Below are 288,358 nucleotides of genomic sequence, written 5' to 3' on the forward strand. Positions count from 1 at the left end.
GTGGAGGGCTGCACTGGCCGGTCGGGGGGTCGGATATGGAACGAAAAGCCTATGGTGCATGTGCCCCTGGAGTGGCAGTCCAGGGGTATCTGAAGATCACTGTGTGTGAGGGACACATTGATTTAAGATACCACGGTCACTGCACCAGATACACGCTTTTTTTAGCACCTGCCTCCTGGGCCGGGCCTTTTGGCTAGGACTGGAGGAATTTTTTATTCCTGGCCGGAGGGCCTGGTCATTGTTGATCACAATGACCACTTCTTTCACTCTCTTCTTCACTATCCCTTTCCCCCACTTTCTTTTATTTAAGCCTATGTTTGTCAAGTTTTTGTCTTATTTTTGTTTGTGCACGTTTTGTTCACTGTGAGATTATTAGGGTGCCGGTCCTCGGGCCAGCCCTGAACGTCTTGGGAGTGGGTGGACATGGCCTTCTGGCTTAGTTCACTTGCTCTCATGGGGTCTCCCTTTGGGGGAGCCCCACCTAGTACTGGGAGGGTTCTGTTTCGGCAGTCCCTCTGAGGAAGTTGGGTCCGTGTCGGCATTGGTTGCTCGGACCACAGTACCTCAGTCCCTGTCTGGAGCCTAACGCCCCGGGGGATCAGGGTTTGGGTCCCTCTTCACAGGAGGACCACTTGACGTTGCACCCGTCTGCACGTTTTTGTGAACACTCTTTATGTGTGTGCACATTTTTTCTGCACCGGGTGGAGTTCTTAAATGTGTTCACACGCCATAGGCTTTTCAAAAAAAAAAAAATCTTACTCCATGAGGCCAAAACTTGCATGGAGCTCTAGACCAAGGGCAATTGATGATTATTTTGGATTTGCATTTGCAAATAATCGCTCCAACTGTTGTCTCCTTCTCACCAAGCTTCTTGTTCATGGTCTTGTAGCCCATTCCAGCCTTGTGCAGGTCTACAATCTTGTCCCCAATGTCCTTTAACAGCTCTTTGGTCTTGCCCATCATGGTGAGGTTTCAATGGAAGAAGGAGATTCTGTGGACGGGTGTTTTTTATACACATAATGAGTTGTCGTTAGGAGCACCTTCTTACATTGACAGGACTAGTCTGTGTACCACATGAGTACATACTGTAGTCAATCTGTGGGAGACAGAAGTATTGTTGGTTGGTTGGTAGGGCATCAAATACTTATTTTACTCACTAAACTGCAATTCAATTTATGACATTTGTATCGTGTTTTTTTCTAGATTTTTGGTTGATATTCTGCTCTACTGCTAAGTGGTTCAAACCTCACCTTATGATGTAGGTGTTGTCAATAACTTTGCTTTGGGTCTACCTGTTCCCGACCATCAAATTGTATGCTTTAAAGCCATATATGAATTTATCTGGACTTGAGAAGATACTGAAGACTGTGGGCCTTGCCTTGACTTGATGATCAACCTGCAGTCTGAGAAGGATTTAATTCTACTAAACTTTATGCAGAGAGCCAGAAGGTACCAAAGTAATGGAGGCGATCATCGGCTTATAGCGGCATTGCGGCAGAAAAATCGGACAATTTTTGGGGTCCAGTGACACTAATACAATGATCAGTGCCTAAAAAAAGAGAGCTTGTTCTTTTGAAAACCAATAGACTGGCTGGCTGGATCACCAGATGACAATCGAAGAAAGAAAGCCTTAAAAAAAACGAATAAAGCCATCACATCTAAGAATTGCAATATTTAGATGGAGGTATGCAGTGTTCGCTGACAACAGCCACGTAATATCCACTTACTAACCCAGCATTATCGGATGAAGACATACAGAGTTTGCTGACAACAACTACCTAAAGATACTGGCCCATATTCTCAGTGAAGTTACGATGGAGTAACTCAGGATACTCCATCGTAACTCCCTTTTTTGGCCCGTGTATCTATGCTCCTGATTCTTAGAATCATTTTTGCATAGATACACTTAAGATCCGCCATCTGTAAGTCACTTACACTGGCGGATCTTAAATGCAATGACGCCGGCCGCCGCTAGATGGCATTTACGTGAAGGAGTCATTTGCGTATGCAAATGATCCTTCTATGCCGATTCCCGAACGAGTTCGCGTCGCGTAACCGTCGCTAACGTCGTTTGCGTAAGAGGAAACTTACTCCTGCTATATGAGGGGTAAGTTTCCGCAAGTCTCGCGTAGGCCATGTTACGAATGGCGTCGGGTCCCCGTCGTGTTTTTTCGTCGGGTACGTCGTTTACGTAAGTCGTTCTTGAATACGACTTTACGTCAATGACGCACACGTCGGCGTCATTGACGTTTTCCGCCGAGAACTGGAGCATGCGCACTGGGCTTTTTGAAGCCCGGCGCATTCCCAGTTCTTTCGCATCGGGGGCGCGCTTCATTTGAATAGAAGCCGCCCCCTTGGAGATCCGCCAGGCTACGCCGGGACACTTACACTCCGCTGTCCCAACTTAGGGAGCAAGTGTTTGAGGAATATAACACCTGCTCCAGTAAGTTGGGACAGCGGAGTGTAAGTGCCTTAAGCGCAGCAGGCGGATATTTAGAGAGAATATGGGCCACTGTATGCTTTTAACCAAGTAATATTTGGTAAGTGAACTACCTTTGGGGCATTGTTATACAAAAGCAGTGTGGTGAGGGTGATCATCCCGAACAATAAGCTGCAAGGATTTCTTATTGCCTATTCTTTGAGTGGACAATCTTTCATTTCATATTTGGCTACTCTCACTGTTCAAGTGGACTGTGTATCAATCTTAAAAAAAAAGCGCTATTAATGTTTAAATAATTTATTTTTAAACATATTTCTGATACAATGTTTTTTTATTATAGTAGCAGGTTTTGGTATTTTATTTCTCATGAGCGCTGAGGGAGAGATATCTACTTATGTTTGATCATTTCTCAATTATTGTTGGTTGATATTCTGTCTCTATCATTTAAAATAACCTACAATAAAAATTACAGACTCATTTTTTTGTAAGTGGGCAAACTTACAAAATCTGCAGGGGATCAAATAATTATTTTCCCCACTGTTACATAGTACAGATTTATAAATGAAAACCCAATGACTGCTATGGGCTACATTCAGTGCCATTCATACCCTTGTGGGTTTATTGGTGAGTAGAAGCGGATTCTCATACTACTTACACTGTACTACAAGCATTTCAGACTGCTGTTCTTTGGATAAAATTAACATCTTCTATTTTATGGCCCCCTCCAGACAGTAAGGTTCATGTCATCAATGCAGACTTCTGCCAGGACCTTGGCTGACATCAGGGTGAGTTATGCCCGTTATGCTCTCTTTTTTTTGAAAAGCCTATGGCTTGTGAACACACCCAAAAAACTCCACCCGGTGCAGAAAAAATGTGCACACACATAAAGAGTGTTCACAAAAACGTGCAGACGGGTGCAACGTCAAGTGGTCCTCCTGTGAAAAAGGACCCAAACCCTGATCCCCCGGGGCATTAGGCTCCAGACGGGGACTGAGGTATTGTGGTCCGAGCAACCGAAGCCGACACAGACACAACTTCCTTGGAGGGACTGCCGAAACAGAACCCTCCCAGTACTAGGTGGGGCTCCCCCGAAGGGAGACCCCATGAGAGCAGGGGGAAGGCAATGTACACTTACTCCCAAGACGTTCAGGGCTGCCCCGAGGACCAGCACCCTATTAATCACTCAGTGAACAAATAATGTGCACAAACGAAAAAAGACAAAAATGTGACAAACATAGGCAATAGATTAACTGCTTGCCGACCAGCCGCCACAGTTATACGGCGGCAGGTCGGCTCCCCTGTGCGAGAGCCTGTAGCTATACGTCGGCTCTTGCGCAGGCCACATGCTGATCTTCTGTTCATACAATGTATGAACAGAAGATCAGTCATTTCCCCTAGTGAGGCCACCCCCCTACAGTTAGAACACACCCAGGGAACATACTTAATCAGACCCCCCATCAACCCGGCGGATTTGCATGGTCTTACCCCGTCTACTCTCAGGGCAGTACCAGCTCCTCCTACCAGATCTCTGACAGGGACAGCACTTACACCGGCCAGCCAGAAGGCCAGACTAGAACTTGGCAAAAAGACCAGACCAAGCGCAGCCACCCATCCTCACCAGGAGCACCCTTACAGATGGCTCAGACGCAACCATAGGCCGGCCCCCAGTATCTGTCGGGCAGCACGGCGTAGTCCCTGCTGAAACCATCCTTCCAGGTGCAATGACGTCATTGGATTGCATCCACCCTCCCCATGTAGGAGGTGCTTCAGCGCTCCTCTGACAACTGATAAGAACAGATACTACACTTGATCTTAGCCAAAAGGCCGAGAAGCGACAATGCTCATTAAGTCCATGTACTGTATCTTCTCTAACCTCTTTAGTCTCCTATTGTAAGCCCTGTTCTTTTGCTACCCCTTATATGCATCCCTTTAGGATACATATTTGTGGGGGCGGTTGGTGACGGGATTTTCACAGAGTGCAGATTTTCTCCACCCTGTGATATAAAGGGGACTTCACTGGAAAGGGGCACATTAATAATTAGAGTGCCCCTTTACAGTGCAGTCCCCTTTATATCACAGTGGCCCAATACATTACAGTGCCCCTAGCAATCACAGCCCCTCCCATCACAGTGCCCCTTGCAGTCATACCCTCAACCCTTTTCTCTCTAAGCACAGTGCTCCCTTTTACACTCTGTCTCCCTTGCACAGTCCTACCTTCAGCAGGGTAGAGGCAGGATTCAGCCTGTGTGTCCTCTCTGGATTATAATAGCAAGCGGGTGATATGAAAAGACTCCCGCTTTCTGTGCAGATCTTCAGCTTCTCCCCCCCCTGCTATGCTCTGCTGATAGGATGACACCCTTGGTGGGGTGGTAGAGCTGGGAGAGGAGACACAGGCATGCATGGCCGCATAGCTGGAGGTGCGAGGCAAACGTAGTCTGTAACAGCCCTGTCTGGATTGTGGTCACCACACTTACCTCTCACCGTGTGGCCCAGTCATCGACAGGCCCGGGGGTTGGGGACACCTTCATTAGCCACCTCTTGTTAGGACATGCGGCCTGGTGTGCTCAGTCTGGGTCTCAGGGGCATGACTTCCCTCCCTCACTCCAAAGACATGTCGGTAGAGTAATTGGATCCTGTCTAAATTGACCCTAGTATATGTATTTATTCATATGGGATTGGGTCCTTAGATTGTAAGCTCCTTGAGGACAGGGATTGATGTGAATGTACAGTATGTAAAGTGCAAAGTATGTAACTATATATACACAGTGGGCCAGATTCATGAAGCACTTACACCATTTTTTTGGTAGATGCGCGGCGTAAGTGCAGATTTGCACCGGCGGATCCCTGCACCGTACCCAGAGAACCAGATTACGCCTCCAAATAGACTTCATCGCCTCGGTGTAACCTTTCCATGCCGGCGCGGCGTTGGCGCAGATTTACGCTGGTCGGATCTGGCGCGGCCATGGTTTTTGTGTTTTAAATATGCAAATGAGGTTGTTGGGCCGATTCATCAACTTAAGCTTGACCGGCGCAGGCTACTCCCGGTGAGCGGAGCTGAAATTTCCGGCGCCAAGTTACACCTCATAAAAGCAGGGGTAACTTTGCACCAAACTTGCAGAGGTCAGCTGGAGAGCAGCTAAAGCAGCAGCGTTACAGCAACAACACTTGCTGGACAACACATCTGTGTGCCAACATGCCAGGGGCAGCCGTGGTCCTTGCACTATTGCGTCGAAGGGCACGTAGGAGGGCACGGGAGAGGATCTTCCACCCGCGCATTAACGTCTTTGACATGGGGGAAGTGGAGGTGTATCGCACCTACAGGTTCAGCCGTGAAGTCATCCTGGAATTAACCAGCATCCTGCAGGATGACCTCACCAGCCATAACTGCCCCACCACAATGCAAACGACCTAGCTTGGAAAAAAAAAGCTTAAATACATTTGCACCTGCAGGGCGGAAGTCTGGGCTGATTTATGGACTGGGCATTGGTAGTGGACCGGCGTAGCTCAGGGATCACGCCAGGGCGCAGTTCTGAGCATGTGCAGATTGGGGCATTTACCCCTGGATGTCACTGAGCATGTGCGGTCTAAGATGCGCCCCGGTGTGACCCCTGCGCCACGGTCGGCACTTCATTAGCATAGGGTGACTCCCAGTTGGCCTTACCCCGCCTTACGCCGTCTAAAATCCGCCCCGCTGGGGCATCGTAGACAAAAAAAGTTTCTTGAATCACCTAACTGCCTCTCCGCGCTGGACCAGTGTAGTCTAAAAATGATGCACCACGCCGGTGCAAATCTGCACCATTGTTCATGAATCTGGCCCAGTATCTCACAAAAGTGAGTACACCCCTCACATTTTTGTAAATATTTTATTATATCTTTTCATGTGATAACACTGAAGAAATGACACTTTGCTACAATGTAAAGTAGTGAATGTACAGCTTGTATAACAGTGTAAATTTGCTGTCCCCTCAAAATAACTCAACACACAGCCAGTGGCGGCCCGTCCATAGGGGGCGCCCGGGCGCCGCCCCCCTCCCCCAGTCAGTAAAAAAAAAAATTATTTAAACATGTCCCTTTAAGGGAAAAAATAATCCAAAAAAGGTCCTAGGTGCACTGTGTCCGGGACGCCGGGCACAGTGCCGTATGGGTAGTGCCACGTCTGTGCAATCACGGAATTGCAGATGTGGCAGCCAAAAAATGCCTTTGTGGCGCGGCTATCGCGCCACTTGCTTCCGGCGCAATGGACTGTAATGTTATGGCTGGGCGGGTGCACACACTTTCTGTGTAAACCCGCCGTCTCTATGCTAGTTCCGTCGTCACTGGAAGAACAGGAAGTGACGTCGGGACTCTCGTACTCTCGTACTCAATGCGCCTGGAGCAGGTAAGCAGCTGAGTTATGCCGCATGCCTTACATTCCCCTCTCTGCAGTGCATCTTGTACCCCCCCCCCCCCCGGAACATTTCTTTTATATGTAAAAATTTATTACAGCACAAATAGCGGCCGTCAACACTACCCCACCAGACCACCCCCCCTGCCCACCCAGTTATTAAAAAAAAAAAAATTTGATACTCAATGTGCGGGGAAAATATCGGCCATCAACACCAACCCCACTCCCCCCCGCTTATTAAAAAAATTGCAAATTGTCCTGCGACTTGGGACTGGAAAGTTGCAGGATAAGTTGGATCCGATGAGAACCGTTCATATCTGTGCAACTTCAAGTCACAGTGACTTCGAAGTAGTCCCTGCATTACTTTTGTCCCACTTTGATGTGACTTGAGGTTCATAGACCTCCAGAATACACAGGCATTTCTTCAAGTTGCTGCAAAATCGCAGCAAAAAATTGTGGCAGAATCTTGCGACTTTCAGGCTAACGCAGTATGAAAGTTGCACAATTCTGCCGCAATTTTGATGTGACTTAAAGCAATGCCTGTGTATTCTGGGGGTCTATGGACCTCAAGTTGCATCAAAGTGGGACCAAAGTAGTGCAGGGACTACTTTGAAGTCGCACAGATATGAACGGTACTCATTGGAAATCATGGGGTACGACTTGTCATGCAACGTTGAAGTCCCAAGTCGCAGGACAAGTAATGCAGTATGTCTGCAGTCTCTGGTAATCTCGTGCAGTATGTCTGCAGTCTCTGGTAATCTTGTGCAGTATGTCTGCAGTCTCTGGTAATATCGTGCAGTATGTCCGCAGTCTCTGGTAATCTTGTGCAGTATGTCCGCAGTCTCTGGTAATCTCGTTCAGTATGTCCGCAGTCTCTGGTAATCTCGTGCAGTATGTCCGCAGTCTCTGGTCATCTCGTGCAGTATGTCCGCAGTCTCTGGTCATCTCGTGCAGTATGTCTGCAGTCTCTGGTCATCTCGTGCAGTATGTCCGCAGTCTCTGGTCAACTCGTGCAGTATGTCCGCAGTCTCTGGTAATCTTGTTCAGTATGTCCGCAGTCTCTGGTAATCTTGTTCAGTATGTCCGCAGTCTCTGGTAATCTTGTGCAGTATGTCTGCAGTCTCTGGTAGTCTTGTGCAGTATGTCCGCAGTCTCTGGTAATCTTGTGCAGTATGTCCGCAGTCTCTGGTAATCTACGACTTGTCATGCAACGTTGAAGTCCCAAGTCGCAGGACAAGTAATGCAGTATGTCTGCAGTCTCTGGTAATCTCGTGCAGTATGTCTGCAGTCTCTGGTAATATCGTGCAGTATGTCCGCAGTCTCTGGTAATCTTGTGCAGTATGTCCGCAGTCTCTGGTAATCTCGTTCAGTATGTCCGCAGTCTCTGGTAATCTTGTGCAGTATGTCCGCAGTCTCTGGTCATCTCGTGCAGTATGTCCGCAGTCTCTGGTCATCTCGCAGGGCCGCTGATAGGCCAGTACAGCCAGCCCTGATGTACCGGGCCCGACATCCTCCGGGGGCCCGGGCAGCCTCGCAGTCTCAGACAGCGCAGAATAAAAATTAAAAAAAAATGGCTGAATTACACCCCCGCTAAGCCGATTCTACTAGCTTAGGGGGGTGTATAATTGCTATGATTTTCCGGGCCCCTGATGTTGGAGTGGAGGAACTTTTTTCTTAGTTTCGGGCGCATGTGCACTGCAGCCAGCGCCCGCTCCGCTCCTTACATGTTACCTGTCAGCCTGCAGATGCGGTCGCTTGTTTGCTTCCCGCCGATGCGGAGTGATCTGTTCAGCTCCCCTCTCTGTAGTTGGCCCATAAGAGATAGAGAGTGTGAGGTGGGCGGAGTCAGGCAGCTGACAGAGTCCAGAGGCAGAGGAGGAAGCTGGAATTCGTGGCTACTGCTGGGGGTGGGTGAATATAACAATATCTGTACATTCTGTGTATGTAGTCATTCGATAGGTGCATGCTATTTACCCAGCATGCACCTCTCCACCGTACAGGGAAGAAACAGGAACTGGGCAGCTGATGCCCACACATGCAATGGAAACGGACAGAAAATGACATGCAGCATAAAGGCAAGTGATTACTATAATTTGCTGATCGATTGGGGAGCTGTTAGTATGCTTAAGGGAATATGTTATGTATATAATTTTAACTTTAAAAAAAAAAATATGGCTGGAGCTCCTCTTTAATGCCACCATACATATCTATATGTATAACACACAGGCAGCAGACAGCAGGTTCTCTCTCACTGTGTGTTACATGACATGGCTGTTGGGTGCAGATTTTGTAGCTTATTGGTCATAAGTTAACAAGGTCAACACCCAACAGCCATGTCATGTATGTCATGTGTTATAATGCTGATGATTTTAAGCTCCCTGTGTTGCTGTTTGCAATGAAGGCTTTAAGACTGGGTAGAATCTGCTTGTTCAGCGGGGAATCTGTCCAGTGTCCACTGATCCCGGCTGAATGGAGTGGGCTGATGACAGGTCCGTGTCCACTCAGCTTATGCAGAGCAGACACGGACACAGCCCACTCTACTCTAAGGGCGGTTGGTGTAAACAAACCAGCTGTCCGCTTACACCCGACTTGCCCTCCAATCCGATCCGCTAGACGGAGGGGAACAGATCCCTTTCTGTTTTGTTTAGCGCATGGGTCTTCAAACTATGGCCCTCCAGTTGTTCAGGAACTACAATTCCCATGATGCCTAGTCATGTCTGTGAATATCAGTGTGAAACAATGCCTCGTGGGATGTGTAGTTCTACAACAGCTGGAGGGCCGTAGTTTGAGGATCCCTGGTTTAGCGGATCGGATTAGAGGTAGGCAGGTGTAAATGGACACAGGTCCATTTAGATCCATCACTCTATAATTGTGATGGGAGGCTCAGATCAGACCCAACCTCTTCCTTTTAACTGCTTGCTGCCCACCCTCTGTACATTTACTGCAGCAGGGTGGCACGGGCAAGCTGGATCAAATATATGTACTTCATCCAGTCTGTTCCTGCACTTTGTTTCAAGGCGGGTATGGGGGAGGTGCCAGGGGCGGAGTTGAGGGTGGGGCTGCAAAGGGGGCCCCGCCAGGTAGGATGTACGGGGCCCCATGATTTCTATCAGCGGCCCTGTCATCTCGTGCAGTATGTCCGCAGTCTCTGGTCATCTCGTGCAGTATGTCTGCAGTCTCTGGTCATCTCGTGCAGTATGTCCGCAGTCTCTGGTCATCTCGTGCAGTATGTCCGCAGTCTCTGGTCATCTCGTGCAGTATGTCCGCAGTCTCTGGTAATCTTGTTCAGTATGTCCGCAGTCTCTGGTAATCTTGTGCAGTATGTCCGCAGTCTCTGGTAATCTTGTGCAGTATGTCCGCAGTCTCTGGTAATCTTGTGCAGTATGTCCGCAGTCTCTGGTAATCTTGTGCAGTATGTCCGCAGTCTCTGGTAATCTTGTGCAGTATGTCCGCAGTCTCTGGTAATCTTGTGCAGTATGTCCGCAGTCTCTGGTAATCTTGTGCAGTATGTCCGCAGTATCTGGTAATCTCGTGCCTATTTAGAGTCCTTCATTACTAACAGTGTAATTTTTTAGTTTGTTTGCGCCGATCTGTAAGGCTGCGCTATATACCATGATTTGTGATGCTGGGGCTATAAACTCTGTCCTGTGATACTAAGATGTATACTCCTGACACTATGAGTGGAAGCAAGTGGAATACAGGGGATGGAGTGGGTGGAGTCTATAAGGGGTGTGGCTTATGAGAAGTGGGAGGGACCAAATGTGGAGGGGCAGGGTATTGCACCCCCCCATCCTAAAACTTCACCAGCCGCCACTGCACACAGCCATTAATGTCTAAACCGCTAGCAACAAAAGTGAGTACACCCCCTAAGAGAAAATGTCCAAATTAATCCCAAAGTGTCAATATTTTGTGTGGCCACCATTATTTTCCAGCACTGCCTTAAAGGGTTTGTAAAGGATTTTTTTTATCTTAATAGCTTCCTTTACCTTAATGCAGTGCTGTTTTCATGTCCTCATTGTTTGTTTTTGCTCTCAAGTTGCTGTAATTCTTCTCTGATCTCCACACTTCCTGGTTGTCTGTTTCCTGATAACCACAGTACTGGGAGCTTTCTCTCTGTGGTCACTAATCAAGGAGGTGTGATTACTGTGTGTCTAAAACCCCACAGCACCAATCAGTTTAGTTTTACAAACCATCACTGCCCTGTATTGGCTCTGTGGCTCTGTACAGCACAGGCAGGAAACAACATGCAAAAACGAAACTAGAAACTACAGGTACATTATATGATTGATTTTTATCTATCTTTAATCGTTTTTAAAAGGAATCAGTTAACTATTATTAGCCGGATTCAGAAAGACTTACGCCGACTTATCTACAGATACACCGCGTAAGTGTAAATATTCGCTGTCGTATCTCTGCGCCGTACCCACAGAACTAGATACGCCTGAAAATAGGCTTCTTCCGACCGACGTAACTTTCCTAAGCCGGGGTATCGTGGACGCATATTTACGCTGGACGCATCTGGCGCTCCCATTGTTTTGCTATTCAAATATGCAAATGAGGGAGATACAGCAATTCACAAATGTACATGCGCCCGACGCAGGCTACACGTGGTGCGCGTAAGTTGTAAGTCCAGCCTAAAGTTAGTCCATCAAAAAGCAGGTTTATTTCAGCAAAAGACGTGCACACGTCAGCTGGAGAGCAGCTGGAGGGCATGGGAGATTCGGAGGTGTATCGCATCTTCAGATTCAGCCCTGCTGCCATCCTGGAATTAGCCACAGCCCTGCATGATGACATCACCAGCCAGACACAACGCTCACATGCAGTGGAGCCACTGGTCAAGGTACTGGCAACACTGCATTTCCTTGCAAGTGGATCTTTTTAGCGTACAAGTGGGGTCATGGCTGGGATGTCACAATCCACCATGAGCAGATGCGTGCACCAGGTTATCCCCGCAATCCTCACACGCATGTCCCACCACATCATCAAACCCACCCATGAGCATCTGCGGCAGAAGGCAATGCAGGATTTCTACAGGATTGCAGGATTCCCACGCACCGTGGGGGCCATTGATTGCACACATGTGGCACTACAGCCTCCCCGTGCCACAGAGCACATATACCGCAATCGTAAGCAGTCGCATTCCATCAACGTACTGGTGATAGCCGATGCCCAATGCCTCATATGGCACGTCCGTGCCAAACACCCTGGGGCCAGCCACGACAGCTACATATACCGTCAAAGCAACATCCCAACAGAATTCGAACAGAACGTGTACAGGGACAGCTGGCTGGTTGGTGAGTGACATGGGAGTCAGGCATGACTGTCCGACCCCATGATGCAGACATCACGAGGGGCACATGCACGACTAACATCCTCCTGTCTTTTCCCTTCCAGGTGACTCGGCATATGCACTTGGGCCCCATCTCATGACTCCATTCCGGAATCCCCAAACCAGAGGAGAGAGAAAATACAATGCTGCACACATACGCATACCTCCCAACCGTCCCGTATTTTGCGTCAATGTCCCGCGATGCGTGGTAAATCCCGCGAGCGGTGCTAGTGTCCCGCGATTTCGTGGTGCCCCCGCGATTACCGCGGTAAATCCCGCAGTTCCGCGGTAAATCCCGCAGTTCCGCGGTAAATCCCGCAGTTCCGCGGTAAATCCCGCGTTCCTGCGATTGGTGACAAACCCCCCCCCCGCTCAACAACTCCGATCCACGAAACCCCCCCCCCCGCTCAACAACTTTTTTGATCTGCTCAACAACTCTGATCCGTTTGGGGGGTATGCTCATTTGTCCCTCATTCTGAAGTTGAAAAGTTGGGAGGTATGCATACGTACCCGTGCAGTGGTGGAACGCACATTTGGCCTCCTGAAGTCCCGTTTCCGATGCCTGGATAAGTCCGGGGGGACCCTGTTGTATTCCCCAAACTTTGTGTGCCAGATCATCAGTACATGTTGCATGCTGCACAACTACGCCATGAGAAAGAGCCTGGAGATTGACATATGTGATGACCTGACCCCCGAACCAGACAGTCCCCCCCTAACCGAGGCTCCCCGGTCTGCTGAGGGAAGAGCAGTCAGGAGATGCCTCGTGGTAGGCATCTTTGCATGTTAAACACACACATTCATCATGACACACGGACAATGCACGCATGCACACCACTGTGGTCCCTAGCTCACACACACCACATCCACCTCACATTGGATTAGCCCAAGTCCACCATGCAGGACTTGGGAGCAGCAACGCCGCACCAAGGCCCCAATGGTGTCGCTGTCCATTCATACCACATTCACACGGTCGTGGGGATAACTTCTCCCCGACGACCTAGGGTGACACACCTTGCTGGCAGGTATGTCACCCCCACATTCACACACCAGTCACACTGTAGCCTGCACTACTGACCAAGTGCATACACTACAAAATAAAAAAACTCATGACCTGAGCACATAAAAAACATAAAGAAGCTCATATTCTGAGCAAAACAGAAAAAAAAGGCACTCATTTGCCCTGTCGTGGGCTGCGCCTGGTGCCACAGCTCTGGCTCCTCAGCTGCCTGGGGGGATCCTCGGGTGGGGGGGGGGTGGGGCATCTGGAGGTGGCTCATCCCCAGGTCTGCCACTCCTGGCAGGTGATGGCTGCCTGCCCTCCAAGGCCACGGCAATGCGGCTGAGGAACAGATTTGTTTGTGCCTGCATTCTCAGCTGGGGGGTGATGTTGTGCTGGTGGCGCAGCCTCTGCCTCCCCTCCATGGCAGCTGTGTTGGCCTGTACCGCCACAGTCAGGGTCTTAACCTCTGCCACAGGGTTTGCTGTGGTGGCCTGCAGCTCCCCAAGGCAGGTGACCACTGCAGCGCAATTGCCACTGACATCCTGCAGGCCATCTGAAATCTGTGCCGAGGAGGCCAGGCTGTCTGCCACCCGGTGCAGGTCCCCGGCTATTTCCCCCATATGGCGGGTCTGCCGGGCCTGGTCCCTTGCAAGATGTTCCTGCAGGGAATCAGGAACACCCCTGGTCTTCCACGTCGCCTTCCTGGGGGCAGAAGAGGCTTGGGACCGTCTGTATGGGTAGGCCCTTGAGGGGCTTCCCCTGCTGGGGGCTGAGCCTGAGGGGCTTCCCCTGATGGGAGGGAGGTCTGAGAGGGCCCAGCCAAAGTGGAAGAATCCTTAAAGTACAGGCAAACCTGTTCAAGGTTCACCGTCTCCTCCTCAACCACCTCGAGAGGAGAGGTGTGGGCACTCCCCTCCACCGCTGGATCTTGGCTTCCCGGGGGTTAGGCTGAGGATGTTCCGGGGGTGATGGCGTGGGATGGCCACCAGCAGCAGATGGCCCCGCTCCCTCCAGCACATCTGTGGATGACACAAAGCATTCACATGTTGGTGAACCCACACACTTGTCACATGTTCCCCTCCACCCCCTCACATGCTCCACACCGGATAGGGGATAAAAAACACTTACCTGTCCTCGAGGCCTGATCAAGGGAGTCAAAGCCCTCCAGGCCCTCCAACTGCTCCCTCTCCAGACACCGGGTGATCACCTCCTCCTCCGGGGTCAACCGCACATCAGATGGTGGTCCACCACCCGTGCCCCTCTGGTGCTTCCTGATGGCGGCCACCTTATCCCGAACATGCCGCATTAAATCATTCATTTTTTTATCAATGTCCTTGTAGGTCCGGGACTCATTGCCAAGGGCATTAATATCACTGGCGATGGTCTCCAGGATAACTTGCTTCCTGGCCTGGCTGGTATGGCGACTCTGGGCACCATGGAGGAAGACGTCACACCCCTCTATGGCAGAGATGAGGACAGCCTTCTCCTCTGGAGAGAAATTCTTCTTCCTCCTGTCCTTCTCTGAATCCACAGCAGCCATCGCACAACAAAAGTACCTTGGTTCAGGGGGGGAAAAGCAGGATGTACTTTTCCGCCGGACGGGCGCATGTCTGGGCGTACTTATGCGCTCAGCGTAAGCCGGTGGGCCGGCGTATCCCAGGAAGTTGCGCCAGCGTAGTTGTGAGCATAAGCACAGGGGAGCGATCATACGTCCACGTCACTGCGCATGCTCCATTGAGGATACTCCGGGCGTAAGCCACTGCTCCACGCTCAGACCATCATTAGCATAAGGTCACACCCACTTACAGTTACGCTGGCTTACACATTAAAATTTACGTAACGCCGGCGCAACGTTGGGAGCAAGTGCTTTGTGAATACTTTGCCTGCCTCCCTGTTTTACGCCGGCGTAGCGCATTTGAGCTGCGCTACACCGGCATAAATATGCGCCGATCTACGTGAATCTGAGCCTATGTCTCTATACCCTGTAAACAGTAATTTCAGCAAAAAAAAATGTTTTATTTACAACTCCTTTAACCTGCCTAGCGGTATTCCCGAGTCTGACTCGGGGTGAGATTTTTGTGCTGTGATCGGTAACCCCGAGCCAGACTCAGGCTCGCCTCGCAGTGTCCACAGGCACAAGTTACTTACCTTGTCCCTGGATCCTGCGATGCACCCCCGCTGTGTGAGCGAGCGGCGTCCTCGCTTGATTCACACAGTGCCTCTGTGTGCCGCCGATCTCCGTTCCCTGCGACGTTACGACGCACAGGGGCGGAGAAGGGCGCCAAATTCAAAAAAGTAAACAAACACATTACATACAGTATACTGTAATCTTATAGACTACAGTACTTTATGTAAAAAATACACACACCCCTTGTCCCTAGTGGTCTGCCCAGTGCCCTACATGTACTTTTATATAATAAAAACTGTTCTTTCTGCCTGCAAACTGTAGATTGTCCATAGCAACCAAAAGTGTCCCTTTATGTCAAAAGTGATTTTAGAGCAGCTAGAAAACAGCGATAATAAATTATAATCACTTGCAGAATTGAGCGATAGCGATTTGTGGGGAAATTCGTCATAAAAAAATAAAAGTAATGACAGCGACAATTCTGCAACTGAGTAAAATTCAGTGATTTTGAGTTGATTACATTATTGAATAATTTTTATTATAATTACATTATTATATTATAATTTATTTTGTTTTTCAAACTTTATCATACCCGTGATGTCTACTAGACTCTTGTTTGGACAGATTTAAGTGAGTTATTCCTAAGGCCCCGTACACACGAGAGGATCGATCCGCTGGAATTGATCCGCGGACCGGCTCCAGCGGATAGATCCCCTGGTGTGTACGATCCAGCGGATCTGTTTCCGCAGATTTTTGTCCCCGGGGATGGATTTCCAGCGGATCAAAATTTCTTGACATGCTAAGAAATTGATCTGCTGGAATCCAGTCCGACGGATTGATCCGCTGGTCTGTACAGACTCACCGGATCAATCCGTCCAAATCCATCCCCCGCATGCGTCGTAATGATTCGACGCATGCGTGGAATTCCTTATATGACAGCGTCGCGCACGTCGCCGCGTCATCATCGCGGCGACGGCGCGACACGTCACAGCGGACGGAATTCCGCGGGGATTTTGATCTCATGGTTAGTACAACCATGAGATCAAAATCCGCCAGAGGATTTATCCGCGGAAACGGAAACGGTCCTCAGCTGACAACAGAAACAATGGAGCACCCTCGTCCGGGATCCTTTGTGCTGTGGAGCAGTGCCTTGCCAACGCGCCCTTTCTGAGGAGAAATCAGGCGGATCGGCCTGTTGGGTGAGAGAGTACATGCTCAACTTCTGATTCTATGGTTATTATAGACACTCAGTACCATTTCACAAACCTCAGACACGTGTCCGGCCCATAGCCGAAACTAAGAGGCCTAGTTAATCGTGTCAGTGTTCCATAGGAGGGATTGACGATGACATGCAATCAATTCACCAACGTTCTGCTGCTTCAGACATTTTGTTGCACAGTTTATTTAGTTAACTGTTACCCGTGGATTACAATTTTAATGTGCACCAACCGGCCGCAACACTGATATTGACTGATCTGTAGAACTGCCAGTTGGGGGGGGGGGGGGCATTTGCGAGCATAGACTGCCCTTTTAGTTTGCTTATAGACTTCTATATTGAAGAGGCACTGACGCAAGAAATGGTCCACACCACCACACTCCACTCTCAGACAACCACGGTTCTCCGCAGAGCGATGGTTCAGGTTGCCCTTGACATAGAGTCTGCCATGGAACGAGCAGGGACCTTAGATTGTAATCTCCTTGTGGGTATTGACTGATGTATAATGTATATATGTAAAGTGCAGTGTAAATTGATAGCAATATTTAAGTACCTGTAATAAATAAGTAATAATAATAAATGCAGTAATCCAATGTAAGTGGGTAAAGAAATAAGTCAGAAGGATTTTTTTTCCGTGATTGAGAAAGTTGGACCATGTTAAAGTTTTTGCTGCCTTGCTCTGGATCAACTGCAAGGTCAGAATGTTTTTTTTTTTTTTTTTACCTTTTTTTGATGTCTAATTCAACTTGACTAAGTAAGCCATTACTATAAGTACATCTGAGAATTTTTGCTTTGTATTTGTATCTAATCAGTATGAATCTACTTGGTAATAATATTCAGAATAACAATTAAGCAATAAACAACAATAAACATATTTAAATTAAAAAGTAAACTTCAAGAAGCTTTCCTCCATCTATACATTCATCAGAACACACCACAGAGACCAGCTTTCCCCGTATCCTAGGTTTCTTTTTTTTCCCCGTAAACTTTTATTTACACAGCAAAAAATGATGAAGACAAATGTGATAAATTACAGATATGCAAATTTCTTTCAAGTGTGAGTCTAGCTGGAGCTGAATGAGACCACGCAAGTGAATGTGTGCTCACTCTGGACCCCAGGGAGCTGATCAAAGCACCCTTTCTCTTTCATGCCTAGAGTCCAAACTATCTCTATACAATATGTTTCCATCATGCACTTAATGTGCTCAGACATAGAACTGATTGCCATCGTGCTAGTCCCCCCCGACCCTCCTTTTGTTCCTTGGCTTAAAGTGAGAAAGGACCGTGCTTTTCCTTGCTGCTGGCTTTCTCAAATGCTAAAACATGCTTCATTTTTCACCAGCTTCCTTCTTGATATTTTCAAAAGCCACACCATAAAAACCAACCTCACATCTCTTTTTAGCATTAATTACCTTGCTGTCCAGCCGATGTCTTTTTTTTTTTTTAGCCCATTATAGGCAGTTCACAGCAGGGACTTTTATACTTGCAAGCCCATTGCAGCTGGGAATGAGGGCATTTTATAACTGGAAAATTACTTGAAAATGGAACACAAGTGGAGAATTCAGGCACTCAGTCTTATCCTATAGATTGCCATAAGGCACAATAGCTATAGACATCGCATTGTGTCTGTGCATACTAAGTGATGCCGTTGGCTTAAAAAGTTTTTTGACTGGATTCAAACTTTTGCAATTAGGTTGTCAAGATGGACTAAAAAGTATAGGAGAGGGTCATGGTGCACATCATTGCTTCTGTGTACACCTAAGTTAATAAAGGTGATAAGGAAGCCACTATATAGGCCAGTTCCTGTAGGTTTAGGCCATTATTGGCTATGGCTGGAAGCCAGTTCTGGGAAAGATTCCAGAACTGACTCCTATTAACCCTCTCTGGTTTAACTCTGCTGGAATCCGCCTCACCAGCAACTGCCATTAATCTACTTACTAATTAAGCCAATTCATTACTAAAGGGGGAAAATTCCTCTCTTTGGAAAGAAATTTGAAAGAAGAGCCAAACTGTGTAACTGTAATTAAACCAGAGACTACGAGAACAAGGTGTTGATATATAGCAGTTTGTTTAGGGGAATTTAACAGGTTTCTAGGGCAACACTGCTGTGAAGATTGGAAAAGAGTCCGGAGATTAGCAAGGCTCTACTTGCTAGGCATTCAACAATGGCTTGGTGCAAGTTATATAGGGTGGAAGAAAGTTTGCTTACTACAGACAATGCTTTAGAAAGCACTTCAACCAATGTACAGCAATGTCGTAAAAAAATAAATTCATAAGCTTAATTCTCAACAGCTTTTCTATAAATCCAGTGTTTAGAAAAATAAACAAATAGGTAGTCCATAAGAATAAAAAGTAAAAAAAAAAAAAAAAAACAATTATAACTTTCAATCAGCCACTGACCCCTACAGCAGGTTTGCTTCTCCAACAGGGGGCACTTCTCTTTTGAGTTGGATGATAGCCAGTGTCATTCAACCCACTTTCTAAGAACCCAGGCGGTCATGGTCACAACCCCTGAGAGTACATTATCATGCCAGAATGGGCTCAGAGTATTGCTGTACAAAACATAATTATGTGTGCACCACCCAGGCAACAGTAGGGACCACCCAACGCCAAAGTAGAAGAGAAAAAATCCATGACATCACTGGACCAGCCAGAAGGCCCTTGAAAGAAAGGAATGTAGACTATTTTTCTTTAATGTGAGGGAAGGGGCTCCCCCAAAACCAAAGTTCTTCTCATTTTAAAATATATAGGCAAGTATAGGAAATCTGTTGCCATAAGGAGTGTTTGAAGGACATGGAGCAATCCAATCAATAGATAACAAAGTGTTAGCAACAAGTCCATTAGTGTCTGGATTATTGTTACAGTGTAGCATAATATTCACTCAGGGTACACCTTTTCTGCAGGCCTGTTGCTACAAGGCAGGCAAACCAAGCAATTGCTTGGGGCCCCGAGCTGGCCTGGGGCCCCAAAAAGGGCCCCTGCCGCGCTCCCAATATGCTGCAGCCACCTGAGCGCTCTATAGAGAGCCTGCAGCACTGCTGCCTTGAGTTGTCACTTCCCCTTTTCTGTAGCGTGGCCAAACTCCTCTTCCTTCCTCCTGTCAGTCCGGACTCTGGCTGGAATTCAGTTTCCTGTTCCTGGCCGAACTGACAGGAAGTGCACACTGAGTGCTCACTTCCTTTCAGTCCGGCCGGGAACAGGAAACTGAATGTCCTGCCACACGGTATGGGGCATAAAAAGAACATAGGGAGGGAGGGGGGAGTAAAAAGAACAGAAAATTCCTTCAAACGGTCCTGCTTTTCTGAGTTACTAATTCCATTGTCTAGGCAGTGTGATGAACTACTGAGACTAGTAGCATTCTGGTATAGAGCTGGGGATCTAAATATTAATGCAAAAAGGAGCCACACTTTAGATTTCCATTACTGATCACTTTGGTCATGAAGCATGAATTCTAAAAGCATAGTGATATCTACTTTTTTATGCCTTTTCTTCATCACTGTGGTGTTCCTTCTTGTTTGTTGGGATGGGAGTGTCCTGGCCTGCAGATTTCATAATCTTTTTTTTTTTAAAGATATTTTTATTACGTTTAAGACAAACCAACAAACAGAAAGAATAATACAAAAAAAAAAAACAACAATACCACCAGACAACCTGGTCATAAACAATAGGCAATACACTCAAACATAGACAAATAAACTGACATCAGTGCAAAATATAAAGTAGGCACAGTGGTAAAAGGCTCAGGTATAATACCGGGATATAGCAAAAGCGGAGGTCCGGACATTAGAGATCCGTGAGGCACAGCCGATCAATGGTCAAGCAAGAGTAGTACAATCAGTGCTGGGAGAGGGTTAGCGGACTAGCCAACCATCTACCCCAAATTTTGTGGAAGGTTTTGTTCCATTTCCGGAGTTCAAAAGTAAGTTTATACAGTGGAATAGCGTCATTAATAAGTTTTAACCAGAGGGATTTCAGAGAGGTTTGTGCGCCCTTCCAGGACAGTAAAATAGCTTTTTTAACATAGAAGAAGAGTATACGGAGCAGTCTCTTGGCATGTGATTGGGGTGGATTATGTTTAGGAGGCCTAGCGCCGATGAGATGAAAGCACCCACTTCTTCCCAGAAGTCCCAGACTACCGGGCATTACCAGAAGCAGTGTAAGAAATCGGCCTAGATTTCATAATCTTGGTAGCATAGCTGTGTTTTAAGTACAGGGTGATTGAAAAGTAACTCCCTATTTTAAACTATTTATACATTTTTTATGTGAAGTTACTTTTTTCTCAATTCTTTAATGTATGTTTCTTAATCCACGACATGACTTCAGATAGGATTGTGGGTCCTTTTATCTTTCACGATACTTTGAATGCCGAAAGGTATCTCACTATGCTGCAAGATGAAATCTGGCCAGTTGTCAATACCTGGGAGAATATTGAAGATTCACAGAAGAAGTACGCCGGAGTATCTACTGATACTCCGGCGTACTTTCAAATTTGCCGCGTCGTATCTTTAGTTTGAATCCTCAAACCAAGATACGACGGCTTTTGTCTTCGATCCGACAGGCGTACGGCTTCGTACGCCTTCGGATCGTAGGTGTAATACTTCGGCGCCCATTGGGTGGAGTTCGCATCGTTTTCCGCGTCGGGTATGCCAATTAGCTTTTTACGGCCATTCACGAAGGTACGCGTGGCCGTCGCATTCTCTTACGTCGTCGCTAGTCGGCTTTTCCCGGCGTATAGTTAAAGCTGCTATTTCTTGGCCTATCTTTAGACTTGCCATGTTAAAGTATGGCCGTCGTTCCCGCGTCGAATTTTAAATTTTTTTTTTTGCGTAAGTCGTCCGTGAATAGGAAAGGACGTAACTCACGTCGACGTTCAAAAAATTACGTCGGTGCGACGTCATTTCGCGCAAAGCACGGCGGGAAATTTCTAAACGGAGCATGCGCAGTACGTTAGGCGCGAGAAAGCGCCTAATTTAAATGATCCACGCCCCATTTGAATTAGGCGGGCTTGCGCCGGAGGGATTTACGCTACGCCGTCGCAACTTTACAAGCAAGTGCTTTGTGAATCAAGCACTTGCCCGTAAAACTTGCGGCGGTGTAACGTAAATGCGATACGTTACGCCGCCGCTATTCGACCTGAATCTGGCCCTTGATTTTTATGCAAGATGGTGCTCCTCCACATTTTGCTATTATTGTTCGTGAATGGATGAATGAACATTTTCCTGGGAGATGGTTGGGTCGACATGGTCCGCATGAGTGGGCGGCCAGAAGCCCTGATTTAACACCCTGCAACTTTTTTCTTTGGGGTTGGTTGAAGGAACAAGTTTACTCTTTGAAACCAAAGACTTTAGAAGAACTTGAAGGGTGACTACAAGTATTTTCTGCCATCCCACAAGAGTTCCTGCAAAGCGTTTTCAGAAGCTGCAAGCGAATGCTGGTGCACATATCGAATTTTAAATAAAACTCCATGTTATGTGTGTTCTTCTCATATTCATTTTTTTAAATAATTATTAAAAAATAAATTATAAGATTTTTAAAATAAGGAGTTACTTTTCAATCACCCTGTAATTGCTACAAGGAGGACCGCTGTGCTGGCATTTTATTTACTTTAGGTTGATGTCAGCACTTGTGAGAGACTCAAAAAAAATCTAAAACTGAAAGTGCACTCCTTGTAGTACTTTTCCTTACCTTACCTGAATAATTGGCAGGCGCTTGAAGGGATTGGTACGGTTGGTGCTGTGTCAAATGTCACAAGATACAAAGTCACCAGCGCTCAAAATAAATACCTTTCAAATATTTATTGTGAAGACAGCATTACAAAGTCATAAAAAATCAATGTTTCAGGGCCCCACAGGATCCCTTTCTCAAGACCATATAGTGACTTGAGGAAGGGATCCAGTGAGGCCCCAAGATGTTGGTGTCCTGTGACTTTATGATGCTGTCTTCACAAAAATGTTTGAAAAGCATCTATTTGGGATGCTGATGACTTGTTATCTTCTTAGCACTTGTGAGAGAACTAGCTGTGACCAAACATGCCATTCACTTATACAGACTGGACTAAACTTGGTATGACAGGTGCTGTGTTCTTGGATCCTCTGGAGGTTGACCAGCATCACTGAGGGGCAAGTGAGGTAAGCCATTTCTATATAGCTTGGTTTGTGACATGTTCTCCAGTGTGGGGAGTTAGAAAAATGTACAGCTTAACTTGTACCACAGTTCCCAGCCAGAGCTGATCATGAAAATCAACATCGGTGGAGAGACCCTAAGGACAAAATCCAATGAGTTCCATCTTGTGCCTACAATACAACCTACAGAGTTAGCTCGAGGGAGTTATATCTACCTAGAGAGGTTTTATGGACTGTGCTCCTTGGATGGTTGCAATGTTTTCCTACAAGGGAATAAATGGCTTTGCGATTGCTTTTCCTCTAAAGAGTTCCCAGGTTTGCCAGTTGTTTGGACACCAGACTACGTCTGGTGTTGTTGTTTATCATCATCACTTGTATGTTTTAACCGCTTGCCAACCACCGCACGACTATTTACGCAGCCAGAATGGCACGGGCAGGCAGATTGGCGTACAGGTACGTCCCTTTAAATGTGACGCCCAGTGGGCGCGTGTGCGCCGTGTGCTTTGCGAGTGCGGCGGAGGGTCCCAGGAACTCGATGTTACCAGGAGTCCCGCGAATGCGGACGGCAAGGGCAGAACAGGGGAATGCCTTTGTAAACAAATCCCCTATTCTGCCTAGTGACACTGTCACTGATGACCATTCCCTGTGATCGGGAACGGTCATCAGTGACGTTTCACGTGTAGCCACGCCCCCTAACAGTAAGAATCACTTCCTAGGGAACACTTAACCCCTTCAGCGCCACCTAGTGGTAAACCCCTTCACTGCCAGTGTAATTTTTACAGTAATCAGTGCATTTTTATAGCAGTGATCGCTGTAAAAATTACAATGGTCCCAAAATAGTGTCGAAAGTGTCCAATGTGTCTGCCATAATGTCGCAGTCCCGATAAAAATTGCTGATCGACAACATAACTAGTAAAAAAATATATATTAATAAAAATGCCATAAAACAGTCCCCTATTTTGTAGACGCTATAATTTTTGCGCAAACCAATCAATTAACACTTATTGCGATTTTTTTTTACCAAAAACATGTAGAAGAATACGTATCGGCCTAAACTGGAAAAAACTTGTTTTTTTATATATTTTTTGGGGATAGTATAGCTCTTTTTTTGTTTATAGCGCAATAAATAAAAATCTCAGAAGTGATCAAATACCACCAAAAGAAAGCTCTATTTGTGGGGCAAAAAAGTTGCCTGGTCTTTGACCACCAAAATGGAGAGGTTAAAGGGACACTAAAGGGTCAGTTTTTTTTTTCAATAACAAACATGTCATACTTACCTCCACTGTGTAGTTCGTTTTGCACAGAGTGGCCCCGAATGGCCTCTTCTGGGATCCCACGCCAGCTGTCTCGGCTCCTCCCCGCAAGAGCTAACCCCCTCTGGGAAGCCCCTCTCTGGGCGTGTTATATACTCTTCGTGCATAGCCGCCAAGTGTATGACTTGACCCCACCTCCCGGCAGCCGTGTCACTGGATTTGATCGACAGCAGCGGGAGCCAATGGTTGCGCTGCTATCAATCTATCCAATGAGGAGCCGAGCAATTGAGAGAACGACGCGGGATCGCGCCCATGGAGATTTGGGACTCAGGTGAGTAAAATGGGGGCTGGGGGGAAGGGTTCATTGTGTTTTTTTACTTTATTAAAATTTTACAAAGAAGGAAAGTGCAGCCCAACATACAGTGATAAAAATAAGTATTTGAACACCCTGCTATTTTGCAAGTTCTCCCACTTGGAAATCATGGAGGGGTCTGAAATTGTTATCGTAGGTGCATGTCCACTGTGAGAGACATAATCAAAAAAAAAAATCCAGAAATCACAATGTATGATTTTTTTAACTATGTATTTGTATGATACAGCTGCAAATAAGTATTTGAACACCTGAGAAAATCAATGTTAATATTTGGTACAGTAGCCTTTGTTTGCAATTACAGAGGTCAAACGTTTCTTGTAGTTTTTCACCAGGTTTGCACACACTGGAGGAGGGATTTTGGCCCACTCCTCCACACAGATCTTCTCTAGATCAGTCAGGTTTCTGGGCTGTCGCTGAGAAACACGGAGTTTGAGCTCCCTCCAAAGATTCTCTATTGGGTTTAGGTCTGGAGACTGGCTAGGCCACGCCAGAACCTTGATATGCTTCTTACAGAGCCACTCCTTGGTTATCCTGGCTGTGTGCTTCGGGTCATTGTCATGTTGGAAGACCCAGCCTCGACCCATCTTCAAAGCTCTAACTGAGGGAAGGAGGTTGTTGCCCAAAATCTCGCAATACATGGCCCTGGTCATCCTCTCCTTAATACAGTGCAGTCGCCCTGTCCCATGTGCAGAAAAACACCCCCAAAGCATGATGCTACCACCCCCATGCTTCACAGTAGGGATGGTGTTCTTGGGATGGTACTCATCATTCTTCTTCCTCCAAACACGGTTAGTGGAATTATGACCAAAAAGTTCTATTTTGGTCTCATCTGACCACATGACTTTCTCCCATGACTCCTCTGGATCATCCAAATGGTCATTGGCAAACTTAAGACGGGCCTTGACATGTGCTGGTTTAAGCAGGGGAACCTTCCGTGCCATGCATGATTTCAAACCATGACGTCTTAGTGTATTACCAACAGTAACCTTGGAAACGGTGGTCCCAGCTCTTTTCAGGTCATTGACCAGCTCCTCCCGTGTAGTCCTGGGCTGATTTCTCACCTTTCTTAGGATCATTGAGACCCCACGAGGTGAGATTTTGCATGGAGCCCCAGTCCGAGGGAGATTGGCAGTCATGTTTAGCTTCTTCCATTTTCTAATGATTGCTCCAACAGTGGACCTTTTTTCACCAAGCTGCTTGGCAATTTCCCCGTAGCCCTTTCCAGCCTTGTGGAGGTGTACAATTTTGTCTCTAGTGTCTTTGGACAGCTCTTTGGTCTTGGCCATGTTAGTAGTTGGATTCTTACTGATTGTATGGGGTGGACATGTGTCTTTATGCAGCTAATGACCTCAAACAGGTGCATCTAATTTAGGATAATAAATGGAGTGGAGGTGGACATTTTAAAGGCAGACTAACAGGTCTTTGAGGGTCAGAATTCTAGCTGATAGACAGGTGTTCAAATACTTATTTTCAGCTGTATCATACAAATAAGTAGTTAAAAAATCATAAATTGTGATTTCTGGAATTTTTTTTTTTGATTATGTCTCTCACAGTGGACATGCACCTACGATGACAATTTCAGACTCCTCCATGATTTTCAAGTGGGAGAACTTGCAAAATAGCAGGGTGTTCAAATACTTATTTTCCTCACTGTATTAGGTGTGAATGGACCCCATATAAGTAATACTACAATAGATTGTTAATCCATGAAATATCTGATTGCCTTGGGGGGTTAGAAAGGATGTTTTCCCCTAGTGGAGCAAGTCAAATCATGATATAAAGTTTTTTTTGCCTTTTTCTGGATCAACCATGCACAAAGGTTCCATAGACGTGCACACACCCTAATCACCTCTGTGCACAGGGGTTTCTTCTGCTAGAACTCAGTCCAGCATCTCTACTAAATATACACAAGTGGCAGGGGTTGTGCTGTGAGTGGGAGTACGTTTTGTTTGTAAGATCCTATGCGAGACGTGCAAGGACTTCAGCCGCGGAGTAAGTAGGCAGCCCTCCAGTGTCTCTCCACACCTTCATGGGACAGGAGCAGAGTGGAGGATAGCGGCAGGCCAGTCAGCAGCTACATGCAAGCAGGTGAGAAGACTGTAACAAATAAAATAAAAAATGATAATGTAAAAAAGACAAACATTTATGACAAACGGTTGGCCCAAAGAGAGAAATGCTTGACTCAACCCTAACCTCCAACATTCTTAGAGGCCACAAGTGATGCTCTGAGTGAAGATTGCAGCAGCAGGAGTGCATTCAAACTCCCAGAAGTGTTGGGGGTAATTTTGTTTTTAGGGTGGGGGGGCAAACAGTTTGCAAATGTGGGCTATCAAAAAAGTGGACCTTCATATGCTTAGCTGTACTGTAAAAAAAAAAAAAAAAAAAAAAGAAAGTGTATATACATATATATTGTGAGGGTGGGACTCTGTGCTATGTGAAAGATTGCTGGTTTATGCTATATTTTGTAGAGAGAGACACATTAATTGCACAGCTGTGTCTTGGACTTTTTAAGTCTGACCTGACCTGGCTCAGGGCCCCACCCTACAGACAGGAAGTCTGTCCTGGGAATCAGGTGGATTCCCAAATCCCTCTGAGAGGAGTCAGAGGCTGTATGCATGTCTGCAGGAGGCAGATGTCATTAATGATTGAGCAGCAAGACGCCGACAGGAGTAAGCTAGGTGTGTGCTTAACTCTAGGAAACTGTTTGTTCTGAGGAACAGAAACTTAGGCTAAAGGCCTGAAACAAGGAGGCTAAACTGTTGAATTGGCAAGATACAGTAGTGGTGGAACCCCCTGCGAGGGCTGCTAATGTATTTGTGAACTTTTTGTGCTTTTAAATAAAAGTGGGCTACCAGGCCCATAATAACCCCAATCTTACAATATATACTGTATATATACAGTGAGGAAAATTATTATTTGATGGCAACAAAGGAATGGCTCAAGAAGAAGCACATTAAGGCCATAGAGTGCCCTAGTCAGTCTCTAGTCCTTAATCATATAAAAAATGTATGGAGGGAGCTGAAACTTTGAGTTGCCATGCGACAGCCAATAAATCTTTGATTTAGAGAAGATCTATAAAGAAGAGTGAACCAAAATCCCCAAACCCGAGATGTGTGCAAACCTGGTGACCAACTACAAGAAACGTCTTACCTCTGTGCTTGCCAACAAGGGTTTCTCCACCAAGTACTAAGTCATGTTTTGCTTGGGGATCAAATCCTTATTTTACTCACTGAACTGCAACTCCATTTATTTTGTATTGTGTGTTTTCTCTGGATTTTTGGTTGATATTCTGTTTCTATCATATAAAAGACACCTATGATAAACATTATAGACCCTTCATTTCTTTCTAAGTGGGAAAACTTACAAAATCTGCAGGTGATCAAATAATTACCGTATTTATCGCGGTATAACACGCTCCCCTAAAGTGGCCCCCAATCCTGTGGAAAAAAAGTTTTTTTGTTTTTTTTGTACTTACAGTTTTGGTGTCTTGCGCGGCATCCATCGGCGGCCTCGTCGGGTCCGGCGTCCTTCTGCAGCTTCGGGTGTACTCTTCGGCGGGTCCGGCGTCCGTCTTCGGCGGGTCGGGTGTCCTCTTCGGCGGGTCGGGTCTCCTCTTCGGCGGGTCCGGCGTCCTCCCCGCTCATTTCCCGCGCCGAGTTTGAATACTGCGCCGACATATACAGAGCGCAGTACACTCGTGTATTGTCGGCAATGCTTGGCTACCCGCACTGACGTTCTGTACGTCCAGGACGTGAGTGCGGAAGGAGCCGAGACTGCCCGACTATACCCGAGTGTACTGCGCTCGGTATATGTCGGCGCAGTATTCAAAACTCGGCGCGGGAAAGCGGGTATCGGCGTATACCGCGCACCCACGATTTTGCCCTGATTTTCAGGGCAAAAAAGTGCGCGGTATACGCCGATAAATACGGTATTTTCCTCACTGTATATAATATTTTTTTTACAGTACAGCTCATCATAGGAACTCTGCTTTATTTGACAGCTCACTGCTCCCCCCCCCCCCTCTTTTCGCAACAGTACTGGCTTTAAAAAGCCATTTGCAAACAAACAGTTTGCCCCCCCAAAAAACTTACATCAGTCATACATACATGTTAAGTTGTTTTTTACCTGATATTTTTAATTGTTCTCACACATGATAAAAAAACACCTTGATATATGATCAGAACAATTAAAATGACAGATAAAAATCAACTTAACCACTTGACCTCTGGAAGGTTTTACCCCCTTTATGACCAAGGCATTTTTTTCTATTCAGCACTGTGCTACTTTTAACTGGCAAATGCGCATTCATGCAATGCTGTACCCAAATGATTTGTATAATTTTGTTTCACACAAATAGCGCTTTCTTTTGGTGATATTGTGTCCCCACTGGGTTTTTTATTTTTTTGCTAAATAAATGTAGCGCCCCCTTACTTACAGTATGGGCACTACGCTAAAGTTAGTGGGGAATGGGAGAGTTGTTTTTTTGCTCCCATTCACAATTTGTCAAATGTGGGCTGCTGTCATTCCAGAAATGTCCTGTAGGTCAGCCTGCACTCCAGGGGTGTTGTTTCCCCCCCTGGGCGACATGTGGCGCTAGAGGGGTTCTGGCAGAGCAACTTTCCTCAGCAGCCAATTAGAGGAGTTTTCCCTCGCAAAGCATGCTGGGGAGGGGTATATCTGTAGCAGACGCCATCTTTATTGGTTCTTCCCGCGGTTTCCAGGTGCGGCATCCACCTTTAGGGTGCGCGCATCCAACGGCGTTGGCCTTCCAGGCCGGGGTCAAATGCTACGTGGAGCTCTATGTTGCTGAGAGGGACCCCAGTGACTTACTGGGTCCCCAGTTCTATTGAGAGGATCCCAGGCTGGATGCCTATGCTAAAACCTACTGGGAGGATTTGCTCAATTCGTCCATTTAGCTCATTCAAGTAATAGGCCTGTGGCAGAGGCCCTAGAGCCGGGTCTGTGAGAGAGATCTGTTCCTCCCAGCAACCTAAAGTGACACTTCGGCTGCCAGGCTTGTGGCAGGAGTCTGTCCGGGGGCACTTTACCCACTCTGGCTAGAGTGGCGACGAACTGCAATTTGATACTACTGAGAGCAGGATTGCTCGGTTCATATTCAGGCCTGATACTGCACAGTTCTCCCTTTTGATGTTGGCCGTGTTGGCCTGGAAATAAAGCATTGGAAAACCTTTATTCACTGTCTGGACATTCGCTCAATACTCTGTTCTCCAACTGCACCCCTAGACAACACTAAGGTAACTTAATACGCCGATTCCAACAACAAATCAGCGGCTCCTGAGGGGGTAGCGCTACATAAACAAAAAAAAGAACGAACATTTTGAAACAAAAAATATATTTTCAACATTCTTTTATAAAACATATCCAATAAAATCAGATTTCTTCATAAATTTAAGTCAAAATGTATTAGGCTACATGTCTTTGGTATAAAAAAAAAATCCCAACTAGTGTATTTTAATTGGTTTGTGTGACAGTTATAGCGTCTAAACACTATTGTATATATATTTGAAAATTGATCAGTCCTGATGTACTGACGGCCTATCTCATTTCTTGAGCCCCTAAACTGCCAGGACAGTACAAATACCCCCCCCCCACCCCCCAAATAACCCCTTTATGGAAAATAGACAGTCAAAATGTATTTAATAAGAGGCATGGCAAGCTTGAAGTTGTAATTTTTTGGAAAATTAAATGAAATCATTTTTTTGTTCATAATTTTTAAATTACATTTTTATGTACGGTCACCAGGGAAGTACAGCATCATCAAATGACTAGTGTGGCAGTGATCAGGGATGTTGACTGGTGACAGTATAAAAAAATATATATTTTAATACATTTTCTTAAATTTTTCAACATTTTTTTTTCATACTTTCATTAGAGTAGTTCAGTGTCACCTACTTACAGTGCACTTTCTTATTTAATTTAGAGATTTATTTAAAAGGTTTGTTTATGTTAATTGGTTATTTAATTAATAAGTAAAAAAAATGAAAGTGTTTATTTACATTGATGATTGTTTATTATAAAAAATGTTAATACATTTTCAAATGTATGTTTAAGTTAATGAATGTGTCTGTGTGTATATATATATATATATATATATATATATATATATATATATATATATATATATATATATATATATACACACACACTAATAGGGTGAGTCACTCCTCTTGTATCCGTGTAATTTCAAGGAGAGGTGTCACGGTGGGCTCCCAATTAGCCACCAATTGCCAAAAGGAGAAAAAAAAGGAACACGATCTCCAATGCAAAAGGTTTACTGAATATTTGTCTTCATACAATACATGAATTCAGCAGCAACTGTACAGTTTTGAGCATACCATGCTCTTTATCACAGCTTGATGACGAGCATGCTCGAAACTGTACAGTTGCTGCTGAATTCATGTATTGTATGAAGACAAATATTCAGTAAACTTTTTGCATTGGAGATCGTGTCCCTTCTTTTTTATATATATATATATATATATATATATATATATATATATATATATATATATATATATATACACACACACACATACACACATGTATTTGAGCTTTGCTTTGGGGTTCACACACTAATACAATAGGCCTATGAAGGCTTTTGGTTCTGGAAATTGGGAGTTTTCAATTTAATTATATATTCATAAATTTGTCAATTGGTTGAACTAGATTGGTCTTGTGTCTTTATTACATCAAATATATACTGTAATAACAAATGCCAACATGGTTCAAAAAGAAACCCATTATCTATAGACAAATTATAGAAAATAGTTGCTTGATATACACAGTTCATCCAAGTTTAATAAACAATACTCAAACAAAACATTACACTTAAAAAAAAAAATTCAAAGCAAAAAAAAAATACTTTCGTTGATATAACTTCAGTTTTTCTGACCTAATTTCCCCTAATCATGTTAGAAGGTGGAGGCGGCAGAGGCGGAACTCCTTCGATGTCCTCATCAGTGTCTGACACCACCTGCAATTCTGAAATAACAGACAACAGTTACAAGTTGCTGCCACTGAATAATCCAACTGTCAATCTTGCTGCGCTGGGCTCCAGCGTTTTATCTGATTAGTAAAATCCCTTGTTGTTCCGGCTTTAAGTGGACATGCTCTCTCTGCATGCCTTAGTACAGGCTAAAAGGATTAACAATTTCTACACTGGGCAGAAATAAAAACCGAATAAATGATGGTCTCCTAACTGAACGTAATCTGTAATAACACTACTATAATTGCCACTGGGGTCTTGTTAGGACTGAAGTATTTGCATGTGAAACAGTGAAGAGTTCTCAATGACTACATGTGAAGGCACACTTTTATACACACAGCCACATGGGCGATGGCTTTCATTCTTTCAACTGCAACAGAAAATTTTAAATAAAGGTGAATTGTGATTGGCTGTTACCGTGGAACCTTTTACCATCTCAAAGATAAAAGTTCCATGTGATGCAGAACACACATTTTCTTTTATTTTAATACTGGAAAAGTGACCATTAGATAATAATTTCTTCATATTGCTATATTTGGCTGGATCAGGAGATGAACAAGAGGCTCTGGGAGCTCCGGGCAGCCAAGATAAGCTGATGTAAGCTGACATAGTCTATGGGCAGCCTAAAGCTGGCCATACATGGAGTGAATGTCAGTTGGTTCCTGGCTGAAATTCAAGCTAAGAGGTGGCCGTATCAGCACCCTTCCACCCCACATCCTTCAATCTGAAAATCGAAAGAGACAAGCAGAAAATTGTTGGCTGAACAGCGCCTGCATTCTGCATCCCTAGTAGAACAGAAGAAATTAATCAATCCCCCCATGGGTCTAGGAGCTGTTTGGTCAATCTTCAACCTAGCTCCTTCGGATTTTCAGATTGAAGAATGTCGGATGGAAGGGTTCTCACAGACAGGGCTACCCTCAACTCAAATTTCAGTCAGTTCATAAGGAACCACCGTGTATGGCCAACTTAACACTGCAGAGTTTATATTTATTCTGCATTGTAGTGCTCAAATAGCACCAATGCATTTGCAAAAAAGCAAATTTTATGCATTTACTGCATGAGCTTATATGTGTTTTAGATGCATGTTTCTGTGTAGGTGTCAAAACACATAAAACTGAATTATACATTATTGTGCATTTCCCAGTCATTGCATTAAATGCTTTAGGGAGATCTAAATCTGATAAAAAATACGGAAATAAACTTTACAATACTAACCACCCCTTCAGTGATATGACATCTGCAAACTCCCTCGCCGACTGTCAGAGGATGACTACAAGACGTTTGGTTAATAGAAATGTGCATGCACGAAGATTGGTTAATAGAAATGTGCACGCGTGCAGATTTTTTGACAGAATAGTGACTAGGCGTGCACATGCCTACAGGAATGCACACGTGGATGAGTACGAGTGCTCACTCAGTGCATGTTAGCGACAGACAGACTTTTTAAAGGGGCTCTTGCTCCAGTACTGACAGACTTTTCAGCTGTTCAATGTGTCCTGGTATTACTCTGCTTGTTCCCTTGTTGCTGACTAGGCTTGCCTCTGATCTGAACTTGGATCCTGCTTCTGATTTGTCGCCAGTTCCTGATCTCGGCTCTGTTCTTGATTATATCTCTGTCTTATATCTCGGTACCTCACTGCCCACCTGCTGTTGACCTCAGCTATCCCTGTGACCATGCTGCTGTTTCCCAGCTCTGCTCTCACATCTGGTTCAAGTGCCTATACGGCTGTCATCTGTATCAGCTCTGATCATCACAGCGAGTTAAGCCTCGTACACACGACCGAGGAACTCGACGGGCGAAACACATCGTTTTCCTCGCCGAGTTCCTTGTTAGGCTGTCGAGGAACTCGACAAGGCAAGTTTCTCCATTCCCGTCGAGGAAAAAGAAGACATGCTCTCTTTTTGGCTCGACGGGATCCTCGACAGTTTCCTCGTCGAAAAATGTACACACGGCCGGTTTCCTCGGCAAAAAAAAATCCCAGCAAGTTTCTTGCTAGTTTTTGCCGAGAAACTCGGTCATGTGTACGAGGCCTTACTGTCCCAAGCCTGCTGGGAGCTCTGACAAGCCTTGCATTTTTAACCCGCAACCTGTATAGATTCCCTCTTTAAATTCTACTGGTTTAGCTATTGTTCTTGACTTGATGTCTTGCCAGCCTGCCAGGGTCTCCATCTCCTGCTGCAAGCACTCCTATCAACACCTGTCGGCACTCGTTTTCCTCTTGTTCACAGAGGTGAACTGGGCAGAGCTGATAACATAGCTCATTTTTGCACAGGAACCTACTAGCTCACTGGATTTCTAGCAGGATAAACACTTTTTCTCACTCACTGAGTAGATATTACTGTACAAGATACTTTCAAGAGGTAAATTTAACAAACAAAAGAGGATCATATAAGAAATCCCCAATGGGACACAAATGGCAAAAAACCGAACAGGGTTATAACCTTCCCTTACTCTATCCAAAAATTAAGAAAAGCATCTAAGTTGGATCAAGTCGGAAGGAAGTCGCAGACAAAGTCGTACGACTTTGCTGTTGCAGCAGTATGAACTGATCAATTAAAAGTCAAAGCAAATTTTACAAGAGCATTGTATCTTAAGAGCTTCCTCAGGGACCATTAGCTAGGTACTCATCATATACCTTAAAAAGCTACAGTCGATTTGCTTGCTTGATGGCCAGCCCTGGAACACTGTACAAATAGCTTAAATAGCTAAAGATCAATCATAGCTTTACTTTAAAAAATATATATTATTTCGCTATAAAGTCAACGCGGCATAAAAAGTAAAGTATTATTTGCATTTTTTTTTTAATGGCGCTCCAACCTTACACCCTTCTTCCCTGGCAGTAAGCTGGAGATCTGAACTGCTGAGGTCTGTAGGAGAGAAGCAATCTATAAAGCTCCAATTAACCACGCTACTGCTCCCTGCTCTATGAAAACATTTGGGTTGAAAGACATGCTAAATTATCTATAGCAGTGGTCATCAACTCTCTCCTCGGGGGCCCACTAACAGGCCAGGTTTGCAAGATAACTGAAATACATTACAGGTGATATAAGTTGCTGCTTATTGATTGCAGTATTCTGCATCTCCCCAAGGTAATACATAAAACCTGGCCTGTTAGTGGGCCCAGAGGACAGGGTTGATGACCACTGCGCTACAGAATAGAATTACACTACAGTGGGGATTGAAAGTTTGAGGACCCCAGGTTAAAATTTGTATTAATGTGCATAACGAAGCCAAGGAAAGATGGAAAAATCTCCAAAAGGCATCAAATTACAGATTAGACATTCTTATAATATGTCAAAAAAAGTTAGATTTTATTTCCATCATTTACACTTTCATAATTAAAGAAAACAGAAAAATGGCGTCTGCAAAAGTTTGGGCACCCTGCAGAATTTATAGCATGCACTGCCCCCTTTGCAAAGCTGAGATCTGCGATTGTCATGGATTGTTCTCAATCATCGTCTGGGAAGACCGGGTGATGTCAATCTCAAAGGTTTTAAATGCCCAGACTCATCTGACCTTGCCCCAACAATCAGCACCATGGGTTCTTCTAAGCAGTTGTCTAGAAAACTGAAACTGAAAATAGTTGACGCTCACAAAGCTGGAGAAGGCTATAAGAAGATAGCAAAGCGTTTTCAGATGTCAATATCCTCTGTTCGGAATGTAATTAAGAAATGGCAGTCATCAGGAACATTGGAAGTTAAAGCAAGATCTGGAAGACCAAGAAAAATATCAGACAGAACAGCTCGCAGGATTGTGAGAAAAGCAATTCAAAACCCACGTTTGACTGCACGATCCCTCCAGAAAGATCTGTCAGACACTGGAGTTGTGGTACACTATTCCACTATAAAGAGATACTTGTACAAATATGGTCTTCATGGAAGAGTCATCAGAAGAAAACCTCTTCTACATCCTCACCACAAAAATCAGCATTTGAACTTTGCAAATGAACATATAGACAAGCCTGATGTATTTTGGAAACTGTGGACCGATGAGGTTAAAATAGAACTTTTTGGCCGGAATGAGCAAAGGTACGTTTGGAGAAGAAAGGGCACAGCATTTAATAAAAAGAACCTCTGTCCAACTGTTAAGCATGGGGGTGGATCAATCATGCTTTGGGGTTGTATTGCAGCCAGTGGCACAGGGAACATTTCACGAGTAGAAGGAAAAATGGATTCAATAAAATTTCAGCAAATTTTGGATGGTAACTTGATGCCATCTGTGAAAAAGCTGAAGTTAAAGAGAGGATGGCTTCTACAAATGGATAATGATCCTAAACACACCTCAAAATCTACGGGGGATTACATCAAGAGGCGTAAATTGAAGGTTTTGCCATGGCCTTCACAAACTCCTCAACATAATTGAAAATCTATGGATAGACCTTAAAAGAGCAGTGCGTGACAGACAGCCCAGAAATCTCAAAGAACTGGAAGACTTTTGTAAGGAAGAATGGGCAAAGATACCTCAAACAAGAATTGAAAGACTCTTGGCTGGCTACAAAAAGTGTTTACAAGCTGTGATACTTGCCAAAGGGGGCAGTACAAGATATTAACTCTGCAGGGTGCCCAAACTTTTGCAGACGCCATTTTCTTGTTTTCTGCCATTTTGAAAGTGTAAATGATGGAAATAAAATCTAACTTATTTTGACATATTATAAGAATGTCTAATCTGTAATTTGATGCCTTTTGGAGATTTTTCCATCTTTCCTTGGCTTCGTTATGCACATTAATACAAATTTTTACCTGGGGTGCCCAAACTTTCGATCCCCACTGTATATGATCAACAGTTTGTGCACATCGGACTATCACACCTAAACAACGTGGGTACATTCAGCCTGCCAATACATTATTCGAGTCTCGTCAGGTTCAGCAGGGACCAGCCGAGAAATGAACCATATATGGGCAGGCTGAATATACCCAAGTTGATTGATCAATTGTCTGTCGGATTTTACATGCGATTATTGCTAGCGGCTGTTCTAGCCACTAGCAATAATCACTGTGTCCTCCCAGTGGGGATGCTCCCCCACGCTCTTCCTTCTATCCACAGGAGGGAAATCAAGCAATGGTTGCAGGAAAGAAAGTTGCTCCGTCTATGGATAGCTCTCTGTCTTAGGGTTCTTATGTTTACTTTAAAAATTCCCGATCTGTTTTTTTTAAGCAATGAAAACAGAAGCTCATTGTAAGAGAAGAGGTATTATACTAACATATCTGGCAGATGTGTAACTTACCTTCCCTTCATCCCAGTGCTGCAGCCTCAATCAGTGTTTTTTGCATTCAACACTTCCAGAAGCAATGGATACCTGTGTCCTGCTGCAAGCCATGGTTCTTTCCTCTGACCCTATGTCGCTACATGGCTCACCAGTGACTTAGGGGTTAAAGGAAGGAACCACAGAGCGAGGCAGAGGACATGGGCATCTGACACTCCCGGAAATGTTTGAAGGCACTAATAGATGGCTGCAGTGCTAGGACGAAAGGTAGGTAAGCCATACAGCCACCAGAGAGGTGAGTACAACACCTATTCTTCTACAGGGAGCTGCCCTCTCCTTAGATTGCACTGGAATTTAAGATAAACATTTGGAAATACTCTGTCACATAACCGAATATCTGAGCAAGTACAGGTTCTTTGGGCCATCTTAAAAATGACTCTTTTACCAGATCGCTCTTCTTTAGCTTTTTATCTATGGTATATGGGTCATTGGGGTATTTTAGGCCAGGTCAAGGCTTGAAAATTGGCCACTACTTCACACATATGCTAAAGCACTGGTTCAAATGGTCACTAAGCAGGCGTAAAAAACCTTTGATGAATTCTCTCTGAGCTTGCATTGTTGACTTAGCATTGTAGGACAATAAGCCAGCGTCTAGACATGTCTCTTGCTGTGACCAACAGGGACTGTCCATTGGATAGAGAAGAAAAAATAGGAATAAAAACATACATATACAGAGTCAAGATATATATATTTATGCCTAATAAAACCATAAGACACATAACAGTGGTATTACAGTATGTGTGAGTACTTTGCATGTTATTTTTTTTTTTTTTATATTTGCCCATACAGTCCATTTTTCAAGACAAGCTTCAGAGTGATGTGGAGAGCAGTAAAACATCCTGGCAGTGCTTGGGCAGTAGATCCCCCAGTCAATGAGGACCTCATTTGAGCGCAGAGATGCTCGGAACACAGCTCTATAGAAGTCTAATGCCTCGTAAACACGATTGGAAATTCCGACAGCAAAAGTCCGATGTGAGCTTTTGAAGGGAAATTCTGACCGTGTGTATGCTCCATTGCACTTTTGCTGTCGGAATTTCCGCCAACAAAAGATTGAGAGCTGGTTCTCAAATTTTTAGATGGAAAAAATTCCTATGGGAAAATCCAATCGTCTGGTAGAAATTCCAGCGTGCAAAATTCAGACGTATGCTCGGAAACAATTTTGACGCATGCTCGGAAGCATTGAACTTCATTTTCTCGGCTCGTCGTAGTGTTGTACGTCACCGCTTTCTCGACGGACGAAAGTGCAGAGAACTTTTGTGTGACTGTGTGTATGCAAGCCAAGCTTGAGCGGAATTCTGTCGGAAAAACCATCCAAGGTCCGATCGTGTGTATGCGGCATAAGGAGTGCCTTTGTGCAAGTTTAGATCGGGCACTGAAGATTTATTGTGAGGGATCTGAATTCTTACAGTGTAGACCTCAATGTGGGGAGCAATGAGCCCTGATTGGAGGGAAGGGCCATAACCCTCTTCACTCAGTACACAGAGAACATGCAGAGATAAGGAAATGAATCACAGGCTGTGTGCTGGAGCTCTCTTCCCCTGTTGTACATCGCTGGATTGAGATGGGGCTCAGGTAAGTATTAGGGGGGGGCTGAGGTGGGCTGCTGCACACAGGTTTTTTTTGTCTTAATGCACAGAAAACCTTCTGCCCTTAGAACCTGTTCTCCCTTAGTAAACAATTCTTTCTTCATTTTATGCCTAAGAGGGCATCTTGGATACATACTGGCCTCAAGTGGGTGGTCTTCCTTATTGTTACACATTACTCCCAAAATTGGGACTAATGAGGCCAAATAACACCATCCTTGGAAGAACCACTTTAAGACCAACGCAGGGTTCTATAGACCTTACATTGGACGTGGTGACGCCAAGGGACAGTCCACCACTGGAGAGTGGGACAGCATAATCTAGGAAGCAGTGGATCTGGTACGTAAAACTGTTTCTCCTCTCCCCTAGACCAACCAAGCAGTTAACCCTTCGCAGTGCAGGTGTGGCCCAGCTGCAAGGGATACTTTTCTTAGTTTCTCGGAGTTGGTTTGTTTATGACAAACAGTTCATTAGCAAACTAAAAATTATTATTTAGGGTTCATTCTACTTTAATATGAATGATATAAACTGGGGAAGATTTAGGGCCCTTTCACACTAGCGGACCGTAAGTCCGCATTTTCATCCGTCTGTTTGCGGATGAAAACGGGACATACATGGGTCCCTATGTGATTACGGGTGTCAGCGGATGAATATCCGCTGACACCCGTAATTTGTCCGCCTCCGCAAAGATCCACATTTGCAGACGGAAGAAATCCTATTTTTCTTCCGTCTGCCGGATCGGATGAACACCGACATATGGTCTGTGTTCGTCCGATCCCCCATAGGGGAGAGCGGAGGAAACACAGGGCAGTCCCTGCACAGTGTGCGGGGACCGCCCTGTCAGCTGCCAGCTCAGCGGGGATTTTACGGAGGATCCCCGCTGAGCAAAGAGGACACACGGAGCAGATCATTACTGATCCGCTCCGTGTGAAAGGGACCTTTCTAAAGCTGGAGCGTGCAAAATCCGGTGCAGCTGTGCACAGAAACCAATCAGCTTCCAGGTTTTATTGCCAACGCTTAATTGAACAAGCTGAAGTTAGAAGCTGATTGGCTACTATGCACAGATGCACCAGATTATGAGTACTCCAGTTTTAGTAAATCCCCCCTGTGTGTTTGAACCTCCAGCTGCACCCAGTTATGAAAGAAACAAGTAAAATAACTTTTTTTTTAATATATATATATATATATATATATATATATATATATATATATATATATATATATATATATATATATATATATATGTGTGTGTGTGATAATTTAATTGAAAAATACAACAAATTAAAAGGTTGTGTTAAAAACGTTATTAAAATCAACCTAGCGATGCTCGGAAGACTAATGACATTTCACAGGTAATGCAATTTGGGATGAATAACTCCCATGTTTTCTGTGCTAACAATGTGAATTTTTGTAAACTACTATAAATTGCAATTGAAAAGCACTAATCTTCCCGTCCCCAGTCATTTTTTATACGGATGAAATGAATGCAGATACTCCCCTTTGGGAGGGGCGACATGACACTTAGCTGGCCTCTTCTAAACAGGTCAGGGACCGTAGGAGGGATCGCTTTGCTAAAGCGTGTAACCAAATCAAGCCAATGGTTAGCTCTTTTCAATACCACTGGAATGGCCTTGCACAATGCTCATTCACATAGCAGCACACTGGCAATGAAAGGATGGTCAAGCTTATATCTAACTCCCCTTTCAAAGAAAAGGCTTCCCCCTTAGTCATTAAGACTGTAACGTTCAAACAAACTTCAACAAACCCACAAAAAAAAAAGTGAACTTAAAACTTTCTAAAATGCACCGATCACATGAAAACGCCAAAGATTATTAGTTATAGAATCTTAAGAAATTGTGCTCATTATATCGCTGCAAGTGTCTTTGTTTGAATCTCAAGACACAAAGACCCAACAAGCCTGCCCTGGAGATGACCTATTGCTTTCAAGTCGCTTAAGCACATCAGAAATTCCATTGTTGGGGTTGATTAATTGAAACTGATAAGTTACCATGAATAAAGATTGTTTTTTTCTGTTTAATGTGCTGGGGCTGATTTGGTAAATGCTTATTCATGTAGCTATGCAGTGCAGCATATGGACCAAGTGCATTCAGCATTGCAAACATATACAATTTATTATGCTTGTATGGCCACGGCCAAAAGGCCTTTTCTGCCTTTTAATGGTAAAGTGTGAAGGAAAAAAAAACCCATTTAAAGAGTCACTAGTATTATTACATGGACAACAATGTAGGCCTGACTGTGTCTGCGTCCCCTATGAATAAGGGACAGGGAAAGGGGTGGACAAAACCCCTAAAGTACATGTCAACAAAGAGGCCCTTGTGGATTTTAATACAGCAGACAAAGAAATTTTAAGTCAAGGGGTTCGCTGGTTCATTGAGTGAAGATATTTAGGCAAGCTCATGTCAAGTGTCAGATTAGTCTGATTAACTCATCGTTTATATGAAAGGAAATATTTAATTTAGGAGAGGGGTGAGTGTTAGATCACAGATATATTTAATTATACTTTAACTACACTAATGTGTTTGGTCACACTTTCGGTCAGATTATTGCAGGAGCACAGCTGGAAAGCAAGATCAGGCCTCTGGACAATAAATTAGAGATGGGTTTTTTTTTGTTTTTTTCTGGTGCTCTTACAAGATGAGATGCAAGGGATGTAAAATCCTTAAAATGTTAGAGTACAGCGTCAGGACTAAAATATGTATTTGTTCATAAGACAACGGTGTAAAGTAAAATTTGACTGCCACACAGCAGAAAGTAAATGTCTGACAGCACAACTTAATTAAAGTCCAACTGAACTTTCAACTTAAATCACACTAATTACCGTATTTATCGGCATATAACACGCACCTTAATTTTAAGAGGGAAGTTTCAGGGAAAAAATACTTGAATTTTAAAAGAAAAATAAGGGTCAGTGCCCAGCAATGCAGCCTTATCAGTGCACATCAATAGAGCCTTATCAGTGCCCATCTGCAGCCTCTCCATTGCCCATTAATGAAGCCTGATCAGTGCCCGTCTGCAACCTTGCCATTGCCCATTATTGCAGCCTGATCAGTGCCCATCTGCAACCTTGCCATTGCCCATTATTGCAGCCTGATCAGTGCCCATCTGCAGCCTTGCCATTGCCCATTTGCAGCCTCACCATTGCCCATTACTGCAGTCTGATCAGTGCTCATCTGCAGCCTTGCCCTTTTTTGCAGCCTGATCAGTGCCCATCTGCAGCCTTGCCCATCATTGCAGCCTTGCACATCATTACAGCCTAATCCGTGCCTATCTGCAGCCTTATTCGTGCCCATCTGCAGGAGCCAAGTCTCCTGTGTACTCCGCTCAGCTGATTATGTAGAGGTGGAGTTTGCATATGTGTATGTGAGTATATATATAATTTGTCATATCTGTTTCAAATTATCTACGACTAAGGCTATTGCCGAAACACGTCAGAATTATTGTTTTATTGTCACTCTGATGTACCAATAAACAACACTTCAAGGACTACAGTTTTGCCGGCTCTTTTTCTGCTGTTACATTGGAGTGTGTTGGGACACATCGAGCCTCAGCACCTGTGAGTGGACTTGGTGTATGGATTGGGTTGTCCCTGCAGAGACACACACACAAAATTTCCCCTATTTTAAGGGGGAAAAAGTGTGTGTTATATGCCAATAATAAATACGGTGCATGCCAATAATAAATACGGTGCATTCGAGAGAACCATGAATGCCAACATGTACTGTGACATGATCCCTCCCCTTCAGAGACTGGGCCGCAGGGCAGTATTCCAACATGATAACGACCCCAAACACATCTCCAAGATGACCGCTGCTTTGCTAAAGAAGCTGAGGGTAAAAGGAATGGACTGGCCAAGCATGTCTCCAGACCTAAACACTATTGAGCATCTGTGGGGCATCCTCAAATGGAAGGTGAAGGAGCGCAAGGTCTCTAACATCCACCAGCTCCGTGATGTCATTATGGAGGAATGGAAGAGGACTCCAGTGGCAACCTGTGAAGCTCTGGTGAACTCCATGCCCAAGAGGTTTAAGGCAAAGGTGGAAAATAATGGTGACCACACAAAATATTGACACTTTGGGCCCAAATTATGACATTTTCACTTAGGAGTGTACTCACTTTTGTGACAGCAAATTTACACTGTAATGCCGCGTACACACCATCACTTTATGTGATGAAAAAAAACGACATTTTCTGTGAAGTAAAAAATGACGTTTTTGAAACTTCAATTTTCAAAGACGAAGTTGCATACACACCATAGTTTTTCTCACAATGTTCTAGCAAAGCGAGGTTACATTCACCACGTTTTTCCATTGAAGCTCGCTTCATAAGTAGCTTCTGGGCATGCGCGGGTGAAAAAACGTCGTTTTAAACGACGTTTTTGCTACACACGGTCAATTTCTGTGAAGTAAAAGTTGACGTTTTGAAAAACGACACATAAAATTGAAGCATGCTTCAATTTTTTTTGGTCGTTTTTTAGAAGACATAAAACGACGTTTTCCCCCACACACGGTCATTTAAAGTGACGTTTTTAAAAACGTCATTTTTTTTCATCACATAAAGTGATGGTGTGTACGGGGCATTATACAAGCTGTACACTCACTACTTTACATTGCAGCAAAGTGTCATTTATTCAGTGTTGTCACATGAAAATATATAATAAAATAGTTACAAAAATGTGAGGGGTGTACTCACTTTTGCAAGATACTTTACTTATTTCACTTATTAAAATGCAAATTAATTTATTACTTTTTTGAAATGCATTTTCTGGATATTTTTGTTGTAATTCGGTCTCTCACTGTTAAAATAAACCTACCATTAAAATTATAGACTGATAATTTCTTTGTCAGTGGACAAACATACAAAATCAGCAGGGGATCAAATATTTTTTTCCCTCACTGTACATACTTCAACTGCATATTCAGCTGTTACAACAATGTTTTTGCTAGTTATACAATTAATGATGATGATGTTAAGCAGCGGCGGCCCGTCCATAAGGGACACAGGGGCGCCGGCCCCTAATCTCCGTGCAGTGTGGGCTTGGTATTGTTTGCCACCCCCCTCCATAAAATAGAGCACCCTAGCCGCCACTGGTGTTAAGGCCCCTTTCACACGGGCTGTCAGCTAGCCTGTCAGTTGGACCTGATCAGACCACCCAATCTTCTCTATGGAGTGACGGATGTCAGTGGACACATGTTCGCCAACACCTGCCGCCATCCGATTTGATCCGATTTTTTCCCCCCCGGAGAGCTGTGGTTGAATTCTCTGTTAACAAAATAGGGGAACTGCGAAATCACAGCACACAAAAAAGTGTACAGAGGTTACAGGAATGGAAGGGTCTAACCCTGAACCGCCCTGGGAAGCAAAGCTCCTGACAGGGGCAAGGAACTCTATGGTCTACCTAGGCTGAAGCCAGGTGGACTCCACTCCTTAGGGACCAGCCAATGCAAGTTCACCACGTACTTGGTGAGGGGATCTCCCCAAGAGAGAGGTTGGGGAGAGGTAAAAGAGCCGAAGGCCATAGAGACTCCCCCCCCCCCCCGGCATTAGGGCAGGCCCTGATAATTTGTACTCTGTGCTTAAAAAAAAAGTGCAAGTGCCCATGATAAATAAATGCAAAATAAACAAAAAGTACCATGTGCAGATATCCAAAGTAGGTCTTACAGCCGATATAAAAATTACATTGTGTATAGCCAAAAGGTCTGCCCAGGAAGTGTTTGGAAGAAAAGCAATTAGTGACATGTCCTAGTGCCAGTGATAAACACAGTGAGGCCCACCCCTGGGCCACCACTCTTTAGGACCACAACACTCGGAGCAACTTCCAGGCCTTGGCCAGACAAATGCAACTTATTCCTACCAGAAAGGCATTAGAACTTAGGGAGAATCCTGCCTTCTGACCAGGCCAGATTCAATCCATAAGGAAAAGGATCCCTCCCACCATTCCCAAATTACTACATTAGGAAAATACTAACCAGCACCCCCTCTATGCTAGGAGGCACCAGCTTTCTTCCTCCCAAAAACTGATAAGAACAGATACTACACTTGATCTAGGCCAAAATGCCAAGAAACAATGAAGAAGTGTTGAGCAGTTTGATCTCCCTGTGTTTAAAATAGCCATAAACATTTTATGGCTGATAATGAGTCTGCATATATGCTCCTTTAACGTCTATGGCTAGCAACAGAAATGTCTTCTTCAAGACCCATATTGTACTGGAGAAGCATTTATCTAGGTTAACTTGAGTCTATGTATTCAAGAGGACCTTTCTCACAGTCCCGTAATTTGGCACTATTGACACAATGATCATTAAGACTCTTCTTAATGAGCAAGCAAGACACAAATGCTTAAGATAAAGCTCTGAAGTCACAGCAATCCTTTACCTGCATGTCAACAAAAGAAAGCTCAAACACAGGTATCTGATGCACAGAAGTCACACATATTATCCCAACTGATTACATTGTTTTCCCTTTTCTTAGCACATTCCCTCTGATAATACATGTGAGGCTGAGAAGAGCTTAGCAGACTATAGATGACCAAAAAGCAAGCCAAGCTTCCAATTCTATCTCTTCTAATGTAGACTGTTTCTAAATGTAGTAGAGTGTGTTTGTTATATATATATATATATATATATATATATATATATATATATATATATATATATATATATATATATATATATATATATATATATATGTATATATATAGGTTTTTCAGCTTGTTGCCAAATTTCACCATGAGTGGGGCCCATCCTTCACTCTGAAGACTTCAAATTAAGATGCATCAGACAGGGAATTATCTCAATGAATTATCTGCCTGTCTTCAGACATTCCTAGAGTGGCTATACAGGGCCCGATCCTGGACCAAACTAAGCATCTGAGCAGTGTCTGTGAAGTTCAGGCAAAAATCTGGTTAGGTAGGTTTTTCTGAGAGGGCACTAAAGTGTGCCCTTTTTACCCCCTTTTTGTTTGCCCCTACAGGGCATTTTTACCCCCTTTTCGTTTAGGCCAATTTTCAGCTTTCAGTGCTGTTGCACTTTGAATGACAATTTCTTGGTCATGCAACACTGTACCCAAATACAATTTTTATTAAAAACATGACACAAATAGAGCTCTCTTTTTAATCACCACTGGGTTGTTTTATTTTTTGCTAAACAAGACTGAAAAGTTTGAAAAAAAATTACAAAACTTTTTTCTATAACATTTTGCAAACAGGTAATTTTTCTCCTTCACTGATGGGTGCCGATAGGCTGCACTGATGGGCACTGATGAGGTGGCACTGATGAACACTGATGAGGTGGTACTGATGAGGCGTCACTGGTGGGCACTGATGAAGCTGCACTGATTGGTGGCACTGATAGGTGGCACTGATAAAAAGGTACCGATAAGTGACACTGATAAGGCACTGATGGGCATTGATTAGCAGCACTGATATGTGGCACTGGTGGGCACTGATTAGCAGTACTGATGGGCACTGATAGGTGGCACTGGTGGGCACTGATTAGGGGCACTGAGGGAACCGATGTCCTTGTAACAGAAGTCGATTAACGACTTTCTTCCTTTTTCCTCACACTGTTGGGTTCTGTTTACTTCTGTGATCAGGTGTCATTGGCTGACAGCTGACCACATGGTAAAGGGGTGCGGTGATTGGCCCTTTACTCCAATCTGTGATCAGCCAAGTCTCAAGGAGCATGGGTGCCATGTATGCCCTCCTGGCATTTTAAGCTTGCGAAATAGCTGTGTTTTGGCTATAGCGCGGGTGGGAAGGGGTTAATGTACAAATTGGTATTTCAACTAGTCAAAAAATCTCTGTAAGGCTGGCCATACATTATACAGTACAATTGTCTTGTACAGTTTTCGTTTAGATTAACCAAAACCATATGAGGTCAAACCTAAACATTTTCAAATTGTATGCAATCAGGCAGGCTCTTGCACTACATAGTTGAAGGTAAATCTAAAGGAAATTGAAAAAGAAAATAATGTATGGCCAGCATTAAAGTTGTTGCCAATCCCTTATTTTTTATTAATTCAATTAGATAATCATTAAATTTCAATTTAAAGCAGTTGCCAGCAAAGTCACAAGATGACAACCACAATGACAAACATTCCAGTGACTGCAAAGATGGTTAATGTTTGCATTGGCCCAGTACCCCAACAATCTGAGTGCAGATTGCTGACTGTATTGTAGACTGCTGTTCTTTTGTTTTTCAATTTCATACAAAACAAATTCAGGCAGGGCCGGGCTGCCACTACTGGCCCCACAAATGCAAAAATGAAAACAGTCTAAAATTAATATTTACTACCCTTACCTCTTTTTTTTTTTCCCAATCTGACCCACCTTTCTTCTTTATTCTTTTTTACCCATTCAACCAACCGTGACATCATAATGGCAGTGTAATAAATTCTTATATCCGGTAGCCTCAACCCACCTTGTGCCTTATCTCTCATTAGCACCTCCAAACTTATACGGGGCTTTTTGTTCTGCCAAATAAACCTAAGCAATAGCGTGTTTAGTATTTTAAAATATGTATCTGGGATTGGGATCGGTAACATCTGCATCTTATATAATATTTTAGGAGGGATTTCCATTTTGAAACAGTTTATCCTGCCTATCCATGACCTTTGTCTAGAGGCTATTTTGTTTAAAGCGGGGGTTCACCCTAAAAAAAAAAAAAAAATTCTAACATTCCATCTAGCATAGTAGCGTGAGCTACAGTATGCCTTTTCTTTTTTTTTTTGCGCCGTACTCACTGTGTAATCCCGGAGATAAGTTTCAGTCTAGTAGGCGTTCCTAGTCAGAGGGGAACATGATTGACGGCCTGCTATGGCGCGTCACGCCTCACGGAAATAGCCAAAATAGGACGTGGCTCTTCACGGCGCCTGCGCAGTCAGCTCCGATGTCTGTGCGCAGGCGCCGTAAAGCGCCATGAAGAGCCGAGTCCTACTCGGGAGGCGTTACGCACAATAGCTGGCCGTCAATCATTGTCCCCTCTGACTAGGAACGCCCATTCCCCGCGGGGAGCCTGAAATTTATCTCCAGGATTAAACAGTGAGTACGGGGCCAACAAAATAAATAAAGGCATACTGTAGCTCGCACTACTATGCTTGATTTAATGGTAGAATGTTGCTATTGAGGGTGAACCACCGCTTTAAGTCGGTTTTGATGTCATTCAACAGAGGAATAAAGTTCAGCTGATAGGTGGTCTCCAATGATTATGTTATTTTAACTCCTAAGTATTTTAACTTGGTGTCCAGCCATACAAATGGGAAGTCTTGTTTGAATATTCGCTCTGCCTGTGACTTCACACTTATATTAAGGATTTCTGATATAAAAGGATTTATTTTGAAATTTGCTACCTCACTGTAGATTTTTAAGGCTTTCACAATGTTAGGGAGGGTTGTCCTAGGGCTTGTGATATAAAATCTTATAGATTACAGTACTGTATGTAAAAAAAAACACACCCCCCTTGTCCCTAGTGGTCTGCCCAGTGCCCTACATGTTCTTTTATATAATAAAAACTGTTCTTTCTGCCTGCAAACTGTAGATTGTCCATAGCAACCAAAAGTGTCCCTTTATGTCAAAAATGGTTTTAGAGCAGCTAGAAAACAGCGATAATAAATTATAATCACTTGCAGAATTGTGCGATATCGATTTGTTGGGAAATTCGTCATAAAAAAATAAAAAGTAATGACAGCGACAATTCTGCAACTGAGCAAATTTCAGTGATTTTGAGTTGATTACATTATTGAATAATTTTTATTATAATTATATTATTATTTGTTATAATTATTTATTATATTATAATTAATAATTTTGTTTTAAAAAAAAATGTCATATCGGGTTGCCTACTAGACTCTTGTTTGGACAGATTTAAGTGAGTTATTCCTAAGAATTGCAGGCCTACAGTATAAAATGCCAAATTTCCTTGCAAATAATGGTACCGCTTTCAGCAAGTAAAATCGGAAAGAATCATACCGCTAGGGAGGTTAAAATAGTTGCCAATCCCCTATTTTTTATTAATTAAATTAGATAATCAATAAATTTCAATTTAAAGCAGCTGCCAGCAAAGTCACAAGATGACAACCACAATGACAAACATTCCAGTGACTGCAAAGATGGTTAATGTTTGGAGTGACCAGTACCCCAACAATGTGAGTGCAAAAATCAACTACATTAGCTATGGCGTCATTGTTGACTGCTTTTCTCACCTCCCTATTGTTCCTTAGACCGCCCAATGTGGCCAACAGGGGTCTCTAGACATTAGCCAACATGTGGCAGCAAAAGAAAATGTCTATGGTAAGATCCTGCAAATGCTTCAGACCCACAAAAAGCCACAGAGTATCTTAAAACTGCAAAGATGAATATACATTTTAAGGACAGCCAAATACAATAGGACTTTTGCAAGAATCAGAATATTCTAATTCTTGTATGAGCCCCATCGCGACTGGTTCTCGAGATTTTCTTATAGTAGCAAAAACACAGGCAACTTATGCCAATCAACAACGGACTTTAAAAACTAAAGGGCCAAGGAGTGTCATTTGCAGTGTCAGTGGGGGAAACATAACTAAAAAAATATAAAAAAATAATGCAATAGTTACATTGTTGACTGAAGAACCAGTTTTTTACTTTTTTATTTATAGGAAGAAGCACAGATAACAGAGGGTGATAGTTCTATAAAGCCACAATGGCTATACCAGGTGTTTTACAGTAGCTGGGAGGACTCCATGCAGTTAGGTTACCATAGCACAAAAGCACATATTTTCATATACAACCTGATTTGCATAATCTCCAGATCCCTGATGATGCCGCTAACAACAAATCCGAATCATCTGTATTACAGAATGTTATTGTTGGGGCTAATTGCTCAGTGAAGCAAAGAGAATTTATAATTAATTCTGCTCTAGCACATGGTTGTCCATGTACGGGATACAAGAGATGCATTATTAAACTGTTACCATCATTTTATTGACCGACGTATAGTTACATATGGCAGACAAAATATGGTGCATTCCAGGGTTTGTACAAGTATCTTAAACAGCCAGGAAAAATATCAAACTCATTGATTTTAGTAGAGGAAGACTACAATCAAAATCGATATTTCAGGTTTTTGGTAGATGCTTGAGACACTAATATTTTATCATGTTCCCCCCCCCGAAGAGCCTGCTGCTCTTCAGTTCTTAGGCCCTATTACAAGGGGGATTCCTATTCCCTCTATTAAACCAAACAAACCACACATCAACTCATTTGACCCTCATATGAATGTCGTTTTCAACCAGGATAGTTATAGGCTCTGAAAACAGGTATATAGCTGCATTTTTTTAAGGAACAGACACAGGAGCAGATTACATGAATAAAGAGGATACTGTAAATTGTACTTAGTGAGTTAACAACCACTTTAAATAACAAAATAAAAAATTCAATGCTAAAAACATGGTCTCTTTTTCATTTCTCCCTGTCACTCATTTTCCACACCTATTTTTGGTTTTGTGGCCTTTTTAATGATTACATAGATGAATGTGTCAGTATTTTATTCATAAATCAATGTATTTGTTTTTATATATAGAGTGAGATCCCTTTCTTGCTTCTACAATTACTGTTTTTCTGAACCTGCGTCCTGAAGAAGCCCAAAGGCAAAACGCGTGGATGCATTCGGGTTCTCATCATTAATATGTATTCTTATGTATGATTTTTAATCTTTGCATTGTCCTTGTATCTTATTTCATATATGTGGTTCTCTTTTTCTATTAAACATTTATATATTTTTTTTACACACCTCTATTGTTTACTGTGCTGCTAAAAGTCCGATCAGGGCTCATACCCCCAATTTTTTCTTTAATACATTATTTACGGATGTGAGTGCCATTTTTCTATTTCTATGGTCTCGTTATCCTCATATATTGCAGTGGTACTAAGGTTGGTACTCCCAACATGTTTTGCCCTTTGGGCCTCTTCAGGGGAACAGCCACTGGTACTTTAGAATCCAGTATTTACCAATCATCTATTAATTTGGAAAAAAGCCTCAAAATAGTGTAAAACCAAGGACTTCTTTGGTGACCACAGGAGGTATAACTGGACCTGACTTAAGCTAACCATACGCTAAACTATTTTCTTATTAAATTTCCGTTAGATTTACCTTCAACTATGTAGGGCAAGGGCCTGTTTAATTGCATACAAATTAAAAGGGCTTAGGTTTGACTTAATTTTATATGGTTTTGGGATTGGGATTGTCCAAATAACTAGCACCCTGGCATAAATCATGTGGCCAATGATCTTAGGGTAGAGGTTCTAATTATTGTGAACAGCACTGGAGAAAATCTGTTAAAGCATTTTCTCAATTTTCAGTCCTTCTGTTACTTTTAATTCATTCATGTAAGCAAGTAAACATAAATATGCTAAATTAAAATAGTACTTTACCCTGTTGGGTAAATAATGCACTTACATCCACAGAATCAGTGCGCAATAATGCCTAAAATATTTACCTTTTCAGGTCCAGACTTTCATCTGGTCCCCTCCGGTTCCAGTCACAAGCCATGACAGGGGGTGGGATCTGTGCATGTGAGAAGGCACTGATTGGCTGCCTCTGTCTGCACATAAATTCTGCCCAACACTACAAATCTGTCCTAGGAAGACCAGTGCACCAGTAGCTGAAAGAAGATCAAGTTTTCAAAGTGGCACGCTTTCTTGATGCCTTTGTATTAGCTAGGAAGGGGGGCAAATACCAAAAGTTTTGCTCTTCCTTGAAGTTTAAAACGTAAGTGATCTAGTTTCACATTTAATATATATCCTGCCTCCTGTGATTTATCATCATTCACTGAGAAGTCCACTGACCATAAAAAATACATACAGTAAGGCCTGTGGGAATGCCTTGGTGATTCCTTATATCAAAATTTATTAGAGAGGTAAGTTATTCTTAAAATACACTATTACCAATATTTAGATTGACGGAGGCAAAAAGAAAAGGACTTGTTGATGATCACAGACACAGACTCGGATTTCTAGACACATGTGTCCACCTCAGAAAGCTCCACCCACCATTAGGAAACGGACCATAAGCAAGTGGAGTTTTGATTGAGGAATCCGGGGGTTACAGCTTCGATAGTGTAAAGTAATAAAGTAATAGGGGCAGATCCACATACAATTAGATGGGCGCAGCGTATGTGAGATACGCTACGCCGCTGTAACTTACTTTTGGCAGCTTTTTAATCCACAAAGAATTCGCGCCGTAAGTTACGGCGGCGTAGTGTATCTATCGTGGCGTAACAGCGCCTAATTCAAATCGGCGAGTAGGGGGGCGTGTTTCATTTAAATGAAGCGCGTCCCCACGCCGAACGAACTGCGCATGCGCCATCCCTAAATTTCCCGCCGTGCATTGCGCGAAATGACGTCGCAAGGACGTCATTGTTTAGACTTGGACGTAAATTACGTCCATCCCGCGATTCACGGACGACTTACGCAAACGAAAAAAAAAATCAAATTAAACGCGGGAACGACGGCCATACTTAACATAGCAGGTTTAACTATACGCCACCAAACAGCAGCTTTAACTATACGCCGGAAAAAGCCAACTAGAGACGACATAAAAGAATGCGACGGCCGCTTGTACATTCGTGGATCGTCGGAAATAGACAATTTGCATACTCGACGCGGAAAACGGCGTGAAAGCCACCCAGCGGACGCCGAAAAATTGCATCTTAGATCCGAAGGAGTACGAAGCCGTATGCCTGTCGGATCTAACCCAGATGCCGTCGTATCTTAATTTGAGGATTCAAAACAAAGATACGACGCGGGAAATTTGAAAGTACGCCGGTGTATCAGTAGATACGCCGGCGTACCCTCTCTGTGGATCTGCCCCATAGCCTTCAGACTTCAAAAAGAACATACTGCCATATCACATCCTTTATTATGTGCAAACCTTACCATTCTCCACATATATTTCTTGCTCCGAAGCATCTAGTTGGTTATCAGAATTCATATGCATAGCAGAAGGTGACTTAGCTCCTATTTGGGGCTAGAAAAGATAGTTAGCTTAGCTTTTACTCCTTTCAAACATAAGTCAATGAATATGTATAATTTGTACTTACCAGAGGTAAGCTAAGGGGATAGAAGCTATTCCGTACAGGTAGATCAGGAGGAAGGGGTCCCAATGTACCATCTGTCTGTACACAAGATGACAACATAAAGTACTATGGATTACTGAATTGAAATTCACACCCCATTGAAAACCACACTGAGAGAACTTTCTACTTTTATATGTTCATAATATATAGAGAAAAATAATGATTCTTTATCAAAGAAAGATTTAAATTAATTGCTCAGGCCTCCGATAGTTCTATCTTTGGTTGAGTATATGGAGTACGAAACAGAAAAGCTTGGAGCAGAGAGAGAGTTCAATATGCTAGGAAGATTTCAAATCTGGGGTTCCCAGGATATATCAGAAATGAGTGGGTTATTCAGCCCACAAGACTGAAATATTGCTTTCGACTAGACAGATCCTTTATACAGATAAGAATTGGTTTTATACAACTATATATTAAAAGTATGTAAATGCAGTGTACAATCTTTGGTATTCTGGGGTTGCCTACACCTTGATCTGGTCTGCTCGTGGATCCACAAATTCCAGAATACCTGAGAGCGATCAGATCTGGGCTACATTTTAACCTTTGTGAACAACAGGCACAGACACTGAAAAACATCACATGGAATTTTTGTCTGTGGCAAGGCAAGACAGCTTAAAAGGTTTTTTTTTAAAGGTAATTTTTTCCCTAAATAGCTTCCTTTACCTTAGTGCAGTCCTCCTTCACTTATGCTTTTAATGTCCTTATTTCTTCTGAGAAATCCTCACTTCCTGTTCTTCTGTCTGTAACTACACACAGTAATGCGAGGCTTTCTCGCTGTTGTGGAGAAAGCCTCTTGAGGGTGAAGGGGGCGAGCAGGCAAGTCAGGACACTCTCTACTTTGCAGATAGAGAAAAAAGCTGTGTTAGTGGGCGTCCTGACACTCCTGCAAGCCCCCTCCCCCCTCTGGAGGATTTCTCCACACCAGGGAGAAAGCCTTGCATTACTGTGTGGAGTTACAGACAGAAGAACAAGAAGTGAGGATTTCTCAGAAGAAATAAGGACATTTAAAAGCAAAATAAAAGGATGAGGTAAGTGAAGGAGGACTGCACTAAGGTAAAGGAAGCTATTTAGGGAAAACATTTTTTACCTTTACAAGCCCTTTAAGAATTGGTGGGATAAGCCTCGTACACACGACCGAGGAACTCGACGGGCGAAACACATTGTTTTCCTCGTTGAGTTCCTTGTTAGGCTGTCGAGGAACTCGACAAGGCAAGTTTCTCCATTCCCATCGAGGAAATAGAGAACTTGCTCTCTTTTTGGCTCGTCGAGTTTCTCGACAGTATCCTCGACGAAAATGTACACACGACCGGTTTCCTCTGCAAAAATATCTCCCAGCAAGTTTCTTGCTGGTTTTTGCCAAGAAACTCGGTCGTGTGTACGAGGCCTAAGGTGTGAAGTAGTAAAAATCAGAACACTTTCAGTTGTTAAAAATCCAATTTTTATCTCTTTCAGAATTTTATTTTAGATTTTCCTGTGCTCTGATCCTTGGCTAGATGTTTGGAACACAGATTAATGCACATGAAAAAAATTGAAGAATAACAAAAGAACTTCTAAGATCTAGAATCTAAACCCAAAGATATTACCAGATATTTACCAGCAGAGTCTCAAAGCCTTTAAATCCCCAAAATGACGCCACTGCGTAGAAACTCTTGAAATGTCCACATCGGAGCAAGTTTGCTTTTTTCAGATTTTGCACTTTTTACGGTCACTCTGACCCCAAAAGTAGGACCCTTATCAGGCAACTTTATATGAAAATTGGGCTGCTGGGCTCACTGCCCAAATTCTCCTGGGACAGGGACCTTGGGAGGAGAGATCTGGATCTATGGCATAAGTGTTTCTTAACATGATATACTGATATCCAGAATGTTATTTTGAAAGAGGTTAATCTGAAGGTACTCCCCATTGGTATTTGGTCCCGGCCCTCTATATCCCCTCTTTGTTTTCGAAGCTGCCACTTGCGAGGGTGTATGTACCATGTTTAGTGGAAATGCCCCATGATCAATGTCTTCTGGAACAGAATATTCACCTTGGTGCGCAGAGTGTCGGTTCCTCAGACACCCCACATTGCTCTTCTTAATGCTTCGGTGGATAGCATCCCTAACCACCTTCGTCTGATCCTCTTTATCTTACTGAGGACTAAAATTACTATCGCTAAATTCTGGAAGCAACCTACCATGTCTCTGACTCAAACAAAGAAAAAAGTCACATAAGAATATTGTCAGTGTTTTATAAGATATGTTTAAAAAATGTGAAAAGCCCTGGGAACCGTGGGCTAACCATATGCATGTCTGTTTGTAACGTAATGCATTTTCCATTACTGTGAGGTGTGAGTGTCTACTTTAGTCCCTGACCAGACTTGTCCTTCTTTCCTCTCTTTTCTTTGTCTCTTGAATCTCCTTGGCACTTTGGATTTCTGAATGTTCTTTAGACTGGCTTTTGCCAGAAGTGTGGCCTCTCAAGATTGTACATTTGTCTAATACTTGCTTTGGGAAGCTGTTTTTTGGATGTTTTTAGGTAGAGAATTACTCATCATTCCAGAATAATTTTAAACTCTATTCAGTTATTTTTGACTTTGTAGACTGGCAGCGGGTTTCCCCTTTTCATATTCTTTTTCTATATTTGATATTGATGATTAATGTCCTTTTGTACTACTGTTGGCTTTGCATTTATACAAACAAATACTGAAAGAAAACCCCTATATGCATTGTGAATGAATGAATGAATGAAAAACTTATAAAGCGCGGCGCATGCGAACTGAATGTTTCTTTACTATTTTTCAAATAAAATTGGGATTTATAACAACTGAAAGTCTTCTGATGCCCATCACATCAATAGCCAAGCTACATCGGAAAATAAACCCTTTAGTTTTGGGTGGACAGACCTTTAAATATACTGTATACATAGATGTATTACATACCATATAACTGACAGACACTTTATGCAGATTTATTGCCTGGCGATGGAGAGTTTGCCTCAGAAACATCTCATCTTTAATGGCATGAAAGCTTAATGACAAACAAAAACAGACATCAATGTAACAATGCTAAATGCCATGTTAAAGTAACAAACTTCATGAGTAAAGCCCTGTACACGCGGCCCAGAATCTCGTCAGGAAAAAAAATGTTGTTTTTCCTGACGAGATTCTTGGCAAGAATCTCTTGCCGGCCGAGTGTACACACACTCCATTCAAAAGAACCGTCGTTCTTTTGAATGGCGCCAACGCGGTGACGTAATCGACTATGACGAGCATGCGCTCGTCACATTGTATTACGCCATCTTGCTTCACCCTACCTATGCCTTCAAAGCTACCGTGAATGCGTAAAAGTCATTTTGAGCATGCGCGGGTTTCCACGGCGTCAGGTAAGTATACAGACGCTCGGCTTTCTCAGCAGGAAAACACTGCCGAGAATCACAATGAGAAAATAGAGAGCACGTTCTCTATTTTTCTCGTCTAGATTCTGGGCAGTTTCTTGACGAGAAACCTCAAAGCCTCGTACACACGCTCGGTTTACTCGGCAAGAAAGCTGTGCCAGCAGTTTTTTTGCTAGTTCTTGCCGAGAAAATTGTGCGTGTACGAGGCTTAAGTCAAACGATCTCAAATAAAATGTGATCCCTAGAAAACACTTTAAAATAAACCTGGGCAATTCAAATTAAGCATCACATTAAAATGTATTATCAGAGGTTACTTCCCTTAAAACCAAAAGTCAAAATAATCATTATGTCAAGATTCAGGCTGCTAAAGTTATATATAAATCATTACGTGTCTGGAGAAGCATAGTGGGGCCTGCACCTCATTTTACCTCAGCCTCGACAGAGGTCAGCAAGTCTGCTCATACCCTTAAAGCGCATCTAAACTCAAAACAAACAAAAAATAACAACAAATTGCATATGTCTACACACCCAAAGGATATATAGGCATTAGCAGTGCTAAACTCTTGTATCAATCACAGAAAGATATTAATTTTAAACACATAAAAATATATAAAACCAGCACAATGTCCTCATTATAAACAAGAATAGAAAAGTCTCTGTAGAGTAATCAGCTGTAACAAAATAACCAACAGTGCGTGGGGGAGTGTTGAATTTTTTTTAATTATAATTAAAGGAGTTGTAAATAAAAAAACATTTTTTTGCTGAAATGACTGTTTACTTCCTGATTCCGTTACGGAAGATGGTGGCGGCAGCACAGGAGAGCCAAGGGACAGATCAGCTTCGGGTGCCGACATCGCGGGCACCCTGAACAGGTAAGTGTCCATATTTTAAAAGTCAGCAGCTGCAGTATTTGTAGCTGCTGACTTTAAAAAAAAAAATAGGTCGGAACTCTGCTTTAATAGAAGCAGCTGAAGGGTCTGTGACCTGTTTATTTTAACAGATTCATGAGCACTGAGGGAAAGTGGATGTTTGCTGTTGTAGTGATTATTTACTTTTACTGTTTTAGAAATAATATATTGCAGTTTACCAGACCTTAAAAGAGGTGGCTACATTGATTTAACTGTTTTCGAGGTTCTTTGCTTTATTGTCACCTAATGACTGTCCCAATGTAGCTACATCACCCCCTCCACTGTATCTATGGAGTTCCCTATGGTAACTGGAGCGTCGGGCCGCTATGGTTGACCCGCTATGGTAGTCAACCTAGGCTGCTCTTATGATATGGACTACAAACATGTCCAAATCTTTTCATCTACATTACAAGGGGGGCAGAGCAATGGGAAGTTTACAGAATATAACTAGGAAGGAAGAAAACTTTTGCTCAGCTTACAGGAAGTGACAAGAACACTACATTTCTTGCAAGATCCACAGGTATCTGCTGTACTTGCTAAAAAAAAATCTTAGCTTTAAAAATATATAAAGCAAAAATAAAGAAATATATGGAGATCTAAGTCAAACCCAAACATTTTTTTAAAAACAATATGAATTTTATCCCTTATTCATGTGCTGTATATCCTCCCTCCCATGAAACAGAAATAAAACTGACAATTCCTGAGAGACACTATTCAGTTAAATTGCAGAATATTCAATTAGTGATCTTTGAGTGTCCACAAGGTTTCATATACCCATGGTCAGTATTAATATGCCTGGTCCTGGTCTACTTCCTAGAAATATTGCTGTGTATCCATATTAACATAAACACTGGCATGCAAGTCATGGCAGGCAACATATAAAACAATTCGGTGAATGGCAAAGAGGTCCGACACCTTTATCATGGAAAATAATTAATCAATATGTTGAACAAGTACTCTGTCACAATCTCTCATAGACTGAATTGATCAAGGATTGACTAATGTCCCACATGTAGCTTGTCCTCTATATGAATAGCCACATACGGATCTAGTTGAACAACTATTATTTGTATGCAGGAAAAGGATGATTGATGTGTGTTCACTGAATATCCATTCCTGGTAAGTAACAATGTATTTTCACAGTTGGCCACACCAAACATCAATGATTTCTCACCAAACGTTATCTATGGAGCTCTTGGATAGATAGATAGATAGATAGATAGATAGATAGATAGATAGATAGATAGATAGATAGATAGATAGATAGATAGTTACTTACGAGGAACATAGTGGACACACATACAGTATATCAGCCTTCGCTCACATATGAGAAATAGTTGTTCAAGTAGATCTGTATGTGGCTATACATATATCTATATATCTACACACACACACACATACATATATATATATATATATGACAGGTTTCTGGAGAACATTAGTCGAGCCTTGATGAATTCAGTCGGAGAGATCATAAGAAATTGTTGAACATATTGATTGATTTTTTTCCATAATAAGAAGTGTGCACCACTTTGTAATTCACCTAATTGTTTTATACTTTATTTGCTATAACTTGGTTAAAGGGGTTGTAAAGGTTCGTTTTTTATTTTCTAAATGGGTTCCTTTAAGCTAGTGCATTGTTGGTTCACTTACCTTTTCTTTCGATTTCCCTTCTAAATGTTTTTTTTTCTTTGTCTGAAATTTCTCCCTTCCTGTTTCTCCTCAGTAAGCTTGCCCCCATCATCCGAGCTGTTCTGGCTGGGGGTTAGTCAGCGTGCTCGTCACCTCCCTTGGGAACACAGCGTCTCCCTCCTGCAGGGAGACGCTGTGTTCGGGGATTGCCACATATCGGACACTTTAGACACTATTTTGGGACCATTCACATTTATACAGCGATCAGTGCTATAAAAATGCACGGATTACTGTGTAAATGTGACTGGCAGGGAAGGGGTTAACACTAGGGGTTAAATGTGTTAGCTAGGAAGGTGTTTCTAAATGTAGGGGGACTCACAAGGGGAGGAGACCGATCGGTGTTCCTCTGAACTGGGAACACACCATCGGTCTCCTCTCACCTGACAGGAGGTGGATCGGTGTGTTCTGCTGTGTTAACGGGCAATCGCGGGTGCCCAGCGGACATCGCTGTCACCGGGCACGAGCATCGGGTCCGGAGTGATGCGGTGAGCGTACAATGCAAGGAAGCTGAGGACATCATATAACAGGGGCCCGGAGGGTTCCTGCCACGTCATATTACAATGCCTCGGGTGGGAAGTGGTTAGAGTTTTTATGGTTAGTATTGCTGCCCGACAGTACTAGAATCATTGGTTCGAATCCCAACCATGACATGTTCTCCATGTACCTGCGTGTGTTTTCTCTTACGCTCCAAAGACATGATCATAGGTTAACTGGCTCCTGTTTAAATTGGCCCTAGTATGTATTTTTATGAATGCAAGTTAGGGAACTTAAATTGTAAGCTCCTTGAGGGCAGGGACTGATGTGATTATACAATAGGTAAAGTACTGCGGAAATTCTTAGTGCTACATAAGTAATTGTAATAATACATTTAATGCCCTGCCAAAAGATAGGCAACATTTCGGTTTTGGCTTCACTGAAGTCAGGGGAGTAAGGATCTGTTATTTGGTTTGATCAAGGTTCGATTGATTGCCCCTGCCTGTTTCTGGAAGTAGCTTCCAAGAGATAGAGCAGGAGATGTAATCTCTGTTATGAATATTTTTATCATACCTCAGCCAATCCCTGTAGGGAGTATCCAGCATGTGGCTGGGGAGGTGGTAAATATTTGGGAGGCCTTTCCAGAGTTTTCTTCTTCTGCAGGGAGGGCTCCACTTCTCTTGTGTCTGCTGTCCCTGGGAGGCAGCTATTGTGAGACAGGAACAGCAGTTGGGCCTCAGCTGGTGCTGATGGCCTGAAGAAGATTGCTAAAAGGATTATTGCAGGAAGGGCACTGTAGTTCTGGTTTGGAGAAGGTCTCCCTAACTGTAGAATGTCATGGGGAAGCTGGGTGGCAGTCAGCTCTTCTGACGGTGTGTGTGTAAGTCCTACTGTGGGCTTTCATATGTGTCTGCAGCTATAAGGGTTTGTGCTAGAAGATTGTCCTCATGTTGATTACAGATATAATTTTGGAGTATCCTGAACTCCTAAATCCCCTCCTGTTCAAGTTTTCTACAATAAATTCATGAAAAGTCATGCTCTAGACTGAGCCTATTTTGTCGCTGTGCATGGAACTGTGGCAGGCAGCCTCTGTACTAGCAAGGGAGAGGTGGGAATATTTATAGATTATTTCCCTTTTAAGGTCGTTTACAGCACTTTTACACTAACACTACAGATACATTTAAAAAAAAAAACTGTACATTAACCATACAATATAATAGCGCACAGCCTGTCCAACTGACTGCTAGAATGTGATTATCTTCTCTACACTTCACCAGATACTCCATTCCCCACCTAAGCACAGTACAAAAAACACGGTTTAAGTTCCAAGTTTGTCTGGTCTGCACTTTCACAGGACTGATTGCCTTCATCTGACAGGCCTAGCAATTGGCCACTCAAGCATGTACTGCTGGATTGTGTAAGAAAGTGGAGAGAGTCAGAAGTGTTTTATATAATGGATAAGTGGATTCTTACAGTGCCATGGAAAAGCATTCGTACCCCAGGAAATTTTCCACATTTTGTCATGTAACAACCAAAAAACTTAAATGTATTTTATTGGGATTTTATGTGATAGACCAACACAAAGTGGCACATAATTGTGAAGTGGAAGGAAAATGATAAATGTTTTTCAAAATGTAATACTTTGTCAATAGTACAGTATATATTTTGAAGTCAATACTTTGTAGAACCACCTTTCACTGCAATTACAGCTGCAAGTCTTTTTTGGGGATGTCTCTACCAGTTTTGCACATCTAGAGAGTGACATTTTTGCCCATTCTTCTTTGCAAAATTGCTCAAGCTCTATCAGATTGGATGGAGAGCGTCTGTGAACAGCAATTTTCAAGTCTTTCCACGGAGTCTCAATTGGATTTAGGTCTGGACTTTGACTGGGCCATTTTAACACATGGATATGCTTTGATCTAAACCATTCTATTGTAGCTCTGGTTGTATGTTTAAGATTTTTGTCCTGCTGGAAGGTGAACCTCAGCACCAGTCTCAAGTCTTTTGCAGACTCTAACAGGTTTTCTTCTAAGATTGCCCTGTATTTGGCTCCATCCATCTTCCCATCAACTCTGACCAGCTTCCCTGTCTCCGCTAAAGAAAAGCATCCCCACAACATGATGCTGCTACTTCCATGTTTCACGGTGGGGATGGTGTGTTCAGGGTGATGTGCAATGTTAGCTTTCCACCACACATAGCGTTTTGCTTTTAGGTCAAAAAGTAAAATTTTGGTCTCATCTGACCAGAGGACCTTCTTCCACATGTTTGCTGTGTCCCCCACATGGCTTCTCAAAAACTGCAAACAGGACTTCTTATGGTTTTCTTTCATTTCTTTCAACAATGGCTTTCTTCTTGTCACTCTTCCATAAAGGCCAGAGTTGTGGAGTGCACGACTAATAGTTGTCCTGTGGAGAGATTCTCCCACCTGAGCTGTGGATCTCTGCAGCTCCTCCAGAGTTATCATGGGCCTCTTGGCTGCTTCTCTGATTAATGCTCTCCTTGCCCGACCTGTCAGTTTAGGTGGACGGCCATGTGTTGGTAGGTTTGCAGTTGTGTCATACTCTTCCCATTTTCGGATTATGGATTGAATAGTGCTCCGTGAGGTATTCAAAGCTTGAGATATGTTTTTATAACCTAAGCCAGCTTTAAATTTCTCTACAATTTTATCCCTGACCTGTCTGGTGTGTTCCTTGCCCTTCGTGTTCACCAAGGTTCTCTAACAAACCTTTAAGGGCTTCACAGAACAGCTGTATTTATACTGAGATTAAATTATACACAGGTGGACTCTATTTACTAATTAGGTGACTTCTGAAGGCAATTGGTTCCACTAGATTTTAGTTAGGGGTATCAGAGTAAAGGGGGCTGAATACAAATGCACGCCACACTTTTCATATTTTTTTGGTAAAACATTTGGAAAAACAATTATCATTTTCCATCCACTTTGTGTTGGTCTATCACATAAAATCCCAATTAAATTCATTTAAATTTTGTAACATGACAAAATATGGAAAATTTCAAGGGGTATGAATAATTTTTCAAGGCAGTGTAATTGCAGTAATTATATACTTCCCTGCCTGTTCAAAATTTATATTTTCTCCCCACTCCCCATGACTATGGAGAACAGAGGACATCTCAGACTTTAATTGTACAAATCAAACATAACATTGGCTGACCACCCGTAAAGGTATCCTTAAAAAGAATGTCAATATAAAATAAATGGTAAATATCTCAACAGTTTTGAATTAAATTAGAAGCCATTTTTCATAATCTTTAGTTTTTATACCTTTTTTGTGTTACATTTAGGGGCCAGGATATGTAAAGATAGACCATTTATAGCAGTGAAAAAGACAAAGAGAAGTAAAAAAAAAAGGACTTTAAACATGTATTTTAGAAACAGCATCCTTGAGTTGACACAACTGAACAATGTTTAATAAAGTCAAAGATAGTGAAAGGGAAAATATGACTCAAAGCGCAAACAGGCAAATCGCAGTCTATGAAATGAGAGGCAGATAAAGGACAACATACACCCTCTGGCTTATCACACAGCAGCCACAAATCATAAAGCTGTCTCTACTTATCTTTCTTCTCTCTTACTAGCTGGGGCCATACCATAAGGATGCAATTGTAGTTAATGAGCAGTCGCATCAGGCCCAAGTGTAATAATGAGTCAGTCATTTCTAATCTGAAAAACGAGGCCTCACATTCAGCCTATTCATCCTTGAAGCAAACAAGTGGCTGTGGTCTTTACAACCGCCACTTGTGTTGTGGAGATGGCGATACATAGCATCTAAATTCTCTGTGGAGCGCCCTGGAAAAAAAATTGGTTTTCTGATATGCAACCAGTTATTTTTTCTCATCAGTTCTGCCTAAACTTTACCATTCGCTAGTAAGGCTGGCAATGACAGCGCCAAGCCAACAGTGATGTGCCAGATGTTGGGAGAAGGCAGCAGAGCTATTTTTTGCATATTGCTTACAGCTGATGGATCTTGACAGTCGAACTGTACTCTAAATTGTATTACCTTTTTAATTATTATGTTAAGTGAAATTTTTCTGTCTAGCCCTCACATCAGCAACCAGCAGAATTCGGTGTGTTGGCTAGTTACACCATTATCATATCTCCGGGAGAGCCATAAGCTTTGGCTCTAATAAGAGTAATAGCAATGTTGTTTCATTGCTGGGCTAAAATACCAAGGGTTTGTGCTTGTAAAGCTTGTAAAGCCTCATACACACGATCGGACTTCCATCTGACTTTTCCATGGATTTTGGTGCGAAGGGCGTTGTCCGTGAACTTGGTATGCATACACATGGCAGGACTCTTTCAGCCAACTTTCACCAAATCACGTGTTTTTTCTGCTCTTTACCGCCACCCTTTGGGCAACTTCTGCTATTGTTGTCTGATCTTTAGCATTGGTTCTGAGCATGCGTGTTTGTACTTTAGACTTTAGTCCGATGGACTTGTGTAAACACGATCGGACTTGTTACCTGGAAAGTTTGACTATTTTCACAGCGAACATTTGTCCAATGAAAAACACAAAACATTTGTCCGATGGAGCATACACACGGACGGATTGTCCGCTAAAACAGGTCCATCGGACAATTGTTGTCAAAAAGTCAGATCATGTGTCTTTAGGTATCGGTCTGTCTATCCTCTGTCTGTGCAGAGATATACATCTTTTCAAATTAGCTGTATGTTAGCCTTACTGGGTTGGACTGAGTGCTTTGTCACATTAATCTTTTCTTTGTAAATTCCTTTTTACCTATATCTGAGGCACCTAGGGGTTGATTTACTAAAACAGGAAAGTGCAAAATCTGGTGCAGCTCTGCATAGAAGCCAAACCAAGTTAGAAGCTGATTGGTTTCTATGCAGAGCTGCACCAGATTTTGCACTCTCCAGCTTTAGCAAATCGCCCCCATAAAGTGGACCTACCTGGCCTGCATTTTCAGATGGAGGTGCAATTCCTAAATTACCAACAAGATATCAATAAAAGTGTGTCCGTATAGGCCGTTGAGGTTTTAAATACTGTACATCAGGAGATGGTACTTGGCAAACCTTAGCTACGTTTAAGCCTCATAAAAAAAATCAGACTAGTTTCAGAGAGGCACAGATTTTTTTTTTCCCCTGGTTAATAAATATAATAGCAAAAAGTTTAAAATGGCAAGCTGTTTCACTTTAACGAGACCATGCTAGGTCTCCAAACAAAAAAAAATGTAAATTTCCCACAATAAAAAGAGGGAATTATAGTATACTTACCTCTCGAGCGTCCGCTCATACTGCCCCTCCATTCCAGTGCTGCAGTCTCCATCAGTCTCTTCAGTATTCAACATTTCAAGAGAGTGTCAGATGCCGGTGTTCCCCACTGCACACTGTGGTTTCTTCTTCGGTCCACTACATCACCTCTGAGGCCTCGTACACTCGACCGAGGAACTCGTTGTAAATGAAACATCGTTTTCCTCGACGAGTTCCCTGTCAGGCTTGTGGAGAAACTTGACAAGCTTTCTTTGCGTACACACTGTCAAGACCAAATCTCCTCGTTCTCAAACGCGGTGACGTACAACACATACAACGGCAGGGGAAGTTCATTCCACTGGCACAACCCTTGGGGCTGCTTTTGCTAATCTCATGTTACTGCGTGTTAAGTAAAAGTTTGGTAAGAGACGATTTGCACTTTTCAGACTGTTACAGCGTGACGAATGTGCTATCTCCATTACAAACGATACTTTTACCAAAGGTGCGCTCTCGTCTCATACTTTATTCTGAGCATGCACGGGTTTCTTAGCATACACACAAATGTGTTTCTTGTCGAAAACCAGCCCGAACTCGACTCCCGTCAAGGAAAAAGAGAACTTGTTTTTTCTCATTGAGTTCCTCGAAAGTTTTCTTGATGAAAAACATACACATGACCATTTTCCTCTGCAAAAAAACTCTGTTACCAAGTTTCTTGATGGATTCTGTCGAGGAAAACGGTTGTGTGTACGAGGCCTGAGTTCTGGGTGATAGAAAGGAACCACAGCGCACTGAAGGACATAGGTTTGCAACACTCCTGAAAGTGAAGAATGCTGATGAGGCTGCAGTGCTGGAATGATGGGAAGATAGGAGACAGATGTTGCCAGGGAGGTTCTTATAATACTTCTTCTATTGAACAGAACTGACCATAAATAATACAGTGTGTAGGTGGCTTGTCCCATCGAATCCCCAGATGAATCACTCTGTAATTTGTTTTATCTTGGCAATTGTTCATTAAGAGTGCCAACTGCACTGGTTGATATATGTAGGCCTATTCAGGACCAATCCACAAATATGTATATTGAGCATCACAGAGATAAGGAACGACACGGAAATATGAGATAAATAATTGGAACTATACACTGAAAGCTCCCTTTAAAATTAAGTACAAAGAAAATTAAAGCAGGATTTAATCGTATACCTTTGTTTGAGAATTTGAAACTTCTTTTCCCAAGTTTTGTTGAGTCTGTCAAGCTCCCTCTGTAATCTAAAAAAGGTATAGTGACAGATATATCATAAAGGTAAAAGGTACGAAGATACTTTCTCTAAATAGTACACTGACTATACCTGTCTATAGTCTTCAGATCTTCTTCTCTTACAGATAAAAGTATTTTAATCTGGGCTTGAAGCTTGTCCTTATCTGCATTCATATTCTGCAATAAATATTTTACTCAGATAAATACTACATGTAAAACATTATAAGGGGAAAAAAACAATGGAATCTTAAAGAACAAGTTCACCTTTTGTAAAAAAAAAAAAAACAATAATAAATGCATGCCCTTTTGCGGGTCAAAAAAATTTGCATTTATTATTTTTTACACTGCAACCTTTAATGCATTGCACCCACATTCAGAAGGATCCTGCAGACTCTCAGTAAGCTGTCTGCCTGTACCCCCGATATGGGCAGGCAGTTACTGAATGGCAAGAAGATCAATGTTATGTGGCAATGTGGGGTGAACCCCGCACGGCTGTGCTGTTTTTAAATTGAGACAGCGGGCGCCGGGAGAGGATCACAAAGTGAGGAGCGTTGGCAGCAGGAGGTAAATATGTGTGTAAAATGTAACATGCTCCTAAAGGTAAACTTAGCATTTAAACAGGTTCTCAAGAGAATAGTTAAAGGTCCAAGAGTTTCCTGATTCCTACTCCTATGGTTGACATCTTGTGGGGGTTGTGGGTCTTTCTGACTTTTTTACTGTGTGATTTTGGTTTCTCCCTCTGTCCTCTCCCCTGTTTAATGCTAGTTTGTTCATTCCTAGCTAAACCCTCACCATTTTATGTTTGTTCACACCGCCAGTGTTAGTACTTTGCAGAGACAGGGTTTAGGCAATTATTGGGGAGCAGACAGAATCTGGAGCAGCTTTGCATGAAAACCAATCAGCTTGAAAAAAAATAGTCAGAAAGGACATGTAGCGGCATCCCCGCCCTCCAAAGGCCTAATGGTGACCGCCAGAGTCAGGGAGAGCTGACATCCTTCCTTGTAGTGTGGGTTATTAGGCATTGTGGATGTATTGCACGTTGGAAACATGGGCGTGGTCACTTTTTGGAATGCAAGAAAAAATATTTATTGTCTCTCAAACAGAACTAGGGGAGAGAGAGAGGGTTAGGGCCAGGACACCCTTAGGCAGATGCAATAGTAATTGGCAGACTCCAAGACAAAAACAAGGCAGACAGCTATACAAGTAGAGGGCCTTTAAGCTGGATGCAGCAACTGTAATTGTAGAACTGCTGTCTCCTATGGCAACTGAACTTTGAACAGTCAATAGAGATCCATACACGCAACTCACAGTAACCCATTATAGATCTTCTCTCACATCTCACAGTATCCTACTGTGGATCTTTACTCACTGAGCTCCTGGTATTTCACTAGACTTCAAGATCCCAGACGTCACTGGATACTCTGAGCTTCCCACAGCTAACCCGATGTAAACTCTTCAACCTTCACCCACGCTAACCCACTAGGTCCCTGGCTTGGCACTCTGCTGAAGCTTTCCAACTTCTTCACCAACCCCGGCTGGTGAAAAGGCTGCTCTGATACTCCTTTAGACTTCCATATACTGGCCTCTGAATGGTTGTCCCTTGCTGGTGACTATTCCTCCCTTTACCTCTAGCCTTGATCATCACTTGCCCCTGGTCAACAGGAGTGGTCATCCCTTGTGGCAACTGCTTCTCCCTCACCGCTGGCAACAATCCAGTTCACCCTTCCGACAGAACCTCTGCAGCTTGGTTTGGCTTCCAGCCTGAAGCCCCAACCCGCTGCCTCTCTCAAACCTGGATAGGCCTCAGGCGGCCAAGCAGCCAGGTGCTCCCGGGATAGGCTTCTGGCCTAGCAACCCAGAGTCTTGAGACACACGTTCACCCAGACAGTCATCCAGGTGGCACAGAACCCCAATCACCTAACTCCTCCCAAATAAATAGGTGCTCCCAGCAGGCCAAGGGACAAAATAGACCCCTGCCAATTGGCTGACTCAACCTATTCACTCAGTCTGGATTCCCTATGCATTTATCATTCTACTGCCACAAGCAAAAATGCCACCTAGTGACAGAAGAGAGAGGTGAATCAAATTCAGAGTTAGGGAGAAAACCAGTGAATCCTCTATTAATTAGCCAGGCTAATTACCACTTCAGGGTTGCCTTGGCAAAATGTTTAAGAATTGGTCAAAAATTGTATACAAGCCTGCCTGCCTTTTAGTTGCACAAAGCCACAGGTTTTCACTGTTCACATTACAACCTTATGGTTGCTGGCATCGTGATAACTAGGGTTGCACCGATACCACTTTTTAAGACAGAGTACAAGTACTGATACTTTTTTTTAAGTACTCGCCGATACCGATTACCGATACTTTCTTTTTAAGTCATGTGACAGTGGCACTAATATGCAGCACTGATAGGTGGCACTGGTGAGGCCTGGGCTGTGTCAGTAGTTTTTTTTTAATTTATTTTATTTTTACAATATCTCCCCTCTGAGACAGGGAAAGGGACCGAGGACAGCGATTCCCCAGTCCCTTTCTCTGCAGCCTCAGCTGCACTAAAAATAAAGAAGACAGGCTCCTCGCCATTCATATACTGAGACATCGTAAACACAGATTACAATACTCAATTATGAATGAGTGATCAGTGATCACTGACTTTGTGCATTCCAAAAAGGATGGAGCTGGTAAATAACAGATTTACCAGCTCCATCCTCCACTCTCCATCCTGACAGATCTGGGAGGTGGCCGCAGAGCACAAAGGGGGACCCGGAGGAGGACCCTCAGAGCATCTGCAGAGCACAGAGGGGGGCCTGGAGGAGGAGGGGGACTGGAGGAGGACACAGAGAGAGGGAGGAGGACACCAGAGAGAAGGAGGAGGACACCTGAAGCCGGGGGAACACACAGGGGACAGTCAGGTGTAAAATAGCCATGGGAGGGAGAGGAGGAGAAGTGGCTGTCAGCTGCTTTATTGAAGGGCTATATGGAGGGAGCGGTGCTTGTAACTGCCCCTGCATCGATTACCTGTGAAGCTGCCCGGCCCCCCCGCTACACTGAGGATGTCTAGTCCGATACAACAGGTATCGGATCAAGCATTGGAGCATTTGCACAATACTAGTATCGATATGGGTGCAACCCTAGTAGTAACCAATGACGTATCAGGTGATAAGAAGCACGTCAGACACCTGCAAAGCAATCTTGCTTTCCCCTCCCTAGCCCCTCTCTATCAGCACTGGGGATCACATTAGCCAAGTGAGGGAGTGAAACAGAGAGAAGAGAAATACTGGAATACTAGTCAGTACCCGTGTGCATTTGCTTTGAAAAAATCCCCTTATTTTGGGTGTCCTATGTGTGCGGATGTTGCTGTATTCTGTTAAAACTATTAGTGCGTTTTTTTACATTTTAAAATGGGGTGCCTCAAGATTGTGCAGTATGTTCTAGTTAAATAATTGTTATTCATTTAAAACAAAGTAACAAAGGAAAGCACCAAATCTGCTCATGCAGGGGCTAGAACTGACAGCATGGGTATAGTAAAGCTTATGTGGTGCAAATAAAGAGGAAATAATCAACATCAGTATTCAAATATAATTAAAATATGAAAACCAGGAAGGGGAGGTCCAGGAAAGATCCACGTAGCTGGCGTGCACACGATTATTTTTCGGCATGAAAAAAACGTTGTTTTAAAAAAATGTCATTTAAAATGAGTGTGGGCTTTCACATCATTTTTCAGGTTCTGAAAAACGACAATTTTTTTTTTTCAAACATGCTGCATTTTTTAACGACGTTTTAAACAATGTTGTTTTTCGGGTTGTAAAAAATCATCGTGTGTGGGCTAAAACGACGCTAAAAAAACGCGCATGCTTAGAAACAAGTTATGAGATGGGAGCACTTGTTCTGGTAAAACTACCGTTCATAATGGAGTAAGCACATTCATCACGCTGAAAAGCGGGAATCGTCTTTTACTAACACGGAATCAGCTAAAGCAGCCCCAGGGGTGGCGTCATCCGCATTGGAACTTCCCCTTTATAGTGCCGTCGTACGTGTTGTACGTCACCGCGCTTTGCTAGAGAATTTTTAAAAAACGATGGTGTGTGGGCAACGTCGTTTTAATGATGAAGTTGGAAAAACTTTGTTTTTTCTACATGCCGAAAAACTTCGTTTTTTTTTTTTCATGCGGAAAAATGATCGTGTGTACGCGGCAATAAACTTGGACATACAAGGTAGCAGCCAACTGTACAATATGCAACAGATCCATGAAAAAAAACAAGGGGAGAGGAGTCCCATCAAGAAAAAAAGAGGAGCAAAGAGAAAAGGCGGGGCTCGGGATCATTGGGGGTGTCAATCATACACATCCCACACTATTCAGAGGGAGAGTAAAAAAGGCATACGCCAAGCATGGTTCCCAAATCTTTAAAAACTTGGTGTGGGAGTCTTTAGGATACTAGACGTTTGTTAATTGAGCATCAAGGCTGTCAAACGGTCTCTCACTCCCTGAAAAGGCACTGTAGGTTTTTTTCTAGGACTCTGCAAATATTCTTTTAACTGATAAATAAGATGCTAATTTTTGCTGGTGAGCAAACAAGCCCGGGATAGGGCAATGCAACAAAGTAAGTTAAGCATCCTTTCCAATAGTCAGGTGGAATAAAGTGTGCAATAGGCCAAAAACACGAGACCAGAAGCCTACTAGTCACGGATATGTCCACCAAGTGTGCAGAACATCTTCACAATGGCCATAACCTGGAAAACAGTGGTCACTGGAACTTGGCTTGGCATGGAGGATTTGGGCTGAAACCCAATACCACCATAAAAGAACTTTATATGCTCCACTAGGGTGGCAGTGTTGAACGATCAATTAGCAGCAGAAGACCAGGCTTTGCTCCCGTCTGCTGCTCGAAGGAAGGAACCAATACCTGGAAGTCATGAATGCAGAGGCTGCAGAGATGGAACTGAGGAGACTAGGGCCACTGTTGAGTATACTAACTCTTCTATTGCAGGGGAGTGTTAACCTCCCTGGCGGTATGATTCTTTCAGAAAAAACATGCTGAAAGCGGTACCATTATTTGCAAGGAAATTTGGCGTTTTATATTGTAGGTCTGTAATTTTTAGAAATAACTCACTTAAATCTGACCAAACAAGATTCTAATAGGCATCCCGGGTATGACATTTTTTAAAAACAAAATTATAAATTATAATATAATAAATAATTATAAATAATTATAACAAATAATAATATAATTATAATAAAAATTATTCAATAATGTAATCAAATCAAAATCACTGAAATTTGCTCAGTTGCAGAATTGTTGCTGTCATTATTTTTTTTTTTTTATGACGATTTTCCCCACAAATCGCTATCGCACAATTCTGCAAGTGATTATAATTTATTATCGCTGTTTTTTAGCTGATCTAAAACTATTTTTGACATAAAGGGACACTTTTGGTTGCTATGGACAATCTACAGTTTGCACGGAGAAAGAAACGTTTTTATTATATAAAATGACATGCATGACACAGGACAGACCACTAGGGACAAGGGGGGTGTGTTTTTTTTACATACAGTACTGTAATCTATAAGATTACAGTATACTGTATGTAAAGTGTTTGTTTACTTTTTTGAATTTGGCGCCGTTCTCCATCCCCGTGCGTCGTAACGTCGCAGGGAACGGAGATCGGCGTCACACGGAGGCACTATGTGAATCGAGCGAGGTCCCGCTCGCTCACACAGCGCGGTGGCATCGCTGGATCCAGGGACAAGGTAAGTAAACCATGCCTGTGGATCTAGCGAGGCGAGCCCGAGTCTGACTCGGGGTTACCGCTCGCAGCAGGAAAATCTAACCCCGAGTCAGACTCGGGAATACCGCCAGGCGGGTTAAAGGAGTAAATAAAGATCTCAACTCCACTAACCTCTACATCCAGTTTGGTTGTCCTGGCTTTCTCATTTATCCTCTTCAGCTGCTCAGCTTCCTCTTTCAATTTATTTGCCCGCTCTGCTTCCAACATCAGCTGTTCTTTATGTCTCTGGAGCTCATCATGCAGCTTTTCTTTTTGTTCTTGTTGTATTCGGGCTTGCTATAAAAATAACAACACATTCCTCAATTTTCTTTTAATATATGTGGACAATTGAAATAACATTATAACCCCCCAGAGAAACCACAAAATTAGGGGAATGCCATTTCTCCACGAAGATCAGACCCGGGTCTAACATATAGAAATTGGGGTTAATTTACTAAAACTGGAGAGTGCAATTTCTGGTGCAGCTCTGAACAGAAACCAATCACGCTCCTTTCCCACATATACGACTTGTCCCACGATTTGTGATAGAAAAGTAGCAATCTTAGTTTCCTAAGATTTCCAATGATAACCATTCATATTAGTATGACTTCAAGTCGTACCGACTTCATAGTAGTCCCTGCACTACTTTGGTCCAATTTTCATGCCACTTAAACATGTATTCCCTGAAATTGCGGCAAAATCACGGTACAATCGTGCATCTTTGAAGTTGCAGTAGTGTGAAAGGGGCCTTAATTGAACAAGCTGAAGTTAGAAGCCGATTGGCTACCATGCACAGCTGCACCAGATTCTGCACTTTCTAGTTTTAGTAAATCAACCACTTTGTCTCATGATACTTCAGCAAAGGAAAGGACATATATAATGAAGCAATACAACTGCAATATGCATTGTGCAAAGGACAAGACAACAGATTAATGTGTTTATCACTTAAGATGAACAGTAAAAAAAAAAATTGTAAATCAATAAAAAATATATAAGAAATACACTAAATATTTGGTAAAAATCAAAACAACAGCAAATGTTCTCAATAAAAAAAAAAAGGGGGGGATTGGAATGCAGAAGTTAAAATAAGCAATTACAAGGGCAGGAATGAAAAAGGAAAAGGGTAAGGAGCGAGTCCCTTAGTGGAGAAGTGGGGAAGTTTTGTGGTTTGATGAAGACCCATCTCGTAGTATATCTTACAACGACTTCCTCAGGGTATTGTCATGTATAGTTACAAGGAATATAAATGAGAACAGAATACTTATATACTTGAAAAGAACATAAAATCTTAAACAGAAGGTATTCACATCTCATTTCATCACATATCTTTAAAAAAGAGGATTATTCCATACTTCACAATGGCTTAAGAGATGCAAATCCTTCTTAAATGCCCCAAACAGCCAAATACACATACATATTATAAATATATAATATTATAAAGCAATTTATTCCAAGCTGGATACAGCTGTTTCAGGCTTTTAGTGTTTCTCAACTCCAGTCCCCAAGGCACCCCCAACAGGCCATGTTTTCAGGATTTCCTTCAGATGAAACAGTAGTGGTAATTACTAAGGCAGTGAAACTGATCAAATCACCTGTACAAAATAATGTAAAGCCTGAAAACATGACCTTTTGGGGTGCCTTGAGGACTGGAATCGAGAAACACTGTTTTAGGACATCATCAGTCCAGTGTATCGTAAACCATAGCTTCTGTGGTGTAGGGCTTGGCACCTGAGATAGTATAATCATACAGGTTATAGTGAGAAGGGACTAAAGAAATCAAAAAGTCCTCCAACTGAATCAGTGCATACTACAGTAAAGCCTTCATAAAACAGAAGGTATTCTCTTCTTATTCTATCACATATCCCAAAAATAATGATGACCAAAAAGCATACAGCTGTACCCAGTTTGGAATGTCATTGACCAATTTTGACCAAGTGACCATTTTAGGCCAAAGATGTCACCAGCATCCCGCTCCTGTTGTTAAGTGTGGTTGCAGGGCAGGGAACTCTATGGTCACAGCTGACCGGGACAGCGACCTGCTGTCAAGTTACAGTTTCCCGTGGGTATGGATTAAGTGGAGTTTGGGCCAAACCTTAGCTCATTTGCCTTTCACCAACTTATAATGCACTGAGAGGATGGAAGAAGAATGTGATTGGGTGTCCTCAATAGTTTTTTTGGGCACTCTTTATTTTTATTATCATGGAGAATTTGTTGAGTCATAATTAACATAATTGGCTCTCCAATGCCTTGCACACACGGCCGGACTTTCCGAGAAAAAAAGTGTGTAGCCTCCATCTAACTTTTTTTGAAAAGAAAATAGGCAATACAAAAGAGGAATGGGAGTCCTAACAAAATAGTCTGCCGCCTTGCCCTATTGCGGAGACTGGTCATCACAGCCAGCAATCTGTGTGCTGGGTAATCGGTTTCCCCACCGCCCTCTCAATATCTATGCTGGGAAAGCCTAGGTTGCATAGTGTGCCCTTTTAGGGTCATCTTTCTGGCACCACTGGAACTGGGTAATAATGGGCCACCCAGCCTTTAAAAAGATTTGTGAGGGAAGAAGGTTAAATTTTGCTGCCACTGATTGAACTAACCACCAACACTGGGGTGAGGTGGTAATTTACACAGTCGCTACAATTAATAAACACCAGTGTGGGGGAAGGACTTACATTTCCCTGCCACACACTGCACTAAGCACCAATGCCACGGGGGTTTAATACCACTGCGACTGACTGCACCGACTACCAGTGCTGGGGAAAGGTAGAGGGGGGAATTTCACTATCACTGACTACCAATGTGTGTGGGGGGGGGTGATTGGATTACATTTCACCACCCCTGACTGCACCAAGGGAGTTAACATCACTGCTAAAGACATCAATACTGGGGGGGATTGCATTGCGCCCACTAATATGGGGGGGGGGGTAATTACAGTCACTGACACCAATTTTGGGGGTTATTATTGCAGTCACTGACACAAATGCTGGGGTTATTATTGTGGTCACTGACACAAATACTGGGGGTTATTATTGTGGTCACTGACACAAATGCTGGGGGTTATTATTGTGGTCACTGACACAAATGATGGGGGTTATTATTGTGGTCACTGACACAAATTCTAGGCATTATTATTGCATTCAGTGACACCAAAGTTGAAAGGGGGGTTGGGGCCATTGACACCAATGATGAATCCAACTTTCCCTTCTGTGTGCATTGTGGTATGTTGCAAAAAATGCACCTGCAACAAATTTTCCTGTTGTTAAAATACCTTAAAGCCCATTCACTTGAATATGATGGCTCACTTGAACCAATGCACATTAGCAGATTAAAATATGTTGCTATTGTGCGGTGGTCCTCTTAAAGTGTCAGGGGCCGTACTTGAGGCCCTCTGGAATACCAGATCTCCTCTGGAAGTAAGTCATTAAAATTTGAAATCCTTTCTAACATAATTAATCTTTTAAAGTGATTCACATATTATTAAATTCTGCTATGTTAAAAATGTTAAAGACAGTTTCATGGTGACTGCCAGCTAATACATGCAACGACAATACAAAGTGTTGCTAAAAGAAATATGACATGTAAGGAACAGAACAGAGGGGGGTCTAGCTTGGCTTTAAGCACACTGCCCACGCTTGGCTTTCATGCAGCTGATCACATTCAGCCATGTTCTTCCAAACTGTCACTTCTCTCATCAGTTACTGACACGTCCATATTCAGGGTGACACCATCCCCTGTTTACAGAGCCATCACCTTCACACTTTCAAACACTTCACAACATCATTTGGTTTAACTGCATCAGATACAGCTGACTTGTGTTGTGAACTCGGCAGCAGGATACCATGCATATTTATATTGTCCCCTTTCTCAGGCCTTAGGATAACAAGCATTTTCAACTAATTAAAATAACAATAATAATAAATTGACTTTATAGTGGGAGTACTGTCATTAGAGGAGGGCTAGATGAGTACAAAATCCCCACTTAGGCCAACCTTATATGCACTCTTTAAGATCTTTATTTTATACAACATGACTGCAATTTTCAAATCTCAAATCTTTTCTAAAATTAACTGTCATTTTTTAAAAAAAATATAGGGTTCCTTATCCAGGTGTTTCAGCTTTGCGAGTTGAACCCAATGATTTATAAATGTGCATTTTAACGACTTGCCTACAGGGCACCTTTACCCCCTTTCTGCCCATGACATTTTTCAGCTTTAAGCGCTGTTACACTTTAAATGACAATTGCACGATCATGCTACACCATATGAAATTTTTATCATTTTCTTCACACAAATAGAGCTTTCTTTTGGTGGTATTTAATCACCGCTGGGTTATTTTTTACTATAAGAAAAAAAAATACCAACATTTTAAAAAGTTTTTCTTAGTTTTTGTCAGTAAATTTTGTAAATAAGTAATTTTTCTCCTTCACTGATGTGCGCTGATGAGGCAGCACTGATGAGGAGGCACTAATATGCCGCACCTATGGGCACCGATAGGTGGCACTAATGAGAACTGATGGGTGGCATGGAGAGGTTTTCACCGCTCCAGGTGAGCCTTGTAGACAATCAGGGACGGTCGGATTACCAAGGTGCTGGCGATGCACGTAGCAATAGCAATAAGAAGAGGAAGATGGACTGTCGCACTCCGAGAAAACTTTTAAAAGAAAGTTGTCTTTATTTGTCAAAACTGGAACATGTACAGTCACCGCAACCACATAACAGGACATCCGACGCGTTTCGCACTTAACTAGTGCTTAGTCGCCATGACTAAGCACTAGTTTAGTGCGAAACGCGTCGGCTGTCCTGTTTTGTGGTTGCGGTGACTGTACATGTTCCAGTTTTGACAAATAAAGACAACTTTCTTTTAAAAGTTTTCTCGGAGTGCGGCAGTCCATCTTCCTCTTCTTATTGCTATTGATGGGTGGCATGGGTGGCACTGACTGGCATTTATGGGCTGCAATGATGGCAATTGATGGGCAGCACTGACTGGCATAACTAATTGGCACCGATTGATGGCACTGTATTGTAATCAGGGCACTGATGATCTGTTCCCTGATTACATGTCTGGATGTCCCCTGCAAGGAGATGCCACTGATCGCCTCTTCTCACCGGCATTTCCGTGTTAACATGTGACACAGCCGATCACATGGTTAAAGAGCTGTGGCCGCTCGGGTGCGCTGTCACATGATGTCCACCCAGAACAAGAGCCGCACTGTCCCTCCGTCATTTGAGTGGTTAAACTGTTCTACATGTTTCACTTTCAAACCTTTTTGTTTTCTCTTGTCCACCATTTACAATTTGGATTTTAAAGTAGGAATTCTTGCTAAAAGCAGAGCAAGAGATCAGTATGAAGCGTTCATAAGCTTTCTTATGGTTTCATGCTTTGGCTATGGGGAAGAGGGTGTCTCTAGGAAGCATATATTAGGGAGTGAGGCATTACCAAATATAAAATATATTTTAGACTTTTGGATGCAAGGTTGACCTTTCACACTTCAAGCGAGGCTGAACTTTAGGTAAACATCTAAACACACAATTAAAATTCAGAAACTGTATGTGAACTGATTTAGCTGCCACATTATTTATAATTATTTTTAGCCAGTTTTTTGATCAAGACAGCAGGTGGAGCTTTAGATTATTTTTCACATTTGCCACATTACGCTAAACTGCCCAGATAAAAAAAGTGTGATGTTTACAGAGCTCAATAGCTCAAGGCTAAAGCCGATACACACTATCAGGTTGTTGTTTTTTTATTGAACCCAGCAGGTTGAAAGAAAAAAATTGACAGCTCAGAACCACTGTACTAGTGATCTGGCGTTAGTTCAGTGATCTCCCCTGCTGAGCTACTGAGTTCTGACAGGGGAATGCCCCGCCGCCAGAACACTCCGGGTCAGCATTCCAGCCATTGGCTAAGAGTGCTGATCGGGAGCCGGTCGGCTGCTGGTTTTCCAGCATGCTCGTCCAACAAAAGCTGGCTGTTTCGGACCGAGTGCCATATACACGGTCCAAATGTCGGTTGACATTGACCATACATGAGGAGATTACCCCAACTTGGGGGAAACAGAGGTTCTAACCTTTTACTGACCAAAACAAACAAACATAAAGGTCTCAGCTGTAGCTCCTATATGCCTGAATAAAAAGTCCATCTTATCAATTATAATGAAAACATTGTCAGAATGACAAAATCCTTCGCAAACAATACCCACAACAATGTAAGAATGATCTGGATAGAAGGGTCACTCTAATGCTCTATCAAACCACAAAACTGCAGTGTGCACGGGTCTTCTGAAGAAGAGGCTTCTAATCTTTCACCACACCAAAGCAGACATTCTATTATTCAATCTATACATTTCATGTGACAACAAAAACGTGGACAGCAGCAATCCAACTCACATAACTTAACGGACACAAAGGAAAAGTGATCTCTTTGTCATCCTCCTTGTAGCTTCTTTCACACTCACACATTGCTATTGTCAGTGACTTTATTTGTACTCCTTTTGACTTCTTCTCGGCCCATCTGCCAGCAATAAGGTGACAGGAAATTTAAGAGCACTTCCCTCTGTTGTTAGGGATTGGACGTAGTTCCACACTTCTCTATCCCTATAGTACAGGCAAAAGACCAAGCCTCAGATATGCCAATTGCCAATGACTCTTTGACATTGTTTGTTAACAATATCAAAAACATATAAAGGGTATGACCACCTGAAATACATATTTAATTTGTGGTTGGGCATCTGGAGGATAAATCAACAAACTGGCGTCAAGTTTTTGTTAGAAACACCAGTGACAGCTTTTCCCTGCTGGAGTTTTTAGCTCTACCCATTTGGCATGGATTGTCAGTTTTCCTTCTTTATCCACTTGCTGCAAAATCACGCACATGTACGTAATTGACTTCAAGTAGTTATGCTGGGTTTATGGCTGCAGCAAACGGTCATAACCCTGGTATCATTTTCTTTAGCAGACGATGCACTACAAAGTAAAAGCAATCTTAGGCCTCGTACTCACGACCAAACATGTCTGCTGAAACTGGTCCGCGGACCAGTTTCAGCGGACATGTTCGTTCGTGTGTAGGCAGTAACGTACAGAATTCCAGCAAACAATCGTCGGCCAGACCGTTTTCCAACGAACAACTGTTTCCTGGTCTTGCTTTAAAACAGTCTGCTGGAATCGTGTCCGTCAGACATGTTCGGTCGTCTGTACACAAAAGCAGCGTACAAAAACCCCGCGCATGCTCAGTCCAAATGAGGAGACGGGAGCGCTCGTTCAGGTAAAACTCGCGTTTCTTTGGGATATGGCACATTCGTCATTAGAAACCTTTTATTCTAGCAAGAGAACAATGTCTTAAAAAGGCGCACTAAACCACATTTTAAAGCCTCGTTTTATTAATTCTTCTCTTGCTAGAATAACCCCGTTCTCTTGCTGATGCAATTTCAATAGAGTTGTCCCATACTGAAATGTCACATTTCTTGCTTGTGATGTAATCCTTTAATAATGTTTTCTATGCCAGACGTGTGTTTTGGTTGGTGGTCCTCCATAATTTAGAGTAGTCATTTTTGTAAAGGAATGTTCATTTTTTTTTAATTTTTTTTTTTGTTTCTAGTTATGTCACCATTTAAACTATTTTTTTTTTACATGTTTTTTGAAAATTTTTTTTTTTTTTTGGTGTTTCATTAGAGAATATTAAACCATGTTGGCACACCAAATGTCCCCCCCCCCCCCCAAGGAGTGTGTCCTTTGTAAATTACCCATTGTATATTTATTAAAGGTTTGCTGCCTAATAATCCCCACAGTATATCAAACAATAGACATGTTTTCAAATGAAAGCAAAAGGCCTTTTATTCAGGCAAATGTCATCACAAAAAAATCAAAAGAACGGCAGCACTAGAATAGATAGCAAACTATATGCAAACTTGCATTTCCAACATGGTGAAGGATAAACTTCCAAGCCTCAGGAGCCAAACACAAAAATATGAAGCAGCAGCACACAAACAAAGGAACCCAAACTGTGGTAGTACAAACACGATGTCCTTTATGTGGAAGGAAATGGAAGGCAGAAAATCAACGTTTCCTCCTCTTTCCAGCCTTCCCTCCAGGCAGCCTTCCAGCGGATCGAACACGGGGTCTTGCAGGTGGGGTTGATGTGGCAGCAGGAGGATGGTGTTCCGCAAGCCGGGCCGGGTCACATAGCCCAGTGTCTGGGGTCAGCAGGCCCCTCTGCATCCACCAAAGGACCTGGTTCATCAGGGCCTTTGCCAGTCTTCTCTGGTCCTCCTCCCCTTCATTTAAATCATGGGCCAATGAGGCACTGAAGGCCTCTGTGGGGTTGAGGGGGGCCCTCATGATGGCGCTTGCCTCCTGGATCATGCGGAGGCTTGCCTCCTCCACAGGCCTCAACTGCCTCCTTCGGCCTGATGGCCTCACCTGGGGGGGAGAAGACTGGCTGGTGGTGGTTCTCCTGGCCGGGTGGACCTGCTGCAGGCCACTGGGCCCAGCCTCCTCCTGGCTGCCACTGACCCCGGCCTCCTCCTGGCTGCCACTGACCCCGGCCTCCTCCTGGCTGCCACTGACCCCGGCCTCCTCCTGGCTGCCACTGACCCCGGCCTCCTCCTGGCTGACAGACACCTGAGGATCTGCCACCTCCTGGCTGATCTCTTCTTCCTGTGTGGAAAAAAAAAGAATTTTTTTACAATTTCGCTAAATAAAACCACACTCATTTTCATGTTTTTCGTTCAGTATTTTCTGTTCATTATTACTTGAATACACTCTACTTCTGACCCCTGCAGTTGTCATCCCTGACACCTATTTGTCTGTACACCTTTTTGTTTGCTTTTTTCCAGCTTGGTTTTATTTTTACAATATCTAATCATTAATCCACCAAGAATTATTTACGCCATAAATATAGAGGAAACTACTATACCTCCTCATCGAAGGGTGGCAGATCTGCATCTCTGTCAGCCAGGCCCTCTTCCTCCGACTCTGCAGGGCTGTGGTCATCTGGGGAAGGTCCGCTGGAAGGTAGCATGGAGGAAAGGTTGGAAGAAAGACTGGACATCGTTTTCCTGCCTTCCATTTCGTCCCGCAAAAAAGCCATCTGTTTATAATACCACAGTTTGGGTTCCTTTGCTTGTCTTGCTGCTGCTCCCGATTTTTTGATTTTATTAGCTTTGTATGCTCTCCTGTATGTGCTTCTGAGGTTGGCAAGTTTATCCTTCACCATGTTGGCAGTGCATCCTGGCACCCATGTTTGCATATAGTTTGCTAGCTCTTCTAGTGCTGCCGCTCGTACATCTTTATTACAATATAATGCGTGTTTTGAATTCCACAGGATGGGCGTGTCCTGATATTTTTGTAGTAAGGCCTCTATAGCTTCCTTGGTTTGTAGTTGGTCCATTTTACTTTTTGAAATATGATATTTTTTTTTGAGTCTAGATTCAAAAAACATAAAGCAAAGAAAAATAAATATTCAAAAGGATCAGCGTTGACCTTGATATAATATGTGTCTTTAAATTTATTACCTATATCTAATTACAAACACAGTCTCTCTTGTTTAAACAATGATTGGCAGCTCGGCCGCATTGGTTGTACCAAACATTGATTTGCTAGATGCAGAGCCATTGTTAACATTGCAGTAAATATTTTTAATATAGAAAAATAAACAATGCTTACAAATGACAGTATTCATCTAGGCACTCTTTCATGTGTAAATCTCATGCCCCTGACAATGGATGACATAAAAGACACTTCCTAATGACCTCTGTACAACCAACACTTGAACAATACTTTGCCTGATCTGAATACACCATTCAAAAACTTGTCAATGAGGTACAGCATTGTTCACATCTCTATTTTGTGAGGTGTCCAAAAGCATTTGGATACCAAAATAACATTGTGGTACCCCATAGACAGAATAGCTTAAAAAGGGTGCAACCAACAGCCCAAACCCCCATCCCATGTGTCTACATTTTCAAGGCCTCTGCTGATCACATTTTTAATTTCCTTACCTTCCTGTCTCTCGCTCCTCGTTTCTCACGCTCGCCTAATTACCGCGTAAGATGCGTAATCACGGCGTAAACCTTTTAAACACTCCGCGTATTTATGAAACCCCGCCCTCGTCACCTTTGCGAGGCCCCTAATCAATGAGTTTAGGAAATATGGCGTTAACTGTGTATGTTCTGGATGCGCTCGAAGATTCTCCGCGTAACGGACGTAAACACGTTGTTTGCATTCTCTACACTCCGCGTATGTATTAAACGCCGCCCTCTTCTCCGCCCATGGCGTAAGAATTCATCTTTTCCACGCCCATAATCTCTGTGGGAAAGGAAAGATGGCGATGTCACACGAGCGGGCACGATGCTCTCATGCCACAAGTGAAGGGACAGAGGCAGGGACGTCCCGATCAAGGAAAAGAAGATATAAAGCCACTAATATGCGGTTCCAGGAAATGGTGGAGTTAGTTTACATCATGCGAAAGAAGGACTATGATGGGGAATTAGGGCCATACAAGACCCCTAACCGCCGAAAGGCACATATTATGGACAAGGTGGCGAGGAGAATGCAGAGGATGTTTGGGATCACCAGGTCCAAGGAACAGCTGAGGAAACGATGGTCAGACTTAAAATTGAGGGAGCCACATCAGATGAAGAAAATACTTAAAATTCTGCGTAAAAGTAAGTAAATATATATTGGGGTTGGGGGGGGGGGGGGGTGATTGTCTGCAATAATGTGTTGCCATGTATATTTCACCATCTGCCTCCTTGGCCAGCTTGTAATTTTAAAGACATGTTGTTATTTATTTTTTAGAACATAAATAACTACATATTTACAAACAGTGTTCTTAGTAAACAACGTAACATCACATAGTTTATCAGAAAGGCTCGGTTATTCCAGGAACAACACACCTGGACATGGCTCACTGGCCAAAAACTTTGTTTGTAAACATTGTGTAAAAGCTAGTTCTAGAAAAAAAAAGTATGAGAATGGGAAAGGCAAACAGGATTCATTCTAAAAACAGTGGTAATAAAGCAGATGTTTTCACATCTGCAATGCAGAGCACCTGTGTCTCCCCAAATCAAAAATGGGTTTTGGTAGGGTCTCCCAGAAATACAGTTTAGGGGGGACATCCATGTGTGTCACTTTGCTAAAAAGGGGCAGGATCAGAGCTTGCCATATAGAAGTAATTGCAAAATGTAGGTTTGGTGAAAGATAAAAGTAACTAAATGAAAGCATCTTCTAAGCAATGTGTGCGATTTATGCTCTCCAATATCTGTGTGCTGATGAGTCTACATTTTTTTTGGTTTATTTCAGGGGAAAGAAGTCGCCAGCATTTGGAGGAGGCAGAGAGGGCCAGACAAGGCCAAAATCTGCCATCTCAACATGTGGAGGAGGAGGAGGATGTGGAAGGAGAAGAGGATGTGGAAGGAGAGGAGAATGTGGAAGGAGAAGAGGATGTGGAAGGAGAGGAGGATGTGGAAGGAGAAGAGGATGTGGAAGGAGAGGAGGATGTGGAAGGAGAGGAGGATGTGGAAGGAGAGGAGGAAGGAAGAAAGGAGGAAGGAAGAGAGGAGGAAGAAGTAATTTTGGACTTAGAAGTCATAGCAGATGAAGGGCAAGTGGCGGAAGAACAATTTGGCGAATTGAAAGAAGGTGGATTGATGGATGAAGGAGGAGTCCAAGATGATGGGGAAGTGGTGGAAGAAGGAGGAGTGATAGAAGATGATGGGGAGGTGGTGGAAGAAGGAGGAGTGATAGAAGATGTCGAAGAGGTGGAAAGGAGAAGCCCATCAGGTCAGTGTCACCCTAGCTTGATTCCAAAAAACATATGTAGATAGGCCTCATTGAAAAATAATATTGTAAATGCCATTTTTTTTTGTTGTTTTAGGGGAGGAGGATGGTGTGCCAATATTTTCACGTGCAAGTGCTGCTATAATTATTCAGCAGGTAATGGAGTGCAGCACTGAAATGCACAATATGCGTGAAAGGATGTTTCTCATGGAACAGAATGTAACAAATGTCCTTTTGGAATGCAGCACGGAAATGGACAATATGCGGCAAAGAATGATGGTGATCGAATCTAATTTTAAGAACATTATTGACATGATGGGCCGTGTCAAAGACTGAAACACCCCCCGCCCATCCCCCGCCCCCACAAACATTTTTACAGTTTGAATAATGAATACGCCAAAATTTGAATATACACACACAGTGTGCCAACATGTGCTATCTGCCATCACAGAATATCTAATGTCTGTGCTTTGTGGGTCCAACCCCCTCCTCCATCCTCAAGTAGTTGAGAGGAAGGGTTTGCTCCCACAAAACACAGACATTGATCACCCATGATGTCAGATAGCACATGTGGCCATTTGTCTGTTGAACCAATGACATTTGGCGAGTTTGCACTGAATGTGTGTATCTTCCAATTTTGGCGTGTTCCAGTGTGAAAGCACACCATGACTGACTGCTGTTGTGAGTTTTTATATTTTTTGAATTGGATTTTGTTACTTTTTGACCATGTTGAACATTTTGGGATACTATAAAGTTTAGACCATAAAGAATAAACAACGCCAAAAAATTTTTTTAATATATATATAGAATTATAAATCTCTCTAATCACTGAATTTAGTGAAGTAGAGATTTGACTCCAAATTCTCACCTAAAAATTTTCTTTTAGAAAAACACACCAAAAAAAAAATAAATGGTTAAAAAATTATTGTTTTTTGTGCCTAAAAAATATGGCCAAAAAAAAAATTAAGGCGGTAAACACCCCACCAAATATAATCTAGATATATATATATATGTAAACAATAAATCTAACTATATTTGATGAAAAAAAAAGTGAACTTGTTAATAAATGTATAATCTGCATAATATTTTTGGTTGAATTACCTGAAAAAAAAAAGAAAATTTTAAAAAAATTTTGAAGACTCCTAAGTACAAAAGCAGGGAGTAATGAAAAAAATATAAAATTATTTTTGGGGTCATGAACAAGCAAAAATAAAAAAAAATTGACCTCAACATTTACAAATGGAGTTGCTTCTTATTTCTAGACTCAATACCCTGTTTGTAGATGAGTGAATACTGTGCAATATGTGGTTAGTTACTAAAAGTGGAGAAATCAATTATGCATTACAATTGAAGAAGTTAGTTAGAGAACCAGGAAGACAGAAAAAGAGAAAAAGCATTAATGACAAACAACTGTATAAAGTCCAATGGTCTAATTATTTATTATTTTTTAGAATATTCCTTTCTTTGGGGGCCGAATTAGAAAGAAATATGATCTGGCATAGCAATGGCCCCCCGACCCATGAAGTACTCAACATATTTGTCGCGTACCTCACGAGCTGATTGGGGGGCCAAGCCAGCGCGACCAGTGTCCAGCCCGGGAAGGGGATCTGAGGGTAGTCTTGCCTCAGAACCGATGTCGGGTAGGTACGTCTGGGAGTGCCTGCGTAAAAAGTTGTGCAAAATGCAGCAGGCAAATACAACGGTGTCCAATTTATATTCCGCCAGATGTATCGATGTCCTGAACAGGCGGAACCGGTTGGTGAGTATCCCAAAGGCATTCTCGACTACCCTCCGAGCCCTGGCCAACCGAAAATTAAACACACTCCTCTCTGAGGTGAGGGTCCTCTGGGGAAAAGGCCGCATGAGGTGAGGACCAAGCCCAAAAGCCTCGTCCGCTAGGAACACAAACGGAAGTCCTTCCACATTATCTTCATCTGGTGGCAATGCCAGACCACCAGCTTGGAGACGATCATAGAAATCAGTCCGTGCGAACACTCCCCCATCAGACATCCGGCCGTTCTTCCCCACGTCCACATATAGAAACTCATACTGTGCCGACACCACCGCCATCAACACAATACTATGATAACCCTTGTAATTATAATAGTACGACCCCGAGCGGGGTGGGGGCACAATGCGGACGTGTTTCCCATCTATTGCTCCACCGCAGTTTGGAAAATCACACCGCTGGGCAAATTGGGAAGCCACAGACTGCCATTCCTGTGGTGTGGAGGGTAGCTGTGGGGACAAACAAAATTAGAGATTTAGTACTTTGTAACAAATACATCCTACAAGCATCCTTGTGACAGTTCACAGTATTAAAATTGCATTAGAAAAATGTGCATGGAGAATTTGGGAAATGAAATATATAGGGCCACTTCATTAAGAGACTCCACAGCCCTCTGATGGGGACAATAAAAGTTTGAAGGGGGGGGGGGGGGCACAAAAACCAAAAAGTCCTGTTTGAAAAAATGGCAAGGTGGGTTTGTCCCTAGGATAGCATGCTGGACAGGTTAATATTGGGTAAGGGACAAATATGCAGGTAGGCCAAGAATAAAACATGTAAAGCTGATATCAACATGCATAGGGAGAAAAGGTAACGTTAGTTAAACACACAGCATATCTGGGAAAATAAAAAGAAAGTTAGTTGGCCACATTATTAGAGCCAGGAAACTTACCTTAATATACTCCTCATGCATAACTTTGATGATGGCAGCACACGTGTCCGGTATGATGACCCCAAGCGCCTGCGGAGAGATGCCTGTCGAGAACTTGAGGTCCTGCAGGCTCCTCCCAGTCGCCAGGTACCGCAACGTGGCAATAAGCCTCTGCTCGGCCGTGATGGCTTGGCGCATCACAGTGTCCTGCCTCGTGATATAGGGGGACAGAAGATCCAGCAGACGGTTGAATACGGGGTCCGTCATGCGGAGAAAATTCCTAAAGTCATTAGGATTATTCTCCTGGAGTTCCCTAAGCAGAGGCATATGTGAGAACTGGTCACGCTGGCGCAACCAATTCTTGGTCCAGAAACGCCTCCGCCCCCTGTTTCTGGCCAAAGTACTGGACAAATGAACATATCCAGCAGCCATCCCATAAACAGCACCAACTCGCGAAAATTGACGCTGCTGCTCCATCATGGCTTCAAACCGGCCGGCTGGTCAGTCAAGAACACACTGAAACAGAAAGCACTCGCAAATCCAGCACTACCTGCGACAAACGCGTGACAAACAGATACGAGCGCACAGGATGCAACTGCTAAAGCAGAAACAACCTGCTTGCCTATAGCCGAATGACAACTACGTTACCGCAAGCACACGCACTGAACCCGTGAATACACGCTGTCAAAGCCTGGAGACCGAGAAGCGCGAATCAGCTCTAACCAAACCTTCACTAACACGAGCAAACACGTAACTAGCAAAAGAGGAACAGAGGGCGGCGCCATTAACTTTGGTCTTCCCCTTTATAGTGACGTCGTACGTAGTTTACGTGCACGCGTTCCGGTACGACGGGAATTTGGTCCGCTGGTGTGTACACGCCAGCGGAACAAAACACAAATCAGCCTTGTACGCCGGAAACTGTCGGGCAGACAGTTTCCAGCGCACAGATCCGGTCGTGAGTACAAGGCCTTAGAGGCTAATTATCTGCTGGATTGCTTTTATAGGTGGCCGAATTGGGTCCCCCCCCCTTCCTCCAGTGCCTCTCTGAATCCGAAACTGGTGGTTGCACCAGCTTACAATAGAGGTGTTCGGAGACCAAATCATCTCCGATAATCTCTATGGTCCAGGAGACCGTAAGCATTTTTGCCACTTCTGGTTTAGGGCAGATGTAAACAAAGCCATTTTTTTCCTGGAAAGCATGAGACCAATGTCTTATAGATCCCAGATGTTGCCATAAAGAGGACCTGTCATGATTTATTCATATTACAAGAGATGTTAACATTTCTTGTGAAAGAAATAAAAGTAATCAAAAAAACACGTACAGGTATTGCCGCAAACATTATAGTAAGAGCAATAATTCTAGCGCTAGACCTCCTATATAATGCTTGGGTGTTCGAAGTAATTTTGTACCAAAAAATGTAGTAGAAATATATCAGAATAGGCCTGGTCTTCAAGTGGTTATACTCGGCCTCATAATGGGCAACAGATGGGTGTAGTCAAGAGCTGAGATCTCACAGCCCCTGAGGAACAGGCTGATGGTTAATTTAAAATATTGGCCAAAAAACCCCTTATAACAGGTAATCATGTAGTTGGAACACTGGAAATACAAAATAAAAACTGTCACACACACCAATGGAGACTGTGTAATGAAATATTTTTGAAGCAGTCCAGCAACCTAAAGAAACTAATACAGAAATGGCTGACAGAGTCCTGCTGTTCTTCAAGGAGGTTCGCTGAGTTGGAAAATTTAGCACAAACTTCTGTTGTTCTTTGTCAGTTAAGCAGAGATAAGATGTTGCTGAAACTTCCAAAGGGAAGCTTGGTCTGTTAAACAACGTACCTGCATGCTGGATGATAAAGGGATCTTTTGAGGCTTTTATCAGAAACAAGCAATTTCCTTTTTATATGCAAGATTAGATGTCCAGCGAATCCCCTCCCCTTACATTAGATGTCAAGAGCCACCCCACCATGAGAAGTTGAGTCCCCCACTCTCCCTTAAATCACAGTGTACCCCCTTTTCTTATGCTGCTGCTGGGAAGAAGCTGGATGCATTCCTTGAAAGCAGAAAGTAAGGGACTGAAGGAGGACCAGAGGAGGGCTGGAGCTCTCTTGCAGCTGCAGGAGAGGTGTGAGGGCCACATGAAATGGCATGGAGGGCCAGATTCAGCCCGCGGGCCTTGTGTATGACAATTGTGCTATAGGGTATGGCACTTTACAACTCACCACTGTGCTCATCTATTAAATTATATATTTTTGGCATAATTATAGCTGCAATGAGTGCTCCTGATCCCACAAAAAGCGATCACATAATCTCTGTTCTCCGCTGCATTAGGGGCGAGCTGGAGTGGGGAAACAGCAGTATCCAAACCTTACCAGTGATTAGCTGAGCAGGGGGCAAAGGCACAAGCTTGACTACTGCAGGACAGGCAGGCTGTGCTCCCAAGTATAATGCAAAGAAGGAAATTGACAACGTTGGGATGGATGTGGTCAGTTTGCAATAGAAAAGCAGTGTGACTGGCAGGAGAACCAGGTATTTCACACAAAGGAAGAAATACAAAGAGAACAGGATACTTTTTAACACAAGTACATGGTACAACTTTTTTTTCTTTTATATTTTACAACTATACTATGGCATACTATGCTATTATTGACTATGTGACACTATTTGATTTTCCACTTTTTTGTATATCGCACCTCCACAGCTGTGGGGGATCGTCTGTTGGATGACTGAAATGATATTCTGTTTTGCTATTACATCATATACACTGCATTTACTCCTTTTGTCAAAACTGTTTAAAAAAATACAGTATAAAAAAAATTACATGGTACAAAAAACACATATCAGGAATATGAAATGTCGGGGTAACATTCTTTACCATAAAAGGAATTTTGATTGAACTTTCACATTTAATTTTTTACAGTTTTATAATAAGATTTAAATGCCAAAATGTAAAAGGTTGAATACATACTAAAAGTAAAAAGTAAAAGTTAACATGCATATTATATATCCAAACCCTTTATCTAACAAATAATCTGAAAATCTGACCAGCCAGTCTGGTGAATCACACAAGACTTCCACAGGCAGGTAGGTGACAAACCTATTGCCAGGTTTGGCTTTGCAGATTCCTGTTTTACCTTTTTGCCTCCAGCCTGCAATGAATCAGCATAATTACAATACTGATACAGGATCTAATAAACAGGAAGGTGATGGAGTTAGCTGTAACGCTAAAACAGTCAAGTTTCTGATTATGTGTAAATCACCAAGCAGTTGAATGTCAAAAAACCTCTGCGCTGTGTAATTAAATAAATAAGTGATCCAAATATCTTAAAAAGGGAATTGCTGCAATACCTGAGTTCACAACTACACGTGCATGAATAAATATTATAAGTGGTCTTGCGCTATAAACATAACCAATGTTGTGAATAGTAAATAAACAATCCAAAAACAATTGGATTGGATCTATGCGTTATGTCACATCACAATTGGATCTACATATTACGTCACTTGACTTCTTCAGAGGACCCCTGAAGAAGTCATGTGACGAAACGCGTAGGGTGTGGCCAGAGTACACGGCGGACCAGAAGTAACACGAGAAACGGGAAAACGCCAATGTTTTCATGTAATTACGTGCGCATTTTACTGTGCTTTGAGATATATTTAAAAAAAATGGTTTATGGTTACGGTATTACACTATTGGAGGCTGGCTTTCTCCCTGGTGTGGAGTGTCCTGCTCGCCCCCTCCTTTGGACTACAGGAGAGTCAGGACACCCACTAACACACAGCTCCTTTCTCTATCTTCAAAGTAGAGAGCGTCCTGACTCTCCTGTAGTGCAAGGGAGGGGGCGAGCACGACACTCCACACCAGGGAGAAAGCCTTGCATTACTGTATGGAGTTACAGACAGAAGAACAGGAAGTGAGGATTTGTCAGAAGAAATAAGGACATTTAAAAGCAAAATGGAAGGATGAGGTAAGTGAAGGAGGACTGCACTAAGGTAAAGGAAGCTATTTAGGGAAACAAATGTATCCTTTAAAACCCCTTTAAGTGGTTAATATCACTTTAATTCAGATCACATATGTATATTAAAAAAGGGATTTTTAATAACAGCTTACCTGTAAAATCCTTTTCTTGTAGTACATCACGGGACACAGAGCAGCATAGCCATTACATATGGGTTATATAGTGCACCTTCAGGTGATGGACACTGGCACTCTCCGACAGGAAGTTCCCTCCCTATACAACCCCCACCCATAGTGGGAGTACCTCAGTTTTGTAGCAAGCAATATGCATCCCAAAATTCCCCAAAAGAGGGGTGGGAGCTCTGTGTCCCGTGATGTACTACAAGAAAAGGATTTTACAGGTAAGCTGTTATTAAAAATCCCTTTTTCTTTATCGTACATCACGGGACACAGAGCAGCATAGCCATTACATATGGGATGTCCCCAAGCAATGCAAATGAGGGGAGGGAAAACAACCATGCACAGAAAAAAACAGCGGGTGCCATAGGACAAGAGGATCTTATACTGCGGCCTGCAGAACCGCCTGCCCGAAGGCTGAATCAGCGTTCCTCCTAACGTCCATTTGATAAAATTTAGCAAACGTATGAACCGACGACCAGGTTGCTGCCTTGCAGACTTGGGCCATGGAGACCTGGTGATACGCTGCCCAAGAGGCGCTCACGGCTCTTGTGGAATGAGCCTTGATCGACAAGGGCGGGCTCTTACCTTTCAGGCCGTAGGCCTGTACAATCACTTGTCTAATCCACTTGGAAATGGTGGCTTTAGACGCTGCCTGACCTTTTTTAGGTCCTTCCGGCAGAATAAATAAGACTTCAGTCTTGCGAATCTGGGCTGTGGCCTTTAGATAAATCTTAACAGCCCTAACCACATCTAAGGAATGCAGGAGTCTCTCCTTCTTAGAAGAAGGTTTAGGAAAAAAGGACGGAAGAATTAAGTCCTGATTCAAATGAAAGCTAGATACCACCTTCGGTAGGAAGGACGGATGTGGCCGAAGAACGACCCTGTCCTTATGTACAATCAAGTAAGGTGTCTTGCATGACAAGGCTGCCAGTTCTGATACCCTTCTGGCGGAAGCCATAGCAACCAAAAAAACTAGTTTCCTAGTCAACAAGACCAGCGGGATTTCAGACAGCGGTTCAAAGGGCTGGCTTTGCAAAGCCGAGAGAACCAAGTTTAGATCCCAAGGATATAGGGGAGCTTTAATCGGAGGGTTAATCCGAATGACCCCCTGCAAAAAAGACTTCATTAAGGAGTGAGAGGCCAGAGGTCTCTGAAAGAAAATGGATAGGGCCGAGACCTGTCCTTTGACTGTGCTAATAGCCAGCCCCTTTTCTACTCCTAATTGTAGGAATTCCAAGATTCTCCCAATGACATACTTGCGGGGATGCCATCTCTTAGCCTCGCACCATGTAATGTAAGCCTTCCACACCCTATAGTATATAAGCCTAGAGACTGGCTTTCTTGCATTAATCAGGGTGGGAATGACCCGGCCAGAGAGGCCCCTGTTTCTAAGAATTAGGGATTCAGCCGCCAGGCCGTCAAATTTAGGGCCTGTAAGGCAGGATGGAAGAACGGTCCTTGTGAGAGGAGGTCCGGCCTTAACGGGAGGACCCAAGGTTCTTCCACTGCCATCCTTATTATTAAGGAGTACCAAGGCCTCCGGGGCCACGCGGGGGCTACTAGAATCGTTGGTTTGTGCTCCACCTGAATTCTGAGAAGAAGACGGGGTAGCATCCGTAACGGAGGGAAGGCGTAGATCAGTGCAAACTGATGCCAAGGACATACTAGGGCGTCCGTCCTGTAGGCCAATGGATCCCTTGTCCGTGACACGAACTTGGTCAACTTCGTATTGAATCTGGAGGCCATTATGTCCACCTCCGGGACTCCCCATCTTTGGCAGATGGCCTGAAATACCTCGGGATGGAGGGACCATTCTCCCGGAGACATCTGATGGCGGCTGAGGAAATCTGCCTGCCAATTGTCCACCCCGGGGATAAACACTGCTGAAATGCAGGGAACATGGGACTCTGCCCAAGCAAAGATCCGGTCCACCTCCTTCTGGGCTGCTTGACTCCTGGTGCCGCCCTGGTGGTTTATGTAGGCCACAGCCGTGGCGTTGTCGGACTGTATCCTCACAGGGGAGTCCTGTAATACATCTGTCCATGCAACTAGAGCTAACCGGATTGCTCGTATCTCCAGAACATTTATCGACAGGATCGATTCTGCTCTTGACCACTTCCCTTGCTGGGTCAATCCGTCCAGGACTGCGCCCCACCCCAAAAGACTCGCGTCTGTAGTCACAATCCTCCATGAAACTGGACAGAACGACCTTCCCTTCAAAAGGTTTTGTGGGACCAGCCACCAGCACAGACTCTGACGGGCTGCCTGGGACAGGGATATGGGAAGATCCAGGGCCTGGATTCTCTTGTCCCAAGCTGCGAGAATTGCTTTCTGCAATTTTCGGGAGTGGATCTGGGCGTAGGGCACTGCCTCGAAGGTGGCCACTAGCTTGCCCAAGAGGCGCATACACAGGCGAACTGTTGGCCTTGCGCTGCTTAGAACCACCTGGATCAATTCCTTTATAGAATCCACCTTGGACTGGGGAAGAAAGACCTTCTGCTGCATAGTATCTAGAATTAACCCAAGATACTCCAACCTTCTTGTGGGCTGCAAGGCCGACTTGTCCTGATTTAGAACCCAACCCAGGGATTCTAGATAATCTACCACTAAGCAAACTGCCTGTTTTAGGCTGGCTACTGAAAGATCGACGACTAGTAGATCGTCTAGATAAGCCATAACCAGGATCCCCTGGGATCTTAGGTTGGCCAACACCGGGGCCAAAATTTTGGTGAAGACCCGGGGAGCCGTGGCTAGCCCGAAGGGCAAGGCCGTGAACTGAAAATGCCGATGGCCTAAGGCAAACCGGAGGTACCTGAAATGGCCGGGGTAGATTGGCACGTGCAGGTATGCATCCTTGATGTCGATGGATGCGAGAAATTCTTTTCCCTGTAGGGCGGCCATCACTGAACGAATGGACTCCATACGGAAGGAGCGAACCCTTAAATAACGGTTCAGGGTTTTTAGATCCAATATTGGTCTTACATCGCCGTTGGGCTTTGGGACTATAAATAGATTTGAATAAAATCCTTGTCCGCGCTCCTGAGATGGTACTTCCATAATCACTTGTTGATCTAAGAGGCGATCTAGGGCTGCTAGAAGCGAGACCCTTTTCTTTGGATCGCTTGGGAGCCTGGACTCCTGGAAGTGAGGAGGGGGAAACCCCAACAACTCCAGCTTGTACCCCTGAGCCACCGAGGACAGAACCCATTCGTCGGAGATTCTGGCCTCCCAAAGCTCCGAGAAAAAGCGGAGTCTTCCCCCCACCCGAGAGAGTGGGGGCATCCCTTCACAGATTCGCTTTAGGGGCAGCTTTAACTGGTTTGCGAAACCACGGTTTTTTGATACCTGAAGCTTGCCCTTGCGGTCTGTTTGCGGGTGAACGGCCAGCAGGCCGTCGATACTGCCGGGAGGGTGAGGTACCTGGACCTGGAGAGTTTGGGCGCTTAAAGGTTGGCCCTCGAAACCTCTTTTTAACAGGCAAGAGAGTGCTCTTGCCACTGGAAATCTTCTGGATATACTTATCCAGATCATCTCCAAACAACCTCTCCCCCTGGAACGAAAACCCAGTTAAGAGTTTCTTACAGGGAGTCTCTGCCGACCAATTTTTTAGCCATAAAAGTCTTCTCATGTGAACCAGGAATAAGGATAACCGAGAAGCTTGCTGGATGGAATCCTTAATGGCATCTACGGCAAAGCATAATGCCCTAGGCAGATCAGCCAAGTCCTGTGCCTGTTGCGCCGGAAGGTCTCTTAGAACCTGTTTGGCCTGGTCCTTCAATGCCTGGCATACTCCAATGGCGGCTACCGCTGGTTGCACCATTCGTCGGAGAGGCTGAGAACGGTTCCTCTATTGTGGATTCTTCCGAACCCTGTTCCAGGGGGTCATCCCCCTGCTCCGCCAAGAAATCAATTTCTTCTTGGGAAAGGACCTCCTCATCTGGAGAGTCGACCCTAGGGGAAGGGGACCTAGTCCGTTTCTTCCCGGGAAATGATGCGGTTAATAAAGCAGTCATCCTTTGCTCAAATCCACCTAAGGTGGCGGCTAACATCTCCTCCGTAACAAAGGAGGGAGTTGGTTGGGTAGGGCCAGCCGTAGCACCTAGCAACCCCAATGGCTCAACTGGGCTAACGACCTCTGGTCTGTCCGGGGAGGAAGGCACTGCAGAGGCCTGGCCAAGATCCTCCAAACCCGATGGGGAACCCTTCTGCTTTTTTGTAGCTTTAGCATTTTTGGTGCTTCCCGCGCCCTTAGGAGCCATCTATACAAACCCAAGGTACTCCGCTAAACACCACTGACTGTTTTAATCAGCAGAGACAAAAAAACACCTCTTTGAAAAAGTGTCAAAAAAATTAATAGGTTAGGGTGCTGTTAAATTATTAAACTTCCCATAACCTAATAAAGATGGACAATACAATGCCCCAAGGGCTTGTAACTCACACTAAATGAGCTAAGTAAAGCCACCTTTTATGCTGATCTGGGATAGAGCCGTGGGTAGCAAGGCTCAGACTGCTGCAAGTACACCGGCCTTTTAAACAAGAAACGAGCCGCAGGCTCCTTATAGAAAAAGTGTACTTCACCAGATCCACCACCGGGTGTCACTCTCCCTTCGCAAGGTACTGCTCTCACGCAGTTAACATGCCGCTGCTCCGTGTCCCACGGCGACCCAGATCGACTGCCAGCCTAATATAGGCTCTCAGAGCAGGAAGAGGGACCGCCCCGAAAAACTCCGCCTCCTCACGCAGCGTCGCCGCGTCTATTTACACCATGCGCGCGCGCGCGCCCGTTCCAGACGCTGCTGGAGGAGCAGAGACACACGTGGAGCTGCAGGGGAGTGAGACGCCCGAACAGGCTTACGGGGGAGCCATGTAGCTGCGCGGATGGTAAGACCTCCATGCTACACAAGTGACCCCCCCTAGCGCAATAGCAGCTCTTTTTGTAAACCTTATGGTTATGCAGCCGTCTACCAGAACCAGCCAGGGGAAGCATTAATGGGTACATAGAAACCATCCTGTCATTCAGACTTTGTGGAATGAGGCGCCCATGCACAGAGGCATAAAGCGGGCTAAACCCAGAGTCCCCTGTGGGGGCCTGCTGACAAACCAAGTTCCGCAGGCCCCCTCTTACCTTCTCCACGCCGCAGGGTATTGCCAATGCAAGAGGCCCAATCTTCCCCCTAAAACGTGGGTAACGTCATAGACCTTCAGGTACCGGGGTCCAGATTAGGAACACCACACTCCTGGACCTATATAGCACTGCTGGCAACAGGAATTACTTGGTTGCAGGAAACCAGTCCTGGAACCCAGAGTCCAGCTCTCGCAAAGGAGAAGCGTTATAGGCAAAACCCCCTCCAGGACCTGGGGGCCCGGGTACCGTCCACTTTGGCTATGAAGCACCTTGGACGGATCCGGTCAGCTTGCCCTGGTCCAGAGGACAACTATAGGCAGAGCTCTTCAATGTGCACCAACACCTAAGACACTGGCGAAAAAACTGAGGTACTCCCACTATGGGTGGGGGTTATATAGGGAGGGAACTTCCTGTCGGAGAGTGCCAGTGTCCATCACCTGAAGGTGCACTATATAACCCATATGTAATGGCTATGCTGCTCTGTGTCCCGTGATGTACGATAAAGAAATAGCCATTTGTCTGGAGTTCCATTTTTTCCCCCACCATGTTTAAAAGATTACTTACAGTAGGGTGATCTAATTCGATTTTTAATCTAAAAACACTTTACAACACTATAGAGTTCCTTTAAAAAGTACCCATTTGCTGAAAAGAATATATAACAATTATACAAGTGTGTTTGATGTCAACCCGTTCTTTTGTGGCTAAGAGGTCTGATATTTGTATAAACAGGATTGTTTTATTGCTGTCTCTGTCCTTTTTAATGGACCTTAATAATCTACTATGAAGCACTGCTACTTCAATTGCCATTGAGTCAACATGACAGCTCAGCACCGTAACACAAAAATGCTATTATTGCCTACACATCGGGCTTTGGAGCGGTGAGCAAATAGGCTCAGTTAAAAATAAATATCAAACCTTTGCGAAGGCTCTGAATTAGCTGCAGGTGTCCAGGGCTTTGTATGTGTTTATATACGAAATCCAATCGGTGCCACAATGCAAACAATGAACAAAATGTGCGTTAATAGTATGTGAGGACGTTTTAATGGTCAATGTGGTGGCTTCTTTATGATTATATTTATTCAATGTATCAGGCCAGGAACAGGAATATTGTAAAACAAATCCTAGTTCGAGTGCTGTGTTTAAATACACAGCGGAGTAAGATTGGGGGTCAAGATATGAGTATTATGAGCAGTTAAAACGCAGCAGGATATAAAAGAAAAAAGTACACACGTATACAAGTCACAGTTATGAAAGTAAGAAAATACGGGATCGATCAAAGGATACAATTAGGAGAAACCTTGTTGGTTTTGGTACTAAAGTAAAAAATGAATCCGCGCAATGGAACTATATATTGCCTTAAGCGAGTATAGGGTTATTACGCCCTTAATTAATTGGGTTTAGCAGCTGCCCCTACCTAATTTATTTCACCTAGGTGAGATAATAGTTGAAGAGAGGATGGGAGTAGGAATGGCAATGCAGTGCTGATATTTTGGGTATTGTTACAGGCACAATAATAGATATTTAAACAATAGTGTATATTAATAAATAAGGTCTCAATTTTAAAAGAACAATACTAGTGATATATATAAAAATATAATAACAATGTGAAAATAAATTAGCAGCTGCGATGTACGCAGTCCCAAGTGATCCAAATAAATAAAATCTTAGTGCTACTTGTGATATCCACTCCAAAAGTGTGAACAATGACAAAGAAAAATTAAATAAGTGCCGCTATTAAGTTAATTAAAATATATAAATAAAGTTATTAGAGAAAGTGCTCTGTGCTGTTATGAACATCTAGTTATATGCTTCACACGGTGATCCACTCCAATCTGTGCTCTTATATGGACCACACTCACCAGATTTGTACCCCCTCTTGGGGTTTACAGCGTTCACAGTGTATGCCACTGTGCAGCACTCTGGCAAAAACACGTCCTGCTGTGGTCCTGGGGGTGCTGTCAGTAGGTATCTCATATGCAGGAAAGAGAAAGGGGTCCCAACATAGTGTAGTACCGTTTAAAAATCAGTTTTTATTGGTAAAACAAATGGGTATGCGCTTGTCACATTTGATGCCGTCGCCGCCATCCTGCTTCACCCTACCTATGCCATGGAAGCTACTGCACATGCGTCAAAGTCATTTCGAGCATGCGCAGGTTTCCACGGTGACAGGTAAATATACACACTCTTGGGTTTCTTGTCGGGAAACAGGCCGACAAGAATCTCGACGAGAAAATAGAGCGCAAGTTCTCTATTTTTCTCTTCGAGATTCTGGCCAGATTACCCGATGAGAAACCTGAAAGCCTTGTACATACTAACGGTTTTCTCGGTCGTGTGTACGAGGCCTCAGAAGAACCAATAATGAGGCATAGGAGGGAACAGGCCAATGCTCAACTTTTCTGCACAAAACAATACTTGCCTTACAGAACACTTCATGTTTCTGGGCTTCTGGGGTAAGCACCGAAAAATTTACCCAATAAACTTTTCAAACTTATAAAAACAGGGGTCTCTGTTGCAATATTTTTAAGGCCACATATGCAGTCAAAGCAATTCATGGATTGAGGTCAAACATTCCTGGAGCTTATCGTATTCCTCCTATGGTGCAGTAACATGTGAGACCAATAGGGATTTGTTTACTAAAGGTAAATAGACTGCACTTGCAAAGTGAATAGTCTATTTGCCTTTAGGAAATCAACCCCACAGTCTCACAAGGCAGATGAATCAGGAAAGCCTGTTCCCAACACATTTAATGCATTAAATGGGCTAGTGTCTGTACTCCCATGGATTAGAGTGGAATCACAACACAGAGGTACCTTGACGTGGCATGTAAATTTTACATACTGCTTATTTGAAAATGTTTACAACCAAGACCTATATTTATTAGAAATTAAAAGTAGGTTTAATAGATCCGATGGCTTTTATGAATGAATGCTGGGGATTCCTATATATATACTGGGCACTTCCCTAGCAAGTAATAACTTGCCTTACTTTGCCATTTTTGCTTTCTGCACAGCATCAGTGCATATGAAGGGAAATCTCTCCAACTGGACGCAGACAGCAAAAATATAAAACATGATGGGGGTTTTAACCCTTCTCTGCTTTATCCAGGACAAAAAAAAATTAGCTATGCATATACCTTAAGGCTAACGACAAACTGACAATTTAGGAAAAAGACTGTCAAAATTGACATGCATGAGATAGGGACCTTCCATGGAGGTTTAAGCCCGCGATTGTGGCCATCTTACTGCTTGTATTACACTGGCTACGACATTATGCATTTCCAAGCATTGATAACTGCTCTATATTTGTTCAGTCTTATCAGTTACATGGATACAATCAATGCCCACTTACTGTACATTAATACTCATCACTCAAGCATCGACAAATGTTTCTTGTTGACCAAAGTAAACACCCCACACCTGTTTTGTGTGAAAGCCGCAATCTCGGGAAAAGAGAACACAACGATAAAACAATAAAAGGAGAATAAATAATAATGAGAGTTCACAATAGTAGCACTTACGGCCTATGAAAATGAAATATAAGGCACTTGGGTTTTATTGAAGTGTGGCTGCCCACACTTGTCCTAATTCCCAGCCACTGTGAAGTGGTTGGGTCTCAGCACTACTAGCTGGTATTACCATATTCATTAGGCTGGTAGTCTGTGGAAAGCAGGAGGTGTCAATGGCTGTTTAATTCTTTTAAAGGATGTTTGATCCTGTCCGCAATTTAGACACAATAAATTGTATTGACAAGCTGGTTGAACGTAGGCAATGACTGAGGTTTCAAAGCCAGTGTGGCATGCCTGGAGATGAGAATAGAAGAATAATGACATCAAGGGTACACAACCCAAATGATTTACAAACACAACAAACCCAAAACAAGAGGATTAAGAGGAATCAATTAGCAGGAGATTAAGGGGCAACTAGCACCTGTGTGTGTGTGTGTGAACGGCTATTGCTTCTCCAGGCTTTCCATATTAGAATACCACAACCCTTGTTTAAAAGGAAACTCTAAGTTATACCACACCATTTTTATTCAATACATATGGAACTACCAAGTTTCCACTCACCTACTGAGGGCTGCCATGGAACTCTAAAGCACATTACCAGCTCCCACACCATAACTTATTTCTGTTTGGTCAGCCATACTGTCTATTGGGCACCTGCCATAGCCATTTCTGGCTTAAATATAAAACAGGATGACTCACAGACTTGATCGTCAAGTCTGTGATTCATCTCAAGCTTTAGATTGCTTTATGGTGTATGGATTTCAGGCTATACTGTATGTATTTCTATTTAAGGCTCTTTAGTTATTCCCACTGCTAACAAAGGTATGGTCAATCTGTAGTATATTTAAAATGACACTCTGAAGTGTTACAGAAAACTTCCATGGACATTCACACAGTTTGACCTTGCTAACAGTCTACAATATCGAGCTATGTGAACATCCTTAAAAGTAGCTCCTTTCAACACTTCAACCAGAAACTGGCTATCTCCAAGCCGAAAAACCCCACTGAAGCCTCGTACACACGACCGAGGAACTCGATGGGCGAAACACATCGTTTTCCTCGTCGAGTTCCTTGCTAGGCTTGTCAAGGAACTCGACAAGCTTGCTTTGTGTACACACTGTCAAGACAAAATCTCCTCGTTCTCAAACGCGGTGACATACAACACATACAACGGCAGGGGAAGTTCGATTCCACTGGCTAAACTCTTGGGGCTGGTTTTGCTAATCTCATGTGTTTGCGTGTTAAGTAACAGTTTGTTAAGAGACGATTTGCACTTTTCAGTTTGTTACAGCTTGAAAAATGTGTTATCTCCATTACAAATGCTACTTTTACTCCCGTCTCATACTTTATTCTGAGCAAGCGCGGGTTTCTTAGCATACACACGCTCGAGTTTCTCGTCTGAAATCAGCCTGACCAGGAACTCGACGAGCCAATTTGAGACTCCCGTCGAGGAAATAGAGAACTTGCTCTCTTCTTGGCTCGTCGAGTTTCTCGACAGTTTCCTCAACGAAAATGTACACACGACCGGTTTCCTCTGCAAAAAAATATCTCCCAGCAAGTTTCTTGCTGGTTTTTGCCCAGAAACTCGGTCATGTGTACGTGGGCTGACCCTCAGCAAACCTCATTCTTATAAGTTCTCCATTTTAAAAACTTTGATTTTGAATCAATACTTTGTAAATCCTTGTATCCTGATCGGCGTACACACGACTGTTTTCCTCAACAAAATCCATCAAGAAACTTGGTGGAAGAGCTTTTTGCAGAGGAAAACGGTCGCACGTATGTTTTTCGTCGAGAAAACTGTTGTGGATCTCGACGAGAAAAAAAAGAGAACAAGTTCTCTTTTTTCTAGTCGGGAGTCTCAATTTCCTCGTCGTGTTTCTCGTCGGGCTGGTTTACGACGAGAAACACGTTCGTGTGTATGCTTAGAAACCCGCGCATGCTCAGAATAAAGTATGAGACGGGAGCGCACCTTCGGTAAAAGTAGCGTTCGTAATGGAGATAGCACATTCGTTACGCTGTAACAGACTGAAAAGCGCGAATCGTCTCTCACCAAACTTTTACTTAACACACAGTAACATGAGATTAGCGAAAGCAGCCCCAAGGGTGGTGCCAATGGAATAGAACTTCCGCTTTATAGTTCCGTTGTTCATGTTGTACGTCACCGCGTTTGAGAACAACGAGATTTTGTCTTGACAGTGTGTACGCAAAGAAAGCTTGACAAGATTCTCGACAAGCCTGACAAGAAACTCGTCGAGGAAAACGATGTTTCTTTTACGACGAGATTCTCGGTCGTGTGTACGAGGCCATTCAGTTTTGGCAAGCAAAGGCATATCATTTAAAATTAACCACATTTTGGATTCTGAATTCTCTTGAAGCAGACGCCTATAGTAAAAAGTAATAACTACATGCTAATGGCCCATACACAGAATCCGAATATCGTATGAAAAATGTCATCTGAGGAAGAATTGTACGATAATTGAATCGTTAGTACAGAGCTTTCGAGAGCCGATCATAAGTAAGTTGCTATCTTGAAGAACCTTGAGTGCTAGTGATAACAAAATGAAACATAGGACTTATAGTAGATTAAAATAGCCTAAACAATGCCATTTTTCCCCATAAAACACTTCTTCACCAATGTTTTATCCATTGTTGCAAATCTCCTACAGCCTCTTTTGCATTCACGCACTTAACATTGCTCTAGACCAGGGGTCTTCTCTTCAAACTATGGCCCTCAAGTTGTTCAGGAACTACAATTCCCATCATGCCTAATCGTGTCTGTGAATGTCAGAGTCTGACAATGCCTCATGGGACGTGTAGTTCCTCAACAGCTGGAGGGCCGTCGTTTGGAGATCGCTGCTTTAGACCAGTGCTAGTGAACTTTCTTGATATAGGGGGCTTTAAGTGTGGCTCCTAAAATTACAAAAGGGCTGCACATAATATTCAGTAAATTTAGTGCTACAAAAAGTTGTCAAAGTCTGTAGGCGTTCAACAAAAGATGGTCTGAGACTACAAATATGCTTGTTGAAGATGGAAAACGTGCTATAGGAATTGTTGGAGACTATGGTTCAGGAGATATAGACTGGAGACACATCACATAAGACGGCTAGAGATCACTGTTTATACAAGGGAATAGGGAAACACAGATTTATGTCTGCAGGGGCACTAAGAGTTGCACATAAAAGGGCCAAATGTACGCATGTTGACCAGCAGGGCTATGGGTCATCTGTGAGATAGTGACAATGGTTGATCATGCCTGCACAATATGTGTCAGAACGGCGGCTTGTAGACTCCACCAAGGAAGTATGTGACAAGATAGAAATGTAGAAACCCTGCCTGAATGACGTCATGGTTAATGAGAAACTGACGGCGGTCCTTTCTGATATGTATGACAAGTTTCTTAGGGTTTGGCAGCCTTGGATTGCATACCACCACCCTTCTCGGTTTGACACTGCATTACTGTCAATATAGGACTCCTCTTGCGCGCACCCTGTGGACCTCACACTCCCTTTCTCGATCGTTCTCTCTTCGCCTTCTACTCTTCTCGCTCTGCTCCATTCTTCTTCTTTTTTTCCATTCTCCCATAGTCTTTTTTCTCTTGGCAGTTAATCCTTTCTACTCTTTCTAGAGGATGCTAACCTTTAGGTTCTTTTGTTGTGTATTATATATTTGTTCTACAGGTTTACAGACAGCCGGCTATAGTTCTAGACCGTATGGTTCTAAGTACTTTTTTATTTTTCATCTTATATTTGAGTATAGCATAAGAGCTCGGCTCCTGCTTCCTTTATGTTAGTTAGGGCTTGCTTGCTCGGATTTGCTTTGTATGATGTATACTATAATACCCTATCGTAAACCTGTACTGTTGGTTTATATGACAATAAAACTTTTTGTAAAAGAAATGTACTTGACGTGATTGTAGCCGTATTAGTGACAATACTAACTGTGATAGAGAAAATTGAGTACTGTCCGTGATACTTTTTTATTTGCACTAACATACAATTTTTCAGGACAAGCTTTCGGGGTGTTACCCCTTCTTCAAGGTCTAAGCAGTACTGCTTAGACCTTGAAGAAGGGGTAACACCCCGAAAGCTTGTCCTGAAAAATTGTATGTTAGTGCAAATAAAAAAGTATCACGGACAGTACTCAATTTTCTCTAAAAGAAATGTAGAAACACAATTGGAAGACGGTTGTCACCCCATTACAGAAGTGCCTAGACATGGACCTTTGTGGCAGATTCACCAGGTATTATTGTAATGAAAGCTGTATATTTACTGTATTCTTTAATACTGAAAGCAACTTTTGAAATTAAAATACTGTATTTTCCGGCGTATAAGACAACTTTTTGCATCTAAAATCATGCCCCAAAAGTCGGGGGTCGTCTTATACGCCGGGTACCTGTCTGTCAGACGCCGGCCATCCATTATTCAAAAGCCGCGCCTCCTCCTCAGACTGTTCCGTGATAGGAGGAACACTAATTTTCCCAGAAGAGCCTCTGTTCAGTGTTCCGCCTATCACGGATGCCTTCTCATCCTCAGCCTCGGACGAGAGGACATCCGTGATAGGCGGAACACTGAACAGAGGCTCTGCTGGGAAAATTAGTGTTCTGCCTATCACGGAACAGCCTGAGGAGGCACGGATTTTGAATAATGGACGCCCGCAGCCTGAGAAACTCTGCAAACAGGAGAAGGTAGGAAGATCGTCGAGGCAGGCATACTGGCACAGTGAGGCAGGCATACTGGCAAAGTGAGGCAGGCATAATGGCACAGTGAGGCAGGCATAATGGCACAGTGAGGCAGGCATAATGGCACAGTGAGGCAGGCATACTGGCACAGTGAGGCAGGCATACTGGCACGAGGAACTCGTGGTAAATTAAACATCGTTTTTCCTCGACGAGTTCCTTGTTAGGCTTGTCGAGAATCTTGACAAGCTTTCTTTGCGTACAAACTGTCAAGACAAAATCTCGTTCTCAAACGCGGTGACGTACAACACGTACGACGGCACTATAAAGGGGAAGTTTGATTCCACTGGCGCCACCCTTGGGGCTGCTTTTGCTAATCTCATGTTACTGCGTGTTAAGTAAAAGTTTGGTGAGAGACGATTCGCGCTTTTCAGTCTGTTACAGCGTGACGAATGTGCTATCTCCATTACGAACCCTACTTTTACCGAAGGTGCGCTCCCATATCATACTTTATTGTGAGCATGCGCGGGTTACTAAGCATACACACGAACGTGTTTCTCGTCGTAAACCAGCCCGACGAGAAACACAACGAGGAAATTGAAACTCCCGACGAGGAAAAAGAGAACTTGTTCTGTTTTTTTCTCATCGAGTTCCACGACAGTTTTCTCGACGAAAAACATACACACGACCGTTTGCTCTTTCTTGATGGATTCTGTCGAGGAAAACGGTCGTGTGTACGAGGCCGAGGCCAACATTTTGTTTGCTGAAATCTGTTTCACCAAGATTCCCAAATCAACTGTATTAACCCTCCCCTACATACCCATTCCTGAGCCTGTATTTTTGCAACCAAACACCTAAAGCATTATTTTAGTAATGTCGTGAAATTATCCCATGTTCCAATCCTCTTTGCAGCACAGGCAGCACAAGCTCATCAAAATATCGCCACCGATGTGTGAAGTGTGTTAAGGCTTCAGTAGGTGTTACAAAGATGTAAACTGCTACTGACTAAGGATGTCAAAATGCCTAACAGTATTGCCACTGTCATTACAATAAAATAAACATAACAAAAAAGTCTTAACAAAATTAACAAAAAACATACATTAGCACTATCAATTTGGTTATTTATTCAGCCCCAAGGACACCTTGCTTTCTCAGCACCCTATCAGCAAACAGGGAATGCATTGTGAAACTGGGTGTTTGTTGTACCAAGTGAAAAACATGCTTGTTTGACTGGAGGAGGTTTACGTATATTGCAGAGACAGTTGCTTTACACCATGATGTATTAGCTCAGCAAATGATCAACATATGGAAACAATTAAAAATTAAGCAAAAAAAAGTCTTAAAGGGGTTGTAAAGGTACAATTTTTTTTTCATAAATATCTTCCTTTACCTTAGCGCAGTCCTCCTTCACTTACCTCATCCTTCCATTTTGCTTTTAAATGTCCTTATTTATTCTGAGGAATCCTCACTTCCTGTTCTTCTGTCTGTAACTCCACACAGTAATGCAAGGCTTTCTCCCTGGTGTGGAGTGTCGTGCTCGCCCCCTCCCTTGAACTACAGGAGAGTCAGGATGCTCTCTACGTTGCAGATAGAGAAAGGAGCTGTGTGTTAGTGGGCGTCCTGACTCTCCTGTAGTGAGAGGGAGGGGGCAAGCACGACACTCCACACCAGGGAGAAAGCCTTGCATTACTGCGTGTAGTTACAGACAGAAGAACAGGAAGTGAGAATTTCTCAGAAGAAAGAAGGAAATTTAAAAGCAAACTGGAAGGATGAGGTAAGTGAAGGAGGACTGCACTAAGGTAAAGGAAGCTATTTAGAAAAACAATGTGTACCTTTACAACCCCTTTAATATAGAAAAGAACACTCGCTTTAAGAAATGCTTAATTTAGAGAAAAGTGAGTTTCTTTTAGTCCACCTCCCAACCCCATTATACTCACTTTTACCATACTGCCTTGCAAATCCTTGACAAAATATCTAGATTTTATAGCTATAGGGGAGCAGGTAACCAAACCCAATGATTGGATAATGGCCAGGTCTGAAAACTGTCACCTTACCAAAGGGGGGGCCATCATAAACCTTGTGTAAGCTCTGACTATCAATCACAGTGCTTACACAGTGTTTGCTCCTTAATTCCAAAGGAGCAACGGTGCTGTTGGGGAACATGGTAAAGTTAACAATAAGTGGGTTGGTTGCTGGCCTAGCAAAAGTCTTTATTTCATGGATAACGAAAGAAAAAAATATCTGCAAAAGGGTTGAACGACATCAGTATCACTGGGGGGGGGGGGGCATAACAGATAAAAAATATATAGAGGAGGTGGACGTGTCTATGGGAATGTTTGACTATTCTTCCAGAAGCGCATTTGTGAGGTCAGGCACTGACTCACAGTCTACGCTCTGATTCATCCCAAAGGATTTCTGTGGGCTTGAAGTCAGGACTCTATGCAGGCCAGTCAAGTTCCTCCATCCCAAACTTTATCATTCAAGTCTTTATGGACCTTGCTTTGTGCACTGGTGTGAAGTCATGTTGGAAAAGGAAGGGGCCATCCCCAAACTGTTCCCACAAAGTTGAGAGCATGAAATTGTCCAAAATGTCTTGGCACGCCCATGCCTTAAGAGTTCCCTTCACTGGAACTAAGGGGCCAAGCCCAACACCGAAAAACAACCCCACACCATAAACCCCCCTCGATCAAATGATTTGGACAAGTGCACAAAGCAAGGTCCATGAAGACATGGATGATTGAGTTTGGAGTGAAGGAACTTGACTGGCCTGCACAGAGCCCTGACCTAAACCCGATAGACCACCTTTGGGATGAATTAGAGTGGAGACTGCAAGCCAGGTCTTCTTGTCCAACATCAGTGTCCTGACCTCACAAATGTGCTTCTGGAAGAATGGTCAAACATTCCCATAGACACTACTAAACCTTGTGGACAGCCATCCCAGAAGAGTTGAAGCTTTTATAACTGCAAAGGTTGGGCCAACTCCATATTGAACCCTACAGATTAGGACTGGGATGCCATTAAAGTTCATGTGCGTGTAAAGGCAGGTGTCCCAATAATTTTTAAAATATGGTGTATACTAGGGCTGCAACTAACGATTATTTTCATAATCGATTAGTTGGCCGATTATTGTTTCGATTAATCGTATAATAGCCTTAAAAAAAAAAATTGCATTTTTTTTTTGGGCCAATTTGTTGTTGGGCAGATTACAAAACACAAATTGCCGCAAAAACACATTACATGCTTTTCTGCAGCTTCTCCATTGAAGTATATTGAACCAAAAAAAAACAAAATAGCACCGGTTTGCGTTAAAAAGTCCTTGGGCTAGATTCAGATAGATTAGCGGATCTTTAGATCTGCGTAATCTATCTGATTTACGATCCACCGGCGCAAGTTTGAGAGGCTAGTGCAGTATTCAGAAAGCACTTACCTCGAAACTTGTGCCGGCGGATCGTAAATCCCCCGGCGGAATTCAAATTCCACGGCTAGGGTGAGTGTAGTATTTAAATCAGGCGCGTCCCCGCGCCGATTTAACTGCGAATGCGCTGTCCGCAAATTTTCCCAGCGTGCATTGCTCCCAATGACGTCGCTAGGACATCATTGGTTTTGACGGGAACGTAAATTACATCCATCCGTATTCGCGACCGACTTACGCAAACGACGTAAAAAATTCAAAACTCTGCGCGGGAACGACGGCCATACTTAACATAGGATACGCCATATATAGCAGGGGTAACTATCCGCCGGAAAAAGCCGAACGCAAACGACGTAAAAAAAAAACGACGGGCGGGCGTTCGTTTCTGAATCGGCGGATCTCCTCATTTGCATATTCAACGCGTATACAAATGGAAGCCCCACCTACCGGCCGGCGGGAGATTGCAGTCTCAGATCCGACGGTGTAAGTCACTTACACCTGTCGTATCTAAGGGAGATCTATGCGTAACTGATTCTTATGAATCAGTCGCATAGATCCGACCGTGGGATCTCACAGATACGACGGCGTATCAGGAGATACGCCGTCGTATCTCTATCTGAATCTCCCCCACTGTCCTTTCCAAATATGCAGCAGCTGAAAAAAATCATGGATGTGAATGTGTCCCATAGGAAAACTTGTAAATGAAATGTAGTGTGTTTCTGCAAAAAGCACCAAAAAACAGAGGTGTGACCCAGGCCTGATGTTTAGTAACATAATGGGGTTAAAAAAAACAAAAATAAGTACAAAAAGAGCAAATAATCGCTACTGTAAGGGGTTCATTTTTTTACTGTGTGACAATGAAAGTAATATTTACAGTAGCGATTTGCTTTTTTGTACTATAAAAGGCTAATTTTAGTTTTTTTAACCCCATTATGTTACTGGCCGATAAATCGATTATGAAAATTGTAATCGATTAATTTCATAATCGATTAGTTGTCGATTAATCGATTAGTTGTTTCGGCCCTAGTGTATACCTATATATAAATCGTAGAGATGGTACGGTGCATATGTAAAGTTTTACACTTCTTAGGCATGTCTGAAAACGAACCACTTCCAGCGCTGCTCTATTTTTCCATCATGTAACCAAAAGTAGTCACAACACTTGAGAAAGATACGATTTCTGACATTCATTATTTCCGAAGAGCAATAGCTTTTTGTAAAGCTCACTAGCCTTTGAACAGGTTTCCCTTTGGGAGCACAGCATTTCTACACCCACAGCTACTCTACATAAAACGGCATCCCCTCTCTACTAACAAACATGCCATTTTCTTGTACCAACTGCACCTTACAATAAGAAAACCTTTACATGACCTCTTGTCTCTTATAAACGTTCACCTCCTCTCACCACTTCCACTCATCCTGGGCACTGTCAATGGCTTGTTTACAGCCGATTGACCCTCTTCTCTCCTTCAATTGTCCACATGACCTCTTACAATCTGTTTTACGCCCACAGGATTCTCCTGGAACGATGCTCACAAAACTGTCCGGTGACTTTCTCAAAGCTCCACGGCCACATTTTTATCAGGCTGGGTGTCATGGACAGGGCTCAGGGATATTTTCACCACTTCAGCCCCAGAGGATTTGGCTGTCAAATGACCGGGCCACTTAGTGCGATTCGGCATTGCGTCGCTTTAACGGACAATTGCGCAGTCGTACGACGTGGCTCCCAAACAAAATTGACGTCCTTTTTTTCCCACAAATAGAGCTTTCTTTTGGTGGCCTTTGATCACCTCTGCGGTTTTATTATTTTTTGCGCTATAAACAAAACTAGAGCGACAATGAATTTTTTTTTTTTTTTTACTTTTTGCTATAATAAATATCCCCCAAAAATATATATATATATATATATATATATATCAAAAAAAAAAAATCTCAGTTTAGGCCGATACGTATTCTACATATTTTTGGTAAAAAATTGCAATAAGCGTTTATTGATTGGTTTTAGTTATAGTGTCTACAAAATAGGGCATAGTTTTATGGCATTTTTTATTAATATATTTTTTACTAGTAAGTCGATTTTTATCATGACTGCGTCATTATGGTGGACACATTTGACGCTATTTTGGGACCATTCACATTTATACAGCAATCAGTGCTATAAAAATGCACTGATTACTGTGTAAATGACACTGGCAAGGAAGAGGTAAACCAGTAGGGGGCGAGGAAGGGGTTTAGTGTGTCCCAGGGAGTGATTCTGTGGGGGGGCTGGACTACATGTGACACAACAGTGATCACAGGTCCCAATGACAGGGAGGAGAAGATCAGTGTTCTGTCACAAGGCAGAACAGCCTTGTTTACACAGGCATCTCCCCATTCTCTAGCTCCGTGACATGATCACGGGACACAGGCGGACATTGAGCCCACGGGTCCCGCAGGCACGGAGCTCGCGGCAGGGGCACGAGCGCCTGCACGGCGCAAAATTATAATCAACTTATATATACAACAAGCCACAGTAAGCCTGGAGGAGAGATGTGGGGTCTTATTGACCCCACATCTCTCCATAAAGAGGACCTGTCACACTGATTCCTATTACAAGGGATGTTTACATTCCTTGTAATAGGAAATAAAAGCGATCAAAAAAAAATAATATGTTAAATAAAGTGTAAAAATAAAAAAAAGAAGTAAAATAAAATTATTATTTAAAAAAATGTGAGGTATCGTCACGTGCGTTAGAGCGTGTGCAACAATTCTAGCACTAGACTTCCTCTGTAACTCAAAAATAGTAACCTGTAAAAAAAAATTAAGCGTCGCCTATGGAGATTTTTAAGTACCGAAGCTTGGTGCCATTCCATGAGTGTGCGCAATTTTAAAACGTGACATGTTAGGTATCTATTTACCCGGCGTAACATCATCTTTCACATTATACAAAAAATTAGGCTAACTTTACTGTTTTGCTATTTTTTAATCCATGAAACCGTTTTTTTTCCCCAAAAAAGGCGTTTGAAAAATGATTGCGCAAATACCGTGCGAGAAAAAAAGTTGCAATGACCGCCATTTTATTCCCTATGGTGTCTGCTAAAAAAATATATATATATATATATATATATATATATAATGTTTGGGGGTTCTGATTAATTTTCTAGCAAAAAAAATGTGATTTTTACATGAAGGAGAGAAGTGCCAAAATAGGCCCGGTGGACTAGTGGTTAATGCTGGTACAAAATTCAGCTGATTTCCACCAGTAATGATCTTTTTCTTTGTTGTGTTGAAGGATTATTTGGTGAAATTTGTGAGAAATCAATCATATATAGCTGGGCGAATGGCATTATATTGATTCCATCTGGTATCATGACACTGTTAGGCCTCGTACACACGACGGGACATGTCCGATGAGAACGGTCCGCGGACCGTTGTCATCGGACATGTCCGCTGGCGGATTTTGGTCTGATGGCTGTACACACTATCAGACCAAGTTTCCCGCGGACAGCGAACGCGGTGACGTGGCCGCGCCGTCGCCGCGATGATGACGCGGCGACGTGCGCGACCCTGGAAGGTCAATGCTTCCACGCATGCGTCGAATCACTTCGACGCATGCGAGGGCTTTCAGCCGAGCGGACATGTCCGGTGAGTCGTACACAGACGACCGAACATGTCCGACGGACAGGCTTCCAGCGAACATGTTTCTTAGCATGCTAAGAAACATTTGTCCGCTGGAAACCTGTCCGATCCGCCGGAAAATTGTCTGGTCGGCCGTACAGACGACCAAACATCTCCGCAGAAACTGGTCCGCGGACAATTTTCAGCAGACATGTTCGGTCGTGTGTACGAGGCCTTAGAGGGTGTGGACTCTGTCGTGCATTGAGGTACTTGCACTACTGCCGACTATTCATTTTGCAGGAGAATTAAGTTTCCTTCTATTTTAGTGCCCTGTAGCACAGTTGTGTTCTCCAATAACGTTGGTCTTCCATTCAAAATAAACACATTGCTGTGTGCGCAACTCATTCTTGTCCAAAATCATAATGCAGTGGTGTGAATGGCCCCTAACTGCCACAAAGAGCAATGTATACTTTCCGACCGCCGCATGTACATATATGTCGGCACAATGGCACGGCTGAGCAAAGCAACGTGCCCGCCATCGTCTCACGGAGCGGTAGAATGGGGAGATGCCTATATAAACAAGGCATTTCCCTGTTCTGCCTAGTGACATAGCAGGGATCTACTGCTCCCTGTGACTGGGAGCAGTGATCGCTGTCATGTCACTGGTGGCCCATCCCCCCACAGTTAGAATCACTCCCTAGGACACACTTAACCCCTTCATCGCCCCTTGTGTTTAACCCCTTCCCTGCCAGTGTCATTTACACAGTAATCAGTGCATTTTTATAGCAATGATCACTGTATAAATGACAATGGTCCCAAAAGAGTGTCAAAAGTGTCCGACATAATGTAGCAGTCACGATAAAAATCACAGATCGCCGCCATTACTAATGAAAAAAATGCCATGAATCTATCCCCTATTTTGTAGACGCTAACTTTTGGGCAAACCAATCAATATACGCTTATTGCGATTTTTTACCAAAAATATGTAGAAGAATACATATTAGCCTAAACTGAGAAAGATTTGTTTTTATATATATTTTTGGGGGATATTTATTATAGCAAAAAGTAAAAAATATTGCTTTCTTTTAAAATTGTCGCTCATTTTTTGTTTATAGCGCAAAAATTAAACAAACGCAGAGGTGATCAAATACCACCAAAATAAAGCTCCATTTGCGAGAACAAAAGGACGTCAATTTTGTTTGGGTGCAATGTCGCATGACTGCGCAATTGTCAGTTAAAGAAGTGGATAATATGTCAGAAGGTGTGACTGTTTATGTTGTCCAGGAAACCAGATGTTCCCTTTCATCCTCCGATACTTCTCTGCTTTCTCTTGAAGACAGAATCTATTTGGTTCTTACTGGCAACAAGGGGAGTTCAGAATTTTGGCAGCAAACACATCTTCCATATAAATGAATTCCCTGGGCCAGATTCAGAAAGATGCGCGCATCTTTCTGCTGGCGTAACGTATCTCCGATACGTTACGCCGCTCTAACTTTGGGCGCAAGTTCTGTATTCAGAAAGAACTTGCGCCCTTAGTTACGGCGGCGTAACGTATGTGTTGCGGTGTAAGGCCGCCTGATTCAAATTGGGATGTAGGGGGCGTGCTTTATTTAAATTGCAGTTGACCCCGCGTTTTTGACGTATTTTTGGAACGGCGCATGCGCCGTCCGTAAAATATCCCAGTGTGCATTGCTCCAAATTACGCCGCAAGGACGTATTGGATTCGTAAATGACGTAAAGCCCTATTCGCGAACGACTTACGCAAACGACGTAAAAATTAAAAAAATCGGCGCGGGAACGACGGCCATACTTAACATTAGCTACGCCTCATATAGCAGGGGTAACTATACGCCGAAAAAAGCCGAACGTAAACAACGTAAAAAAATGCGCGGGTGGGACGTACGTTTCTGAATCGCCGTATGTACCTAATTAGCATATTCCTTGCGTAAACATACGGAAGCACCACCTAGCGGCCAGCCTGAAATTTCAGCCTAGGATACGACGGTGTAGGACACTTACACCTATCGGATCTTAGGGAAATCTATGCGTAACTGATTCTCTGAATCAGGTGCATAGATACGACGGCCGGACTCAGAGATACGGCGGCGTATCAGGAGATACGCCGTCGTATCTCCTATCTGAATCCGGGCCCCTGTCTGGAAAATGCTTCAAAGCTGAACCATATAAAAACATAGCTGTGTGAACTGGCCCTTAAGTCTGGTACACATGGGCCAAATGTCAGAAGACCTCGGTCGGTTAAAAAAAAAAAATGGCCGACATTCGGCCCGTGTATGTATGTCGTTCTGTCCGACAGAAGCGGGCCATTTGAAGCAGCCGACCGACTCCCAATCAGCACACTCAGCCAATGGCGGAGAGTGCTGATTGGAGTGTTCTGGTGAGGGGGTCGTCCCCCTGTGAAAACACAACAGCTCAGCAGGGGGAGATCGCTGTACTAACTTCTCATACTGAGTACAGCGGCTCTGACCAGAGCTGAATGTTTTTTTCATTCAACGCATAGTGTGAACCAGGCTTAATCCTTCAGCTCTTCTTTGTTAGGTTACAATGATGTATGATTTACCATCTATAGAAGTGTTGGGGTAGATTTACTAAAACTGGAGAAGGCAAAATCTGGTGCAGCTCTGCATAGAAACCAATCAGCTTACAGGTTGTTGTTTTTTGGTCAAATCTTTATTGAACAAGCTGATGTTAGAAGCTGATTGGCTACCATGCACAGCTGCACCAGATTCTGCGTCCTTCAGTTTTAGTAAATCTCCCCCATTGCCTTCCTAAACCTATACAAAGGTGTTTAGTGATAATCATCTGCTCATGATTGAGTATAATATAATTTTATGAGCATCAGGGGAAACTTTCAAGCAGCTGTGCTGGAGTAAAGGGTGGTCTAATAATTCACGTACAGAATCTCACAAAAGTGAGTACACCCCTCACATTTTTGTAAATATTTTATTATATCTTTTCATGTGACAACACAACACTTTTGTTGCCGGTGGTTTAGTCATTAATGGCATTAGTGTGTTGAGTTATTTTGAGGGGACAGCAAATTTACACTGTTATACAAGCTGTACACTCACTACATTACATTGTAGCAAAGTGTCATTTCTTCAGTGTTGTCACATGAAAAGATAGAATAAAATATTTACAAAAATGTGAGGGATGTACTCACTTTTTTGAGATACTGTACTTACATGCTTAACAATATGATTAACTGCTAGAACTGAACCCAGCAGTGTGTTTTGTTGGAATTAGAGCCACGAATGTCTTCTGTGGAAACTGAACCAGTTAGTGTCTTCTTTGGGAACTGGACCCATTAACCCCCTGGCGGTATTCCCGAGTCTGACTCAGGGTGAGATTTTTTTGCTACGATCGGTAACCCCGAGTCAGACTCGGGCTCGCCTCGCTGAATCCACAGGCATGGTTTTCTTACCTTGTTCCTGGATCCAGCGATGCCACCGCGCTATGTGAGCGAGCGGGACCTCGCTCGATTCACACAGTGTCCTCCTGTGCCGCAGATCTCCGTTCCCTGCGACGTTACGACACACGGGAGCAGAGAACGGCGCCAAATTCAAAAAGGTAAACAAACACATTACATACAGTATACTGTAATCTTATAGATTACAGTACTGTATGTAAAAAATATACACACCCCCCTTGTCCCTAGTGGTCTGCCCAGTGTCCTACATGCACTTTTATATAATAAAAACGGTTCTTTCTCCCTGCAAACTGTAGATTGTCCATAGCAACCAAAAGTGTCCCTTTATGTCAAAAATGGTTTTAGAGCAGCTAGAAAACAGCGATAATAAATTATAATCACTTGCAGAATCGTGCGATAGCGATTTCAGTGATTTTGAGTTGATTACATTATTGAATAATTTTTATTATAATTATATTATTATTTGTTATAATTATTTATAATTATTTATTATATTATAATTAATAATTTTGTTTTTAAAAAAAATTAATACCCAGGATGCCTACTAGACTATTGTTTGGTCAGATTTAAATGAGTTATTCCTAAGAATTACAGGCCTACAGTATAAAACGCCAAATTTCCTTGCAAATAATGGTACCGCATTCAGCACCTTTTTTCTGAAATAATCATACGTTTTTTATATATTTAGCCAGGGAGGTTAAAGGGTTTTGCGGAAGCTAGACACACAAGTGTGTTTCTGTGAAACTTGAACCAATCATTTCGGGAAATTTACCAAAACTAGTGCACACAGAATATGGTAACCAATCGGCTTCCAACGTCAGTCTGCAGAGGCGCATTGCGGGTGGTTTCAACCCTTTCACGGCCGCTAGCGGGGGGGGGGGGGGGGGGAAACCGACCCGCTAGTGGCCGAAAAGCGCCGAGAAATTGGCGGTAAAGCAACGCTAAAAATGGCGGCGCTTTACCGCCGACGCTGCTCACACCCCAGTGTGAAAGGGGCCTTATTGAAGGTACAGCATTTAGCAACACATTGCTAAAACTTAGAGGCACCTCTCTTCTCTTTTATACCCTGTAGCTCCTGCTGGATTTTGCTTATAATCCCCTTGTGGAGGCTTCCATTTGTGGATGGACATTTTATGGTTACACAACATTGCTATAATCTTTTTATATGGTCTATAAATTAAAGGACTTATAAATAAATGGTTGCGGAGCAAATTATCTGAGTTTACATTATTTCTTATGGGGAAATTCGCTTTGATATACAAGTGCTTTGGATTACAAGCATGTTTTTCCAGAACAAATTATGCTCGCAATCCAAGGTTTTACTGTGTTTTCCTTGGGATCTGGACCCGCTAGTGTCTTCTGCGGAAATTTGACCAGGCAATGTGCTCTGTTGAAATTGAATTTAGCTGTGCCTTTTGTGGAAACAGTGTTCTGTGGCAACTGAATTCAGTGTTTTCTGTGGGATCTCGATCCACCAACATGTTTTTTTGGAACTAGACCAGCCAGTGTGCTCTGTGGGAACCAAATCCACTGGCATTCTCTGTGGGAACTGAACCCGCCGGTGTGTTTTGTGGGAACCAGGCCCAGGTATGGAAAGACAATAGGGTTACCAGTGTCATTGTGATTCTCTAGTTACATTCACAGTATCCAAGAAACCATTTTAACAATTGAATTTCAAGAGCCAGCTGAATGCTGTTTGTCTATTATGATTTGAATGGCTCATCCTCACATGGACAACATAGATTCACATTGGCTGTACTCCTGCAGAAGGATGAGAAAGGGGGTCAAGGTTCCCATATGTAATAAAAACTGCCCAACACCTGTTTCAAACTGGCCAAATGCTCTCTCAAAAAAAAAAAAAATCCAAGTTAAAGGAAACGTAAAAACATCATCCAAATAATGCATATTTTTTCTATTTCCTTTTTTTTTTTTTTTACATTTCTCGAACAATATAGAGCAAACAATCAACATAAAACTAACCAAAGGGCAACACTGAAAGAATTGATGCTACCAACAGGAAGCCTTCCTGACCCGTCACCTGTCATTCTAATTTCTGGAGACGTGCATGAAGAAAAAATTTGTTCAGTTTCGGATTCATTCGTTAAGTTAATCACTTCATCATATTCGTTATGTTAGAATGATTTGTTTTTTTAATTTGTTTCCTACATTCGGGTTCATTTTGTATATTTGTTGTTCCAAATCGATTTGTATTTTGGAAGTTATTAAGGAAGAATGGCTGTATTTGTTTTAACATGTTAATTGGTTATTGTGAGAGACATTACTTACGTACTCTGTTTGAGTTGGATGGAGGTGGATCCATCAGAATCTCTAAATCATAACATAATGAATGGAATAAAATTAATTTCAGATTAATTTGTTATGTTATGATTCAGACATTCTGATTGATCCGCCTTCATCCAACCCAAATACAATAAGTAGGAATCATCATCTTATTTAACTTTTATACCTTACTGTATTTACTGAAATATGTTTCCATTTCATATGTAGGGCATTTTATAATAATGAAAAATGTTATTTCAACATAAAAACAAAATGGATCTGAATCATTTTGGATCATTTGTTATGTCATTACATTATTTTGAAAGCTTTAAACAATACTAAAAGGTTCAAGCTATCGCATCATATCATTAAATGAATTTGATGTCAATTTCAATTTACTTGGGAGTCGTTGAAATTCTTTACTTTTGTGATACATCCAAATCTCAGGCCTCGTACACACGACCATTTTCCTCAACAGAATCCATCAAGAAACTTGGTGGCAGAGCTTTTTTGCTAAGGAAAACGGTCGTGTGTATGTTTTTCGTCGAGAAAACTGTCGTGGAACTCGACGAGAAAAAAATAGAACAAGTTCACTTTTTCCTCGTCGGGAGTCTCAATTTCCTCATCGTGTTTCTCGTTGGGCTGGTTTACGTCGAGAAACACGATCGTGTGTATGCTTAGAAACCCGCGCATGCTCAGAAAAAAGCATGAGACGGGAGCGCACCTTCGATAAAAAGAGCGTTCGTAATGGAGATAGCACACTCGTGACACTGTAACAGACTGAAAAGAGAGAATCGTCTGTCACCAAACTTTTAATTAACACGCAGTAGCATGAGATTAGCAAAAGCAGCCCCAAGGGTTGTGCCAGTGGAATCAAACTTCCCCTTTATAGTGCCGTCGTACGTGTTGTACGTCACCAAGTTTGAGAACAATGAGATTTTGTCTTGGCAGTGTGTACGCAAAGAAAGCTTGTCAAGACAATGTTACTAGGAAGTGTGTTAAGGATTACAATATGCCTCCCCCTATTTAATGGTGGGTGAAAGAGGAGCAGGGGAGATGTTCTCTGCTCCCAACATGCTGCCTGTTCTAGGATGACAATGCTGCAGCTTCATAGAGAGTAAATGCTGTCACCCCAGGACAGAAGGTTGGTTACTGCCAGGATCACCAGGTGAAAACAAAAATAGAAAAAACAAATGCAGCCACCACATTTAAGGACAAGTAAGCAATATAACACATTTTTATTATTGGGTTTAGATACACTTTAGGTATCTAGTCCATGAACTGCCGCAGAGCCTGCTAAATGTGCTTCTGAGAATTTAGTTGACTCATGCAGCAATTTTTCTGTTAACCGCTACAAATTGTAAATTGTAGTGGCAATAGCATATCTATCATTATATTAATTTCCACATTTCATTTATATTTAGCCTACTTATTTTGCTACAATATCTTGAAGTTTGTAAAATTATCTTGTGAAAATCCCCACACATTAATTTCTCTGAATTCTGTGACACGTATTCACGATGCCCTGTGAGTAGACATTGCTGTGTCACACATTTCACAGAGCAGGCCTACTAAACTACAGAGGAGGAATTTCAAGAGGCAAAGTAGGCACAGGAATCGCTGCATGCAGACAGCAAGGTACCATGGGATACATAGTCCTTACAAATGAGGACGCTGCAAAGCATGCAGGCAATCCAGGAACTCGTGCAAAGAGACGGCCAGCAGACATGCAGCAATCACAACATGAAAGATTATTTTTTTAAGTAAGCTTATATTGGATTATTAAACAGAAGTATTAATTGTATTGTTATTACAATGCTGATGTTGTAAAATTAAAGCGTATGCTGTAACCACAGATTTATTTTAAGTATATATGCTGTTTATTATATTAGATTTTGCAGTGTCAGAAAATAAAGCTCACATTTAATATCCTAGCTCCGATCTTACTGGGTTGTTATCAACAGTAATTTTGAAGCTAGCAAATCTGAAACCTCAAGTCTAACATTTGATGAACAAATGTTATCATTACTGTTCAGATTAGTAAATAAGACTACCAGGTGCAAACATATAATTCCACTGTCCTTCTGATAACAGGCATTTGAAGGGATACAATTTCGTCCTCCTACTTCCACCCACTAGCCCCTTCCTTCCCTGCAGAGCACACGGAGTGAAGAGCTGTCAATGTATTGTAAATTGATAGTGATGTGCCCATTATTAGTGTTTTGACAAAGGTAAGCCTGATCCATTTTACTTCTGTGTTTATCATAGTACATGTGCCAGTCCTTGAACTACACTGAAAAACGGTGGGAACTCCAGTCCAAGCATTTTTAAAGATAGATTTTTCCAACAGGGCTGTTAAGATCTCTAACCTTAAAGCGGAGGTCGACACAAAAAGTGAACCTCTGCTTTTCGGAAACCACTGCCCCCTCCGGTGTCACATTTGGCAGTTTTCAGGGGGGAGGGGGTTGGAGATACCTGTATAGTACAGGTATTTGTACCCACTTCTGGGCATAGATAGCCGCAGAATCTGCGGATATCCCCAAACCTTCCTGTCCCCTCCCGCTGTGTTCTGGGAAACACACAGTTCCCAGAACACAGCGGGGACCAGTGAAGATGCGCAGCGCGACTCGCGCATGCACAGTAGGGAACCGGGCAGTGAAGCCGCAACGATTCACTTCCTGGTTCCCTCACTGATTGCTCGTCTTCGTCTGCCGACATCGCGGGCACGCTGGACAGGTAAGTGTCCATTTATTAAAAGTCAGCAGCTGCCGTATTTGTAGCTGCTGGCTTTTAATATTTTTGGTTTAGGTGGACCTCCGCTTTAACCTTAAATGTATCGCACACCTTATAATCAAAACATCCACATTCATGCTTTTGTCTTTACTGCTTTTGTCTTAAACTGATACTAAAGTCTCGTTTTTTTTTGTTAAAAATAACAAACATGTGGATTTGCACAGAGCAGCCCAGATCCTCCTCTTCTTGGGTCCCTCTTTGGCACTCTGGCTCCTCCCTCCTTTTGAGTGCCCCCACAGCAAGCAGCATGCCATGCGGGCACCTTAGCTGCAGCTCCAAATGTGCATTCAGACAAGGAGCCGCAGCCTGGCCCTGCCCCCTTTCTCTCCTGATTGGCTCAACGACTTTGACAGCAGCGGGAGCCAACAGTGCCGTGCTGCTGTCTCAGCCAATGAGGAGGAGAGTCCCGGACAGCCAAGTCTCTCGTGCAACATCGCTGGATGTAGATGGACCTCGGGTAAGTATTAGGGGGCTTTTTATCCTAATGCATAGAATGTGTTAAAATAAAAATAAATGTCCTCTCAAATATTTCAATTAAAAAAAAAGAATGTACCGAAAAAATTAATAAATAAATAAACTGTCTGCCACTTTAACTTGGCTTTTCAGGAGCAGAGCGACAGAGCCTCTCAGCCCCTCAACCATGGGTGTCCGCTCCATAGGGCAAGGGGGGTCGTTTGCCCCCCCTGGAATCGCCAGGGAGAGCCAGGAGCAGGGCCGAACTGGCCCTGGGGCTGCTTTAAGCGGCGACTGCAGCGCTGCCCTATTTCTGTCCTCCGGCACTCGTATCGTATGTCATGGAGATGGGTCTGTGTGCAAGGTCCCGCCCCCCTAGTTTGGTTCGTCTGATAGTCTTCTAGTGTTCCGCCTATCACACAAGCCGAACTAGGGGGGCAGGACCTTGCACACAGACCCAGCTCCGTGACATACGATACGAGCGCCAGAGAACAGAGGGAGGGGAGTGCCGTTTTATATCGTTTACAAGGCCTGTGCTTTGTTTGTTCCAACATCTGTTGCCACAGGTAACACTAGACTATTTTCTGATGTGTTTTTAGCAAGTCTGGAAACGCAAAGCAAACACAACACAGAGTTGTAGCCTACGGCATAGTTTCTAGTTGTCCCTTATTTAGAGTGCCTGTCCCTCTTCTGGAATCAAATCCATTTGTCCCTCATTCCAAAAAGTTCCGCTTTTAGACCTGAAATAAATATACTGTAGTATTTCAGTCAAGGAAAATGGGTGCTGTGTAATGTAAAGGGGTCCAGTGATGCAGGGTGTTGTGTAATGTAAAGGGGACCAGTGATGCAGGGTGCTGTGTAATGTAAAGGGGTCCAGAGCTGTGGGGTGCTGTGTAATGTAAAGGGGTCCAGAGCTATGAGGTGCTATGTAATGTAAAGGGGTCCAGAGGTGCAGTTGTGGAAAAGGGGTACACAGTAGTGACACAGAGATATTGAAAGATGCAGGGGGCACAGTGGGGTGTTTTTACATTTTAACATGGGGGGGTGCTTTTAACCCCCGCTAGCGGTCGAAGAAAGGGTAAAATGCGACTGTGTATCGCTGCTGCCGAAGCACGTCCCCCCTGAAAAAATTTCAGCGGACACCCATGCCCTCAACCACTTGTACCAAGCTTTACACATTATTTATGACTCCCCTCCCTAACATGACAGTATTCAAAGTAAAAAAAAATTATAAAAATAGGCATTAGTCCTTCTGTATGAATTATACAGAATATCCAGTGATTTTGATAAATTCGAAACATCTATAAATGTGTAAAGTCCAACTATATTAAATTAAGAAGTCCCCAATCACTGTGATTTCGCAAAATCAAGTGTAAAGTGATAATTTCTTCTTTATGCTTTAAAAAAAAATGCTTCTCCACGTGCCCAAGTGAAATGTACACTCACCAGATGGTTGCGGCCAATAAGCCTTGTTCGCTAGATCCTGTACATTCAGCTTCAGAAAATTCTGCCTTACAAAATGAGTAATACCAATGTTCGCCCAAAAACAACTTTTTTACAACTATGGGACTTTTAGGCCGCGTACACACGATCGGTTAAACCGATGAGAATGGTCTGATGGACCGTTTTCATCTGTCCAAACCGATCGTGTGTGGGCGCCATCGGTTAAAAAAAAGCCAACTTGTTTTAAATTTTGGTTAAAAATCTTCGCATGCTCAGAATCAAGTCGACGCATGCTTGGAAGCATTGAACTTCGTTTTTTTCAGCATGTCGTTGTGTTTTACGTCACCGCGTTCTGACACGATCGTTTTTTTAACCGATGGTGTGTAGGCGTGACGGACCATCAGTCAGCTTCATCGGTTAACCGATGAAAAGTCCATCGGTCCGTTCTCATCGGATGGACCGATCGTGTGTACAGGGCTTTAGGGTGCCAATGAATGCATTAAATATGCTACACTGTGAAAATCCAATCATTTATTGTAAAATCATTAAAACATAACTAATTGTGATTTCAGAATACGCATTTCACAGACATATATTGCACAGCATAAGTATATAAAAATCCTTTACAGTTTTAATGATTTTACAATAAACAATTGGATTTTAACAGTGTAGCATATTTCATGCATTATTTTGCACCTAAAAGTCCCATATTTGAAAGAAATAGTTTGTGGGTGATTAGTGATTTTAGGGCTGTTGGTGTCAATTCATACAATCCTGGCATCTGGTATATATATATATATATATATATATATATATATATATATATATATATATATATATATATATATATATATATATATAAAGACTGTAATACCAATGTTGTCTACAAAATTAATAAAGGATATTGGCCTATCAGAAGCAAAAAGGCACAAAAAAATAAAGAAAAAACACTTTGTAATTCCGGTATTTCTATTGCATTTCAAATCTTACATTTATTTCTGGAACTGTGAATTAGTCATGAAATAACTGTTTGGATGAAACACATTATCATAATGAGCATGAAGTGTTATTCAGAAATATCAATCCACTAGTAACATATTTACCTGGTTATAAGTCTATTATTTGTTAGGGAAACAGTTACACGTTTGTCTTATCGCACCATGTGTCTGGTTCCCAGCAAGTGTCATGATTTCTGGAAATAAGTGTGATTGATACAAAGAGTAAACAGCTCAACATTAAGTTCTAACAAACTAGGGGAATCATTCCTATATACACTGTATGTACATATTTATGGCCAAATGTTTGTGGACACCTGACCATTACACCTATATGAGCTTGTTGAACATCCAATTCCAAAACCATAAGGAGTTGGCTCTCCCTTTAAAAGTCTCAACTCTTTATGGAGGGCTTTCCACAAGATTTGGAGGGTGTTTGTGCTAATTTGGTAAAAAGAGCATTAGTGAAGTCAGGCACGGATGTTGCACAAGAAGACCTTGCTCAACATTGGCGTTCCACTTCATTCCAAAGGTTTTCAATAGGGTTGGGGTCAGGGCTCTATGCAGGCCACTTGAGTTCCTCCACTTCAAAGCCATCAAATATACATTCATGGAGCTGGCTTTGTGCACCTGAACTCAATAATTTGTAGGGGCATCCACATACTTGTGTCCATATAGTGTACATATGTAAAAAAGGCCCCTCAAAGACCAGTACTACTGTTCTATGAATGAGATGCAATCGGTGAATGAATGGGTTGTTTGAGATATTCCTGCGTGGAAAAAGCCTATCACACAATGCAGACATCCTACTCCCGGGGGGTTAGCGAGGTGATACATAGCGCTCTGGACTTCTAGGAGTATGATAGAAAAATTAACTCTGAAGGGCGATATATTTTTTTTCCCATTGTCGTTTTGGCACTATAAAATGTATAATGGCATGTGTTTATATCCCTCCACCTTTTATAGCAGTGGTGCTATGGCTTTTGCTCTCTTACCCGGATGGCAGGCTGGATGTGCCATTGCTTATAATTGGTGAATTCAACTGTTGTTTGACATCCAGCTTCTCAGTCCTCTGCCTTCTTCAGGGGTACTCCTTTGGCAATGTTGATGCAAGGGGTGGGCTGGGTGGATATCTAGCGAATCCATAATCCGAATACTAAATAATTTTCATGCTTTTCTAAATGTCATGGTACCTTATCTAGGATAGACCTTGGGCTGGGAAGCTCGTGTATGTCCCCACTTGTCTCTGATTTGACCTATAGACCCCGCAGTGTGTCAGACCACTCTCCTTTAGTGGTGCACCTTACGGTATCTCCGCGGGCTACATTACCTAAAGCCCACTGGAAGTTTAACGCATTCTGGCTAAAGCTATTTCACTTTCATGATGGAATTGAGCAGGGAATGCGCAAGTTTTTTACATTCCAGGATCCTTCTGCCTCTTGTTTATAACCGTGGGAGGTGTTTAAGGCTTATCTCAGGGGACTGTTGATAGTGGAAATAACCAAGGTTAAACATCCGCAGGTGTAAAGGACGAGGTAGAATATCGGGTGCAACCACTGGAGCAACAATATATTGATGATCCCTCTGACTCTGCCAAGGAGGCCTGGCAGCCAGCCCAATCTGCCTATGAGCACTTGCTCTACTCCTTGGCAGAGAAGGTGATTGTTCTCCAAACAGGCATTTTTTGAGTAGGGGGAGAAAACTGGTCACCTGTTGGCAAGAATTGCTAAACCTCTCAGCAACGATCCCCTGTCATAGGAGCGATTAAACCTCGGGCAGGTCCCTTAGTGAGCTCACCAGACATAATTATGCAGGAAATAGCCAGTTTCTATGAAACCCTTTATCTCCCTGGCATCTCCTATACCTCTGAAGAACTTGAAGCTTATCTACAAAGTATAGCCTTCCCTGAACTCACGGTGGCCCAGCAGCATGGGTTGGATGCTGCAATTACCTTAGAGAAACCCCAGGAGGCAGTTGGGCTCCTTTCCTAATTGTAAGGCGCATGGGAAAGATTGGATCCATATGGAAATATACAATCAATACTCTGAGGTATTGCTGCCATGCCTGCTGCGGGTTTTCAATGTTATGCCCTCTTCTATGTCTAAAGAGAATATCATTCTGCTCCTAAAAACGGGTAAAGACCCAGTCGATCCAGGATCTTATCAGCCGATCTTGTTGCTGCAGTGCAAAGTGAAGGTCCTGGCAAAGGTGTTAGCAATCCGACTGAATGGGGTTATGCAAAAGACTTGAGACTGTGGCGGAGGTTCACCTTCCAGCAGGACAACGACCCTAAACATACAGCCAGAGCTACAATGGAATGGTTTAGATCAAAGCATATTTATGTGTTAGAATGGCCCAGTCAAAGTCCAGACCTAAATCCAATTGAGAATCTGTGGCAAGACTTGAAAATTGCTGTTCACAGACGCTTTCCATCCAATATGACAGAGCTTGAGCTATTTTGCAAAGAAGAATGGGCAAAAAGTCACTCTCTAGATGTGCAAAGCTGGTAGAGACATCCCCAAATAGAATAGAATAGACATGCACGCCACATTTTTCACATATATATTTGTAAAACATTTTGAAAACCAATTATAATTTTCCTTCCACTTCACAATTATGTGCCACGTTGTGTTGGTCTATCACACAAAATCCCAATAAAATACATTTACGTTTTTAGTTGTAACATAACAAAATGTGGAAAACTTCAAGGGGTAGGAATACCTTTTCAAGGAACTGTATCTCATCAGTTTGGTTGCTCTCTCAGGTTCTCCAATATCCTTTTTGAGAACTGGTGCCCAAAACTAAACTGCATATTCCAGATGAGGTCTTACTAACACTTGTACAAGGGCAAGATTTATTTTAAAATTACTTATTGTATGTCACCAATACCTGCACTGTGCATAACATTAGGCTTGTCCAAACCAATATTATACAGATAAACGAGCAGGACACCTTAATGCCACTGACAGAAAGCAGCAGAATTTTAAGGTCCCTAAGGGAATTTTTCTTAGGCAGCAGTAAGGTCATTGCTGCCTGTGAAAGAGGCCCTTCGTGATCTTGACACATCACTACTTTCTGTTGGTGGCACTAAAATGTCCTGTCTGTATGTTCTGTCCGCTTATCATGGTGCGCTGGTAATATATTGGACCGGACTTGTGCTTTGGTGGTGCCATCCACCATTTCACCCCCAGCACCATTTCAGTCTGGTGCCATGAAACCGAGGATATTGGATCCAAAAGGTATTCCTTGTGCATGGGTTGAGTGCATGAAGTTTGTGTGTTTTTATTTGTTTTAAATTAACAATAGCTCATTGAAAGATACTAATCAAAGTGGTTATTTTCGTCTTCTGTATCTGCCTGATGATTGTTTATGATTCTAATGCCCCGTACACACGATCGGAATTTCCAATGGCCTAAAATCCGATGGAATTTTTCGTCGGAATTCCGTTCAAGCTGTCTTGCATACACACTGTCAGACCAAATTCCGACCATCCAAAACGCGGTGACGTTAAACAACATGACAAGCCGAGAAAAATTAAGTTCAATGCTTCCGAGTATGCGTCGACTTGATTCTGAGCATGCGTGGGTTTTTTCTCCGTCGGAGTTGCACACAGAGAATAGGAATTTCCTATCGTTTTTTTTCCATTGGAAAAAAATAAACATGTTCTATTTCTAAACACAGACGGAAAAAAGTCAGATGGGGCCCACACACGATCTGAATTTCCGATGAAAAAAGTTCATCTGACTTTTTTCATCGGAAATTCCGATCGTGTGTATGTGGCATTAGGATTACTGCAGAGACCGTGGTCCGCAGTGGATAACTTACCTGAGATTGGGCAAACAGTGTATGTATATTCTATCTTTTTGTTTCAAAAGTTTTAACTGAATTTGTACAGTGGGCATCAGATATGTTACTTGTAGCTACAATATCAAGGAATATACTGTATATCAAGTCAAAAGAAGTATAACAAAATAAAATCATTCAAATATCAAGCATAACCAATAAAACAGTTGAAAGTGAACAATTATAATGCAATCAGAAGAGAAAAATATATAATTACTTATTTAAATTTAGAAAGGAGACTGGAAATAAAAGAAGAAAAAAGGTGGGGTTGGGTAATGGGTGTTGGTAAGGGGGAAATGTGCAAGGAGAGGGTTGGAGCATGACCGAGATCAGATTCTAAGTTGGTTAATATAATACGACAAAACATAGGAAGCTATAGAGACCATGTTGAGTCGGTAAAATTTCTGACTCAATGTAATCCAGGGGTCCCAAATTCTTTGAAAAATATTGGTTCGATCAAGCATAGTGGCAACTAATTTCTCATTAATGAAGTTGGAAATTATTTACGGTTATTAATTTAACTGGAATTTAACCATGTTACATAATAAAGGGGGAGTCCCTGTCTATACAAGGAAATGAATATGACACAAGGAGTAAACAGTGGGGGAGGTATCACTTATAATTTGTACTTATATCTGATGGATCATGTTTTTCTTTATAGGAGTAAATGTTGAGCAGTTTGGGTTTATGCTGTGTTTATACATTATGTAGGAGACTTTAGAATCAAATTGCTTTACTGTATATGGTATATGTGCAGCTTGTTTGAGTATTTGATAATTTACCATTTATGGTTTGGGTTTGTCTGGGTTTTAATTTGTGTAGCACTGAGCCTGGTTCTTAAGATTTTCATTTGGTTTACAATATTTTATTTAAAGTACGGCACTACTGATGATGTGCAAACTGCAGAGCTCATAAGTAACCAACCAGATTTTAATTTACTATGGTCAGACCAATGAAAACGACATATTTTTCTGGCACTATAGGTTACTACATGACTTAAATAATTCCCATGGCTCTGATGTCCTATTTGTTCATCTGCATCTGTTACAGTTATGTACAAAGTTTTAGAATGTACCTCTTTTTCTTTTTCTTTCAGCTTTGATTTTAGAGCATTTTCCATTTCTTCCTTTTGCTGATGCAGCTGTAAAAAATAACAATTTTAATAATAGTTATAACTGACTACCTTTATATGAAGCAGTGACTAGACTTATAAAAATATTTGTTATTGGAAGATGTTTGTGGTTTTAAGGGTCATATTTAAAATCATACTAAACCTTTTTTTTTTTTTTTTTTTATAAAAAAGATGTTATACTTACCTGCTCTGTGCAACATTATTGCATAGCGTGGTCTCTTACTTCCTCTTCTTTTATTCCCCACTAGCGCTGTCCGCTTCTCTTTCCTCTGGGTGCCAGGTGCTAAGGGGGAACCTATGCACATGCGCTCCTGAGCTGGGCTGTGTGTGTCCTAAAACACACACAGCGCTAGTAAGTCTTGCCCCCTCTCCTTCCCCACAGGAGTTTGACTGACAGCAACAGCCTATGGATCCCGCTGCTCTCTTTTTCAACTGTAGGATCAGGAAGTGAGAGGAACAGTCCGGTAGCCTGCACAGCACCGGAGCAGTGAAAGGAGGCAGGCAAGTGTTTAGGGATGGAGGGGGCGGGTCTAGTGTTTAGGGATAGGGTGGATGGGTCTGTGACTGTTAGTTGGGTGTTTTCTACCTAAATGCAGAGAATGCAATAAGTTAATAAAGTTTTACATTTAGAACAACTTTAAAGTATATCTAAAGCCTCGTACACACGCTCGGTTTACTCGGCAAGAACCAGCAAGAAAACTGCTGGCAGAGCTTTCTTGCCGAGTATACTGAGCTTGTGTACAAGGCTTTCAGGTTTCTCGACAAGAAAACTGCCCAGATCCCAAGATGAGAAAAATAGAGAACATGTTCTCTATTTTCTCATCGTGAGATTCTCTGCAGTTTTCCTGCCGAGGAACCCAAGAGTGTGTATACTTACCTGGTCGCCCACGAAACCCGCGCATGCTCAAAATGACTTTGACGCATGCGTGGTAGCTTTCTAGGCATAGGTAGAGTGCAGCAAGATGACGGCGATGGGATCGAATGCGACGAGCACATGCTCGTCGTACGCGATGACGTCTCCTCGTTCTTGCCTTTCAAGAGAACCGCGGTTCTTTTGAAAGGAGAGTCTGTACACTTGGGCGGCAAGAGATTCTTGCCAAGAATCTCGTCAGGAAAAACTATGTTTTTTTACTGACGAGATTCTGGCCAGTGTGTACGAGGCTTAACACTTCAAAGAAGCATTTTCAACACTTTTTTGGCGGTATTGGGAAAATTTAAAACAGCGTGCACCTAATTCTTGAAAGCCTTACATCATTCTTGACAGGAGTTTCAACACTTGCAACAAAATTGGTTTCTTCTTAGTTGTGCCACTGTCAAATTCAAACAAATTCACTGCCAGAGCACAGATTACTGGTGGTAATTAGGTCAAATCGAAATTAGCATACAGAGAGACACCGGTGCTCAGAGTGGGGCATGTATGTGCTGGGAAGCTGCCGATGACACATCCTCTGCTCTATTCAGCTATTGGTCAGCAAATTTCCTGGCTGACAAAGGGCCCAGGGATGCTTGTCATTACCCAAAATATGCCAATGACCATATTTGGTTAATGACCGGAATTTGAATAGGGCATGTGAGGCCTAATTGGTTGCTACAACACTCCTTATAAAGTTCTGGGAACATTTTTATTCTATTTTGAATACATCAGGCAAGGAACGGAGTCCTTGTCAGGTTACTATTGCTGTTACATAGTTGGTAAGGTTAAAAAAAGACACAAGTCCATAAAGTCCAACCTGTGTGTGTGATTATATGTCAACATTACATTTAATATCCCTGTATGTTGCGGTCGTTCAGGTGCCTATCTAATAGTTATTTTAAATTATCTATGCTCCCTGCTGAAACCACTTCTCGTGGAAGGGAATTCCACATCATTACCTTACACTAAAGAACCCTCTACGCAGTTTAAGGTTAAACCACCCTTCTTTTAATTTTAGTGAATGGCCGCGTGTCTTTTTATGTTCCCTTGCACGGAAAAGTTTTATCTCTATTGTGGAGTGAACAGTATGGTATTTGTACATTGAAATCATATCCCCTCTCAAGCGTCTCTTCTCCAGAAAGAATAAGTTCAGTGCTCGTAATCTTTCCTCATAACTACGGTCCTCCAGTCCCTTAATTAACTTTGTTGCTCTTCTCCAGTTCCAGCACATCCTTCGCGAGGACTGGTGCCCAAAACTGGACAGCATACTCCAGGTTTGGCCGGACCAGAGTCTTGAGGAGTGGGAGAATTATCGTTTTATCTCTGGAGTTAATCCCTTTTTTAATGCATGCTATTATTATTCTGTTTGCGTTTTGCTTGCAGCAGCCTGGCATTGCATGCCAGTGCTGAGCCTGTCATCTACTAAGACACCCAGGTCCTTTTCCATCTTAGATTCCCCCAGAGGTTCTCCCCTAGCAAGTAGATTGCATTCGTATTGTTGGCACCCAAATGCATTATTTTACATATTTCTACAATAAACCTCATTTGCCATGTAGTTGCCCACCACATTAGTTTGTTCAGATCTTCTTGCAAGATTTCCACATCCTGTGGAGAAATGATTGCCCTGCTTAGCTTAGTATCATCCGCAAATACGGAGATTGAGCTGTTTAGCCCATCCTCCAGATCGTTTATGAATAACTTAAATAGGATTGGTCAGTCCCAGGATAGAACCCTGGGGACCCCACTTTCCACTCAAGACCATTCTGAGTACTCCCCATTTATCTGTCTATGGGGATTATTTACGAAAGGCAAATCCACCTTGCACTACAAGTGCACTGATTTTATCATCCAATCATGTGCAAGCAGAAACGCTGTTTTCCCTTGCATGTCCCTCTCAGATGTACAGCGACTGCACTTGAAAGTGCACTTGTAGTGCAAAGTGGATTTGCTTTTCGTAAATAAGCCCCACTGTATCTGCTTGGGAGGTTTGCCCTTTTTTTGTATTTCCTATCAATTTCTGTTCCAGTGACAATGGTAACCAGCACAGAAAGTGATAAGGAATACATAAATTAACAGTTGTCACCAAATAAAGGTGAAAACAGTCTTCTGGGCACATCTGCACAGGTGACAATTGTCTAAAATGGGACTCTCCTTCATAAAGGATTGTTAGGATAGAGGGGTTCCCAAGATGTAAACCAGCTGATCAGTGATTAAAGAAAAATTCCAGGCTAGGTATATTATTATATAGTTTGGACCAATGTAACTATGTATACCTGACTGATGCCCCTGGAAGCTGGCAATCACTGAAGTAGAAAATACTACTCCAGTGATCTCCACTTTCTTTCAGTCCTTTTCTGAGTGGTCAGTCTGATGCAATGTGAACATAGGAATGCTTTCAAAGATATATATTTTAATTGTTTCTTTTTATCAATTTACAAAATGCAAAGTGAGTGAACAGAACAAATTCTAAATCAAATAATATTTGGTTACCCTTCAGCTTCAAACCAGCATGAATTCCTACACTTCCACACTTTGTACACTTGCACAAAACCAGGAATTTAATAGGATTATAGTATGAATAAACAATTATACCAAGCAGGTGCTAATGATCAGCAATTTCATATGTAGGTTGAAACACAGTCATTAACGGAAACAGAAACAACTGTGAAGGAGGCTTAAACCTGGTGAGGGCAGTTGTGCCTACTTAGGCTGAAAGTGTACTGGAAATAGACTTGGAATATTTACTAGCAGTAGAACATGATAGGCTTGATAAACATGTTGCGACCTGGGCCACATTTCGTAACAAGAGTTTAGAGCCCTCCTTTCCTCTTACGGTGGTTTTCAAGGCAGGGTGGAGAGTATTCACTATTATTTTTTCTTTGTTATATCTTTTAATTCTATTCCTTATAAGACTTTAAGATATTTGAGCCTATTATGGGGTGTTTGGGTTTTACATTTTTTTTAAAGATACATTAATACATTTTTTTTAATCTGTTTAAACCTGCTTCAATTTAAAAAAATAAAAATAAAATAAGATTGAACAAAAACTGGTGAGGAACAGTCAAACGCTGCTACTAAGGTGAGGCTGTAGAAGACAGTTTACTGTCACAAGCCATACACCATGGCAAGACTGAGCACAACAATAAGACACAAGGTAGTTATACTGCATCAGCAAGGTCTCCCAGGCAAAGATTTCAAAGACTGGGGTTTCAAGATGTGGTGTTCAAGCTCTTTTGAAGCACAAAGAAACGGACAATGTTAAGCACCATAGACGCAGCAGATGAAAGACACATGATACTTAATTCCCTTCAACATTGGAAGATGTCCAGCAGTGCTATCAGCACAGAATTGGCAGTAACTCATGGGACCCAGGTACCCCCATCTACTGTGCGGAGAAATCTGACCAGAAGTGGTTTTCATGGAAGAATTGTGGGCAAAAAGCCATACCTCCAATTTGGAAACAAGGCTAAGCGACTCAACTATGCACGAAAACATAGGAACTGGGGTGCAGAAAAATTATGGCAGGTGCTCTAGACTGATGAGTAAAAATATTAAACATTTGACTGTACCTGGAGGCAGTTTGTTCTTCGAAGGGCAGGAAAGCATTACAATAATGAGTGTCTGCAGGTAAAAGTGAAGCATGGAGGAGGTTCCTTGCAAGTTTGGGGCTGCATTTCTGCAAATGAACTTGGAAATTTGGTCAGGGTCAATGATGTACTCAATGCTGAGAAATACAGCCAAATACTTATCCATCATGCCATATCTATAGAGAGGCCTGTGATTGGCACTACATTTATTCTGCAGCAGGAAAACGACCCCCAAACATACAGTCAATGTCATAAAGAACTATCTTCAGTGTAAAGAACAAGGAGTCCTGGAATTAATGGTTTTGGTCCCCACTGAGCCCGGATCTCAACATCATGGAGTCTGTCTGGGACTAGATGAAGAGACAGAAGGATGTGAGGCAGCCTACATCCACAGAAGATCGGTGGGTAGTTCTCCAAGATGTTTGGAGCAACTCACCTGCTGAGTTTCTTCAATAATTGTGTGCAAGTGTACCTAAAAGAATTGATGCCGTGTTTAAGGCAAAGGGTGGTCACAAATATTTGCCATCGATTTCTTCCCTGTTCATTTACCTTTCATTTTGTTAATTGATAAAAAATAAACTCTTCTATTTCTGAAAGCATTCTTAATTTACCACAATTTTTCACACCTAAAGTAATATATAGATTTAGATTTACAAACACACACTCTAATAGATTAAGTGATATACTTGATATTATCCAGATTACAAAATAGACTTATAAGACCCCCACCAAGCGTCCATAACCAACATATTGATGCAGTGGCGTGCAGCTTCAGAAAAAATAAATTAGCAATACTAAAGCAAACACAAAATCTATACATAAAATATGCTTCAAAAACATAAAGACACTAAAATAATTCTAATTTCTAATTCATATTCGTAATGGTCCCAATTGCAGTGGTTGCAACACAGCTCTTAATTGCTGGTATTGCTGGTTTCTTTGGCAACAATAGAATTTAAGCATTAGCAAGGATTCAACATGCCAACAGTCTTCTCATTATCTCATTATTGAGCGCAATAAAATGCCATAGAACCCTTTATGCTTGCTAGTATGCCCTCACCAGTGGGTTTCATAGAAAGGCCCTATTGTAGTGGTGAAGTGTCGTTTTTCATGAATTTCTAAACCTGACAATGCAGAAGGCAGAGCCTAGTCGAATCAAATAGTTGCCATGACTTGGCACAGAGTTTGACAAGTAGCATGGAAGTGACTCTTTACATATCTAAAGACGGTGGGGATTTGGTGACAACGACAGCGATGTCATATTCTTATGCCGAACATGCATGAATGTTGGGACCAAGCTGTGTTTTATTTTGTGATAAACAAGGCAGGCTGCTTGTGTAACAAAAGCAGTTTTATTGATGCTGCGAGGAAGAGCGAGTCGCAGACTGCTCAGATAATGGAGCAGTAGGATGGGAAGCCGTGCTATCAATAGGCACATTGCTTTCTTGGTGTGAAGAGTTATGAATTATTACTCTGAGCTCACTTGTCTGAACTAAGAACAAACTGACTGCATAAAACAAGGGTCTCTTGTTCATGTAAGACCCTAAACAAACAGCAGTCAAAACTGGGTGCACTTGTTTCCAGCTCTCAATGACTGTTCTATGACTCTGAGGGCAGAAAAAGATTGTTCTGACTATTAGATTAGGCAGGTATGAGCGTGGCCTACAGCATCTAGGTACCTTGATGCTTCAATTCAATGGACCACCCAAAACAGTATTGCTTTCTTGCATGAGCTCCTAAAATTAAATCATGCTTTGTCCATGCGTGGCAACACAACAGATTCACTTCAATGCCACCCCCCACAAATAGTAAAAGTTGCCTTCCCTTTAAATCCCTGCTTCTCTATTCACCTACCACGCAAAAAAAGCTTTGCTAAATCATTTAGGATACCCATGGAATACCCAGTACTTCAAGGGACAAGTAAACAGGTTGACGTGAAATACATACAGAGTATACAGCACACAAGTATGGACAGTAAAGAATACAGATCTTACCAGAGTGGCGGCAGCAGATTTTTCACTCTCCAGTTCAATTTTTAGCTGCTCCTGAGCACTAGATAGCTGTAACAAAGAAAGCACTATTATATTTCCCATTACCACAATTAAAAATACTGCAAAAGTGTTTGATACAGACATGCCTAGAACCAAATTGTTCCTTAACCACTTAAGCCCCGGACCAATATGCTGCCTAAAGACCCAAGGGGTTTTTACAGTTCGGGACTGCGTCGCTTTAACAGACAATTGCGCGGTCGTGCGACGTGGCTCCCAAACAAAATTGGCGTCCTTTTTTCCCCACAAATAGAGCTTTCTTTTGGTGGTATTTGATCACCTCTGCGGTTTTTATTTTTTGCGCTATAAACAAAAATAGAGCGACAATTTTGAAAAAAATGCAATATTTTTTACTTTTTGCTATAATAAATATCCCCCAAAAACATATATAACATTTTTTTTTCCTCAGTTTAAGCCGATACGTATTCTTCTACCTATTTTTGGTATAAAAAAATCGCAATAATCGTTTATCGGTTGGTTTGCGCAAAATTTATAGCGTTTACAAAATAGGGGATAGTTTTATTGCATTTTTTTTTTTTTTTACTACTAATGGCGGCGATCAGCGATTTTTTTCGTGACTGCGACATTATGGCGGACACTTCGGACAATTTTGACACATTTTTGGGACCATTGTCATTTTCACAGCAAAAAATGCATTTAAATTGCATTCTTTATTGTGAAAATGACAGTTGCAGTTTGGGAGTTAAACACAGGGGGCGCTGTAACATTTACGGTTCACTTTGTGTGTGTTTACAACTGTAGGGGGGTGTGGCTGTAGGACTGACATCATCGATCGAGTCTCCCTAATAAAAGGGATCATTCGATCGATGCGCCGCCATAGTGAAGCACGGGGAAGCCGTGTTTACATACGGCTCTCCCCGTTCTTCAGCTCCGGGGAGCGATCGCGACGGGGCGGCTATAAACGAAGCCGCGCCGTCGTCCCGGATCGCTCCCCGAGGCTTACCGACCGCCGCATGTACCAGGGGGGAGGGTCCCGATCGGACCCCCGACCCACGTCAAGCAGAGGACGTACAGGTACGCGCATGTGCCTGTCCGTGCCATTCTGCTGACGTATATTTACATGAGGCGGTCCTTAAGTGGTTAAAGGGGTTGTAAATAAAAAAAAATGTTTTTGCTGAAATGACTGTTTACAGGGTATAGAGACATAATAGTTAACTGATTGCTTTTAAAAACGATTAAAAATAGATACAAATCAATCATATAATGTACCTGTAGTTTCTAGTTTCGTTTTTGCATGTTGTTTCCTGCCTCTCTGCCTTACAGAGCCATAGAGCAGTGATGGTTGGAAAAAGGTAGCTCATGTGTACTGGCATGTGGTTGCCATCATCCCTAGTATGTCCTGCACGCCCTTAGCCTAGTCCTGGGGCATGCGGCAACTTACAGTATCTAACAATAATTTTTAACCTGTACTGATATTTTGTATATTTGATATAGATATATTTTGTAATAAATGATTAATTTTTTATGACCTCAGTTGTCACAAAACTTGTTGTTGCCTTAAAAATCCCACCAATCCAGAGGTATTCAGTTTTCATTAGAGCAGTGATGGTTTGGAAAACAAAACTATAAACTAGTAATCACACCTCCTTGATTAGTGACCACAGAGAGAAAGCTCCCAGCACTGTGGTCATCAGGAAACAGACAACCAGGAAGTGTGGAGATCAGAGAAGAATTAAAGCAACTTGAGAGCAAAAACTAACAATGAGGACATGAAAACAGCACTGCATTAAGGTAAAGGAAGCTATTAAGATAAAAAAAAAATTCCTTTACAAACCCTTTAAGGGCTAGTGCTGGGGTTAGAAGTGGTGGCACTGAGGCCCCATACACACCATAGAATCCATCCGCAGATAAATCCCATCAAATGGGTTTGAGCGGATAGATCCTATGGTGTGTACACGCCAGCGGATCTTTATCCGCGGATATATCTCCCCTGGGATGGATTCCAGCAGATCGGATATTCGCTGACATGCAGAACAAATCCATCTGCTGGAATCCATCCCAACAGATGGATCCGCTCGTCTGTACAGACTCACCGGATCCATCCGTCCAAAGGGATTCCCCGCACGCGTCGTAATGATTTGACGCATGCGTGGAATTCCTTATATGACAGCGTCGCGCCCGTCGCCGCGTCATAATCGCGGCGACGGCGCGACACGTCATCGCCAGAGGATTTCCGCGCGGATTTCAATGCGATGGTGAGTACACTCCATCGCATAGAAATCTGCGGAAATCTTTGAGAGGATTTATCCGTGGAAACGGTCCGCTGGACCGTATCCGCAGATAAATTCTCTCGTGTGTATGGGGCCTCAGCCTTAAATTACACAAACTGTAATCTTTTTTTCCTGTTTCCCTATCACTGGGCAATGGTGGCTAAATTGGGCCATGCTTTGCTAGCCGTTTTTTTTTTTACCTTCCTTTTGGATCTACTGTTGGTTTAAATTTTTTAGGATGAATTTGATGACTCTGCAACCTAACTATGTAATCCAATACTTACTTTTCTGCACACACCACTGTGCCATTTGTCTGCCGGACCCCCCTGAAATACCCAGTACTATTATGTATGGGTGATTATATGATCCTCTGCTCTGCCTCCTATAATACTGTTCTTAGAATCTAAGGCTGGATTCACACCTATACATTTTTTGTGCCTTTTGCATTTTGCAGATTTGTACTACAGAACGTGGTCCATAGGAAACCATGTTAAATGGGCTATAGTGCAAATCTGCAAAATGCAAAAAGCACTAAAAACGCATAGGTGTGAATCCAGCCTTATGCCGTGTACACACGACCGTTTTTTGGGTTGTAAAAAAAGAAGTTTTTAAGGGTCTAGAAAAAACAAAGTTTTTTTCAAACAGATCATTAAATGGCCTTGCCTACACACGATTGTGAAAAAAAAATGCTCTAGCAAAGCGCTGTGACGTACAACACGTTCGACGGCACTATAGAGGGGAAGTTCCATGCGGATGGCGCCACCCTTTGGACTGCTTTTGCTGATTTTGTGTTAGTAAAAGACGATTCGCGCTTTTCAGTCTATTACAGCGGGATGAATGTGCTTACTCCATCCCAAATGCTAGTTTTACCAGAACGAGCGCTCCCGTCTCATAACTTGCTTCTGAGCATGCACGGTTTTTCACGTCGTTAAAGCCCACACATGACCATTTTTTACGACGTAAAAAACGACAATGTTAAAAACGACGTGAAAAATTTGAGCATGTTGGAAATTTTTAATGCCCATTCTTTACATCGTGAAAAATGCTCTGGAGCCCACACACGATCGTTTTTAATGACATTAAATTTTTTTTTTTTTTTTTACAACCTGAAAAACAGTCATCTGTACACGGCATTAGAGACCAATGCTGAGTAATTCTGAGCTTACACAGGGGTTTTTAATCCAGCATGTGAATGGGGCAGAAGGGGATTACAGGGAATGGAAATATCAGTAGCAAATGAGGTTGGCTTCTAGTAGTACTGTTACTTTTCCCTAATTGTGCAAGGTTCACTTTAAAGGGGTTGTAAAACTTCCCGTGCATTAAGGTGAAAAAAACATCCGATGCTTACAAGCCCCCCCCCCGTTTACTTACCTGAGCCCTCGAAAGTCCCACGTTGTGAAAGCACTGGCTTCTCGGCCCGGTCGTCTCGGCTGTTCTCGTTGGATGAATTATTGCAGCGCAGCCATTGGCTCCCACAGCGGTCAGTCAAATCAATCCCCCGGCACGGCGGGCTGAGTGATACATTTGGTGGCTATGGCTGCCACTGTCTCACACAGGAGCGCGCCTGCAAGCTAACCCCCTTGGGAGAGCGCTTCCCAGAAGCACTTCTGAGACAGCTGCAGAGGGACCCCAGAAAACGAGGATTGGGGCCACTTTGTGCAAAACTAACTGCACAGTGGAGGTAAGTATGACATGTTTGTTATTTAAAAAAAAAAAACTTTACTAATACTTTAAGCAGGGCTCAAAATTTCAAGCCCTGAGCTACTAGCCAGGCCTCAAGAGTTACTCGCCACCAGTTGCCCCACCTAATTTATACACTGCTCCACGCCTAATTGCGCCCCTAAACACGCCCTCGTAGATTATCTCATGGAATGACACTGTTAAATGTTTTATGCAGAATCAAGTTACACAATTAAATATTACCAAAAACAACTTTAACAAAATGGGACAGGGCACTGGGGACAGACCAGAGGGACAGGGCACTGGGAGCAGACCAGAGGGACAGGGCACTGGGGGCAGACCAGAGGGACAGGGCACTGGGGGCAGACCAGAGGGACAGGGCACTAGAACTGGATCTCTTTCCCATTCTCTTGCTGTCTCCTCTGCAACTCCCATCCATCCATCCTCTCTCTCCCTCTCCTATTCATCTCATCATCAGGAGCCTGTGTGTGCGGCTCCACGCTTGCATGTCCCCACTTCCCCCTTTTATTCAGGCTGGCAGAGAGGAGAGGAGCTGCAGCAAAGCGGGAGGGAGTACAATCCAGCGCCGAGATCCACACAACTGCACAGCCGTTGACACCGCACAGCACACATTGAGACCAGTCTGCTCACAGTGCTCAGGCTGAACTGCTGGACACTTACATAGAGCACAAGGAGAAGAAAACTGCACAAACTGGAAGGCTGCCGCTCTCATGTCAGGGCAACTTTCAGTGAGCGCTGCACTGCACTGCCTACCTGGGACACCCGGAGTGGTAATTTTCGCAATCCTCCACCTGACTCATTACTTCCTGCTCCCTGCTCTCCAGCTACATTGGTCGGGGGGAGGGGGCAGGCTCAGAGAGGTCATACTGTTAGTTCCCGTGGCTTAATGAGAATTGTAAGGAGAGCACCTGTGTACTGCTCTGCCTGTGCGCGGCTCACCAGACTACTTTTCCCGAGCATGCACTTTTCCTCTTCGGCCGCCAATCGCATCGGGGCTCTAAGTGTAGACACAGAATGAAGGGAGATTGGTCATGCAGCCCTGTCATCACTCGCCCCCAGCTTAAATCCACTCGCCAAATGCTAGCAGGCGAGTGGAAATTTTGAGGGCTGCTTTAAGCACATAAGGAAAATAAGCAATTATGAATTGTATTTTAAAAATGTATTATAAGAATAAGTGTTTGTAGGAGATATTGAGAGGAAAGATTTACTTAAAGAGCTTGGGCGTTAAATCATTTCATTGGCTAGAATAATAATTCTAGCCATTGAAATGAATTGACGCGCCTAGCGTTTAGACGCCGTTAGCAGCTGCCAAAACTCTGCTGCTGCTGGATGCAGTGGGTTTTTTCCTGCCTCTAAAAGCTCCTGCCACTAAATGCTGCTAAAAGCCTATATATGTACAGTGGGGATCGAAAGTTTGGGCACCCCCGGTAAAAATTTGTATTAAAGTGCATAACAAAGCCAAGGAAAGATGGAAAAATCTCCAAAAGGCATCAAATTACAGATTAGATATTCTTATAATATGTCAAAAAAAGTTAGATTTTATTTCCATCACTTACACTTTTAAAATGACGGAAAACCAAAAAATGGCGTCTGCAAAAGTTTGGGCACCCTGCAGAATTTATAGCATGCACTGCCCCCTTTGCAAAGCTGAGACCTGCCAGTGTCATGGATTGTTCTCAATCATCGTCTGGGAAGACCAGGAGATGTCAATCTCAAAGGTTTTAAATGCCCAGACTCATCTGACCTTGCCCCAACAATCAGCACCATGGATTCTTCTAAGCAGTTGTCTAGAAAACTGAAACTGAAAATAGTTGACGCTCACAAAGCTGGAGAAGGCTATAAGAAGATAGCAAAGCGTTTTCAGATGTCAATATCCTCTGTTCGGAATGTAATTAAGAAAATGGCAGTCAGATGTCAATATCTTCTGTTTGGAATGTAATTAAGAAATGGCAGTCATCAGGAACATTGGAAGTTAAAGCAAGATCTGGAAGACCAAGAAAAATATCAGACAGGATTGTGAGAAAAGCAATTCAAAACCCATGTTTGACTGCTCGATCCCTCCAGAAAGATCTGGCAGACACTGGAGTTGTGGTACACTATTCCACTATAAAGAGATACTTGTACAAATATGGTCTTCATGAAAGTGTCATCAGAAGAAAACCTCTTCTACGTCCTCACCACAAAAATCAGCGTTTGAACTTTGCAAATGAACATATAGACAAGCCTGATGCATTTTGGAAACAAGTTCTGTGGACCGATGAGGTTAAAATAGAACTTTTTGGCCGGAATGAGCAAAGGTACGTTTGGAGAAGAAAGGGCACAGAATTTAATGAAAAGAACCTCTGTCCAACTGTTAAGCATGGGGGTGGATCAATCATGCTTTGGGGTTGTATTGCAGCCAGTGGCACAGGGAACATTTCACGAGTAGAAGGAAAAATGTATTCAATAAAATTTCAGCAAATTTTGGATGGTAACTTGATGCCGAGCCCAAACACACCTCAAAATCCACGGGGGATTACATCAAGAGGCGCAAACTGAAGGTTTTTCAATGGCCTTCACAATCTCCTGACCTCAACATAATTGAAAATCTATGGATAGACCTTAAAAGAGCAGTGCGTGACAGACAGCCCAGACATCTCAAAGAACTGGAAGACTTTTGTAAGGAAGAATGGGCAAAGATACCTCAAACAAGAATTGAAAGACTCTTGGCTGGCTACAAAAAGCGTTTACAAGCTGTGATACTTGCCAAAGGGGGCAGTACAAGATATTAACTCTGCAGGGTGCCCAAACTTTTGCAGACGCCATTTTTTTGTTTTCTGTAATTTTGAAAGTGTAAATGATGGAAATAAAATCTAACTTTTTTTGACATATTATAAGAATGTCTAATCTGTAATTTGATGCCTTTTGGAGATTTTTCCATCTTTCAAATCTTTACAAATTTTTACCTGGGGTGCCCAAACTTTCGATCCCCACTGTATGAGTACATAGGCCAACATGCAGGGGAGTTTAGAGACAGGGGAAAAAAATGCTCGATGCCCTTAGAAACAGCTGCGAAAAAATAGTTTAAGGCCTCCACTGGACGTTTAACAAATTCTGGCAAGATTTTAGTTAGAGGTATCAGAGTAAGGCCCCTTTCACATTGGAGCGGGAGCCGCGGTGGCGGTATAGCACTGCTAAAAATAGCTGCGCTATACCGCCGGGATTGCCACAGGAATCGGCCGCTAGCGGTGTGGTATAAACCCCCGCTAGCGGACGATAAAGGGTTAATACCGCCCGCAATGCACCTCTATAGAGGTGCATTGTGGGCATTATTGCCGCGGTTTCCCATTGTTTTCAATGGGAAGGAGCTGTGAAGGAGCGGTATACATGCCGCTTCTCTCACCGCTCCAAAGATGCCGCTGACAGGAGATTTTTTTCTCTCCTGCCAGCGCATCGCCTCACTGTGCACAAGTTACCAATTTCAGTACCAGAGAGTCTGTACAAATGTACAAGACTGTAGGTCAGGTTTAAAAAACTGCAATTGTTTATGGCACGCAGTACTTTTGGCAAAGTAAATGTTATTCTATTAGCATTTAGGTATACTTGAATTTTATAGCATTGAAATATCAGTTTAGGGTGGACTGAACCTTTACGTGAAATAAATAAATTAATAAATAAATAAATACACATACAATATACTGCATGGCTTTATAAATGCAATAGAGACCTCCTCTTTTTTTCACGCTTTGGAAGCAAAATCTTTTAACCGCTTGCCGACTGCCTCACGCACTAATACGTTGGCAAAATGGCACAGGCAGGCAAAGCAACGTATATATACGTTGCTTTTAATCTGCCGCCTAGCGGGCATGCACACGCTCAGCCGTGGTCTTCGTGACTGTGCCCGCAGACTCAATGTCCGCAGGTGTCTCGCGATCGCGTCACGGAATGGCAGAACGGGGGGGATGCCTGTGTAAACAAGGCATCTCCCTGTTCTGCCTAGTGACAGGACACTAATCTTCTACTCCCTCTTATCGGGAGCAGTGATCACTGTCGTGTCACAGTAAGTCACACAGTTAGAATCACTCCCTAGGACACACTTAACCCCTTCCCCGCCCCCTACTGGTTAACCCCTTCCCTGCCAGCCACATTTATACAGTAATCAGTGCATTTTTATAGCACTGGTCGCTGTATAATTGTGAATGGTCCCAAAATAGCGTCAAAAGTATCCGATGTGTCCGCCATAATGTCGCAGTCATGATAAAAATTGCAAATCGCTGCCATAACTAGTCAAAAAAAATTATAATAAAAATGCCATAAAACTACCCCCTATTTTGTAGACACTATGGGCCAGATTCACATAGGTTAGCGGATCTTTAGATCCGCGTAACCTATCTGATTTAAGATCCGCTGCTGCAAGTTTTTGTGGCAAGTGGGTAATTCACAAAGCACTTACCTCAAAACTTGCGGCGGCGTATCGTAAATCCCCCGGCGGAATTCAAATTCCGCGGCTAGGGGGGTGTACTATTCAAATCAGGCGCGTTCCCACGCCGATCGAATAGCGAATGCGCCTTCCGAAAATTTCCCCAGCGTGCATTGAGGTAAATGACGTCGCAAGGACGTCATTGGTTTCGACGTGAACGTAAATGGCGTCCAGCCCCATTCACGGACGAGTTATGCAAACGACGTAAAATTTTTAAATGGCGACGCGGGCGCGGCCATACTTAACATTGGCTGCGCCTCATAGACCCAGGGGTAACTATCCACTGGAAAAAGCTGAACGCAAACGACGTAAAAAAAAGCGCCGGGCGGTCGTTCGTTTCTGAATCGGCGTATCTCCTCATTTGCATATTCGTCGCGTAAATAAACCGAAACGCCACCTAGCGGCCGGCCTGGAATTGCAGCCTAAGATCCGACGGTGTGACACAGTTACACCTGTCGGATCTTAGGCATATCTATGCGTAACTGATTCTATGAATCAGTCGCATAGATACGACCTACGAAACTCAGAGATACGACGGTGTATCAGGAGATACACCGTCGTATCTCTATGTGAATCTGGCCCTATAACTTTTGCAAAACCAATGAATATACGCTTATTGCGATTTTTTTTACCAAAAATATGTAGAAGAATACATATCGGCCAAAACTGAGGGGTATTTATTATAGCAAAAAGTAAAAAATATTGTTTTTTTTTCAAAATTGTCGCTCTATTTCTGTTTATAGAGCAAAAAATAAAAAACGCAGAGGTGATCAAATACCACCAAAAGAAAGCTCTTTTTGTGGAAAAAAAATGACGTAAATTTTGTTTGGGAGCCACGTCGCACGACCGCGCAAGTGTCGACAAAATGCCTAATCGCAAAAAGTGGCCCAGTCATTTGGCAGACAAATCCTATGGAGGTTGCATATTCCAGGTGCATTCTGCATTTTTCAATACATGCTTTTCATCTATTGAAGTCTATGGCACCAAAAAAACTGAAAAAAGTCCCTGACCCTTTCCATAAAATGAACTAAATCCATAGGAAACCATGGGCCAAATACGCAGTCGGAACTGCTGTTCAGCCTGCGTTTCCCTGTGCCTATCTTTGGAACTGATCCTCAGAATCAGTTTTCCATAGATAGGCAGAAGATCCGACATCTGTAAGAGACTTACACTGTCGGATCTTAGGATGCAGTACCGCATCCGCCGCTGGGGGCATTTCGAGTCTAAATGCCGCTTTGCGTATGCAAATGAGGACTTAGGCAGATCCACAAAGCTTTTTAGCCTTGTGTTTTCTGCGTAAGTTACGTTTTGCATGCGTAAAATTAGGGATGCTTTTACAAGATGTAAACTAGTAACACCTTGTAAAAACATACCTTTTTTTCGATCGCCGCGTTTTTTTTTAAATTTAAAATTTTATTTTTCGCCGCGCAACTTTTTTTTTCCCGACGCAACTTTATTGTCCCGTCGCAATCCACAAAGCCCGACGTAACGTAATTTTGCGCGCTGCCCGTCGGGAAAAATGACGTCACACGCATGCGCAGAACGTCCGGCGCGGGAGCGCGCCTCATTTAAATTGTCATCGCCCCCTGGATGAGAAGACCGCCTTGCGACGGAGGCACTTAAGTTACACAGCCGAAAATTTCTAGGTAAGTGCTTTGTGGATCGGGCACTTAGGTAGAAATTTTCCGCCAGTGTAACTTAACTGCTAAAAGTTAAGTTAGGCAGGTTTTTTGAGGATTTGCCCCCATGTTCTATGGACTGTAGTGTGTTTCTGCAAAACTGAAAATGCATAGGTGTGAACCAGGCCTAAAAGTGGTGCGCCAAGCAATTTGTTTGTGTTTTTGTATTTAGTAGTGAATTGCCCCTTCCCACTGAACTTTGTGTGGATTCTAATGTGATTAAGCAGCCTACCCTTTTTGCTAAATGATAGCACATTGCTAATAATGTAATAATTAAATTTAATGAGATGTTGCCCTGCTCTAGTCGATGACATAATACTGTTGTAGTTAGCCCTGTAATAAGCTGGTTTTCTATGCGCTGCGCTTTGATAGGCCAATTGTCAACTTTTCATCTCCTTCAAATAAGCCATCAATCTGAGCATACAAAACAGTTTTGTTCGCAGGTTTTTTTTTTGGCCTGTTTTGTAACAGATTGAGATAATGCTACAGGCTGGCTATTAACATACTTAAAAAAGCCATCACTAAATGTCAAAAGTCACACCTTTTCAATGGTCCTTTGGTCCTCTTCCATTCTCACTTTCATGGCGCCCACATCCTGATCTGGAACAAAAGAACAAAATAGCAGAGCGTGAAATCTCATTCCTGTGGCTAAGCATTGAAAGCTTGCTGCGGAGGTCGGCACAGAAGACCCGGTCAGTTCTCTGTGGCCAAGTGTCCTGGCATCACTCTGACCCTCAAAGCCGCCCTTGACATTCGAGGTCTTTTTCCTGCTGTTCGGCCGGCTGCTTGCAGGGAAATTAAGAAGTAAGTTCAAGAGCCAAGTGTGGCTCCGAGGACCTCCTGCTTTTCATCAATACCAATACTGGACATCCTCGCTGTTAGTCACAGCAAATTCGAAGAGCTTTAGCAGGTGGTTCTCCTGAGCTGAATAGCTCTGGCATGAAAAGATAAGAAGTCCCATTAAGTAATATGACAAACATGTGGGCAGAATATGGTTGTTGTCCCATTTCACAGATTAATGATCTCATCGGACAAAAGTCAGTAGCATAAACCCTAATAGTTTTTATGAAAGTAGAATTAATACAGTAACAGCGTCACGTGTGGTTAAAACCTGGACCTGTAGGTGGTCGGGCCAGACTAATGATCACAGCATGCATAACATTTTTTACAGCATTTTTACTGGCCACACAAGGATCCTTAGTCTTTAGAATATGAACACTGGTAGAATAAAGGAATGCTAACATATCCATCATCATACATAAGGCAGAGGCATTTTATGTGTCTCCCTTTACCATTTTGACAACCTAGAATAAAAAGATTTGATTGGATGTCACATGTTACTTTGCTCTGCTCTGCTAATTCTGTGTTACATAAGTACAAGGGCTCTACTGTAAGTAATGCAAAAGTGGGCATTAACTTTTTTAATAATTTGCATAGGTCATTCAAAATTTCTCTTCCTCTATATTAACTCATCTTCTTTTTCATTGCAGGTAGATAATGGATTTCAAGCAAAAGCAACATGCCATCATTGAGTTCACGATGAAGGAGGAGTGCAGGCTGTCCAACGTCCACAGAAGGCTACAGAATGTTTACAGAGATGACACCATTGACGAGAGCAATGTCTTGTCACTGGTGACTCTTGTCAATGGTAGTATCTTCGTAAACATTCTGTAACCTTCTGTGGATATCGGACAGCCTGCACCCCTCCTATGTCAAGAACTCAATGACAGCACTTGGTTTCTCCTTGGAATTTACCTGAAATGAAAAAGAAGAAAAGTTACTATAGAGGAAGAGTTACTCTACCAAAATACGAAATGTAAACTACCGATGTAAGTTAAGTTAAAAAATTGTGCCCAATTTTGCATTACTTTCAATACAGCCCTTGTATTATTTAACAATGTTGATTCTTCTGCTGGTGAAAAATTATTCGAAGAAAGTTACTTTTCCTCTCTGTATTAAATGCAGAAAATCTAGATCACTAGTGAGGGAGCAGTGAAACACTGCCGGCACAGTCCAAGCGTAACAGACATATTTTTTACTGGCAACCTTTTTCTTTCCCATTGAAAACGTAAAACCTATGACGAAACGGGTCTGGGAGGACGCGCAGTGAAATCACCACGCTAAGGAGGAAGGGCTCCGCTTGTTGCCGGTCGGCATCTGTTTATGTCTGATGATTTTATCTGTTTTGTAAGTACCCCTTACATCTTTTTTAAATAAATACGTTTTATGGAATTACGCTATGGTGCACCTTTTCTCTATCCATGTTCCTCTGGACGAGTCTGTCAATGCGCTGGAAGTCCGATCTGGAAACTTTTAACCCTGTGAGTCCACTACAGTCTCTAAAGGCCGCGGCTGGGCTATAGCCGATTGCTAATCGAGCTTGCCCTTCTGGTAAGCGGCTTTATTACTTGGTGGTGGGTGTTCACTTCAGTGCAAAAACACATCTGTTGTCACGGTGGTGTTGACGTTTTTGGAGGATTCTATCTTCAGGATTGACCATTTGTGTGCACACTAATAGTGCACATTGGGACTTTACTTATTTGAGTTTTCAGTGGACTTTATATTTTCAATTCTGTTTAGTGGCGCAGCTTTAATTTTTCTTTTCAACCTTTTTCTTTTACTGGCATTTACTGGCAGGAGAAAAATGCCCATGTTTTACTGGCTGCCAGTAAAAATACTGGCGTTTGGCAATACTGCCCCAGATAAACATCTTATGTCCCTACCACACTCATGCATCAGGGCTAATATGATCCACCAGTACATTTTTGGCACTAAATCATACAAACTGGAAGGCAAGAGTTCTAATATTCCTGATAATCTTTATAATGCTTAAGAATGTCTATATACATGGCAGGTATCAGTAAGAACAATCGCTAAAGTGTCTTTAAGAACAGGATGGCTCCAGAGGTATCTGCTCCCTCTCCATCACTGAAATAAATTAGACCTATACTCCAAACTCAAAACAGCTTTCACACTACAGTATATAATCTAGCAAATTTAATAAAATAAATGTTTATAAAAATGCTAAGAAGCCTATCTCGTCATTGAATAACCAGAATCTAGCCTTCTTATGGCAGCTGGTCATGTGACCAGTGCAGAGTCTTTGGTTATTTGGTGTCTGCTGATCGAGAAGATTTTGGACTTTGACCCTGTAAGGAGACTGAGCTGCTGATTGGCTGGCCCTGCCTAAACGCCAGTCTACCATGATTTGGCCAAGGCAATGTGACCATCACAGCTGGGAGCTCAAATCCCACTTACCCCAGCAACAGGCAAATTATTCAGTGTAGATAGATAGATAGATAGATAGATAGATAGATAGATAGATAGACAGACAGACAGACAGACAGACAGACAGACAGACAGACAGACAGACAGATTTTTTTCTCCGAAAATAGGTGCAGGAACTCAACCTCGACCCCGTTCAGATTTCAAAAACAGTAGAAGGGTCTTAAATGGGCATTAAATACCAGGATTGCATTACATACAGAGGCCCATATTCTCTCTAAATGTCCGCGGGCGGCGCGTAAGGCATTCACACTCCGCCGCCCCAAACTACAGGAGCAAGTGCTGTATTCCCCAAACACTTGCTCCGTAGTTTGGGGCGGCGGAGTGTAAATGGCCCGGCGTAGCCACGCGTATCTTCAAGGGGGCGGCTTCTATTCAAATTAAGCGCGCCCCCGATTCTAAGTAACTGCGCATGCGCCGGGCTTAAAAAAGCCCAGTGCGCATGCTCCAGTTCTCGGCGGAAAATGTCAATGACGCCGACGTGTGCGTCATTGACGTAAAGTCGTATTCAAGAACGACTTAGGGAAACGACGTAGCCGACGGAAAAACACGACGCGGCCCCGACACTATCCGTAACATGGCCTACGTGGGACATGCGGAAACTTACTCCTCATATAGCAGGAGTAAGTTTCCGCTTACGCAAATAACGTTAGCGACTGGTACGCGACGCGAAATCGTTCGGTAATCGGCGTAGCAGGCTCATTTGCATAAACAAATGAGACGTTCACGTAAATGCCATCTAGCGGAGGGCGGCGTAATTACATTTAAGATCCGACAGTGTAAGTGACTTACACATGGCGGATCTTAAGTGTATCTATGCGAAAATGATTCTAAGAATCAGTCGCATAGACACACGGGCCAAAAAAGAGAGATACGATGGAGTATCCTGAGATACTCCATTGTAACTATACTCAGAATATGGCCCAGAGTGCAGAGTTCAGGGGGTTACACACAGAGTGCAGAGCTGTCACTTGTAAACACAGAAACCAGATTTCTGTGTTTACCAGTGATTGTGGTGAGCAGGCATCAAAGGGTCTGAGCCAGAGGTGGTGGAACTGAGTTCCCCCAAGTTCCCCCTGAAAAAAAGCCCTGGATAGATAGATATATATATATATATATATATATATATATATATATATATATATATATTAGAGAGAGAGAGAGAGATATATATATACAGATATACACACATATACATATACACACATATCAAGGTTATTAAATGTAAATGAACACTGCAATACATTTGAGTATCAGTAGTCCAACAAACATTTTTCGGTAATATATACCGTATATACTAGTAGAATATTTAAAAACAACCGTTAGGCAGGATTCACATTTTTGCATTGTGTCATTGCTGGCATGTAAAGTGGAACTACATTCTCTCAATCAACATTATTTGTAATCCTTATGCTGCTAGCATTAGTAAATAGATAGGAAAGTATATCATATTTACTTGTTTTAAACTTTTTTTTAGTTACTTCTTGGTTTCCATGCCTAGGCAAATGATGTAATATATCCCAGGAGTCTTCAGAAGGAAAAGAGGGGTTTTCTGAGCTAAGCACACCCTCCTGTGTGTGTGAATGAGCTAAAGCAGTGCTTCTCAAATAGTGGGGCGCGCCCCCCAGGGGGGGCCCGAGGCTCCATAAAGGGGGGCTCGTTCCGGACCGCGGCGATTGCTCCATTTAGTATGCGCTTCTGTCCCCAGCCTCCTCCGCTAGTTAGAGGAGCGGACGGCGGGAGGCGGGACATTTTTGAACTGGGGGACGGGACCAGAGAGGTAGCAGCCTGTCATGTTGGACGGCAGGTGATTGGCTGCTAGGAGGCGGTCCTAGCAGCCAATCACCAGTTCGCCCAAAAGTCTCCCCGCCCCGCCCAGTGCTGCTGTGGCTTCACTTGACAAATGTCCCGCCTCCTGCTCTCCGCGCTGAAAAGTTACAGGTAGGAGTGGAGAGGGAGGAAGGGAGGAAAAATATATGGAAATGTTAAGGATGAGGAGTGGGGGCTGTGCTGTGGGGGGAAAAGGGGGGTTATGTGATGGGGGAAACTGTGTGCAGGATATGTGATGGGGGTCATGTAAAGGGGGCAATACTTTGTGGGGGGGGGTATGTGATGGGGTCATGTAAAGGGGGCAATACTGTGTGGGGGGATATGTGATGGGGCAATACTGTGTGGGGGGGATATGTGAAGAAGGGCAATACTGTGTGTGGGGGGATATGTGAAGAAGGGCAATACTGTGTGTGGGGGGATATGTGAAGAAGGGCAATACTGTGTGTGGGGGGATATGTGAAGAAGGGCAATACTGTGTGTGGGGGGATATGTGAAGAAGGGCAATACTGTGTGTGGGGGGATATGTGAAGAAGGGCAATACTGTGTGTGGGGGGATATGTGAAGAAGGGCAATACTGTGTGTGGGGGGATATGTGAAGAAGGGCAATACTGTGTGTGGGGGGATATGTGAAGAAGGGCAATACTGTGTGGGGGGATATGTGGATACAGTGTTATGCAGAGGTGTACTTATAACAATTTTATAGACAAATTATACTATTTACAGTCGCGCGGGGGGCGCGAAATGTTTTCTTCTTCCTAGGGGGGCATGACAGAAAATAATTGAGAAGCACTGAGCTAAGGGAAGATGGAAATGCTAGGGAGTGTTTTTCAAAGTGATTTCTCAGCAAAATAAAGCATGGAGACATAAATGGATGGCTGGGTTTAAATTGAATAAAGAAAATGAATTAAATAGCGTTTTTGGTTTGTGGTGTTCAGATGCAGTGTAGTTCCCTTTAATGGCATTCTCTCTTGCAGTATCATGCATTGCAGTTCATTTTGAATGACCTGCCAAGCCACCACAATTGACCTTTAAATGCACCTGTGACCTAATTTTTTGGAAGTGTAACATGTGCATGTGTGTGGTGGGTTGGGCATGTGGTTTGGGTGCCATTGAAAAGGAATGGCACCGCAATACAGTTTGTACATTACCGCAATGCAAAGTTTTGAATTTGGCCTTAGACAGTGGAAACATGTCCATATGTCCATCCACCATCTAATGTTCATGGTTAGCATCAGCTGAAAAAATAGACAAATTTACAGCCATTTTTAGTGTAACGGGAGCCTCAGAGCTCAAGACTTTTGCACAGTTTGTACCTAATGAGCCGATGCGTTTCTCTTTCTCCTTCAGGACCAGTTCCAGCTGGAGGACCTTGTCCTGCAGAGCGTCCATCTCTCTTCTCATCTCCTTATTTTCTTCCAGCAGACGCTCTTTCTCTGGGTCATCTTCTGATTGGTAAACGATCTGCAATATTACAGACTCTTTTTATCTTAAAAACGCACAGAACAAAAGGGGCTTTCTAGCACGCTGCTGAGCTGTAATAATTATCCAGGATGCTCGTCATATTGTTTTCTGCATACTGCTGCATATTTAAAATATGAATAAGAAAAGAGGACCAACGCCGAGGGGGAGGGAAAAAAAAAATGGGGTTCTTGAAAAGCCTTGAGTACATTACATTCAAAGACTATAAACACATGGGGGCATTTTTTATTGACAGGGATAATGCCTATCATACTGTTTTGCATGGCCTCATCATTCAGGTCAATTTATTATGGAGGCTGAGTCCAGGACGGCAGCTGGGCCTAGCACACCCACACTTCCCCTATGAGCTTCTTTTTTTTTTATTTAGCAAAATATAGTCCGTAACTAGGGTAAAGCTGGGAGTTTTGTGGTACGGACAGTGCTGGGGGGTTGTGAAGTGCTCTTGTTGGGAGGGGGGCTTGTTGTCTTTGTACTGATCCTCTGTGACAGCGCAGCTAGTGTCACAAGGAGCACATCACATGTCAAAGCACTGAAGTTTTCAGCCTGGAAGCCACATGGAGTCCATCAGGCCCACTGATAGCAGCACAGTTGGCTCTCTCCTTGGTGCTGCTGCATCCACCCGCAGGTCATTCATATTCTGAACATTAACGTGGCTTTGCATGCTTGTCACACAGAGGGCCGTGCAGGCGTCTTGTGCTATTGAGCCCTTTCCCTTTAAATCTCTGGGCCAATGGTGACTACCTTGTAAGGCAGCTTCGGGATAACGCCCAACAAAAGCCTTTAAAGTTATCATTTTCGCAAAGCAAGGCCATTTGCATTTTTATTATGCATGTCCCTTTTGTTTAAAGCTTGCCACTTGTATTATGAAAAAGTCTTTTTCGAAGGCAGCGGAGGCTCATTGCCACTGATAACATTCATGGGTCTGATTCAAAGGCTTTCAGAGCGTTTGAAGACACTGGATGATGGCTGTCTAGACTAAAACACATACTGTAAATATGCAGCAAATTCACAATTCAAAAGGCTCCCTAAGCAGGCCTGGAATTGTATGCTGTGTGATAAGTAAGACGTCAGCAGATCTGAAGCCATCAGGCTTAAAAAATGAGGATAGAGCGAAAGTGCAGTAACTGCTCAACACTGATGGAATATTGTTGCTATTGGTTACTGAACTTTGCTTTTCTATGAAAGTCTGTATCACTCTATACTATGAAATACATTATATCAATGCAACAGCTATATGTACTTACATATACACACAACATCCATTTCCCCAAAAAAATGGGGGAAAGAATGCAAGGGGAAAAGTAGAGCAATTACCAACAGCATTAAATCAAATTCAATCAGACAAATGAGGCAAGAAATCGAATTAGTTGCTATGGTAACAGTTTCAGTTTTATGCCAGTCCACTTTGCTTGCAAGAGCAGCTTCTCTGGTACCCAAGAACACTTCATCTATTTAACCAAGTCAACATTTTTTTTCACCACTAACATAACTGCCTTCATATTGTTTTTGACATCTGATTACATTTTGTGTCTTATAAATATGTTTATCATATTAGTACACAAGAAAACCTGCTCTCCAGTTTCAGAAGACCGCTATCTTATAATTGTGTATATATATATATATATACACATACATACATACATACATATACACACATATATATATATATATATATATATATACACACACACACACACACACACATTATTATTTTTTTGGATACACAAAATATTTTAAGAAACTTTAAAAAGATACTAAAAACTGAAAATAAAAATGGACATACGCACTAGTAGGTAGATTCAGTAAGAGTTAGGCCGACTTATCAGTAGATAAGCTGACCTAACTCAGAATCTACGCCGACTTATGTTTAAGCGTATGCTCAAACAGAGATACGCTTAAACATATCTAAGATACGACGGCTTTCGCCGTCCTATCTTAGATTGCAATATTTTGGATGGCCGCTAGGTGGCGCTTCCATTGCGGTCGGCGTAGAATATGTAAATGAGGAGATAAAGCCGATTCACGAACGTACGCCCGGCCGACGCAGTACTTTTACGCCGTTTACGTAAGAGATAGGCCGCGTAAAGTTAGAGCTAGGCCTTATTGGAATAGTAATATCAAGTATGGCCGACGTTCCCGCGTCGAAATTCAAATTTTTTACATCGTTACAAGATTCCACCAAATGAAGGGTATAAAGGGAAAAACTGAGTTAGGATCATCAGTGCTACTTTTTAAAACTACCAGATAGCTGATGGTGAGTGCCAAATGTTTAAGAAAAAATAGTGAGTAGCTAAAAAGTTACCATGTAAGCAAAAAACAACAACAAATTACACTGTTGCATCACATCACAAAAGCTTGTATGTTTGATCTATTTTTGTGATTATTAGTGTTCTCACAATTTTTTTTTTTGTTAAATGTATCTAATAGAACATTGTTCAGTGTATGAGCAGCCTCTAGTTGTAGAAGAACAATTTATTGAATCAGTTTCCTAAGGGTAACATGGATTGCTAGCTAAAAAGCATAGCACACATTTAATATACTATATTTCACATTTACTGGACTAAAAAAGTATACAAATATTTTAAAAGAGAAGTATGTTTTTTTTTTTATTCCCTATATATACTTACCTCGGTGAATGCAGCATCAGACCGAAGCTGCAGCTGTCCCCCGGCATCTCTGCACTGAGAACCGAGCCCCCGAACACCGCTGATGGCTCGGTTCTCACTCCTCCCCGAGCAGAGCGATGCCGACTATCAGTCAGCATTGCTTCTGCTCTACTTCTCAGGGCTCATTTGAGCGCTGAGCCGTGGAGGGGTGGGGAGAGGCTGTCTCAGCTGCTTGCTGAGACTATCAATCAGGGCAGCTGGCGGATCCAGACTTGGAAGTCGGGATGAGGCGCTGCCTCGACTGATGGCAGTGACGTCAGCGGAGAGCAGACTTCAGACCGCTATCCACTGAAAACAGGTCACAGGAGTGCAAAAAAAGAATTGCACTTCTGTGACCCAAAGAAGAAGCCCAGCCTAAGCTAATCGTAACTTTTATAATGACTCTTTTTTATATTGATCTGTACCACTATCTATTTTTTCAATAAAAGTTTGTAAACAAAAAAAAAAAGAAGAAGCCCAGCCTAAGAGGCTCAGGCTGGACTTCTCCTTTAAGTCCTGTGAAGGGCTGCAGAATGGAAGTTTATTTTAAAATTCAATACAAACAGCATTAATGTGTGGCAGTTACACATGATCATTCTTGCATCAGTCTAAAGCAGTGGTCTCCAAACTGCGGCCCGAGGGCCGGATGCGGCCTTTTGCTTACCTTTATTCGGCCCTTGGGGCACTATGCCTCCCACTGATACAAGATCCTATTCTGCCCTCTAACACCTACAATGGAGCACCATTTCTCCCTATGATACCAACGATGGGGAACTTTTCCTCCCTTTATTACCTGATGTTTACCCCCACTGATGCCAAGAAGATTTTCACTCCTGCTGGCCAAAGTCCGGCCCTCCAAGAGTCTGAAGGTCAATAAACTGACCCTTTGTTTTAGAATATTTGGAGACCCCTGGTCTAGAGTAGTCAACACGATGGTTGGTGAGTGTTGCTTAGTTGTTACTGCACTTTGCAAATTGTTCTTTGATTTCATTAATAAGAGCCTTGACATTTGTTGCTAAAAGCCTAGCTCCACCCTTTTTTATATATACATATAAAAAACAAATAATATCTGCGCTTTGGCAAAACAATAAAACAAATAAAAAATGACCACGGCAGCCAGCACTAAAGGTTATATGATCGTATAACAACTAAAAGCAAATATATACTGTTTATGGTCGTTACCCTCTAACCGAGAGAGATGTGGATCACATAAACACGCGACAAGACTTACAACATAAATAGACCTGAAGTGTGCCATGGTGGTCTGGTCAGTATGCAAAGAAAAGGGGGCATACCCAAGGTAAGTAATGGGTAGTTAATTGAAGAAGGATATGCTGAGAAGTGCCCTGAAAAAGGGAAGGGCGGGAGGGTGTCGAATGCGATTGAATGCGCAGACTCACGGACATGAGGTGAGCTGGAAAGAGTCGGCCCAGTGACGTGTAGTACCGCACACTGAACCGACAAAGAGCATGTGTGAGTGGGCTGCTTAAATACCCTCCGGGCTCCTCCCATAAACTCAGGCCACCATACTGGCCTTCTTATATATATGAGGGTGATGCTCCTATAAGGAAAAATTGCAATATAAAACCTGTTGAAAAACAGTCCTATCCAAAAATCGCCAACAATGATGGATGATAGGTTGGTGAAAAAGTCCCAGCACCAGCAGGAAACATGTTAAGGATAAGCCGCACATATGTCCCTGAGAAATCTTATGCTTTAAGCTATATGCTGTTGATTTTCAACGCATGTGATTGGTTATAGGCATCGTGTTGTGGCTGTATTAGGAGCCATTTTTGTAGCTGGTTGTTACTGATAAGCTTGCCGACTATTCAGCATGATGTCAAATGCAACAACTTTTGATGTAATAAAATTTGTAATATTTTACTACTGTTGTAATCGTAGTATTGGGGCACCGAGAAAATCTGTATTTTTTCCTGTATTTTTCCATATTCTGTAGTCTGGCATGTGGTGCCCTGGTTCTTCATGTCTATCACAAGGCACTGCATGATTTTCTATTATTTTTATATATACATATATTTTTCTGAAGTCTTGAGGCCAGTCACGGGACAGGCAGGGTCCTCCTATTTTATATCTCCAGAACTCAGAGGGCTGCAATGATGCAGAGAGAATTTTCTGGGATATGTTTTGGTTGCGATTATATTTTGGGATGGTGACACCCCAGGCAATTAATTATAATTTAATTACTTTCATTCCCCACATACTTCACTTTATGCTGAAATCCTGCATTCACAGTAAGTGGGTTAAATTATGCTGGTTCTCCTTCAGCCTGAAAGAGGATAGGCAAAGCTGTGAGTCTTCAGGGGATATTGCCAGAGAAGAGGTAAGTATTGCTTACATTGGTTACTTTTATAGCTGCTGGGCTATTGTATATAAAAAAATAGAATGATGCCCCGTACACACGGCATTTCCGCCAACAAAAATTTAAGAGCTGGTTCTCAAATTTTCCGACGGAAGAAATTCCAATCAGAAATTCAGATCGTCTGACAGAAGTCAACAATGTTTTGCCGTACAAAAAGCTGGTTTATTTGCACAGGGGATGTCCATCTAAATATGAAAAGATATGGGACAAATGGCTGAAAACACCTGCAACCTGCATTTAACCCTCCTAGCGGTATTCCCGAGTCTGACTCAGGGTGAGATTTTTATACCAAAAGCGGTAACCCCGAGTCAGACTTGGGCTTGCCTCGCTGCAGCAGCAGACAAAGTTACTTACCTTGTCCCTGGATCCAGCGATGCCACCGCGCTGTGTGAGAGAGCGGGACCTCGCTCGATTCACACAGTGTCCTCCTGTGCCGCCGATCTCCGTTCCCTGCGACGTTACAACGCACGGGAGCGGAGAACGGCGCCAAATTCAAAAACTTAAACAAACACATTACATACAGTATACTGTAATCTTATAGATTACAGTACTGTATGTAAAAAAATTCACACCCCCTTTGTCCCTAGTGGTCTGCCCAGTGTCCTACATGTACTTTTATATAATAAAAACAGTTCTTTCTGCCTGCAAACTGTAGATTGTCCATAGCAACCAAAAGTGTCCCTTTATGTCAAAAATGGTTTTAGAGCAGCTAGAAAACAGCGATAATAAATTATAATCACTTGCAGAATTGTGTGATAGCGATTTGTGGGGAAATTCGTCATAAAAAAATAAAAGTAATGACAGCGACAATTCTGCAACTGAGCAAATCTCAGTGATTTTGAGTTGATTACATTATTGAATCATTTTTATTATAATTATATTATTACTTGTTATAATTATTTATAATTATTTATTATATTATAATTTATAATTTTGTTTTTAAAAAAATGTCATACCCGGGATGCCTACTAGTCTCTTGTTTGGTCAGATTTAAGCGAGTTATTCCTAAGAATTACAGACCTACAGTATAAAACGCCAAATTTCCTTGCAAATAATGGTACCGCTTTCAGCACCTTTTTTCTGAAATAATCATACCGCCAGGGAGGTTAAGGGAGACCGTTGCGGCCTTGCCTTTTGCCCATGGGAAGGATCTGGGGGATGGGGGGTACTGGGGTGGATGGGTTGCCGATTCGATGCAACATGTTGGTACTCCAGGACACTTAATTGTAAGCGTTGTTGTATTATCTGCTCTTCTGGGGGTTTTTTTATGCTACCCCGCACAGACAGGACACTACGCAGTAAAGCATTCTGTATGATACCACTTGACGTTTGCTGTAATCATAAGCCGTTTGTATACCATGTATATTATTGTTTTGCTCAATAAAAGCTTTTTTTGATGGGAAAAAAAAAAAGAAATTCAGATCGTCTGTAGCAATTCTGACGTGCAAAATTCAGACGCGTGCTCGGAAACAATTCAACGCATGCTCGAAAGCATTGAACTTAATTTTCTCGGCTCGATCATAGTGTTGTACGTCACCGCGTTCTTGACGGTCAAAAGTTCAGAGAACTTGTGTGGCGTGTGTATGCAAGCCAAGCTTAAGCGGAATTCCGTCGGAAAAACCATCCAAGGTTTTTCCAACGGAAAATCCGATCATGTGTACGTGGCATAAGGCTTAAAATAATAATAGTGTTGCTATTTTTTATATATATATATATATATATATATATATATATATATATATATATATATATATATATATATATATATATATATATATATATATACCAGGCTGATATAAAAGTAAATGTTTTCTCCATGCCACCCAATCACATTCTTGCAATCAATGCTTTTAAAGGTACCCATACACATTTCGTTAAATTTGATTGACATTGAGAAATTTCGCTGAGATCAGACAATTTGAAGAAAAACTGTAGCATTTTTTTAGAAACAATTTTAACCAATTTAGTTCTAGTTGAGCTGAAGAAAAAAAGAGCTCACGGGCTCAAATATTTTTGATTGTCTTCAGTAGGGGTTTTAAGATGTGTGATATGGAGAAGGAATATTTTCCTTTTGATTTGTCATTTTCAGATGAACCATAAAGTCAATCAAATGATGATCGCTTGCCAATTTTAAAAACATCAAATGTTTTTGTCCTTAATTTAAACAAATTACAAAAAAATTATAAAAAAAAACTGAAATGTGTGCATGGCCAATCACACACGGATCATATTGAACATCTTGATCACATCTACATATCATCAAACAAAACATTGACCTGTGTGTGGCTAACATTAGCTAAGATTAGAAATCAAAGGTACACAGCTTAAAGCTAAGCCTAATTTTGTATGTATTGGCTTTTTGAACGAGTCATGATCTGTTCAGAGTAAGAAATTTTCAACAGGAGGTTGGAAAAACCTATTTTAATGCAACTGGTAGTACGATGGTGGTTACGCTTTCTTGTTGAGGATGGCAAAGCATCCTTATTCTGTCCAGGAAGGAGATACTAGCAAAAAAAAAAGGCATACAATTACGTGATAAGAGATACTGAAATTGAAACACTGCCCATAGCCAAACAAATATATAGGTAATTTTGTGTATGTTTTAAGATGGTAATTTTTGAAGGACAGGTGCACTTCAAAGGCTTGGCGACACATACGGATTCCAAACAAACACAATGCATGGATATGGTGGGAAAAGAGAACTTGGCTCACAAAAGCATACTGCGTGAATGGGACTAAAGCATAAAGTGTACTTTCCTCAATGGTTGCAACACTCATTTGCATGACTTTATTGAGGAGTAGAAGTGATCGTCCCATGAGGCATCATGAGAACCTATTTTTGATGGCAAAATCCCAGCGGGGGCAGAGAATAAGATGCTTCTGGCCCACAACTTTATGGTACCCATATAAAAAAAAAAGAAAAAAGTAATTTATTAGTAAATGATGCCACTGTGGAAAAATTCCCAATACACATGACAAACACAAGTCTCTTTAGCCTTGAGGTCTGATGATTAATGCGTCTGAAAGAAAAACTATTTTGTTGTCCCATTCCAACCAATCAGCTTCTTCTCTTCATTCCTCTAGTGCTGTATGAGAAAATGACCCATTCATTAAGTGCACGGCATCCATCCATCAGTTGATTGGGGAGAACATTGAGGTGTATTCTTGGGAAGGAAGGATTGATTGAGAATGCTTAGAAGTCTCATTGTCCATTCAGCTTAATAACCCATCTGGCCATCTATAAACTGCCAATACTGGGTGATTTGTTATAAGATTACACTAAGATTGGACAACAAAACTAAAATCATGGCATTTTAGGTACAAAAGGGACCTACTGACGACGGGAGAAGCTAGGAGATACCAGCCAAAATGATTTTCCAGCTTCTTTGATAATACTCCTCTGCAAATAATTGTTTTCAATAATAAATTATAAGTTCAAACAGTATGAACAATTACAACGTATTGGACATCTACTACTGTTAATAGTGTGTGTGTGTGGGGGGGGGGGGGACAGATAGCCTGATATTGTACAGTTGCAGAAAACGAAAAAATAAATTTCTATAATTTGTTCTTTTATCTTATCTTTTTATCATTTGTCTTCTCTGTGTTCGATAAAGACATTTCTAAAAAATAAATAAAAAATAAGTAAATAAATAGAAAAAAACTCAAAAAATCTGTCACATTCATAGCTAGCCTAAAGCTTGAGGATTTATGATTGATATGTCTGAAGGAGAACCTGATCTGTTGTCCTTCTAACACAGTGTTTCTCAACCTTTTTTCCATCAAGGCACCCTTTGAAATTATGGACAATCTCGAGGAACCCTCCAAAATTATGGACAGTCTTCAGATGCCCCATTCTAAAATGCAAAAACAATTTTGATAGTTTTATATAATGCAGCAACATCAATACATGTAGGACAATAAACGTTAAAGGTGATTTATTCTTCCAAAGCAAATACACTTTTGCAAACTGGTACTGAACTAGTATTCCAATGTTTCTCTTCTCTCTGTTTTTCTCCATCACTTAGCTAAAGAGACCCTAAAGCTAATGGAGAGAGGCAGGAGAGGGTCAAACAAGGATGATATACAGGCAACGGACATCCTCCTTATCAACTTTTGATGTCATTAGTCATTAGGAGGTTGGCAGCTAGAAGGTTGTAATGGTGTACAATGAAAACCTGTGGCTTGGAGTAACTAAAAGGCAGGTTGTATACAATTTTGGGACAATTTTTTGGCATTTTGCCAAGGCAACCCTAAAGAAACCTCAAGGCACCCCAGGTTGCCTGGGTACCCTGGTTGAAAAAGGCTGTTCTAACCAATTAGAGTCTTCTTTTCACATCACAGTGCGTTGTGAGGGTAGGAAAATATCATCTGTTTTGAGAAACAAGATCATGTGTTCCATGGATCTATATCCCCAGGGCTACAGTCTGTTCGCATGTTGGTTTGGAAACATTTTACAGTGCACAGTCAAATCAAACATGTAAAAGGCGGTTTTGTAAAATAAACATATATAAAAACCCTTACAGAGGAGATCAAAGCTTTATTTTTAGCACTCCATATCCCTAGTTAATGTGCCTTACCTTTTACATTATTGCTCTACAGGCAGTATTTTTGATATAACAGGCAAGAAATCTCAGTCCTGATTTGGAGTAACAGCTTCTATGGGTTGTAGTGGTGGCACTTTATTAAATGGCAACAAATCTACTTCTTTCTTTGCCAAGACTGTTTTAAGAATTGACTGGAGGTATTACCCTCCTTTTACATCTGCGTATCTGCCTCAGCCCCAGAGGTTGATTGAACACATACATAGTACCTTAAGCTAGCCATACATTATTCAATTTTCTTATGCAATTTCTTTTAGATTCATCTTAAACTATGTAGTACAAGGGCCTGCCTGATTGCATACAATTTTCTTTTTTTTTTTTTTTTTAGGTTTGACCTTATATTATATGGTTTTGGTATGGTCCACCTTACGATTTTTGTACTCTGCAAAAAGTTAGTATATAACTCACCAGACATAAGGATTCATGATGCAGATGATACGCTTACATAGTGTGATCAAAATACAAACTAATACTTTATGTATTTTCTATCTTTTGGGAAGCATTTTAAAGAACGCAGTTATGGCTACCAGACCACCTGTTCAAAGCTAAACTCTATGGGGAGAATTCAATAAAGCTCCTGTTCCTCTTTTCTGGCGGTAATTGCCATCAATAATGTTCTGCCTAATTAAAAAAACATCTGCAACAGTTTTGGTTCTTATAGTCACTTGTGCGCTAAGGCTGGGTTCACACTGATACTACACGACAGCAGTACGACTTTCATCCTACTTTTCTCTGCGACATCGGTCCTACATTGATCCTACATTTGTCCTACATCCATCTGACTTTCATGAACAGGATACTACTTTGATCTGAGTTTGTGATAGTCTGACTTGTTCTTTGACCAATCAAAACAATCCCAGAGTGATATAAATTCCTTTTAATGCTGCTGTAATCACGTCGGATGTCAAAAGTCGGATGGTAAGGACAAGGCTCCTACTTTGGTTCGACTTCAATGATATTCAATGGGCTAAAGTAGGATCAATGTCGGACCAAAGTAGTACAGGGAGCATTTTCAAAGTCGGACCGACTTGTGTCGGACCAGTTAAGATGGCTCCCATAGGGAAACATTGATTTTCACACGTCATGCTACATGAGCTCCCAATGTCGGAGCGTTTGTCGGACAAGTGTGAACCCAGCCTAAATGTGTCAAATCAGGTAGTTCTAATTTGCTTCACTTCTACATTGCGGTGAAACACCCGTGCCAAATTCAAAATGAAATACTGACAGTTTGTATGTTACGAAAGTGGAGCTAATTAAGACCAACCTTCTTTTGGCGTACAGCGACAGATTCAGCAAAAGTGCCTCCCATGCGTTCTAAAAGTGTTGCAGAATGCGCCAAATTTTAAATACAAGTTCTAGACAGATACTGAAATGTTGCACATGCTGCCACTTTTAGAACGCATACAATACACTTTTGCAAAATCTGTCTGTGCCAGTCTTTATGAATTCCAGGGAATGTTTACAACTTCTGTTTCAATCAATAAGCACACCTTGGATCAGTCTAAAATAGGCCTTAATGTAAAACTTAGTTTTTCAGTGATGAAAATCAATGGATAGTACTACACATGATTAGCACCATTATTTTGCAAATACAGACAGATAGCTATAAGCACAAACTGAAAATTTGCTCTCCTATAGGCAGTCGCACTTGCAACAAAAACAACCAAGAACTGTTCATGATACTTTTTTTTATTTTTTTATTAAAAATTTCAGGACAAGCTTTTGGGATGTACCCCCTTCTTCAAGGGCCAAACAGTACTCATTGGACCTTGAAGAAAAGGGTACACCTCCAGAGGTTGTCCTGAAAATTTGGATGTTAGTGCAAATTAAAAAAAAGTATCATGAAAAGCCCTCTTATAGGCAATATAGAGTAGGGTTAACTGTGGTTAAGCAGTACCCTGAAAATGTATACCATTTAATGCTTCATTAGACTTATGCCACGTACACACGATCAGAAATTCCATCAAGAAAAGTCTGATGTGAGCTTTTGGTCAGAAATTCCAACCGTGTGTATACTCCATCGGACTTTTGCTGTTGGAATTTCCGCAAACAAAAGATTGAGAGCAGGTTCTCTATTTTTCAGATGTAAAAAGTTCCTATCAGAAAATCTGCTCGTCTGTATGCAATTCTGACGTGCAAAAAAAACACAGAATCAAGCAGAAGAGCCAAACTGCCTATTGAACTTCATTGATCTTGGCTCGTCGTACGTCTTCTACGTCACTGCGTTCTTGACGGTCGGAAATTCCGACAAGGTTTGTGTGACCATGTGTATGCAACACAAGTTTGAGCCAACATTCCGTCAGAAAAAAATCCACGGTTTTCTTGTCAGAATTTCCGATCGTGTGTACGCAGCATTAGCAGTGCCCTTCTGTACATATGACATTGCCGAGGCACCCCTCTCCCCTTACACTTACAGTAATATATCAGCAATATGAGATCATCTAAGTGCACCCACACTTTCCTGAGCGTTGGCTTGTCTCCCTGAGCATTGTAATGACAGTTGGTAATGTCACTACTGTACTGCACCTTGTTCTTTGAGGGTTTGATGGAGAGGAAGCTGTACCGGAGGTTCAGCAGTGCAAGAATCTCCATGCCCCAAGTTTATTCACTCTGAGGATCTGTGGTGCTTTCACCTTACCTGCTGCTTTATGATGGCCTGTTTTTTTCTACAGTGCTGTCCATAGGCCTGCGTCTCCTCCACCTTTCCTGCTGCCAATTCATAGCCCCAGTTAACTTATGACTCGTGGGGGTTGATATGAGGAAGCAATGCTCTTCCCCTCTACCACAGTTCAGAAAAAGGCAAGTTTTGTCAGTCTTGGGTAAAAGATCAGCAGCAGAGAGCCTAGTTTTGGTTAGTCTTGCACCGTTTTTTTTGGCATGGCTTGCACCATATAGGTCCACTGAAATTGTCAGTAAATGAAAAATACCAAACATACTGCTTAACTGAAGTTCTCCTTTAGGCCCCTTCCACACGGAGTGGATCCATTTGCAGCGCTCCACCAGCTCAGCAGGAGATCTCTCCATTGATCTCCGCTGAGACGGCAGATGACAGGTCCCTCTCTGCTCACTGAGCGGGGAGGGGCTTGTTGAGCACCACTGTCTCCTATGGAGAGATCAGACGAAAACGGACAGCATGTCAGTTTTCATCAGATCTCACCCGATCCGAAAGGGGCCTTATAGTGAGAACCTAGAGTGATGGCAGTGCTTAACCACTTTAGCCCTGCGCCTCGTTTTGAGATTTGTTGTTTACTAGTTAAAATCAAGCTTTTTCGTATTTTTGCTAGAAAATTACTAGAAACCTTAGAAAATAAAATGGCAGTCATTTGCACATTGGTCTTACAAGCGAATTTTTTTTCTATATTGATATATTTCTAATTCAGACAACAGAAAAGTTAGCCCAATTTTTTCTATATTGTGAAAGATGTTACGCCAAGTAAATTGATACCCAACATGTCACACTTTAAAATTGCGGCTGCTCTTGGAATGGCAACAAATTTTGGAATTTAAAAATCTCCATTGGCGACAATTAAAAATGTCTACAGGTTAGAAGTTTTAAGTTACAGAGGAGATCTAGTGCTATAATTATTGCTCTCACTCTAACCATCACAGCAATACCTCACATGTGTGGTTTGAACACCGTTTTCATATGTGGGCGTGACTTACGTATGCGTTCGTTTCTGCGCGCAAGCTCGGCGGGACGGGGCACTTTAAAAATATGCAATAAAAAAAATTAACTGTCATTTAAAAAATAAAGTCCCCTTTAAGAGCATTGGCGGAAGTAATGTTTCACGAGCGGGGGGGGCCCATCTTTCCCTTACTCTGCATCCAGGCAGTGAGGGGAGCAGACAAGATCATCTCTGCCTCTACCGGTGGCTACGGTAAGCGGCGCAGACGACTGGAGCATGGCGGGAGGGGAGCCCCTCACCCGCCACTGATAAAAGTGATCCTGCGGCGAATCCGCCACAGGGACCACATTTATCTTAAAGAGAAATGCACGCATCCTGAAAAATAGGATTTTTAAAACAGCTTACCTGTAAAATCATTTTCTTGGAGTACACCACGGGACACAGAGCCTTAGTCATTACATAATGGGTTAAGGGTCACCAGCGGTGATTGGACACTGGCACAACCAATTGAAGACAGTTCCCCTCAAAAAATAACCCCTCCCATCAGGGAAGCACCTCAGTTTTGTAGCAAGCAATAAGGTTCCCATAAGAAGGGGGGGACCTCTGTGTCCCGTGGTGTATTCCAAGAAAGGGATTTTATAGGTTTTAAAAATCCTATTTTCTTTCTCGTACACCACGGGACACAGAGCCTTAGTCATTATATAATGGGACCTCCCAGAGCAATGCTCCATTCGAAATGTGGGAGACACAGATCAAGTAGGCCGCCACGGACAAGAATCTTTATACTGCTGCCTGCAGCACACTTCGCCCGAAGGCGGCATCCTCTTGTCCTTTCACGTTCACTTGATAGAAATGTGTGGACTGAGGACCAAGTTGCAGCTTTGCAGATCTGAGCCAACGAAGCATGGTGGTGCACTGCCCATGAAGCACTTATCGCCCTGGTAGAGTGTGCCCTAACAGAAAAAGGAGGAGTCCTATTCTTTAAACCATAGGCTTGAAAAATTGTCTGTCGAATCCACCTGGAGATAGTGGATTTTGATGCCGCTTGTCCCTTCCTGGGACCATCTGGCAAAATAAACAAAACATCTGTTTTACGTATCTGAGCGGTTGTCTGCAGATACACCTTTACTGCTCTCAATAGATCCAGAGAGTGCAATAACCTTTCCTCCGCTGTCTGTGGATCCGGAAAAAAGAAGGCAGAGCAATGTCCTGATTTAAACGAAAAGCCGACACCACCTTGGGTAAGAAAGCAGGATGGGGTCGTAGTAACATTTCGTCTTTGTGACAAACTAAATAAGGCTCTTTATTACACAGGGCCTACTATACCCCGCAGAGACTGGCTAGGATATATCCCTCCAGGAACCCTCTGTGCACTAGATGCTCCGTGGCACTGGGATTGTTTTTTCACATGGTGTGGTCCTGCCCCAAGCTGGGTCCCTACTGGCAGGAGCTGGCAGAGACACTCCCTAATCGCTGCGGGGTAGAGCTACCGCTGGATCCGAGACTGTTTCTTCTCAGTTACTTGGGTGACATTGAGGGCGATAGGTATACCAAGCTATGCATCACCTTTGCATTGTTCTATGCTAGGAGGCAGATCCTCCTCCGATAGCGGGGCCTGACCTCCCCACTAAATCCCCTTGGCTGGGGACGATTAACAGAGTGCTGCCACTATATAGGATAACGTATGAGAGCAGGAACTGTCCGGCGAAATTTGATAAAATCTGGTCGAGCTGGATTGACTCTTCTGGCTGAATCCCTGTCTACCCTTTCATAATGTGAGCTGTGGTTGCCTCTGTGGGGTGGCGTGGCCCTGGTCCCTCCCCCCCTTTTTTTTCCCCCTCCCTTCCTCCCCTCTGTTTACCCCCCCCCCCGGCCTCACATCCATCCGTCCCCCTCCTGCTCTACCCCCCTCGCCCCCTGATTGGGGATGGGGGGGTGGTGATGCAGGGAGGACACTTGGATGGTACCTGTCTAGAGTTCTCCCCTGAATAGCAAATGTTCATTATGGTTTTGTTTCCACTCTTTGTGTCGCTGGGTTGTTATCTCATCATTGCTGTATGATTTTTTGCTGTACACTTGTGAAAATATGCAATTGACTTGACTTTTGTACTGTCATTGGTTTGTATGTATGTTTGTCTACAAAAATAAAATCTTTACTGTTAAAAAAAATTAAAAAATAAGGCTCTTTGTGAGAAAGAGCTGCTAATTCCGATACTCTTCTAGCCAAAAAGATAGCAATCAAAAAGGCCAATTTCCTGCTTAAAAGTATCAGCGGAATCTGGCGAATACGTTCAAAAGGTTGCTTCTGCAACACTGACAATACTAAATTCAGATCCCATGGGCACAAGGGAGACTTGACTGGCGGATTGGTCCGCAGTACTACCTGAACGAAAGCCCGAACTAGGGAATGCGATGCCAATGGTCTTTGAAAGAAGACTGATAGAGCCGATATTTGACCCTTAATATATATGGCCCTTAAGGGCTTATTTCATATCCACTCCTAGCTGGCAAAAGGCGAGAATCCTACTTATGTCATATCTTTGAGGATTCCATTTGTTAGTTTCACACCATGAAACATATGCCTTCCAGACTCTATAGTAAATAAGTATGGAGGCTGGCTTTCTGGCCTTAATAAGTGTAGAAAGCACTGGACCTGAGACCCCTTGTTTCTTCAGAATGTGGGTCTCAGCAGCCAAACCATCAAATTTAACTTTTGTAAGGAAGGATGGAACACTGGATCTTGCGAAAGCAGGTCGTAACGAAGCGGAAGCCTCCAAGGTTTTACTACCGCCATCTTTATGATTTCTGTGTACCAGGGTCTTCTGGGCCAACAAGATTACCGGAATTCCTTCCTTCTTGATCCTGCAAAGTAGCCTTTGTAAGAGAGCGATCAGAGGAAATGCATAGATCAGCGAGAACTGATTCCACGGAATCCAATCCATAGGCCAGAGGATATCCCGTCCTGGACACAACGTTTTCCAACTTCCTGTTGAACCTGGAAGCTAGCAGGTCTACATCCGGGGTCCCTCATCTCTGGCATATGGCCTGGAAATTCTAGGGGTGGAAAGACCACTCTCCTGGTGACAGCTGCTGGCAACTCAGATAGTCCGCTTGCCAGTTTTCTACCCCTGAAATGAAAATTGCAGAGAGACAAGGAACATGTTCTTCTGCCCATGTCAAAATCCGATTCATCTCTTTCTGAGCGCCCTGACTGCGGGTGCCTCCCTGGTTATTGATGTAAGCTACTGCAGTAGCATTGTCGGATTGAATCCAAACTGGGTGGCCCTGTAACCTGTGTGTCCAGGTTCTGAGGGCTAAATATACTACCCGTATTTCCAGTATGTTGATGGGCAGGCTCCTTTCGGTCTTGGACCAGGTTCCCTGGGCTGAAGCTTCTTCCAATACTGCTCCCCAGCCTATTAGGCTGGCATTCGTAGACACCACCTTCCAGGTGACTGGGAGAAAGGATCTTCCTTTCCGCAAGTTTTTGGCTTTTAACCACCAACTGAAGCTTTGGCGCACCTGTGCATGGGTAAATCCAGAGTTTGAATCTTCCTGTTCCAGGTGGCTAAAATACTGCCTTGAAGTAGTCTCGATTGAAACTGGGCGTACGGGACAGCCTCGAAGGCTACCATCTTCCCTAATAGCCTCATGCAAAGGCGAATAGATGGTCTTTTCTTTGCCTTGACCTTGTGGATCAGGTTCTTTAGAGACTTGATCTTTGGCTCTGGTAGGAATACCCGACTTTGGGCTGTGTCTATGGTCTTGCCCAGATACTCTAACCTTCTTTGGGCTTGTAGAGAGGACTTTTGTAAGTTTACAATCCATCCTAAATGCTCCAGGTATCTTTATGTGGTGAGCACAGCGTGATCTAATCGTGCCTCTGACTGATCTATCACGAGTAAATACCCGGGGTGCGGTAGCCACACCAAAAGGCAGAGCCACAAACTGGAAGTGGCGATGTTCTACCGCAAACCTTAAAAACTTTTGGTGAGCGGGATGGATAGGCACATGTAAATATGCGTCTTTGATGTCTATTGACGCCATGAATTTTCCGCCTTGTAGGGTGGCGACCACTGATCAAATAGTTTCCATTCGAAAATGGCGAATGTTTAGAAATCTTAGATCCAGAATGGGTCCGATGTCTCCGTTTGGTTTTGGGATCACAAAGAGGTTTGAATAAAAACCTGAACCTTGCTCTTTTAGGGGTACTTCTGTGATCACACCTTGAGACAGCAAGTGATCCAATCCCTTGAAGAAGGATGGTATTTTTAATGGATCCTTGGAGAGCCTTGAGCTTCGGAACCGAGAAGATGGGATCTCTCAAAATTCCAGCTTGTACCCTAGGGATACTGTGGATACTACCCATTTGTCCTGGATTTCTGTCTGCCATGCTGCTGAAAACTGACAAAGCCGCCCCTCCACTCGGCCGAGCTTGTTAGCCTTTGAACCCCACTGCTTCTTGTTCTTCTGGGCCTGGTCTTCTTTAGACTTTGTGGCTGGCTGAAAATGCCGTCGCCACTGGCTGGAGGTAGATTTACAAGGAGCCGTGGAGAGAGAACGTTTAAAACAAGGTCGCTTGTTTTTCTTCATCTCTGGTAATAGAGTGGTCTTCCCACTCAATATCTTTTGGATATATTTCTCCAAATCTTCCCCAAAGAGGCGTTCACCAAGGAAGGGGTAACTAGCCAAAAGCTTTTTGCATGGTGCCTCTGCTGACCAATGCTTTAGCCAAAGAATTATGCGCATCTGCACCAGCTGGAGTGTCAATTGTAAAACATAAGGCTTTAGGCAAATTCTCCCACAATTTGAATTGTTCTGGAGGCAGCTCCTTCAGCCCCTGTTTTACCTGGTCCTTGAGGACCTGACACATGCCTACTGCTGCTACAGCAGGTTGGGCAACTGACCCAACCAGAAGGAAGGAAGATTTCAGTGAAGATTCCAGCTTTTTTTCCCGAAGGATCTTTGAACACCTGTACGTTACCCACTGGACAAGTCAGGTTCTTATTTACACAAGAAATGGCTGCATCTACAGAAGGCAGACTCCACTTCTTGGAAAACTCTTCCTCCATAGGATAAAGAATGTCAAACTTTTTTGGAGGTGAGAAACGCTTGTCTGGATGTAGCCAGTCTGCGAAGATTAACTTTTTTAATAACGGATGAACCGGAAAAGAGCCCAGGGAGGAGACAGGTGATTCAGTTAACTCCGAAGAGGGCAACCTGAATGCAGTACGCACTGTTTCAGCATAACATTGCACCTGTGATCTTAGCATCTGGGAAGCAGAAAAGGGTTCCTCTGAAATGCCTGATCCGTTCGACTCCTCATCCCTGTCCTCTGTAGGTGTTACCTCTTCCTCATCCTTCTCCTCTTCAGAGTTTTCTGAACGGGGATCTAAAACCACCGAAGAGAGATCTGCTTCGCTCTTTGTCCTTTTGCGAGGACTTTGTGATTAGCTTAGCGATCTTTCCTTCAAATTTTTTCATGGCTGCATTAAATGTCCTCAGTGACATATGCAGACCCAGGTGCCACTGGAGAAATTGTTACTCCTGATAGTGACAATGGCTCCTCCTGTATAGGTATATCAAAATTTACAGGGGAGGAAGGTACCGAGCAGGCACGGCTAGAGCCCCCTGTCTCAGGCGACGGTGCTTTCTTGTCTTTCTTAGTCCCTGAATTCCTTCTAAGGGAAACATATTATCAAGCAACAAGCCGAGGTACCAAAATGCATATACTACTGTGCTCAGTTTAGCAATCTACATAAAGTATGCAACTTAAACACACAGTTTCATGCTATAGAGTGGGTGTCTCTCTTGGTAGTACCCCACCAACCACATAGAGCTTACATGCCCCTGCTGCTGCTGTGTCCCAAAAGAAAGAGCTGCCGGCCTCCAAGATCCTTTTATGGCTCCTGTTTGAGTGCCATATTTCGAGTCAGCGTGCCCACGCGCGCCCGGGCACGCTAGTATCGCCCTCCTCCTCCTCCCACCGATAAAGCATGCCCCCGTGCACGCGCACGCACGACCTATGGCATTATGGCGGCTGTCAGGGACGTCGTCATGCTTATCCATGCTGTGCTGGGTACTTACTCAGCGTTTGGACGAGAGGAGCTGTGGCCGTGTTATGCAGAGCTCTGCAGTGGAAGAAGTGTGCTTGTCCTGTGGATCTGACACTTTTACAGAGTGAGGCAAGTAAAAACTCAGCTCTTTACTCCCTCTAGTGGCCAAAAAAGAGAAGACACCCTACTCATAATTGAAAAAGGTCCTTAAGCTTGTTCTTAGGATTCCTTTTCTCCTACCTTTATCCCCGCTGCAGGGTTTTTGCTGAAAAATATTCAGACAGTACCAATCTTCGCCCATCTCGGCGGCTTTGTGTGCCAACCTTCAGGGATATGGGTTCCTATTTAAAAGGAGACCTCACCACTGGGCCTTGTACAAGACTCTTACCAGGACTTTTAATTAGCGTATATTGCGAAAGTGCTGGACCCTAGAGCCCAGTCCTCCGAAGAGAGACATTACAGGCGACACCTTGTGCATGAGGCCCGGATCCCATCCAGTTTCAGCGCAATTATTGGCGTCTTGGATGGATCCAAAAGCATAGCTCCTTTTACCCCCAGGGGGTCTCTTTGGTAGAGCTTTCCTTAGCATATCCTACACGCATCCAACACCTTTAGACACTGGCGAAAAAACTGAGGTGCTTCCCTGATGGGAGGGATTATATGGAGGGGGAACTGTCTTCAATTGGTTGTGCCAATGTCCAATCACCGCTGGTGACCCTTAACCCATTATGTAATGACTAAGGCTCTGTGTCCCGTGGTGTACGAGAAAGAAATACCAGGGTTATGGCAGCCATCTGCTGCCACAACAACAGTATTTAGCATCAAAATACCATCGTACAGGTATGTCGATTTGCCGAAGTGGTTAAACGGGTTCACCTTGACAAATGTAATTTTCTTTTAAAGACAAACCAGTCACAACTGGGTTTATACAAAAATCTAAACACGGAGTCTTACATTTTTCATCTTACTTTTTTAATAATTAAGTATGTGGCACCATGGTCCCAAAGCAGAAAGCAGAGATACTCTTAAATGTAGTTGTGCTGGGTGGTAGCCAGCCTGGCTAATTTGTAGTGTTTAGTGCAGTGGTTCTTAACCTTGTTGGAGGTACTGAACCCCACCAGTTTCATATGCGCATTCACCGAACCCTTCTAAATTGTAAAAATAAAATATGATTTTTCGTGTCATGGGCACAGTGGCTGCGTGTGATGGGCACAGTGGCTGCGTGTGATGGGCACAGTGGCTGCGTGTGATGGGCACAGTGGCTGCGTGTGATGGGCACAGTGAGGCTGCAATTTATATATATATATATATATTTTTTTTGCTAGTCAGAGAAGGCTTTTTTTTATCTGCCATTTTATATTAATAAAGTGCTGGTCACCTCACCTCAGTCAGCCTCCTCCCCTCCCCCCCAATCCAGCCATTTAATTATATGCTCTTAACAGGTTCTACTTACTTTTAAACAAGTTCAGTAGTCTTTTTTAGCACACTGTCTGCTAGGTTCAAATTCCACTAGTCAGGCAGGCTCCTCGAGACTAGTCCTTGCCTCTCTAGCTTGTCACATGCAGCGCCGACACACAGCTCTCTGCGCAGCACTCCGAGTTACCCCCCCCCCTTCCGGCCGTGAGTGGAGTGACGTCACGCCGCTGGAAGGAACCAAGAGACTCCTTAATAGGGGGAGTAAACAGGCTGCAGCAGACAGGAAAGGGAGCCGGGAGGTGACGGTCCCGGATACAGGAGTGCACTCGGCACACAATTTGTACAGTGCCGCTGGGCGCGCTGGCGGCCGCGGCACAGCTTCACCTGCAGCTGCGCCCCCCCCTCCTATATGAAATGGTATCGCCCGAGGCACCCGTCCGCCCCTGCCTTGTACCGGCGGCCCTGTGTGACCTCTGCCGAACCCCCGAGACTCACTCACCGAACCCCTGGGGTTCGATCGAACCCAGGTTAAGAAACACTGGTTTAGTGGTCATATGGCTTTCTTCCTAATCCTGTTTAGCTGTGACTTCTACTTTTTGTCAGTAGGTAGAGCTGTTGCCTTTGACATTAATATGATGAGCTACAGTGAGTTCAGGTTATGAATAAATGTACCTTTCTCAGCCAATCAGATTCGCTGCTATGAATGCTGGGAGGAGGTATTTATTCAGAAGGAGTCAGGTGATTGGGGTCTTTCCCCTCCAGGCTGCGGTCTGGGTGGATGTGTGTTAAACAGCTCCTGGCTGCTAGGCCTGAAGGAAGCAAAGCCAAGCCCAGTCCAAGTGAGAGCATTCTCACGCTTCAACCTCAAGGCGCAGATCCAGTCCGCAATCTGGATAGGAGCCACTGCAACGGGAAAAGGTTTGATCGCACTCACAGGTTTGAAGCAAAAGTGAAGACTTTATTGAAGATAAAAATCATCAGACAACATCGTAGACATCATGACATTAATGCAGATCTCTGGCAGGTCTGCATTGATGTCATAATGTCTACGGCGTTGTCTGATGATTTTCATCTTCTATAAAGTCTTCACCTTTGCTTCAAACCTGTAAGTGCTGTCAATCCTTTTCCTGTTCCAGTGGCTGCTAGGCCTGAAGCCTGAGGCCTATCCAGGTGTTCTCCTGGTTGCTAGGGCTATCCGAGGCCTATCCTGGTGTTCAAGTTTCTGCTAAGAAAAGCCTGCTCAATATCTGGAAGCATGAAGGAAAGGATGGAGACCTGAGATGAAGTACCAGAGGTGACTCTTGCATGGATCGGGGATAGAGGTCTGCCTTATCTCACCTTTTTGTCTAACCTGCCTGTCTGCTGATCATTACCATTTTTGACTAAGGTGGTCATGTGCCCTATGCCCTCTCTCCCACATTTCTCCTGTTGTGTGAAATAAACTTCTCTCTGTTCAAGCATAAAAGTGACTGGCGCCCAATTTCTATCTTGTTCATCATCCACCATACCTAGTAACCTGCACCCTGAGGATGTATGTCAGTCTTCCCTGCCTCTGCGGGTCACCACCAGGCTCCTGGAAAGTTGGGTTAGGCGCTACATGTAGAAGTGCCTATAAATGATTTTTGGTCATCTAATTTAGTTTTAGGCAACATACTGTATACTTTCAGGCAAAGCAAGAAAACATAAATAAGGGGTTAAATCATACATCTTTCATAGGTGATTCTGCACAAATATAATCGAGTACCAGAGGCCAGTGGTCATCTGATTTTTGACATCACTGTGAAATTAAACACTTCCGGACCACCGCACGACTATATACTATACTTTGAAGCGGGATATCTCTGTTATGGTGGCAGCTAGCTGCCATAACCCAGATATCCTTGTCTTCAGGCGGCGGTCCAGTTTATGATAATGGTTGTCTTTGCGGCAGATTCGCCTCGAGATCACCGTTACCGGCAGCGGTAATAGCATTTTGGTCCAAATATGGTCTTTTTGACCACAGATTTTTTGCTTTTTTCTATTACAAGGGATGTTTACATTCCTTGTTATTGTAATAAAAGTGACCCAATTTTATTTTTTAAAACAGTGTAAAAATTAAATAAGAAAAAAAAGCACCCGTCCCGACAAGCTCGCGCGCAGAAGCGTATGCATATACGTGAGCAGCACTCGCATATGAAACCACACACGCTGCGAACGTTAGAGCGAGAGCAATAATTCTAGCTCTAGACCTCCTCTGTAACTCAAAACGTGCAATCTGTAGACATTTTTAAACGTTGTCTATGGTGATTTTGAAGGGTAAAAGTTTGTCGTCATTCCACCAGCGGGCGCAATTTTGAAGCGTGACATGTTGGGTATCAATTGACTCGGCGTAACATAATATTTTTCACAATATAAAAAAAATTGGGCTAACTTTACTTTTGTCTTATTTTTTTATTCAAAAAAGTGTATTTTTTCCCAAAAAAAGTGTACGGCCCCATACACACGATAGAATTCATCCGCTGAAAAATCCCAGCGAATGGGTTTCAGCGGATAGATCCTATGGTGTGTACACGCCAGCGGATCTGTTTCCGCGGATATATCTCCCCTGGGATGGATTCCAGCAGATCGAATATTCGCTGACATGCTAAACAAATCTATCTGCTGGAATCCATCCCAACGGATGGATCCGCTGGTCTGTATAGACTCACCGGATCCATCCGTCCGAAGGGATCCCCCGCATGCGTCGTAATGAATCGACGCATGCGTGGAATTCCTTATATGACAGCGTCGCGCACGTCGCCGCGTCATAATCGCGGCGACGGCGCGACACGTCATCGCCAGAGGATTTCAGCGCGGATTTCAATGCGATGGTGAGTACACTCCATCGCAGAGAAATCCGCTGAAATCCTCGAGAGGATTTATCCGTGCAAACGGTCCGCTGGACCGTATTCGCGGATAAATCCTCTCGTGTGTATGGGGCCTAAGACCGCTGCGCAAATACAGTGTGACAAAAAATATTGCAATGACCTCCATTTTTATTCTCTAAGGTGTTAGAAAATAAATGTATAATGTTTGGGGGGTGTGTAAACACCACATCTGAAAAAGAGGCTTGGTTCTTAAGTGGTTAAGCAGTTGACTAACAGAGTTCATAAATCCTTCAGACCCCTGACGCTCAAGCTGTAACTGAAGTAAGAAAAGTTACATAGGTAGGCAAATTAGTTTTTCCTAAGTAAACCTGCACGGTTATAATAATTTAATGATTGACATTTTACAATCTACCCTACAGGATTACTGGTAGAGGATTTATATTTGTGTGTGTATATATATATATATATATATATATATATATATATATATATATATTAGACACTGCCAGAGCTCCACGGACCACCATACACAGAACAGGGAGTGAGAGACACTACCCAGTATACCCCCTTTTCCCTCTTAATTGAAGGACTGTGGAAAGGCCTGACCCAGGCCCTTACTGAGAGACCTTTTTCTGGGTTTCTAAGTTCCTGCTACCAGCTTAACATTTTTTCACCTCGGGGGGAGAGCGACACTGCTTTATCCTTGGGGCATTATAGGCTGAAACGGAGGCCAGACCAGATCTCCAATTACGCCGTGCACTGACAGTGATAATTTAATTTCTGCCTCAATATCTGTCTACTTGAGTGCTGCGCCATTCACCTCAAACCAAATACAAATTCCCCTATATAAATACCCCTGATGAAAGGGCTTTGAACCTGAAACGCGTAAATCATTTTGTAAATAAGCTATTTATTTCCTTTACTGATGTGCGCTGATGAGGCTGCACTAATGGGCACTGATGAGACGACAGTGAAGGGCACTGGTGAGGTGGCACTAATGCAGCACTGATGGGTAGCAATGACAGGCACCGATGGGCAGCACTGATGAGCAGGCACTGAAAGGCAGTACTGATTGGCATCATTGATGAGCACTGTTGGGGCTGCACTGATCATCAGTGCCCTGATTATCTGTACAGGTCTCCCCTGTGAGGAACTGTCGCTGATCGTCTCTCCTCTCCTCACACGCGGTCAGTGTGAGGTGAGGAGAGCTGATGACCGGCATTTTCTTGTTTACATGTGATCAGCTGTGATTGGACTCAGCTGATCATATGGGTAAAGAGCCTCGTCACCAGCTCTTTACCGTGATCGGGGTTGCACCTTGCCCTGGGGACACAGCACGCTGCCGATCGCTGCTCTGTGTACCCCCTGTGAGCACAAGCATGGTGAGACTGGGGTGACGTCATAGGACGTTGTCCCAAAATGAGAGAGAGAGACACCCTGCCGCCATCATTAATCTATCGGCAAGCAGGAGATGGTTAAAGGTCATCTGTATATCAGACATTGCCATTGGCCATCTAACAATTGTATTATTACTACATGTATTTATACAGAAAAGGGAATTTATGAAGCAATTTATATACTGTACATTCACATCAGTTCCTGTTATCAAGGAGCTTACCATCTAAGGTCCACACCTCACATAATACATGCTCATACTAGGACTACTTTGGACAGAAGCCAATTAACCCACCAGCATGTCTTTGGAGTGTGCGCAGAAACCAGAGTACCCTGAGGAAACCCACGCAAGCACATGAAGAACATGCAAACTCCATGCAGATAGTTTGTGTTGTTGTAATCTACCTGAGTAGACTGACTTGCAGTGGGAAAAGTTAAAGCTGGGGTTCACCCTCAAAACGAATTTTTAACATTTGAGCCAGCATACTAAGGACATTTACTTCCGGCAGGTCATTTTTTTTTTCTCTCCGTACTTACCTTTATATCCGGATTTTGTCCAGGGCTTCCGCGTTCTGATGACTCCGGGACTGGGCGTTCCTATCCCTGCCTCAGGGTTCCGATGACTGCGGGACTGGGCGTTCCTATCCTTCGGTTCGATGATTGACGGCTTGTGAAACAGGTGACCTGTCGCACAACGCGCATCACCAGATTTCGGGAAATAGCCGAGCTGCGAGTCGGCACTATACGGCGCCTGCGCCCGCCGTGTAGAGCTGACTGCACAGGCGCCGTATAGTGCCGACTCGCAAATCGGCAATTTCCCGAAATCTGGTGATGCGCGTTGTGCGACAGGTCACCTGTTTCACAAGCCGCCAATCATCGAACCGAAGGATAGGAACGCTAAGTCCCGCAGTCATCGGAACCCGAAAGCCCTGGACAAAAACAGAATATAAAAGGTATGTACGGAGAAAGAAAAAAAATTGCCTGCCGAAAGTAAATGTCCTTAGTATGCTGGCTCTGCTAGATACTGGGCTAGATTCACATAGCCCGCCCTAACTTTGCGGCGGCGTAGTGTATCGTGTTTACAGTACGCCGCCGTAAGTTAGCGAGGCAAGTACATGATTCACAAAGTACTTGCCTGCTAAGTTACGGCGGCGTAGCCTAAAGCGAGCGGGCGTAAGGGCGCCCAATTCAAAATAGGCTGAGGGGGCGTGTTCTATGTTAATTTGTGTTGACCTGACGTGATTGACGTTTTTTTGGAACGGCGCATGCGCCGTCCGCCTACATATCCCAGTGTGCATTGCGGCAAAGTACGCCGCACGGGCCTATTGGTTTCGACGTGGACGTAAATGACGTAAATCCCTATTCACGGATTACTTACGCAAACGACGTACAATTTTCGAATTTCGACGCGGGAACGACGGCCATAGTTAACACTGGCTACGCCACCTAGAGGGCAGGTTTATCTTTAGGCGGCCTATCTCTTACGGAAACGGCGTATCTTTACTGCGACGGGCGGACGTACGTTCATGAATAGGCGTATCTAGTGATTTACATATTCTACGCCGACCGCAATGGAAGCGCCACCTAGCGGCCAGCCTAAATATTGCACCCTAAGATAGGATGGCGCAAGCGGTTTAAGTGTATCTCTGTTTGAGAATACACTTAAACTTAGGTCGGCGCAGATTCCGAGTTAGGTCGGCGTATCTACTGATACGCCGGCCTAACTCTTACTGAATCTAGCCCGTAATGTTAAAAAATAAATTTTTGGGTGAACCCCCGCTTTAACTGCCTATTAATATCGTCCACAAGAAGCCAACCTAGCAAGTAAAAACAATAGAAATGGCTACAATAAGATCCTAGCAGCATCATCTAAATTTCTGGGTCTGGGGTCCCAATACGGAGCAGACAATTCCATCCTGAGCGTCTAATCTTCACCACTAGCACCATCATCTGTCTAAAAAGAGCAACTGCAAGTAATTTGCAATTCGGTCTCCCGTCACTATGAAGATGCTCATTAGCAAGATGAACAAAGAGTCAGACCTCTGTAGCTACAGTCATCTGTTACACTTTAATTTTCGGGTTTTGTTATAGTATTCTTTGTGCCATCTGTCCACAGCAGTAGACCTTGACTTACTGAATCCGGGAGCCAATGAGGTTAAACAAAACCACATGCTGTACTGTAAGCCGACTGCGGCCAAGACCCTGGCAGCGTTATGGTTTGTGTGACCATTTTTCTTGATACAAATCTAAATAGGAACAATTGGGTGAGAGAAGGTAAAAGTATTTTTGCTGCCTCGTTTGTAATTAATTCAATATTATCAATATTATAGTAGATGTTGGTCATAATTAACCACTTCAGCCCCAGAAGGATTTACCCACTTCCTAACCAGGCCACTTTTTGCAATACGGCACTGCATCGCTTTAACTGACAATTGCGCGGTCGTGCGACGCTGTACCCAAACAAAATTGACGTTCTTTTTTCCCCACAAATAGAGCTTTCTTTTGGTGGCATTTGATAACCTCTGTGGGTTTTTTTTTTTTGCGCTATAAACAAAAAAAGAGTGACAATTTTGAAAAAAAAAAAAACACAATATTTTTTACTTTCTGTTATAATACATTTTTAAAAATAACATATAAAAAAAACTAATTTATTCATCAGTTTAGGCCAAAATGTGTTCTTCCACATATTTTTTGTAAACAAAATTGCAATAGGCGTATATTGATTGGTTTGCACAAAAGTTATCGCATCTACAAACTATGGGATAGATTTATGGACTTTTTTTTAATTTTTTTTTTTTACTGGTAACGGGCGGCAATCTGCTATTGTCTCCCACTGCTGTCAATCACAGCCAGTGAGCCAAAGAGGAGAGGGGGGGGGGGGGGCTCTGCCCCTATTTATATCATAACCCCACATTACTGTCCTCAGTCCATCCCACACTTTACAGTCCTCAGCCCCTCCACATCACTGTCCTCAGTCCCCCACATCACAGTCCTCAGCCTCCCCCCCACATTACATTCCTCCCCTGTCCACTTTAATGCCCTCAGCCCCCCCCCCCCTTACATGACAGTCCTTGGTCCCCCCAATTTTTAACTTCTTCAGCCCCCCCCCCCCACATTACAGTCCACAGTCTCCTCACATTACAGTCCTCAGTCTCCCACTTTAATGTTTTCAGCCCCCCTCCCCCACACTCCAGTCATCAGCTCCCCTGCACTCCAGTCCTCAGCTCCCCTACACTCCAGTCCTCAGCTCCCCCACTTTGATGTCCTCAACCCCTCCCCCCACATCACTGCAATCCTTGGCATCCTCCCCCACATTCAGGTGTTAGCTCTTAACTTCACCCCCCTCACTGTCCTACCTTAGACAAACAGATCGGAGGAAGGCACAGCGTGTCTGGATGGAGGCAGACGTTGCAGGGAGAGAGGCGGGACAGTTCTGGATGGAGGGCGGAGCTGTCGAGGTAACAAACAGATGATTGGCTGCTAGGATGAAGGACGGTCCTAGCAGCTCGAGGTTATAAAACAGGTGATTGGCTGCTAGGATGAAGGACGGTCCTAGCAGCCAATGACCTGTTTTATAACCTCGAGCAGCTCTGCCCTCCACCCAGAACTGTCCTGCCTCCCGCTGTCAACTCTGTGAGGATTACAGAGCAACGGCAGGAGGAAGAAAATGCTCCTAAATAGCGGTACCCTGGTGGTCGGAATGGCAGAGTGCCGCGGTCCACATTTGGCCTGCGGTCCGCCATTTAGTGATGTCCGTCCTAAACTATCCTAAAAGCCTATACATGGACACTGAGGCTTCTAATGCCGTGTGTACACGGTCAGAGTTTCCGACAAGAAAAGTTTGATGTGAGCTTTTGGTCAGAAATTCCGACCGTGTGTAGGCCCCATCTGACTTTTTCTGTCGGTATTTCCGACAGCAAAAATGTGTAAGATTCGCCTCTGTATTGCTCAAAGTCAATATGACAGAATTGGAATACGCAAGACTTGGGCATAGGAAAAAGGGATGCCGCTCTAGGAAGGGTGTCTGGAAATGTAACTCTCCTCAGAATAGGAACAACAGGTGCAGGCTAAGCATAGGCAATTGGGTGAGGAGAAAATTCTGGACAGCCGCACTCATAGCTATGAATAAGCACTTTTGAAAGTGTGAAACGCGTCAGCCCCTGTATTCCGTTGTTTGCTGTGGCTTTCATTTTTTTGGATTGTTACCTCTTTTTAATAAAGGCATTGATTTTTAGTGCAGCTGTCCAGAAATTTCTCCTCACCCAAGACTTGGGCATAGTAGAGAAATTTGAATAACAATGTCATCTTCACTGCGGCGATCCTAATGAACCAGGACATACTGTGCTTTTCCAAGGATGTCAGGACAAAATCTAGAACAGTTTAAGATAGTTGGCCTGATAGAGAGTGTCATGTGACAAAATAAGATTAATGCTTAAATAGGGCATGAGGAAGGGGCCCAGGAGAAGGCAAAGGCTTTCCCGAGAATATGCACCGTATCAAGGAGCCATTTAGGGCCTTAGATTGGGTCAAAATTGGCAAAAGATTATGAAAAGAGATCAACAGGTTGGCTATGGTAAGAAGGGCATCATCAGCAAATACCCAAACTTTGTGGTGGTCGCCTACCACTTTGATCCCTTGCACATCTCTATGTTGGTTGATTGCTCTTGCAATAGAATCCCTGGGCCAGGCTAACAAAAGTGCAGGAACCCTTTCTCATTGCTCTGTTATAAGCAAGTTTGTCAAATCAAAAACCAGAGTATCTAATTTGGGCCTTTGGGGCGCTATATTGAACCCTGATCCGGGTAAGAAATCCAGGACCAAACCCACAGTATTGAAGTGCTAACTGCTGCTAATCACAGCAAAGGGAACCAATGTCCAAGGAGAGAAGCATTGGGAGCTTTTCCTTTGGTATACTATGTGCAGTGGAAGGGAAATCCATAGTACTTTAGCAACTGCTTGCCTGTCTGGAATAAACCCTACTTGGTCTTTAGAAATTAGATCTGTGAGGATTAAATTTACTTTGGTTGCTAATACTTTGGTCAACAGTTTGATGTCTGTTTATCAATGAAATAGGACAATAATTGGTGCAAGAGGTCTGTGGCTGGTTTAAAAAATCATACAGACAGTTGACATTAGCAAATGACAGCCAAGGGGAGCCCTTTTCTAAGTTCATTAAATAGTCTAGTTAGATATGGGGAAAGAGGTCAGAGGTTTTTGGTAATAGTAATGGGGGTGGTTCTGGCACAAACTGTAGTTCAAATTATGCCAGAGAACCTGAGTCTGTGATATTATAATGGGTGAGGATCAGGGGAGACAACAAACCGTGCAAGATGGATGATGATATCCAGGGGTGAAGAAGAAACGGCCCATAAAAAAAAAAAAAAATTGTCATTATCCTGCCTGGACCAAAAACATTCCCAAGGGCCAATTTTGTAGATTGCGACAAAACTGTACTAATGCTACCGATTACTGTATTTATTGGCGTGTAACACTCACTTTTTTTACCCTGAAAATAGAGGGTAAACGGTGCCTGCGTGTTATATGCAGGGGGCTGTGGAAAGTTTTTTTCCTGAAACTTCCCTCTTAAAGTTAGGGTGTGTGTTATACGCCGATAAATACAGTATATCGAACAGAACACTCTTTTGACCAAAAAATTACTTGATAAGGGTTATCCCAATACCCTTTTACAGGAAGCACACATGTTTTACAATAAAGGCAAACCTGAACGTAAAGACAAAGAAGCCTTTGATAATTCAACCCGATTCATAACTAAATTCCATCAAAAATATCGAAACATGGAGCATATCCTTGCAAAATACTGGAATGTCCTAACACAGGATCCACACCTCAAAGCCATTCCTCCCACCAAACTTTGTGTCACATATCGTAGAGCTCCCAACCTTAAAAATAAAGTTGCTCCCAGCTAATTACAGCCCAAACAGACCTCTCACCTTACACAACTATGCCTCGTCCCCCTCATCGGCATGTATCAGTGAAAAAAGGCATTATGCAAAACATGTGCCTTTGTCACCTACAGGAAAAAGGAATTCTCATCATAAGGCAAAACACAAAACAACCTGAGAATTTTACAACTGTCCTCTGATTTTGTGATGTACTGCATTACTTGCCCATGTAAATTGCTGTATATAGGATGTACTATACAAGATCAACACAGTATCCCTCGTCACTTTGCACAGTGCCACCAACAATCTACTCAGGGCCTAGAAGTCTGGGTTGTTTAACAGATACCAAAAAGTTACCCTGAAGCAGAGAAGTTTCACCGACTCTGTAAAAAGGAGACTTTCTGGATCTATTCTTTAGATACCTTCTCACCTGGAGGGTTAAACAAGGAACTAGAGGTCTCTACCATCTTATGATGCATATGCGCTATCACACTACCTCAGGTTTTTTTCCTCCCCATTCTAACCATTATCCTTGATTTTTCTTCCAGATCATCTTGATATCGTATATACAAATATATTTTTTTGGTGGTTGGGTGACCTTCGCTACTATGGTGGTGGGTGTTTGGTTCAGTACCTGTAAGTATATTATCCGGGATACACCTTTTGATACTACGGTAATTGTATGTCTTCCTCCTTTTGCTTTCCCTCCCTAAATCCCCACCCCTCCTCCTGATGGTTTTCAGGGGGCCTGTCTCTGTGCTGCAGAGCCATGCTTGTGTCTGGCACCGTGTATTTGTGGCCCCCTTCACCATCTAGGGTATCTTATATCCGCCACACATGACATTTCTTTTTGGTAGTCTAGATCTATACTTATCTTCAGGCCATCACACATACTCTCACCAATATATGTGCATACCACACACAGTTCATTCTTTCCTGATCTCATGCCCAGGGCATCTATCAGATTTATTTATATATTGATCTCTACATTTCCTTATTTTTTCCAATACACATGACTTTGGATCATCATGTATACATGAAACCAGGTCACCATTTGGACTCCTCATTCCTATTTCTTAATTTACCATCATATTAGTATGACCTTATGATCTCCCATGATGTGCTGAATGTCTAATACTTACATCTAGCCTAAACAATTTTTTTCCAATATATACATTTTTATCACACATATGTTATCATTCATTTTATCTTCTTTTAGTTACCTTTTATTGTCCTATTCCTCTCTTCCTGTCCCATGGTTATTCCCATTCTCAATATGTATTATATTACATTGGTTATCATTGTTGTCTTTATTATTTGTTATTCCCAGTATGTCCACTAGATGGCCCCCCACCTGCATGACCATATCATTCTTCACTATTGTTCATCATCACCTGCCATTTCCCCCTATCACCACTAGATGGTGGACTATATATATATATATATATATATATATATATATATATATATATATATATATTTTTTTTTATGATTATTATAATACAGGATTTATAATCCTAACAGTTTACGCAACGCTTTACAATATAAAAGGGAGACAATACAGTTATAATACAATAAAATACAATTAAGAGGGCCCTGCTCAGAAGAGCTAACAATCTAAAAGGGTGGGGCAGGTGGTACAAAAGATTGTAACTGTGGGGAATGAGCTGATGGAAGTGGTAAAAGATTAGTTGGAGACGTGATAGGCTTCCATGAAGAGATGAGTTTTCAGGGATCGCCTGAAGGTAGCAAAAGTAGGGGATAGCCGGACAGGTTGAGGCAGCGAGTTCCTGAAGATGGGAGAATTTCTGGAGAAATCCTGGAGACGAGCATGGAAGGAGGAAACGAGAGAGCTTGACGGTAGGTGGTCTTGAGAAAAGCAGAGAGGACGGGTTGGGATATGTTTGGAGACAAGATTGGTGATGTAGCTCGGGGCAGAGTTGTGGATGGCTTTGTAAGTTGTGGTTAGTATTTTGAATTTTATTCGCTAGGCGATCGGGAGTCAGTGTAGGGATTGGAGGAGAGGGTTTGGCAGACATTGAGCTGTTAGTAAGGTGGATATGTCTGGCAGCAGCATTCATGATAGACTGAAGAGGGGATAGATAGCCTATGGAGAGGCAGGCCAATAAGAAGGGAGTTTCAATAGTCAAGGCGAGAGATAACAAGGCAGTGAATGTGGCTTGGTGGTATCATTTGTTCAAAGGGGGCGAATTTTAGAGATGTTACAGAGGTGAATTCTACAAACTTTTGACGATTAGACTTGAGGCTGAAACGACAAGTCAGAGTCTAGGAGTTTTTATATATATATATATATATATATATATATATATATATATATATATATATATATATATATATATATATATATATATATATACCCTGTTTCCCTGAAAATAAGCCCTACACCAAAAATAAGACCTAGCTTTATACTCGGGGATGGCTGCAATATAAGCCCTACCCCGAAAATAAGCCCTAGTCAAAGTCCTATTAAAAACATGTAATCCGTTTTATAAAAAGATTATATAATGGGCAGTGTCTCCTTTTGTAAATTTATTGTGGAAAATACAATTTTTACATCACTGCTGGATGCTCACGTGACCAGCCAGAGAGCTTCTCCTCTCCTCCCGGCTGACATCAGTGGCCCCTACCTCTGCAGTGCTTAGAGAGGGGCTGCCGTCAGCGGGGATCACAGTCCCTCCCTCAGCAATATTCAGAGTGGGAAAGAAGAGCTTCGGCAGGTCACATGCACTGTGCTGTCTATCATGCTTTAAGGGATCAGGATATATTTTGAAGATGACATGACTGTATTTGAATAAATGTAGATTATTGTACATACCATTAATAAGACATCCCCTGAAAATAAGCCCTAGTGAGTTTTTCATAGCCAAAATTAATATAAGACCCGGTCTTATTTTCGGTGAAACACGGTATATATATATATATATATATATATATATATATATATATATATATATATATATATATATAGCATGTTTAATCCCTGCAATACCCAGCTTGACAAAGGAGCGCGCCTGTGCTTCCCACCGAGGCTCAGAAACGACGTTGTAACACTTCCGGCGACGTCAGACGCTGCTGCGTTCCACGAGCGCCTCTCCTCTGCATTACTACCTGAGCCACAGAGTATACAGAGCAGGCCAACGGCTATCTATGGGTCCCGGAGTGACATAGCCTGTTGAACCAGCGAGTAAGGAGACGCACCGCTGCAGGACTTTCCTAATGCTGATCGTTTTTAACCTCAATGTGAAAGTTTTTATTTATTGTACCATAACGTTTCTTCAGTTCATACTAAGAAGGCGCCTCTTTCTTTACCCTTTTTCTACAGATTTTTGGTAATAAGCAGCCATGAATCCATCAGGGCCTGGTTGTTTTTCTGGGTTTCATCATCTTTACTGCCTGCTGTACTTTCAGTAAAGATTTTCTGCATCTACATAGCTTCACAAGAAATCTGAAAGTTTAGGGAATAAAAAAAAATCGGCAAAAAAGGCAGAATAGTAATTTATAGGGCCTAATTTTTTCAAATGCACCTAAAAAATATGCAAGATGGTAACCAGATTCGATGTAAGACTACTATTGCTGGTGTGTAGTTGAAATAGTTTACAGGCTAGCCGGATGTCGCGAGGCCTATTGGCTACAAATGTGTCTGGCTTGTCACCTTTTACATAGAATCGATATTGGGTCCATCTTATTTATTGGTCTGCCAGGTGGGAAAGGCAAGGCTCAGGTCAGTTTTCAGGTGAGCCAGCCTTACTCAATGAGCAGGACTCGGATCTGCTTGAAAGGCCTTGGATGCATGAAGGGAGTCACCCTTGTTTAACTACATGCCGACCAGCCGCCGCCGTTCTACGGCGGCAGGTCGGCTCTCCTGCGCGTAAGGCCGTTGTATAACGTCAGCTCTCGCGCAGGCCACGAGGGGCAAGCGAAGGGCATTTGTCGGCAATGACACTGTCCTAATCTGTGCGACGCCGCACCTGCAGCGCTGCACCGATTTCAAAAAGTACTACTTTTTGCGATTAAGGGGCGCGATTTACATTGACATCTGTGCAGAAACCTGCACAGATGTCTCTTAAATCGCGGCCGAAATCGGGACTGCCAGCGGGAGTGCAGCCGTGCGAGTTCAGCTGAACTCGCACGGCTTCACTCCCGCAGCCCAGTGTGAACCAGGGCTTAAAATCAGTTTACTGTATCAGATCAGGCAGTGATTGCGATTGGTTGCCAGAGGACTGACACAAACGCATCAACGCACATATTCTTCCAATATAAGCGTTATTTGACACATTCTGTATTATAACCTCTTGTTTGTACAAATTATACAGAAAACAATAAAAATTATGGAAAGAAAATAAAAAAGTTGACACTACATAGAATGGTATAAAAAAATAAAAAATAAAATTATTTACTACGATTTTACGTGCATTTGGGTCACATTCATGTGCGTTCTTGTACAAATACATGCAAAAAAAAAAAATGCTGCAGGCTGTATTTTTATTTATTTTTTCTAAATACACATGAAAGCACCGCAATGGAGGCTGAAAGAAATACGTTTATTTTTTCTCGCATATGCATTCGCACTGATTTAAGAAAAAAAAAACACGTATTTCTTGTTAAAAAAAACGTGACCGACACAAACGCATCAACGCACATATTCTTCCAATAAAGGGATTTTTAATACAGCTTACCTGTAAAATCCTTTTCTTGGAGTACATCACGGGACACAGAGCGGCATATTCATTACTATATGGGTTATATGGAGTACCTTCAGGTGTTGACACTGGCAATCTTCAAACAGGAAATGCCCCTCCCTATATAACCCCCTCCCATAGGAGGAGTACCTCAGTTTTGTAGCAAGCAGTATGCCTCCCAAAATGGTCCCCAAAAAAGAGGGGTGGGAGCTCTGTGTCCCGTGATGTACTCCAAGAAAAGGATTTTACAGGTAAGCTGTATTAAAAATCCCTTTTTCTTTATCGTACATCACGGGACACAGAGCGGCATATTCATTACTATATGGGATGTCCCAAAGCAATGCTCATAATGAGGGGAGGGAGAACATCTCCAAGACAAAGGATTTAATTTAGAGAAATACTCAAATCATAATAAATCCAACTTAGTTGAGAAAAATAATCTTAAATTTTAAATTTAACTCAAAAAAGAGGAGCCCCCGGAATCCGAGGGTCTCAAACTGCAGCCTGCAGCACTGCCTGCCCGAAGGCAGTATCAGTATTCCTTCTTACGTCCAACTGGTAGAATTTTGTAAACGTGTGGACAGAAGACCAGGTTGCCGCCTTGCAAACTTGAGCCATAGAGATCTGGTGGTGTGCTGCCCAGGAGGCGCCCATGGCCCTAGTAGAATGAGCCTTTAATGATACTGGAGGAGGCAACCCTTTCAAGCCGTAGGCCTGAGTGATTAATTGCTTAATCCACCTAGAAATGGTGGACTTTGCAGCTGCCTGCCCCTTCTTGGGCCCATCCGGTAATATGAACAGCACATCTGTTTTCCGGATCTTCTTTGTAGCTTTAAGATAGGCCTTCATGGCCCTGACGATATCCAAGGTATGCAGCAACCCTTCCTTTCTGGAAGTAGGTTTAGGGAAGAAGGATGGTAATACCAAATCCTGGTTCAAATGAAAACTGGATACAACCTTCGGTAGGAAGGAAGGATGAGGGCGGAGAACGACCCTGTCCTTGTGAAAAATAAGATATGGTTCCTTACAGGATAAGGCCGCCAGTTCCGATACTCTTCTTGCGGAAACTATGGCGACCAAAAATACTAACTTCCTTGTCAGTAAAACCAAAGGAATTTCAGCCAACGGCTCAAACGGTTGTTTCTGTAAACTTGACAGAACAAGGTTTAAATCCCACGGGCAAAGCGGGGATTTAACTGGAGGTTTAATACGTAAGACCCCTTGAAGGAAGGTCTTAACCAGCGAGTGGGTGGCCAGCGGCCGCTGAAACCACACTGACAGAGCAGAACTCTGTCCTTTGATTGTGCTTAATGCCAATCCTTTATCCACTCCTAGCTGGAGAAAACTTAAAACTCTATCAATGGTGAATTTGCGAGAAAGCCATCGCTTGGACTCACACCAGCCTACATAGGCCTTCCAGACCCTGTAATAAATCACCCTAGAGACCGGTTTCCTGGCTCTGATTAGGGTAGAGATTACTTTCTGAGACAGACCTCTACCCCTGAGAATCAGGGATTCAGCTTCCAGGCCGTCAAATTTAGATGCCGTAAGGCAGGGTGGAGGATCGGACCTTGCGATAGCAGGTCTGGCCATAGAGGAAGAGTCCAAGGGTCTCCCACTACCATCTTTAGGATTAGTGAATACCATGCCCTTCTGGGCCATGCTGGAGCTACCAGGATGACTGGTATGTGCTCCACCCTGATCCTGCGCAGCAGGCGGGGTAGTAACTGGAGCGGGGGAAATACATAAAGTAGTCTGAACTGATGCCAAGGGCAAACCAGCGCATCGGTTCCGCAGGCCATCGGATCCCTTGAGCGGGATATGAACCTGTCTAGTTTCTTGTTGAGTCTTGATGCCATGACGTCCACGTCCGGCACTCCCCATCTCTGGCAGAGTGTCTGAAAGACCTGTGGATGTAGAGACCATTCCCCCGGCAACAGAGTCTGGCGACTTAAAAAGTCCGCCTGAAGGTTGTCCACTCCTGGAATGAATATCGCCGATATGCAGGGCACATGAGCTTCTGCCCATAGGAGAATCAAGCTCACCTCTCTCTGAGCGGATTGACTCTTGGTTCCCCCTTGGTGATTTATGTATGCCACTGCTGTGGCATTGTCCGATTGAATTCTCACCGGGAACCCCTGCAACTTGGACGTCCAAGCCCTGAGGGCTAGTCGAGCTGCTCTGAGCTCCAAGATGTTGATGGGCAATTGCTTCTCTAGCTTTGCCCAAGTGCCTTGGCGAGTGCAACCATCCAAAATTGCTCCCCAGCCTGTTAGGCTGGCGTCTGTGGTTACTATCTTCCAAGCCACTGGGCTGAAAGACTTCCCCTTCAGTAGATTCTGAGGGTCTAACCACCAACACAGACTTTGTCGGACTCTTGATGAGAGCGGCAAAGGGATATCTAAGGCCTGTGGCCTCCTGCTCCAGGCTGACAGGATGGCTGCCTGGAGGATGCGAGTGTGGCTCTGGGCGTACGGTACCGCCTCGAATGTGGCCACCATCTTGCCTAGTAACCGCATACATAGGCGAACAGTTGGTTCCTTCTTGCTTAGAACCAGTAGAATTAATTCCTTGATGGCTTTGACTTTTATCAGAGGCAGAAACACCCTCTGTTGTTCTGTGTCTAATCTCATGCCGAGATATTCCAACTGCCTTGTGGGCTGGAATGCTGATTTTTCTCGATTTAGGACCCAGCCGAACCTCTCGAGGTACTGAACTGTGAGGGCCACTGCTTGTTTCAAGCCAGGAGACGAGTGATCTATGACTAGGAGGTCGTCCAGGTATGCTAGGATTGTGACCCCTTGAATCCTTAGATTGGCTAGGATTGGAGCTAGGACCTTCGTGAACACCCGGGGGGCCGTAGCCAACCCGAAGGGAAGCGCCATGAATTGGAAATGACGTAGAGCCACCGAGAAGCGTAGAAATCTTTGATGTGGCTGGTAAACTGGAACATGAAGGTAAGCATCCTTTATGTCTATGGATGCCATAAAATCGTCCTTCTGAAGTGCGGCAACTGCTGACCGCACGGATTCCATCCGAAATGAGCGGACCTTTAGGTATGCATTTACCATTTTTAAGTCCAAAATTGGCCTGACATCGCCGTTGGGCTTTGGGATAATGAATAGGTTGGAGTAGAAACCTAGCCCCTGTTCTGGACTGGTACCTCTACTATTACCTCCTGAGAGAGTAGATGATTCAATGCCGCTATTAATGCGGCTCCCTTCCTCGGATCGTTTGGTACTCTTGACTCCTGAAAATGAGGAGGAGGAAACTTTAGGAAGTCTAGTTTGTAGCCTGTAGCCACGGAGGACCGTACCCATTTGTCGGGAATGCTGGCCTCCCAAACCTCTGTAAAGAGACGCAGTCTTCCCCCCACCTTCGAGGGTGGGGGCGCCCCTTCATAAGGCCGGCTTGGGGGCTGGCTTTGCTGGCTTGCGAAACCACTGCTTCTTGCGACTTGTTAAAATTTGCTTTCGCAGGAGGCCGTCGATACTGTTTGGTATTGGAGGGCCCCTGCCCAGGGGAGTACTGTCGTTTAAACGCAGGCCCCCGAAACTTCCTCTTGGTGGGCAAAAGAGTACTTTTTCCGCTTGAAATGGTCTGGATGTATTTGTCCAGGTCTTCTCCGAAGAGTCGTCCTCTATGGAAGGGAAACCCTACCAGGAGCTTCTTGCATGGGGGCTCTGCCTCCCAGCTCTTTAACCATAAGAGTCTTCTCATATGGATAAGGGATAATGATAGGCGTGACGCTTGCTGGATCGAATCCTTAATCGCATCTACCGTAAATCGTATGGCCCTAGGGACGTCCGAAAATTCTTCTGCCTGCTGGGCAGGAATAAGTTTAAGCATCTGCTTAGCTTGATCCGATAATGCTTGCGCAACCCCAATTGCAGCCACAGCTGGCTGCACTACTGCCCTTGCAGTAGTGAAGGAGGTTTTCAGTAGCGTTTCCAAGCGTTTATCAACCGGATCCTTGAACACCTGTATGTTTTCTACAGGGCATGTTAAAGACTTGTTAACACATGAGATGGCTGCGTCTACAGCCGGGGCTGCCCATCTCTTGGAAAATTTCTCTTCCATAGGATATAAGGCAGAGAATCTCTTTGGTGGTACAAAGATTCTATCTGGCTTGGCCCAATCTTGGAACATAACTTCCTCTAGTAGAGGATGGATCGGAAAAACCGCATTGGTTTGAGGCGCTTTTAGTAAGCCTAAAGCTGAGACCGTTGATACTTGGAGATCTGGTACTGGCAAGTTGAACGTCCTATGGACCAAGTCTGTTAAAACTTGAACCCACCAGCTCTCCCCTTGGGAGGCTGCGCCAGACTCCTCCGTACCCGGATCCTCGATCCCTGAACCTACTTGGTCCTTGTCCAAGAGGTCTTCCCATTCCTCTGCGGAAGGGACCTCCTCGTCTGAGGGTTCACGCTCGGGCGACGGAGATCTATTCCGTTTTCTGCCCCGCATAGCCTTGGCTATCATTTTTTCCATTCTTTTTTCCATCTCCTTTAGAGAGGTGGACAGTACCTCGTCCGTGACCATCCTAGGGTTGGACTGACCCGTGCCAGCTCCAGCCCCAGATCCCGATGGTCTCACCAAGGCTCCTTCTGGGGAAAGTAGCGGTAAGACTTTGTCCGAGACCCCGGACCCTCTGGGGGAATCCCCACCTTTTGTACCCTCCGAACCAGATGCCATGGTACAATACCGAGGTACGCCCGCTACTTAATGGTGTTTTGGGAAAATAAATAGTTGTTGCCCACAAACCCTTTCTGGGGAAAAAAATGCCTTTCCTTATTAATCTTGGCTTATTTTTTTTTTTTTTTAAACCAAAGAAAGAAAAACCATTCTGTCCCCCTTAGTAGTATTTGCCAATAAAAACTGCTGAAAAGAAAAAGAAAAAAGAAACCCTATCTTTAGGGTGAAAGACAGTCTGTTTGAAGACTGTAATACTTTTCTTTGGCCACTGTGTGTCCTCGGCGCCCCACTCTGCCGCTCCGGTCCTCCTCTCTCAGTTCCAACACATCACTGAGCTGGGAACTCTTTTGGAAGGGCCGCCCCTTCCTTTTACCTACGGGCCCGCCCTTCCCCTTCAGAAAAACGGCGCGAAATTGCGCCCATATCACGGGGACGCGCGCGCGCGCCCGCCGCGGGGGGGGGGGGAGGCCCACACGAGGAGGTCAGAGGCTGATCCTGCCGTCCAGGCCAGGATCCACAGAGCGGCATTTATCTGTCTGCAGCAACCGCCTGGACCTCTCTGAGCAGGCTTGCAGGTAAGAGCATTCACTCCCTTTACATAAGAAACCTCAATAGATTCCCAGGGGCTTCTCTTAAGAGAATTGTCACTATACACACAGGCCCTTTTCAATGCTACTAGCACCAGTTGCAATACTACCAGGGAGGTCACAATTATGGGGATTATACACATATATAGTCATCCTATCTTTAAGATATGTGACTCACCTTGCCAGATGCAGCGCATAAACCATAGGCATGTCCCACTGTGACCTTCCCCCAGACAAAACCTGCTGCGAACCAAGTTCCGCAAGTTTCCCCTTCACTTACCTGCTCCATGCCGCAGGACTTTGCACAGCAAGAGGTCCAATCTTCCCCCATCTCCGTGGGGCGTCTAGACCTTCAGGCCCTGGGTTCCTATGAAGGATCCACTGTCCTGGGCCCATATAGCACCCTGGCAACAGAAACATTAGGCCCCCAAAGGTTTCTAGGTTCTGGGCCCAGGGTCCAGCTCTCTGTGACAGAAAGCATTATGGGCTATACCCCAATGGTTTGGGGTCCGGTTACTGACCACTTTAGCACTGAGGCCTTTGGACAGAACCGGTTAGCCCACCTTAATCCCAAGGATGTGGAGGCAAGCTAAACCATGACCAACACCTAAGACACTGGCGTAAAAACTGAGGTACTCCTCCTATGGGAGGGGGTTATATAGGGAGGGGCATTTCCTGTTTGAAGATTGCCAGTGTCAACACCTGAAGGTACTCCATATAACCCATATAGTAATGAATATGCCGCTCTGTGTCCCGTGATGTACGATAAAGAAATAAGTGTTATTTGACACATTCTGTATAACAGATTACAGTTTGTACAAATTATACAGAAAACAATAAAAATGATGGAAAAAAAATAATAAAAAAAGTTTTAAATACGATTTAAAAAACACATAAAAGTGGAAAGACGAATGGTGTAAAGCTGAGCCAGGGGGGGTTCTACAATCACTATGACCCTCATTAAATCAGAATTATAACCTACCTCAGGATTCGGAGGCTTTATTTTCGCACTAGCCAGCAGAGAGGGGGCGGGACCAGGAACTCCACTCGGAACACAGTGGCTGTAGTTAGAGCAGTGATCGGAGTGGGCGCGTCAGTAGAGCTCCCGGCCCCGCCCCCGGACCTCTGTATTCCCCAGCCAGTATAGAGGGGACGGGGCCAGGAGCTCCACTGACGCGCCCACTCTGATCACTGCTCTAACTACAGCCACTCTGTTCTGAGCATACAGACTACATGGGGCGGGGTCAGCACGTCTGTGGAGCTCCCGGTCCCACCCCCTTACTGCTGGGTAGATCGGGAATACAGCCTCCCATGTCCTCTGTGCACTCTGCAAAGTCAGCGTCGGGGCCCCAATTCACGGGTAGCGCAGGGCCCCCTACAAAGATTGGGCCCAGGGCAAGTGCCCCATTTGACCTGCGCTAAAGACGGCCCTGCCTACCTCTTTACCTTTTCAATGGTCCTTGAAGTGATAGTAAACTCTGTTACACTACTTGTACCTACAGGTAAGCCTGTATTAAGGCTTACCTGTAGGTATTGTGAATATCTTTTAAACTTCCACAGTTTAGGAGATGTTCAAAATGCATGCGGCCAATGACATCACCGGCGCATGTGCTGTGAAGGTACAGTATATAATGCTGGACCTTCAGAGCCTGTGCCGTAAACAGCGGCGCATGCGCAGAAGTGACATCATCGCGGACCCCGGCCATTCATGTAGCCAGAGGCTGCGAACCTGGAAGGAAGACCAGAGGAAGAGGTCAGCCCTCTCAGCTGTCACAGCGTGGTGCTGGGGGGCGTTGTTCTAAGGTAAGTCTCTCATTATGTGCTAGAATGGGATGCATACTAGCACATTATGACATTGCCTTGCAGAATTTTTTTTTTTTTTTTTTTAACCACCTGTGGTTTAATACCGCTCTAATATTGTAGAGAGTGTCAAAGGATGTCTGCACCATTTTCTACGTTATTAGTACTGTAAGTGCAAAAATGCAGGGCACCATGGTGATTCTCTCCCCCGCCCCCCACAAGGAGCAGGCCCATGAGGCTCTGCACGCTCACAAAGTGGGTTAAATGATACTGGCCACGCAACCTCGTACAGCAATGAGTCTATGAGGGACAGCACAAAACAGGAGGTGAGTATTGCAGCAAGAACTGCTTTTTTATTTTTACAATAGAATTGAGCAGTTATATTCTGTGCAATTAAAGAGCAGTTAATATGCAGTTCTGCACCAGATTCCCCCCTTTTTTTTGTGGTTCAGATCTACATATATTTGGTGTGCTACTGAAGGATAGTAGGAGGACATGCCACAAACAGGCAACTAAACACAGCTCAAATACTTGTATGTATATATGCTAAAATATCTGTGATTTGGTTCATCATCAGGTCCTGCACTTTAACCCCAGACAGGCAGCACAGCCAGGTCCAGGATTGTGTTCAGCAGCGGAGTTGTTCTGCCTCCTATTGCTGACCTTCCCTCTCCCAGTCTGGATCCTGCTGTGCAGAAGATTACAAAAAGCTGCTAAAAATACAAACTTGGGTATTTATGTCGGGTGCCTTTAAATTCAATTAAACTTTTAAGTAATACTTTTAATAAATACATATACTTTTTAGCATTACTCGAATATGTGTCAGCAGTTCAGCTACACTTTCTAAATAAATGGTGAAAATCACGTTTTTTTTAAAGAAAACATTGTAGATATTTAAGCATTACAATGTATACATTTCATGTGGCAGTTTTAGATGTCAGATTACACTCTCTGGAGTTTACTTTGCACATACACCCTGTAGTAGTTTCAACTGTTCACCACATGAGGGGGCAATTGTATAAGCCAGGATTATAGACCACCTTGTGAACCATTCACGATAATGCATGTATATTTCAGGGCCGAATTCAGGCAAAAATTCAGCCCCGATTCGTCCCTGAAATAGAGAACAGTGACGCACCGGACCCCTCCTGCGAGCCGCATGCGGCTTAGATGTGGCCCCAACCTCAGTGACAGGACTGCTCAGTGACAGGACCATGCTCATTTTCATTACGAGACAAGGAAAAATAATTACAGATCTGGTGTGATAATACGAAAGACAAAAGAAAAGCTCTGACATTTTTTAAAGCTATTATCACTTATGCCGAATTAAGTAACAAACTTTATCAGTGCAGCCACACCTGTGCCCACCATTTCAGCCTCTGTCCACTGTGCTCACCATTGCAGCCTCTGCCCACCATTGCAGCCTTTGCCCACTATTGCAGCCTGTGCCCACCATTGCAGCCTCTGCCCACTTTGCCCACCATTGCAGCCTCTGCCCACTGTGTCCACCATTGCAGCCTCTGCCCACCATTGCAGCCTCTGCCCACTGTGCCCACCATTGCAGCCTCTGCCCACTGTGTCCACCATTGCAGCCTCTGCCCACCATTGCAGCCTCTGCCCACTGTGCCCACCATTGCAGCCTCTGCCCACTGTGCCCACCATTGCAGCCTCTGCCCACTGTGCCCACCATTGCAGCCTCTGCCCACCATTGCAGCCTCTGCCCACTGTGCCCACCATTGCAGCCTTTACGCACTGTGCCCACCATTGCAGCCTTTATGCACTGTGCCCACCATTGCAGCCTTTACTCACTGTGCCCATGATTGTAGCCTCTGCTCACCTGTACAGAGGATAGCCCCAGGGGAAGAGGAGCTGGGAGTGGAGGGGGGGAGAGCGCGGGTATCGCCGGCATGCAGGGATTGATTGGGAGCCGTTCTCCCATCGATCACCCCGGGGAAGAGAAAAACCGCGGGATTACATAGCTGATAACCCACTGTTACAGCTGACTTTACATTGCAGCTCCCTCCGCTCCGCTTGCGATTACACACAGCCCCGCCTCCTGACCCCATGCCTGTATCAGATTGACAGAATGCCAGTCCAATGCTGGGACGTGTTCCCTCCCCACTCCCAGCTCTTGCCAGAAACGATTTTGCACTCGCAAAATGCGAGTAGGCAAGGGGAAATTTTGAGGGCTGTTTTAGTTATTTAAAAATTATATGTTGCAGAGTTTAATTCCAACCCGGTTTCCTTCATTGGGAAAAATGTCACAGTTGTGTATATGAGGCAGGTACATTTCTCATTATGACCAGTTTCCAACAGTCCTCTCTGTAGAGTACAGAACTAAAAGTAAAACAAGCATTCTGATTGGCTACTGTGAGTAACAACAAACCTACTTGTTAGTGCACTATAGAATTTTATTTAAATATACGGCCCATTAACACTGTGCAGTTGGTTAAAATTAGGGTTGTCCCGATCAGGGCCGTCTTTAATATGGTTTGGGCCCTGGGCAAACATTTTTTTTGGGCCCCCCTCCAGCTTATTTTGGGCCTGGCTGGTTCACATGTATGTTTTGGCGGTCTTCATTTGTGCAGGTACAGCAGCCCATTGATTTGAATGGGCTGCCATGCCTTTATTTCCTGCAGAAAAAAGGTGCATTCAGCATTTTAAAAATACAGTTGCCTTGAAATCCATTCTGCTTTTGCACCATGCTACTTACCTGCAGTTCTTGCACACACAAACGCACTGTGTTTTTAAAAGCGTGACCTAAACGTCTAAAAATGCAGCAAGTTTGACAGTGCGGGAACTGCAGATAAGTCACAGCAGACAGCAGAATGGACAGACAGTGCTGTATTTCAGTGCTTGATGGGCATAGGCGTGCCGTGTGCGCAGCCTATTACATGAGGCATGCGCTTTTCTTTGCAGGAAACACAGGCATGGCGGCAAATTCAAATGAATGGGCTGCTGTGCCTGCGCAAATGTGGGCCGCCAAAACACATACATGTGAACCAGCCAGGCCCAAAATAAGCCCATCAAGCAGTTAAATACAGACAGTAATGCCATGTGCTCTGAGGCTTTACTCAGCCTGGACTGCAGGTCTGGTCTGTGATTTAAAGAGTTCCTCTATTTTACACATGGCATGGCATGGGGTCCCATGGTGCTAAAGCAGAATGGACAGACGGTGCTGTGACCCCATGCCATGCCATGTGTAAAATAGAGGAACTTTTTAAAACACTGACCAGACCTGCAGTGAATCATCAAATATTATAAAGACTTTGGGCACACTCTACAGAAAACTTCTATTTACAATACAGATTAGCAAACAGTGACATACCTTGAGGAGCAGGACATGAAGAAGTCAGCCTCGGGAAGAGCAAACTGGGGATGTTATAAAATCACATTCTAATTCACTTTTATATACAAGCAGCACCCAGTGGCAGGAATGGAGAAGTGCACGTCTAAAGGGAAGCCAGGGGTGCTGTACATTTTAAAACACTGGGAAGGGAAGCAGTACTGTCACTGGCTGCGTGCCGCTGCTGATTTTCAGCCTGATTTGTGGGCAGCACAGGGGCTAAGGCTAGGTTCACATCACGATTTTTACATCCGATAATCGGACCGTTAAATCGAATGGAATCGTATATGACAAAATCGTATGTAATCGTATGTCAAAATGTATTTTTTAAATCGGATTCATAAATCGCACAGCTAAATTTTCCATCCGATTTTCACTAAAAAATCGGATCCTGATTTTAAATAATGTCTGGCAATGGCCATAAAGTATTATGTAGAGAAGTGCTTTCTGGGAAAAAGAAGATTCTTGAAGTTTCTAGCTCGTTCCAGTGTCTAGTGCGCATGCGTAATAAAAAATCGGGTACGATTTATCGGATAAAAACGCACAGTCATCCGATTTATTACGATTTAGATTGACCACAATATAAAACAAATCGGACACGATTTTAATACGATTTCAAATCAGGACCAAAAATCGTGGTCAAACACGATTTTTGATGCGATTTTAAATCGTATCAAATCTGATGCGGATCAAATCGGATTCACTTGGGGACCTACATTAATGAATGGAAGTGAATGGATATGTTTTGCCATACAGATTTGTACGATTTCAAACCTAAGAATCGTGAGAACAAGTAGGATGATAAAATCGTGGTGTGAATGCACCCTTAACGGGCGGCAGGGCCGCCATCAGGAATTATAGGGCCACTTACACAGCTTCAGGCATGGGCCCCCTGGAGCAGAGAACCGGGATGGGGGGTGCTGCCGCCTGAAATTGAGAAGCAGGGGGGGGCTGCCGCGAATTTAGAATTTAGAATTTATAAAAAAAGAAATAAAGAAAGAAATAAAGAAAAATATATATAAAAAAAGGGGTGTAGCCATCTGGGGCCCTGGGGACCTCTGGGCCCTTTAATAAAAAAAAAAAAAGAAATAAAAAATATATATAAAAAATATATTTTAAAAAGGGGGTTGCCATCCGGGACCTCTGGGCCCTTTAATAAAAAATAAATATATAAAAAAAGAAACATTTATAAAAATAAAAAAAAGGGGGGGGGTTGCCATCCAGGGCCCTGGGGACCTCTGGGTCCTTTAATAATAATAATAATAATAACATTTATATTATATTTTATATATATATATATATATATATATATATATATATATATATATATATATATATATATATATATATATATAAAAGAAATATATAAAAAAATATTTTTTTATAAACAAAAGGGGGGTTGTCATCCGGGGCCCTGGGGAACTACGGGCCCCTGGGGACCCCCAAACCTCTAAAAAAAAATTGGCCCTTTAATAAAAAATGAAAAAAAAAATATATTAAAAAAATTTTTTTTTTTATTTAAAAATAAATAAAAAAGGGGGGTTGCCATCTGGGGCCCTGGGGGCCTCCGGGCCCTTGGGGACCCCTAAAAAAAATTGTCCCTTTAATAAAAAATAAAAATATATTAAAAAAAATATTTTTTTTTATTTAAAAAAAAATAAAAAAAAAATATTTTTTTAAATTTAAAAATAAATAAAAAAAAGGGGGGTTGCCATCTGGGGCCCTGGGGGCCTCCGGGCCCTTGGGGACCCCTAAAAAAAATTGTCCCTTTAATAAAAAATAAAAATATATTAAAAAAAATATTTTTTTTTATTTAAAAAAAAAATATTTTTTTAAATTTAAAAATAAATAAAAAAAAGGGGGGTTGCCATCTGAGGCCCTAGGGGCCTCCGGGCCCCTCCGGACCCCTAAAAAAAAAAAAAAAAAAAAAAAAAAATTTTTTTTTTTTTTTTTTTTTCAAAGGGGTTTGCTTTGGGCCCCCAACAGTGACAGGGCCCAGGGCACCTGCCCCATTTGCCCTGCGGTAAAGACGGCCCTGGTCCCGATACCGATACTAGTATCGGTATCGGGACCGATACCGAGTATTTGCGGGAGTACTCGTACTCCCGCAAATACCCCCGATACCAAAATAGAATACTTCCCCCCCCCCCCGCCGCCGCCGCAAGCGCCGAACGAATCCCGCCGCTAAAGCCGCATCTCGCCGCATCCCTGCTTGGTTACCACGGGCGGGGGAGATTACAGCATTCATTTGAATAGCTGTAGTCTTTCCCGCGGCGCAGCGTAGAGACACTCCCCTTGCTCGGGTGAACTGTCCAATCCCGAGCAAAGGGGAGTGTCTATACGCAGCGTGAGAGACTACAGCTATTCAAAGCTGTGATGGCGCGGCAGCATGTACGGTAAGGGGGGGACATGGCTGATTTTTTTTGGGGGGGGGCATGGCTGGTATGGGGAGGACATTGCTGCATATGGGGGGGGGACATGGCTGGTATGGGGAGGACATTGCTGCATATGGGGGGGGACATGGCTGGTATGGGGAGGACATTGCTGCACATGGGGGGGGGACATGGCTGGTATGGGGAGGACATTGCTGCACATGGGGGGGGGACATGGCTGGTATGGGGAGGACATTGCTGCATATGGGGGGGGACATGGCTGGTATGGGGAGGACATTGCTGCACATGGGGGGGGGACATGGCTGGTATGGGGAGGACATTGCTGCATATGGGGGGGACATGGCTGGTATGGGGAGGACATTGCTGCATATGGGGAGGACATTGCTGCATATGGGGGGGGGGACATGGCTGGTATGGGGAGGACATTGCTGCATATGGGGGGGGGACATGGCTGGTATGGGGAGGACATTGCTGCATATGGGGGGGACATGGCTGGTATGGGGAGGACATTGCTGCATATGGGGGGGGACATGGCTGGTATGGGGAGGACATTGCTGCATATGGGGAGGGGACATGGCTGGTATGGGGAGGACATTGCTGCATATGGGGGGGGACATGGCTGGTATGGGGAGGACATTGCTGCATATGGGGGGGGGGGGCATGGCTGGTATGGGGAGGACATTGCTGCATATGGGGGGGGGGGGGCATGGCTGGTATGGGGAGGACATTGCTGCATATGGGGGGGGGGGCATGGCTGGTATGGGGAGGACATTGCTGCATATGGGGGGGGACATGGCTTGTATGGGGAGGACATGGCTGCATATGGGGGGGGGGGACATGGCTGCATTTGTGGGGGGACATGGCTGCATGTGGGGACACATTTAAAAAAAAGTATTCGGTATTCGGTATCGGCGACTACTTGAAAAAAAGTATCGGTACTTGTACTCGGTCCTAAAAAAGTGGTATCGGGACAACCCTAGTTAAAATCAAGGAGTTATTGTGCCATGCGGTGCATGCGTTTTTTTTTTTTAATGGACTGGCAGCAATGGAAAGTCAGACTTGACCCTTTTCTTTTTAAGGCTAGGTTCACACTGCCGCAATCAGATTTTGATCTGACTTTCAGTATGATTATGTGATAAAACTTGGATACTACGTGGATGGGGTTTGCATATTCTATAGGGCTGGAATCGCACCAATGTAGCAGAGGACCCTTTTCCAAAATCGCACTGCAATGATGTGAACACACACACACCGCTAAAGGCACCAGAGCTTAGTAAATGAGCAGAAGCTCTACTGACTTCCATCATCCAATCATGTGCAAGCAAAACTGCTGTTTTTTAAATTTTCCTTGCACATGATTGGGTATTCTTTGCAAAGTGAAGCTTTACCACATTTACTAAGCTCTGGAGCAATGGCACTTTGCAAAGCGCACTGTCTATTTGACTTTAGTAAATAAACCAAAATGTGTTTTCCATTGTCATGTGATTCTTTGCGGCTCAGGTCGCATCTGAAATCCCACTAGTGTGAACCAGGCCTAACAGCGCAACAGCATGTAATCGCTTTCTTGTCAAAAACAGTAGGACTGGATGGCAATCAGGAAGTCAAAAGAAAATTTCCAACTGCAGGGTAATATCCATTTTACTAGTACTATGTTTTTTTTTTCTTTTTAACTTGCGTACTTCTTGGCAGAACATTGCTATTTCCTCCATCACCTCACCTCTCCAAAATGGAGAAAACCATATTTAATGGGCTGAAGGTCCTTGACATCTCTACTGGTCAGAACCCGGCATGCAGCATGCTTGTGTGTCATTTTCTGTTCCACTTCCTCCCTCTTCATTCCTCTACACCCTCATCTCTTCTATCAACAATCTAGCTACAGGCCTCATTGGTTGCCAAGATGCAGGCGGCTAGGACATACAGGGCTAGATTCAGATAGGTTAGCGGATCTTTAGATCCGCGTAACCTATCTGATTTATGTTACGCCGCCGCTATTTTTTGAAGCAAGTATTTTATTCAGAAAGCACTTGCCTCTAAAGTTGCAGCAGCGTATCATAAATCCCCGGCGGAATTCAAGTTCCATGGCTAGGGGGCGTGTACTATTTAAATCAGGAGATACGCCGTCGTATCTTCTTTCTGAATCTGGCCCACAGTGTTTTAATAGTGTGGGTGTCCTGGCTGCACGGCATCATGGACTGGCAGGACGTAGGCAGCTAGACCACAAAGCACAATGCAATTCCACAGGCCAGCCGCCAGAACCATAACAACCAATGATGCTGTGCAACCAGAAAACTTGGAACCACATGACACTATGCCTAGCATACCCCTAAATATCCTTGCACACACCTTGAGACTATTGCATTCCGTTATACTGTGCTACCCTGAAGGTGGGCGCCACACTGGAAGAAGACCCAGGCAAATGGCGTCTGCCTCATAAATACCCCTCCCCTGCATGCACAGCGAAGAAACCTCCTCCTGATAAGCTGCTGGAAAAAAGCATCCAATTCCCTGACTCCACTGCTGCCACCTGTCAGCCTGGGGTGGGGTCAGCACCCCAGAAACGACAGCATGAACCCACAGCCAAAGCTGAGGCAGAGGCTTCAAATGTGTAAAGATTAACCTGGTCAGAGTCACTTAACTCTCTAAAACCCCTCTAAATTTACACTAGCACCGGTTCTGAAAAGTAACCAGGCGCTACACATATCTCTAAATAGATATAAGTATATCTATATTTATATACACACACACATACACATACACCCACACACCTGTTTAGGCTCTTCATTTTCCACCAGCTGTAATATCTGGGCTTCCAGCGACTGAATAAGTAGATCTTTCTCATCAAGCTTTCTTCGCAAACTTTGGATTTTTTCAGAATCTGCTTCATGCGTTTCATGGCCTTTCTGACTCCCTGAGATTCCTTTATAATAATTCTGTTGAGACATGTATATCATAAAGAAAATGGCTAGGATAACCAGTTTTATTCTGTTTCCACAACCACTATATTCCAACCACAGATTTGAAACATAAGCACAAGAACATGGCTATGACTAAGCATTGTATAACAATGTGAAACGCGTCAGTTATATCATCCCACCGTTTGCTGTTTCTCTGTTTGTGCAGTGTTTTTTTACTGGATTAAAGGCTTTTATTGTTTTTTACATTTATCGGAGTGCGGCTGTCCATACCTTTTTGCTTCTATTTATGCTTCGTGCATTGCCTGCACCCACTGGATTTTTCTGAGTCCATACTCACCACCGAGGAGCACTCATCTGGAGCGGCGGTCTCTTTCCCCTACTATGGGAGGGGGAAGAGGTGGGCCTAAGCCTGGGCACTGACTTTCAGAAAGTCTTTATTTAGGAAAAATAGACACACTTGTGGGTGTGACTGGGAATAGCTAGTGTGAATTAGATGATGGTGTTCCCAGAATTCATTACTGCATGCCTCTTTCATAAATAGGAGCTGAGGAGTGATGTACAAGTCAGCAGGGGAGGCGACCCACATAACCCAAAAGTGTGTGAATATCTGAAGTGGCTGGGGAGCAGTGAAGGAGCAGGGCTTTAAACACAGGGGGCCGGATTCAGATAGAGATACGACGGTGTATCTCCTGATACGCCGTCGTATCTCTAAATTCCGACGGTCGGATCTATGCGGCTGATTCATAGAATCAGGTTCCGCATAGATCTCCCTAAGATCCGACAGGTGTAAGTGACTTACACCGTCGGATCTTAGGCTGCAATCTCCCGCTGGCCGTTAGGTGGCGTTTCGTTTGTATACGCAACGAATATGCAAATGAGGATTTCCGCCGAACGCCCGCCCGTCGCTTTTTTTTACGTCACTTGCGTTCGGCTTTTTCCGGCGTATAGTTACCCCTGCTATGTGAGGGGTATCCTATGTTAAGTATGGCCGTCGTTCCCGCGCCGAGTTTTGAATTTTTTACGTTGTTTGCGTAAGTCAATTCAGAATACGGCCGGACGCAAGTTACGCTCACGCCGAAACCAATGACGTCCTAGCGACTTCATTTGGAGCAATGCATTCTGGGAAAAATCGCAGACGGCGCATGCGCTGTTGGATCGGCGTGGGGACGCGCCTGATTTAAATTGTAGACGCCCCCTAGCCGTGGAATTCACGATACGCCGCCGCAAGTTTTGAGGTAAGTGCTTTCTGAATTAAGCACTAGCCTCAAAAACTTGCGCCAGCGGATCGTAAATCAGATTCAGATCAGATCTGAATCTGGCCCAGGGCATTGCAAAGGTAAGTACAAATTGACTGCTTTACATGGAGTGGGGTTTTTGTAATCAATGTCCCTGTAATAACAACAATACAATTATTTACAATTAGATCTCCCTTTCTTTATGTCTTAAATGCAAATTCCACCTTGTGTAAAAAAAAAAAAAAAAAGGAAGAATAAATGCACCCACATTACAAAAATAATTTTTGCATTTATTATTAATGTTTTAAATTGGAGTATGAAAAGCATTGCAACCACGATCAAGGCACCATGGGGCCAGATTCACGTAGAATTGCGGCGGCGTAACGTATCTTAGATACGTTACACCGCCGCAAGTTTTCATCGCAAGTGCCTGATTCACAAAGCACTTGCGAGAAAACTTACGCCGGCGGCCTCCGGCGTAAGCCCGCGTAATTCAAAGGGGCGTGTGCCATTTAAATTAGGCGCGCTCCCGCGCCGGACCTACTGCGCATGCTCCCTTTTGAATTTCCCGCCGTGCTTTGCGCGAAGTGACGTCATTTTTTGGAACGCCGACGTGCGTAGCGTACTTACGTATTCCCGGACGTCTTACGCAAGAAGGAAAAAATTTTACATTTCGACGCGGGAACGACGGCCATACTTTATACAGCACATACGTGTGCTGTGTAAAGTTAGGGCACCTAAAACGACGACTAACTTTGCGACGGGAAACTAGACTAGCAGTGACGTAGCGAACACGAAAAACCGTCGTGGATCGGTGTAACTACTAATTTGCATACCCGACGCTGGTTTACGACACGAACTCCCCCCAGCGGCGGTTGCGGTATTGCATCCTAAGATCCGACAGTGTAAAACAATTACACCTGTCGGATCTTAGGGCTATCTATGCGTAACTGATTCTATGAATCAGTCGCATAGTTAAGAAGACCTTAAAACAGAGATACGCCGTCGTATCTCTTTTGTGAATCTGGGCCCATGTGTGCAATGTACTATTCTTCCAACCTCAGGTCTGTACAGAGATACAAATCTTTGGTTATGACGTTGGAGGATGTAACTAATGGACTATGAGTTTGGTGACATTTCCATTGAGAACTAGGAGTACCTCTGCCACAGTCTTCCACTGAACAAATGACATGGTTGTGCAGGTGGAAATATGCCAAATAAAGATAAATAAAAAAAATAGAAGATGTTCTGGGGAGAAGAGCCTTGTAATTCTGGCTCTTCTACTGTCCCCTGGCTGCCCACCCAAATCCTGACATTACAGCCTGAAAAGGTTGTATAAATACCACAGCCATGGTGCTTTGCTTAGGGGCTGCGGCATCTTTAACTTGGTATGGCCTATAAAACTCGCCCATTGGGATCAAAGGGGGCCACATCTCAGCTGCAAGGCAAACGCTTGGTTTGCATTTGCAGTGCGGCCCCCTCAATGTAAAATGACCATTCGGCAATTTAAAGGGGTTGTAAAGGTACAATTTTTTTTCCTAAATAGCTTCCTTTACCTTAGTGCAGTCCTCCTTCACTTACCTCATCCTTCCATTTTGCTTTTAAATGTCCTTATTTCTTCTGAGAAATCCTCACTTCCTGTTCTTCTGTCTGTAACTCCACACAGTAATGCGAGGCTTTCTCCCTGGTGTGGAGTGTCATGCTTGCCCCCTCCCTTGGACTACAGGAGAGTCAGGATGCTCTCTACGTTGCAGATAGAGAAAGGAGCTGTGTGTTAGTGGGCATCCTGACTCTCCTGTAGTCCAAGGGAGGGGGCGAGCATGACACTCCACACCAGGGAGAAAGCCTTGCATTACTGTGTGGAGTTACAGACAGAAGAACAGGAAGTGAGGATTTCTCAGAAGAAATAAGGACATTTAAAAGCAAAATGGAAGGATGAGGTAAGTGAAGGAGGACTGCACTAAGGTAAAGGAAGCTATTAGGAAAAAAAATAGTTTCTTTACAACCCCTTTGAAAAGAACAAAAACATTCTGCATCAGGAAGCATCAGGCGCTGCTACCCTCTGTGATTCACCGCAGATCACTTTTCAGAGGGCAGTAAGCTTACTGCCTGTCTAAAAAAAAAGCCTTCTGGTAAGAGGGGGCTGCAGTATGTTCCATGACTCCCCCTAAATATGAGTGCAATATGAAACACTGGGCATAAAAGGTGGAATTAGCCTTTAAATAGGAAAATGACGTGCTCATGTCAAGCATTTTGTCAAATTTGTTACTGTAATGCACATTAGTTAATAAAAAGTGTTCAAAATTATATATATATATATATATATATATATATATATATATATATATATATATATATATATATATATAAATAAAATGACTAAAACTGTGAAAGACATAAAAAAAGGTTATTGATATGTTTTATTTACTAACAGATGTAAAGCGAAAACCAGCTTATCGGGTGATTGATGAATAACTAACAATAATGATTATTTCATAGTACAAAATTGAAAAAACAGTGACTTGTAAAGTAACACCGGCAATCTATGTTACACACTGTACATATGCTCACCTCATAGCTTGATCTCATTACAGCAAGAGCGTCCGCCAGCTGTTGCTGGAAACTTTTTCTAAGGGTGAACAGTTTCTGTAAAGAAACAAAATGGAAATCACAGGTTAAATTATAATAAAAGTTTAGCTATTACAAAAAAATTCTTGGAGTACATCACAGAACACCGAGTACTTCACATTCATGACTATACGAGTTAAAGTGGTTGTAAAGGCTGAAGATTTTTTACCTTCATGCATATGCATGAAAGTAAAAAACTTTCTGTGTGCTGCACCCCCAAACAGCCCCCCTAATGCACACCTGAGCCCCCTCTCGATCCAACAATGTGCACGAGAGACTCGGCTGTCCCGGGGCTCCTACTCTTCAGTAGCTGAGACAGCAAATGGAGCCACTGGCTCCCACTGCTGTCAATCACAGCCAGTGAAACAATGAGGAGTGAGCGGGGGCCAGCCAGGCCAAGCTGCGGCTCTATGTGTCTTATGGATGCATAGAGCAGGGCCCCGCTCTGTGCAAAACCATTACACTTAGCAGGTAAGTATAACGTGTTTGTTTTTTTTTTTAAAAGCCAAACCTTTAACCACTTCAGCCCCAGAAGAATTTACCCCCTTTCTGAGAACAGCACTTTTTGCGATTCGGCACTGCGTCGCTTTAACTGACAATTGCGCGGTTGTGCGACGTGGTACCCAAACAAAATTGACGTCCTTTTTTTCCCACAAATAGAGCTTTCTTTTGATCACCTCTGCAAATTTTATTTTCTGCGCTATAAACAAAAAAAGAGCGACAATTTTGAAAAAAAATCTATATTTTTTACTTTTTGCTACAATAAATATCCCCCAAAAATATATTTAAAAAAACACGTTTTTTTTTCTCAGTGTAGGCCAATATGTATTCTTCTACATATTTTTGGTAAAAAAAAAAAAACGCAATACGCGCAAAAGTTATAGCGTCTACAAAATAGGGAATAGTGTTATTTATAGTGCATTTTTCTTCTTCTTTTTTTATTAGTAATGGCGGCCATCAGAGATTTTTATTGTGACTGCGACATTATGGCGCACACATCGGACACTTTTGACCCTATTTTGGGACCATTGTCATTTATACAGCGATCAGTGCTATAAAAATGTACCGATTACTGTGTAATTGACACTGGCAGGGAAGGGGTTAACCACTAGGGAGCGAAGAACTGGTTAAGTGTGTCCTAGGGAGTGATTCTAACTGTGTGGGGGCTGGGCTGCAAGTGACATGACAGTGATCACAGCTCCCGATGACAGGGAGCAGTAGATCACTGTCCTGTCACTAGGCAGAACAGGGAAATGCCTTGTTTACAATGGCAACTCCCCGTTCTTGCCTCTTTGTGACACGATCGCGGGACACCGGTGGATGTCGAGTCACGAAGCACGCGGAAATGGCATGCGCACCTGCACGTTGGCAAATTCAAAGCAACATACAGGTACGTTGCTTTGCGCAGTCATGCCTTTCTGGTAAAACGTAGTAAATGTGTGAAGAGAAGACCAGGTAGCAGCTTTACAAAACTTTGATTAATGGCCCAGGAAGCACTGGCACTTTGACTGGGAAAGAGCACATTGCCCTTGATATTACTGGCCTGAGAAATAAGCTGAAATAGTGGATCAAGAGAATGTCTGACCCTTGTCAGGTACCCTCTCAGGTAGCACAAGCAGGGACTCAGACTGTTGAAACAAGACTAGGGGTGCAACGGATCAAAAAACTCACGGATCGGATCGATCCTCGGATCAGGAGTCACGGATCGGATCTTTTTCGGATCAGCAAAAAAAAAAAAGACAAATCTTGTTACACCCACCAGAGTTTTAGATTTCACAGTTCTTCTCAACACAAAACTGAGCTTATGTGCTTAAATACAGTGTTTGGAAATCCGACGGACTGTTTATTGCTAATGTGACAGAACACCTCTGATTTTCACATTTAAACAGTCCGTCAGATTTACAAATACTGTATTTAAGCGTATAAGCTCTGTTTTGTGTTGAAATAACTGCATCTCGCAATACTTATATGTGCAGCCAAGTGGAAGTCGCAGCCCCATGTACGAAAGTGGTGTCACCAGTTCCCTACTGTGACCTGAACTATCCCAATCATCAGATCCCTTTAGTGTCATTGATCGGCGGGCTGAGTGTCTAGTGAAAATCCCCCCTACGTGCTCAGTCCATACAGATCCCCCCGATCGCCTCCTCTCTCTTCTCTGGCAAGCAGCAGGACGCCCGGTGCGGCGGCGGCAGCGGCTCCCCGTGTGGATTCCTCAAGGTGCAGCATGGAGCTCATCGCTGGGCTGTTAGGAGTCAATGACATATTGAGCTCAAGTGCCCACAAACTTCCGAGGAGCAGCCTGCATCCCCCGCGCCGGGTGGACCTCGATGGCCGCCGCTTCGATAGCTAGGCCGAAGCCGCGGCCTTTCCTATGGACCGGGAGGCACGTGGATCGCCGTGTGTCCCGACCCGAAGGTGCTGATCCGTACGGATCAGTTGCACCCCTAGTGACAATACTTGATGTGTTCCCACTGTCATATGGCATTCTTGTGCCACAGTGCCTACACACCGTCACGGTTTTATCCACTAACCTCTTTCCTTCATCATTATATTTGACATGGAAGACAAAATGCTCCCATACAGGGGATTTAAATGACGTGGGGCATTCAAGCTCCTCCATTCGCCATGACCACGCTGTGTGTGGACTGAACATGCGCAAATTATTATTATTATTTTTTTTTTTTAGAAAACAATCCTCGGATCACGTGTGTGCGGTTCGGATCAATCTTTTTCGGTTCGGATCACGGATCAATGACGATCCGTTGCACCCCTAAACAAGACTCTAGACTTCAGATACATTTGAACAGCTGGAACAACATCCAAAGAGTGAAGATCCTCCTCTTTAGAATGTTTAGGATTATGACAAAAAGATAACCCAATGTCCTAATTCAGGCTACACAAATTAACAATCGATCTTAAAAAAAAAGAGAATCGAGGCCTCAATACAACCTTATTGTCAGGTCACCTGAGGCCAGATGACAGATGCAGACCATTGACGTCAGGAGTGCACCGCTACGGTAGTGGACCTTACGGCTGACTGCCGGGATGGAACTCTGGGTGGTTAAGGAAGGCAGGTCCACTGGAGCACCAACACGGATCCCACAGGGAGCTAGAGCATAATTTTCCCCAGCGCGCAGAGTCTAAGAGCCAGCAGGTGTTCACCAGAGCCTCTAGTGGTGAGGATGGACTGTGCTGCAACTGGCTCCAGGTCGCTGCCCCCAGGGTCTCCCAGCTAACGATCACAGTAGGCTACAGGAGGATAGAGAGGAAGCAGTGGCCCAGGATAACAAGAGATAGTAAGGGGATAAGCCAAAGATCGGGCGACTAGCAGACAAGGATAAACATAGATCATGCCAAAGGTCAGGGTCACAACAAAGCAGGGATAGTCGAGAACAAGCCAAGATTGGTAACTGGAATCAGATGTAGAAGACACAGCAAGTCACACACGAAAGCTAAACACGCCATGTTGATCAGCAGGGCTGGCTTGCAGTGCACAGGTTAATATAGAGTTCTCTGATAGGGACTGGGGTGGAGCCATGCTTTGAGGAGAGATAACTTAAGCAGCCAGGTGAGAGTGGATGGCCTCTAAAAGGTGAACACATGGAGGAGAGGTAAGCTGAAAGACAAACATTACTGCATATCCATGACACTTATCCAGGTGAAGAACCTGGAAGAGTTTCCTTGAAGGAAAGCGCAGCCAACTGAGACACTCTGCAATGGCAACCAAAAAGGCAAACTTGCACATAAGGAGCAACATGGGAATCGTTTGGAGAGTCTCCAAAGGAGACGTCTGCAAAACAGAAAAAAAACAATTAAGGTCCCAAGGAGACAAAGGGGGGTGCAAAGCTGGAACAATCCACGTGACACCCTGCAAAAAAGGCTTTTACCAAGGAATGAGACATGATAGGCCTTTGAAACAGGTCCAAGATCTACCTATTGATGGTACTTGTACCGTGTTTCCCCAAAAGTAAGACCTACCCCGAAAATAAGACCTACCCCAATTTTCAAGGAGGGCTGCAATATAAGCCCTACCCTGAAAATAAGCCCTAGTTTATGCTGGTTGTGGGCTGTCGGAGTCCTCTCTATTGCTGCTGTCAGCGGGGGAATTCAGCCCCCCATCTGCAAGGCTCAGAGCGGGTAGAAGAACTCAGGCAGGTCACGGAAGTGCCGAGCCATGCTCAGATGATCCCTGCTGCTCTTTTTCCAGCTGTCATCGGGGGATCTCGGGCCCCCTTCCTCTGCAAAGCTCGGAGCGGGTAAGAGAGCTCAGGCGGGTCACGGAAGTGTTGAACCGTGGTCAGCTGATACCCGCTACCCTCCTCTCCTGCCAGCTGTCATAGGGGGATCTCGAGCGCCCCTCCCTCTGGAATTCTTGTTCTCAGGGAAGAACGATCCGGCGGGTCACAGAAGTGCTAAACGGCGCTGTGGGAAGGTATGTGACACGGTTAGATTGCAGAGACACATACCCTTTGCATTATATTCTGCTGTGGTGGCGAGGATTCTGGGAGTTTGCAAGCACTTTTACGCTGTGCATACTGGGGATTAAATTGCAAGCCCTACCCTAAAAATAAGCCCTAGTGTGTTTTTTGGTTGCAAAAATTAATATAAGACCCGGGCTTATTTTCGGGGAAACACGGTAGCTAGAGACATCCCCACACCAGACTGGAGAAAGGCCGAACTACACACCACAACACACTGTCAGGTTTGAAACTCACAAACCTCACTACAAGAAAAATGTACGATAGTACACCTTCCCGGTGGTTGACCTTTTTTCCTTGAGGAGGAAAAAGATAACTCCCTTCTCCCTCAGAACATGAGATTCAATAACCAGCAAAGATAAAACAGGATGGAAGATCAAACCCTGCGACACCAACTGTCTGATATAAATTAGCTCAGATCTTGTTTGCCAAAAATGTACAATGTCTGCATACCACACTGTTCTTGGCCAAGCAGGTGTAATCAGAATCACCAGGATGCCTTCCACTTATATCCTGCACAACAGGTGAGAAAAAGGTTTCAGTGGAGGGAAGGCATAGATCAGGGAACACTGATCCCAAGGAAATGTATCTTCCTCCTTGATGGTTCTGCCGTTGCATCGTCTGACTACACTCTTAAGTCTCGTACGCACAATCTTATTTTCCGCAGACAAAGCGTAGGACTTTTGCCTGAAGGGCGTTGGCCGTGAACTTGTCCTGCAATTAAATGGCAAAGAATTGTCGGCCAACAAACACAAAACTTTTTTTCAGCTATTTAACGCCACCCTTTGGGCAACTTCTGCTAATGTTGTGTTATGGTGAGCATTGCTTCTGAACATGCATGTTTGTACTTTGGAGTTTTGTGCGAAGAACTTGTGTACACACGATCGGATAACCCGACAACACACATTTGTTGGCGGACAATTTTAAAGCGTGCTATCCCACATTTGTCCGCATGAAATCCAACAACAATTGTCCCCCCACAAATGCAGCCATGTCCCCCCATATGCAGCCTTGTCCCCCCCATATGCAGCCATGTCCCCCCCATATGCAGCCATGTCCCCCCCATATGCAGCCATGTCCCCCCATGTCCCCCCATATCCAGCCATGTCCCCCCCATATGCAGCCATGTCCCCCCCATATCAAGCCATGTCCCCCCATATCAAGCCATGTCCCCCCCCATATATGCAGCCATGTCCCCCCCATATATGCAGCCATGTCCCCCCCATATATGCAGCCATGTCCCCCCCATATATGCAGCCATGTCCCCCCCATATATGCAGCCATGTCCCCCCCATATATGCAGCCATGTCCCCCCCATATATGCAGCCATGTCCCCCTTACCTACATGCTGCCGCGCCGCCGCTTGGTTAATACGGGCGGGGAACATTACAGCTTTCATTTGAATAGCTGTAGTGTTTCGCGCCGCGCTGCGTATAGACACTCCCCCTTGCTCGGGATTGGACAGTTCACCCGAGCAAGGGGGAGTGTCTATACGCGGCGCGGCGGGAAACACTACAGCTATTCAAATAAAAGCTGTAATGTTCCCCGCCCGTATTAACCAAGCGGCGGCGGCAGCGGGGATGCGGCGGGGGGGGGGGGGCGAGTATCGGATGAGGCATCGGGGGCATTTGCGGGAGTACAAGTACTCCCGCAAATACTCAGAATCGGTCCCGATACTGATACTAGTATCGGTATCAGGACAACCCTAGTGTGCACGAGGCTTAACAGGGAGACCTCAAAAGGCAGAAAAAACATTGTAGGAGAGTCAGTTGTATTGCCCAAAGCTCCGGAATGATGATCATCAACTTCCTCTTCTCTTATAGCAACGGTCCCTGAACCGAAAGGTTTTCCAGAACATCTCCCCAGCCTAACAGGCTGGGATCTGCCATCAATACCTTCAAATTCATAAAAAGAAAGGCTCTTCTGGCATCTAGCAACTGCCTGGAACTCCACCATTTCAATGCCAACCTGTTCTTGAGAGTCAGAAGCTTTGGCAGATCAAAGGGCTCCTAGCACTTGTCCCAAACTGACAGGATATTGAGTAGAAGAGCTCAAGAATTAAACTGTTTAAATATTTGCGAGCACGCCACGGGTCTTCAAATTGATCTTCATCACACGTTGCACTTTGAAGATCCGTGGTGTGCTAGCAAATATTTATACTGTGTTATGCAAGATTCAGTCTCCAGCTGGAGGTTGCTGCAGCACCCAGTATCCATGAACATTTTCCAAGAACGTGTGCAATGGGAATATGGACGGTTATCTGGAATAAAAATGGGCACATGGGACCACCTTAAAAGCAGCTGCCAGTACCCCCATGCAGACATGAATCAGGGGATTTTCCAATGACTTCAAGGACTACACCTGTAATCAAGGAGACAGGTATTTCTCCTCTCCTCTTCACTTGTCTTGCATCCAAATTGCAAAGAATTGTCGGCCAACAAACACGAAACATGGTTTTTCAGCTCTTTAGCTTCTGCTGATGTTGTTCAGGTTCAGAGACCATTGTCATAAGAGAAGCGGAAGTTGGCGATTATCATTTCAGAGCTTTGGGCATTACAACTGGCTCTCCTACAATGTTTTTTCTGCCTTTTGAGGTCTCCCTGTTAAGCCTTGTACACACAATCGGATTATCCGATGGGAATTGTGCGAGGACAAGCTGTTGTCAGAAAAGTGGCGGCACAGTGGTGTAGTGGATAGCACTCTCGCCGAGCAGTAAAAAGGTTTGAATCCCAACCATGACACTACTTGTCTGGAGTTTGCATGTTCTCCCTGTGCCTGCGTGGGTTTCCTACGGGTACTCCAGTTTCCTTCCACCCTCCAAAGACATGCTGGTAGGTTAATTGGTTTCTGTCTAAATTGGCCCTAGTATATGAATGTGTGTTAGGGACCATAGATTGTAAGCTCCTTGAGGGTAGGGACCGATGTGAATGTACAATGTATATGTAAAGCACTGCGTAAATTGACGGCGCTATATAAGTACCTAAATAATAATAAAAGAACAGAAAAACACCCCTGACAAAAACTTTATATTCAAAAATTAAAATCAGCTGCTGTATCCTAAGACCTGTGTCTTGTCTATCTGTACACATATACATTCCGGTACTGAAACTTCATGACACCTTATTTACCAGTGGATCATTAAGCAATTGTATCCCCGAAAGCAGGGATATGTAATTAGTGGACCTTCAGCTGTTGCAAAACTACACGTCCCATCATGCCTCTGCCTGTGGGTGTCATGGTTGTGGCTGTCAGAGTCTTGCTATGCCTCATGGAACTTGTAGTTCTGCAACAGCTGGAGGTCCGCTAATTGCATATCCCTGCCCTAAAGGAAAAACCATCCAGGAGTACCATTGAGCACATAAAACTTGGGGGGGGGGGGTGAACCAACTGCTTGATATCTGGACACCATGCTGCAGAGCCAGTCAACTGTGACTTTCTAAAAGTCAAAGGGCCGGATTCAGAAAGCCCAGCGTAAATTTCTGAGATACGCTACGCCGCAACTTAGTGAGCACTGCTCAGCCAACCAGCTGCCGTTATTCAGGTAACCGGCGCCCAATGTCCGGCTATCTGAATAGACCAGCGGCAGCTGGCAACAATAACATACATTCATGCAATGCAATACATGAATGTATGTTATTTGCGAGAGGAGGTGGCGCTGCAGCGCCCTCTATAGACGGATGAAGAGGCAGATTCGACACTTCCGTATAGCAACAGCTATTTAGGGTAAGTCAAAAAAAAAATTTCTTAATTTTTATTTTTTTTAGATTTTTGGTGGAAAAAAAAAATTTCAGGTGGAACCTCCACTTAATGCCTAGTACACACGAGAGGATCGATCCGCGGAAACGGTCCGGAGGTCCGTTTCTCTGCGGATAAATCCTCTGGCGGATTTTGATCTCACGTGCGCGACGCTGTAATATAAGGACTTCCACGCATGCGTCGAATCATTACGACGCATGCGAGGGATGGATTCGGACGGATTGATCCGGTGAGTCTGTACAGACCATCGGATCAATCCGCTGGACTGGATTCCAGCGGATCGATTTCTTAGCATGTTAAGAAATTTTGATCCGCTGGAAATCCATCGCCCGGAAAAATATCCGCGGATAAATATCCGCTGGATCGTACACACCAGCGGATCTATCCGCTGAAACCGGTCTGCGGAAAATTTTTAGCGGATCGATCCTCTCGTGTGTACAGTGCCTCAGACATAATGCAAATTGCTGTGTCTGCACTTTTAGTGTGAACGAGCCCTCACTCCCAGTGTCAATGGCCACCAGGACAAATAAAGGGTGAATCCCCCCGGGGGGGGGGGGGGGGGGGACATAGACAGTAATAACATCCTAACATGAGCTCTAACCCATCACTACAATTGTGGCTTTGGATACGCTTTGATGTTTAGTGATTTGGAATAAAGTCTGGGTTGGGCATTTTCCTTGGCTGTAGAAGAGCCAAACCTTTTTATGAACTGCTTCAATATCCCTTATGGTCTCAGTCATACGATTAGAAAGTTCCAAGGCCTGAGCTTCAATCTTCTGTTCATATTCCCCTTGCAAAAGAGTCTTCTGGAACACGACTTCTTTCTTTAGTATTTCAAGAGACTGGAGAAAAACAAAGTTAGACAGTACGTCAGAAGTCAAGTATTGGTTCAAACCCTAAATGACAACAGTGGTCCTTGCCTGCAAAATGCATATTGAAACAGCCAATCCATCGGAAGCCCATATTATAGAGACTGACAACACAGGAGCACAATTTAAAGGGATTGTAAAGTCAGAAATCTATCTATGCATTAAGACAAAAAGCCTTCTGTGTGCAGCAGCCCCCCTAATAATTACCTGAGGTCCCTCACTGTCCCTCTATGTCCACAAGTGTCTCAGCCATCCAAGATTCTCCCTCCTGATTGGCTAATGCCGCGTACACACCATCACTTTATGTGATGAAAAAAAATGACGTTTTTAAAAACGTCACTTTAATTGACCGTGTGTGGGGGAAAACGTCGTTTTATGTCTTCTAAAAAACGACCAAAAAAAATTGAAGCATGCTTCAATTTTATTTGTCGTTTTTCAAAACGTCAACTTTTACTTCACAGAAATTGACCGTGTGTAGCAAAAACGTCGTTTAAAACGACGTTTTTTCATCCGCGCATGCCCAGAAGCTACTTATGGAGCGAGCTTCAATGGAAAAACGTGGTGAACGTGGTGAACGTAACTCTAGCAAAGCATTGCTAGAACATTGTGAGAAAAACGATGGTGTGTAGGCAACTTCGTCTTTGAAAATTGAAGTTTCAAAAACGTCGTTTTTTACTTCACAGAAAATGTCGTTTTTTTTCATCACATAAAGTGATGGTGTGTATGCGGCATAAGACACTAGACATGTGCATTCATTTTCGTCCGAATTTCAGGTATTTTCGTTATTGTTTTAACAAACGATAACGAAAGCACAGAAAACAAAAACCGAAAGATAAGACATAAAAAAATGCTTTATTTTCGTTTTTGTTGCGGTCGAATGTGCCTAACCTTAACTCTATTAGTCCAATATTATTCTACATAAAGAGAAAAGATTCGACATAGAGAGAAAAGATTCGACATAGAGAGACATGAAGAAGAGTCGACATAGAGAGAAAAGATTCGACATAGAGAGAAAAGATTCGACATAGAGAGACATGAAGATTCAAAATAGAGAGACATGAAGAGTTTTTAAAGATTCTGTCGAATCTTTTTTTTTTTCTTTTCTTAGAACATTCGACAGACACCATAAGCCTTCAATGACAGATTCGACCTTAGTTTGGATTTTCGGACGAATGCATTTTTTTAACGAAAAAAGAAATAAATAAAAACGAATTTCGGCAGTAAATAAATAAATTTATTTTTCGGACAAAAACGAAATTACGAAACGAAATATTTCAGTGTGCACATGTCTATAAGACACAGCAGCGGTGTCATTGGCTCCCGCTGCTGTCAATCAAATGCAGCTAGTAAATTAGGTGAGAGAGGAGGTGGGGCCAGGCCGGGCTCCGTGTCTGTATGGACACAGTGAGCTATGACTCAGCTCGGGTGCCCCTATAGCAAGCTGCTTGCTGTGGGGGCACTCAACAGGAGGGAGGGGCCGGGATCACAGTAGAGGGACTGAGAAAAGGAGGATCCGGGCTTCTCTGTGAAATTCCACTGCAACAGAGCAGGTAAGTATAACATGTTTGTTATTTTTATAGGGAAAACAACAAGACTTTACAATCATTTTAAGAGACAGGGACAGAGCATTATCACCCCATAATAGGAGGAGCCTGAACAAGAACTATCATACTCAACTATAATTTTGTTACTGGCCTTCTGAAAAAACATAAGTATAAAAATACTAATACAGTGGAACCTCGGATTACGAGCATAATCCGTTCCAGGAGAATGCTCGTAATCCAAAGTACTCGCATATCAAAGCGAGTTTCCTTATTAAAGTCAATGGAAACAAAAATAATTTGTTACGCATTGACTTCAATGGGATGCAATACCGCATGCGGCCAGAGGCGGGGGGCGCAAATGAGCCTATGAGCCTCGGAAACGGACGAAAAGGCCCGAGGACACTTCGGCTGACCCCGGCAAACCTCGGAAAGACTTCCTACCCGAGATTTGCCGAGGTCAGCCATACTGTCCTCTGGTCTTTCCGAACGGCGCCGATCAGCTGCGACCGGCGATGTTCGGCTCCGACGCCCACCTCAGGCCAAAAGCGGTACTGCACACTGATTTGGCCTGAATCGTGCTCATTTTGCGAGACAACACTCGCAAACCGAGTCACGATTTTTTAAAATACAGTGCTCGTATTGCGAAACGCTTGTTAACCACGTTACTCGCTATCCGAGGTTCCACTGTAATATAAATGTGTGTGTGATGGGGGGCAAAACAGGGTAGAGGGTGTAGATGGGGTTTAAATGTCTGATAAGCTTCAACATGCTAATATAATATAAACAGTTGTTTTCAATCTTTGTCTTACATTGGTATTAAACTCAAAACCAAAAATGTAATATACAGTGTCTTGAAAAAGTATTCATACCCCTGTATTTTATAGAAAAAGACCAACTCATATATAACGGCATGTAGTTGCCATTATCCCGTAATTATTAGAAGTATTCGAATAAACCTCATAAAGTGGGATTATATAGGCAACACGCAAAAAAACTTCAAAATGTATAAAAAATATATCACTTTATTATAAACATTGGGATTTTATGTGATAGAGCAACACAAAGGGGTTGATTTACTAAAACTGGAGAGTACAAAATCTGGTGCAGCTGTGCATGGTAGCCAATCAGCTTCTATCTTCAGCTTGTTCAATTAAACTTTGACAATAAAACCTGGAAGCTGATTGGTTTCTATGCTGAGCTGCAGCAGCTTTTGCACCCTTTAGTTTTAGTAAATCCACCTTAAAGTGACACAAAGTGTGTCTCGTACTAGTGTGACCCAGGTCTTAAATTCCTAACTACCCAATTTTATATTGAAATCTGTATTCCCACTAGGGGTATTCACCTCTCTGTGTGGCACTGAGTAAGAGCGCACACATTACCTGAATTTTAACATGCGTAATGTTATGCAGCCTGCACATTTGGATAGGCTGCCTAATGCACCGAAAATACCAAAAAAGGCACATGTGCTATGTTTTGCAACTACAACACAACAAATGATAGTGCAATACTATTGTGGTTCACTGCAATGTACTGTACATACGTTGGCAAGATGAGTAGGAATGCCATTCAGAATGGTGTGAACAGACCCTACAATTGAGGGAACATTCAACATTTTGAAGTAGAACTGAAGGCAATTCTTTATTCATTTTGTATAGAGTAAGGGAGGGTTGTAACTAGGGTTGTCCCGATGCCACTTTTTTAGGACCGAGTACAAGTACCGATACTTTTTATCAAGTACTCGCCGATACCGATTACCGATACTTTTTTTAAATCTCATGTGACAGTGGCACATGTGTCAGTATTTTTTTTTTTACAATTTGTTTATTTTTTTTATTTATTTTTTTACAATGCTTTCTTTTTTTTTTTTAATGGGGTGGGGAGGAACGGACAGTGTCAGTGTGTTTTTTTTTACAATTCATTTTTTTATTATTTATTGCAATTTCTTTATTTTTTTATCAGCCCTGTTGGGGGGCTATGGTAAGATATCAGGCCTCTGACATCTCCCCTCTGAGACAGAGAAAGGGACTAGGGACACTGATTCCCCAGTCCCTTTCTCAGCAGCCTCAGCTGCACTGAAAATGAATGGAGAGAAGACAGCGGCTTCTTTTCATTCATAAACAAACATTGTAAACACAGTTTACAATGTTTCAGTTATGTGAATGTACAGAGTCATCACTGACTCTGTACATTCGGAAAAGGTAGGAGCCGGATTTACCGGCTTCTACCGCCGCTCTCCATCCTGACTGATCGAGGGGGTGGAGGAGGAGAACGGAGGGGGGACACGGCGGCAGCATGGAGGGGGACACGGCGGCAGGACACGGCGGTAGCAAGGAGGGGGGACACGGCGGCAGCAAGGAGGGGGGACACGGCGGCAGCAAGGAGGGGGGACACGGCGGAAGGACATGGCGGCAGCAAGGAGGGGGGACACAGCGGCAGCAAGGAGGGGGGACACGGCGGCAGGACACAGTGGCACCAAGGAAAAAGACAGCAGCATGGAGGGACACGGCGGGGGGCTGGTGGAGGACAGTCAGCGGTGATCAGTGCTTGTAACTCCCCCACAGCACGGATCACCCTGACTGTCCAAGTATCGGGTGAAGCATCGGAGCATTTGCCAGAGTACAAGTACTAGTACCGGTATCGGGAAAACCCTAGTTATAACCCCTTTTGGATTTTTTTGCCATCCGTGTTCTATTGGGAAAATTTCCCTTCACTTTCTAAGGGAAATCCCTGGCTGTCACCAGAACTTGTAGGTCTATTTGAAGATTTCCCCTCTTTGGCTTTTTCTTTCGCTTTTGGTGATGACGGTCATCAGGACAAATAGTGAACAAAAAAGAAGAAAACAAAAGGCGCCTCCAGGTTAAAACGTTAGTGAAGCTTTTAATACACAAATGACAGTGTGAACTTACATTTTAAAATCTTAAAATCCGGTGAGGAAATAGCTGGATCAGATGCTGAGGGAGGAGGGTGAGAGGGACGTCTGTCCGGGCTAGTTGTTTGTGCTGATTTTTTCTCCGAGGACACTCCTATACCTGTCCGTTCTTGTGCTGTGAGACAGCTGGTCCGGAGGGGTAGTGAAAAACGAGGCCCGGAGCGCAGCGCACCTGGTGACGTCACCGCGGCCTACGCTGCGCTCCGGGCCTCGTTTTTTCACTACCCCTCCGGACCAGCTGTCTCACAGCACAAGAACGGACAGGTATAGGAGTGTCCTCGGAGAAAAAATCAGCACAAACAACTAGCCCGGACAGACGTCCCTCTCACCCTCCTCCCTCAGCATCTGATCCAGCTATTTCCTCACCGGATTTTAAGATTTTAAAATGTAAGTTCACACTGTCATTTGTGTATTAAAAGCTTCACTAACGTTTTAACCTGGAGGCGCCTTTTGTTTTCTTCTTTTTTGTACACATGTTTGGAGTCCCTTCTCTGGTCTCCCCTGCTTGAAAGGCTTGCCCTGGGACAACGTTTTTGGGACAATCAGCTCCACACAGAACAGTGTCCCTTCCTCTATGATTCACTGCATCACCAACTAATCCCAGGTTTTACCATATATTTTTATTTTTTCATCCTCACTTTTTAAATTTTGTTCCAATATATACATATTTTCTAAAAATTGTTTATTTGTAATAAGGATTTATCTCCTATCCAGCGGACTTTATTCTACCCCTGTGTCATTTATTTTGCAGCGCCACAATTTTCTCCTTTGTTGTATCAGGACAAATAGTGAAGGTGACCTCCCTAATGGGGACACAGAACACAATAAAAACCTGACAAGGGTTATAATGCCTCTTCGCTCTATCCAAAACTAAAAAAAAAATGCCTTTAGTTATAATTTATCATTAGAACAAGAATAGAAGGGAAATCTTCTAATGGGGACACTTCTACTGATAGCTGCCTACTAGAATATTTTTCCTAACTTTGGAGAGATTTCCTCTCATTTCCTATTGTGCCTACAGGGCAGGAAGTAAAGGGAAATCAATTTTTTAACCATTACCTGCTCCATCTAAAATTAAATGAAAAAAGTTTACACTTGGCACATCCCCGATCTTGGTAAAGAGATGATGACAAGGCTCTTTACCCATGTGAACTGTTGTGTCCAATCACAGCTGGTCACATGTAAAAAAGGAAATGCCGGTTATTGGTTAACTCTCTTCACACTGACAGCATGTGAGGAGAGGGGAAACATTATAATCAGTGCTCGATTATCAGTGCAGCCCCAACAGTGATGCCAGTCAGTGCCCATCAGTGATGCCAGTCACTGCTCCCTTTAGTGCCGATCAGTGCCTGCTCATCAGTGCCACCTATCAGTGCCCATCAGTGCCGCATATTAGTGCCCATCAGTGCCATCTCATCAGTGCCACCTCATGTGCAGCCTCATGAGCGCACATCAGTGAAGAAAAACTTTTTGTTTTTATTTTCAAAATTTTCTTCTTCTTTTTTTTTTTAACCCCCCTGGCGCTATTCCTAAGTCTGGCTCGGGGTGGAATTTCAGAACCAAGAGCGGTATCCCCGAGCCAGACTCGGGATCGCCTTGCAGCAGCCACAGGCATGGTTTACTTACCTTGTCCCTGGATCCTGCGATGCCTCTCCGCTGTGTGATCAAACGGTGTCTCCACGCTTGATTCACACAGTGCCTGTGTGACGCCGAGCTCCATTCCCTGCGACGTTACGACGCGCGGGGGCGGAGAACGGCGCCAAATTCAAAAAAGTAAATAAACACAATACATACAGTATACTGTAATCTTATAGATTACAACACTGTATGTAAAAAATACACACCCCCTTTGTCCCTAGTGGTCTGCCCAGTGTCCTGCATGTACTTTTGTCTAATAAAAACTGTTCTTTCTGCCTGCAAACTGTAGATTGTCCATAGCAACCAAAAGTGGCCCTTTATGTCAAAAGTGGCTTTAGAGCAGCTAGAAAACAGCGATAATAAATTAGAATCACTTGCAGAATCGAGCGATAGCGATTTGTGGGGAAATTCGTCATAAAAAAATAAAAGTAATGACAGCGACAATTCTGCAATTGAGAAAATGTCAGTGTTTTTTATTTAATTACATTATTGAATAATTATTATAATTACATTATTATTTGTTATAAAAATTTATTATATTATAATTTATGATTTTGTTTTTCAAACTTTTTCATACTCGAGATGTCTACTAGACTCTTGTTTGGACAGATTTAAGTGAGTTATTCCTAAGAATTACGGGGCAAATCCTCAGCCAGCGGGCGTAACGTAATTTTTCCTATTTAAGTTACACCGCCGCAAAATTTCTACCTAAGTGCCCGATCCACAAAGCACTTACCTAGAAATTTTGAGCGGTGTAACTTAAATCCGGCCGGCGCAAGGCGTTCCTCTTCTCCAGGGGGCGAATCCCATTTAAATGAGGCACGCTCCCGCGTCGGCCGTACTGCGCGTGCTCGTGACGTAATTTTCCCGACGTGCATAGCGCGAAAGTACGTTACGCCGGGCTTTGTGGATCGCGACGGGACAATAAAATTGCGTCGGGTAAAAAAAAAGATACGCCGCCCAAAAAAAATTTAAAATTAAAAAAAAAATCGCGTCGCTAGCAAGAAAGGTCTGTTTTTACAAGGTGTAAACAGTTTACACCTTGTAAAAGCAGCCCTAATTTTGCGTTTGCAAAATAAAACTTACGGAGAAAAAACGAAGCTGAAAAGCTTTGTGGATTTTCCGTAAGTCCTAATTTGCATACCCGAGGCGGAATTTCGACGCGAAATGCCCCCAGCGGCGGATGCGGTACTGCATCCTAAGATCCGACAGTGTAATTCAATTACACGTGTCGGATCTTCGTCCTAACTATGGGAAACTGATTCTGTGGATCAGTTCCATAGATAGAAACAGGGATACGACGGAGTAACAGCAGTTACTCTGTCGTATCTCTTTTGAGGATTTGGCCCTACAGGCCTACAATATAAAACACCAAATTTCCTTGCAAAATAATTGTACCGCTTTTAGCACCTAAAATCTGAAATGATCATACCGCCAGGGAAGTTAAGCAAAAAAAAAAAACAGTGGTGGTTAAATACCCATAAAAGAAAGCTCTATCTGTATCAAAAGAATGATAAAAAAAATATTTTGGTACATCGTTGCATGACTGACCGCGCAATTGTCATCCAAAGTGCGGCAGCAATGAAAGCTAGAAATTGGCCTGGGCAGGAAGGGGGGTGAAGGTGCCGAGTATTGAAGTGGTTAAATTATAGAAAGATCTTACCTGTGTCAGTGTTTGTATCACATTCCTCAGCTCCTTTATTTCCCAAACCTCTGTGACGTCTGTCTGTGTGGCCTGATCGCACTCAAAGTTCCCCACTCTGAGCTGTGCGGAGATTGTGTGACTGTAAAGACAGAAATTCTGTTACAATTCAATGTGATGATCCCTTTTATTACACGTTGCCACAACACATAGAACTGCACTTGCTCTATTCATTTTAAATGGCATCCCAACACATTGTACAGTAGAGTCCATCCCACACTGCGCCAAAAACACATACTGTACTAAATTTCAACTGGCATTTTTATTATTTTTCAAGGGTAACTCCGCTTTTGTGGGAAAAAAATAGCAAACAAAAAATAATACTATAGCATATACAATTGTCACACAAGTCATATTGTAATTCAATGTTATTAAAAAATGACCTTTCCTTTTCAATCTGCAGTAGAGCTGCACGATTCTGGCTAAAATGAGAATCGCAATTTTTTTGCTTAGAAGATAGATTACGATTCTCGCGGCGTAACATCATCTTTCACATTAAAACAAAAAAAATTGGGCTGACTTTACCGCTTCGTTTTTCTTTTTTTATTCATTAAAGTATATTTTTTCTCCAAAAAATTGCATTTGAAAGACTGCTGTGCAAATACAGTGTGACATAAAATATTGCAGCAATTGCTATTTTATTCTCTAGAGTCTCTGCTAAAATATATATATTGTTTGGGGGTTCCAAGTAATTTTCTAGCAAAAAATATTGATTTTAACTTAGGAAACAAGTGTCAGAAAAAGATGTGGGGGCAGACCCACAAAGATCTGCTCCGGCGCATCGTATCTGAGATACGCTATGCCGCCGTACCTTACCTGGCTTTGGTTCGAATCCATAAAGATTTTGCGCCGTAAGTTACGGTGGCGTAGTGTATCTCAAACGGTGTAACGCCGCGGAATTCAAGTTGGGCGGGGAGGGGGCGTGTTTCATTTAAATGAAGCGCGTCCCCGCGCCGAATAAACTGCGCATGCGCCATCCCTAAATTTTCCACCGTGCATTGCGCGAAATGACGTCGCAAGGACGTCATTGTTTAGACTTGGACGTAAATTACGTCCATCCCGTGATTCACCATCCCGTGATTCACGGACGACTTAAGCAAACGAAAAAAAAAATTATAATTAAACGTGGGAACGACAGCCTTACTTTCGTGGTTTAACTATACGCCACGAAACAGCATTTTTAACTATACGCCAGAAAAAGCCGACTAGAGACGACGTAAAAGAATACGACGGCCGCTCGTACGTTCGTGGATCGTCGGAAATAGCTAATTTGCATACTCGACGCGGAAAACTACGTGAACGGCACCCAGCGGACGCCGAAAAATTGAATCTTAGATCCGAAGGCGTACGAAGACATACGCCTGTCGGATCTAACCCAGATGCCGTCGTATCTTGTTTTGAGGATTCAAACTAAAGATACGACGCGGGAAATTTGAAAGTACGCCGGCGTATTCGCTCTGTAGATCTGCCCCTTGGACTTTAAGTGGTTAAACTTCCTGCATTTACACACAGAAGTTTGATCTAAGGGCTCTTTCACATGGAGCGCCCGTACAGGTCCGCCTGACAGTTTTTTTGGTGGACCTGAACGGGCGCTCCGTGCTCCGATCCGCCAAAGTGTGACGGAGAAAAAAACAACTTTTCCATCCGTCTGGCGGATCGGATCGGGTGAACACGGACAGACGGTCCGTGTTCATCTGATCCTCCCATAAGGGAGAGCGGAGAAAAGACAGGGTGGTCCCTGCACAGTGTGCGGGGACAGCCCTGTCATCCGCCGGCTCAGCGGGGATCAACGGGGCGATCCCCGCTGAGCAAGCGGAGGTTCACGGGGCGGATCATTACTGATCCGCCCCGTGTGAAAGAAGAAAGCATTAGTTACAATGTTTTATGTTTTTTACAAACTTGGCAGACTGCCCGGATTTTTTCTTTAGTGCTGGATCACACTACAGCGACTTGGGATCAGTGAAGTTTATCCCTTTGATCTAAGAAGCATTAGTTACAATGTTTCCTGTTAAGAACTTGGCAGACTGCCCGGATATTTTCAGCTGATAAGTCTCTCCACTCTCTCCGATAAACAGCACTTCTTGGTTGCCATGTGATCAGCTGTGATTGGACACAGATGATCACGTGGTAAAGAGCCTAGGTTTTTTTTACATGGATCGGAGGTGCGGCGTGTCAAAGCCACACACCACATCACGATTGGCTTATCCTGCTGGACGTCATTTGATGCTCAGTCAGTATAACGTAAAGAGGAACTGCAGTCTGCTCACATAATTTGTAATAAAAACATCTTTGCCATTCTGAAGCTTCCCTCCAACCACTTTGCATATTATTTTATATATACTGTGATTCTGTACTTGCCAAATTTGCTGTAGAAGGCTGGATTCACACCTATGCATTTTTAGTGCTTTTTTGCATTTTGCAGATTTGTCCATTTAACATGGTTTGCTATGGAACACTTTCTGTAGTGCAAATCTACAAAATGCACTAAAAATGCATAGGTGTGAATCCAGCCCAAGTCTGGCTGCAATCATTTTAACTGTGTGCAGCTGAAGCTGCTGCCTGTTCACTTCCTGGATTCACACAGAGGCACACCTCCAGCTCTGCAGCTCTCATTGGCTCTCGTATGACTCTTACCCCCTCCCTTCCTGGCAATCTCTTACAAGAGTGAGAGAGAGAGAGAGCTGTGCATGCCATCATAAGCCTAGGCTTTTTACCAGACAGGAAACAGGAAGTGGGCTGTATAAGGTATTTACTGGCAGAAAAAAAAATGTTTTACTATCCAAAATTAAAACAAGGGCAGAAGATTTAATAGACGGAAAGATGAAATAATTACTGAAGGTCCTCTTTAACTACTTTGCGGCCGTCATTCTGCTATATGGCTGCGGGAAATGGTTAAGGCTTAACTCCACCTTTGTTGAGAAAAAAACATTCCCCTCTGGGTGATCTATGTACATTGCAAGGATTTTACCAATTTGGTTGCAGATTCCTACCTTTTGTTATTCTGAAGAAATCCCTGTGTGTTCCTCTGTGCCTCTGCTCCCAGTGAGCCTAATGTGAGTGGTTTCATAACTATCAACCAGCTGCTGCACCTGTAGGACTCTAATGAGGAAAGTTGCTGGGTCTGCATCCCTTAAACCTCCCTGGCGGTATGATTATTTCAGAAAAAAGGTGCTGAAAGCGGTACCATTATTTGCAAGGAAATTTTGTGTTTTATACTGTAGGCCTGTAATTAGGAATAACTCACTTAAATCTGACCAAACAAGAGTCTTGTAGGCATCCCAGGTATGACATTTTTTTAAAAACAAAATTATAAATTATAATATAATAAATAATTATAACAAATAATAATATAATTATAATAAAACGTATTCAATAATGTAATCAACTCAAAATCACAGAAATTTTCTCAGTTGCAGAATTGTCGCTGTCATTACTTTTATTTTTTTATGACGTATTTCCCCACAAATCGCTATCGCACAATTCTGCAAGTGATTATAATTTATTATCGCTGTTTTCTAGCTGATCTAAAACCATTTTTGACATAAAGGGACACTTTTGGTTGCTATGGACAATCTACAGTTTGCAGGCAGAAAGAACAGTTTTTATTATATAAAAGTACATGCAGGGCACTGGGCAGACCACTAGGGACAAGGGGGGTGTGTATTTTTTACATACAGTACTGTAATCTATAAGATTACAGTATACTGTGTGTATTGTGTTTGTTTACCTTTTTGAATTTGGCGCCGTTCCCTGCTCCCGTGCGTCGTAACGTCGCAGGGAACGGAGATCGGCGGCACAGGAGGACACTGTGTGAATCGAGCGAGGTCCCGCTCGCTCACACAGCGCGGTGGCATCGCAGGATCCAGGGACAAGGTAAGTAAACCAAGCCTGTGGATTCAGCGAGGCAAGCCCGAGTCTGACTCGGGGTTAGACGATCGTAGCCAAAAAATCTCACCCCGAGTCAGACTCGGGAACACCGCCAGGGGGGTTAAACATGCTTTCCTATTGGGAGTATCTCACCAAAAATGAAATTTTTGTTGCAGGGGATGCCAAAAATCTGACTTGCATCTTAGTGTAGGCTTTCGGGAAAATCTCTGAGCCAATCACACAAGCAGGAAATTATGTTTCTGAAGGGTGGTCAGTATACATTCTGTGTACAGATCACCTCCAGGTGGCCATATTGCATTTACAGAAAATTACAGGAGCTGCAGATTAAAAAGAAAAGGTCATTTTTAATAACATTCAATTACAATATGACTTAGGTTGCAATTGTACATACTATAATTTTTTACTTTATTTGCTATTTTTTTTTCCAATGAAAGTGGAGTTACCCTTTAACATGGAGAAAAATATAAAATGAGCAGAAGACACAAAAATGAAATAATCATGGTCACACCTCTGCAATTTAACACACGACAAGAGGATTCCTGTTTATTTGATCCCATTCTTTTCTATTGGGCTTATTCCAGGGTTTGACAAATTTGCTTGGAATCTAGGAGCCAGTTAAAAAAGTTAGGAGCCACAAAACGCGCCCCGTCCCGCTGAGCTTGCGCGCAGAAGCGAACACATACGTGAGTAGCGCCCGCATTTGTAAAGGTGTTTAAACCACACATGTGAGGTATCGCCGCGATTGGTAGAGCGAGAGCAATAATTCTAGCCCTAGAGCTCCTCTGTAACTCAAAACATGCAACCTGTAGATTTTTTTAAACGTCGCCTATGGAGATTTTAAAGGGTAAAAGTTTGTCTCCATTCCATGAGCGGACGCAATTTTGAAGCGTGACATGTTGGGTATCAATTTACTTGGCGTAACATTATCTTTCACAATATAAAAAAAATTGGGCTAACTTTACTGTTGTCTTATTTTTTTATTTAAAAAAGTGTATTTTTTTTTCCAAAAAAGTGCGCTTGTAAAACCGCTGCGCAAATACGGTGTGACAGAAAGTAATGCAACGACCACCATTTTATTCTCTAGGGTGTTAGAATAAAAAATATATATAATGTTTGGGGCAGTGGCGGCCCGTCCATAGAGGGCGCCCGGGCGCCGCCCCCCCTCCCCCAGTCAGTAAAAGAAAAAAAAATTATAAAAAAAAAAAAAAAAAAAAGTTTTTTTTTTTTTTTTTAAACATGTCCCTTTAAGAAAAAAACGAAAAAAAAATATGGTCCTTATGTGCACCGTGCCCGGCGCCGGGCGCCGGGCACAGTAAAGTGCGGTAGCGCCACGTCTGTGCAATCACAAGATTGCAGGCGAGGCGCTACATTGGAAGGCAAAAAATGCCTTTGTGGCGTTCTCCATCGCGCCACAATTTTCGGCGCGATGGACTTTATTATTATGGCCGAGCGGGTGCACGCGCTATTGATCCAAGTCCGACGTCACTCGAGGTACAGGAAGTGACGTCGGCACACTCTGCAGCTCAGCGCCCGTGTGGTCCCGACTCCCGGGACATTAAGGTATGCAGCAGCATCCCCCTCCACCTCTTAACTTTACTCCCCCCTCGGGACTAATTACATTACTGAGTCCCGAAAAAGTAGCTGCCAGTGCCACGATCCCCCTGCCCCCCCCGTCCTCGTTATTGCCTGTTTGTTTCTCAGTACATTCCTCTCTGCTCCTCTGCTCACTAATCCTATGTGCTGCGGAAATAGCGTCCATCACCCCCCTCACCCCCCCCCCCGCTTATTAACTAAATGTCTTTTACAGTAAAAGACATTTAGTTAATAAGCGGGGGGGGGGGGGGGTGAGGGGGGTGATGGACGCTATTTCCGCAGCATATAGGATTAGTGAGCAGAGGAGCAGAGAGGAATGTACTGAGAAACAAACAGGCAATAACGAGGAGGAGAAGCAGAGGGGAATGTACATGTTACATGCTCCTCTGCTCATTAATCGTATGTGCTGCCGAAATAGCATCCGTCACCCCCCCCCCCTTATTACTAATTAACTAAATGTCTTTTACTGTAAAAGACAGTCGGGGGGGGGGGGGGGGTGACGGATGCTATTTCGGCAGCACATACGATTAATGAGCAGAGGAGCATGTAACATGTACATTCCCCTCTGCTTCTCCTCCTCGTTATTGCCTCTGTGTTCTTCAGTACATTCCTCTCTTTTCCTCTGCTCACTAATCCTATATGCTGCTGAAATAGCGTCTGTCACCCCCTCCCCCACCTACCCCCCCCCCCCTTATTAACTAAATGTCTTTTATTTTAAATGTACATGTCTTCCAAAATTATAGCCGTCACTACCATCCCCCTCCCCCCCCCCCTTATTAACCAAATGTCATTTATTTTAAATGTACATTTCTGCCAAAATTATAGCCATCACTACCACCCCCCCCGAACCCCCCCGCCCCCCCGCGCTTATTAACCAAATGTTATTTATTTTAAATGTTCATTTCTGCCAAAATTATAGCCATCACTACCATCCCCCCAAACCCCCCCCCCGCGCTTATTAACCAAATGTCATTTATTTTAAATGTACATTTCTGCCAAAATAGCGGCCATCTCCACCCCCCCCCCCAACCCCCCACGCTTATTTACCGGATTTTATTTACATTTCTGCCAAAATAGCAGCCTTCAGTCCCCCCCCCCATGCCCACTTATTTACAAAATGTATTTTACATGTAAAATACCAACCTTCACCCCCTACACAAAGTCTTTCATTAGGGCCACAATTCACAGAATTATGGGTTCTCTAATGCAGTATGTCTACAGTCTCTGGTAATCTCCTGCAGTATGTCCGCAGTATCTGGTAATCTAATGCAGTATGTCCGCAGTCTCTGGTAATCTAATGCAGTATGTCCGCAGTCTCTGGTAATATTGTGCAGTATCTCTGCAGTCTCTGGTAATCTAGTGCAGTATGTTCGCAGTCTCTGGTAATCTTGTGCATTATCTCCGCAGTATCTGGTAATCTTGTGCAGTATATCCGCAGTCTCTGGTAATCTTGTGCAGTATGTCCGCAGTCTCTGGTAATCTTGTGCAGTATATCCGCAGTATCTGGTAATCTTGTGCAGTATGTCCGCAGTCTCTGGTAATCTTGTGCAGTATATCCACAGTCCCTGGTAATCTCCTGCAGTATGTCTGCAGTTTCTGGTAATCTAATGCAGTATGTCGCAGTCTCTGGTAATCTCCTGCAGTATGTCGCAGTCTCTGGTAATCTCCTGCAGTATGTCCGCAGTCTCTGGTAATCTAATGCAGTATGTCCGCAGTCTCTGGTAATCTAATGCAGTATGTCCGCAGTCTTGGTAATCTCCTGCCTATTTAGAGTCCTTCATTACTAACAGTGTAATTTTTTAGTTTGTTTGCGCCGATCTGTAAGGCTGCGCTATATACCATGATTTGTGATGCTGGGGCTATATACTCTGTCCTGTGACGCTGAGCTGTATACTCCTGACACTATGAGTGGAAGCAAGTGGAATACAGGGGACGGAGTCGGTGGATTCTATAAGGGGTGTGGCTTATTAGAAGTGGGAGGGACCAACGTGGAGGGGCGGAGTCTTGCGCCCCCCCATCCAAAAACTTCACCAGCCGCCACTGGTTTGGGGGCTCTACTTAGAGGGAAGGAGATGGCAGTGAAAACACTGGGGAATACCATTAGCATTGCTGGTTTACTTGTCATGCCAACAGCCACCACAAGATGGCGCCAGATCACAGAAGGAAGCTTAGGCCTGCAGAAAACCGCGGCCTCAATTACCGGCCGGCGCGGCCCGACGCGATTAAGCGGTGGAGGAGGTGGGGGCACAGGGAGACACAGGATGGGGTATGGGGTTGGGGATGGGGATGGGGTTGGGCTGAGCCAGCCAGTAATTGAGGCCGCGGCTTTTTGGCCTTCTGCAGGCCTATGCTTCCTTCCCCGGGCGCCAGGTCGCTAATTCTAGTCACAATTGCGACCTGGGCGCCCGGATTTTGTCGAGCCCTGGCCTAATCACACCTGTGTCCTGCGCATGCCATGCGTCTTGGGAATATACTACAAGTGCGTGAAAATCACGCATCAGACACGCATAAAAAAGAAATCAAAAGCAGACGCAAAGATGTGAACCTAAGCTCAGGGAATCAGGTGCTGCAGGAAAGCATGCATTAGCCTAATGCGCAACAACGCATGTTCCATACATTGCCGCATTGCAGTGCCAATCATTTTGAACAGCACCCCAATGCACTAAGCGTTGGTTCACACCACAAAAACGCACTTCAGATCTGGTTTCCAGATGTGTTTCTGCATACATGTTTTTAATGCGTTCTGGTGCATTTTTGATGCATTTCCAGATGCATTCCAAGTGCTTTTTTTCTTCTTTTCTCCTGTTTTTTTCTTTTTACTATACTGGGTAGGGTTGTCCCGATACCACTTTTTTAGGACTGAGTACGAGTACCGATACTTTTTTTCAAGTACTCGCCGATACCGAATACCGATACTTTTTTTTTAAATGTGTCCCCAAATGCAGCCATGTCCCCCCACAAATGCAGCCATGTCCCCCCCATATATGCAGCCATGTCCCCCCCATATATGCAGCCATGTCCCCCCATTTCCAGCCATGTCCCCCCCCATATGCAGCCATGTCCTCCCCCATATGCAGCCATGTCCTCCCCCATATGCAGCCATGTCCTCCCCCATATGCAGCCATGTCCTCCCCCATATGCAGCCATGTCCTCCCCCATATGCAGCCATGTCCTCCCCCATATGCAGCCATGTCCTCCCCATATGCAGCCATGTCCTCCCCATATGCAGCCATGTCCTCCCCATATGCAGCCATGTCCTCCCCATATGCAGCCATGTCCTCCCCATATGCAGCCATGTCCCCCCACATATGCAGCCATGTCCCCCCATATCCAGCCATGTCCCCCCATATGCAGCCATGTCCCCCCACATATGCAGCCATGTCCTCCCCATATCCAGCCATGTCCCCCCATATGCAGCCATGTCCCCCCATATGCAGCCATGTCCCCCCCATATGCAGCCATGTCCCCCCATATCCAGCCATGTCCCCCCATATACAGCCATGTCCCCCCCATATACAGCCATGTCCCCCCATATACAGCCATGTCCCCCCATATACAGCCATGTCCCCCCCCATATGCAGCCATGTCCCCCCCCATATGCAGCCATGTCCCCCCCCCATATGCAGCCATGTCCTCCCCATATGCAGCCATGTCCTCCCCATATGCAGCCATGTCCTCCCCATATGCAGCCATGTCCTCCCCATATGCAGCCATGTCCTCCCCATATGCAGCCATGTCCTCCCCATATCCAGCCATGTCCCCCCATATGCAGCCATGTCCCCCCCATATGCAGCCATGTCCCCCCCCCCATATCCAGCCATGTCCCCCCCCCCATATCCAGCCATGTCCCCCCATATCCAGCCATGTCCCCCCCATATGCAGCCATGTCCCCCCCATATGCAGCCATGTCCCCCCCATATGCAGCCATGTCTCCCCCATATACAGCCATGTCTCCCCCATATACAGCCATATCCCCCCCATATGCAGCCATGTCCCCCCATATGCAGCCATGTCCCCCCATATGCAGCCATGTCCCCCCCATATGCAGTCATGTCCCCCCCATATGCAGCCATGTCCCCCCCATATATGCAGCCATGTCCCCCCATATATGCAGCCATGTCCCCCTTACCGTACATGCTGCCGCATCCCCGCTGCCGCGCCGCATCCCTGCTTGGTTAATACGCGCGGGGAACATTACAGCTTTCATTTGAATAGCTGTAGTCTTTCGCGCCGCGCTGCGTATAGACACTCCCCCCTTGCTCGGGATTGGACAGTTCACCCGAGCAAGGGGGAGTGTCTATTCGCGGCGCGGTGGGAAAGACTACAGCTATTCAAATGAATGCTGTTATGTTCCCCGCTCGTATTAACTAAGCGGGGATGCGGCGGGATGCGGCGTAGCGGCGGGATGCGTCGGCGGCAGGGGGGGGGGGGGAGTATTCTATTTTGGTATCGGGGGTATTCCCGATACTCGTACTCCCGCAAATACTCGGAATCGGTCCTGATACCGATACTAGTATCGGTATCGGGACAACCCTAATACTGGGGTCTAGTGTGTTTTCTTTAAGCATTCCAGTGGGTTTTTGTGTGTTTTACTGCGTTCCAGTACAGTCCAGTGCAAAAAAAAAATGCAGCATGTTTTTTTTTTTCTGGAACTGACTACAGTGGTGTGAGCTATGCCATAGGAAACCATATAATCTACTATCCATGCGTTTTTGATGCAGAAAGAAAATGCACTGGACTGCATGTGGTGTAAAGGCAACAGAAAAGTGCTGCAATGCATGGCAATATATAGAGGTATTCCCTTCGGTAAGGGAATCTGGAAGGAAAGCCTTGTGGCTTCACTTCCTGGTTCCCTACTGTGCATGCGCGACTCGCGTTGCGTGTTCCCACTGGTCACTGCTGTCTTCTGGGACCTGTGTGTCTCCCAGAAGACAGCAGGGGGGGGGGGGGATAGAAAAGGCGCCGGAAGTGTCGTAGATACCCACGGGTGGCTTGGGTATCTATGCCCGGAAGTGGGCGTAAAATACCTATATTAGACAGGTATCTGCTTCCCCCTCCCCCTACAAGGTGCCAAATGTGACAACGGAGGGGGGGAGCGATCTGAAAAGCTGAAGTTCCATTTTTGGGTGGAACTCCACTTTAATAAAACGCACGTCTATGCGTGCCATAATGTGCGTTAATGCACTGCAGAAATATGAATGGACCCTAAGGCCCCATTTACACCTAGCACTCTGAAAACACGCGATTTTGTGTGCGTTATTGCGCAACACACATAGGGCAGCCTATTGGCTTCAAAGAACTGCCCTACGTATGACAAGTGCGTCAAAGTAGCTGCTATACTTTTTTGGGGGCATTGAGCATTGCACGTGATTGGCTAGCTTTTTTTTTTTTTGTTTACGCACGTAAAAACGCACCACGTCCATTTGCCAAGATTGGGGTGCCATTAATTATGAAAAGTACCTAAAATTAAAAATGCTTAAAAAATAAAAAATGAATGGTAATGCAAGTACAACGTTTTTTGTTTGCATATTTCGTGAACATGCGCAATTTTGTGCATATTTATGAATGGGGCCATAAACATACAGAATGAGCCCCCCCCCCCATTTATCAGACGTGTTCCATGGAAGTCCCCCCTACTTCTCCATCACTCAGCATAGTTCTACTCCCTGGATCGCCATTGTGATCAGACTGAAGTCGGTCGGTCTGTGTGGAAAGTCGTGCAGCTGACAATACAGATCGGATACCTGAGCTGAATCTCCCGCACATAGGCGGCCACAGAATCTTCATCAAAGCCGCCGGTCCTCCCCGTTGTCACCCGCCGCTTCATGCTGACCCACCTTTCCCCGCACAAAGTTCTCAGCGTTCTATCTCCATGGCAACCGGATCCCCGCGCAGGAAGAAACACTTCCGCTCTGCACACTCAGCCGCCGCCATCTTTAGTTTGGGAGAACTTAACCCATTTGCCATGATTTCTGCTGATGTGACGTGACAGTGCAGTGTAGGGGCTCCATATACAGAGGAATTTCACCCAAATCTAACAAATGTATAAAATGTCACAGTTGAAAACGTTATTAACTACTTCCAGTCCAGGCCAATCCAGACTTTTATAACATCATAGCTCCCAACTGTCCCTGATTTCGAGGGACTGTCCCTGATTTGGAGCAATGTCCCTCTGTCCCCCTCATTTGTCCCTCATTTTGGTCTGATCTATATAGATGTATATAAAATGCACTTTTTATATTTCAAAAATTGCTAAACCTTTCATCCAAAATCTAAATGGCTACATTTATACCTTTTATAAGCCAATATAAAGGAAAAATAGTGGTTAAAAAAAGCACTTGTGGATTTAATTAACATTTTATTTTGGTTAATTCTCCTTTAACCACTTCCCGCCTGGTCAATATACAATTGACGTCTGGGGAGTGGTTGTGAAATCTTGACTGGACGTCTATTGACGTCCTGCAGGATTTCATGCTGACGCGCGCCCGTGGGGGCGTGCAGCGCATCGATCGGTGATATGGGGTGTCAGTCTGACACCCCGCATCTCCGATCTCGGTAAAGAGCCTCCGGCGGAGGCTCTTTACCACGTGATCAGCCGTGTCCAATCACGGCTGATCACGATGTAAACAGGAAGAGCCGTTGATGGCTCTTCCTCACTCGCGTCTGACAGACGCGAGTAGAGGAGAGCCGATTGGCGGATCTCCTGACAGGGGCAGCCCCCCCTTTGATGCCCACACTGGACCACCAGGGAAGCCCACACTGGACCACCAGGGAAGGGGGCAGTAAAAAATAAATGAGAAAGATGCCAATCAGTGCCCACAAATGGGCACTGACTGGCAACATGGGAACAAGTGATGCCCAGCAATGCCATCAGTGCCACCCCTCAGTGTCCATCAGTGCCACCCCTCAGTGTCCATCAATGCCACCTCTCAGTGCCCATCCATGCCCAGTGCCCACCCATGCCCAGTGCCCACCTATCAGTGCCCATCTGTGCCACCCATAAGTACCCATCAGTGCCACCCATGAGTGCCCATCAGTGTCGCCTATGAGTGCCCATCAGTGCTGCCTGAGTGCCCATCAGTGCCGCCTATGAGTGCCCATCAGTGCCGCATACCAGCGCTGCCTATCAGTGCCGCCTATTAGTGTCCATCAGTGCCGCCTATCAGTGCCCATCAGTGCCGCCTATCAGTGCCCATCAGTGTCGCCTCACCGGTGCCCATCAGTGCCCGTAATCGAAGAAGAAAACTTACTTATTCATAAAAAAAATAACAGAAAAAAATAAAAACTTAATTTTTTTCAAAATTGTTGGTCTTTTTTTAGTTGTTGCGCAAAAAATAAAAATCGCAGACGTGATCAAATACCACCAGAAGAAAGCTCTATTTGTGGGAACAAAATGATAAAAAAATTGTTTGGGTACAGTGTAGCACGACCTCGCAATTGTCATTCAAATTGCGACAGCGCTGAAAGCTGAAAATTGGCTTGGGCAGAAAGGTGCGTAAGTGCCTGGTATGGAAGTGGTTAAGGGGGTGTGACAGGGGGCGTGTCCTATGCCTACATATGTTTGCCACTAGGTGTCCATCATTCCCATCTCAAAATGTTGGGAGGTATGTAACATATATGTAATACTAATAATCAGCATTTTTTTTTTTTTTTTTGCAAGAAAATTACTTAGAACCTCCAAATATTATGTTTTCTGAAAGACGAGGCCCTGGAGAATAAAATAATGATTGCTGCAGTTTTTTATTTTGCAAGATATTTGTGCAGACACAAATTTTCAGGAAAAATGCACTTAAATGTATTTTAGTGCAAACAAACACAAGATAATAACACATTTTTTGGTAACATATAAACATTTTGGGCTGAGTAAATAATACCAAACATGTCAAGTTCTGGAGATTCTGGGCTGGATCTGATCTGTGGGTGCAGTACAAAAAGTCAGGGGACATAATGACAACACAGACGGTCTGTCACAGTGTTATGACCTGGGAAACACTAGCATGTATTAGGCCATCATTGGATTAGTATAATTTAATAGAATCTGTGCCCCCTTGTATCAGTTGTCCCTATCATAGCCCCCCTTTACATTGGATTCCCATCAGCTTGCCTCCTTACATCAGGTTCCCCATCAGAGCTCCCACTTACATCAGGGTCCCCATTAGAGTGCCCTCTTACATCAGATGTGCCCACCAGAGTGCCATCTTACATCAAGTGTCCCCCATCAGAGTGCCATCTTACATCAGGTGTCCCCATCAGAGTGCCCTCTTACATCAGGTGTCCCCATCAGAGTGCTCTCTTACGTCAGGTGTCCCCACCAGAGTTCCATCTTACATCAAGTGTCCCCATCAGAGTGCCATCTTACATCAGGTGTCCCCATCAGAGTGCCCTCTTACATCAGGTGTCCCCATCAGAGTGCTCTCTTACGTCAGGTGTCCCCACCAGAGTGCCATCTTACATCAGGTGTCCCCATCAGAGTGCCCTCTTACATCAGGTGTCCCCATCAGAGTGCCCTCTTACATCAGGTGTCCCCACGAGAGTGTCATCTTAAATCAGGTGTCCCCATCAGAGTGCCCTTTTACATCAGGTGCCCCCACCAGAGTGCCATCTTACATCAGGTGTCCCCATCAGAGTGCCATCTTACATCAGGTGTCCCCACCAGAGTGCCATCTTACATCAGGTGTCCCCATCAGAGTGCCATCTTACATCAGGTGTCCCCATCAGAGTGTCCTCTTACATCAGGTGCCCCCACTAGAGTACCATCTTACATCAGGTGTCCCCATCAGAATGCCCTCTTACATTAGGTGTCCCCGCCAGAGTGCCATCTTGCATTAGGTGTCCCCACCAAAGTGCCTTCTTACATCAGGTGTCCCCATTAGAATGCCCACTTACATCAGGGTCCCCACCAGAGTGCCCCCTTACATCAGGTGTCCCCAACAGAGTGCCCCCTTACATCAGGTGTCCCCCACCAGAGTGCCCTCTTACATCAGGTTTCCCCACCAGAGTGCCCCCTTACATTGTAAAAAATGATCGTGTGTGGGCTTAAACGACGTTGAAAACCCGCGCATGCTCAGAGGCAAGTTATGAGATGGGAGCGCTCGTTCTAGTAAAACTACCATTCATAATGGAGTAAACACATTCATCACGCTGTAACAGACAGAAAGGCGTGAATCGTCTTTTACTAACAGGAAATTAGCTATAGCAACCCCAAGGGTGGCGCCATCCGCATGGAACTTCCCCTTTATAGTGCCGTTGTACGTCACAGCGCTTTGCTAGAGCATTTTTTAAAAACGCTAGTGTGTGGGCAACGTCGTTTTAATGATGAAGTTGGAAAAAACAACGATTTTTCTACATGCCGAAAAAACTTATTTTTTTCATGCCGAAAAATGATCGTGTGTGCGCGGCATAACAGCTCTGAAACTGGAAATGACAAAATCATTGTTACTTCTGGGATCATTAGTCACAGAGATTCACATAGTCACATAGCTATGATTAAAGTGGAGGTTCACCCAAAAAAAAAAATTTTAACATTAGATTGAGGCTATTTAAGGGGAGCAGAAATGGGTATTTTTTTTTTAAATCAATGCCGTACTTACCGTTTTCGAGATAGATGTTCTCCCGCCGCTTCCGAGTATGGGCTGTGGGACTGGGCGTTCCAATTTGATTGACAGCCTTCCGACGGTCGCATACAGCGCGTCACGATTTTCCGAAAGTAGCCGAATGTCGGTGCGCAGGCGCCGTATAGAGCCGCACCGACGTTCGGCTTCTTTCGGCAACTGGTGACGCGCTGTATGCGACCGTCGGAAGGCTGTTAATCAAATAGGAACGCCCAGTCCCGAAGATCATACCCGGAAGCGGCAAGAGAACATCTATTTCGAAGCGGTAAGTACGGCATTGATTTAAAAAAAATACCCGTTTCTGCTCCCCTTAATTAGCCTAAATCTAATGTTAAAAAAAAAAATACGGGTGAACTCCCGCTTTAAGCACTAAAGTTTAGTGTGAAGCGCGTCAGCTTGTACCCTGTTTGCTGTGGCATGTATCCTGTGTTTTTTATTTTACAATAAAAGCAACAAGTTTTGGAGTGAGGCTGTCCAGAAATCCTTGCTTCATTTTGCATTAAAGGAGGACTCTGATGGGAACATTTGATGTAAAGGGGGATTCTGATGGGGACACCTGACGTAAAAGAGGATTTTGATGGGGACACCTGATGTAAAGGAGGACTCTGATGGGGACATCTAATGTAAAGAAGGACTCTGATGGTGACATCTAATGTAAAGGGGGACTCTGATGTGAACATCCAATGTAAAAAGGGACTCTTATGGTGACATCTAATGTAAAGGAGGATTCTGATGGGAACAACTGATGTAAAGGGGGCCTCTGATGGAGACATCTAATGTAAAGGAGGACTCTGATGGGGACCCCTGATTTATAGGGGGATGCTGGTGAGGACACCTGTTGTAAAGGGGGTTCTGATTGGGACACCTGCTGTAAAGGGGGACTCTAGTTCTTTACCCAGCCTGGGCCAGCCAACTGCCTAGTTGACAATATGTAGGCAACCTTCCAACATGCTGCTGGGCAATTTTACACTGCTGTGTCATCTGTAGTTTCTTAATTCTTGTGGTGAAACCTTTGCCTGTATTCTTTTCAGGTAGGCTGTACAGGGCCCCATCAGGTAGGCGGTACGGGGCCCCATCAGGTAGGCTGTACGGGGGCCCCATCAGGTAGGCTGTACGGGGGCCCCATCAGGTAGGCTGTACGGGGACCCCATCAGGTAGGCTTTACGGGGACCCCATCAGGTAGGCGGTACGGGGCGCCATCAGGTAGGCTGTACAGGGCCCCATCAGGTAGGCTGTGCAGGGGCCCCATCAGGTAGGCTGTACACGGGCCCCATCAGGTAGGCTGTACGGGGGCCCCATGAGGTAGGCCAATTTAACACTGCTGTGTCATCTGTAGTTTCTTAATTCTTGTGGTGACACCTTTGCCTGTATTCTTTTCAGGTAGGCTGTACAGGGCCCCATCACGTAGGCTGTACGGGGCCCCATCACGTAGGCTGTACGGGGCCCCATCAGGTAGGCTGTACAGGGCCCCATCATGTAGGCCAATTTTACACTGCTGTGTCATCTGTAGTTTCTTAATTCTTGTGGTGAAACCTTTACCTGTATTCTTTTCAGGTAGGCTGTACGGGGGCCCCATCAGGTAGGCTGTACAGGGCCCCATCAGGTAGGCTGTACGGGGCCCCATCAGGTAGGCTGTACAGGGCCCCATCAGGTAGGCTGTATGGGGACCCCATCAGGTAGGCTGTACAGGGCCCCATCAGGTAGGCTGTACGGGGACCCCATCAGGTAGGCGGTACGGGGCCCCATCAGGTAGGCTGTTAAGGGCCCCATCAGGTGGGCTGTACGGGGCCCCATCACGTAGGCTGTACGGGGGCCCCATCAGGTAGGCTGTACGGGGGCCCCATCAGGTAGGCTGTACGGGGGCCCCATCAGGTAGGCTGTAAGGGGGCCCCATCAGGTAGGCCAATTTTACACTGCTGTGTCATCTGTAGTTTCTTAATTCTTGTGGTGAAACCTTTGCCTGTATTCTTTTCAGGTAGGCTGTACGGGGGCCCCATCAGGTAGGCTGTACAGGGCCCAATCAGGTAGGCTGTACGGGGGGGCCCCATGATTTCTATCAGCGGTCCTGGGAAGCACCAAATATTTGTATTTATCTTCAACACTTACGTTTGTGAACAGTTGTACTACGGGTAATAAAATCCATGTCTCAATATCAGAATGTCCTGGCTCCAATTCACATTCTTTTTTATGAATCAGAAGCCTTGGGGACTCTAAATAGAAAATATCTGCGTCATGAAATGCCACTCTGTGCTGGAAGTCATGCCACATGATCTGAAACCCCTCTGCTGGGAGGGACCATGTAAATCTGAATGGGATCAAGGACAGCAAATCCGCCACATAGCGTGCGGCAGGCGTCTTGGATCTATATATAGATGGTGCTTTCAGAGCTTTTTTTGGATTAAATGCTCTGGAACCTTATTATAGGCTTGTACATACATATTGTCATCTGTCGTATTTATTAAGCTGAGATATAGATAGAAATACGGTTGATAAATTGATAATGGACAAAAAAATGTATTTGCCAGTCAATTTCTTGTCGTTTTATTTTTTTTGCTCTTCAGTTTGGCCATAGAATACACATTTTTGTGATTTTTTTCTTTTTTTTTCTTTTGACGATCTTCCATTTAAAGGATATATATAATAGCTTTATACATAAATATATATGATAGTTAGAAGTAATTAAAAATTTATTTTATTTTTTCATGTTGTGACAGAGGTGTTGAGTGGACAAGAACATATGCAGAGATCAAGGGCGATTTTAGGGCCAATGACCAAGGGGGTTCTATATTTTGGGTGGTCAAAAAAAACAGGGAGTCAGATAAAGGAAAGGCCACAATATTTAATTCCAACACCGTGAGAGACATGCAAAAATATAGCAGGGTGGCAATAGGGCAGGTCAAGAGATAAGTCCAGAGGCACAGGGCAGCAATCTAGCAAAACAGGGACTTAGTCCAGAATCACAGTGCACAATTTGGGCACAGTGAGTAGCAGGCCTCAATCCCGTACAGCAAAGTCCCGGGACACTGTAAGTAGCAGGCCTCAATGCAGTACTGCAAAGTCCAGGGACACTGTGAGTAGCAGTCTTCAATCCAGTACAGCAAAGTCCAGGGACAATGTAAGTAGTAGGCCTCAATCCAGTACTGCAAAGTCCAGGGACAATGTAAGTAGTAGGCCTCAATCCAGTACTGCAAAGTCCAGGGACAATGTAAGTAGTAGGCCTCAATCCAGTACTGCAAAGAACAGGGACACTGTAAGTAGCAGGCTTCAATCCAGTACTGCAAAGTCCAGGGACACTGTAAGTAGCAGTCTTCAATCCAGTACAGCAAAGTCCAGGGACAATGTGAGTAGTAGGCCTCAATCCAGTACTGCAAAGAACAGGGACACTGTAAGTAGCAGGATTCAATCCAGTACAGCAAAGTCCAGGGACACTGTAAGTAGCAGGCCTCAGTCCAGTACTGCAAAGTCCAGGGGCAAAGGGCAGTAATTCAGTAATTCAGTGACTCACCAGCCAACAGTGGCCTCAGCAAAATAAGTCCAGGCAGCTTGGCAGGGAAAAGGAGGTCTGACGGGCAGAGGTGCTTCATAGGCACATCACGGGTCCTTAGAGGGCTGTGTGTCCTGGCCGCAGCATCTAGACCACAAAGACAGCAGTTGCAGGAAGGGCAGAGAATAGAGTAAGTCCCAGTTTCAAGACAATGCAGAACTACAAGCCTCAGCAGTGCAGAAAGCAAGGCACAGCCCATATGGAACTACACTGTATTGTCAAAAGTATTGGGACGCCTGACTTTACACACTCATAAACTTTAATGACATCCCAGTCTTAAGCCTCAGGCCTCGTACACACGACAGAGTTTCTCGGCAGAATTCAGCGAGAAACTCGGTCAGAGCCGGATTCTGCCGAGAAACTCTGTCGTGTGTACACTTTCGGCCCGATTGAGCCGCCGAGGAACTCGTCGAGAAAATAGAGAACATGTTCTCTATTTTCTCGTTGTTCTATGGGAGAACTCGGCCCGCCGAGCTCCTCGGCGGCTTCAGGGCTGAACTCGCCGAGGAACTCGATGTGTTTGGCACGTCGAGTTCCTCGGCCGTGTGTACGGGGCCTCATACACACGATCAGATTTTCCGACGGCAATTGTGTGATGACAGACTGTTGGCCTAAAATCCGACCATTTGTACGCTCCATCAGACAATTGTTGTACAACTATCCGTTGACAAATTTTGCATGGCAGGCTAATAAATTTCCACGGACAGCGGTTGTCTGATTTTCCTATCATGCGTACACAAGTCCGTCACACAAAAGTCCAAAGTACAAACACGCATGCTCGGAATCAATGCTTACCAAACACAACATTAGCAGAAGGTGCCCAAAGAGTGGCGCTCAAGAGCTTAAATTTCACGTGGTGCAAAATTAGTGCCTGACCTCACAAATGCTCTTCTGGAAGAATGGTCAAACATTCCCATAGACACACTTCTAAACCTTGTGGCCAGCCTTCCCAGAAGAGTTGAAGCTGTTATAGCTGCGAAGGGTGAGCCAACTCAATATTGAATCCTATGAACTAAGACTGGGATACCATAAGGCCTCGTACACACGATAGGATCGCCAGAGGAGAACGGTCTGAAGGACCGTTTTCATCAGTCCAAACCGATCGTGTGTGGGCCCCATAGGTTATTTAACCTTCGGTCAAAAAAAATAGAACTTGCTTTAAAATTGAACTGATGGACTGGTAACCGATAGGTCAAAACCGATCGTTAGTATGGAAAACCATCGGTCAAAAACCTGTGCATGCTCAGAATCAAGTCGACGTATGCTTGGAAGCATTGAACTTCGTTTTTTTCAGCACGTCGTTTTGTTTTACGTCACCGCGTTCTGACACGATCGGTTTTTAACCTATGGTGTGTAGGCACCACTGACCATCAGTCAGCTTCATCGGTTAACCAATGAGAACGGTCCTTTGGACCGCTCTCATCGGATGGACTGATCGTGTGTACGTGGCATTAAAGTTCATGTGCGTGTAAAGGCAGGCGTCCCAATACTTTTTACATTATAGTGCATGTGTCCCAACAGTTCCATGTATCTTCTGGCCTCTCCCTTCTTTGTTATCTGTGTTTTGAATTCAGCTAGAGACCTCACCTGAAATTCAGGTGGTGCCGGGGTGTCTGGCTCGTTCGTGCTACAGTGTACAATAACTTATGCGCTACCTGCTGAGTGCAGCTTCATGTCTTACCCCCTGCGGGGACACAGGAAATCACAAACCAAATTATACAATTGACTGTCTTAGAAACTGCATTTGGACTAGACACTGTCAATTTTGGAAAACAAAAGACAATGCCAATATTTCTTACCTCTGTTACACATGTAAATAAGACACATTGCATGTGAATAGTTCGTATTTACTATAAACTCCAGCCTGCACATGGAGCTCTAGGTTGCTTTGCACATATAGCTGCCTTGCTGAAAAAATGTCTGCTGAAGCTCAAATTGCACAAAACTGAATGCGGATGGGATTGACTTATCTCTATCTCTCCCTGCTCTCTACGGCATCTTATGGAGTTTTCATTAGAGAGAAGGTCACATAGGAAAAAACTACTGCTGTGATCTCTTGAAAAGAAAAAAAAAATGGCACGTGAAGCCAGCTCCCTGGGTCATAGGTAGGGGTGCAACGGATCAAAAAACTCACGGTTCGGATCGTTCCTCGGATCAGGAGTCACGGATCGGATCATTTTTCGGATCAGCAAAAAAAAAAAAATCTCCCCCACTGTAATATCCACATCTCCCCCCCCCCCCCCCACCAACTATAGTATCCCCTCGGTGAAGACACCCCCCCTCCTCTTAGTACAGAGACCCCCCCCCCCCTCCTCTCAGTACAGTGACCCCCCCTCCTCTCAGTACAGTGACCCCCCTTCTCAGTACAGTGACCCCCCTTCTCAGTACAGTGACCCCCCTTCTCTCAGTACAGTGACCCCCTTCTCAGTACAGTGAACCCCTTCTCAGTACAGTGAACCCCTTCTCAGGACAGTGACCCCCTTCTCAGTACAGTGACCCCCTTCTCAGTACAGTGACCCCCCTTCTCTCAGTACAGTGAACCCCTTCTCAGGACAGTGACCCCCTTCTCAGGACAGTGACCCCCTTCTCAGTACAGTGAACCCCTTCTCAGTACAGTGACCCCCTTCTCAGTACAGTGACCCCCTTCTCAGTACAGTGACCCCCCCTTCTCAGGACAGTGACCCCCCTTCTCAGGACAGTGACCCCCCCTTCTCAGGACAGTGACCCCCCCCTTCTCAGGACAGTGACCCCCCCCTTCTCAGGACAGTGACCCCCCCTTCTCAGGACAGTGACCCCCCTTCTCAGGACAGTGACCCCCCCTTCTCAAGACAGTGACCCCCTTCTCAGGACAGTGACCCCCCCCAGCTAGTATCGACAGACGAGTGGCGTGTCCCACGAGTGCGGGCTCCTCCTCTGTGGGTGTAAACAGAGGAGGGCCGCCGCCGGGTGTACCAAGATGGCCACGGCTCCGGAGCTAGGCTGAAGCCGCGGTCTTTCCTAATGTTACGGCGGCGGCTCCGGAGCTAGGCCGAAGCCGCAGCCTTTCCTAATGTTATGGCCGCGGCTTCGGCCTACCTCCGGAGCCGCGACCATAACGCTAGGAAAGGCCGCAGCTTCGGCCTAGCTCCGGAGCCGCCACGGTAACATTAGGAAAGGCCGCGGCTTCGGCCTAGCTCCGGAGCGGTGGCAATCCGCGGATCACAGTGTGTTCCGATCCGAAGGGGGTGACCCGTTCGGATCACGGATCAACTGTGATCCGTTGCACCCCTAGTCATAGGTGTGCACAGCCCATTGCATTAGGGTGTGCGCCTCAAAGCTCAAACACACATCCCTTTCTCTGCCGCCTCAGCTGCACGGGACAGTGAATGAATGGGAAGTGCTCTGTGCTGAGCGGCTTCCTGTTCATTCACAAACTGAAGCATACAGTTATGAATTAACACAGTAAGTGAGTGTGTTCCCTGTGTTCATTTAAAAAAGCAAGGCACTGGTAAATTACATATTTTCCAGCCCTTTCCCCCATTCTCCATCCGAAAACATCCCCTGCAGCAGCTGGGGGGAGAGGAAGCACCGAGCAGTATGGGGAATTGGTACCATGCGTAGTGATTAGGGTGTACCCTGGCACACCTCCTGCACACGCCTATGCCCTGGATGTAGTGATTGGCGGAACACTGAACACAGTGTCTGCTGAGAAACTGAGTCCCAGAATGAAAGAACGTCCGTGATAGTCAGAACACTGAACACAGTGTCAAGCACCTATCACGGAATGGGATGGGACCAGGAGGAAGCCGCGAGTTTTAAAAAATGGACGTCCGCAGCGCAGCCTGTCAAGAATTTCAGGTACGCTGCAATGGGCAAAGTGAGGTTGTAATGGGCACAGTGAGGATGGGCACAGTGAGGTAATGGGTACAGTGAGGTAATGGGCACAGTGAGGATGGGCACAGTGAGGATGGGCACAGTGAGGTAATGGGTACAGTGAGGATGGGTACAGTGCACAGTGAGGTAATAGGTACAGTGAGGATGAGCACAGTGAGGTAATGGGCACAGTGAGGTAATGGGTACAGTGAGGATGAGCACAGTGAGGTAATGGGCACAGTGAGGTAATGGGTACAGTGAGGATGAACACAGTGAGGTAATGGGCACAGTGAGGTAATAGGTACAGTGATGATGGGTACAGTGAGGATGGGCACAGTGAGGTAATGGGTACAGTGAGGTAATGGGTACAGTGAGGATGAGCACAGTGAGGTAATGGGCACAGTGAGGTAATGGGTACAGTGAGGTAATGGGTACAGTGAGGATGAGCACAGTGAGGTAATGGGCACAGTGAGGTAATGGGTACAGTGAGGATGGGCACAGTGAGGTAATGGGTACAGTGAGGATGAGCACAGTGAGGTAATGGGCACAGTGAGGTAATGGGTACAGTGAGGTAATGGGTACAGTGAGGATGAACACAGTGAGGTAATGGGCACAGTGAGGTAATGGGTACAGTGAGGATGAGCACAGTGAGGTAATGGGTACAGTGAGGTAATGAGCACAGTGAGGTTGCAATGGGCACAGTGAGGCGTGCAAATGGGCACAGTGAGGCATGCAAATGGGCAGGGCCAGATTAAGAACATCATGGGCCTGGTGCTGAGGATTTTGGTGGGGCCTTTTATGCTGCATTCACACCTCCGCGACAAGTAACGCCGCGTACGCGGCTTTTTTTGCCGCAAATAGTGTAACTTTTTTTTTACAAATCCTTCCTATTGCTTTGTATGGCCGAACGCCAATGCCGCCTGAAAAAAAGGGTCCAGGACTTTTTTTCATGCCGCAGGTGTACGGCGTCTATAAGATGTGAACCATCTCATAGACAGCAATGGGAATTCTCCCCTCCAGCGGCACGAGCGGCCGGCGTCGGGCGTTTTGTCGCGGAGGTGTGAATGGGGTGTAATAAATAATAAATAAATGCGTGGGAATGACATGAATGCAGCCCAGCCAAGGCAAGTGACCAAAGGCACAGAACCCAGAAGGAAGACCGGGTGAAGATGGAAGTGTCCAGGCCCCGCCTGATTCATCGCAGCACTGGAGGGCTCAGTCTGAAAATTGAAGTGTACACTAATGTGCTAATATGCTGTGCATACTTGTACGTTGTGGCATAACTAGACATGTGCATTCGTTTTCGTCCGAATGCATTTTCGTCCGAATTTCAGCTATTTTCGTTATCGTTTTAACAAACGATAACGAAAGCACAGAAAACGAAAGATCCGACATAAACAAATGCTTTATTTTCGTTTTCGTTTTGTGGTCGAATGTGCTATTCTACATAGAGAGAAAAGATTCGATTTTTTTTTTTTTTTTTTAAAGATTCTGTCGAATCTTTTTTTTTTTTTTTTTTTTTAACATTTGACAGACACCATAAAATGGTAATAATATATCGCCTAAATTCCCTTATGCCACAAGGTTTAAACAATGAACTGAATCTACAATCCTTTTTACCTACTTAAGGTTCATCCTTATTAATACACTGAGATAACTGCACTTCAGTGGGTGTATGCTGTGCTCAGACGCCGACAAAGCGGCACGGAATGCTGTTGGAATGTTACAGGGGAATGAATGAGATCCACGCACGGAGCCAATTTAGTAGAAACACATCAAGAACCATCTAATCGGCGTTTGTATGACTGCCCGACTAGAAGAGACGCCGAGCCTTTGAGGAGATGAACCACTAGATGGTTCTTGAGAATATAAGAGAACATCCATGGAATGACCCGTTGCTATACTAGCTATTACACTGATGTGTTTCTACTAAACAGGCTCCGTGGATCTCATTCATTCCCAAGTAACATTCCAACAGCATTCCGTGCCGATTTGTCGGCGTCTGAGCACAGCATACACCCACTGAAGTGCAGTGCAGTTATCTGTACTAATTCTCGGGATTTACAACACTACTATGTGATCCTTTCATCAGACCGGTGACTTGTCCTCAATGTTCCCCTATGGGGGAAGTTCCTCCACTCACTGCGCAGGCGCAAACTTCCCGACGGAAATCCCCGAACCTCGCCCGGCATCCAGGCTCATTCTTTAACATCCCCGTGGATTGGAGGATGTTAAAAAAAGAGCCAGGAGGCCGAGCGAGCGAAGCGAGCCGTCCGAGCGCAGCGAGGACGTGAGGCCGACTGGCCACTTTCCTCTAAGTCCACGTCGCCCTGGATGCCGGCCGCCGTTCGGGGATTTCCGTCAGCAAGTTTGCACCTGCGCAGTGCTTGACGGAACTTTCCCGATGGCTGGAACCAGCTCAGCGCATCAGTTCGCGCATGCGCTGGAACTTCCATGATACATAGAACCAGCACGTCAGATCACCGGCTCTGATATCCATCCCCCTGCAATATGACAGCAGCCTGTGTTGTTTTATTGCCTTCTATACACAGAGTGCAAGCCTTTGAAGTGCACTGCAGATACTACACAGAGAGCTGTCACCAATTCACATCTTCCTTCATTCATCTGTTATGTGAAAACTGCAAAACTTCAGGAGCGGTAATGTACAACGCCTGAATCACTGTTTTCTCTGAAACTATATATACTGATGAACTGCTGCCTGTTGCAAGGAAGCGTGTTAATAGGAGTGAATACAATTGAATCTTTAAACCACAAATGATTCTCTCCCTTTTCTCCACGGACACATATGTCAAATATCTGTAGAAAGCCTGCAACTAGTTTCTCTATCTAATCTCTCTCCCCTTTCACTGTGGCTCGCTCGGGAGGTCAGAGAGGAGAGCCTATCTCTTTTACAGCTAGCTGTATCTAATTTGGGATTTCCCAGCAAGAGACGGACACCCTTTGTTAACCTCTCGATGTCCGGACAGTCTTTTTATGTTATTTGTTCTGTCCATGTGTGTATGTTTATGTGGCTACCTGTACTAAGTTCTTATGGAATCAGGTCCCACAGAAATATTTTTTTAGTCCCTATCATGTATCTTTCCACCATCATTTTTTGATAATAAATATTATATTTTTTGCATAACCAATTAGTCAGTGTGTTCATAATGGTCCTACTTGTTCCCAGTTCTCTTTTATTGGGATATGTGTTTATATATGCAGTTAAGGACTGAACCACATGACCATTACATATGATATGATACATCAATAGCCTCAATTTGTTTTTTTCTAGACAGACACCATAAGCCTTCAATTTTTTTTTTTTTTTTTTTTTAAGATTCTATCGAATCTTTTTTTTTTTTTTCCATTATAACATTCGACAGACACCATAGCCTTCAATGACATATTCGACATAAAAAGACATGAAGATTCGACATAGAGAGACAGATTCGACCTTAATTTGGATTTTCGGACGAATGCATTTTTTAACGAAAAACGAAATAAATAAAAACGAATTTCGGGAGTAACTAAATAAATTAATTTTTTGGACGAAAACGAAATTACGAAACGAAATTTTTCAGTGTGCACATGTCTAGGCATAACCTACCCCAGGGCCTCTAAAAAGTAGTAATGTCAGGAAAGTTTACTACAGCTTTATTATCACAGGATCCCAGGAGCCTCTCATGGGGCCCCCTACTGACCCGGTGGACGGTGGCCCTTGGGCAGTGCCTAAGTGCACAGTTGCCAACATTTAAAAAATATTTTCAGGGCCACTTTTTTATATAAGTGCTATATTTAGAGTAGCTGAGATCCCCGATGTTCCTCTATACATCATAGTAGTAATCACAAAATTAAAGGAGTACTAATAATGGGGCAGAACAAATATGAGAACTGATATTTCCTTTAGTTGAACTAACAAAAGTGTGTCCATTCTAGAGCTGGTAACATTGAGGATATTCAGGATAATTTTAAAGAACTGTTTTTGTGGGTAAGCGACATAGGGGAGGAGTATGGACGGTATATAAGTGGGAAGTATGTGCAGGTGAGGGAGAGGAATGTGGAGGGTCTAACAGTGGGCACTATGTACAGGAGAGGAGTACAAAGGGTACGGAAAAAAGCACTATGTACAGGAGAGGAGTGTAAAGGGTATGACAATGGGCAGTATGTACAGGAAGAGTGAGGGGGTATGACAGAGGGTAGTACGTACCAGAGAGAAGTGTGGAGGGTATGATGGGGCAGTATGTACAGGAGAGGAGTGTGGAGGGTATGACAGTGGGCAGTATGTACAGGAGAGGAATGTAGACGGTATGATAGTGGGCTCTATGTATAGGAGAGGAGTGTGGAGGGTATGACAGTGGGCACTATGTATAGGAGAGGAGTGTGGAGGGTATGACAGTGAGCAGTATGTACAGGAGAGGAGTGTGGAGGGTGCAACAGTGGGCACTAAGTACAGGAGAGAAGTGTATGACAGCAGGCACTATGTACAGGAGAGGAGTGTGAAGGGTATGACAGTGGGCGCTATGTATAGGAGAGGAGTGTGGAGGGTATGACAGTGGGCACTATGTACAGGAGAGGAGTGTGGAGGGTATGACAGTGGGCACTATGTACAGGAGAGGAGTGTGTAGGGTATGACAGTGGGTACTATGTACAGGAGAGGAGTGTGGAGAGTATGACAGTGAGCACTATGTACAGGAGTGGAAGGATATTTAGGGACTGAGTAGTGGTTAAGCGGGTCATACATGGATTGAAATTACGCCAATTATGCAGAGACCAGACATAGTCAATCTATGTATGGGCTAGCTGGTTTTACACAAGTCAATCTATTAATCAACTTGAGTACAATTAGCCTGTTTTTTTTTTCTTAAAACAATCAGTGCTGCCAGCTAAAGTTAGCAACACTGATCATTGTACGCACTGGCAGAACACAATAACACTGCAGGAGTGATTCCCCCATCCACAGGTCAGCAGGTGAGAGGGTGTGTGGGGACAGGCTGGGGAGAGATACTAGTCAGTGGCTAGGTAGGCACTGGCTAGTTACAGAGCCAGATACACACAGGTTACATACGCCACGATCGTTAGAGCGAAAACAATAATTCTAGTACTAGACCTCCTCTGTAACTCTAAACATGTAACCTAAAAAAATGTAAAGCATCGCTTAGGATACCAAAAAAATTGTGCTAACTTAACTGTTTTTTTAATGAATGAAACATTTTTTTCCAAAAAAACATGTTTGAAAAATTGCTGCGCAAATACCGTGCTAGAGCTGCACAATTAATCGTTAAAAAAATCGTGATCTCGATTCAACCCCCCTGACGATCTTCAATGCAGAGTTTGCTGATTCTTTCATATAACAAGTGGAGAGACTTTCAGCTGTCAAAAGAAAATATCTGGGCAGTCTGCCAAGTTTTTAACAGGAAACATTGTAACTGACACTTCCTTCTTAGATCAAAGGGATACACTTCTGTGTGTAAAGAACAAATCTGGGCAGTCTGCGAAGTTTGTAAACAAAATGAAACATTGTAACTAACTAACATTGTAACTAAATTTAACCACTTAAAGTCCAACACTTGTTTCTTAAGTTAGAAAGAAATATTATTTGCTAGAAAATTACTTGGAACTGCCAAACATTATATATATTTTAGCAGAGACTCTAGGGAATACAATGGCAATTGCTGCATTATTTTATGTCACACTGCATTTTCCCACTTCAATGAATAATAAAAAAACATAAAAACAAAACAGTGAAGTTAGCCCATTTTTTTTTTGCTTGTTTTAATGTGAAAGATGATGTTACGCCGCAACAATCGTGAGAGAATCGTGATCTACAGTATCTTCTAAGCAAAAAAATTGCAATTCTCATTTTAGACAGAATCGTGCAGCTCTGTACCCTGCAACATAAAAAGTGCAAAGACCACCATAGAGTAATTTTCTAGCAAAAAACAAATGATGATTTTTACATGTAGTAGAGAAGTGTCAGAATTGGCCTGGGTGGCAAGGGGTTAATTACCATGAGTAATATACAAATAATTATTATAAGCACTGTGATCCTATCAGTCTGCTGTAGTGTGTCAGCTTGTATTTATATTGGCCGCTCTGAATGTAGCTTCTGACAGGCTGTGCAAGCAGGCCCGTACCTCCGGAACCATAAATGATAGCCGTCCCATATTTTAACCAGTTGTGGGGTAGCTCTTTCCATGCCTACCCCCAAATGTGGGGTTTCTGTGACCTCTGGTCATCGAGCTACAACCCCCCAAATTCGATCTTAGAAAAAATTCGATCTTAAAAAAAAAAAAAAAAATTTTTTTTTTTTTTTTTTTGGGCAAATGGGCCTATCTTGAGAAAGGGGCCTGGAGCTGCAGCTCCATCAGCCCCATTGTTAATCCGGCCCTGCAAATGGGCATTGTTGACCCTCTTTTCCGCTTACAGTGGCTGCTGCATTTCTCACCCTAGGCTTATACTTGAGTCAATACGTTTTCCCATTTTTTCGTGGTATAATTAGGTGACTTGTCTTATACTCGAGAATATACGGTAAATGCACTTAAACTCTTCCTTTAATTATCCAGTACAAGAAAACAAGAATGTGACTTCTTTCGATTGAAACAAAAACGGCCCTTCCCTTAGACACCTTATAACACCAACTTTAAATAATGAAAAACCAAGTTTTTTTAAAAAACTGTCTGCGGTGTCTTTTCTAATAAGGAATATGCTAGTTGTGTTCCTGCTGGGTGATAAAATAGCATTTTAATTCTCAGCTATTGTCCTTGATGTATACAAGTAAATTGCAATGGACCTTTGCTGGATAAACATATTATTCAAGGCAAGTACCCACTGGAAACCCAAAGGCAATTAATGCCGCATTGAATGTCAACACTATTTCAGGTTATTTGAGTTTGAGGAGCCATGCGCAGAACGCGCCATCTGCGATAAAATGAAATAACACACGGCTCTCAGAGAAAGGAACACAGCTCAAAGATTCCCCAGACTGGCAGGAAAAGTCATTTTTACGGTTTAGGGGTTTGCACAGCTGTTGCGTATCGCTAATACAACCTCACTACACGTTTTCCACTTAATTAATATGAAACGGAGAATGAATGCAGAATGCAGATAATTAATCTCCTGAGCGCCAGAAGACCCCTAATCTCATTATATCGCAGACAGCCTTATGGTGTGGTCTGTCTCTGAACAAAGGGTTAACGCCATGAAAAAAGAGGGGGAACTATTTGCGCTGTGAAGTTCTGTAATCTTGTTATAGCAGGCACACTGTTGCTGAATTTAGCGGCTCAGGGTATAATTATGGGAATATTAAAGTGAAACGCTTTGTCTGATCCCTAGTCCTTATTTCGAAATTCGGGACTAAGGCTGTCACTATTTGATGTTTTAAACACCGGCTGTTTTGGGGCCGTCCTAAAGCTGATGTTCGCCAGATCCCTTTTGTAATGCATTATAGTTCATTTGAAGCTCTGGTTTTTAACCACTTCAATGCAGGGCATTTTCACCCCCTTCCTGCCCAGGCCAATTTTCAGCTTTCAGTGCTGTAACATTTTGAATGACAATTGTGTCGTCATGCTACGCTGTACCCAAATTAATTTTTATTATCTTTTCCCCACAAATAGAGCTTTCTTTTGGTGGTATTTGATCACCTCTGTGTTTGTTTGTTTTTTGCGCTATAAACAAAAAAAGAGCAATAATTTTGAAAAAAACACAAAGGGGCAGATCCACAAAGATCTGCCCCGGCACATCGTATCCGCGATACGCTACGCCGACGTACCTTACCTGGCTTTAAATCGAATCCTTAAAGAATTTGCGCCATAAGTTACAGCGACGTAGTGTATCTCAATCGGCGAAACGGCGCGGAATTCAAATGCGGCGAGTAGGGGGCGTGTTTCATTTAAATGAAGCGCGTCCCCACGCCGAACGAGCTGCGCATGCTACGTTTCTAAATCTCCCGCCGTGCATTGCCCTAAATGACGTCGCAAGGACGTCATTTTTTTTTAACATAGACGTGAATTACATCCATCCCGATTCACGGACGACTTAAGCAAACAAAAAAAAAAAATTTAAAATAAACGCGGGAACGACGGCCATACTTAACATAGCAGGTTTAACTATACGCAACGAAATAGCAGCTTTAACTATACGCCGGAAAAAGCTGACTACAGACGACGTAAAAGAATGCGACGACCGCTCGTACGTACGTTCGTGGATCGTCGGAAATAGCTAATTTGCATACCCGACGCGGAAAACGACGTGAACGCCACCCAGCGGATGCCGAAGAATTGCATCTTAGATCCGAAGGCGTACGAAGACATACACCTGTCGGATCTAACCCAGATGCCGTCGTATCTTGTTTTGAAGATTCAAGACAACGATACGACGTGGGTAATTTGAAAGTACGCCGGCGTATCAGTAGATACGCCGGCGTACTCGCTCTGTGGATCTGCCCCAATGGGGTTTATTTACTCAAGGCAAATCCACTTTGCACTACAAGTGCAAACTATAAGTGCAAAGCGCACTTGAAATTGCACTGAAAGTGCACTTGGAAGTGCAGACGCTGTAGATCCGAGACGGACATGCAAGGAAAATAAAAAAACATAATTTTAGCTTGCACATGATTGGATAATAAAATCAGCAGAGCTTCCCCTCTTTTCAGATCTACCCCTCAGATTTACAGTGACTGCACTTCCAAGTGCACTTTAAATGCAACTTCAAGTGCACTTTGCACTTGTAGTGCAAAGTGGATTTACCTTTAGTAAATAACCCCCAATATTTTTTACTTTTTGCTATAATAAATATCCCAATTTAAAAAAAAAAAATAATTCCTCAGTTTAGGCCAACTTCTACATATTTTTGGTTAAAAAAATCGCAATAAGTGTGTATTGATTGGTTTGCACAAAAGTTATAGTGCCTACAAAATAGGGGAAAGATTTATGGCATTTGTTTATTTTTTTTACTCTAGTAATGGTGGCAATCTGCGATTTTTATCGTGACTGTGACATTGCGGCGGCCACGTTGGACACTTTTGACACTTTTTTGGGACTATTGACATTATTACAGCAATCAGTGCTATAAATATGCACTGATTACTGTAAAAATATCACTGGCAGGGAAGGATTTAACACTAGGGGGTGATCCAGGGGTTAACTGTGGGGGGAGGGGCCTGACTTAGGGAGTTGAACGATCGGTGTTCCTATATACAAGAAACACACGATCAGTTCTCCTCTTCCCTAACAGGATGTGGATCTGTGTGTTTACACACACAGATCTACGTCCCTGCTCTGTGACGAGCAATCGCGGGTGCCCGGCGGACATAGCGGCCGCAGGGCATGCGCATTGGCTCCCAAGTGACGCAATGGGTGCCCCCCTATACCGCCGGGAAGCCGTGGACGTCATATGATGCCCGCCCGGAGGAACAGAGTGTTCCTGCGGGAGTCATTTGACAATAGGGAATTGGTAAGGAATTGGTTAAAGTGGACCTGAACTAAAAAAGTTAGGATTTTCTTTGTTATAGGAAACATTCAGAAATGTTAAATGTGCCTAAACAGTGTCTTGAACTCCTCTTGAAAAATAGAAGTGCATTTCCTGTGCCTAGGTGCATACACGTCCTCAGCCTCATAGATGTACTGTATATCTGCAGTGTGAGGTCTAAGGCACTGCCGCTTCTGACTGCAAGTCTAACCAGATTTGGAGTGAAATTTGTTGATGACAGTACAGTACTTCTCATCGTTCTCCTCGCTGGAGAGGAAGCTGTACATAAGAACCTGCAGTGCAAGGATCTCCCTGCTCCTGCTCCATTCATTCTGTGCTTCCGACATCTCTCCTGTTGCTTCTTGAATATTCCCCCATCGCTCATTAGATTACCAGTTATCATGAGAACAGCTCTGCTCTTCTGCCAAGGAAGCCACCTCCACATAGAGAAACAGTGAAGAACAAGTCACAGTAAGTCAGTGATAGAAAAAAAGAACAGCTGCAGGTAGCCTGCAGCCTGCAGAAAACACTGGTGATTAGGCTTTTTTCCTCTGCTTGCCTTTGGGCACATCTTCCACAGTTCGGGTCCTTTTAAAAGTAACATTGCTGACCTCTACTTGTGAAAATACAAGGTTCTTGGCTATCATGCTGACCCTCCTCTTTCGATACTAACAGTCACTAAACTGTAACAAGCATGCAAATAAAGGACATCTGCCTGTACTCTAACTTCTCAGATCTGCATGCTTTTTCTGGGTTGGTGATTCTGAAAGTACTGCAGCCTGAAGGTCAACCGAATTTCCAAGCAGAATGACATTGGCTGTGCTCCTTTTGTATTAGGTTTATTTTGACGTTCACAATTTTTGTTACTTTGTTGTAAGTAATCCACTGGATTGTGAACTGCCACTGTAAAAAATAAATCAGCTGCCAGTCAATCAGGTAAAAAAGAGACCACAGCTTCCTTCCGCCAAGGAGCTGGTAAGGCGATTAGCTTAATCGCCTTATTGCAGCCCCTCCCTGTAGGCGAGCGCCTGTCCAATTGGACGGCGCCACGCCGCTCGCGCATGCGCAGTGCCACTCGCGCATGCGCAGTGGGTGCCCGGCCGTGAAGCCGAAAGCTGTCACTGCCGGGTGCCCACACTAGGAATGAAGACGCTGGAACTGTGGAGCAGGTAAGTGTCTGTTTATTAAAAGCCAGCAGCTACACTTTTTGTAGCTGCTGACTTTTAATAAACTTAAAAAAAGGCTGGAACACCCCTTTAAGTCCCTAAGGCATTAATGTTTATGCTAAGGAATGGGAAATAGACATTTCCAATAATTGGGCAAGGTTTTAAAACCCATATCCTTAAAACTAGGCAAAGAGGTAGTGGCCGAATTAGCAAAGAGGTAGTGCCATAAACGTAAGAATGTCACAAGATGCAGCCAAAGGGGGCCAAGTCCTGTAATATGGAGTTTCTCCTCCCACAGACCAGTTAGCCTAACATCAATAGTACGCAAGCTGAAAGGGAGTTTTTTTTCTTTTTATGGAATTGTTGTTTGCTGGTTGGAATGTAAAGAAGCAGGACATTGTCCCATGCATAATTCTAGATGCTGATATCTAATAGGATAATGAGATCAAAATGTTCTTCTTCCAGACATAAAAAGGCTATTGGGTATTTTCCACATACATTCTGTGCAATGGGCAGACATAGAGAGGCTTATCATGATGAATCTTCCTAAGACAGAATGTTCCAACTTCCTACTTCTTAGCAGAGCGTGGACAGTTACACCGTGTCCATAATAAACATATAACACTAGCTAAGATCACATTAAAAGCAGCCATGAATATCATCTTTTAATATGGCATTGGAAGTCCAAAATATTCTGGATATACATATTAGCCCATGCTTCAATAATCTAGCCAGTTTGGATGCTATAAACACTTCTGAAGCCTACAGATTCAACAGTGTGCATTGGGTTATTATCAGCCTGAAACATGGAAACTTCAGATGCCTTGAAATTGAAAATAAGTAACTGAATCTAATGGCCCCAAAGAGATGGATGCACATAGGGTTTTGGTCCCCCCATGATGTATTGGGGCCCTAGAGACGTATGCATACAATTTCTTGCATTGTGGTATAGGGCACTCCCTAAGGAGTCGCAAGTACACAGCTATTCCCCACCCTGCACAGTCAGGCACACCACATTTTCACAGCTCATTTCAGTCAGAAGAACAGTCCAGTGATTTGTTATTACGTTTTATTGAGGGGAATAAACTTGGATAAGGATATGGATATTATGGGATGCCCACTTGACTTCAGCAGTATAACTCTTCAGGAACACAACTATATACAGTCTGTATATACACTTCTCCTCTGCCTCCAGCACAAAGCTTGATTGCAGAACTACAACTCCCAGGACCAGCTGGCACTGTTTGGATGATCTGACAAAAAAGGCTCAATTAGGTAGCAAAAGCTCTTTACAGGCAGGGACCGCAGGGCCTTTGTTTGTGTAGCAAAGTCCTAGTGCCCAGCTGTCCTCCTGTGGCTACTGATTCCAGCACCACCTCTTCAGGCAATGCCAGCACATCTGGCTGCAGCTGCCTCTGTCCCTTTCTCCATCCTTCTTAGGTAAACTTCCACAGTCCTCCCAGACTAACTCTGCATCCATCCCAGACTACTCTCTCCCAGTCCTCTCAGGCAATTCAGCAGAGGAATGCATGGAGGGGGGTGGAGCTGACAGATCTTGCATCATCACCCCCAGCTGTATGGAGACATGGTGGCAAAACAAGCTCCAGCACTGAGACCTGGCCTGCATCCTTCCCAGTTGCAAGCAGGGTTACCCAGTGTTCTGTGAATTAAATATATCATCTCTGACCATGCTTGCTGGACCACATGTCAGCAGTAATGTGGACCTTGCTGCTGACTGCCTTGCCCAACGATACCAAAACATTGCTTTCCATGTGATGGTACAGAGCGTGAATGGCCTTGCATGCAAAAAAATAGTGACTGGTAACCTGCCATTGTGATACAGCACATTCTGCAAATTCACGGAAAGGGAGCAGAATCCACCAAATGAAAAGGCAGGAGTTGTAAAGCCTGCAATTAGGACAAGCTGAAATTTAGACACTGGGCATGTGGGTGGCAGTGGGTGTATTTTTTTTTCTTATTCAGCAGCTGGGGCTGCTGAGAGATTTGCCTGCTATACTCTACAGCTGGTGGTGTGCTGTTGGCAGATGTGTTGCAAGGACCTGTGACACCCTTCGCTATACCATCATCCCTGTCAGTGGAGGCTGCTGAGAGGTCATGAGATATAGCGGGGGTAGACATTAAAGGTGAGGAGGAAAAGCCTTTTGTCGCTTGTGTGTTGCTTTTAGGGGCTCTTGCCAGCGGGCTGAGTGGTGGGAGGTTAAGTGCCTTGTCAAGCATGTGGTACCAAAATTGCTGGTGTTTTTGCCATGCTTGATCTGCTTGTGGCAGAGATTGCAAATTGTGTGAAGTGGGCCAGGAGATAACAGCTCCACAATCTGATGGAATAGAGTGGCTACTCTCTACTCTTCCATGTTGGCTGCCTTGTTGGGGTTTTTTCTCCCCCTCACTTTCCTCCTCTGCTCTATCCGGCACCCAAATCGCGTCACTGACCTCATCACCATCATCCCCTCCATCCTCATCACTGGAGCCAACTTGGCAATACGCTGCAGCTGAGGGAACACAACTGCTAATTTTGTTTATCAGTGCTCTCCCCTCTCTGTAGGCTTATGTTACTCCCTTCCTACCTCAGAACCAACATCTGAATCATGCAATGTTTGTACATCTTCAAGATGAAGCAAGTGGCTGACGCTGTGTTCAAATAATTCAGCTGACTCCTCCATGCATGATGCTGGGGCTATGACAGAAGTAGCTGCAGACAAGGAGGCAGAATAAGCCGCTCTGGAAGCTGCAGTGGACTGCACACTAGTGTCATAGTGGATGAGGAGGATGAGGATGGTTTAGTAAGTCTGTCCACCATCTCCTCTGCATGATGTGGCTGGTTAGCACGGGAAACATCATTAAACAGAGACAAATGTGCCCTGACTGAGGATGGACCACGTCCACCTTTGCCTGTGGGCACAGACGCTGCTGGCCCCCTCATAGTGGCATCTGCTCTCCTTGTTGGCCTCCCAAATATGATGGGGCTGATTACCCAAATTTAATAGAAACTGGGAAACGTGTGATTGGATGTGTGACGCTGACAGAAATGTAAAAATGATAAAAAAAATGTAAAAGGCTAGTAGAAAACTGAGCCCTGCTCAATCCCCACTCCAACAACACACTGCGAAAGCGTCCTGTGGGAAGGAACCTTTATAGTGTGGGGTGGGACTATGAGCACTGAGCCTTGATTGGACAAAGTCATCATCACATTATCCAATAAGGGCTCTGACAGTGCTCTGTGCCCTAATTGGCAAAGCCTTGCTTCATCCAATTAGGGCCCTAGAATGCACTGTGAAGAGCATTCACAGCAATTATCCAATTGCATTGTGGGGCGCTTGGCAGGTGAACATCCTGCCAAGCGCCCCGCAAATTCGGATGTTCGCTGAACAGGAGAACAGGCAATATTCAGGCCGAATTTTTGCTCAGCCCAAACTGTTTGCCCAACTCTACTCAGGAGAAGCAGACCTACTGGTAGAGATGCAAGCTTCTTTCTTCTGCTGAAGGACAGAACTCTTATGTCCCGTACACACGCTCGGGATTTCCAACTGTAAAAAGGCAGTTGGGAATCCCGACGGGAAAAAATGCTGGTGGATTTTGGCAGTTTTCCCATCGAAAAAACTGCGAGGGAGCATACACACGGCCGGGATTCCTGGCCAAAAGCTTTTCTTCACAGTTTCCCGTCGGAAAACCCGGTCGTGTGTACGAGGCATTACACCCAGTCATCTCCTCGCTATACTTATCCAAGAAGGGAGCAACAGGCGTTCGCCTTCAAAGGGTAACAGCTTATAGTATTTCTTGCAAGGGAGAACTGCGGACCAGCTTTTAGGCCAGAGAATCCTGTACATGTGTACAGAGTGAAGACTCATCCTGCAAATTTATCGAGATGTACCCACCAATCCATTCTCGCAGTAGTGTTAAGTCTGGTCTTTGCAACTGCACTTTGCAAAGTGCACAGTCTATTTGCCTTTAGTAAATCAACCCCCAGAGACTGTGCAATTTGCAAGTTCAGAGCTTAGTAAATGAGCAGAAGCTCTGCTGACTTCCATCATCCAAGCGTACACAAAAATGCTGTTTTTTTATTTTCTTTGCAGGTGATTGGGTGTTTTTTGCAAAATAAAGCTTTACCTCATTTACTAAGTTCTGGAGCAACTGCACATCCTATTTGGCAGGATACTGTGACTGCTATACCGGTAATCAGGGACACTGTAACTGGTGTTGCGGTGATCAGGGACACTGTAACTGTTAAGTCAGTGATCAGTGAGAGTGCAACTGGTGTGGTGGTGATTAGGGAATGGGATACTGTAACTGGTTTTAGTGGTGATCAGGAACTGTAACTGCTGTGGAGGTGATGAGGGATACTGTAACTGGTGTTGCAATGATTAGGCAAACTGTAACTGGTTTGGTCATGATCAGGGATACTGTAACTGATTTAGCAGTGATCAGGGACACTGTAACTGGTGTAGCAGTGTTTAGGGATACTGTACCTGGTGTAGCCGTGATTGGGCACACTGTAACTGCTATGGTTGTGATCAGTGATACTGTAACTGGTGTGGCATTGATCAGGGACACTGTAACTGGTGTGGAGGTGATCAAGGGTACTGTAACTGGTGTGGCAGTGATCAGGGATACTGTGGGGGTGATCAGAGACACTGTAACTGGTGTTGCAGTAATTAGGCATACTGTAACTGGTTTGGTCATGATCAGGGATACTGTAACTAGTTTGGTCGTGATCAGGGACAATATGACTGGTATGGTGGTGATCAGGGACAATATGACTGGTATGGTGGTGATAAGGGACAATATGACTGGTATGGTGGTGATTAGGGACACTGTGAGTGGGTAGCGGTGACTAATGACACTGACTAGAGACAGTGGTCGGGATTCAGAGAGATCGGCGCATCTTTAGATAGGCGTAGCGCATCTCATATGCGCTACGCCGTCGTAACATTGAGAGGCAAGTACTGTATTCACAAAGCACTTGGTCCCATATGTATGCCGGCGTAACGTAAATGGGCCGGCGTAAGCCCGCGTAATTCAAAGTAGCAAGGCAGTGGGCGTGTTGTATTATAATGAAGCGTGACCCCATGTAAATGAATGGGCGATCGAACAGCGTACGCCTTACGTAAACAGCGTAGCTTAATACGACGGGCGCAAGTACGTTCGTGAATCGGCGTATCTAGGTCATTTGCATATTCGACACGGAAATCTACGGAAGCGCCCCTTGCGGCCAGCGTAAATATGCACCCAAGATACGACGGCGTAGTAGAGTTACGTCGGTCGTATTTTGGCCAAATTCAGGCGTATCTGATTTCCAGAATACGCGGAAAGATACGACGGCGCACATTTGGACTTACGACGGCGTATCTGGAGATATGCCGTCGTAAGTCCTTTCTGAATCCCGGCCAGTGTTTTTACTCAGGGATTGCTTGTTTCAGTGATGATCACTGTAACAGCAACTATCATAAATGGCTTTCATTCAAGACAGCTTGCTTACTATTGTGATTGCTGTGAAAGCCATTAATGACAGTTGGTTTACATGTTATCATTTTATCTCTGTGATTAGTAACAGAAATCACATAATACATAGGCCGCTCGCAGTGGCCAGGAACCGGTAGACACAGCGGTCACAGAATTGCGCTGCTGCCCACCATATACATTTTTCTCCTAGAAAACGGGTGTAATAACATCAGTAATAATTTTACAGCCCGTGTGAATAAAGCCTTCATCTAAGGATTGGTATTTCCATCTGATGAAATAAGACATGATGCAGGTGCACATTTTTGTGTGTACCCGTAAATCGCATTTAGGACAGCCAATCAAATTCAATGGGCCGCCCCACCGTGCAAGAAACCTGCCTAACACCTTTTTTTTAATTGCTCTTTTCACCAGAACATATGGTACTTTGTTATCGTGTGATTTAGTAAGATGCATGGGGTGCCATTAAGAATGAATGCGGCTGCGCGTTTTTTATGCTTTGCGGGAAATCGCACGATTCGGTGCGCATTTCCGCAATGCACAAGTGTGAACGACACGTCGCCTAAATAATCAAACAGGTGAAGGACAGAATCTACGTCATAGAACACCCAGCCATGTCTATAGAGAAACCATCCATGCCTGAGGCAGCCTGTGCTGGTAACCAGTAACATTACACCAGTACACCCAGTAAGCGATGAGGTCATGATGTTCTCATTGAATGAAATGATAAGTTCAGGGAAGTGATCGCAGCGCTCTAATAGAAGCACACTTGTCATCTCTCTCTCTATATATATATATATCTAGTCTTCTAGTCTGCTTCTCCCCGACAGCTGCCGCTCCGCACTGACACATACCGATCACATGACTCGTCCCCGCACAGCCATTACATCATTAAGGGCGGTGCTAGCGCTGTCACTCCAACCAACCAATGGGCGGTGCCTAACCTCAACAGTAAACAAAGGGGAATCACCAGAGCGTGGGGCGGGGGAGCGGCCGTTGTGGGCGGTGACGTAGCCAATCCGAATGTAAACAACTCCAGAGAGAGGTGGAAGCAGCTCGAGCCTTCTAGATGGGGTGACGTCACCGGGGAGGCGTGGTAGACGGGGGATCTGTTAAAGTGTTACAATGTATCCAGATCTGTGATTGTTACTTCCTATAGGAATACATAGAACGATATTCCGCCACGGAGGCGGGAGTGCGGAGAGCTGGCATCGATTTCCCGGCAGATCTCTATTACTGTGATAATTATAAATGTGTGTACGCTCAGCACTGGGCGATGTGTCTGTTCAGGGTGATGATCTCATAGAGGAATGATCTAATAAATGTCCTGCATACATTGGACCTGACACTGGAGTCTTATAAATATTGATGGAGGATGAACAAGGTGACAAATATACACAATCAGCACACTATGTACCAAATAAATAAATTAGAGATGCACCGATATATCGGCGCATACATATCGGCAGAAAACAGCTGTTTTGGCGACAGCTTAAAAATTGCCGATAATGGGCATCGGTTGCCCGTAAAAAAAGATGGCCGCTGGGCTGTCACTGCTCCGTCCGAGTGCACTGCACTTGGACGGAGCTCAGGCCGGGCTCGAGAAAGCTCGTATCCGCTCGGCCGGGCGGCGAATGCGCAGTTTCGTAATGGCGCCACCCGGCGCCATTTTTGAATAGCCAATCGAGTCAGGAGGACTCAGGAGGGACTCTTTGGCAGTGACACTCGTTGGCTTGTGCAGTGCACTCGCCATAGGCAGAGGACGGAGCTGTGACAGCCCAGTCCTGTCCAGCACAGCACAGCCCTGAGCCCAGCACAGCACATTCATGTCCAGCACAGCACAGCCGTTTCCAGCTTTAAGGTAATAAAGAAGCTGGTAGTGGCAGTAGGTGATGGTGGCAGGAGGTGGTGGGGGCATGAGGTGATGGTGGAAGAAGGTTATGCTGGCACTGTGGCAGGAGGTGGGTGAGGTGATGGTGGCAGAAGGTAATGCTGGCAGGAGGTGGTGGGGGCATGAGGAGATGGTGGAAAAGATAATGGTGGCACCATGGCAGGAGGTGGGTGAGGTGATGGTGGCAGGAGGTGGTGGGGCAGGAGGTGATGGTGGCAAGAGCCGATTGTGGCAGGAGGTGGGGGTGGTGGGTGCAGGAGGTGGTGGCGAGAGCAGGAGGTGATGGCGGCAAGAGCTGGCAGGAGGTGGTGGTAGTGGGAGCAGGAGGTCATGGCGGCAAGAGCTGGCAGGAGGTGATGGTGGCAAGAGCTGGCAGGAGGTGATGGTGGCATGGGGTGGTGGGGGCAGGACCTGGCAGGAGGTGATGGTGGCAGGAGCTGGCAGGAGGTGATTGTGGGGGTGGTGTTTTAACATACAATTATTTAAAAAAAAAAGAAAAGTAATTTTCGGTTTCGGTTTCGGCCTGACATTTTTTTTTATTTCGGTTTCGGTTCTGAAATTTCCATTTCGGTGCACCTGTAAAATAAATGACAGTTTGGTAAATTGTATGCTAGCATTATAGGCGTACCCCAATCACCCTGCGTGGCGCATAGTCCCCCTGTTTAGACCCAATGGCGGTTGGTGGTATATTTTGGGGGCGGCGGCAGCAATCTGCCCGCCACCACATTAACCCCCTCCTGCTGGTCGATCGGTCCCACGCTTACCCCATCTGCGTCTCCTCCTTCCTCAGCTTCACAACAGCGCGACTTCCCCTGAGTCTCCTCCTTCTTGGCGGCCAATAGGATTGCTTCTCCTCTTAGTCAATCGGGTCTCAGGACCCGTTACCTGAGCCGAGATCGGCCCGAGAGGAAAATCAGGAAGACAATAGCGAATATTAATTTGCTATTGTCACACAACCGGGTGGGCCCAGTTGTGTGTCAATAGCGAATTAATATTCGCGATTGTCTTCTTTATTCTTATCTCGCCCTTTTTTATTTTAAACCAATTAGAGCCTCAGGGTCCAATCACATGCTTCTAAAATAAAAAATGAAACCATTGGATTCCATGTGTCCGATGCCCTGCATGTAAATTAGGGGCCCCCATAGAAGACATCTGATCTGTCAATTTATCGATGCATCAGATCAAATGGATTGGCCGTTATGCACGTTGGATAATTTGAAATAAAATAATATATAAAGAAGATTAGGATGATATATTATTATTATTATTATACAGGATTTACAGTATACAGCGCCAGCAGTTTGTGCAGTGCTTTACAACATAAGGGTGAACAATACAGTTACAATACAATTCAATACAGGAGGGATCAGAGGGCCCTGCTCATTAGAGCTACAATCTAGGAGGGGGAGGGGGGGGGGTGTCAAGTGAAACAAAAGGTAATAACTGTGGGGGGTGAGCTGATAGAGAAAACATAAACATAGATAGAGAAAAAGTAAACATAGCAGAGAGGGGCCCTATAGATGACATCTGATCAGGATGATGATACATGGGTATAATGCAGGGACCCCTATATATATATGCTATCTGTAGGATCTGGTCATGGTGGTGATGATGATACATGGTTATATAGGGGCCCCCATAGATGACATCTAAGCAGGGTGATGATAGATGGTTATAGATCAGAGGACCCTTATATATGATAACAACAAAACCTGGGGAATGCCCAGGGAAAAACCAAGCCTCCTTACCGACCAGCCTGCAGAACAATTAATTAACCTGTCTAACAGTATGCGTTAAAAACAGGGGTTTTGTCCGCACGCATTTGCAAACGCTTGCGTGAGCCACAGAGCCGCACCAAGGCACCCTGTAATCTGTTGTCCTAACACTAAACAATGAGCGTCCCCACAGTGGAGGCACATGCATTCTAATGGATAGATAGACCCTTATATATGATATCTGATCAGGGCGATGATGATAGATGGTTGTAGATCAGAGGACCCTATAGATGACATCTGATCGGGGTGATGATAGATGGTTATAGATCAGAGGACCCTTATAGATGACATCTGATCAGGGTGATGATTGATGGTTATAGATCAGAGGACCTTTATAGATGATATATGATCAGGGTGATGATGATAGAGGGTTATAGATCAGAGGACCCTTATAGATGATGTTTGATCAGGGTGATGAGATGTTTATAGATCAGAGGAGGACCCTAATAGATGAAATCTGATCAGGGTGACAATGATTGATGGTTATAGATCAGAGGACCCTTATAGATGATATATGATCGGGGTGATGATAGATGGTTAGAGATCAGAGGACCCTTATAGATTATATATGTTCAGGGTGATGATAGATGGTCATAGATCAGAGGACTCTTATAGATGACATCTGATCAGGGTACTGATGATAGATGGTTATAGATCAGAGGACCCTATAGATGATATATGATCAGGGTGATGATAGATGGTTATAGATCAGAGGACCCTTATAGATGACATCTGATCGGGGTGATGATAGATGGTTATAGATCAGAGGACCCTTATAGATGACATCTGATCAGGGTGATGATAGATGGTTATAGATCAGAGGACCCTATAGATGATATATGATCAGGGTGATGATAGATGGTTATAGATCAGAGGACCCTATAGATGATATATGATCAGGGTGATGATGATAGATGGTTATAGATCAGAGGACCCTTATAGATGATATCTGATCAGGGTGGTGATAGATGGTTATAGTTTAGAGGACCCTTATAGATGATATATGATCAGGGTGGTGATAGATGGTTATAGTTTAGAGGACCCTTATAGATGATATCTGATCAGGGTGGTGATAGATGGTTATAGTTTAGAGGACCCTTATAGATGACATCTGATCAGGGTGACGATGATAGATGGTTATAGATCAGAGGACCCTATCGATGATATATGATCAGGGTGGTGATAGATGGTTATAGATCAGAGGACCCTATAGATGATATCTGATCAGGGTGGTGATAGATGGTTATAGATCAGAGGACCCTTATAGATGATATATGATCAGGGTGATGATAGATGGTTATAGATCAGAGGACCCTATAGATGATATATGATCGGGGTAATGATAGATGGTCATAGATCAGAGGACCCTATAGAATGATGATATATGATCAGGGTAATGATAGATGGTTATAGATCAGAGGACCCTTATAGATGATATCTGATCAGGGTGGTGATGATAGATGGTTATAGATCAGAGGACCCTTATAGATGATATATGATCAGGGTAATGATGATAGATGGTTATAGATCAGATGACCCTTATAGATGATATATGATCAGGGTGATGATAGATGGTTATAGATCAGAGGACCCTATAGATGATATATGATCAGGGTGATGATAGATGGTCATAGATCAGAGGACCCTTATAGATGACATGTGATCGGGGTGATAATGATGTTGTGGTCCTCCTTATCTCATCGTTGATATGTGATCGGGGTGACGATGCGGCAGGAGGTTATTTTTACCCCCCGGCCTGGTATAAATGGAGCCTCATCCTGGCGGAGTGGCATCAGATCTCCTCTCTCTGTAGCAGAGACTTCCTCCTCCTCTTACTCCTCCCCCTCCTCCTCTCGCCATGCCCGCCTTCTCCTTCCTCCCCCCGGCTCCCTCCAGCGCTCACACCCACCATAGACCCATGTGCAGCCCGGAGAGGATCGTGCCGATCCGCCTTGTGCAGCCAGGCCGGAGGCGGTTTTCGGGGCTCAGCATGCAGCTGTCGGCTCCCCAGCTCCAGAACAACCAGGAGCAGCCGCCCTCCTCGTCCGATCTCCGGGGCTGGCTCAGCGACATGGTCCAGCAGGAAGCCATCAGGCCCGAGCGGCCAGCCTCTCCCGAGGAGAAGAGCAGCGGTGCCAGCCCCGGATACTGGCATCATAAGGAGGAGAGCAGTGCCAGTCCCGGACAGTGGGACCCCGAGGAGGACAGCAGCAGCAGTGCCAATCCCAGATACTGGCATCCAGAGGACAACAACAGTGCCAACAACAGATACTGGCACCCAGAGGACAACAACAGTGCCAACCCCAGACACTGGCACCCAGAGGAGAACAGTGCCAACCCCAGACACTGGCACCCAGAGGAGAACAACAGTGCCAATCCTAGCTCATGGCACCCCAGTGCTACCATCCAACTGCCCAGTGCCAGGACTGAGTCCCACCAGGAGCGCTTGGCACTGCACCTGGCCGAGCTGGAAAAGCAGGACAAGTACCTGCGAGAGAAGTACCGATACCGCTTCCATATAATCCCAGATGGCAATTGTTTATACCGAGCCATCAGCAAGGCCGTATACGGTGACCAGAGCCTGCACTCTGACCTACGGGAGCGCACCGTGCACCACATAGCCGACCACCTGGATACCTTCAACCTTATCATCGAGGGCGACATTGGTGAGTTTCTGATCAACGCCGCCCAGGACGGGTCGTGGGGCGGGTACCCAGAACTGCTGGCCATGAGTCAGATGCTCAACGTGGACATCCACTTGACCACTGGAGGAAGGCCGGAATGCCCCACCGTGTCCACCATGGTCCACTACCTGGGGGAAGAAGACCCTTGTAAGCCCAGCATTTGGCTCAGCTGGCTCAGCAACGGCCACTACGACGCCATACTCGAGGAGCCCTTGCCCAACCCAGAGTATGAAAATTGGAGCAAACAGAACCAGGCCCAACGTCAACGAGACCAAGAATTGGCCAAGTCCATGGCAATTTCCCTCTCCAAAATGTACATTGAGCAGAACGCCTGTTCCTGAGATGGGACCCCCCCTATGTGGACTCCTATCCCTAACCCTAAAGTGGCCATAGACCAAATTTTCACCAGGTACAAAAGTTTCGTACGTTTAGTATATGTGATGAGGACAATCGTAGTCGATGAACTGTGGAGGAGAAAAATATCAGAAAGTTGATTGGACAGTTTGAAACTTTTTGGACTTTTTGTGCAAGCTATTCCATGTTGGCTGGGTTCCAAGGCCATATCCGGTGATCTGATGATATGGTTCCGGCTATCGAGATGGTTCCTGCAAGGCGCAATCCTTGCTGACGGAAATCACCAAACCTCCAGGGCGACGTGGAATTTGAGGTAAGTGGCCAGTCGGCCTCACGCCCTTGCTCCGCTCGGCCTCCTGGCTCTTTTTTTAACATCCTCCAATCCAAGGGGATGTTAAGGAATGAGCCTGGATGCCGGCCGAGGTTCGGAAATTTCCGTCGGCAAGGATTGCGCCTGCGCAGTCCTTACAGGAACCATCTCGATAGAGGAACCATAACGACAAGTCACCGGCCCGTTTGGTATCTGGTGAAAAAAAAAAAACACAGGATGTGATGGACGTGACAAAGGCAGTTCAACAATTAGACCATTGACTGACCCCCCGAAGATTTTGTCTGTGGCCAGCTTTAGGCCCAACCACCCAGGGAGAAGGAGTGAGGCCACGCTTGTCTACGCTTTCAGCACTTTAAACCTTCACACTGACCGCAGACTTGATGCCTTAACTGTTCCTGGATTTCTGTAGCTGCCCTGCAAAGCTCAGGCTATGCCCTTGGATAATAAATGGATTTGTGTGCTATTTATACTCTTTGTCAGGTTTATGACTCTTGTACATCATAAACTGCTTTATAAAGTAAGTATTTTTGCTACGGTTTGTTTACCACGTCGCTGTGCCGTGTAGATGTGGGACTTTCTGTATCATACTTGGTGGTGAGCCAGTGACCAATGGAGGTGGGGCAGCACGGCGAGAGATTTTGTTTCTGTTGCAGCTCAATATTTATTATTGCAGTTCCTATTTTTCCAGTTTTGTAATTATGGGGGATTTGTATATATTGTTTATAGTGACATTCCCAGTTTAGTACGCAAGGAATAAAGTTTTCTTATCTTTTTCAAATCGACTGTCGATGTGCTTTTTCTGCCTCCTTTGTCTCGTACCTGATCTGGTCGAGGCCTAAGGATTTAAGGTCCTGGTGTATAATCTAAGCAGGGCGACGTATTAACCCCTGCGTCTCCCTAATTCCTAGAGCATGCTTGTTGTAGGTAGCATTTCAAACCAGCAGAATACCAAAGAAGGTACATTTGTTTTGTTTTTTTTCTAAAATGTTACAAATGTTTTTTTATTATAAATAGAAAAAAATGCCACTTTGGGTTTGGGGCAGTAATTCATAAATCTTGGGTGCAGTAATCAATATCAACCAATCAGAATACACCATTTACTGTTTTAACCACTTAAGACCCGAACCAAAATGCAGCTAAAGGACCCGGCCAGGTTTTGCGAATTCAGCACTGCGACGCTTTAACTGACAATTGCGCGGTCGTGCGGCGTAGCTCCCAAACAAAATTAGCGTCCTTTTTTCCCCACAAATAGAGCTTTCTTTTGGTGGTATTTGATCACCTCTGCGGTTTTTATTTTTTGCGCTAGAGCGACAATTTTGAAAAAAATGCAATATTTTTTACTTTTTGCTATAATAAATATCCCCCAAAAATATATAAAAAAAACATTTTTTTTCCTCAGTTTAGGCCGATACGTATTCTTCTACCTATTTTTGGTAAAAAAAAATGTTTGGGACCATTATCATTTTCACAGCAAAAAATGCATTTAAAATGCATTGTTTACTGTGAAAATGACAATTGCAGTTTGGGAGTTAACCACAGGGGGCGCTGATGGGGTTATGTGTGACCTCAAGTGTGTTTACAACTGTAGGGGGGTGCGGCTGTAGGTGTGATGTCATCAATTGTGTATCCCTATAAAAGAGATCACACGATCGATGACACCGCCACAGTGAAGAACGGGGAAGCCGTGTTTACATACAGCTCTCCCCGTTCTTCAGCTCCGGGGACCGATCGCGGGACTCCAGCGGCGATCGGGTCCCACGGTCCCGGTCACGGAGCTTCTGACTGGGTCGCGGGCGTGCACCCGCGACCCACGGCTGGGTACTAGCACAGGACGTACCTGTACGTGCATGTGCCCATCCGTGCCATTCTGCTGACTTAAATGTGCAGGAGGCGGTCCTTAAGTGGTTAATGTATATTCAGATTGGTGCTTGCCACATGTAATGCTACATATTTTGTGGAACTACAAATACCAGCATTTGAGCTTTGCTGGATTTGCAGATCCATAATGACTGGCTAGCTGCAACTTAAAATGTTTGTGAGATCAAAGCCAGGGATTGTACATTTCTCTATTTGTAACAAATGGCAACATCTTAACGTTTCCAATTATTTAGAGCAGTGGTCTCCAAAGTGTGGCCCTGGGGCTGGATGCGGCCCTTTGCTTGCATTTATTGGGCCCTTGAGGCAATATTCCTGCCACTGACACCAACAATGGTGCATAATTCATGCCACTGACACCAACAATGGGGCATCATTTATGCCACTGACACCAACAATGGGGCACTATGCCTTCCACTGACACCAACAATGGGGCACTATGCCTTCCACTGACACCAACAATGGGGCATAATTCCTTCCAGCGTCACCATATGAGGCGTTGTTTACTCCCACTGAGCACAGTCCGGCCCCCTTTAAGTCTGAAGGACAGTAAACTGGCCCTTTCTTTACAAAGTTTGGAGAGCCCTGATTTCGAGAAATCAAATTATAAGGTAAAATATTAAAGGAGTTGTAAATAAAAAATTTTTTTTTGCTGAAATGACTGTTTACAGGGTATACAGACATAATAGTTAACTGATTCCTTTTAAAAATGATTAAAAATAGATAAAAATCAATCATATAATGTACCTGTAGTTTCTAGTTTCGTTTTTGCATGTTGTTTCCTGCTTCTGCTGTACAGAGCCACAGAGCCAATACAGGGCAGTGATATTTTGGAAAAAGAAACTGATTGGTGCTGAGGGGTTTTAGACACACAGTAATCACACCTCCTTGATTAGTGACCACAGAGAGAAAGCTCCCAGGACTGTGGTTATCAGGAAACAGACAACCAGGAAGTGTGGAGATCAGAGAAGAATTACAGCAACTTGAGAGCAAAAACAAACAATGAGGACATGAAAACAGCACTGCATTAAGGTAAAGGAAGCTATTAAGATAAAAAAAAAAAAATTCCTTTACAAACCCTTTAAGTGTACAGAAATTCAAACAACCATTTTCTAAGCTTTCTACCCAGGAGTAACCCTTGATAGAATTTTGAGGTCTCAGGAAACACCCGATAAAACTTAAAGGGGTTGTAAAGCTAAGTTTTTTCACCTTAATGCATTCTATGCATTAAGGTGAAAAAACATCTGCCGATTAGAGCCCCCCCGAACCCCCCCTTTACTTACCTGACCCCTCGAAAGTCCCACATTGTGAACGCGCAGGCTTCTCGGCCGTCTTCCCGACTCTCATTGGTTGATTGAAAGCAGCGCAGCCATTGGCTCGCGCTGCTGTCAATCACATCCAATGACGCAGCGCACCGGGGGGGGGGGCAGGGCCGTGTGATACAGTCGGCGGCTATGGCCGCCAGCTGTATCACGGGAGCGTGCCCACAAGGACTCAACACTCAAGGTGTTGAGTCCTTGCGGGGGGAGCCGAGACAGCCACCATGGGATCCCAGAAGACCAGGTTCGGGGCTACTCTGTGCAAAACGAGCTGCACAGTGGAGGTAAGTAACATGTATGTTATTTAAAAAAAAAATAACTTTAGTGAGATTTACTAAAACTGGAGAGTGCAAAATCAGGTGCAGCTCTGAATAGAAACCAATCAGCTTCCAGGTTTTGGCCTACGTTCACATATGAAATCGTGCGAGTTCAGCTGAACTCGTACGATTTCAAACCCAAATTTCATTGCGAGTTTGGGGGGCGATTTGAAAGAAATCTGCGGGTTCCTGCATGGATGTCTATTGAAATTGCCCCCGAAGTCGCCAAAAGTAGTGCAGGAACTGCTTTTGGAAATCGGTGCAGCGCCGTAAAGACGGGGTCGCACCGATTCGGACGGTGCCGTTGCCGGTAATAGGCTGCGATTTGACATGTCAGACCCCCCCCCCCCCCCCCCCGTTCACGCTGCTGCAGGATTGAAATTGTGCGAGTTCAGCTGTACTCACACGATTTTATTCCTGCATGTCAGTCCGACAATTTCAGAGACATCCGTGCATTTTCCTGCGCAGATGTCTATTGAAATCACCAAACGTAGTACAGAAACTACTTTTGGGAATCAGTGAGGCGTCGCACCGATTCGGATGGTTCCATTGCAGGCAATAGCTGCCGATTTAGCATGCGATTTGATATGTCAAATCGCATTCCAAATCGCATCAATGTGAACCAAGGCTAAGTGTCAAAGCTTAACTGAACAAGCTGAAGTTAGAATCTGATTGGCTACCATGCAGAGCTGCACCAGATTCTCAGTGCTCCAGTTTTAGTAAATACCCCTCCATATATGCATGGTGTATGGTAAAATAGCACAACCAACAAGCTGATAATAGTTGTAAATAAATAATAAGGATTTTTTTGGTCATACTAAAAATATGTTATACGTGAATATAATGAAATAGGGTAATCAGATTATATAAACAAGGCATGCTTAGAATGTTTGATAACTAGAGCCAATTTATTTTACAACATTTAATATTCATGAAAGTTAATAATGGGTAAAAAATAAAAACACAGATTGTTAAAAATGTAGTTTCCCACCACATGAGTTGTTGGTAGAAAAGTGTACGCTAATGCCCCATACACATGTACGGGTTTCCCGATGGACTTTATACTGCCGGGAAACCCGAGGGGAAAGCCAAGAACCGGCTCGGCAGCTTTTTCCCCCTACACACGGCCGGTTTTCCTGGCAGGAAATCCTAAAAATCAGCACAAGAGACATAACTTCCAGTTGGTATAATGTGTCCCTTGTGCTGATTCTTCTTCTTTTAGGAGAAATCTTGCTCCATCTCATCCCCACCATCAAAATATTTCTGTGTGGGGGGCTGTCAGGACCTCTCATCAACAGAACATGACTATGCCTGCCCTTTCCTGCCAGATCCACCATTCATGGAAAGGATGGGAGGACGATTGATAGCTCCACCTATGCGCTTAGAGATCCTGGGGCAGATTCAGATAGGTCAGCGGATCTTTATTATCTGATTTACGTTACGCCGCCGCAAGTTTTATTCAGAAAGCACATGCCTGTAAAGTTGCGGCGGCGTATCGTAAATCCCCCGGCGGAATTCAAATTTGCCGGGTAGGGGGCGTTTAAAATTTAAATCAGGCGCGTCCCCGCGCCGAACGAACGGCGCATGCACCGTCCGTAAACGTTCCCAGCGTGCATTGCTCCAAATGACGTCGCAAGGACGTCATTGGTTTCGACGTGAGCGTAACTTACGTCCAGCTCTTTTCTGAATCGACTTACGCAAACGACGTAAAATTTCAAAACTCGGCGTGGAAACGATGGCCATACTTTACATAGGATACCCCTCACATAGCAAGGGTAACTATACGCCGGAAAAAGCCGAACGCAAACGACGTAAAAAAAATGCGCCGGGCGGTCGTTCATTTCTGAATCGGCGTAAATCCTCATTTGCATATTCGTCGCGTAAAAAAAACCGAAACGCCACCTAGCGGCGGGCCTGGCATTGCAGCCTATAATCCGACGGTGTAAGTCACTTACACCTGTCGGATCTTATGGATATCTATGCGGAACCTGATTCTATGAATCAGGCGCATAGATACGACCAACGGAACTCAGAGATACGACGGCGTATCAGGAGATACGCCGTCGTATCTCTTTCTGAATCTGCCCCCCTGTGTCATTCGTAGAACTGTAGTATGGCTTCTATGAATGGTGGATCTGGCAGGAGAAGATGGCAGACATCCCAACCTGCAAAAGCTCATTTCAGAGAGGTGGCACTTCGTGCTGGCGCCGACCCCCCCCCCCCCCCAATAAATGCAGCCTGATCAGTGCCAATTAAATGCAGCTATACCAGTGCAGACATCTCAAGTCTCCCGTGACTCACGGGAGTCTCCCACATTTGACAGCGGCTGCGAATGAAGCTCTCAAGCTCAGCTCTCATTGGTCCATGGACAGTGCCTGTGTCAGCGAAAGGAGGGAAGAGGGAGGCAGGCCCGTGCGGTGAAATCATTCCCGTGCGTGCGCCACGATTGGTTGCTAGGCTCGGCTAATTTGCCTAGCAACTGAGCGTATTGAGGCGGGGTCATGTGATATGGACCAATGAGAGCCAAGCTCGAGAGCTTCATTCGCAGCCGCTGTTCAAACGCCTCTTGTGGCAGTGGGTGACAGTGCAGGCAGACTCAGCCGGGAGATTGTGTCGCACTCACGGGTGTCCGTGAGCTTGCTGTCAAATGCAGGAGACTCCCACGAGTTGCTTGAGATGTCTGGATTGAGCATAGTCAAGCTCTCTTGATGAAGGCCTCTGACAGCCCTTTAGTTGTATTAACCCCACCATACCAGAAGATTGTGGGGGCTGGGCAATGGAAGATTTCTCCCAAAAGAAGAATCAGTTCCAGGTAAACCTCAAATGCACTGTAAGTTACGCCTCTTGTACTGATTTTTATGTTTTTGAATTTAGCTAAACTTAACCACTTGCCGACCGCCGCATGTATATGTACGTCCACAGAATGGCACGTACAGGCATATGGGCGTACATGTACATCCCTGCCTTTCCGCGGGTCGGGGGGTCCGATCGGGACCCCCCCGCGCTACATGCGGCGGTCGGATTCCCGCGGGGAGCGATCCGGGACGATGGCGCGGCTATTCGTTTATAGCCGCTCCGTCGCGATCGCTCCCCTGAGCTGAAGAACGGGGAGAGCCGTATGTAAACACGGCTTCCCCGTGCTTCACTATGGCGCTGCATCGATCGAGTGATCCCTTTTATAGGGAGACTCGATCGATGACGTCAGTCCTACAGCCACACCCCCTACAGTTGTAAACACACACTAGGTGAACCCTAACTCCTACAGCGCCCCCTGTGGTTAACTCCCAAACTGCAACTGTCATTTTCACAATAAACAATGCAATTTAAATGCATTTTTTTGCTGTGAAAATGACAATGGTCCCAAAAATGTGTCAAAATTGTCCGAAGTGTCCGCCATAATGTCGTAGTCACGAAAAAAATTGCTGATCGCCGCCATTTTTTGCCAAAAATAGGTAGAAGAATACGTATCGGCCTAAACTGAGGAAAAAAATATTTTTCATATATGTTTTTGGGGGATATTTATTATAGCAAAAAGTAAAAAATATTGCATTTTTTTCAAAATTGTCGCTCTATTTTTGTTTAGCGCAAAAAATAAAAACCGCAGAGGTGATCAAATACCACCAAAAGAAAGCTCTATTTGTGGGGGAAAAAGGACGCCAATTTTTTTTGGGAGCCACGTCGCACGACCGCGCAATTGTCTGTTAAAGCGACGCAGTGCCGAATCGCAAAACCTGGCCTGGGCATTTAGCAACAAAATGGTCCGGGGCTTAAGTGGTTAAAGTAGAACTATAGGCAAAACGTTTTATTTTCATTTTGAATAGAGTAAGGGAAGATTATAACCCCTATCAGATTTTCTTTTCAACATTTGTGTCCCATTTTGGAGATTTTCCTTTTCTTCCTGTCCCATAGATAAACAGGAAGTGAGAAGAAATCCCTGTAAATTAGGGGAATCCCTTGGGGACCCCCAGGTTACCAGAACTAGTGTCCCCATTGGAAATTTTTTCCTCTATTACTTTTCTGGGGACAACCCAAAGTTTGGGATTTTCTTTTAGTTTCACTTTCAATGATAATGGTAAACAGGACAAATAGAAAGGGAGCACAGACAGCAATAAAACCTGTCCTGACTGTTCTAATCCCTCTCCTCTCTATCCAAAATGATTATTTTTTATTTATTTTTGCCTTTGGTTAAAACATGTTACTAAACACAGAACATGGAAATGCAATTATTTTAGTAAATATAAACTGCTAAATACCTTTTCTCATCTGCAGTATATAGTAGTCTTGTAACTTCTATCAGTGTCCAGCAGAGCACTGGTTAAAGCTTGTAGGAGGAGTTTTCATTCTACTCTGACCAGTGGCATCTTAAGAGCATTATAGGCTCCCGGGCAATACAGTGCACTGGGGCCCTGTCTACACAATCGTGCACGAGAATTTACTGACAAAAATCATGAAATTTACTGGCAGAACCACATTTTTTACTGGCACTGCAAAAAAAGTACCTAAAATTACAGTTTTACAAATGTCTTCATTGACATGAAGGTTAGGTTACTATAACTCAGCCTGCTCAGAGTTTCCTCTTACATCAGAGTCTGCAGGATTCCCCCTTACAGTGAAAGGGAACTCTTATGTAAAGGGGAACACTGCAGATCATGATTTAAGGGGGAACTCTGATGTGGAGGGTGACTCTGGTGATCAGAGACCACCTTATATCAGAGTTCACTGCTTTCTCTTTACATCAGATTTCCCACTTACATCAGGGTCCTTGCACTGTAAGGGGGAATCCTGCAGACTCTGATGTAAAGGGGAACACCAGGAACTCTGATGTGTGGGGCACTCCGGTGACCAGAGACCACCTCTTGTAGAGTAAATACACTAAGGTAAGGGGGTAACTAATATTTTTGTATTTACTCCCCCCTTACATCAGCAACCACCCGCCCCTTAGACTGGCCTGGCGGCACTATCACTGACCTCCTCTCAGGTGCAACATGCACGGCTCAGTCAGATGGCTCAGCTTGGCTGCTCTGGTTTTATCCTACTGTCTCCTCATGTCTGACTTCTCCCGTGACCCCCATCCCGGCGGCACTCCCACTCTTGACTCCTCTTCAGACTCTTCCTCAGAGACTGTAGACACGATACAGTTCTACAGTTCTGACCCGCTGCTCACCATTTTTTACTGGGGTCGCTGGGCAGCCGATGGGGGCCCCCCAGGCAAGTGGGGCCCCCGGGAAACTGCCCAGCGTGCCCAATGGAAAAGACAGCCCTGACTCTGACTGACCTTTGAGGCTGCAGGACCCCTGACCCTCTGTCTGGACAGTGCTGATTGGCCCTGTGCTGATCACATGCACCCCTTAAAAAAAAAGAAAAAAACAATGCACACCAAACTGAGCATGTGCAGAGTGCCTCCATGGCTCTGTACTATCAGGAGATGGATTGGAGACTGTGGAAGAAGGGGAGGATCAGAGAAGACAGGATCAAACCGCTTTTTTACACAATGCAGAGGATTAACCCTTTAGCTTCCACAGTGAGTATAACAAGCATAATTTACTGCATATACACACTGGGGCAGATTCAGGTACCGCTGCGCACTTCTTATGAAGGCGCAGCGTCCCGTTTTTGCCCTGCGCCCCGCAAATTATTTCACGAAGCAGTAGCCACGTAATTTGCGTGTGCGCTCCTCAAAAATGCCCGGCGTAAGGGCGCGTAATTTAAATGATCCCGTAGGGGGCGTGGATCATTTAAATTAGGCTCGTTCCCGCGCCGAACGTAGAGCGCATGCTCCGTCGGGAAACTTTCCCGACGTGCATTGCGGCAAATGACGTCGCAAGGACGTCATTTGCTTCAAAGTGAACGTAAATGGCGTCCAGCGCCATTCACGATTCACTTAAGCAAACAACGTTAAATTTAAACTTCGCAACGCGGGAATGACTGGTATACGTAGCATTGGCTGCCCCTGCTAATAGCAGGAGCAGCCTTACGCGAAACCCGACGAACGGAAACGACGTAAACTGCGTACGCAGGGCTCGCGTAGGGTAGTGAATCGGCGTTAGTATGCAATTTGCATACTATACGCTGACCACTACGGGAACGCCCCCTATCGGCCATCGTAAGAATGCAGCCTACGATATGACTGGCGTAAGAGCCTTATGCGAGTCATATCTTACGCTGCAGTCGGCGTAACGAGGTTCCTGAATCAGGAGCATTCGAAACGCCGGCGCAAGTAAGCAATTGCGCTGCGTAACTATGGTTACGCAGACGCAATCGCTACCTGAATCTGGGCCACTGATTTTACTGTTGTGGGGTTAGTAACACTTTAAGCAGTAGTAAACCCAAAAACTAAAAATGTTATTATATTGCAACTTACTAATCATTAAATGAGTTGGCTGAATAATTCTTTGTTTTTTTCCCCTGGTGATCTGGCCAGTAGCACACCTCCTGTATTATTGAGACACAACTCTGGAGGAATGAGCATAGGGGACATGGCAGACAGCAGCATTGTCAGCCTGGGTAGAGGGTAGTGTTAAAGTATAACTATCGTTCTGGATAGAGTGGAGAGGGATTAGAACTCCTGCCAGTTTTTATTGCTGTCTGTGCCCCGTTAAGGAGATTCCCCCTCTCTATTTGTCCTGTTTACCATTATCATTGAAAGTGAAAGTAAAATAAAATCCCATTTTTTGGGTTGTCCCCAGAAAAGTAATAGAGGGGAAATCTTCCAATGGGGACACTAGTTCTGGTGACCTGGGGGTCCCCAAGGAATTCCTTGAAAGCGAAGTCCTGACAATTGTTTTTTTAAAAGTCAGCAGCTACAAATACTTCAGCTGCTGACTTTTAAAATAAGGACACTTACCTGTCCAGGGTGCCTGCGATGTCGGCACCCGAAGCCGATCTGTCCCGGTGGAGGCGCCGCCATCTTCGGTAAGGGAATCAGGAAGTGAAGCCTTGTGGCTTCACAGCCTGGTTCCCTACTGCACATGCGCGACTTGTGCTGCGCGATCCCACTGGTCCCTGCTGTCTTCTGGGACCTGTGTGTCTCCGAGAAGACAGCGAGTGGGACGGAGGAGGCGGACTTGGCGTAGATAGCCGCGGATGGCTCGGTATCTATGCCCGGAAGTGGGAGCAAAATACCTGTATTACACAGGTATCTACTCCCGCCTCCCCCTGAAAGGTGCCAAATGTGACACTGGAGGGGGGGGAGGAATCTGAAAAGCGGATGTTCCATTTTTGGGTGGAACTTCGCTTTAATTTTCAGGGATTTATTCTCACTTCCTGTTTGGCTATGGGATAGGAAGTGAAGAGAAATGTCCGCAATAGGACACAGATGGCGAAAATAAAATCCGACAGGTTATTATCCTCCTTTGCCTTATCCAAAATTGAAACTCCAGATCACACTTTATAATTAATTGCAACAAACAGTTTTTTTCCTTTTGATATAAAGGTGTCCCATGAATATAAAAAAGCTGATCATTGTAATCACCCCTGCCAGTGTTTAGTGGTTGGTCTCATCCATGTAAACTGATACATTCTGCTGGAGAGTGAAAAATAGCAGACCTACTTTTCAGATCATCAGATGAAACTAGAAGAAAGTCTAAAAATAAAAACAAATTCAGCCATCATATCTAAGAACTGATTATTGAGGGGGGATTTGGGAAAATGGGACTTTAACCACTTGCCGCCCGCCAATGACAGATTGACGTCGGCAAAGTGGTTGTAGAATCCTGACTGGACGTCATATGACGTCCTCAGGATTCTGAGCCGCTGCGCGCCCCCCGGCAACAGCGATCAAGGTAAAGAGTCTCTCACGGAGACTCTTTACCACGTGATCAGCCGTGTCCAATCACGGCTGATCACGATGTAAACAGGAAAAGCCGGTAATCGGCTTTTCCTCACTCACGTCTGTCAGACGCGAGTAGAGGAGAGCCGATCGGCTGCTCCTGTGACGGGGGGGTTTGTGCTGATCGATTATCAGCAAAGCCCCCCCCCCCGAGGATGCCCACTGGACCACCAGGGATGCCCACTAGACCACCAGGGATTAAAAAAAAAAGTATGCCACCCTAGACCACCAGGAATGAGAAGGACACAAAAAATGGATGCCAATCAGTGCCGCAATGGATGCCAATCAGTGCCCACAATGGGCATCACTGATTGGCAGGCATTGTTTGGCACTGATTGGCATCCATTAGTACAACACATACGATAGTGCCCATCCATGCCACCTATCAGTGCCCAGCCATGCCGCCTATCAGTGCCCATCCATGCCGCCTATCCGTGCTCATCCGTGCCGCCTATCCGTGCCCATCCGTGCCGCCTATCTGTGCCCAGCCGTGCCGCTTATCTGTGCCCATCTGTGCCACCTATCCGTGCCGCCTATCCAAGCCCATCAATGCCGCCTATCCATGCCGCCTATCAGTGCCTATCAGTGCCGCATATTAGTGCCCATCAATGCCACCACATCAGTGCCACCTCATCGGTGTCCATCAGTGCTGCCTTTTCAGTGCCCGTCAGTGCAGTACCATCAGTGCCCATCAGTGAAGGAGAAAACATACTTATTTACAATGTTTTATAACAGAAACAAAAAAACGATTTTTTTTCTAAATTTTTGGTAATTTTTTTATTTTTTTTGCAGAAAATAAATATCCCAGAGGTGATCAAATACCACCAAAAGAAAGCTCTATTTGTGGGTACAAAATGATACAAATTTCATTTGGGTACAGTGTAGCATGACCGCGCAATTGTCATTCAAAGAGCAACAGCGCTGAAAGCTAAAAATTGGTCTGGGCGGGAAGGTGTATAAGTGCCCAGTATGGAAGTGGTTAAATGAAGTCATGACTGGGTAGCTGGTAGCTAAGAACTGGTAAGCTGCAATATAATAAATGTTTGCTTTTGGGTGTAATACTGCTGTAGGATTTAATGCTATGTATGTACACTGAAATAAAACTGGGCCTCTAATTAGTTATGCAGTTAGTATTCCTAGGCAAGTTTGACTTGTCCATCAAGTTCAGCTTCTATCTGTATTCTCCATGTGTAGCTTCATCTAATACTATGATGCATTGAGCAGCTGTGCACTGTAACCAATTACAAATCTCAATGCAATGTCTCTTCTGCAATAAAATCCACTTACCTGCTAGAGCCGCATGATTAATCGGTAGGAATCGAGATTGCGATCTTAGGGCCAGATTCACGTAGAATTCCGGCGGCGTAACGTATTGCATTTACGTTACACCGCCGCAAGTTTTATGGGCAAGTGCTTGATTCACAAAGCACTTGCCTGTAAACTTGCGGCGGCGTAGCGTAAATCCGTCCGGCGCAAGCCCGCCTAATTCAAATGGGGCGTGTATCATTTAAATTAGGCGCGTTCCTGCGCCGAACGTACTGCGCATGCTCCGTTTTGAAATTTCCCGCCGTGCTTTGCGCGAAATGACGTCGCACCGGCGTCATTTTTTGAACGTCGACGTGAGTTACGTCCTTTCCTATTCACGGACGACTTACGCAAAAAAAAAAAAAAATTTAATTTGAAGCGGGAACGACGGCCATACTTTAACATGGCAAATCTAAAGATAGGCCACGAAATACCAGCGTATACGCCGGGAAAAGCCGACTAGCGACGACGTAAGAGAATGCGACGGCCGCGCGTACCTTCGTGAAATCGTCGTAAACAGCTAATTAGCATACCCAATGCGGAAAACGACGCAAACTCCACCCAGCGGGCGCCAAAGTATTACACCTACGATCCGAAGGCGTACGCCTGTCGGATCGAAGCCAGAAGCCGCCGTATCTTGGTTTGAGGATTCAAACTAAAGATACGATGCAGCAAATTTGAAAGTACGCCGAAGTATCAGCAGATACTCCGGCGTACTTCTTCTCTGAATCTGGCTCTTAGAGTGGAACTTCAGTAATTATTTCATCTTTCCATCTATTAAATCTTCTGCCCTTGTTGTTTTAACTTTGAATAGTAAAACATTTATTTCTGCCAGTAAATACCTTTTACAGCCCACTTCCTGCTTCTTGTCTGGTCATTAGCCTAGGCTTATGACATCATGCACAGCTCTCTCTCTCCTGAGAGTTTGGCAGGAAGGGAGGAGGTGAGTCATATGAGGGCCAATGAGAGCTGCAGAGCTGGAGGCGTGTCTGTGTTAATCCAGGAAGTAAACAGGCAGCAGCTTCAGCTGCCCACAGTTAAAATGGTTGCAGCCAGACTCAGTTGAGGGAGATTTCTGCAGCATATTTAAAAAGTACAGAATCACAGTATATATAAAGTAATATGCAAAGTGGTTTGAGGGAAGCTTCAGAATGGCAAAGATGTTTTTATTACAACTTATATGAGCAGACTGCAGTTCCTCTTTAAAGGATCACTAAAGAGAATTTTATACTTACCTCCGCTGTGCAGCTCGTTTTGCACAGAGTGGCCCCGTCGAACCTGGTCTTCTGGGGTCCGTCGGCAGCTGTCTCGGCCCCCCCCAACAAGAACTTTACACCTTCATGCAAGCTCTCTCGCATGGTGGAAAGTTCTTGCAGGTGCGCTCCCGTGATACAGCCGGCGGCTATAGCCGCTCACTGTATCACTCGGCCCCGCCCCCGACGCGCTGCGTCATTGGATATGATTGACAGCAGTGCGAGACAATGGCTGCGCTGCTTTAAATCAACCAATGAATGAGCTGAGAAGCCTGCGCGTTCACGGCGGGGGACTTTCGAAGGGTCAGGTAAGTAAACGGGGGCTCGGGGGAGCCGCTAATGCTGAGATGTTTTTTCATCTTAATGCATTAAGGTGAAAAAACATGTACCTTTACAACCCCTTTAACAAAGCATTTCCTGATTCTATGCAGAGTTCTCTGCTCAAGCCGACAGCTGTAAAAAACAAAACAAAACAAAAAAACAGATGGTCTGCCAAGTTTCACAACATTCCTCAGTGGCTGAGCCAACTATAAACATTGTAAAGTTTTGTTCTTTGGATCAAAGGAATGAACTTCAATCTGTAAATGAGGGAAGTTTAACCACTTAAAGACTAAACCTTTTTTTGACACTTGTTGGTTTCAAGTTAAAATCATATTTTTTTGCTAGAAAATTACTTAGAACCCCCAAACATTATATATATATTTTTAGCAGAGACCCTAGAGAATAAAATGGGGATTGTTGCAATATTTTATGTCACACCATATTTGCGCAGCGGTGTTTTAAATGCTTTTTTTTGTGAAAAATACACTTTAATGAATAAAAAAAAAAAATGAAACAGTAAAGTTAGTCCATTTTTATTTTTTTGTATAATAGGAAAGATGATCTTACGCTGCGAGACTTGTGCTTTTTATTCTAAGCAAAATAAAATGGTTGTAATTTTGTCCAGAATCGTGTAGCTCTATTACCTGCCTGTTCGTAATACGCTACATGCGCAGCTCAGTTTACTTTCCAGCACACTGCTTGTGTGTCATGATGACTGCACTCCTGCGCATGCGCTGGAGTGACGTCGGCCAATCAAGATGGACAAAAAAGCTGTTGAGAAGATACTGTTAAGCCGTTAAAGCAAGCGGTCTTTTTCCTTTTGGAATAAAGATTTTACATAAAATAAGAACATTTGACCATTGTAAGCACCCCTGCCAGTGGTAAATTTCTCAACCCTCCATATCTAATGCCGCGTACACACGATCGTTTTTCGGCATGAAAAAAAACGACGTTTTTCAGCATGTCCAAAAAAACTAAGTTTTTCCAACTTCATCATTAAAAACGACGTTGCCCACACACCATCGTTTTTGAAAAATGATGAACAAAGCGCAGTGACGTACAACACGTACGACGGCACTCTAAGACCCCTTTCACACTGAATCGTTTTTACAGAGTTTTAGCGCTCTTAAAATGCTCATAAAACGCTCTCCATGCATCTCAATGGACCCTTTCACACTGAGTCCTGCAAGCAGCATCTTTGGAGCAGCTTTTGAGCGCAGAAAAAAACGCTCCAAAAACGCCCCTCTCCATTGAAATGAATTGAAAAGCGCTGTAAAAACGCCTTACCCTTTTACACCGAGGCACTGCAAAAACGCTCTAAAACTTTAAGGTCTTAGCGGTGCTTTACCAGCACATTGGGATTGCAGATGAGGCTTCGCTCAAATAACGCTGCAATAACGCTGTAATAACACTCGAAAAACGCTTGAATAACGCTCGAAAAACGCCCCAGTGTGAAAGGGGCCTAAAGGGGAAGTTCTATTCGCCTTTTGGCTGCTTTTAGCTGATTTCTTGTTAGTAAACGACGATTCGCGCTTTTTTGTCTGTTACAGCGTGATGAATGTGCTTACTCCATTATGAATGGTAGTTTTACCAGAACGAGCGCTCCCGTCTCATAACTTGCTTCTTGGCATGCGCGGGTATAAAACGTCGTTTTTGCCCACACGCGATCATTTTTTACAACCCGAAAAACGACATTTTTTCAGAAGCCGAAAAACGATGTGAAGCCCACACACGATCATTTTAAATGATGTTTTTAAAAACGTCGTTTTTTTTCATGCCGAAAAACGACCGTGTGTACGCAGCATAAGAGTTGGTGAGCTGCTATATATTACATTTTGATATTTGAGTTTATTAACCCTTTAACACAGGGGTGGCAAACTCAAATTCACCGGGGGCCGCATTAGCAGTATGGTTGCCCTCAAAGGGCCGGTTGTATCTGTAAGACTACGTGTCCACTATTATCATAAATAATTGTCACTGCATTTGTAAAGGTAAATTCTCTGCCTTTACTACCACTTTAAATTTGCTTTTGGGTTTAATACCGCTTTAAAGTTCAGATTTAATATTTAATTTGCACATTTTGAAGCAGAAGCAGCATGAGTATGTGGCACACTATATAAGGGAAGGAATTGAAGCAGTAGTAAACACTGAGGGCCAGATTCAGGTAGGAGATGTGTGCGGCGTCGTATCTATGCGCCTGATTCTTAGAATCAGTTACGCATAGATTTGACTAAGGTCCGACCGGCGTAAGTCTCTTACGCTGTCGTATCTTAGGCCCCGTACACACCATAGAATCTATCCGCAGATAAATCCCATTGAATGGGTTTCAGCGGATAGATTCTATGGTGTGTACACTCCGGCGGATATTTATCCACGGATATTTCCGAATTCCAGCAGATAAATATTTGTCGACATGCACAGAATATCTATCCGCTGGAATCGGATCCCACGGATGGATCCGCTCGTCTGTACAGACTCACCGGATCCATCCGTCCAAAGGCATTCCCTGCACGCGTCGTAATGATTTGACGCATGCGTGGAATTCCTTATATGACAGCGTCGCGCCCGTCGCCGCGTCATAATCGCGGCGACGGCGCGACACATCATCGCCAGAGGATTTCGGCGCGGATTTCAATGCGATGGTGTGTACAGGCCATCGCATAGAAATCTGCTGAAATCCTCGAGAGGATTTATCCGCGGATACGGTCCGCTGGATAATCCTCTCGTGTGTATGGGGCCTTAGTTGCAATTTTACGCTGGCCGCTAGGTGGCGCTTCCGTATATTTAAGCATTGAATATGCAAATTAGGTAGATACGCCGATTCAGAAACATACGTTTGCCCGGCACATTTTTTTACGTCGTTTACGTTAGGCTTTTTCCGGCGTATAGTTACCACTGCTATAGGAGGCGCAGCCAATGTTAAGTATGGACGTCGGGACCGCGTCAAATTTTTCACGTTTTACGTCGTTTGTGTAAGTCGTCTGTGAATGGGGCTGGGCGTAAGTTACGTTTACGTCGAAACCAATGAGTCTTTGTGGCGTCATATGGAGCAATGCGCACTGGGATACTTTCACGGACGGCGCATGCGCCCTTTCGGAAAAAGCGTCATTTACGTGTGGTCACAATAAATTTGCATTAAACACGCCCACATCTTCCACATTTGAATTAGGCGGGCTTACGCCGGCCTATTTACGCTACGCCGCCGCAACTTAGGGAGCAAGTGCTTTGTGAATACTGCACTTGCCTGTCAAAGTTGCGGAGGCGTAGCGTAAATAGGATACGCTACGCCCGCACACAAATACGCGCTCCCTACCTGAATCTGGCCCTGATTTGTGACTTGTACTTGCAGATAAGCTATAATAAAGCTTACCTGTAGGTACTAGGAATATCTCCTAAACATGCACCGTTAGGAGATATTCTCAATTTCTGCAGCCGGTGATGCCACTGGAGCATGTGCACTGCGCTCTAAGGGACAGCATACCGAATATGTCGTCCTTTCAGAGCGCTGTGCCGCAGCCGTGACTATCGTGCGCATGCTCGGGAGTGCCATTATCTTGGCTCAGCCATTCAATCGGCCAATGCCCACGAATGTGAAAGAAAGACTGGGTGAAGGAAGATTGAAGCCTTGTCAGCAGTGACAATGCACCACTAGAGGGTTTTATTTTAAGGTAAGTCTTTCACAATGTGCTAGAATATGATACATACTAGCACATTATTGCATTATTTGCAGGGGGAATTGTTATTTTTTTCCAGCCTTTACTACCACATTAAAGAAAGCAACAAAAGACAGTAAAGGTGTTTTCCTTTAAACTAGAAAATAGAGAAGTAATCTGAGCATGCATCCGTAAACTAGCTGGAGAACCTCAGCTGTCAACAAGACAGCAGAACACACCTATGATTATATAATGTTCAGAGAACAAATCATTCACCATACATTTCCTATTTAATGAATCATGATTGATATCATTAATCTGGCATCTGATTTTTTTCAAATTTAAATTAAAGGGACACTAAAGGAATTTTTTTTTTTAGCTAAATAGCTTCCTTTACCCTAATGCAGTCCTGGTTTCATGTCCTCATTGTTCGTTTTTGCTGTAATCCTTCTCTGTTCTGCACACTTCCTGGTTGTCTGTTTCCTTATGAAAAAAAGTACTGGGAGCTTCTCTCTGTGGTCTCTAATCAAGAAGGTGTGATTACTGTGGGCCAAATTCTCGTAGATCTGCGGCGGCGTAACGTATCGCATTTACGTTACGCCGCCGCAAGTTTTACGGGCAAGTGCTTGATTCACAAAGCACTTGCCTGTAAAGTTGCGGCGTCGTAGCGTAAATTCCCCGGCGCAAGCCCACCTAATTCAAATGATCCGGGTAGGGGGCGTGGATCATTTAAATTAGGCGCGTTCCCGCGACGAACGTACTGCACATGCGCCGTCCCTAAACTTTCCCGACGTGCATTGCGGTAAATGACGTCGCAAGGACGTCATTGGTTTTGACGTGAACGTAAATGGCGTCCAGCCCCATTCACGGACAACTTACGCAAACAACGTAAAATTGCGACGCGGGAACGACGGCCATACTTAACATTGGATACGCCACCTAGGGGGCATGTTTATCTTTACGCCGCATATCTCTTACGGAAACGGCGTAAATTTACTGCGACGGGCAAGCGTACGTTCGTGAATCGGCGTAACGACTCATTTACATATTCTACGCCGACCGCAATGGAAGCACCACCTAGCGGCCATCGTAAATATTGCACCCTAAGATACGACGGCGCAAGCCATCGTATCTTAGGCATGTTTAAAGCGGGAGTTCACCCATGTATTAAATTTTTTTTTTTCTCCCCTTAGATTCCTGCTCGTTCGGTCTAGGGGAATCGGCTATTTGTATTAAAATATGAGCAGTACTTACCCGTTTTCGAGCTGCATCTTCTTCCGTCGCTTCCGGGTATGGGTCTTCGGGAGCGGGCGTTCCTTCTTGATTGACAGCCTTCCGAGAGGCTTCCGACGGTCGCATCCATCGCGTCACTCGTAGCCGAAAGAAGCCGAACGTCGGTGCGGCTCTATACTGCGCCTGCGCACCGACGTTCGGCTTCTTTCGGAAAATCGTGACGCGATGGATGCGACCGTCGGAAGCCTCTCGGAAGACTGTCAATCAAGAAGGAACGCCCATTCCCGCAGCCCATACCCGGAAGCGACGGAGAGGATGCATCTCGTAAACGGGTAAGTACTGCACATATTTTAAAACAAATAGCCGATTCCCCTAGAGAAAACGAGCAGGAATCTAAGGGGGAAAAGTGCCCTCTAAGGGTGAACCCCCGCTTTAAGTGTATCTCAGTTTGAGAATACACTTAAACATCCGACGGGCTTAGATTCGGAGTTACGTCGGCGTATCTACTGATACGCCGGCGTAACTCTTTGTGAATCTGGCCCAGGGTGTCTAAAACCCCTCAGAACCAATCAGTTTCATTTTAAAAACAAACACTGCCCTGTATTGACTCTGTGTCTCTGTCCTTCACAGAAGCATGAAACTAGATGAAAAGCGAAACTGAAACTGCAGGCACATTATATGATTGATTTTTATCTATTTTTAATCATTTTTAAAAAGGAATCAGTTAACTATTATGTCTCTATACCCAGTCATTTCAGCAAAAAAAAAATTCCTTTACAACTCCTTTAACTCATTTTATCAAAAGCTTTTTTTTGCAGTCCTGGGAATCATTATTCACAATACATTTGTCAGTTGCAATCTGCGGCAGTTGAGGGATATCGATAAGCAGAGGATACAACTGGTCATGTGACTTTTTAATAGCTGCCAATCAACGTTTACCTATCAGGAGACAAACACATGTGCTGCCATTGCTGTCCTCTTGGTTGGACAGAACCTAAATTCCAGCCTTCCGCCATGCATGTTCCAATAGAGGAATTTTGGCAGGTGGACTTCCACAGGTGCCATCTGGACTCAGGGAAATGGTTTCCTTCACCCAGGGTGAGTCAACTACATACTGGGCAAGCTGTCTTCAGATCCAGGGATCCTGTCATAGTGGTGGATCCTCTGGTTACTTTGTGGAATCAGTTCAACCTGATCTACTGTCTCTTTCTAGGCTGCACCTTCCTCACCTGCGCCACATAGTTGAGACAGAGGAACTTCTGATAATACTCATTGAACTGAACTATCCCAGGTGAATGTGGTACTTGGATCTCATCAGACTTCTGGCAGACTTTCCATTTTCTAGATTACGCAGATCTTTTGTCCTATGGAACGGTTTACCACCAGGCTTCATGGACGTTGGTTTTCAACAGCTGGCCGTTGAAGCATAGGTTCTGAAAGATCCCTCCAGGATTCAGTTGGCCTATGCCATGGCAGAAGCAAGGTAGACAGGGCTTACATCATCCTTCAGAGAGGAATCAGGAGACTGGCAACACAAAGAGAAGCTGGACAGGTTCTGCCTTGGACAGAACTTTACGCTTGAGCCACGCCTGCCATGCATGTTCCAGGCATAGTGGATGGGCAGGAGGAATTTCTCTTTCAACACGGTCTAGACCCAGAAATTTTGCTTTTTTAACTGGAGATGGTTCTAGGCTCTTGTCATATATAGGGAACACCAGAGGTGGAGGTGGACCTCCTGGCCTTCAGGTTGAACAGTAAACTGCCCTAGTTTGTTTCTACATCCAGGAGCCTCTTTCGGATCTGTTCAATCTATTCTTATACATTTCCTCTTCTATTACTCCTTCCTCACCTGCTCTGTAGGATCTAGGTGTAGGGTCTTCTGGTATTTATCTTTACACCAAGCTGGTCCAGATGACAGACTCTTGGCAGACTCTTCATGGGCCTTCCAGATCGTCCGGATCTCCTGTCCCATAAAGCAGTTGACCGTTGCTTGTTGGCCGTTGGCTTTCATGGCTTTGTGGTAAAGCCAGGGCTTGGAAATAGTGGCTTACTCATTTTGTTTCCCTGCACTTTTGTAAGCTAAGATTTCAGGGTCTAAAGAGCTGTTTGGTCTTCACTGGCTCTTGTAATGATGGGGATGGGTGTGGC

The 288,358-nt window shown here is 44.1% G+C and overlaps 2 protein-coding genes, 1 non-coding gene and 1 pseudogene across 3 annotated transcripts; 1 reads left to right on the plus strand and 3 right to left on the minus strand.

Moving 5' to 3' along the window:
* Positions 1 to 4,169: 4,169 nt before the first annotated feature.
* On the minus strand, positions 4,170 to 4,276 carry LOC120942194 (annotated as a pseudogene).
* A 26,520-nt stretch (positions 4,277 to 30,796) lies between these two features.
* C5H10orf67 (chromosome 5 C10orf67 homolog) lies at positions 30,797 to 232,832 on the minus strand. Its single transcript, XM_040352514.1, has 19 exons — positions 232,703 to 232,832; positions 221,439 to 221,559; positions 213,494 to 213,637; positions 204,505 to 204,579; positions 200,549 to 200,713; positions 149,226 to 149,373; positions 143,339 to 143,397; positions 132,674 to 132,739; positions 126,123 to 126,188; positions 124,277 to 124,291; positions 114,288 to 114,318; positions 112,970 to 112,972; positions 71,044 to 71,189; positions 65,240 to 65,325; positions 65,094 to 65,159; positions 55,140 to 55,227; positions 52,187 to 52,261; positions 52,023 to 52,113; positions 30,797 to 31,244 (listed from the first exon to the last, which is right to left on the minus strand). The coding sequence occupies exons 1-19, from the start codon at positions 232,783 to 232,785 to the stop codon at positions 31,156 to 31,158; spliced, it is 1,617 nt and encodes a 538-aa protein (XP_040208448.1). The 5' UTR covers positions 232,786 to 232,832; the 3' UTR covers positions 30,797 to 31,155.
* On the minus strand, positions 43,985 to 44,182 carry LOC120942195. The gene has a single exon (XR_005749955.1). It is a non-coding gene; the product is annotated as a U2 spliceosomal RNA (small nuclear RNA).
* Positions 232,833 to 265,536: 32,704 nt separating the features above from the next.
* Positions 265,537 to 267,074, plus strand: OTUD1 (OTU deubiquitinase 1). Its single transcript, XM_040352515.1, has one exon. The coding sequence runs from the start codon at positions 265,596 to 265,598 to the stop codon at positions 266,760 to 266,762; it is 1,167 nt and encodes a 388-aa protein (XP_040208449.1). The 5' UTR covers positions 265,537 to 265,595; the 3' UTR covers positions 266,763 to 267,074.
* The last annotated feature ends 21,284 nt before the right edge of the window (positions 267,075 to 288,358 follow it).

Source organism: Rana temporaria, chromosome 5 (genome assembly GCF_905171775.1).
Source record: "Rana temporaria chromosome 5, aRanTem1.1, whole genome shotgun sequence".
Taxonomy (NCBI): Eukaryota; Metazoa; Chordata; class Amphibia; order Anura; family Ranidae; genus Rana; species Rana temporaria.

Excerpts from the sequence above, each read along its gene's own strand:
- C5H10orf67 (XM_040352514.1), bottom strand. The coding sequence starts at position 232,785 with ATGAAGCGGCGGGTGACAACGGGGAGGACCGGCGGCTTTGATGAAGAT. Across the intron at positions 213,638-221,438 it reads TGATACAAACACTGACACAG|TCTCTTGAAATACTAAAGAA; the intron begins GTAAGATCTTTC and ends GTTTTTCTCCAG. Across the intron at positions 52,262-55,139 it reads AAGTGTCTGTCAGTTATATG|ACAGATGGTACATTGGGACC; the intron begins GTATGTAATACA and ends TCTTGTGTACAG.
- OTUD1 (XM_040352515.1), top strand. The coding sequence starts at position 265,596 with ATGCCCGCCTTCTCCTTCCTCCCCCCGGCTCCCTCCAGCGCTCACACC.